We start from the raw sequence: 282,238 nt of genomic DNA on the forward strand, positions 1-282,238 counted from the left end.
ATCTTCTATTTCTTTGCTAAGAATTTTTTTTCATTTGTCTCAGGTTTGTTTGCAATTGCTCACTGAAGCATTTTTGTGATCACTGCTTTAAAATTCTTGTTAGACAGTTCTAATATCTACGGCATCGCAATGCTTACCATGTGTTCATTGTCTTTTCTCATTTAAGCTGAGATTTTGCTTGTTCTTGGTATGTTTGTTATGTGATTTTTATTGAAATCTGATGTCTTGTGTATTATCTGTGAAGCTCTAGATCTTATTTAAATCATCTGTTTTAGCAGGCCTTGTTGGAGACTGCTCTGTAGGATAAAGAGGGAGCTGCTTTGATACTGCTAGGTGAGATGGAAGTCTCGAATCCCCACTGAGCTTTCATTGACACTGGGGTTGGGGTGGGAGGCGAGCTTCCCTTTACTGCTGTGTGGAGGTGAGAATTTCAGCTCCCCACTCAGCCTCTGCCGATGCTAATCCAGCTGGGGAGGGGGTACCTTGTTACTCTTCCTCACATGGCCTCAGTTTACACCTGCACGGGTTATATGTCATTACTCCTGGGCAGTGGCGAATGTTCTGACTCTCCAGTAGGCCTTTGCTGATGCCACTCCAGTTGGAAAGGGAGTGTGACTTGTCACCTCGAGGTGGGGTGCTTGTCCAGCCCAACCATATAATCTCCCATAACACAGTAGGGATAGAGGTTGGAGGCCTCATCCCATTCATTGGAACAAAAGTTTTGGTTCCCCACTTGGCCTTCTTTGACACCAACCCCTAAATATCTAGGCAGTTGAAGAGACAATCACCTTATAAAAAGGCAGCATGCTAGACAACATATGCCTTCTGAAGAAGATTATTGGAAGAGATGGATGAAGAAGTTAATATATGATGAATATATGTAGAGCTAACATTAGAAATTATCCAGATGGAACAATAAGAAAACATAAAAAAAGAACCAGATAGAAATATTAGTTATGGGAGATATAATATATAGAATTTGGAAAAAATAAATAAAATTAGAACAAGATAATAATTGGATAAAAAGTAGGAGAAATATGGCTAAAAAATGTATTAATGGCTTGGAAGGCTACAACTAGGAACATTTCCAGGAAGCATTAAGTAAATATAGAGAGTAGAAGTAGAAATAGTACAACACAAGAGTCTTGGAGAGAAAAATGAAAATAAAACTAAGGAAATAATTTTTTAAAGAATGGAGAATTTTCAGGAAGGAAACCCTTTCAAGGGTTCGCGTGGAGTCCCAAAAGGAGCAATAAGGAAAACGCACATCTATACATATAGTCAAAGACAGAAAATCTTAAAGGCTTCCATGGAGAAAATGCAGATCCACCACAAGGTTTGAACCAAAATCAGACTGCTGTGACACATCTCAACATGACTCTTGTATTCGAGTCACTCATTAATGCTTTTTATGCATTCAAGGAAAAGAGCATAGAATTTTAATGTAAGGACATGATAAAAATGTTCTCAGGCATACAAGGCTTCAAAAGTACGCCACATAAAGACTCACATTGAAAGAAATATTTAAAAGAAACAGAGATATCAAGATGGTGGAGTAGGAAGACACAAAGCTCACCTCCCCCCATGAACACATAAAAAATACATCTACACGTGGAGCAATTCTCACTGAAAACAAACTGGAGACTGGCAGAAAAACTCACACAACTAACACTTCAAGAAAGATCCACATGGAGTTGGGTAGGAAGGAAAGAGAAGCAGTTGGATTGGCACCTGTACTGCTGGGAGGGGACACAGAAGAGGAGGAGGATTACATGGGCTTAGAGATCCTCCCTGGGGAGTGTGCGGTTCAGACTACACATTAGGTGCCCCTGGGGTCCAACACTGGGAGGACAAGTCCCCTTAGCTGGTTTGAAAGCCAGTGGAACTGACAGCAAGGCTGTAAGAAACCAAGACTGCACTCGTGAAGAGTGTGCACATGCTTGCTTACTCCCAAAACAAGGTGGAGGAAGCAGATTGAAACTGCCTGGGGCTCTGGCTGGTTTCCTGCAACTGCCCAAGCACATGCCCCAGTCTGAGCTGAGTGCCCATTACAGCCCTGCTTACTCTGCAGTACAGCTTTCTACTAGGGTGAAAGCTGCCAGGGGTGAGGACATTATGCAGCTGTGGGGGATGGAATTGGCTCAGACCTAACATGGCATCTGAACAAGGCAGTGGCAGCCATTACTGGTGCTTGCAGAGGCAGCAGATCAAGAGTAGTCCAGAACTCTGACTGCTAGGACGACCCCAGCCTATGCCCTGACCCCTGCCAAGGGCCTGCTCCAGCCCCTCTCACTCCAGCATTGCTTCTCTCTGGGGTAGAGGTGCCAATGCCTGGGTGAGGGAGAGCACACACTTAGAGGGAACAGAGCCAGCTTGGACCTGACCCTCAGGGCTTCTGCTTCAGCAACTTGGGACCTGCCCCCACCAGTAGGGTGATGTTGGCCCCTGAACAGAGGAGAAGCCCTGGCTCAGACTTGGCTCTGGCTCTAGCCCCTTCATCTCCAGCCCCACCTCTTACCAAGGTGATTGCTGCCAACACACCCTGAGGGAAGACGTGACTTCTGCTGACGTCGGATCCAGCTCTCCTGCCAAAGCAACTGGCCACATGCAAACTGTATAGGGACACACCCACATAAGGACACCCGTTCAAAACTGTGATAGGTAACTGTCTTACCTAATTTCATAGAGACAGAGAAAGTTAAGCAAAGTGAGAAGACAGGAATTTCGTTTCAAATGAAAAAAGAAGAAAAAAAAAAAACCAAAGAACAACTAATGAAACAATCTACCAGATAAGAGTTCAAAGCATTAGTAATAAGAACGCTAACTGAATTAGAGGAAAGAATAGATGAGCGCAGTGAAAATTTTAACAAGGAACGAGAAAATTTAAAAAAGAACCAGTCAGCACTGAAGAATACAATAACAAATGAAAAACGCACTAGAAGGAATGAACATCAGACTAGGTGATGCAGAATGCCTAAATGATCTGGAAGATAGAATAATGGAAATCACCCAATCAGAAGAGCAAAAAGAAAAAGCAATTTTTTTTAATGGCACTTTAAAAAAATATTTAGTTGGTTGCACCGGGTCTTAGTAGCAGCTCGCCAGCTCCTTAGTTGCAACTCACAGGCTCCTTAGTTGCAGCAGGTGGGCTCCTTAGTTGTGGCTTGCAGCCTCCTTGGTTGTGGCTTGCAGGCTCCTTAGTTGCAGCACATGGGTTCCTTAGTTGTGGCATGCAAACTCTTAGTTGTGGCATGCATGTGGGATCTAGTTCCCTGACCAGAAATCTAACCCAGGCCCCCTACCTTGGGAGTGCGGAGTGTTATCCACTGCGCCACCAGGGAAGTCCCAAGAAAAAAAATTTTTAATGAGAACAGTTTAAGGAATCTCTGGGACAATATTAAGGGTACCGACATTCGCATTATAGGTATCCCAGAAGGAGAAGAGAGACAAAGGGGTCAAAAATGTATTTGATGAAATTATGACTGAAAACTTCCTGAACTTAAAGAAGGAAACAGATGTCCAGATACAGGAAGCACAGAGGGTCCCAAACAAGATGAACCCAAACAGACCCATACCAAGACATATCATAATTAAAATGGCAAAAGTGAAAGAATTCTAAAAGCAGCAAGGGAAAAAGAGTCATAAACAAGGGAACCTCCAGAAGACTATCAACTGATCTTTTTGAAACTTCAGGTAAAAAGGGAGTGGCATGATATATTTAAAGCACTGAAAGGGAAAAACCTAATCGTAGGATATTCTGCCCAGCAAGATTAGCATTTAGAATTGAAGGAAAGATTAAAAACAAGCAAAAACAAAAAGCTTCTCAGACAAGCAAAAGCAAAGAGTTCATCAATACTAAACCAACCCTAAAAGAAATGTTAAAGGGTCTTTTCTGTGTGTAAAAGAAAAGGCTACAAGAAGAAGTTATCTATCAGAAAGGAGAAATCCCACTAATAAATGCAAATACATAGTAAAGGCTGTGAATCAACCACTTAAATAAGCTACTATGAAGACTAAGAACTACAGTAACCAATTAAGGAATAGACATGAACATGTAAAATATAGCACCAAAAACACAAGACGTGTGAGGAAAACACAAAATGTAGATCTTCTAGCAAGTATTTGAACTTTAACTACCAGTTTCAAACAAGTAGGTATAGGTCAACATGTATGAACCTCATGGTAATCACAAATCAAAAACCTACGATAGATTCTCAAAAACTAGAGAGAAAGGAGCACAAGCATACCACTAAAGAAAATCATCAAATCACAGGGGAAGAAAATAAAGAAGAAAAAGAACAGAAGAACTACAAAAACAACCAGAAAACAACAAAATGGCAGTAAGTTCATACCTATCAACAATCACTTAAAGTGTCAGTGGACCAAATGCTCCAATCAAAAGGTGTAGGGTGGGTGATTGGAATAAGAAAGAAAAAGAAAAAGCCATCTATGTGCTGCTTACAGGAGACTCACTTCAGAGCTGAAGACAGAGACTGAAAATGAGGGGGATGGCAAAATATATTTCATGCAAATGGAAATGACAAGAAAGCTAGGGTAGCAATACTGAGATAAGACAAAGTAGACTTTTTAAAAAGTTTATAGCAAAAGACAAAGAAGAACATTATATAATGATAAAAGGATCAATACAAGAAGAGGATATAACGCTCATTAAAACATATGCACCTGATGACACAAACAGATGGAGAGATATACCATGTTCTTAGATTGAGAGAATCAATATGGTGAAAATGACTATACTACCCAAAGCAATCTACAGATTCAATGCACTCCCTATCAAATTACCAGTGGCATTTTTCACAGAATTAGAACAAAAATTTTTACAATTTGTGTGGAAACACAAAAGACCCCGAATAGCCAAAGCAAACTTGAGAAAGAAAAATGGAGCTGGAGGAATCAGGCTCTCTGACTTCAGACTATACTGCAAAGCTACAGTAATCAAGACAGTATGGTACTGGCACAAAAACAGAAATAGAGATCAGTGGAACAGGATAGAAAGCCCAGAGATAAACCTACACACCTATGGTCACCTAATCTATGACAAAGGCAAGAATATACAATGGAGAAAAGACTGCCTCTTCAATAAGTGGTGCTGGGAAAACTGGACAGCTACATGTAAAAGAATGAAATTAGAACACTCCCTAACACCATACACAAAAATAAAAATGAATTAAGGACCTAAATCTAAGGCTGGACACTATAAAACTCTTAGAGGAAAACCTGGGTAGAACACTATCTGACATAAATTCAGCAAGATCTTTTTTTTTTTTTTTCTTGCGGTACGCGGGCCTCTCACTGTTGTGGCCTCTCCCGTTGCGGAGCACAGGCTCCGGACGCGCAGGCTCAGCGGCCATGGCTTATGGGCCCAGCCTCTCCGCGGTATGTGGGATCTTCCCAGACCGGGGTACGAACCCGTTTCCCCCCGCATCGGCAGGCGGACTCTCAACCACTGTGCCACCAGGGAAGCCCGCAGGATCTTTTTTGACCCACCTCCTAGAGTAATGAAAATAAAAACAAAAATAAACAGATGGGACCTAATGAAACTTAAAAGCTTTTGCACAGCAAAGGAAACCATAAACAAGACAAAAAGACAACCCTCAGAATGGGAGACAATATTTGCAAATGAAGCAACTGACAAGAGATTGATTTCCAGAATATACAAACAGCTCAATGCAGCTCAATATCAGAAAAACAAACAACCCAATCAAAAAATGGGTGGAACGGTTTGCAAGGCAGAAATAGAGACACAGATGTAGAGAACAAACATATGGACACCATGGGGGGAAAGTGGCAGGGGTGGTGGTGGTGGGATGAACTGGGAGATTGGGATTGACATGTATACACTAATATGTATAAAACAGATAACTAATAAGAAAAAAATGCGAGTAAAAAGTTTTGCTAAGAATAAGTCCAATGAGAATGAATAGTCCACAGTCTTTTTTATTTAAATTGCATCTAAATATTTAACATGGTTGGAAAAACTACTTTTCTAAATTCTTTTGTGACTTTTAATAAAAGTTTCCCTTAACTGACGTCCACCCTAAAAAAAAAAAAAAAAAAAATGGGTGGAAGATCTAAATTTGTCTTTAGATCATTGTCTAAAGACATTTCTCCAAAGAAGACATACAGATGGCCAACAAACAAATGAAAAGATGCTCAACATCACTAATTATTAGAGAAATGCAAATCAAAACTACAATGAGGTATCACCTCACACCAGTCAGAATGGCCATCATCAGAAAATCTACAAACAATAAATGCTGGAGAGGGTGTGGAGAAAAGGGAACACTCTTGCACTGCTGGTGGGAATGTGAATTGGTACAGCCACTATGGAGAGCAGTATGGAGGTTGCTTAAAACACTAAAAATAGAACTACCATACGACCCAGCAATCCCACTCCTGGGCATATACCTGGAGAAAAGCATAATTCCAAAAAATATATGCACCCAATGTTCATTGCAGCACTAACAATAGCCAGGGCGTGGAAGCAACCTAAATGTCCATCAACAGAGGAATAGATAAAGAAGATGTGGTACATATATACAATGGAATATTACTCAGCCATAAAAAGGAACGAAAGATGCAGAGATGTGGATGGACCTAGAGACTGTCATACAGAGTGAAGCAAGTCAGAGAAAAACAAATACTGTATAATATTGTTTATATGTGGAATCTAGAAAACCAGTGAGTCAATGAAGAAATCAAAGAGGAAATCAGACAGTACCTCAAGACAAATGAAAATAAAAACACAGCTTTCCAGGACTTCCCTGGTGGAGCAGTGGTTAAGAATCCAACTGCCAATGTAAGGGACACAGGTTTGAGCCCTGGTCCAGGAAGATCCCGCAGAGCAACTAAGCCTGTGTGCCACAACTACTGAGCCTGCCTGCCACAACTGCTGAAGCCTGCGCACCTAGAGCCCATGCTCTGCAACAAGAGAAGCCACCACATTGAGAAGCCCATGCACCGCAATGAAGAGTAGCCCCCTCTTGCCACAACTAGCGAAAGCCCGTGCGCAGCAACAAAGACCCAACACAGCCAAAAATAAATTTAAAAATAAATTAAAAATTTAAAAAACAAAAAACCCCACAACTTTCCAAAATCTATGGGACACAGCAAAAGCAGTTCAAAGAGGGAAATTTATAGCAATACAGGCTTACCCAAGAAACAAATATCTCAAATAACCTAACCTACCATCTAGAGGAATTAGAAGAGGAACAAACAAAGCCCAAAGTCAGCAGAAGGAAGGAAATAATAAAGATCAGAGAGGAAATAAGTAAGATAGAAACAAACAATAGAAAAGATGAATGAAACCAAGAGCTGGTTTTTTGAAAAGTAAACCAAAATTTATAAGCCTTTAGCCAGTCTCATCAAGTACAAAAGAAAGAGGATTCACATAAGATAAGAAGTGAAAGAGAAGTTATAGAGATACAAAAAATCATAATACTACAGTTACATGCCAACAAATTGGACAACCTAGAAGAAATAGATAAATTTCTACAAACATAAATCTTCCAAGATTGAATCAGAAAGAAATAGACAAACTGAACAGACTGATCACTAATAGTGAAATTGAATTTGTAATTTAAAAAAAAAAATCCGAGCAAATGAAAGTCCGAGAATGGATAGCTTCACAGGGGAATTCTACCAAACATATAAAGAAGAGCGAATACCTATCCTTCTCAGACTATACCAAAAAACTGAAGAGGAGGGGACACTCCCAAATTCATTCTATGAGGCCACAATTATCCTGATACCAAAACCAGACAAGGACAGTGCCCCAGAGAAAAAAAAAACTACAGGCCAATATCTTTGATGAATATAATTCTGAGATGCAAAAATCCTCAACAAAATATTAGTAAATTGAATTCAACAATGTATAAAAAGAAACAAACACTATGGTCAAGTGGGATTTATTCCATGGATGCAAGGATGGTTCATTATCCACATTATCAATCAGTGTGATACACCACATCAACAAAGGAAGGATACAAATCACATGATCATCTCAATAGATGCAAAAGAAGCATTTGACAAAATTCAATATCCATTCATGATAAAAACTCTCATCAGGGTTGATATAGAGGGAACATATCTCAACATAATAAAGGTAGTTTATGACAAACCCACAAGTAACATCATACTTAATGGTGAATAGCTGAAAGCTTTCCTCTAAAATCAGATATAAAGCAAGAGATAAAAGGAAATGTAAAGCACGCTGAAGCACATGTCCTGTTCTGGGAAGATGTTAAGATGACGATGAGGGTATATGAATATAAGAATGGATATTAAGGCAATTAACCACCCTAAGAACAAAAATAGTATGTAATCTTTTTAAACCAATAAACGAAAACTTGCTAGGGAGTTCGCTGGCGGTCTGGTGGTTAGGATTTGGCACTTTCACTGCTGTGGCCCAGGTTCAATCCCTGGTTGGGGAACTGAGATCCTGCAAGCCGCACGGCACAACCAACAAGAAAAAAAATTTTTTTTGGCTAAATCTATTGGAAAGTAAGAAAGAAGAAAAAAAAGAGAGAAATACCCTAAGCAGAAAATACAGAATAAGTCCTATTACAGTAATTATAGTAAATACAAATGAATTAAATTTACCAATTAGAGTCCAAGGTAACTCGCATCTGATAGGGGCTGTTTTGTCTCAGTCTTTGTGATCCAGAACCCTGAGCCCCAAGAACCATGGGGGCAAAATGTCAGATAAATAACAGCTGGTAGGGTCCTTGGAGATGATATGCCTTGTCATGTTTTCTACACACCTGGCTCACTGAATTATTTTGGGATTTAAAATATGACCAAATCCCACTCTCATAGCTTCTGATTCAGATCTGGGGTTGTGCCATAGAATTTGCATTTTATTTTATTATTATTTTTTAGTTATTTTCATTTATTTATTTATTTTATTTGGCTGCATCAGGTCTTAGTTGCAGCACGCAGGATCTTCGTTGCAGCATCTGGGATCTTTTGTTGTGGTGTGTGGGCCCTTCGTTGTGGCATGCAGGCTTCTCTAGTTGTGGCACGCAGGCTCCAGAGCACACGGGCTCAGTAGTTGTGGCGTGGGAGCTTAGTTGCCCCACAGCATGTGGGATCTTAGTTCCCTGACCAGGGATCAAACCTGCGTCCCCTGCATTGGAAGGCAGATTCTTAACCACTGGACCACCAGGGAAATCCCAAATTTGCATTTTAATAAGTGCCTTAGGTGAGCTTTGGGGATCTCTGGCATCTGGTACCCTCCCTCAATTTCCAGAGGAGGGATCTGAGTCTTGGAGAGAGGAAGAGAATTTTCCAGGGCCACACAGCTCATGGTGGAGGGCTGGGAAAGACCAAAATGTCTTCAAAAAGGGCCCATTCTGTTTCACTGACCCTGGCCTAACAGCAGGTGGCAGAGCTGGTTCTGAGCAGTACTTGCTACTGCTTCTCTAGACTGTGGCCTCATTCTGGGAGTGCTTGTTGTCTCATGGGCTGGGAAGCTGGATACCAGGGGGCAGACACAAAAGTCTTCTACCTCCTATGGAGCCCACTCTAGACACAGGAAGCCCTAAAACAATTTTCTGGTACAAGAGTGTCTCTGACATGCAGCGATTCCACATGGCACTTTCTAAAATGTAAACTTTTAATTTAAATACAATGTACATGCAGAATAGTGCACAAGTAGGAAGTGTACAGTAATGATGAATTTTCCCAACACATGAACAGTACCACACTGTCCCCCTCCTACTCCAGAGTAATTTCTTTCATGACTTCCACCACTTATACATTGGTTTTGCCTGTTTTTAAACTTTATAATGATGGAATCATGTACCTTTTTGTGTGTCTGGCTTTTTTCAACATTATGTGAGGTTCATCCATGTTGCATATATCAGTAGATCATTCTTAATGTTGTATAGCATTTCATTGTATGAATATATCACCATATGATAGTTCCTAGTTTGGGATTATTATAAATAATGCAACTATGTTCATTCCTTTTGATGAATACATGTACTCATTTCTTTTGGTGGAATGGAATTGCTGGGTCATAGGGTATACTTATGTCCAGCTTTAGAAGGTACCACAAAACCAATTTTTGAAGAGATTGTAGCACACAGCACTTTTTAAAGGAAAATTTTCGATGGCAAGGACTCTGTCTCCATGAGGATAAGAACTGGGCTGGAATTCGTCCTCTGAGGAGGAAGCTACTGTGCAAGCCATCAGCAGGCAGTAGGACAGGTTCTTTTCCTGTTTAGGTTGCAAGAACTGCATATGTGCTTGAGTGAATCAACACAACTTTCTTTCAAATCTTATGCCACTCTGAATGATCAGATGTGTCTTCTTTCAAAGACTTTATTAATAGAGTTATCAGTTAACACCTTTGCAAGAAGAGATGGCGTACTCAAAGAGCACATCAGAATTAATGAAGAGACCATTTAGTCAGGGTAAGAGAAAAAACAAGGAATGGTGAAGCACCCAGGGACTCAGCAGTGGAAAACTGTTACCACCCATTGACCCAAAGGAGCACTGTTACTGTAGCCCCGTATAAGGGCCACCTGACTTTGACTGGAAGAGGAATACAAGAGGTACTGAGGTAGGTGTGTTACTGAGTCCAAGCTCTACTGCTTGTCACACAACAGGCCAATAAATCGAGAGATGAGGTGTTGGGACAAGGAATAGTGACTTTATTTGGAAAGCCAGCAGACCAAGAAGGTGGCGGACTGGTGTCCCAAAGAACCATCTTAACCGAGTTAGAAGTCAAGTTTCTTTTTTTTTTAAATCAGATTGAGTATTTATTTATTTATTTATTTATGGCTGCGTTGGGTCTTCGTTGTTGTGGGCGGGCTTTCTCTAGTTTCAGAGAGTGGGGGCTACTCTTCGTTGTGGTGCACGGGCTTCTCATTGCAGTGGCTTCTCGTTGCGGAGCATGGGCTCTAGGTGCACAGGCTTCAGTAGTTGTGGCTCACAGGCTCTAGAGCGCAGGCTCAGTAGTTGTGGTTCACAGGCTTAGTTGGTCCACAGCATGTGGGATCTTCCCAGACCAGGGCTCGAACCTGTGTCCCCTGCATTGGCAGGTGAATTCTTAACCACTGTGCCCCCAGTGAAGTCCCTCAAGCTTCTTTTATGCTAAGTGGGGAACAGGTGTGGCTGGTTGTTGCCCTGGGAGTGTTGTGATAATCCTTTGTTCTTACAGCTGTCCACCTAAGTCTGGTCACAATGTTCCTGTAAACCTCCAATAAGACAAATGTTATTCTCTATTCTGCAACTTTTTATCTCTATATGAATGAAAAGTGTCATACCTTTAAAGGTCAAGCCTCGGAGACAGCCTTGAGAAAGGGGTATGATGTATATTTCAGGCTTTAGGCAACAGTCTTTTATTATTTGAGACAAAGATGTAGAGCCAGCATGACTAGTACAGGCAACAGAGCACAAAGGTTAGAGCTAAAGGAATAGATCCAATGTGGAGTCAGGTTTGTTCTCTGTTACAGGTGGGTATTAGGAACAAATACTCCAGTCTCCTCTCCTGCCTCTCATCTCCTGCTGGTGCTTCCCATGGGCTAAACCCAGGTGGAAGCTAGAAGGCAAAGCAGAAGTCCATATAGGTCAGCATCCTAGAATAGTGTTCTAGGACACAAAGCAGGGCAGAGAGGGAGAAGGATGAATCTGGAGGGGCGAACAGAATAAGCAACACTATATATATATATTTTAAAGGATCCCCAGGGGGGTCCCCTTCTTTTCTTTAATAAATTTATTTATTTAATTTATTTATTTTTGTCTGTGTTGAGTCTTCGTTTGCTGCATGCAGGCTTTCTGTAGTTGCAGCAAGTGAGGGCTACTCTTAGTTGCGGTGTGCAGGCTTCGTATTGCAGTGGCTTCTCTTGTTGCGGAGCACGGGCTCTAGGCACGCGGGCTTCAGTAGCTGCAGCACACGGGCTCAGTAGTTGCGGCGTGTGGGCCCTAGAGTGCACAGGCTTAAGTAGTTGTGGTGCGTGGGCTCAGTAGTTATGGCGCACACGCTTAGTTGCTCCGCAGCATGTGGGATCTTCCCAGATCAGGAATCGAACCCATGTCCCCTGCACTGGCAGGTGGATTTTTAATCACTGCACCACTAGGGAAGTCCCTTCCTGTTTAAGGCTGAATAATATCTCATTGTATGTATATACCACATTTTGCTTATCCACTCATCAGTTAAGGGACACCTGGGTTGCTTCCACATTTTTAGCTGTTTAATAATGCTTCTGTGAACAAGGGTATACAAATATTTCTTCAAGACCCTGCTTTCAATTCTTTTGGGTATATACTCAAAAGTGGAATTGTTGAATCATATGGTATTTCTATTTTTAAATTTTTGAAGAACCACCATATTGTTTTCCCCAGTGGCTATGCCATTTTACACTCCCACAAGCAGTGCATAAGCTTTCCAATTTCTCCACATCCTCTCTAACCAACACTTGCTGTTTTCTGGGGTCTTTTTGTTTGTTTGCTTTTTAATAGTAGCCATCCTAATGGGTGTAAGCTGGTATTTCATTGTAGTTTTGCTTTGCATTTCCCTAATGATAGTTGAGCATCCTATCCTGTGCTTATTGTCCATTTATGTATTTTATTTGGAGAAATTTCTGTTCAAGTTCTTTGCCTATTTTTGTATTTTTTTTTCTGTTGAGTTTTGGAAGTTGTCTGTATATTCTGGATATTAATCCCTTATCAGATGCATGATTTGCAGATATTTTCTCCCATTCTGTGGGTTGCCTTTTTACTCTGTGGTTAATGTCTTTTGATGCAAAATTTTTAGTTTTTTTAATTTTCATGGAGTCCAATTTGTCTATTTTTTTCTTTTATTACTTATGCCTTTGGTATAATAACCAAGAAATCATTGCTGAATCCAGTGTTGTGGAGCTTTTGTCCTGTGTTTTCTCTAAGAGTTTTATTGTTTTAGTTCTTACATTTAGCTGTTGATCCATTTTGAATTTAACTTTTCTATATGGTGTTAGGTAAGGTCTAACTTCTTTTATGTGTGGATATTCAGTTTTCCCAGCACACTTTGTTGAAAAGACTATCTTTTCCCTATTGAATAGTCTTGGCACCTTTGTCAAAAATCATTTGACCATATATGTGAGGGTTTACCTCTGGGCTGTTTATTATATTCCATAGGTCTCTATGTCTGCCTTTATGCCAGTTGATTGTTGTAGCTTTGTAGTAAGTTTTGACATGAGGACTGTGAGCCCTCCAGTTTTGTTCTTTTTCAAGATTGTTTTGGCTATTGGGGGTCCCTTGAGATTCCATGTGAATTTTAGGATGTGTTTTACTATTTCTGCAAAAATCATCATTGGGATTTTGATAAGGATTGCACTGAATCTGTAGATTGCTTTGGGTAATATTGACATTTTAACAATACGTCTTCCAATCCCTGAACATGGGATGTGTTTCCATTTACTTAGGTCTTCTTTAATTTTTTTCAGCAGTGTTCTGTTATTTTCATTGTGTAAGTCTTCACCTCCTTGTGTTTTGAAAAAGTGGGAAGGATTGGCATTAGTTCTCCTTGAAATGTTTGGTAGAATTCACCAGTGAAGCCATCATGTTTTCGATTTTTCTTTGTTGGGAGATTTTTGTTTACTGATTCAATCTCCATACTAGCTATAGATCTATTCAGATTTTCTATTTCTTCGTGATTTAGTCTTGGTGTTGGTTTTGTGTTTCTAGGTATTTCCCCATTTCATCCAGATTATCTAATATTTCGGTGTGAAGTTGTTTATAACACTCTCTTATAAGTCTTTTTATTTCTGTAATGCCCCCACTTTCATTTCTGATTTTTAGTAATTTGAGTCTTCTTTTTTTCTTGGTCCATCTAGCTAGAGATTTGTCATTTTTTTAATCTTTTTGAAGAACCACCTTTTGGTTTTATTGATTTTCTTTTGTTTTTCTATTCTCTGTTTTGTGTATCTCTGCTCTAATCTTTATCATTTCCTTCTGCTAACTTTGGGTTTAGTTCTTCTTTTTCTAGTTCCTTAAGTTGTTGATTTAAGATCTTGCGGGGGGTTTTGTTTTTTGTGTGTGGGGAGGTTAAATTGAAGTATAGTTGATTTATAGTATTGTGTTAGTTCAGGTGTACAGCAAAGTGATTCATTTATATATTTTTTTCAGATTATTTTCCATTATAGGTATTATGAAATATTGAATATAGTCCCCTGTGCTGTACAATAAATCCTTTTTGCTTATCTATTTTATATATAGTAGTGTGTGTCTGTTAATCCTATGCTCCTAATTAAGATTTTGTCTTTTTTAATGCATTTATAACTATAGATTGCCCTCTTAGCACTGCCTTTGCTGTGTCCCATAGATTTTGTTATATCATGTTTTCATTTTCTTGGGGTTTTTTTCAAAGTTTTATTTTTCCTTTTTTATTGAGATATAATTGACATGTAACATTGTGTTAGTTCTAGGTGTACAACATAATGATTTGATATATGTATATATCATGAAATGATTACCATGATATTTATAATATCCATCACCACACACAGTTAACAAATTTTTTTCCTTGTGATGAGAACTTTTAAGATTTACTCTCTTAGTAATTTCCAAATGTACAATACCGTATTGTTAAGTACAGTCACCATGCTGTAAATTATATCCCCAGGATATAATTATAACTGGAAGACTGAAAATTGTACCTTTTGACCAACTTCACCCATTTTGCCCACCCCCTATCTCTCACCTCTGGCAACCACTGATCTGTTCTCTGTGCCTTTGTTTGGGGTTTTTTTAGATTCCACATATAAATGAGATAATATGGTATTTGTCTTTCTCTGTTTGATTTACTTCACTTAGCAAAATGCCTTCAGGGTCCATTCATGTCACAAAGGGCAGGGTTTCGTTCTTTTTTATGGCTGAATAATATTCCACTGTGTATATACACCACATTTGCTTTATCGTCATTTGTCACTGTACACTTAGGTTGTTTCCATGTCTTAGCTATTGCAAATAGTGCTGCAATGAATGGGGGGGGTACATATATCTAGATAGTGATTTTGTTTCCTTTGGATAAACACCCAGGAGTGTAATTGCTGGATCATAGGGTAGTTTAGTTTTGTTTTGGTGTGTTATATGGCTTGCAGGATCTTAGTGCCCCCTGCAGGGGAAGTGCGGAGTCCTAACCACTGGACCACCAGGAAATTCCTGTGGTAGTTTTGTTTTTAAGTGTTTCCATTTTCATTCATCTCTAAGTATTTTCTAGTTTTCCTTGTGATTTCTTTTTTCATCCATTGTTATTTAAAAGTATATTATTTAATTTCTACCATTTATGAATTTTCCAGTTTTAATTTTGTTATTGATTTCTAACTTCATTCCATTGTGGTAAGAGAAGATACTTTTAATGATATCTATCTTTTGCTATCTATTGAGACTTACTTTATGGCCTAACATATGGTCTATCCTAGAAAATGTCCCATGTGCACTTGAGAAAAATGTGTATGCTGTTGTTGTTGGGTGAAGTGTTCTATATATGTCTGTAGATCTAGTTGGTTTATTGTGTTAAGTTCTCTATTTACTTACTTTTGTCCGATTGTTCTATTATTGTGAGTGGGGTATTACAGTCTCTATTACTATAGAAATATTTGTCCCTTCAATTCTGTCAGTTTTTGCTTCTTCTTTTTTTTTTTTTTCTGATGAAGCCTCTCTTCCTGGCTTGAAGATGGCTGTCTTCTTGCTGCATCTTCACATGGTCTTTCCTCTGTTCAGAGAGAGAGAGGGAGGGAGAGATCTGGTGTCTCTTCTTCTTCTTCTAAAGACACCAGTCATATTGAATTAGAGCCCCATCCTCATGACCTCACTTAGCTTTAATTACCTCCTTAAAGGCCCTATCTCCAAATATAGTCACATTGGGGGTTAAGGCTTTAATATTTGAATGGGAAGTGGGGGACACAATTCAGTCCATAACAGATCTCAATGGCCAGATCTGGGTCATGGCTCCCACCTGCCAGGAGACTGGAGAAGTGGGGAACAGAATTGTTATGATTGGCTTACATCCCATGCACAGATCTGACTTGTGCTTTCCAAGGCCTGGTTCTACTCTAGTCCTTCACGTTTATGAGCCACCATCTGCTTTCCATCCTTTTCTTAAATTACCCAGCTGATTCCTATTGCTTATCTTCAAGGAATACTACTAAATACTTATTTCAAAAATAGTAATGACATGTGATATATATATATATATTTCCATTTTGCTACATCGGCAGCTGGGAGCAGCACCTGCCACATGGATGGGGTTGAGTAGCAACTTCAAGAAGCAGTTATGGCTTGTGTCTGTCTTTGTTGTGTCTCCCTTCTGTTCTTCCTGAAATTTTAATAAAATCTTGTTTCTCTCCCTGCCTAGTTTCAACTGTGTGTGTGTGTGTGTGTGTGTGTGTGTGTGTGTGTTTAAGGGGGAAGGGGATGGGGCTTGGCCCGTATTTCTGAAGCAGTAGTCAAGAGTTGGTTCTATCCTTTCTCCAAAGCCAGGTGGGGAGTTGGCCGAGGTCACTCCTCTCTAGGGCCACCAGCATTCTGGGCTGATGGGGTGAGGAACAGTTCTCCAGAAATAACCTGGGGATGGCTCCTGCGCACGTAAGAGCCCTCTGGGAACCACTCAGAGGCGGCTGGGGAAAAGGGTCCTGATGTCGACTACTAGGCATAAGTACCATAATAATTATTTGGGTGGGCCTAGGACACCTGTCCTATGGAGGGAGGGAGGATTGGGGATTGGTGGTGAATGGGAAACACTGACTGCCCTCAGGGAGCCTACAGTCTGGGGGGAAGGTACAGACTTGTAATAGGTCCTGCACAGCAGGATGGGAGAAGCACCGGGTGCCATGAAGGCACATGGGATGGGTACCTGAGCCAGTAAGTCTTCCTCAGAAGGCTTCTGAGCGAGGCTGGAAGAAACAGTGGGATCCGTGAAGGGAATGTTTTTCAGGTCAATGTTTTTTCTGTGCTTCCAGATCCGAGGGAGGGCCAGGCATGCAGGGGAGCTGAGGTGGTGCCTCAGGGCTCAGCCCAGACAGAGGTTGCCTTGGGGGGTGGGGATGCCATGGGGGTAGGGAATCAGGAGACTGGGAGGAAGCAGGGCCAGTAAAGAGCCTTCCCACTAAGACATCTGGGGTTTAACTTGAGGGCAGTGGAGTGCATGGGCCAGGTTTATGCACGGCGGTGAGCTGATCAAAGTTGGAATGATTCTTTTAATTTATCATCTCCTGACTTCCCCAGTACCCAAGGCCATCTCAAATGCACCGCAGTTACTCCACAAGGGACGCTAGAATTGTTCCACTCTACTCTTGGAGTTGACCCTAGATAATCTCTCTCCACACAGCCCACGTGGAAAGACTTTTTTTTTTTTTGCACGGTTGGGGCCAGCCTACCTGGATCTCTCCCAAGAAGCTGCCTCCCTGATTACTACCCAGGCATTCAACTCAGTAGCTCATGGGCAGGTGATGTCCAACCCAAGCTTCTAGGATTTGGCTCCCCAGCCCAAACACTGCTCCTCCACAACCATTGCTTATGTGGGAGGGAAACCAGACAGCTCTGCACAGGACCTGCGGCTGAGACGTGGCAGTGAGGTCAGGGACCTAAGTTTAAGTTAGACAGCCCATCATCAGGTGGTCACCAGCTAGTCATCATGCATAATATGGCAACTCTGTGGCAGGTGAGCATCCTCTCTCTCCTGGGCCCTTGGCAGACATCACTAATCGGTTATATCACTTTCACACTGAGTCAGCCCAGAGCTGCAGACAAACCACCATCAATCAGAGCTGGTACCTGGGATGAAGCAGGTTTGCCATTCTTGTCCCAGACCAGACAGGATCCAAAGGTCAGGGTGACTCTGAGTCAGAAGCCAGGCTGGAGAGCAGCGGTCCATACACCAGGAATTTCAAAGGCCCTGAGGTAAGGAGCTGAGCAGGGGGTGGTCAGGCTGGGAAAGTGCTGGGAAGGAGTTGATGATTCACATTCATCCATAACTTTAGTTTACAAAGCACTTTCACTAAATGCCCATGACTCCTGAGGTAGAAATTACTTACTTCCGTATTACAGGTGAGGAAATGGAGGCCCAGTGAACCCTATTCGTCTGGTGTCACCAGCAGGGCAGCTACGGTTTTGGTCTACCTGGCAGACACACTTCCTGTGAGGTAACACAGGTAAGCACAGGACCTGAGATCAGACTCTCTCCTGAAAAATCTGTCCTTACCCTGAGACGGCCGGGGGAGAAGGCAGCAGAGCTGAGCCAGATGGCAGTGGTGTGCTGGGAAATGCTGGAGCGCCGGCTTGGGGAGGATGCGAATCCTCTCACTTTGGCCTAGTTCAGGCTACCAGCGTGATGTTGTTGAATGCGGGGCTGGGAAGAGAGGCTGTTGGATGGACACCCCAGTGGACAGAACCTCCCAGTGGGAGCCAGCTCAGGGCAGTGCCCCGGAGAGGGGCTCAGGGTCGGTGCCTGCACAACCTGGTTGGTCAGCTCTCCCTGCAGTCCTGTGAGCCGCGCAAGCTCTTTCCTGCCTGGGTGGGAGCTCATTCCTGTTGTTTGCAAGTAAAGGGCCTGAGCATCCTTCCTGAACCGTGGGGGAGTGGGTCTCAGGGCTGGGGATCTGCCTTCCACCTCCTTGATCTTTCCTCCCCACCCCCTGCTCCCTCAAGGGAGGGGTGACCAGGCCAGGAACATGGTAGGAATGCCGAACATCAAGCCAAGAACCTGACAGTCAGGATCGTTGGTCGGTCGTGGAAGGGGTGGAGGCGGGAGGCAGCCCCTCCCCGCCTGGAAGCCCCTTCCTGCTCTCCCTCCAGCGGCCCCTTCCCTCCTGGGCAGCCTCACAAACACAGCTGGGCAGTGGCTCCACTTGGCATGGCCCACAGTGGGGCAAAGGCTTTTGATACCTGAGGAGCCGGGCAGGGGGGTACCTGTGCCCTTGTCCCATCCACCCATCACCGCCTGCCCCTGCAGCCTGGAAACCAGGGGACACTGCACAGGTGACTCTGCAGTGACCCAATTCTGCCCTGCCCTCCTGTCTGGAAGCCCTGTTAAGTTTTCCAGCAGGACATTCTTGGAGTTACTTGCTCAGGAAGCAGACCTGGCTGATCTTACGACAACAGAGCGAAAGCCGCCGCCTAGCGTCTGAGCGGCTGCAGGGCTCCAGCTTGAATGTGGAAACGCCCGTTGTCCTCGGGAGACCAGGTGGCCAACCCAGGCTGGGTCCCTCGGGCTTGGCGACAAGCAGGGCTGTAGTGGATGGGCAGGTATACCCTGACCAAAGGACAGCAGATACCACTGAGCTTCAGGCAGTGACCTCCATGTGTCTGGAAATTCTGATTTTTAAAGAGAAGCCCAATACCCAAATTTGTATGTGAAATCTCTTGATTTTTAAATGCTGGCAACTAGTTACAAAAACATTATTTTAAATTACATGGGTTCAACTAAACACATCTTCAGGCCACCATCTGCAGCCTCTGGTCTTGAGCCTAAATGGAAATCTCCCACTTCCCAGCCAGCCCTTCTAGTACCTCCCTCCCACTGCCAGCCCATGGCTGTGCCCACCCTGAGCCCGCTCCCCTGCAGCCCCTCCTACGCTACCCTACCCACAGTGGCCTGAGCCACCCCCTGCTTCCAGACCCCCTGGCTCCCCGCTTTGAAGGTCACACCAGAATAGGACACCCACCCCGTGTCCTTGCTGCAGTCACCCACAGACCCTCGTGTCCTCCCCAGTCCTTGCAGACAGCAGTCCTCACCCCAAACCACTGCTGCCCTACTTGCGCTGATTTTTTGTTTTAATTTTTAAATTTTTAAAAATTTTTTTTTTTTTTGGCGGCGAGGCATGCGGGATCTTAGTTCCGCACCCCCTGCAGTGAAAGCTGGTTTCAAGGCTCCCACATCTCAACTTCTCTGGTCCCGACCTCCTCTCCTCCAGTGATTTCTCTCCCACTCTCACACCACTCAGTCCCACGAACTCACCCAATAACCAAAGTGATTTCAGCCGCCCCCTTATGTTCCCAGCTCACCGCCTCTGGTGGCCATGGCCCTCTGAGCCCACAGGGACCCGTGTCCTGGGTCCCCCACTCCCTGCCGTCCTCACCTCCCCTGCCACTGCTCCCCGGGCTCACACTGCTCCAGCCTCGTAGCCTTCCAGATCCTCAGACACGTGCCTGCTCCTGCCCTGGGGGCCTTGATTCTCCCTGTCCCTGCTGCTCTGCCCCCAGAAGCTCCCAGAAGCCTCTGTCTCCTCCTCCAGCCATTGCTCAGATGCCACCTTCTACCTCTCTGGCCATTGTGTTTAAAACGCCACACCCTGGAAATGGACAGTGGTGATGGTCGCCCACCATTGTGAATGTACTCAGTGCCGCTGAATTGTACTTGAAAATTGTACTTAAAAATGGTTAAAATGGTAAAGGTTATGCTAAGTTACGTTTGCCATAACAAAACTGCACAGCCCACTCCCAGCCCTATTTTTCTCCCCAACGCTTCTCCTGACACTCTGTATTTTATTCATTTTTTAATTGACTGCCTCCCCCATAGGGCGTCAGCTCCACAAGGGCAGAAACTTGAAGGTTCTGTCCACTGGGGTGTCCATCCAACACCTAAAACAGCACCTGGCACCCACTGGAAATAGACCGTGTTTGTCAAACGGCCTCTACTTAGACTGTCCCTGGGAAAAGGGCTGGGACTGTGGGGACATCCCTTTCAGAGTCACCTCCGCTCACCACCGCCGACAGCTCAAACACCACAGGTGGTTTGGAAGGAGTCCTAAAAAGACCCTGAAACATGGTTTATGCCTCAAAGGCAGGTGCTGGCCTGTGGGTCCCCAGGGCAGAGTCAGGGACTGTTAGGACAGGGCAGGTGACACAAAGGAAAGAGTATAAAAACCACGATGACCTGGGGTGCACCTGTCCGCCTAGGGCGGCAGTGCCAGGAAGCATGTACAGGGTGCCCTTCCAGCGAGCCAGGCACTCCACGCAGCCCAGCCTGGCACCTGCTGCTTCATTTGTAAATAGGGATGGTGCTGCTGCTTCATTTGTAAATAGGGATGGTACCATCCCCGGGAATTGAGAGGAGTGAGGAAAATCATGGAAAGCTAGCACGCCGGAGGCGTGGGCACAGGGCACAGAGGTTTTCCAGGAAGCACGTCCACTTTCAGCCCTGGTGTTTGCTGATGCCCAAGCAGAGCCACAGCATCCCCCACCCCCACCCCCGCCCGGAGACCAGCTCAGCATGAGGATACTCACATGGAAAGGAGTATTTCCCAGAGCAGCCTCCAGAGGGCGCCACCATCACGGCGCTGAGCCACCCGAGCTCAAGTTTTGCTGCCAGGCCACCAGCCCACCTCTGTGCCAGGGTGAGGCCGCTGTGGCTTTGCAGATGAAGGGGACCCCAGCAACCCTGCCCCGTATCAGGCAGGGCCCCCCACACAGCCGATGCCCCTACCCAGGGGGTCTGTAGCCCAGCACCCAGGGCACTTGCAGGGAGGGTGGCCAGAGAATTCGGTCCTCTCCCTGCTCCTCGTCAACCACGGAGACTCCAGAGGCTCAGAGGGATGGGAGCACGTGGGTGCTGCGGGAGCCGGGAACTCGGGCTACTTGGGCTGGCGCCTGGCTTCTCCCCAGAGGAAGGAATCCAGACATGTCCTTGCAGAGCCTGAGTGTTCACAACAGCGGTGACCACCTGCCAGATACCCCATCGCCAGCTGATAGATCTGATGCCATAAGTCAGGACCCTGAGGCCAATAGTGGCACTGCCCTTCCAGGAACCTGTATGAAGCTCAGCAGGCAGCTGTGCCCAGCTCCCGAGAACAGGCAGCCTGAGAAGGGGAGGGAAGCAGTGCCTCTGACAGGGGCACCCCTCCCACTGAGACAGGCGGGGGCACACTGCTCCCCAGGCAGAGCCTGAAGGAAGGAGGGCATTAGGCTGCACAGCTTGAGCCCCTGGAGCAACCACATCTGAAATATAGCAGATGCCCCAGGCCAAGATTGCAACCCCTTTACCCCTCTCTTTCCCTCCAGGTGCCCCCAGTAGGAACCTCCTGTGCCCCACACCCTGTGTCGCAGGCAGCTGGGGGTGAAGCAGGGGGCTCACCAGAAGATTCAGCTGCAGCCTAGCAAGTCTGCATCCACCACCAGGGCAGACCAGCGCTTCCTGCTCACATCCTCAGCCCCCAGGGGTGCTGCAGGGCATCCCACCAGCCAGGCCCTGTGGCTTAGCTCAGAGCATTGGAGTCACGCCTGAGTGCACAGCTCTGCTCCCCCACTTACCTGCTGGGGAACCTGGGCAAGTCCCCAGCCCTCTCTGCGCCTCAGGCCCCCATCTGTACCATGAGGTAGGCAAAAGGCAGCTGTCCTGGGGCGCAACTAGCCAAGCGGATTGAAGGCACAGGACGAAGGACACAGCCTGCTGAGGTATGAGCGGGAGGCTGGGTTTGGCTCTGGGTCCACTCTTCATTGGGGTGATGGCATCCCAGGCCCGAGCAAGTGCTGGGCAGGTCCCTCTCCCTGGCTCCCCTGTGTCAGCCTGTGGGAGGCACCACCCACAAGGATGCCCCCACCTTGCCCTTGCAAAGGTCCACACCACACATACCTCAGGGCTGCGTGGATTCACAGGTGTTTTATTGGCTTTTCCGTAGGCAGCCTGGATGCCTCACGCTGCTAACCGGCCCGTCGACCCCTCACCCCACTCCTGGCCTCTGTTCTGGGGCCCCGGCTGGGAGCTGTAAGCCTTAACGTCTTCTCCCAAGGCCTTGCAACCACTGGGTCCCCAGCCCCTGGGCTCAGGCTGCCTCCTCTCTGGGCCAGGCTCCCAAGCCGAGGGCGCATCCCTGCGTCAGGCACGGCCGAGCTCTCCTGAGGAGTGGGCTCCACCCCAGAGCCCTTTGGCAGTGCCTACCCATCCCAGGCTGAGTCAGACCCTGTGCACAGTGTTGCGGGCTCAGTCCTACAGCTTGGTGTTGAGGTGGAAGGAAAAGTGGGGCACTGCATAGGTTGTGGCAGGTGGCACGTGCCACGCAGACGAGGCTGGGCAAAGTCTGTGACGCAGGGCACTGTCGAAGGATGCGGGGGGGAAGTGCATCAGGCCAGCGGCCATGGGTGAGGGTGCTGCAGTGGCCAGGAGGTGGGCTGGGAAGGCCGGGATGACCAGGGGGCTGAAGGGGAGTGTGGCCTGGCCCTTTAAGGGGTCCAGGGTGCCGGCGAAGTTCAGCGGGCAGCGCAGCATGGTGCCCCTGCAGGCCTCTGGGAGGGTGGGCCCCAGGGCCGGGCCCAGCAGGCAGGAGACGGCCAAGTCGGGCCCCACAGACTTGGTCCCGCACTCCTTGGCATCCACCTCCTTAAGAAAGGGAGACACTGCCCGCAGTTTTTTGCCGCCATGGACCAAGCCCTCTTCCTCCAGGCTGCGCTTGTTGCCCAGGCCTGGGCTGCTTGGGAAGGCGGTCAGGGGCACGGGGCTCTCGGCAGGGACCTTGGCCATGGGGGACACCCAGCAGGCTTTGGGTTTGGGGTAGAGGCCACCCCTTCTGGAGCCGCCCTTGTGGAATGCAGAGGGGTGGTCGGCATCCCCACCCCACACCCGCTGGGGCTCTTTGGCTGGCAGCCCCTCTTCTTTGCCAGGAGGCCCCAATAACACCCCATCTTTAAGACTGGGGAAGAAGTCCCGAGGGTGCTGGCTGACAGGCTTCAGCACCTCGGTGGGGTAGGCGTGGAAGCAGCCAGTGAAGATGGGGGCCGACGGGTGAGGGCCCACCTGAGCCTCCTCCTTGAGGCTGCCACCAGGGCCCTGTGTTCCCTCCGGAGGCGTCAGCCGGTGCCTGGAGTTCTCAGCCTGCCCTCCTGGGCTCCGGGGATTCTCCAGGGGCCGAAGAGCTGGGGGTGCCTGGGGCTCCCCACCTGCCCCGTGGCGACAGCCCTCCTCCTGGCACTGCAAGGCCTCCGCCTTGCTCACCTGGGCCAGAAGCTTCTTTTTGGCCAGTGGTGACATGATACCATGTGTCCCTTTGCAGTAGAAGCTGGACAGAAGCCGCCTGTAGGCCTCAGGGCAGCCGCTGGCACCCACGAAGGGCAGAGAGGGCCCAGGGGCTGGGCCTCGCTGTTCCATGCCGTCCCTGGAGGGCTCCTGGCTAGGAAGCCTTGCCAGGTCAGGGGCATCTGTTTTGGTCTTTCCTGGCATCATCTGGAAAGAGAGAAAAGGCCAGGCCTCAGGGCTGGGTGTGAGCCATGCACCCTGACCTGGGCACTTGGTGACAGCAAGGTCCCAAGGGGGCACCCAGGAGCCTCTGCTAGCCCTTCCAGCACCTTTGTGCAAAATTTTCAAAAGGTGTCCCATCCTCTGAATAGACACAGCCTGGGGTCAGGACACAGGGACTGGTGAACGGGGTACTGACTGGAGTTCAGACCCCACCCACGCACCCACCAGTGCTGCCCTCAGAGGAAGTTCTGGGTGTCCTAGGCAGGGAGCCCTGCGGCCAAGGTGAGGACAGGTACGGGGCGCTGTGAGGGGCAGGGCACGAGGAGGCCAGAGCTCACCTGGTCCACCCGCTTCTCCTCCTTGGCTTTCTTTGGCCTCTCAGTGGCCCCGTCATCCCCCCGATGCTCCTTGGCCATCTTGTACTGCTTCCTGGGCTTGGAGGGGGGCAGGGGCTTGTCATCCTCTCCCTTCAGGTGCCGCACGTATGGGAGAACCAACCTGAGGAGGAACCGGGCATGTTGCCCAGGAGGCCAGGCTGGCAGCAGGCTCCCACCGCTCCAGGCCTACCCGGCCTCCTCCAGCCCCGGACCGCGAACACCCCTGCCCGGCAAGCACACAGACGACCCACGGGGGCCCGCGCTCCCCCTCATCTCGTCCAGGAGGCCTGCAGTCTGCCCTCCCCGCTCAGGGCCCTGCTGGTCCAACCCTGGGGGTGAAGGCGCAGGTCCTGTGAGCCGCAGGCCTGGCCGTACCTCTCGTAGTGGCGGCGTGTGCACGTGGCCGCGCTGGTGCTGCCCGGGCTGCCCCCCAGCTCGTCATACACGTTCTTCCAGAGGCGGCGGCCAGTCACCTGCAAGGATGCCACGTGAAGGCATGGCCGGCGGGCACCCCTGGCCACGGGGTCCTCACAGCTTGGGGTCCCCACTTGGATGCAGTTTTGCAGCTGCTTCTCCAGGAGTGGGGCGGCGAGGTTGGAGGGGGCTCCCCTGGCCGCCAGCCAGGTCTCCCGCCCAGGGGCCGCCCGAGTGCTGGCCCAAGCAGCTTTCCGAGCACGAGGACAGAACAGATGGGAAAGAGAGGAAATCTTGCTTTAAGCAGCAAAGTAGCAGCGGGCAAGGCGGGTCCCTCCTTCTCCCCGTAGCACACAGGGGAACTGGGGAAGGGCAGGGTTTGGGACGCTGCCTCGTCCTCCTGTCTAGTGGTAAGGGCAGCTCTGTTGGGCTCACTCTCTCCCCCCAGCTTGACGTGCCAGGAGATGCAGCAGGGTGAGGCCTCAGAGGTGCTGTCCTTACCAGCTCATAGGCCCCCAGCTTCTCCACGGCCTTGTAGATCTTCCACAGGTTAACTGGAGAAAAGAGAGGGCAGGGCCACTCTCAGTCTTGGCAGGAGGAAGGGGTAGCCAGCAGCCTGTCCCCCTGGCCCTGTCAGGCAGGCACAGAACCAGCACGTACCCAGACAGGGCCACTGGGATGGCTAGGCAGGCCACGCCCCGTGCACTGGGGGCCCAGTGGCCCGTGAGGGTGGAAATCCAGCCCCACCCACTGCCAGCCCTGTGCCTGGAGGGGGGCACCCTTTCCGTGTGCAACCCCCGTGGGCTGGCGGCGTCCAGGGTTACCCAGAACGGAGGTGCTCCCCGATGCCCTGCCTGGGTGGGGGTCCCCTGCCGGGCGCCCCCCCTCCCTGCCTGCACCCCAGGGACGCACTCTGCTTGAAGCCGAGATGGGGCACCCTCTGGATGGGCGTGTGTCGCTCCTTCATGAACTTGTAGAGGCTGACCAGGAAGGCCTGCTCCTCCTCCCGCTCCCCGCCTGCCTCGGGGGAGTCCTGGGGAAAAAACATGAGGCAGCAGCATGAGCCCTCAGTTGCTGGGAGGCTGGGGACGGGCGGAACCTCAGGCTGCTGGGGAGGAAAGAGATGCGTGGCCCCCAGGCTCCCACAGGAGGGAGCAGACCCCCAGACCCAGCTCTGGGCTGCATTGCTTGTTCCTGGGGTCAAAAAGGCACAGGTGTCAGCTATTAGTGCCCAGAACCCCAGGTCAGGGTCCACAGAGGCCCTGGGAGCAGCCCTGCACCTTCTCCAAGTTTCTGACCACTTCTTCCACTTGTCACATCTGCATCTCAGCTCCTCTACCACACTGTGAGTTCCTGGCGGTAGGCGCAGTGTCCCCAGGGCTCCCAGCAGCCCCCGTGGTCCAGGTTGAAGGAACAAAAGTGCCTGGTGCTCTCTAGCTCTGTGGCGCCGCACCGCCAGGCCTGACTCTGTGACCCGCCCGAACACGTGCTTAACTCAGGGAGGGGAGACCCTGTCCTGGGCTCCACCTGGCACTTCTGTCAGATGCACAGGTCTTTTGGTTTCTGCTCTCAGGGGGAATTTCTGCCGATGCTGTTCACGTGGCTGGTAGCTCAGGGCAGGGGGCTACTGTTAGGCTGGGGCTGAGGTCCTGGCAGGGCAGGCCCCAAACACGAGAAGGACGAAAAACACCAGGGCCTAGAACCGTGCAGAGAGCCACGTGCTCCAAAAATACTCTATTCAAGTACCATGTCCCTGATTTTGACTAATCAAAGACCTCTGGTAATAAGCAAGCCACCTCATATGTTAATGCACGAAATTGGCACACACTGGAGCCCACGGCAGCTGTTCTCTGGAGCCTCGGAATGAAGGCGCCCTGACCACAGCTTCAAATGAATGTGCTCTTCTAGTCCTCTTCTCTGAACTCCAGGCGATCTGTTAAAACCTGTTCCCACTTGCAGCTACTCTTCTACACGAATCAGGATTCTACTCCAGCCTGTGCCACCAAAGCAAATGGCGGAAAGCACGGCGCTGAGGAGCTGAGGCTGCCCGCGCTGACCTCGCCGCCGACACAGCTGCGCGGAGCCCACGCGGCGACTAAGGTCCATGTTATCGACGTGGGTGGACGGAAGGATGTAGATGTAGTTTCACATCGTAGAATAGTGCTTTTGTCTGTTTCATATGTCAGGGTTCCAGGTAATCCTCATTTGATAAAAGGGTTCTGCCACAGAAACCAAGCCTGAAACCCTAGCCAGGGGTGACGGGTAAGCCTTCCTGTCTGCCCCGCTCCCAGCGCCCAGTGCAGGGCCCAGGACAGCGGGGCTGGGCCCCTTTCCAGGCTCTCTGCAGGATGGGGGGTAGGGGACACATCTCCAGGGAGTCTCCATGTTCACCTGGGAGGCTACACACAGGTGGGGCGGGGGTGAGGGAGGGGCAGGGAAGAGGGCCCCAGGGGGGTCGTCCAACTCACCTCCAGCTGGACGGGGCTCTGGCTCCTGTTCTGCTCAGCGTCGGGTTGAGGAGACACAGGTGGGTCTAGGGGGTCACCATCCTCTGACTGTTTCCTTTTGCCTTTGACGGGAGGTGCTGGAAGGAGAGGAAGAGGGAGAGAAGGGGGGAGGAGGGAGAGAACGTGAGATGCTGGCAGGGAGGAGCGGGCGGCAGGAGGGCCAGGTGGGGGTGAGTCCTCGCCGCCGTCCTCTGCTGCGTGTCCTCTCGGTCCCGGCTGCTGCAGGCAGCCCTCTAAACACACACAGGGCTCCCCCGACTCTGCCCCCCTCCCCTCTCAGCCCCACCAGGCCCCGCCCACACCACACCTGACACTTCTCCTTCCTCCATTCCAGCCCTCTGCCCACAACTTCGAAGGAAACCCTAAATCACCTTGGGGTCAAGTGACAGGAGACCGGCACTGGGGCCGTGGTGCTCGGGGAAATCATGTCTCCAAAACCTGCCCCACCTTCAGGCAGAAAGTTTGGGAAAGCTGCAGAGGCTTCCATGATTGTGGACCCCCAAAGCACCACGGGGGGCTGCTTGGACCATAAACCCTCCACAAATAATCAAGAAGAGGGTAAGTTCCTATTTGTGAAGCACCCAGCCTTTGCCTGAGGCACCAGCAGAGTCCTCACTGCCCCTAATTAGGCCACACGCTCCCCTCACCTGCACGGTTCCTGGTGACCCTTCAGGTCTCACCTGACAAGTCGCTTCCTCGGGGTGGCCCTTCCCAGCCCCCAGCCAAGCACAGCACTTCTCTCTAGTCATCCTCTAGCCATCCTCACACCATCCAGATGGGCCATCCAGACTGAGATGCCCACGGCTTGTCTGGCCTCCTGAGAACTTCGTGAGGCCGCCCAGCAACCCACAAAATAGGTGGCAGGTAAGCGAGAATGAGTGTCTTACAACAACCTGACAGAGGGGAGGGAGGAGCCAGGGGCTTGGTTTTACTAAGGGCGTCCTGAGAGCTGATGGCTGCAAAGACACAGCACCCCTGCCGCTGCCAAAGCACAGCCACTGGGAGCTGCTCTGGCTGGCAGCAGGTGTGAGACCAGGAGCCCATGTCCTCTGACCTTTTCTTTTTTTCTTTCCTTTCTCCTTTTGGTTAATCCTTAAAGAACTGTCCTGGTTTGCTCCAACTCAAGAAATCCTTACTGCTGGGAACGTGCAAGATTCCCCCTCCAACCCAGACAGAAAAAGAATCTCCTTAAGAACAAGAAACCCGCGCCAGAGTGACCCACAAGGTCAGCAGTACCCAGAAGCACGAGCTGCAGAACCTCCGGCCGCTGAACAGTGTCCCCTTGCGTAGCTGTTCACAAGGGCACTGTGCAGGGTCTTGGCTCTGTGTCCCTGGCCCTTTCATGTATGTTCTCTCATGGAGTCCCAGAGGAATCCCATTTTAAGGGAGGCTGGGGGGACTGAAGCCAGAGAGGTTAAGTTGCTTGCCGCCCTGAGGGACCAGATTCAAAACAAGGTCTGTCTGACCACCAGTCCAGGGGCCTGGCCTCGCCACCACTGCGGCTGCTGTATCACCAACACCGCGAAGCCTTGGTGGAGAGTCCAAATAAACCGGGAAGAGAAACCCAGCCTAACACTTGTCAAGCATGAGTTGGGCCTGGGCCGTCCTTGCAGGCTGGCTCCTGACCACTGGAGACACGGTCAATCTCCAGAAATAAGTGGGTGCTAATGACTGCCCCCCAAAAGACTGATGCCTTTCCAACCAGGTCCTTGGGCGAATCTGTGCCTCAGTCTCCCCTTCTGTGAAATGGGGAGAGAAGGACGCTGGAGTCCTTTGCTAACTAGCCATGAATCCCAAAGCCTTCTAGGTCATGGGCATGCCTGCATCCTCCTGTTTTTCTCCTTTCCCTTCCTGCCTTCTCTGCTCTGCTTTCACATCCTCTCTCCCTTCTTGCCTGAAACAAAAATGCTCAGCTCCGAAGGAGTCTCTCCATCGTGTTCCTGTGATGGGGCTTCTCACTGAAGCCCTCTCGCAAATTTGCTGCAAGTCAGTCACTGTCCTCGGGCCTCAGAGAAATAAGGTGGTGGGACCAGGGCCCACTGGAATCACGCGGGGAGCATTTAACAGACATGATGCCTGTCTCCCACCCCACCCCCGCGTGAGTTTGATTTAAGGTCCTTCAAGGGGCATCAGAGTTTAAAGCTCCCCAGGGGAGCTGAGAGGGCAGACAGGTTGAGAGCCACCAGGCCAGAGTGGCCCTAGTCCCTCCTGCTCAGTTCCAGAGTTGGTGAGCTCTGCCTGGGCCATTCTCTCCTGGGAAAATCTCCTGGAGTCAGGCACTTGGGTTACCTGGAAAGGAGGTCACCAATCTGAGCTGTTTAACTCCAGACGGGAAAGGGATTATAGCTTCCCTAGAGCCACAAAGGGAAACACTCTATCTCTGTGTGCGGCTGAGTCCCAGAGTGCAGCCGGCCTCCGTTCTCTCGCACCCAGGACTGGTGTTGTGCTCACTCATCCTGGCAGGGCCTTCTAGGCCCACACCCTTGCAGCCCCGATGAGGGAGGGCGGGGAGAAGTCTTTGCCCTCCTTCCCCAGCCTGTCCTGTCCCTGGCTGTCCTATCCTTCTCTTCCCCAATCATTGGTAGATCAGGGTTCCGGGTAAATCTTCATTTGGAAAAAGAGTTCTGCTACAAGAAATAAGTTTGAAACCTCCTGCTGTAGGTGCCGGGTGAGTCCTCCTGCCTCCCAGAAACCCAGCTGCCGCTGAGTGACCGCTGCTGCCATGAGCCACTGAGTTCCTGTCTTGCCCCGAGCTTATGGGTGTATAGATCCCCTCTGAGCACAAAGCCTCAGATGCCCTGTTGTAATGGAGGTGGATTCAGTTACAAAAAGAAAACCTCTGCTCTCCAAAGGCATGCCCTTCAGACATCGCCTTTTCCATCCAGGAAGCAATAATGACAATAATGCTTATTATTTATCTGTTTACTTTAATCTATCTGGAATCTGTAAGGTATGAGGGGCTTCCCTGGTGGCACAGTGGTTAAGAATCTGCCTGCCAATGCAGGGGACAAGGGTTCGAGCCCTGGTCCGGGAAGATCCCACATGCCGCAGAGCAACTAAGCCCGTGAGCCACGACTACTGAGCCCTAGTGCCACAACTACTGAAGCCCACGCGCCTAGAGTCCGTTCTCAACAAGAGAAGCCACCGCCATGAGAAGCCCACGCACCGCAACGAAGAGTAGCCCCCATTCGCTGCAACTAGAGAAAACCCGCGTGCAGAAATGAAGACCCAACACAGCCAAAAATAAATAAATTTATAAGGTACGAGATAGGGGTTTAACCATACTTCCCCATGGGTGGGTGGTCCCAGTATTGACTGAGTGATCTCCTCCCCCAATAATCTGAAATGCTACTTTCCCCACAATCTGCAGGCTTGTAAGGAACACTTTGGGGGCTGGTTTTGGACTTTCTCTTCTGCTTGATTCACTGTGGAATGCTGGACCCATGCACAGTTTTAATTTCTGTAGCCTTGTAACACAACGTACTATTCGGAGCATAAGTCCCCCATCATTACTCCTCTTAGAAAATTCCTTCTGAAGTTTAGGATAATTCTGTCTCATAGAAAGGAAAGAAGAAAAAAAGGAAGGGAGGGAGGGAGGAAGCGGCGGGGGGGGGGGGGGGGAGGAAGAAAAGAAAAGAAGAAAAACCACTGAGGTTTTGATTGAATTGCATTTACATTTAGAAATTACTTTGAAAGATAATAACACCTTTCTGATAGTGCATCTTCCTCTGCAGGACCACGTGTCTCCGTAGATTCAGGTCTCCCTCTGCAGTGCTCAGAGGTTCCTGCTCACAGGCCCTGTGCATCCCTGTTGAGCTTATTTCCCGAGTTTTGTGCAGCTAGGCAATAGTGTGAGAAGAACCCTGACAATGACAGCAGGACTAAGCTCACAGCCCGCTGCCATTTCCTCATCTCTGGGGCCCTTGTGACCCAGCCCCTCACTGGCAGCGAGGGGGCGTGGCAGGTGCTGGGCAGTGGGATGGCTCAGGCCCCTCCTGTGTTAGGAATCTGTCTCTGTTCAGCTCCATGGCTCTGTGAAAGTCAAGCTTAACCCTAGATCCTAATACCACAGCAGTGAAGAGGTTAATTTCAGTCGCTGGCTGCAAAAGTGGAGATTCCCAAAGTGAAGCCCACCTGTTCTCAGGCCCCTCTCTCCCTCTCTTTCCACACTATGTACTCCACCAACTGAAATCAGTCTCTGCTAGGCCCTGGAGTAGGCACTTCCATACATTAGCTCACTGCATCTTCCCAGCACCCAGTGGGTATTATTTCCCCCCCTTTAACGATACAACACCTGAGGCTCTGAGAGGGTCAATAACTTGCCTGAAGTCACACAGCTTTCTAGTGGCAAAGCTGGGATTTGGAACCAGTGCAGTCTGCCTGTCCCAAGACACTGAACCCTGAGATCTAAAGTTTTTTAATGGGAGCAGGGAGACCCCAAGTTCCTTCTCTGTGCTCAGAGGGTGCCCATTTGCCCACCCTCCCTGGGGGATCCGCAGTCTCCCACCACAGCATTCCTGTCAGTCTGCTGCCCTGCCAGATGAACTGAAAGCAGATGAGAGTGGGGCAGGAGGAGGGATGGGGAGGGTGCTCTGACTCCACACAGGTGCTTCTGTACCTTAGTTTACCTGTCTATAAGGTGGGTGTGTTAGACCCCCCATGGGCCCAACGTTCTAAGCAGAACAAAGCAAGAAACGAGGCTCCCCCTACCAACCACAGTTGACTGTGTGCACATGTGTGCGCGCATCCCTCAGTGAGATCTGAGGTCTGCCTGTCCTGCTCACTCCCCGGTGTGTCTCAGCGCCTGGAGTCCTGCCCAGCAGAGAGCAGGTGCTCCAAAAACACAAGCCCCACTGAGCCTTACCGGTGCAGTATGAGCTACCCGACCTCAGATAGTGCTGATGCTGAGAGCCGCCCGGCTGTGACTAGTTCAAGGCCTGCCTCTCTCTCTCTTTCTCTCTCTCTCTCTCCTCCCCCCGCCCCCTCCCCCGCCTCATACACCCTTGGTGTGATGGAAAGGAAGCGACACTTCCTTTCATGAAAAGTCACCCACTGGGAGCACCGTGTCAATTACCACAATAATGGTAACAGCAGCCTCAATAACAACCAGCAGACGCGGCCACACCTCCTCGCCTAAGGCCGTTGGCTTAAGTTTCTCTTAGCTGGAGCTGGAGCTGAAACAAAGACAGCCTTTGAAGGGGCCAGTCCACTCTGTGGCCCAGGAGCCGGCTGCCTGGCAGTCTCCGTGTGGAGCTCGCTCCAGCGTGGTTTGGGGAAGGGGGACCTGCCAAGGGCTGTGCTCCAGCCAGCGCTAAGGACAGACGGACGACCGGGACATGGAAGCCCAGAGGGCACAGGGTGCAGCTCCCGACCCAGCCCTGCCTCTGGGTCTCAGCTGGGGGAAGAGGGGAGTCAGGGTCTAGGAACATCTGGGGCCAAGATGACAGCCTTGAGTGTAGAAAAGTGGGGGCATGGGGGCACCAGATACGACACTGCCAACTCCCAAGCCCTGCTGGAATTCGGCCGCCCTTTAGCCGGCTCTGGGATATCCTAAAAGACCCTGTTCCAGGATGGGGCTGAATCCCCACTGTCCCTCCCCTCCAAGTCTGGGTGATATTTGACAGTAACAGTAACGGCTCCATCTACGGACCGTTTCCTGTGTCCTCACGGACTACATTTCCTGCACCTACTCCACCTATGGGGGAACCAGGCTTGGCAGCGGCTTGTCCAAAACACTGGCCAACAGTAGAGGCACAGCCAGGACGGAGCTGTGTCAGCTGCCTGACCTCTGCCTGGGGCACTCGTTTGCCTCTCAGCTTTTCCGCTCCGCTCCTAGAGCACCCCACACCCTCCGCCAAGGATGGCTCTCCAAGTCGGTACCACAAGGTCCCAGAGGGAGGGTGGGCCAACCCAGGCCAGTTTCCAGAACCATTGCGAAGGGAGAGGGGGCGGGGTCTTAGAGGCCTGATTCGTCCTCACTGCCAGACCAGGGCTGGTCTGTAAAACTCAGTTTCCCAGACTCTTAACTCATACAAGAAGGGGCTGATTCCCTGAGGTCTTTTCTACCTCTGCCGTTCCAAGTTCGAGGCCCCAGACGGGTCCCCGGGGCTTGTACGGACTCTGGAACTCCACTCCCGTGGCCCAACCCACTAGCTGCCATCTCCCATCCCTCCTCTGCCCTAACACGGCACGGAGACCCCAAGCCCCCAACCCTGGTGCTCGGGAGGGGACAAGAAGCACCTGTTATCCTCTCCTCGGCCCCGCGGACCCCTCCTCGATAGCTGACGACCCCGCAAACAAAGGGACCCGGGGTCTGGCCAGCGAAGTGCCGCCGTACCTGCACCCTGAGCCTTCGGGGGTCCGGCAGCCGGCGACCCCCACCCCTATCCCAGCGTCCGCGGGACTGGAGGACGAGAGCCCGGCCTGGCCGCGCCCCTTGAACACCCTGCGCAGGGACCGAGACGAGGCAGCCGTGTCGTGGTCCCAGGCTCGGACTGTGCGCGAAGCCAAACTTCTCGCACGCTCGCAGCCCGCGCACCGCCACTCCTCTTCTCCCCCCCACCCCACCGCCCCCATCACTCCCGGGGCCGCCATCCCGTCCCTCCTGGAGACCCGAGGAGAGAAAAAAGAGACAAGAGAAAGATGCGCCGAGCAAAAAGGGAAGCTACTTCTTCCCTGTCGTGGGGAGCGTGGGGGTGTGTGTGTAGAGGAGGGTGGACAGGAGACAAGAAGAGAAGAGACCAGAGAAGAAAAGAAAAAAGGGACGGGAAAAGAAAAAGAGAAAGGGTAGGGGGCGAGGAGCCGGTAACCGCCGAAGGATAAGCACGCCCCTCGGCTGAAAGAGGAACAGTTGATTCTTCAAAATGCATTGAGCAAGTTCTTCAAAGCCCGCGCAGAGTCACTTTCAGGAAACGGCGGCCGCAGTGGAAAACGTCCCGCGCGCCCAGCGGACCCCGGTGCCCCTTTCTCGGCGGCGCCGGAGGGTTCTGAGAACCACCGGGATGTGACGTCGAGAGGGGGTGGGGGGCCGGGGGGGCTGCAGGCAGAGAACTGCTGCGGACAGCTGTCACAACAAATTAGCTGAGACCAGCTCGAGATTGAAAACCACAGCAGGAAGTGGGATGACAGAACCGTACAGAACTTGGTAAATTTCAGTCAAAAGACGACAAGAGTTTCGAGATAAACGCCCGGGAAGCCCCTGGCCGCCAAAACTTTTTGTCTTTCTTTTTTTTCGAAGAGCGCGCGCCGACACCGGGCCTCACCCTCCCGCTCCGGGCGGGGGGAGCGGGCGCCCCGGTCCAGGCTAGGTCCCCACGTCCTCGCCCTCGAGTCCACCCCCGGCCCCGCTAGCCCCCCAAGGCAGCACCGACGGCTACGAGCGCCGGGGGAGACCTGGCGCCGCAACTTCGCCCTCCCACGGGGCCGCCAGCCCCATCCCGGGCCGGACCACAGAGCCGCTTACCCATGGCCCGGCGAGGTCCAGCGGCTCCAGCCCGAGATGCTCCGCACGACCCTACCTCTCGACCCCGCGCTCTCCGCGCTACTGACCCGCCGAGCAGCTTGCCAGCCGCCTACCCGCGGCCCCGCCTCGCCCCGCCCGCCTCCGCTCCGCTCTGGGCTCCGGTTGGCGGGTCCGATTCTTCCGCGAGGGGCAGGGACCGCCCCCTGAGGCAGGGGAACTCTGGGAGTTGTAGTGTGCTCTTCCCCTCCCCAGTCTCCGAGACCGCGGAACTAGGCTGCTCACCTGGAGAGACTGAGGCAGGACACACAGGAGTCACTGCTGCCTTGTGCCTCTGGAGACAAAACTCGAGCCTTGGAAAAATCCTCCTTGCTCCTCAGCAGGGAACTGGGGGTCTGCGTGGGGTGAGCAAAGCCCTTCTGACTTTGACTTGAACTCGGTGTAAGGCATTGTCCATCTCCCTCCCAGCCCAGCATATAAGTAGTGATGGTTGGTGTTAGCTAAACAAGGACCCCGCCCAAAGTAGCAAGTCTTTGGCCAAAGCTCTGTGGGGTCCCAGAAATGCCTGGGACAGGAAACCTGATATATGTGGACGGCCAGTGTCCACATATATCTCAACGACAGAGAGGACAGCTACAAAGTGAGCAGTCGAAAGAGGGGGCATGACCCCTGCTTGGAGGGGTGAGGCTTTGGGTGGAGTGGGGGCCCGAGGAGATGCGGAGCCAGCTGCAGCAGGACTTCTGCTGGAGGGAGAAGTAACTCAGCCATACTGACATCACAGAAGAGGAAACCGAGGCTTGGGTTTGAGAGCTCAAGGTCTGGAAGCATCACTCACAATAAGCCAAAAGGTGGAAGCAACCCAGAGTCCACTGATGGATAAATGGGTGAACTGCCGTTTGTACATACAATGGAATATCACTCAACCTGAAAAAGGAAGGAAATTCTGACATGTGCTACAACATGAATGAACCTTAAATAGACCACACACAAATGATAAATACTGTATGATTCCACTTATAGTACTTAGAGTCAAATTCATGGAGCCAAATAGTAGAATGGTGGTTGCCAGGGGCTGGGGTGCAGGGGGAATAGGGAGTTAGCGCTTAATATGTACAGAGTTTCAGTTTTGCAAGATGAAAAAGTTTGGGAGATGGATGTTGGTGATGGTTGCACAACAATATGAATGTACTTAATGTCCCTGAACTGTACACTTAAAAATGGTTAAAATGGTAAATTTTTTGTGATATATATTTTATCTCAATTTGAAGAAAGAGCCTAAGCTCTCAGCATGTGGCTAGCTAGGACTTAAACCCTGTTCCTAATACAAGAGTAGGCAGCCACAATTTTGTTGATTAGTTTTAATACAAACAGCTCTATGCATTTCCTAATTTTATAGGATAAAACTGAGGCTCTCAGGAATTCCCTGGCGGTCCAGCGGTTAGGACTCCACGCTTCCAATGCAGGGGGCATAAGTTCCATCCCTGGTCGGGGAACGAAGATCCCACAAGTCTTGCGGCCAAAAAACAAACAAAAAACAGAAAAACTGAGGCTCTGGAGGATTAATCAGCTCAAGTAAATCAGCTGGTAAGTGGTGGAGGCTGAGCTAAATACAGGCATCAGAGCTCCAGTACAGGCCCCTTCAACCATTTCCCTCAGCATCTCTTGGCAGTGCTGTTAACTGAATCAGGGACCATGGCCTGAGGAGGAGAAAGCGTAAGGGGGAAGATTTGAGTGCTGGTGAGGACATGGTGGGTCAGCAAGATGTCCAGTGGTAGCTGGCACTGAGGCCTGGAATCCAGGAGCAAGGCGCAGATTGGAAATACAGATGGTTAAGGAGCCCTTGTACCCAGGCACCCACCAACCAGGTTTGCATCAATTACTGCCCAGCCATCACCCTAAACAAATGGACCAGGGTTGTAGGTTGGTGACCCTGAAATCCTGTCCCTTACCCTTTGGCTCTGAGATGAAAGAACTCTCTAGGCTCAGCCCAGAGTGGACAACACTGTGGGCTCCCTTGTCTACCCCATAATGGGTTGGTTTGTAAAAGCCAGTGCTTGTAGATTTGGTAACAGACACATCATCAACAATTGTAACTGCCTAAAACAATTGTTATAATGGTGATTATAATAGTGCACCCCACTTCCCAGTTTACAAGCTCTCTCCAGGAGAGCTGAGGCCGTGGTGGTAGATGCTGTGTGGAATGCCATCAGGTAGCTTTGTCCATTCTTTTTTTTGGGGGGGGGGCATGCTGCACAGCTCGCAGGGATTAATTCCCCATCCAGGGATCGAACTTGTGCCCTTGGCAGTGAAAGCTCAGAGTCCCAACCACTGGACCACCAGGGAATTCTCTTGTCCATTCTATAAGGATTGTTTGTCCAAGGTTCAGGATGGAGACCAGGACGCTGCCCTCACCATCCCAATCTAGGCCAACCCCACCCTCCCAGATTGGATAGACTCACTGCCTGATAAAGCAGCAGCTCATCCCACACGGGATAGAGTTATTCTGCCATCCGGGCAGCCCAGCACACTCTTACAGGCAGTGGCTGCTGTGCAAAGCCTCAGCAAGTCCACACCTGCCTGTGCCAACCTGGGAACAATATGATCTAAATTTAATTGCCACCTGTGGCAGCTGTTTGCAATAGAAAGTAATTTACAACAGCCAATAAATCTTGCAGAGGAATGACATCTCCATTTGCTTCCCTAAAAGCATAAATACATCCATTGCTCAAGCCACTATCTCACGCACCTCCACCTCGAGCCCACAGACACCCTCCTCCTGCATCTCCCAACCATCAGCTCCCAGCCCACGATGGGCTGAGAGAAGTAGCCTAGGCCCTCAATGTCTTGGTGTCTATGTCTCAAGTAAATTTTTTTAAAAAGCACCACTAATGAATGCATTCCTCCCATAAAGACATTACAAATAATAAGTTGGTCCTCTCTGACACCACTCCAAACTCAGTTCCCTCCCTGACCCAGAGATAAGGACTCTATTATCAGATTGGGTAAAAGCTTCCAGAACTTTCCCTATGTATTTTCATAAATACATGGTGTAGAAAAATATGTAACTTTGCTTTATGGGTGTTTTTTTCTAAAGTGGTACAATTCTAATTGTTCCATTCTGCAACTTGCTTTTTTGCCCAACAATGCATCTTGGAGATCCCTCTTTGTCAGAAGACCGATCTGTTTCTCCTGGCTGTTAGGCTGCGGGACTTGGTATGCATCTACCGCGGTCTTTATTTAAATCCCCTCTTTGTGTGCTTGGTCTTTTTGCAATTACGGGAATCCTCTGAGGACATTCTGGACCCCCTTAGAACATTTACAAGGCTCCAGAGCTCACAAAGTAGTCCAGGAGATTGAGCAAAAGCTGCTTTCTCCTACCTCCTGCCTCCAAATCCCAGAACCCCTTGCTGGCCCAGTTCTAGGAAGAAAACCTGGTCCTGGGGGGTGGTCCTCATCCCAGAGCTCTCAGAGCTGGAGGGACCATTCAAGATCGTTCCACCTGGCCTCTTTTTGGAGAGGAGGCCAGCAGGCCCAGAGATGTTAAGCGAGTTGTCCAAGGTCACACAGCAAGTCCGTGTTGTTGCTTCTGGGACCCACAAACCCATCCAGCACACTCAGGAAATAACACACAGCCAGTTTTCTGCTCTGTGAAGCTCCGTTCCCAGGCTCGGCAGTTGCAAAAGGCCCCCAGGGCTTTGTTTTCAAAGGAGAAATGAAGCGGGAAGTATTTTTAACCGCCGGCCCCGCCTGGCTCCTGCCTCGCTCCCTCGTGCTCGCTGTCCAGGAAAGGCCGGCTTCATAGTGGCATTCGCAACTCATGGAAAACAACAAACGCCCGAAATAGACGATACCCAAGCTCGGGAATGGAAAAAATTGGCTCATGGCTTCAAATGCCTCTTTTAGAAAAAGCCGAGAATAGCTTTCGGCCTTTGGGGAACTGCCGGGGGTGAGGGAGTGGGGAGGTGGCGCTGGGAGGGGGATCTGAGAGCTTTGGTCACTTTGCCCCCCGGGGGCACGTGACCACTAGCTTCCCCAGCTTTGTCCACTCTGGGAGCACATCCGCACCTGGCTGCTGCCCCTTCCCCCCCAACCCCCTCCCCACCCAGCCCTGCCCTCCAGCCCAATCTGGAACAACATCCTTTGTTGGGCTGGGCCTGGGTCCCAGCTGGGTAGAAACCCGAGATTCTTATGCTTCTAGAGCCTGAAGGGTGAAAGTCGAATTCCCATGTGTATTGGGGGGAGGGGGAGAAGGGGGGGTGACAAGGAGAGAAAATGTGGGTTTTCATCTCCACTCAGACAGCCCAGCTGCTGTGTGACCTTCTGCAAGTCACTTGACCTCTCAGAGCCTCTGGTTCCTCATCAGCAAAGCAGGGGTAACGCTTTTTTTTTTTTTTTTTTTTTTTTATTGGCAGCGCGTCAGGTTATGTGGGATCTTGGTTCCTGGACCGGGGATTGAACCTGCGGCCCTAACCACTGGACCACCAGGGAAAGTCCCGGTAATTCTTCATTTATTCATTTATCTGACATTTGTGGCGCAGCTATGTGCCAGCACTGGGCTAGGGCTAGGCACTTGGGACATAGCCACGACCAGAACAACGCTCCGATCTCATGGAGCAAAAGCTATAGCTCTTGCCAACCTCACAGGTGCCAAGGATCAGCCATTCCTTCTTCAAACAGTTCCTGAGCCACGGCCTGGTGCTGGGAGGGATGACGGTACCTTTGACCAGTGCCTATCAGACACTGCACCAAGCATCTTACACGGATTATTTCATTTAGTGTCACCCCAGCCCTATGAAGTGGGCACTATATTTATGCCCATATTACAGTTGAGGACACCGACGAGCAGAGAGTAAGTGTTGGATGAGATCGTAGACTCATCTGCGCAGAGTAAGGAGTAAGGAAAGGCCAGCTGTAGACCAGCTCCCTCTTAAGCCTTGGAGACCTGGGTATCCAAAGCCTGGTTCTTTGTGACACAAAATAGTAAGTCTAGACTGGAGGTCAGTACAAATGCACTGGATAAGGTTGTTTTTTTGTTTTTTAAAAAAAACGTGGGGTCCGTATAGAGCTTTTACTTAAAATAAGATCTCCGCTAACCTTTCATCCCTGTCGTATGACTGTCTCCCATGTGACAGATAAGTAAACCGAGGCATGAAGCGCTTAAGTAACTTGCCCAAAGACTGCACAACCGGGGTCCCTGCCACAGGGTTTCTTACCACCCGCAGGTTCCCAGGACTACGAGGCAGGGGCGGGGGGGAGGGGCCCGCGCCCGGGCCGGAGAGAACTACGTCTCCCAGGATGCCGTGCGAGGGGAGTGTAGGGGCGGGGCCGTGCGAGCACAAGGCTGTCATTTCTTGGTATTAAAAAAAAAAAGTAGCAAAAGAAAAGAAAGAATCAAAGCCTCAAGCGTCACGTCTAGGAATAGCCTCGAAGCCAGGCCAAGTCATTATAGACGATGAGTAATCCGGTTAAGTCATTTCTCTAAACACCATTGCTTGTAAGAGAATTAAAATATCAGCTTACATCAGAGGGGGAGAGGCAGACTCCAGGGGCCCCGGGCGGGAGCGCAGCCAGGAGGGGGCGCGGCTGACGCGCCTCCGCCGCTCGGCCCTGCCCGGGGCGGAGGCTGGACGCCAGCGCCTTGACAGCTGGGCCCTGGGCTCGGCCTGGCAGCTAGCTAGGGGGTGGCGGGGGAGCGGCCCGCTAAGCCTCACTTTACCTCATTGTTAAGGGCTTCGAGGAAGGTTTGGGGCTGCCTCCTCTCAGGAGAATCTGTGCCCTCGTGGGGGCGGTCCTGCGAGGTGAATGAGGGCCAGGGGCCTAGGCCAGACGGGGCTGGGGTTCCCTTGTCTTCAGTGTCCCCCCTTTCTCCCGGATTCCAGAGTTCGTATCTCGATAGCTGCAGGAGCAAAGGGCTGGCGACACTTGGAGGGGGTGAACCGAACCTCACGGAGGTGCCAATTTTGCCCTAGACTGCAGGAGTCATCAAGGTTTTTGGCATCCCGAGGTCAGGATTGTGATGAATTTGGGTAGGGCGAGCTGATCAAGAAGCTGCCTCTGCAGTCCAGCGGTTAAGACTCTGTGCTTCCACTGCAGGGGGGCATGGGTTCCATCCCTGGTAAGGGAACTAAGATCCTGCATGCCACAGCTAAAGATCCCGCATGCCGCAACTAAAACCCGGTGCAGCCAAATAAATAAATAAATATTTAAAATAAAAAAAAAAAGACTCCACTCTTCCACTGCAGGGGGCGCAAGTTCCATCCCTGGTCGGGGAACTAAAATCCAGTATGCTGCTGCAGTGTGGCCAAAAAAAAAAAGAAGCTGCCTCTAGAACTTGCCCACTAAGCCCCGCTCCAGGGCCAACAACATGAACTGGGGCCTAGCCATGAGCCAGACACAGGTATCCTCTCCCCCTCGGTGACCCTAACCTGGACCCTTGGCAGATAAGGCTACTGGGCCTCAGAGTCTTCCCACTGGCTTCTCACACCAGTCCCCAAAGCAGTAGAGAGTAACTCAAGCTTACAGCTGAACGCTTGAGGCAGGCCAGACCCAGCTTTAAGCTCCTTACACACGTTCACTCTTGCAAAGAATTGCACAGTTTGTTTTTTGTTTTGTTTTGTTGCAGTACACGGGCCTCTCACTGTTGTGGCCTCTCCCGTTGCAGAGCACAGGCTCCGGACGCGCAGGCTCAGCGTCCATGGCTCACGGGCCCAGCCGCTCCGCGGCATGTGGGATCTTCCCAGACCGGGGCACGAACCCGTGTCCCCTGCATCGGCAGGCGGACTCTCAACCACTGTGCCACCAGGGAAGCCCAATTGGGCACTTTTGATATTCCCTTTTCACCGAAGGACAGAGGGAGGCATGGAGAGGTTCACGACTTCCCAGGAGGCTACACTCCCGCTCAGCCAGTCCACTGGAACAGGAGCCTCCGAGGCTCTGGGGTCAAGCTGACTGCTCCCCAATCCTGGTGCCCTCACTTTCAGGTGACCTTGGATGAGTGACTCATCATCTCTAGTCCTCAATTTTCCCACATGTAAAATGGGTTTAGCAATACCTACCTTGCAAGATTACTGTGAGGGTTAGAAATAACGGCCTTCAACAAACACCTTCTGTTGTGTCGGTGGTGTTATGTGAAAATAGCCTCCGACCAAGCAGATTCTACATATTTCTGAGCCTGTGGAAGAAAGAAGTCAATACTTAAGTCCCGCCCCCCCAAACCCAATGATCTCTTAGCACAGCAGGCATCTTCCCTACACCAGGGGACTGAGCCCTGGTCACACTGCTGGCTCCCCTGCACAGCGCTGCCCTGTGTGCACCCCAAGCCCTGGCCTTAGTGACCTGGGCTGGGCCCTGAGACTCCCCATCTGATCAGGTTTTCTATGTTTGCAGGTAGCAGCTTCAAGGTCCTGAGGTCCCCAGTTGGGGTCTTAGGGTTTGGCCAGGATGCAAGAGTGCTGGGACAAATTGTGCTCAAGGTAAATGATTTCTCTCCAACCTGAGTGGGTCCCATTAACCCCTTCAGTGTTGGAAGCCTAGGCTTGGGTTGGGGGGGCATTGCTGCTCTAATTCCTGCTCCCCAAACGAACTCATGGGACTTTGCTGATACCACAGTGAAAGCTTCTAGACTTCCCTGATGGCGCAGTGGTTAAGATCTGCCTGCCAATGCAGGGGACACGGGTTTGATCCCTGGTCCGGGATGATTCCACATGCTGTGGAGCAACTAAGCCCATGCGGCACAACTACTGAGCCTGCGCTCCACAGCCCACGTGCCACAACTACTGAAGCCCGTGCGCCTAGAGCCCATGCTCTGCAACAAGACAAACCACCGCAATGAGAAGCCCACACACTGCAACGAAGTCCCAACGTAGCCAAAAAAAAGCTTCTAGGCTTGGGGTTGTCTGGGGAACATTGGCTCTAAGAATTCAAGATCGCTTAGAAATTTCATGCTCTCCCTGCCCCTCTCCCCACACCCAATCCCATACCTGAAGGTCAGGCCTCTGCTTTCATCTTCTCGGTGATGAAACTGCCACGGGGTGAGGAGCGTGGGGTACTGCCGTCCCTTCCCGACATCCCACAATGTTTGTTGGCAGGGAGAACCCAAGGGGAACTCAGGTCTAAATGGTCCTGTCTATACCCCAGGCCCTCCTTCCTTCCCACTCTGCCAACCAAGCGCTCAAATTCTCCCCACACCTAGTGTACATCCTTTCTGCTCTTGCATACCCAGGAGCATGTGTTCAAACCCATGTACACCTGTGTATCTGACGTGCATCCTGCATATCGAGGAGCCTGTAGCTCACACACAGACGCACATATACACACTCAACTGTAACTCACCGGAGAGCCCACAGCCCCTGAGGCTTCCTTTTCCACATCTGGGGCACCACCTTGGCCTACCTTGGGAATGCTGAAAGGGATCAGATGGTTGTCCAGCCCCCCCCGCCTCTCCTCAGCTGCCCACCTGTGTCTCGGTGTCTCCAGCATGGGGCTGGCCTGTGAGAGTTTCCTCTGTTGCAACTGCCTTCTCTCCCTGCCTTGGCCTCAGCAGGCTCTACCAGGCCACATCTGAAGGGAGAGGGCTGCATGTAGGTGGTTTCCCTGGGCGTTGACCTGGAGTAAGGACAGCCTCTGGGCATGGTGGTAGCTTGGCGTCCACCCCTCCCTGCCAGATCTGACAATACGGTCACACTGGGAGGACTGTCCTCCTCATGTCCCAAGCTCTGTTCCCGACACCAAGTGTTTGCACGCGCTGTTCCCTCTGCCCAAGTGCCCTTCGCTGGCTTGGGAGTTCCCACCTTATCCACCTAGAGAACGAACCTCTGCTCATCCTTCAAGCCTCCCTCCAAAGCACACATCCACACCCCCTCTGTGTCCCAGCGCTTCCAGCATACACCTCTGCTTGACATTTGCCACAGTGAGGCTCCCGTGGCCTGTCCCATGCCATTATGTGACGGGCCAGCATCTACTGAGCGCCTATCCCCAGTGAGGAGTGGTCCTTCCTATCAGCCAGCGCCATGCTGTTGGCAGGGCCACAGCCTCAGGCCTCTGCTCTTCCGGAGAGGAGACCCATGTTCGGGGATGGAAGGGACTTGTCTGAGCTCCCGCAGCAGGTTCAGGAGATCCTAAAGCCGGTGGATAAAGGAATTGGGAAGGAAGAGGAGGAAGTGAGAGGCCACAGAGGGCGGGCACATAGTAGGTGCTCAGTGGAGGTCCATAGAAGCGGGATGAGGACACGCAGGAGAAGAAGGGAAGAGGAAGGGGCAGGATATCCATTCCCACCTCCTCGCACTGGCTTCCTCACATCACCATGTACCATCCAGCCCTTCCCCAGGGCAGCACTTCCTAATTTTCAAGGGCAGGATAGTCTGTGATAATTTGGCCTTGAGGTAGCACATGTTCCCGTCTTTCTGGAGCCCCCGGGCCAGGTAGCTCTACAGGTCTGGTGGTCATGCCATCCCTCCAACCCCAGGCTGGCAGCTGGGATCAGAGCCCCTACACTGGGTATCCCTGCTGCTGCTGGACCCTCAGTGGGGCGGCGAGTAGGATCTGGGGCCTTGGACTCCACTCTGGGCAGCTCCTGCTCAATCCTCTAGGGGACTCAGAGCCTCCCAGACCCTGACCCACAGAAATCTGCAAGAGGGAGGTTCCAGACACCCACTAGCTGCACTCTGGTGAGTGAGGCCTCCTTGTGTCTGAGAGGGGTCTGACTCCTCCGTGGAGTGGGAAAGTGATGGCCATTCTCCATACGAAGACTGAGTGCCTGCAATCAGTTAAGTTCTTCATGCTCAGTTTTCTCATCTATAAAATGGGCATGGCATAATAAAAGCCCGCACACCTGCTAGTGCAGTTAGGTGCACTGGATGAATTATTTCTTATAAAGAGCTTAGAACTGTGCCTGGTGGGAGGAAGATCTCCATAAATATTAGCTCTTATCCACAGCCTGGGACAAAGCAGAAGGCATGGGGTGAGCCAGGGCTGGGGGAGGGGCACAGGAAACCTGGGATCCAGGTCCCACTCCAAGGTAGCAGACAGGGCGTTCCTCCCCCACCTACCCCAGCTTCCCTCCTTCTGTTTCTATGTGTCAGTGTGTCATGTTTTGTTGGCTTGGGGCTTTTTTTTTTTTTTTTTTTTTTTTTAATAAACAAGGGCTGCCTGAAACCCCTACTATTCTGGTTAAGTTTTGAAACAGCTCAGAAATCCCCTCCTCCCCTTGTGAGTCAGAGGCAGGAGCGTGAAGCAGAACTCCTAGTGGGCTGCTGTGCTAGAAACTGCAGAATAACAGCTGGGCAGCCCTGTGACCCCAGTATCTGAAATGGGGGCTCAGAAATGTTAGGGTGCGCTGGTGAGGCACGGAGGCCTGAGAGCTAAACCCTAAAAGGATCACGATGCCCACCCGCCCGCGGAATTCGGAATAAAAACAACTCCGAATGGTTCAGTTAGTGTAAGGAAGTCCCACAAGACTGGCTTTTCCCGGAACGGTGATTTCGACGCTCGCTTGGAAATATCGAATTCTTTCCAAGCATTTTTCTTTTTCTATTTTGGTGCCTTAAGCACGTGCTTTGGGGAAGTGACGGGCAGCTTTCTCCTTCCAACCAGGCCCGCGCGCGGGTCCTCACCGACGCGGGAGAGCTGCCTCGCCTGCTCCGGGAAGCGAGCGCCCTCGCCGCGCCCGCCTTCGGCGCCGCTCCACCCAGGCGCGGGGACTGCGGGGTCCGCGGGGGGCGCCGCCCCGGGGAGCCGAGCCGGGGTTCCGGGGCGGGGAACGCTGCCCGAGCGGACCCGCGGCGCGACCCGGCCACCCTCCCCCTGGCGCATTGAGCCAGGGGAGACGGGCGGGGGTTCCAGAAAGCGCTTTCTTTGCTCAGCCGGATCTGAGTCAAAAGGGAGAGCTGGTTCAAACCGAAAGAGTAATTCGGCTAGCCAAGGCCGCCAGTATTTCTCTGGGGTCCCAATGTTTGCCAGGCAGGGAGCTGCAGAGCCGGAGCATCGCTGGCCCCTCGGGCTTCGCTGAAAGCCCCGGGCCCCCAAGTAGTTCCTCTTTTCCCCAGAAAAGGGACCATGGGGGCTAAAGGCAGAAAGGGCGGACTGAGGGGAGGTTGCTTCCTCCAGCCCCACAGGCTCTGCCGGGTCCCCAGGACCCTCCCCGACCCTCCTTGAGGCCCAGATGATTGCGGCTCTCTGTCAGAGGTGAGTGAGGCCTCCCTCTCCTGCCCCAGTAGGCCCTTCTCAGGTCGTTCAAGAAGTCCCTCATGCCTCTGTGCATCTGCACCCTATGTTCCTTCTACTTCTCCCTCTCCACCGGCTCGCAAATCCTTGCACACCCTCCTGGGGGCAGAGATGTGAAGCTTTACAGAAAAATTTCTGGGAGTCTCATATTGACCCTCCTGGGACCTCTATCTCCTCTTAGAACACGCCTGGCTTCGCATCGTAGAGACCTGCTTGAAACCAACTTGAAAAGAACCCCTCAAATAGGTTCAAAATCCCCGACACTGGCCCCCTCCCCTCCATTTCACTGCCAGGCCCCTTAGCTCAGCAGGGCTTGTCCTCTGGCCAGCATCCTAGTGGACACAGTGAGGCCCAAATTAACAAGGTTTTTTGAACTGACATTAACAGGGAGAGAAACGTTGATCTATACGTAGTAGCTAATCATTATTTTTTCAGGCTGGACTTCCAGCGGGGAGTGGGTTGGGGGGGCCCGCTGGATTCTGACCCTTCCAACTCAGCTTCCTCAGCCTTTGCAGTCACAGAAAGTCTCTGGCTCAGGGACCCTGTTGGACCCAAGTTCGTTCTGACCTCAGGACAGGTGTAGAAAGGAGATGCTGCTGGTTCATCTTCCTGGGCCACCCAGAACACCTGGCCTGGCCTCTGCTGTGCTGCTGCCTCAGCCCAGCTCGCCGACTTAGCACAAAATTCGCCCTGTAAGCAGGACCGTCATGAGCTCCCACGCAGGGCCAGCTGGCCTTCTGAGGAAGAGCCCTGTAGACAGCAAGATGCCTGTGGCATAGAGCGCCTGGCTGGTGCACACAACACACAAGGACAAGCACAGAACATGTCCAAGGTCAGGGTCATGCAGGGTCAGCTGAGCATGTGAGGAGGACACAGGCTCCCCCCTCCAGCACCCAACACACACAGGCTCATGGGCAGGGCTGGCAGGGCGGGGTCAGCATGGCCACTGACCCATCAGAACACCTGGCATTAACCTAGCATTACCTCCCTGTGGTTGCTGTGTTGTGGGAAAGTCTGGGGTTCCCGCAGCTCCCCTTTAGAACATCGTGCTCTGGCCAGCAGTGGAGACGCACACATGCACAAATCCGCACGTCCAACATGCTCCCGCATCAACTGTCGGACCCACCTCTGGGCCTGGGAGCATCTTTCCTCTGTGTTTAGCGGTCACTGTTTCAGATTAATTCTAACCCCATGAAAAGGAAGTGGAGATCAGGGGTAACCGAGAATACCAGGCTGTCTGCCAGCTGCAGGGCCGGAGCTGCCCCCAGTCCAGGAAGCCTTGTGGAGGGAGGAGAGAAGAGACCTCAGGGATCACTTCCTGTGAATGCTCCCACTTCCAAGGGCCCTCTGGACAGGGGAGTCTCCCAAAGGACGGGGTTCTGGGGTCATCATATAACTCCCTGAGGTTTCTCTTTTGTTTGGGGAGGGGCTGGCCGATTAGGTGCACGTGGAAGACTCAGGCAAATAAGGCCCAGAGAAATTTTATCTCAAAACTCCAACAGTTTTTGTTTTGTTTTGTTTTTAATCTAATTGTCAACATGAAAAAAAAAAAAACAAAAGTGGGGGCCAGGGTGGGGAAGTACTGTATAAAATTCTAGACCTTGGACTTCTCTTAAAATCAGATCCGCCTCACCAGCCACAGTGCCCTGATGGGGCCTGAGTAGTAGCTGCCCCTCCGCCGTCGGGTGGACGCTCTGTGGTTCCCTCAAGCCCCTGGATGGCCTCCCCACTCTGAGGCCATTTGTCACTGGGCTTTGTCAGTTTTGTTATCCCCAGGAGGGATTTGAGTGTGGCCAACCCCTGGACAAGGCCTCCGTTTTACAGAAGACTTGTCTGGTTTTTGTTTTTAATCAGTGCTTTAGAGCAGGGGAATGACTGTTAATCCAGAGGGGCGAAGAGAGCCCTGGCTGCCAAGAAAAAGCTGGGAGCATCTCTATTTTAAGGGGCCGAGTGAGAACTTGGAGTTACGATGCGGGGAGCAGAGGTGCTTCTGCCTTCTTCTGGTACACTCTGGGAAGCCTCTCTGGCCTTGTTCCATTTTTTGTAGGGTTTTCTATTTTTAAGAGGTTGTGCAAAAACAAAAAACAAACAAAAATGAAGACTATGTGACTGAGATCTAAAGCCCCGAGTATTCACTATCTGGCCCTTTTCATAAAAGTTTGCTGACTCATGATTTTACACATGGGAAAACTAAGCTCCAGAAAGGCCACACAGCAGATTGGTGGCTGAGCTCTGCCTGTATCCACCAGTCTCCTGCTTTTCCTTCAGCCTTGCAGTGAGCACAGGTAGGTGGCCCATCACCCCCGGGTCAGCCACCTGTGAGAGCAAGGGGTTGGAGGGGGGACCCAGACAGATGCTGTGCCCCTGATGGTGGCCCGTGCTTCCTATCCTTTCCCTGACAGTTGCTTTGAATGAGGTATGTTTTGTTACCTTTTACCTGGGGATCTCCAAGCACACGACTGAATTCAGGGAATATAGTTGCTGGTTTCTGTACATTTTTCCCCCCCTGTGGTCTGGCCTATTCATCAAGAACTCTGTGAATCAGACAATTCAAGTGCGTGCAGACACACACAGTCGTGTGTGTAGGGGAAATGACTTTTCTGGGTAACTGAGGGTTAACTGGAAACTTCTGTTCTTATGCCTTGTTGAAATTTTTTCTACAAATGATGAGCATTTCCCCAACTGAGTATTTTGAAAAGTTCCACCACTTTCTAAATATGTGACCTTGGTCAAGTTACCTAACCTCAGTAACCTCAGTTTCCTTATCTGTAAAATGCACCCAGTGCTGCCTCTCTAGGCTGTGAAAGGCACTAGAAAGACGAGCACGTGCTCGAGCGATGGAGCCGCCCTCACTGTTATCGTTCTTAGTGAGTCAAAGGAGCGGCTGGTCGCCTGAGGCTCTTTCGTATTTAGGATTATGGTTTGGAATCCATTGCGCATTCTGTACACGTTGATGTGGCGATTGACCAGAACTGGCATCAATCTGCCGTTTCTGTCCCAACCAAGTCCTCCCAAGGAGATGGGTTTCTTACGATTTGCCGCTTTCTCATAAAAGCCTGTGCGGTCAGGGCTGCCAGCAGCGAACCAAGGACTCCCGGTCTGCTGGGAGCCTGAATGCTGTCTTTATCTGGGAAGGGGTCCACAGATAGAGTGCAGGGCTGGGGCTCAGCCTTCCCGTCATGCCATCGCACCCCCATCCTTTCCCATCCTCCCTGCACACGACCCAGGACCCACCCCCTTGCTGAGGGCCCGCTGGGAAAGAGACAGGGAATGGGGGGCCTTGGCTGACCACTGAGAAGGAAGGAAGCTCTGGGGTGAAGGTCCTGGGAGGGCTGTGGGTTCCCAGCAAGTGTAGGGGGTGCTGGGGGTGTTTGGGGAGGTCCAGGTCTCCGTCATGGCTTGGTGACTTCTGGGAAGCTTTTTCCGACTGGCCGTCAGATTGAGGAGTTGAGGGGGCTTCCCTGAGGTGGGGAGCCTACAGGAGCCCGAGCTCCATAGCATTGCTCTTGCCATCTGTGGATGGGAAGGAGGCAGCCATAGGCAGGGTGGGTGGCCACCAGGCACCCCACCCTGCCGGGCCGGAGGCTGCTGGTGCCGCGAGTAGGAGGCACAGTGCCCACCTTTGATGAAAAGAATGAGCTCCGAGTCAGAGCAGCTGCCAGCCCTGCCCCTTACCGCGTGGCCTTGGGCACGCCACTGCGCCTCTGGGCCTCACTCTCCTCATCTGTAAAATAGGAACACTTACTTCTTGGTGTTGACGTGAAGAGAGTGAGATTGATGTGTGAGAAGTCAGCCTCATGGGGTCTCTAGGCTGACAGCCCTCTTCTCAGGGCTGGGCAGAGCTGCATCCGGCCCTGGGGCGGGCAGGGTCTTCCAGACCCAGGGCGGGACACCGTAGGCTTTGGTTTCTGGGCTGGGGACAAAGGCTTTCTCTAATCCTCGTCTGTGTTCAGTCCCTCCAGGGTCCCCGTCCAGCTCAGTCTCTCCACTTCTCGCTCCACACAGCCCACCCGATGGCGACGTAGATGTCAGCTTCTGTTTACCCTATAGTGTGCTCACCAGCAGAAGTTTAGTTTCCACCTGTCACCATACAGTTGACCCCTTTACCCATTTCACCTGCCCCTGGCTTCCCCCGCCCCACTTCCCCTCTGGTAAACACTAGTCTGTTGTATGCATCTACATGTTTGTTTTTGTTTGGTTTGTTCATTGAATTTGTTTTTGTTTGTTTTTAGATTCCACATAGGATTGAAATCACACAGTATTTGTCTTTCTTTATCTGACTTATTTCACTTAGCATAAGATCGAGGTCATCCGTGTGTCGCAAATGGCAAGATTGCATCTTTTTTATGGCTGAGTAATATTCCATTGCATACGTAAACCACATCTTTATTCATCCATTGATGGGCACTTAGGTTGTTTCCATATCTTGGCTATTGTAATTAATGCCGCAGTGAACATGGGGGTCATATATCTTTTGGAATTAGTGTTTTTGTTTTCTCTGGATAAAAGCACAGAAGAGGAAGAGCTGGATTGTATGGTAGCCCTATTCTTAATTTTTTGAGGAACCTCCATATTGTTTTCTATAGTGGCTGCACCAATTTACATTCCCACCAACAGTGCAGGAGGGTTCCCTTTTCTCCTATGTGGATTGACTTCTATTGATCCTGCCTAGGACTCAGCATGCCTCTTCAATCTGAAGATTCATGCCTTTTTTTCCATTCTAGAAATTTTTCATCCATTTTTGCTTTGAATATTACAAATATTATTCCTGTCCCATTCATTCTGATGTTTTCTTCTGCAACTTCTATTTGTTGTATATTGAACCATATCATTTTATCATCTATGTCTCAACCTTTCTTTCAAACGTTCTAGTCCTTTGCCAGAGTGTTGCATTCTGATTAATTTTCTCAGGTTTGCCTTCCAGTCAATTTGACTATGTCTAATCTGCTGGCTTGCCTGTCCAATCTGTTTACAAATTCAGTGTCTATGTCTTTCATTTCCTTGCTTCCTTTTCAAATCTGTTTCCTCCTTTTCAAATCTTTTTCATAGTATCCTGCTCTTTCACTGTCATTTTTATTCCTCCCTTCACATGTTTAACTTTTAACATACCGATTTGATCTCTTTCAGCTTGTCCTGTTACCCCAAGTTCTCAGAGATGATGTTCCTATTTGCTGTACTGCTGACTCTCTTTCACGGTAGATAGTTTCTTTGTGTGATTTAATTGGTGTTTGTGAGCTCCTCTTCAGTGAGATTGTTTTGCTCTGTGGGAGTCCTGTGTGTCCTGGGCTGTGACAATGGCCTCAGAGGTCTGTTTTGTATTTTTTCATGCCAACTGCTCCAAGGGCGCATCAGGGGAGTATTTTTGTGTAAATTTTTCAGCTTGGGAATGCTTCGCCCCATGGAGAGTGTAAGTTTGGATGCCACCTCCATGCATAGTTTGGGTTTTCAGCTCTGATCTTTCCCAGGAATCTTTTCTCCCGCCCAGAGCCATAAGGCAAAACCAGATTTACTGTCCATTGCCTAGGTTGTTGAGTAGATTCTTTCCTGATAGGCAGCCTTTCCAGGGTTCTAGCTTATATAGCGGTCTCAGTTCCTTTTCTTCTTCTTCGTCTTTTTAAAAATTTATTTATTTAGCTGCATTGGGTCTATGTTGCTGGGCGCGGCTTTCTCTAGTTGCGGTGAGCAGGGGCTACTCTTCATTGCGGTGCGCAGGCTTCTCATTGCGGTGGCCTCTCTTGTTGCAGAGCATGGGCTCTAGGCACACAGTTTTCAGTAGTTGTGGCATGCAGGCTCCGTACTTGTGGCGCACGGGCTTAGTTGCTTCCTGGACCAGGGCTTGAACCTGTGTCCCCTGAATTGGCAGGTAGATTCTTAACCACTGAGCCACCAGGGAAGTCCCACAGTTCCTTTTCTTCTTAAGGCCATACCTCTTGACCCTGTGTGGCCAGGGTCAAAGCTCAATTCTGACACCCAGTCTTCTCTGTACACTCAATGTCGGGTTGTCTCCCCACCCTTTTTACAAATTCTCCTGTGGTTCGAACGTCTATTCTGAATTTCTCAGTGTTTTCTCAGTGTTATTTCTGTCCATGGTGTTGCCAGAACCTGAAAGCAGTGGTCTTGGTGTTTGCCGGAGCCCCTGGTGGGGGGGTTTGGGGGCCTGAAAAACTGGTCCTGGGGAGAGTATCGGTTCAGAGGGAGAGCTGAACATCTCTGCGTGAGAAATAAACAGAGATGGCAGGGTGAGGAGAGGGGAAGAATAAAGGGCCTGGGGGTAGGGATGTCCCTGGCGGTCCAGTGGTTAGGGCTCCGTGCTTCCACTGCAGGGGGCATGGGTTCAATCTCTGGTCGGGGAGCTAAGATCCCTCAGGCCGCCAGGTGTGGGAGTGGGCGGAAAGGCCTGGTGTACGAAGGGAGTTTGAGGCTTGTACAGTAGGAACAGTGGGACACCCCAGGGGCAGAAACAGGACCGTGAAAATACTGTTTGATTGGGCTTTGATTTAACTTTGTTCTCTGTGCCAAGCAGCACTGTAAATCCCCACTCCCCCATCACGTACCCGGTGACTGCTACCTTCAAGTCGCTCACAAATGCCTGGGTCAGTGGTACCTGAGTAAAATCAAAGAAAAAGAGCCTATCTGGGCCGTGCTGGGCTACAGGGAAGAAAACCTCCACAGGAAAGGAGACAGGAGAGGAGGATTCGGCAGAAGGAGGCAATGGGCAAGAACTGGGGGGAGGGGGAGGGTACTTTGTTAACCTCTCCCTGGGGTCCCTGGAGTCTTTGAGGGGAGGCACTGGGTTCCTCTCTGGACCTAAAGAGAGGGCTCAGGAGTTTTACCTCCGCTCTGAGTAGCACAGCCCACTGGGTGAGGCCTGGGGGAGCTCACAGATGGGCCCCACAAACACAGGCTCCATCCGCAGAGGCAACACCTTGCTTATCCAGAAGCCTAAGGTTTAGCCATCTCATCTCTCTGGAACAGACCTGAGAACAAGGAAATGTGGTTAAAAATATACATGGTGCCAAGAACATGTACTGAGCTTTTTTTTTTTTTTTTTTTTAATATTTCACTTGATAGTAGAATTTATTGTACACATTTCTACTTTTGACAGCATCATTCTTTTGGTTGTTTTTTTCTTTTGGCCGCACCGTGCAGCATGCAGGATCTTAGTTCCCTGACCAGGGATGGAACCCGGGCCCCCTGCAGTGGAAGCGCAGAGTCCTAACCATTGGACCACCAGGGAAGTCCCTCCATGTACTGAACTTCGGCACATTTTTCAAACGCCTTTGGGACATTTACTCAGGTGACTAGCTATCTTTATTTTAGAATTATTAAAGGGGTGGAGAACTTTGGAATCAGTTCCGGTGTAACCTCTACTAGCTACTCAAGCTTGAGCCTCAGCTTCCCCATCTGAAACACACCCAGGTCACACGGCCAGTGGTGGCAGAGACCCAGCTCTGTGATGGCACTAAGCTATCCTGTGTACTTAGCACAGGACCCTGGGAAGGTCTGCTGACTGTCCCACCGAAGGACTCAATGAGTTAACGAAGTTCCTGGTAAGGCCGCACACACAAGGGATGTGCGTCCTCTCACACATGGAGAGAATGAAGTGCAGGGTGATGCCCGGAGCACTTGTCTGCAGTTGTTACCAAAAAGCCCCTCACCCCGCCCTCAAAATCAACCCTCAGGATGAGCTAGACCCACAAGACAGAATTCGAGGACCTGTCTTCCTTCCCTCGTGCATGTTTTCACACATAATGGGAAGCTGAGAGAGGCGGCAGAAGTCAATGGGTGCACAGCCCAGCGAGGGCAGAGACACCCTGCTGTTAACCCCTTCATACCCGGGGAGGGGGGAATGGGTCAGTTCTTATCCTGTGTCTGAAAGCTCAAGGGGAGGGTGGAGAGGCCCCTAGGGAGGTAGAATAGGCCAGAGACCACTCTGGTGCCAGACCTCTGGGGTCCCATCTCTGCACCCTTGCTCGCAGGTGTTCCATGCTCAAAGCTCTCTCTTCCCTTCACCCCTCCCCCTAGCTGCCACCCCCTTTTCCCTGCACCCTGTGATTGCTCCCCCCCTCCAATATCCATTCTCTCCTTCTCTCCTAGGATAATGGCTGGCTCCCATTCCTAGATGGGCACAGAACTTTCCAGAATAAAGGCTATATTCCTAGTCCCTGTAGCTGGATGTGGCCAGTGGGAGGTGAGCTGAAGTAAGAGGGGTTGTGTGAACCTTCCTGGCTGTGCCCTACCTGGGCCCCTTCCTCCTGCTGCTGGCCCATGGCTATGGGGCAAGCACTCTGGGCCACGTGGAGAGAGCAGGACCCCAGGGAGGATAAGCAAAAGTTGGAAGTGGCCTGGCCGGTATGATGACTTCATAGAGCGGAGTCCCCACCCTCCAGACTTGGACTTGGAAGGAAATGAACCTCAGTCTTGAGCAATTTTGAGCCTCTGTCACGGGCAGCTGCCCTCACAGCCTATCAGATACAGGTACACATACGAACCCATGTCTCCAGCAGCTGCCCCTGGCTTCTGCCTCCACCCTTCCTCTCCAACCACTCACCTCCTTCCCGACAAACCCATGGCCTCTTCCCAGCTGCCATCCCGCCGGACACCTGGGGTGAGCTTGGCAGCCTCCTGCTCCTTCCCCTCGCCCATCCTTAGCTTCGGGATGTCACGCTCCTTGCACCTCCCGTGTCTCTGACGTCCCTCTCTGTGTCCTTTGAGGGCCTTTATTCCTGTGCTTGTCCCTGACATGTTAGTTTCTCCAAAGTTCTGTCTGAGATCATTTTGGGGTTAAGGGCTAGGTTGGTCTTCTAAATGGAAGGGGGGATTTCTGGGCTGAGCGGTGGGGTCCTGTCCACTCAGACTCCAAGCTGGGCCTTTTTTCCTGGCTGGACGTTGCCCATGCTGTACGCTGGGCTCGTGCAAACGTATGTGGGCCACTGCTCTGCTCATGATGGCTGGCTGGACTTTCTCCCTCTGCGCCAGCAATTGTTATGTTTTTTTTATTTTCCAAAATGGGGCTGGGTCTCCTTAGAGTCATGTCTGTGGGGCGCACGGCTGGCCCTCACCCTCCTGCTCGGCTGTGTCCTGGCACATACATATCTCCCTTCCCGATCAACCAGCCTGGGCTGCTGGGGCTCCTGCCTGGGAGGTTTGGCCGAGCCAGGGGCTGCTGGGTCAGAGGTCCTCAGGGCCCTGGAGATGCACAGTGCTGGTGACTCACTCCCCAGCGAGCTCACATGGGGCTCTGGGTACCCTGCCCCGCAGCAGGAAGACCGTAGGGCACTCGCAAGGCCCCAGGAAAGGCACTGATGTCCCCTTCAGTAAGAGGAGGCCCTTACTGCTCCTTTAATGGTAAGAGCTGATATCTACTGACAGTTCCTGTGCCTGTGCTAAGCACTCACACTTCAGTCCTCCTATCAGCCCCAAGGTAGGCACAGGGAGAAGGAAAACAGGAAACCAAAAGGGGAGAGGGCATGCCTCTCCCCTCCCCCTTTCCCTCATCTCTGAGCTGCCACACTGGCCTCGCAGCGGTGCCTCCTCTCCCCCGTCCCCACGCCGGCTCCCCTCTCCGGCGGGCTTCACACTCACAGGGTGGAGGGTGCTCTAGTGCCGGCACGGCAGGAGCCAGGGGGCCCAGGGCAGTGGAAGCTGTAGCAAATTCAGGGCCCAGGAAGATCTGCACGGAGCAGAAGTGTGTGGACGTAAGAGCACAGACCTAACTCGGGGCTGGCTACTTTGTGGGCACACCCTAGCCTCCCTCTCTGACCTCTGGACCTCTGGGTCGGGTCCAGCTATTGACCAAGAGGATTTGATTGACCCCCGGAAGTGCTAGGGGGCTCACTGGCAGGAAGCGAGTGGGCAGAGAGAGCCACTGCGGGGGGACACACTTGGGAGCCACTGCGGTCCCAACCATTTCCTTCCAGGGCATTAGATCCACGGTCAGTTCCATTTCTCTCCACCAGGTGGCAGTGCTAGCCAAGCCCTCTGGCTTCCAGAGGTTTTTCCAAGGGAGTGTGGATGCAGGACCATTCATCAGCTCACTCAAAATCAGAGTCAGGTATTCACCCAGGAGTGGAATTGCTGGGTTGTTAGGTAAGTTGATGGACAATTTTTAAAGAAACTGCAACACTGCACTGTTTGGCACTGACAAATCCTTGCTGACTGCCTCCTGTGCACACGGCCCTGATTGTTCTAGGGGCTGGTCTCCAGGCCTGGCAGCCCCCTGCCGTCCGAAATTTCGGCTTGATGGAGAACAGTTGAGCACAGGCAAGGGGCCTCAGGAGACACCAGGGGCTGGGCTGCCTAGCGGGGTCCCAGGTTGGTCTGGATTCCCACTGGCTTCCCACTTCCACTTGACTGCAGGCTGGCGGGAACCCTGGGCAAGAGCTCAGCTTCCTCGGCTGTGTGGTGGAGGCTGAAGCAGCTGTCCAGAAGCTTCTCAGAGCACTTGAGGCATCTTAGGAGATGACCTGTGGGACAGCCCTTTGTAATGATGGGGGTCTGGGCAAACTGAGGGTTGACTGCTAGTGAGGGGACCCTGGGTGGGGAGGGAGGGACTGTGGGGACCTTCAAGGTGGGGGGAAGAGGGGCAGAGGTCTCAGAAGCCTCAGCCCCTCTGACCTCTGGTCCTGGGGGCGCCCATCCTATTTTTGAGGGCTCACGGGCTCGCACCTCCTGCAGTACCTGCTACAGCCAGCAGGGGGCGCCTCAGAGACTGCCCTTCTCTTGGAGGGCCAGTCATTGCCTTCCAGGAACAAACGTTTGCAGAGGCCTTGCGGCCAGGTGGGTGGCCTGGAAGGGAGAGTAGGGTGCAGTCTCCATCGTGGGATGGCCTCTGCCTCACACTCGGGCAACCAGTCAGCAACTATCCCCACTAGTGTCAGTTGAACGGGAAGACGTTAAAATGCCCAGAGGAGCCGTGGCCTGAAAGAGGATGGTGGAGGCGGTACATCATGGCGGGTAGGGCACCCGCTCTCCAGCCAAACAGCCTGGGCCACGCCCTGGCCTGTCACTTGTATTTGTGGACAAGTTGCTTCACCTCTTTGTGCCTCAGTATCCCCATTTATAAAATGAGAATGACTACAATAAATAGAACCTTTTCAAGAAGTTGCCATGAGGATTAGCAAGTTAATACAGCACTGGACTTCATTTAACAAACACTACTGAGGGGGCTCTACTGAGGGTCTTGGGAGGGCCTTAGCCTGGAGGTCGAGGGCCAGGGTACCCGCATGCCTCCAAACTAACCTAGGGCTTGTCACCTAAAGTGGGGTCTGCAGAACCACCTTGTTTGAGAAGCAGAATCCCACAGGTGCCCCAGAGCTTCTGAATCAATCTTCATCTGAATAAGATCCCCGCGCTAGGTTCACGTGCACATTGCAGTCTGAGAGGCGCTCTGTTAGAGCAAAAGCCACTTTCCCGTCACCAGCCTCAGTTTCTCTCACGGAAGGGGCAGAAGATCTCTGACCTCTTTTCCACCTCTAACACCCTGGGAGCAAGGCCTTGGGCGTGACCTCCTGCGGGACTCTCTGCGTTTTGTGGGGGATTCTGGGAAGTGGAATTCCAGCTCCAGCAAAGCTGAGGAGCGATAGACACCTCTCCCTTTCCGTTTTGCTGGGCCCTCTCCTCTTGGCCGGAGACCCGGGCCTGGGGCAACTTCACAGGTCCTGGAATGCAGCTAATTCAATTCAGTCCACTTCACCAACACTGATTAAGCGCCTCCTGTATGCTGGGGTCAGTAGCAGTGAATCATTGCTACCCCGGCTGTACATTAGAATCATCTGTGGTGCTTTTATTCTTATTAGTTTGTTTTTTATTTTATTTTAGTTTTTACTTTTTGGCCACGCTGCACGGCTTCTGGGATCTTAGTTCCATGACCAGGGATCGAACCCGTGTCTCCTGCAGTGGGAGCACGGAGTCTTAACCACTGGACCACCAGGGAAGTCCCTGGGGTGCTTTTTAGAAATGGCGGTGCTGGGTCCCACCCCAGGCCACTGGGATCAAGGTCTCTGGGGGCAGGTCTGGGGACAGGTACTTATTAACGTGACTCAGGCAATTATAATGCACAGCCGGGTTGAGGGCAACTGGCCAAAAGTAAGAGAGAAATCTACTCAAATCCTACCCAGGCCACCTCCTCAGTGTCCGCTTCCTCCAGGCCAGCCAGCTGCAGCGGGCCTGTTGCAAGCCAGAGGAAGTCATCAGGAAACTCCCTGGACATGGCAACCTGTGACTGCAGTCTCTAATTAATCATCAACAGTGTAATATGATCCCGGTCCATGACAAGGGGACCTGCTGAATCCTTCGGAAACCTGTCCACCGGCCTTCTTCAGACCCAGGCACCAGTGTCCGAGGACCCCAGGCTGATGGGGGCTCAGATCTGCTCCCAGGCTGGTAAGTGGGAGCCCCGCGCTTGGTCTCTGGACCAGGAGTGCAGGAAGCAGAGGGGGTGCTCTGTGCTATTGCTGGGGAAGGAGTCTCGGGAGGCAGAGGTAGAATCAGTGTAAATATCGCTCAGGAGGAGTTTCTGATACAGGCTGGGCTGACCTAGGTAGTGAGCTATTAGGAGGCAGCGAGGCAGTGAACTTCCTTTCCTTGCAAGAATCCAAGAGAGGCTGAGTGACTCGGGTCCAGAATCCCTGCAGTGATGCGACGACCCACATGACCCATTTGCCTTCGGATCCTGTTGTGCAGAGTGAAGAATGGCTGGGGTGGGAACAGGGTAGAGTGTAGGGGGCCTGGTGGAAGACCAGGGGTCCCAGCTCTGCCCCATGGAGCTGTGGGACCTTGGGTGAGTCACTTCTCCCTGGGACCTCAGTTTCCTCACCCGCAGGCTGGGGGGCCAAGCAACATGCCTTGCCGGTTACAGAGCTGCCAGAAGCACAAACCACAAGGTCACCAGGCACCGTGGTTCTCTGCCAGCCTCACCTGAGGCCACAGCGTTCCCTTAGTGTGCGGGGCAGGAGATGGAGAACTGGGTCTTTTACCAGCGGAGATCCAGCCCGCGCGTTCCTGCTCCCAGAGCCTGGGCTCCGCTCCCTCCCAGGCGGCAGGTGACACCAGTGCTGCTGCTGCAGCGGCAACTGTTTGCATTCCAGGCGATGATGGTGCCACGAAGCGGGCAGCGCAGGGGTGTGGCCCGGGATCCCTCACTTCTGGCTGCACAAACACCTCCCCGTGCTCCGTTTCCTTAGAGTGCTTCTCTGTGGGGTGGTGGGAAGACTGGGAGGCACTTAGTGGGTGCCCGGTGCCAGGAGAGGCTGGATGGCTGGAGGGGCGGTGATGACAATGAAGACCCAGGGAGGTCCTCACTGCATGGGGGCCTGACCCCAGGTCACTTAGATTCCAAGAGCCTTGCTGCGAAGATTCTCGGGTTGGAGTCCACCTGTCCAGCGGGTGGGACATCCAGAGGCCATGACTGTGCTCCCCGCGCCCCAGCAGCCCAGGGAGTCCTCGTTGCCAAGCCCAGTGCATGGTGGGGGAGTGAAGGAGTCAGGCGGCGTGACTGGGGAGGGTCCTCCATGGGCCACGCAGCTTCTGGAGCCTCAGGATGCTGCCTGAAAATGCGGCTGATGAGAAGAACAGCCACCTACGGGCATGAGGAGCTCAGAACCCCCTGCCCAGCCGGCTGGGGACAGGCCTACTTGGAGAGCCACACTTGGCCTGTACCCACCTCTGCCTCTCCCCGGCCCAGGAGCGGGGCGGGGGGGACTGGGTAGCCTGGGTCAAAGAATGGGAGGAGCCCTGCCAGCCTGCCCAGTGGAAGGAGACGCCACCCAGAGCCAACTCCAAACTCAGGCGCAGAGCCCCATGCAAAGCAGAGGAAGGGGCCGCGCAGGCGGAGGCAGTCTTGCAGGCTCTCTGCCTGGCCGGCAGGACAAGGGTGGCTGTCAGTGCCACTCAACCTCGGCCTGTGCAGCTGGGAGAAGGGAGCACAGTCCACTGGCCCCTGGTGTCCTGTGCAGCACTTGTGTCCTCTCAGCCTCCCTCCTCTACTTGGTGACATGAGGACATAGCTCCCACAGGCCGATTTCCCTGGCTCCTCTGCTTCCCCCCATGCCCCATCCCACTGTCCCCAGAGCCAATCCTGCCTGCGTCAGCCCCTGTCCACGGCAGCTGTGCGGGGGATTGGGGGGGACTCCATCCACTGACCCCTTGCCGAGGGAGGGGAGTCAGCTGTCGGCCAGGACAGGGTCATCTCCACTGGGTACCGTCTCGGGCCACGAGCGGGGCCTGATGGGTCTCCCGTCGCCCCGACCCGAGGGTGGGCCCCTTTCCCTGCAGGGGCTGCACTGGGTGAGGCTGAGGTGATCCCTGTTCGAAGCCCAGCTCTGCCCTTGCTGCTCACCGCTGTCAGGCCTTGCCGCGTGGTGGCAGGGCTGGATGCGGTGGTGTGTGGAGAGGCTTAGGGTCCTGCTCACCACCCACACCGAGCCCACTCCAGGGCTCCCCTCCAGTCCCGACCTCAGGGTTGGGCGGTGACCCAGCCAAGTGAGGGGGGTGGCCCCCACCCTCCAGGGTGGGTTACGGCTGATTACATTAGGAGCCCCACCTGCCCCCCGCTCCCAGCCCGAAGCCTGTCCAGGTGGGCACTGAAGTCCTCACGTTCAGGATCCCCAGACAAGTGCCTGGAGACTCCAGGCCTGGGCTGTCAGGCACATCATTCCCACTGTGGATAAGGGACGAAACCCAGAGGGGCAGTGACCTGCCTAGGTCCGCAGCAGAGCCGTGGCTAGAATCCGGGTGTCGGTCCTCACTGCCCTCCACAGGGTCTCCTGGCTGCCCCAGCAACTTGAGTGGATGCAAGGACAGATCCACCTGATGTCAGGACCCTCAACTCTGGCTGGGCCAACCCTTTGGGAAGGGAGGGAGAGACCAGGGCATTCCAGGAAGGGGTGGTGGCGTGGGCAGGGGCGTGGGTGAGGCTGAGGGAGGGGTGAGCTTGGATAGTAGGGTGGGTTCAGAGGCCCCCCGAGCCAGGGTGAGCGCTTGTCCCTCACACGTTGGGTGAGGGAACCGTGCCAGGCTTGTCTTTGGCCTTTGGAGATCAGGGATGGATTCACTGTGACCTTAAGGCTGTCCCTTGTGCCTGACCAGGAGCCTCCCCTCCCTGTGCTGGGTTGGAAACTTGCAGGCATGTGGGTGTCAGAGAGGAGGGCTGGGGTCTGGCTCAAGTGTTTTTTTTTTTTTTTTGGCTGCATCGGGTCTTCGTTGCTGTGCGCGGGTTTTCTCTAGTTGCAGTGAGCGGGGGCTACTCTTTGTTGTGGTGCGCGGGCTTCTCATTGCAGTGGCTTCTCTTGTTGCGGAGCACGGGCTCTAGGCGCACAGGCTTCAGTAATTGTGGTATGTGGCCTCAGTAGTTGTGGCTCGCGGGCTCTAGAGTGCAGGCTCAGTAGTTGTGGCACACGGGCTTAGTTGCTCCGCGGCATGTGGGATCTTCCCGGACCAGGGCTCGAACCTGTGTCCCCTGCATTGGCAGGCGGATTCTTAACCACTGCCTGGCTCAAGTTTTGACTGAATTCACCTCTTTTAATTTTCTATTTCCCTCTTCCAACCCAGAAAGAGCAGGGCCAGGAGGGGAGGAGGAGGGGATGGGGAGAGAGAGATAAGGCCTATGGAGATAAGAGCTGTTCTGGGGGCAGAAAGCTCTGCCAGCTTCCTCCAGGCCTCTGGGGCTGAGAGAAAGAGCTGCCCAGCAAGGAACTTAACCTTCCCGGCTGCCAAGTGGAGTCAGGTCAGGAAATCCCGTGATTTCAAAGCCTACCCAGGACTTGGCTGGGCCCAGCCCACGATTCTGAGGGGCTGACCTGGGACTCCCCCTCTGCAGGCTTTGCCCCCTCACCGGATTGGGAGTTGCCAGGCACCTTCTCTCCCAGGACAAGAAAGTCACCCTCTTTGGGGTCCATGGGCTTCACAAGTCACGCGGGTTCTCTGTGGGAAAATCAGAAAGTCACACAAGCAGAGAGGAAAACACAGCACCAGAGACGACCACACACACAGCATGTCAGTCCAGTTCCTTTCAGGCTGTTTCTAGAAACAGATGAGATATACATGTATATAGTAAACGTATAAATGTATGTGTCAAAACCAGGGTCATATTCTGTCTACCGTTCTAAAACCTGCTCTTTCTAGTTAACGGCAATAAGAGCCATTACCAGGTATCCAGAGCCGGTGCTGCCATTAAAGGAACTGCGGTTCCTTTAATTTTTACAACATTCCCTACGGGAGGGGAACTGAGGCTTGGGGAGATTCACGAGGGAACTAAGATCCCTCATAGGCAAAGCGGGCTCCTCACTGGTTCTAATGTCGGGGTGGGGAGAGGTGGGGGGGGTGGGGAGAGGTGGGGGGTGGGGGGGTGGGGAGAGGTGGGGGGGTGGGGGTGGGGAGATGTGGGGGGGGAAGAGCGGGGACAGTGGCACCGGGCAGCGAGGGCTGGTGGAAACGCCCCCTCCCCTGGGAGGGGTGTGTGTGCTGTGATGGCCTTTGCAGCCCGTGGGTCCGACCCGCCCCGCCCCGCACTGACACCTCCCGCCCCCGCAGACGCCGAGATGCCCCGAGAGGCGCTCCGTTTCCACGCCGAGGCCGTGGGCGCGCAGGTGCGTCTGGACGCGCAGCGGAGCACCGCGCGCAGGCGCGCCACATTCCGTGACGGCATCGTGTTCAGCCAGCGGCCGGTGAGGCCCGGAGAGCGCGTGGAGCTGCGCGTGCTGTGTCACGAGTGCGGCTGGGTTGGCGGCCTCCGCGTGGGCTTCACGCGCCTGGACCCCGAGCGGGTGACCGCGTCCGGCCTGCCCCCCTTCGTGTGCCCGGACCTGGAGCAGCAGAGCCCGACGTGGGCGGCCATGCTGCCCGATGGCTGCGGGCTCACCGGGGACGTGGTGCGCTTCTGGGTGAACCGCCTGGGCCGGCTCTTCGCCCAGGTAAACGCGGGCCCCCGGCTTCTGCTGCGTAAGGACGTGCTCATGGGCGCCCCGCTCTGGGCCGTGATGGACGTGTACGGGACCACCAAGGCCATCGAACTGCTGGGTGAGGCCACGGGTGGGGACCCAGGCTCCTCCCCTGGGCGGGAGGAGGTGGAGGCTCGGGCGGTACTTCACCTGCATCCAGAGCCGCGGGGAGAACTGTTGTTTCATTCATATGCAGCCAATTTTTCCATCAGCTCATGTCAGGGTATGAAGGTGGGCACTGGGGACAAGACCTAGTCATAGGGAGGGCAGCCTCATCTCTGAAGAATGAGAAGACGTGCTCAGCACCCCAAACATCTGTTAGAGGGCTGATCTCTTTCACAAAGGAAGAAATTTGTGGGCTAGGCTTTGCAGTCTAAGTAGGAGTTTGCTGAGACAGGGGTGGCAACAAAGGGAACATAAGTGTGAGAGTTAGAGGAGAGCAGGAAGGCAGCCTGGGGGGCAAAGGTGAGATGTTCAGGCACTGGGTGGGGAAACAAGGACCACCTGAAAGGAGAGAGGATTTCAGGAGAGGGAGGAGATACAGGAACACTCATAAAAAGAAATTTTGGCATTCTGGGCTGGTGTTCCATGGGCCTGCACCAGCTTTCCAGACACCCCCGCGCGTTTGTTTTTCACACTGCTTGTCATAGCTGCTGGAGCCTCACCTCTGGAGCCCCTGAATTGGTAGGTCTGGAGTGGAGCCCCAAGCACCTGTTTTCCCTCCTGGGGGATTTTGAAGCACATCTGGGTTGGGGACCGTGAATAATGCGGAAGGTCTCCCGTTCAAGCAGCGGAAGTAGGGCAGAGGGGAGCTGTCTAAAGGAAGGACGGATTAGCAGGAGGAACCTGCAGTTCTACAAATTCTCTGCTGGGTTCAACTGGGAAAGGGGCGGCCACACAGGGCTGGGTGACCAGCTTGGAGCTCCAGCATTGCACCCCAGAAAAGAAAGGGGATGGACACTTTGGTTTAGGGGCAGGGACTGGGGAGGTGGGAGGGAACGAGGACACTCTGACTTCGCTTTCCCCAGGCCCTGACTTTCCCTTTCTGCCTTAGATCCTACAGTCAGCGCCCCGACCCCAGCCATGCCATGGGTCCTCAGTGATGAAGCTCTGCCTGAGTCCAAAGGTGAGTGGCTTCCCCGAGCCCCAGGGACTCCCCAGGACTCCAGCACTAGGGGAGCTGGGGGAGGCCCCAGCCCTGGGAGCTCAGTTAAGTCTTTCCAAGTGCTATCAAGTCTCCCACGGGCTTTAGGCCAGAAAGATTTGGCTCCGCCCCTGGAAACCTAAAAGCAATTTGACAGCTCTGCCTTCTAGGACATTGGCTAACTTCACAAGTTACTGGAGCACGTTCATGAACAGATGTTATTTTGTCCGTCTGCTTTTAAAAAAGCAATCCACGTTCATAGTAATTTGCCAAACAGAAATAAAATACGTATTAAAGGATAAAGAAGGAAGTAAAACAAAAACAAAAAAATACCTCCCAAACCTCGCATTACCTGTTAGGTGGATTTCCTCCCAGTATTTTGTGGACTTATATATGGGGAGTTATTTGTGCTTTGCTTTCCTTTTTTCTAAAGTGGAATCTTATTATATGTATGTTTGTACCTTATGGTTTTCGTCCCAACCTTTTTCACTTGATTACATTGTGAGCATTTTCTTACAAGGTAATATTCTTCAGAATCCGACTGCAAGTTCTCTGTCCTGTGGTTATATCATGAGTGGGCTGCCCACCCCTTGCCCCCAAGCGCCCCTGACCTCTGTTGTCCCCTTTCCCAGCCACAGCAGGAGAGGAGTGTGTCATCTGCTTCCACCAGGCTGCCAACACCTGCCTTGTCCCCTGCGGCCACACACACTTCTGCAGCTGCTGTGCCTGGCGGGTCTTCAGGGACACGGCCAAATGCCCTGTGTGTCGCTGGGAGATTGAGGCGGTGGCCTCGGCTTGGGACCCTCCTGCTCTGGGCCCTGGTGTAGGTGCTCAGCTCTGAGCCCGGCCCCTGCCAAGGGACGAGGTGCAGCTCTGCCCACTTTCTGGATAAGAGTCAGAAAGCCTGGTTAGCGACAGGTGTGGCAGAGAGATGGAGTCAGGGCCGCCGTGGCTCTTCCCCCTCCTCAGCAGGAGGGGGCCAGTGGACCAAGGAGGTGCCCCTTTCTGCCCACACCGGAACTACCTCCCTGGTGGGCGTCTGGCTGGAGAAAGTGGCTCAGCAATGGGCCAGCGGGGTTCTCACCCCTCTGCCTAGCTCCACGTTCATTTTTGCCTGCCAAGGCTTTTGGCGGGTCACCTGGTTCAGCCACCATGAACCTAGCAATCCCCGGTACACTGGAGTCCCAGGAACCCACATGTGCCAGTGAGAAGGGCCTTTGTGTAGAGAGGGGACAGCCTGATCCCTGGTTTTATGGCTAAGGAAGTTAAGGTACCTGCGCGTGTCTGGTGAAGCCCTGCCCACCCCGGGGTATTGAGGAGCCTGGACCAGATGCAGGGAGTATCTGGGTGGAATTTTGTTTATTTATTTATTTTTTTAAATTGAAGTATAGTTGTTATACAGTATTAATAAGTTATAGATGTACAACGTAGAGATTCACAATTTTTAAATGTTATACTCCATTTATAGTTATTATAGAACTATTGGTTGTCTTCCCCCTGTTGTACAGTATATCCTTGTAGCTTATTTTGTACCTAATAGTTTGTACCTCTTAATCCTCTACCCCTAAATTGCCCCTCCCTGTTCCCTCTCCCTACTGGTAACCACTAGTTTGTTCTCTATATCTGTGAGTCTGCTTCTTTGTTATATTAACTAATTTGTTGTACTTTTTAGATCCCACATATAAGTGAAATCACACAGTGTTTGTCTTTCTCTGTCTGACTTATTTCACTCAGCATTATGTCCTCCAAGTACATCCATTTTGCTGCAAATGGCAAAATACCATTCTTTTTTATGGCTGAGTAGTATTCCATTGTATATGTATACCATAACTTCTTTATCCATTCGTCTGTTGATGGACACTTAGGTTGCTTCCATATCTTGACAATTGTAAATAAGGCTGCTGTGAACATTGGGGTGCATGTATCTTTTCAGTCTGTGTGTGTCTCTGTATCTGACATAAGTCTCTTGTAAGGCAGCACATATGGGTCTTGTTTTTGTATCCCTCAGCTACTCTATGTCTTTTGGTTGTAAATTTAGTCCATTTACATTTAAGGTAATTATCAGTGTGTGTTCTTATTGCCATTTTGTTAATTGTTTTGGGTTTGTTTTTGTAGGTCTTTTTTCTTCCTTTCTTCTTGTTTTGTTCTCTTGATATTTGATGATTATCTTTAGTGTTATGTTTGGATTTCTTTTTCTTTTTTGTGTGTATATCTGTTATAGATTTTTGGTTTGTGGTTACCATGATTTTTGGTTTGTGGTTACCATGAGTCCATAATACATATATATATATATATATATATATATATATATATATATATATATATACACACACATACATATATATGTATATATATGGTTGTTTCAAGTTGCTGATTGCTTAATTTGAAATACATTTTAGCAGACATAGAGAACAAACGTATGGACACCAAGGGGGGGAAGGGGAGGTGGGATGAATTAGGAGATTGGGATTGACATATATACACTAATATGTATAAAATAGATAACTACTGAGAACGTGCTGTATAGCACAGGTAACTCCACTTCACTGTACAGTAGAAACTAACAAAGCATTGTAAAACAGCTATACCCCAATTAAAAAAAAAAAAAAGAAATGCATTTAAAAACCCCTGCATTTGTACTCTCTTCCCCTCACAATGACTGTTTCTGATGTTGCATTTTGCATATAATTATTTTGTGTATCCCTTAACTGCTTATGTGGATAGAGATGATTTTACTACTTTTGTCTTCTAACCTCCCTACTAGCTTTGTGTGTGGATGATTTCCTACCTTTACTGTATGTTTGCCTTTACCAGTGAGCTTCCTCATTTCATAATTTTCTTGTTGCTAGTTGTGGCCTTTTCTTTTTAACCTAGAGAAGTTCCTTTAACATTTGTTGTAAAGCTGGTTTGGTGGTGTTGAGCTCTTTTAGCTTTTGCTTGTCTGTAAAGCTTTTGATGTCTCCATTGAATCTGAACGAGAGCCTTGCTGGGTAGAGTACTCTTGGTTGTTGGTTTTTCTCTTTCATTACTTTAAGTATATCCTGTCACTCCTTCTGGCCTGCAGAGTTTCCGTTGACATATCAGCTGATAGCCTTATGGGATTTCCCTGTATGTTATTTGTTGCTTTGCCCTTGCTGCTTTTAATATTCCCTGTCTTTAATTTTTGTCATTTTAACTACAGTGTGTCTTGGTATGTTCCTCTTTGGGTTAATCCTGTATGGAACTCCCTGTGTGTCCTAGACTTGAGTGACTGTTTCCTTTCCCAGGTTAGGGAATTTTTCACCTATTGTGTTTTCAAATATGTTTTCAGCCCCTTTCTCTCTTCCGCTTCTGAGGCCCATATAATGTGAATATTAGTGCATTTGATGTTGTCCTAGAGGGCTCTTAAACTATCCTAATTTCTTTTCATTCTTTTTTCTTTTTTCTGTTCAGTGGCAGTGATTTCCAGTACTCTGTCTTCCAACTCACTGACCTGTTCCTCTGTATCATTTGGTCTGCTGTTGATTCCTTCTAGTGTATTTTTCGTTTCAATTGTTGTATTCTTTGTCTCTGTTTGGTTCTTTATATTTTCTAACTCTTTGTTGAAAACCCCTAACTGCTTGTTCTGCGCATCCATTTTTCTCCCGAGGGTTTTGATCGTCTTTACGATCGCTGCTCTGACCTTTTTCTTCAGTAGGTTGCCTCTCTCCGTTTTACTTAGTTCTTCTTCTTGGGGTTTTATTTTGTTCCTTCGTCTGGGACTTGTTCTTCTGGTGCCTCACTTTGTCTAAAGTGCTATCTGTATTTTTATGTATGTGGTAGGTTAGTTACATTTCTCGACCTTGGAGAAGTGGCCTCCTGTAGGAGACATCCTGTGTGTCCCAGCAGTGTACTTACTCCCCTCTCATCACCCAAGCTATATGTTAGGGGTTCCCCCTAAGAGGGCTGTGTGGGTCCTTCCATTGTGGTAGGCTGACTACGTGAGCAGTCTGGTACAGGCTTGGTTGGCCCTGCCCTGTGTGCACGCTGCTGGCTGCTGGTTAGCAAGGCTTGGTCATGCGGCAGCTGGCTGAGGAACTCCAGGGGACCCTGGGGCTAGTGTTGGCTCACTGGTGGGCAGGGTTAGCGTCCAGAAGACTCTGGGGTTGTTGCCTGCCCACTGGTGGGTGAAGCCAGGTTCTAGGGTTGGTGCTAGACGACTGGCAGGCAGAGCTGGGTCCTGGAGTCTGGCTGCAGAGCCCAGGGATCCTGGAGCTGGTGTCGGATTGCCGGTGGGGTGAGGGAAAGGGCTGGTCCCTGACACAGTTGGGTATGGAGTCCAAGGTGTCCCGAAGCTTGTGTTGGCCTGTTAGTGAGCCAAGATGGCAGCCACCGGCAGCAGTGTTCACGCGGTAGAATGAGTGCCCCAAAATATCTGCTGTCAGTGTCTATGTCCCCAGGGTGAGCCACAGCCGCCCCCCTGCCCCCGCCTTTCCAGGAGACTCTCCGAGACCAGCAGGTAGGTCTGGCCCAGGCTCCTATCACATTACTGCTTCTGCCCTGGGTCCCAGCGTGGGTGGGATTTTGCATGCGCCCTTTAAGAGCGAGGTCCCTGTTTCCCCCCGTCCTTTGGGACTCCGGAAATTAAGCCCTGCTGGCCTTCAAAGCCAAATGTACTGGGGGCTTGTCTTCTCGGTGCCCGACCCTCAGGCTGGGGATCTTGGCATCAGGCTCAGAGCTCTCACTCCTGTGAGAGGAACCTTTGCAGTTCCTCTCCAGCTTGTGGGTTGCCCACCCAAGGGCATGGGACTTGATTATATGGTGAGTCTGCCCCTCCTACCCATCTCAGTATGGTTCCTTCTTTATGTCTTTAGTTGTAGAAGATCTTTTCTGGTAGGTCTGGGCTTTTTCATCAATGGTTGTTCTGTATATCATTGTGATTTTGGTGTGCTCGTGAGAGGGGATGAGCTCAGGGTCTTTCTACTCTGCCGTCTTGGCCGCTGTCCGCCTGGTAGAATGTTGACAGTCTGTATGGAAGCTGGGTCACTTTAACAAGTCCTCTGTAAAGGCGATCAGCAGCCACCTGCCCCGCCTTCCTTGCAGGGCGGTTGTGAGGTCCCAGTGAGATCGTGCATCTGAAGATGAGTGAGCATGTGAGAGTGCGCTGTTACCATTGGGCTTCTTTCCTTGCCAGTTTCTGAGATATCAAAATAAAGTTTGTCTTTTATGAATGATTTTGTAATGTGTATGTCCCCTCTGTTGCAGTCAGTGGGAGTGAGTAGGGCTGGGGACTGGTCAGGTTGCAGGGGCGTGGGGACATGCCTTCCTCTTCTCCACAGAGACATCTTGGGCTTGCAGTGGACTAGGCAGGGTCTGGGCCCTCAGGCCTGTGGACTCTGGACTCTGTGTTGCTGAGCATGTGAAGGGGATAGTCCTACAGCTACAACCGGGCTCTGCCCTTGCCACCCTTGACTTGTGAGGACTTCCTGGAGGCTCTGGCTCTTGAGTGAAGGGAGGAGGTGACCTGGGGACCCCCTCGTCAGCCGGTGTTTGTGGCGGGGGATGGAGGAGGACAAGCCATACCTGTTACTTTGCTCTGGTTCCTGCTTCATGACTGGTGAGGGAGAGAGCTAATAGGGAGTTTGAACCTCTTGTGCCCAAGATCATGATGATGGGCACCTCCACAAACGGCATCCCTGCACCATGGCCAGCCAGAGGGTCAAGACTTTGGGTTAGGTGACCCCAGAATAGCTTTCACTCTGGAGCGGGATCTCCTCTCTGCCACCCTTGAGTGTTCTAACCTTGGTCACGGGAGCCTCAGTTTCTTCATCTGTAAAGTGGAAATAAGATAATTTTCTTTGCTGGTGCGTTGTGAGGATAGTGAATGAATGAATGAAACTTGTAGCTTAGAGGAAGTACTCAAAATACGGCAGCTTCCTTTCCCTGGAAAAGGCATCTCCCAGGAGAAGCAGCCAACAGATCACTGGGCTGGCGGTCGGGGTCTGGGGGGTGGTCCCGGCGGCCCCCACCTCACCCCAGTATTTTGGAATGATTCCTAGGGATCCTAAGACAACTTTTTTCATCTTTTAAGTGTCTTTTTTTTTTTTTTAAACCCAAATACCTCCAAGGCTAGGGTAGCACTTTAATCCTACTTCCAGCGAATGCCTCCTTATTAGTTAACACCTAGCGAAGCCTTTGAAATGATATAACCAGAGGGGGGACTTCTGGAGTGGGGGCATAAGGACTTCTGTAAAGGCTTTTCTCCATAAAAGCAACAGAAATATTGGCAAGATTATAAAATTCAACGTTTCCAGAACTCTGGATATTAACCAAAGGCTAACAAGGTTTATGGAAGAGAATTTACTCAATTTCGGTAAGAGCAGTGGGGTTTGTGGTGGTTTAACCTGGCCTGCTCCCATCCCTCTAACCTCAGCTCCACGGTAGCCTTAAAAACCAGCAGCCTTGCAGCCACCAGAGGGGACAGGTTGTGTTGGGAACTCCTCAGAAAGCTCTACCACCAGAGCATCATCACTGTTTGGCCTGTACTACACTTCCCTGGAAAGTCTTCATTTATAGGGTGTTGTCATTACTTAACCCAACTTGGAACCCTCTCCATGGGAAAACCCCTATTCCCAGGGCATTTGTCAAACATCATCAGCTTCAGTTGTTTAACATTGCAGCTGCCTGAAACCGTGATACCAGTTGAGACAAACAAGGACAGCCAGGAATGTTTATCTCAGGCAGGCAGTGAGCCACAGTGTGTCTGACCATGGGCAGGAGTAGTTGGGCTGGATGTCGGGGCCAAAGAATTAAGGCAAAGCCCCAGATGCTGAAAGTTCCGTAAGGCAACAGAAGCCTCTATATCTGGAAGGCTAATTTTTTTAAATAAAATGTACTTATTTATCTATTTATCTATCTATCTATCTTTGGCTGCGTTGGGTCTTCGTTGCTGTGCGCGGGCTTTCTCTATTTGCGGTGAGAGGGAGCTACTCTTCGTTGCTGTGCGTGGGCTTCTCATTGCGGTGGCTTCTCTTGTTGCGGAGCACAGGCCGTAGGTGTGCAGGCTTCAGTAGTTTTGGCTCGTGGGCTTCAGTAGTTGTGGCTCACTGACTCTAGAGCACAGGCTCAGTAGTTGTGGTGCACGGACTTAGTTGCTCCGCAGCACGTGGGATCTTCCCGTACCGGGGCTCGAACCTGTGTCTCCTGCATTGGCAGGCACATTCTTAACCACTGTGCCACCAGGGAAGCCCCAGAAAGCTAATTGTTGACTCATCTTGTCCAGCAGTACATACATTCCATTTCTCATTATCACTTTAGGCAGATGCGGTGTAATTCACAGCTGAATATTCTATTCTTTGCAAGCAAGGCACCCAGGCTAACCAGGAATCTCAGTTCCAGGGGAGATGACACCCAAGAAAAGCCAAGTATTTGAGGAAAGCTAACATCATGGGGGAAAAGGCATCCAACTCAGCAAAAAGAGGACTTCATACCTGAAAAAAAATACACAGTTAATAGAGCAGACAGACCTGGGCTTTAAGACAAATATAATTAGATGCAAAAAGATATTGCATCAAAAAATCTAGGTACAAAAAAAAAATCTAGGTACCTTGGAAACAAAAAACTAAATCATTGAAATAAAAACTTATTAGATGGACTGAACAGCAGAAAGATTATAGCTGAAAAATAATTCGTGATCTGGAAGCAAACAGAATGGACTGCAAAGTTACAAAGAGATGAAATATATGAAATAAAAGAGAATAGATGCAGAAGTTCAAATATCCAAAATTTCAGGGGAAAATAGAGAAAATGGAGGAAAAAGAATACTCAAAGCAGAAAGGAAAATTTATATTGAGGAAAGACATGACTCTTCATACTGAGAAAGCATGCTAGTTGCCAAACAGAATACATGAAAAAAAACCCCAAAAAACCTTCATCTTCACACATACTGATGAAATTTCAGAGCATTGGGGGTAAAGAGAAGACCCAAGGAGGAAAAAAATAGATCACATACAAAGAATGTGAATCAAATTAACAGTAGACTTTTCCTCAACTGTACTGGATGTTGAAAGACAATGGAATAATATTTTCAAGGTTCAGAGAGTTTTTAAATTTTATTAAGGTATAGTTTACATACACTAAAATGTACAGATCTTAAGTCTTCATTTTGATGAGGGAGTAATTTTGAAATTTAAAATTCTCCAAGCAACTACTCTCTCATTCAAGCATGAGAGAAAAATGAAATTTTCAGATATAAACTTGGTTTTTCACTCACCAATACTTTATGAAAGAATTTTTAGAGAAATTGCTTCATAAGAAAAAACAAGAAAAGTTAACTTTTTGTGATCAATGAAAGCACAAAAGTTGAGTCTAAATACGTGTTAGTCATTAAAAAAAAATCAATAAAAATCTGGAGTGAAAACCACAGTCAGTATCATTTTGGATGGAGCGAGGGGAAGCAAAAGCATGCTAAGTTTCTTTTCTCACTAGGAAGAAATAAACAACAAAATGAGAAAAATGTAAGTTGAATTGATATGTTGAAGAACATACAGAGTGTAGAAGACTACAAACAGAATATATAAATTCCAAATCATTAAAATAATAGAACTCCAATTTCAACAATCCAACAAAAGGCAGGATAGGAGATAAAAGAATAAAAAGTAAAGTAGATAGGTACAAGTCCAGACAGAGCAGTACTAATAGTAAATGTGAATGGGTTAAATTCACCTCTCAGTTGACAAGGATTTTGAGTTTGGGCAAATAAAAAATATAAATAAATTTAAAAAATACAATCCTGTTACATTCTATCTCTGAGAGGTGGACCTAAAACAAAATCCAAGAAGACTAAAAATAAAGGAAAAGAAAAATATACCAAGCAAATACGAAGAACAAACAAACACATGGTGGCAGCCCATGATCAGGCTTGCCTTGGAGATCCCTCAAGGTAACATAAATGGAAAATGCCTGGGCCTTGCAGCATAAGAGCAGATAGGAAGAGATTGCCCAGTGCTGACTCAGAAAGAGCCCAGGTATCAGGCTGGGGACTATGCTCCCTGATGGGTTGAAGTTCTGCTGTGTATGTCGTGTTGATTGTTTTTGATACTGAAGTGAGACCATGATTCTACACTTCTCATACATCTTACTCCATTTAAGACCATCAAACTTTGGGCGTATCTCTTGAGACATAAGTGGGCAACCAAGAGCCACCTCCCCCCCGAATCAATATCCTATGTAAATCCTTTGATCTAGTTATTTGTAAACCAAAAGTAAAAGTTTCCTTAAACTAGGTCCAAGTCATTATTCTTGTTCATCATAAAAGACAGATTAGGCTCCTTGGTCTTAGCTTCTGCTCAGTTGTAGCTGTATTAGCACCAGACAAACTAGAATTTAAGAGAAAAAAAAGATTATAGGGGATAAGGAGGGAATTCAACTAGCGATTATCATACTAAGTAAAGTAAGTCAGAAAGAGAAAGACAAATACCATATGATATCACTTATATGTGGAACCTAAAATATGACACAAATGAACCTATCTATGAAACAGGGACTTCCCTGGGACTTCCCTGGGAAACAGGGACTTCCCTGGTGGTCCAGTGGTTAAGACTCCATGCTCCCAATGCAGGGGGCCCGGGTTCGATCCCTGGTCAGGGAACTAGATCCCGCATGCCGCAACTAAGATCCGGAGCAGCCAAGTAAATAAATAACTATTAAAAGAAAGAAAGAAAGAAACAGAAACAGACTCATGGACATAGGGAACAGACTGGTCGTTGCCAAGGGGGAGGGGGTTGGGGGAGGAATGCAATGGGAGGCTGGGGTTAGCACATGTGAGCTTTTATATATAGAATGGATAAGCAGCAAGGTTCTAGTGTAGAGCACAGAGAACTATATTCAATATCCTATGATAAACCATATGGAAAAGAATATTTTAAAAAAAGGAATGTATATATATGTGTAACTGAATCACTTTGCTGTACAGCAGTAATTAACACAACATTGTAAATCAACTGTACATCAATAAAGTAAAAAATATAAATAAATATGATTATAAAAAGAATTATTCATAATAGTGCCAAAGTGGAAGAAAATCTAGTTGTCCATCAGCTGATGAATGGATAAACAAATGTGCCCTGTCCATACAACGGAATGTTATTTGACCATTAAAAAAAGGAATGAAGGGCTTCCCTGGTGGCGCAGTGGTTGAGAGTCCGCCTGCCGATGCAGGGGACACGGGTTCGTGCCCCGGTCCGGGAAGATCCCACATGCCGCGGAGCGGCTGGGCCTGTGAGCCATGGCCGCTGAGCCTGCACATCTGGAGCCTGTGCTCCGCAGCGGGAGAGGCCGCAACGGTGAGATGCCCGCGTACCGCAAAACAAAAACAAAAACAAAAACAAAAAACAAAAAAAAAGGAATGAAGTGCTGATTCATGCTACAACATGCTACAACATGGATGAACCTTGAAAACATGCTGAGAGAGGGAAGCCAGTGCCAAATGGCCACATAATTGAATAATTCCATCCCTATGAAATGTCCAGAATAGGCAAATCCGTAGAGACAGAAAGCGGATTCGTACGGGTGCCGGGGGCTCGAGGGAGGGAGGGGTGGGGAGTGACAACTAAGGGGCATGGGGGACAAGGAAGATGTTTTAAAATTGATTTTGCTGATGGTTGCACACTCTGTGAATATGCTAAAAGCCACCGGACTGCACACTTTGAAGGGATGGAGGTTATGGCATGTGAGTTAGATCCAACTTTAAAACTATGAAGAAGAACCTACACACCAAAATAGATGAATAGAGATGTGCTAGTGGAAGAAAAAGAAGGGAATGTTAGCCCTGGGAGCAGGAAAATCTTCAAGGAAGAAGCAACATTTAAACTGTTCTTTTTTTTTTTTTTAACATCTTTATTGGAGTATAATTGCTTTACAATGCTGTGTTAGTTTCTGCTTTATAACAAAGTGAGTCAGTTACACATACACATATGTTCCCATAACTCTTCCTTCTTGCGTCTCCCTCCCTCCCACCCCCCCATCCCACCCCTCTAGGTGGTCACAAAGCACCGAGCTGATCTCCCTGTGCTATGCGGCTGCTTCCCGCTAGCTATCTATTTTACATTTGGTAGTGTATATATGTCCATGCCACTCTCTCGCTTTGTCACGGCTTACCCTTCCCCCTCCCTGTATCCTCAAGTCCATTCTCTAGTAGGTCTGCGTCTTTATTCCCGTCTTGCCCCTAGGTTCTTCATGACCTTTTTTTTTTTTTCTTTTTTTCTTAGATTCCATATATATGTGTTAGCATACGTGTCAATATTTGTTCTTACAGGGCTAATGGCTATTTTGAAGGCAGGGAGGAGGGGAAAGGTATTCCACAAAGGGGGCACAGCACATGCAAAGATGGACAAGTGCAGGACGTGTCTGGGGAATTATGGGGAGGTCACACTGGCCAAAGCAGAAGGAGCAGGAAGCCGCAGAGGAGTCCAAGGGGAAGGTGGGCTGGGGCCAGCCGTTGAGAGCTCTGCCGGCCGACGAGTGGCTGCAGGGGGTGCCTTGGAGGTCCAGGCTGGCTGCAGGAGGGCTAATCTGTCAGTGGGCCCGTCTCACCTCAGTCAAACACACTCTGCTTGTAAGGCATCTGAGGAGAGAAACAGGCCCCTGCTAAGTTTCACTTACCTAGAAATCCAAGATTCTAGGTTGTGATAAGAAGTCACTGGATCAAAGCAAACAGAGGTAGTGTATAATGAATCATCATCATGAGGATAATATAGAGCGAAAGGAAAGTGAAAGTGCAACCAGGGATTGTCAATATTTGCTTGGCTTAAGCAGGAAGCCAGCCTGGGCTGGACCAGGGACCTGCTAGGGGGCTTTCCCAGAGACAGAAAAATTCCCTCGCTCAGGTGGCTTTCAGATGAAGCTTCCTGTTACACGACTGGGGCGTGAGACATCAGTCTGGGGAATAACAAGCCGCCCCTCCAGGGACCAGGACCACTGTGTCCCCTGTCCATCCCCCAGCCCCTCACATGGCCCCAGCACGCCACCATCTTCAGTGGCCCCCCCTGCAGCATTATTGCCTAATACCTGCTTCCCACCCCTACCCCCAACCCCGCACACGCAGAGGCTTCCTGCTTGCTGATAACCAGTTCAGGAAATTCCACTTGGAAGAAGTCCACAAGCAAAGGCTGAGGAGGGCCGTGGGGGATAATCCCTGAGTCTGCGGCAGAGTGAGGAGAACGAGGTGCTGTCTCGTTCCTCCATGGACCCGCACACCAGATCAGCGTCCTGTCTTCCAGCTGCCCGAGGAGGAGAAAGTAGGGGTTCCGTCATGAGCCTGGAAGTGGTGACGTTGTGATCCTCTGGTCAGCCAGCCTGTCCCTCTCAGGTCTGCATGAAGTAGACCACTCATTCAGCACCACTGCATTCAGCACCACTCAACTGGCTTTACAAGAAATGTTAGACTTCTTGAAGCAGAAAAGAAAGACCACAACTAGAAATATGAAAATTATGAAAGGAAAAAGCTCTTTGGTAAAGGCAAATGTACAATAAAAGTAGTTAGATCAACCACTTATAAAGCTAGTAGGAAGGTTAAAAGACAAAAGTAGTAAAATCATCTATATCTACAATAAGTAGTTAAGGATATACAAAACAAAAATGTAAAATACGTCAAAAATATTAAACATTTAAAAATAATGTTTATTTTAAATTTTTAAGTAATTTTTAAAATTTTAGGTGAGTAAAAATGCAGGCTTGGGGCTTCCCTGGTGGCGCAGTGGTTGAGAGTCCGCCTGCCGATGTGGGGGACGCGGGTTCGTGCCCCGGTCCGGGAGGATCCCACGTGCCGCGGAGTGGCTGGGCCCGTGAGCCATGGCTGCTGAGCCTGCGCGTCCGGACCCTGTGCCCCGCAACGGGAGAGACCACAACACTGAGAGGCCCGCGTACCGAAAAAAAAAAAAAAGAGGATGATGATAATGCCTCCTTCACAGGATACTGTGAACAATCAACCAGTGTAAAACATTGAGTATTGTGCCTCCCATATAGTAAGCATCTACCATCACCATTCTTTTTATTTACTTTAATTCTGTTTTTCTCTCTGGAGGACCACACCTCCCTTAGATATTTAATGGACATTGTCATGGTATCTGCATCTCTCTTGTGGTTTTCCCTGGCTCTAAGGTCCTTCAGGCCAACAAAAGCTGGCAGAGGCAATTAGAAGAAATTGCGTGTCTGGGAAGGGCATGATATAGTCATGAATTCTGCTTGGAATCCATGTCAGAGGCATCAGTCCTCTGGAAGGAAATAAGGGGGAAAAGCTTGTTTGTTTGCTTCCTGGGGAGGTGATGGAGCCAGGTGGGCTGAGGACCACCTGTGCCTAACTTCGAGGTTGGGAGCCAACAGGAGGAAAGAAATAGGAGTACAGCCCCTGTTGTGCTGCTGACACCATGCCAGTCCCTTTCCACAGTGCTCTCATTACATCCTCGCAATCATCTCCTTTTCTGGAGGAGAGCAAAGGTCACTGGAAGAGGAGGAGCCACTACAGAACTTAGTTCTGTCTGGCTCCAAATGAAGTTTTGATTCCTGCCCAGTGGCTGGAACCAGGCCATCTCACTCTGAAGCTTGACCTGGGGACATTCAAAGCATGGCCCCTTATGATCTAATCTCCTGTATTGAATAGAAAGACAAACCAGAAGGCGATCTTCTGGAAAACAGTACGTCAGGCCATTTCTATAAGGTTTCCTGGGTGTGTTTGTTCACTCCAGAATTGCATAATTTTCAGACAGCTATTTTAAGAATAAAAACTCCATTTGTTTTATGTCCTTATCTCTAGGAATTTCCAGATTCGATCTTGATCAAGTTCTGATGAAATATAAACAAAGACTAGGTGGAAGCTCAGTGGGGAAGTAGAGTAGTTACTTTATCCTAAATGAAAAAATGCACATCTGTATTTTGTGCAATTTCTGTGTTATGATTTCCCTCAGGTAACCCTATTTTTACTTCACACCTACTTTGAAGCAGGATTTGTTGCTTTTTTGGGGGGAGGGCCACACCACGTGGCATGTGGGATCTTAGTTCCCCAACCCGGGATCGAACCCGCACCCCCTGCATTGGAAGTGTGGAGTTTTAACCACTGGACTACCTGCATTGGAAGTGTGGAGTTGTAACCACTGGACTACCAGGGAAGTCCAGGATTTGTCACTTTTTGAGATTTTTCCAGGAGAAAATCTACCCCCAAAGCATTGGTGAGAGATGCCAATTTAATTGAAGATGCCAGAGCATATCAAGGAGTGAATGAACTGAATGATAATAAAACTACTACTCAGGGCTTCCCTGGTGGCGCAGTGGTTAAGAGTCCGCCTGCCGATGCAGGGGACACGGGTTCGTGCCCCGGTCCGGGAAGATCCCACATGCCGCTGAGCGGCTGGGCCCATGAGCCATGGCCACTGAGCCTGCGCGTCCGGAGCCTGTGCTCCGCAATGGGAGAGGCCACAACAGTGAGAGGCCCGCGTACCACACACACACACACAAAAAATACTCAAAGTTTGTGGGCTATAGCTAAAGCTGTATATAGAGGGAAAGTCATAACTTTATATTACATTCACCTGGAAGCAAGAAAGTTTAAAACTAAATGTGGGACTTGCCTGGTGGCACAGTCGTTAGGAATCTGCCTGCCAGTGCAGGGGACATGTGTTCGATTCCTGGTCTGGGAAGATCCCACATGCCACGGAGCAGCTAAGCCCATGCACCTCAACTACTGAGCCTGTGCTCTAGAGCTGGTGCGCCACGACTACTGAGCCCGCATGCTGCAACTACTGAAGCCTGCACACCTGGAGCCCATGCTTCACAACAAGAGAAGCCACCGCAATGAGAAACCTGCGCACCGCAATGAAGAGTAGCCCCCACTCGCCACAACTAGAGAAAGCCCACGCAGCAACGAAGACCCAACGCAGCCAAAAATTTTTTTTTAATTAAAAAAAAAAAACTAAATGAGCTAAACATTCAATTCAAAAATTTGGAAAAGAGCGTCAAAGTGTACCAAAGAGAAGGTTAATAAAAATAGAAAGCTGATTCTTAAGAATAACTATAATATCTTTGGCAAAACTATCAAGAAAAACAGAAGATGCAAATAAAGAAAGAAAAGGGGAAATAGCAAGACATACAATAGATATGTGAAAAACAATAAAAGACTAATATGAATAACTTTACATTAATAAGCTAGATAAAATGAGTATAATTTTAGAAAAAAATATAAAAATTGAAAAAGTGACACAAGAAGAAATAGAGAACCAGAATAGGACAGTGTCTTTTTTTTTTTTTTTGCGGTACATGGGACTCTCACTGCTGTGGCCTCTCCCGTTGCGGAGCACAGGCTCCGGATGCACAGGACATGCAGGCTCCGGACATGCAGGCTCAGCGGCCATGGCTCGTGGGCCCAGCCGCTCCGCGGCATATGGGATCTTCCCGGACCGGGGCACGAACCCGCATCCCCCACATCGGCAGGCCGACTCTCAACCACTGCGCCACCAGGGAAGCCCAGGACAGTGTCTTTTTAAAACAGAAATACTAAACAAAGATGCCCTTTTCAAAAAAGGCCCAGTTGATTTTACTGTTGAGTGCTTCTAAAATTTCAAGAAACAGTAAAATCTTCTTATAAAAGTAGTTCTAGAAAACAGAAAAATAGCCAAGCCTCCCCAGTTAGTTTTATGAGGCTAATGTTGATTCCAAAACTAAATAGGATGAGATAAGAAAATTATGTGATTATTTCACTTAAAAATGTAAATGTAGGGACTTCCTTGGTGATCCAGTGGTAGAGAATCCGCCTTCCAATGCAGGGGACATGTGTTCCATCCCTGGTCAAGGAACTAAGATCCCACATGCTGTGGGGCAACTAAGCCCACGCGCCACAACTACTGAGCTTGCGCGCCTCAACTAGAGAGCCTGTGTGCCGCAAACTACGGAGCCCACGTGCCCTGGACCCTGTGTGCCACAACTAGAGAAGAGAAAACCTGCATGCCACAACTAGAGAGAAGCCACCACGCCACAGCAAAGAGCCCGTGCGTCGCAAGTAAGACCTGACGCAGCCAAAATAAATAAATAAATAAATAAACAATAAATCTTTTAAAAAAGTAAATGTAAAAATAAAAAATTATCTAACTGAATTCAATAGTGCATGTTTTAAAAGATTCATGATAATCCAGTAGGTTTGTCCCAGAAATACAAAGATGTCAGAAAATCTACTCATGTAATTCACCACATTACGCAGCTGAAATAGGAGATACGATTATCTCAATGTACAAAAAATCATTTAATAAAGTTCAACACAATTTACAATTAAAAATTCTGAGCAAACTAGGACTAAAAAAGGAACTTCCTAAACTTGGTAAAGATTATAATATTAAAATTTATAGTATATAATATACTTAATAGAGAAATTTTACATGGATTTTCTCGAGGCTCAGGAACAACTTTGATCAAAAGCATTCAGAGGGCTTCCCTGGTGGCGCAGTGGTTAAGAATCTGCCTGCCAATGCAGGGGACACGGGTTCGAGCCCTGGTCTGGGAAGATCCCACATGCCGCGGAGCTACTAAGCCTGTCAGCCACAACTACTGAGCCTGCGCGTCTGGAGCCTGTGCTCCACAATGGGAGAGGCCATGACAGTGAGAGGCCCGCGCACCGCGATGAAGAGTGGCCCCCCACTCGCCGCAACTGGAGAAAGCCCTTGCACAGAAACGAAGACCCAACACTGCCAAAAATAAATAAATAAATTTAAAAAAAAAGCATTCAGAAGAGAAAAATAAATAAAATTGTTAAGAATTACAAGAGCAGAGAATCAGCTATCATAATTTGTAAATGATATGACACCTCCCTAGAAAAACAAAATCAACAAACTTTTAGAACAATTACGAATCTTTACCAACTAGTAAGGATCTTGCTGGATTCAAGACCAACCTGTGGTGGCAGTTGCCAACTAAAAGTTTTAATAAAATATAAGATACAGGTTTTAATATTGACAAAACCATAAAGGATCAGGGAATTAACCAAGAGATCTGTATAGAAAATACTTTAATAAAAGATATAATAAGTTGATCTAAAAAACCCTGAATGGGAAGTTTTATATTATAAAAATATTGATTCTCAGAAATTAATCCATAAATTCAGTACAATCCAATACAACTTCCAGTTGAATTTTTTTTAAATTGAGAAATTTACTACACTGGATTAAATAGTGTCCCATCAAAATGCATGTCGCCTGGAACCCCAGGCGACCTTATTAGGAAAAAAGTTCTTTGCAGATGTAATTAGTAAAGCTGTATGTAAAGCAGATGTAATTAGTAAAGCTGAGGTCATACTGGATTAGCATAGACCCTAAATCCAATCACTGGTGTCTCTATGAGGGCCATGTGAAGATGGCGGCAGAGAGTGAAGTGATGCAGCTACAAGCCAGGGAATGCGGACTAGCGACAGCCACAGAAGCTGGAGGAGGCAAAGAAAGGGTCTTCCTTGTAGCCTTTGGTTCCAAGCGTGGCCTTGCTGACACCTTGATTTCAGACTCCCGGCCTCCAGGAGAGAATAAATCTATGGGAGAATAAATTTCTGTTGGTTTAAGCCACCAGGTTTGTGGTACTTTATTAAAGCAGCCCTAGGAAATGGATGCACTAACTCTGAAATTTATCTAGGAGACTAAAGCTCCACAAGCAGTTAAAATGTCCTACCAGAGAGTAAGATACACAACTGAAAAGTTTGGTGCTGGAATAAGTACAGTCGAACAGAACATGAAACAGAATAGAATCGAAATATTAGAGACAGACCTATGCATAAAGGAGGATTTAGTATATAAAAAGGGGAAAGAAATGATTGTCTAGTATTTGATGTTAAAAAATTGACTCAGGGGCTTCCCTGGTGGAGCAGTGGTTGAGGGTCCGCCTGCCGATGCAGGGGACACGGGTTCGTGCCCTGCTCCGGGAAGATCCCACCTGCCGCGGAGCGGCTGGGCCTGTGAGCCATGGCCACTGGGCCTGCGTGTCCGGAGCCTGTGCTCCGCAGCGGGAGGGGCCGCAGCGGTGAGAGGCTGGAGCGGTGAGAGGCTGGAGCGGTGAGAGGCCCGCGAACGGCAAAAAAAAAAAATTGACTCAGGGGACTTCCCTGGTGGACCAGTGGATAAGACTGCACTCCCAATGCAGGGGGCATGGGTTCAATCCCTGGTTGGGGAACTAAGACCCTGCATGCCGCAGGGCGTGGCAAATAAATAAATAACAGTGGCTATGTAAATCAACCATACTTCAATTAAGAAAAAAAATGTTTTTAATTGACTCAGTATAGGAAAAAAATAAAACTGAATCCCTACCTAAAGCCATATTAAAAAGTTGTATTCCTGATGAAATAAAGACCTAAAACCATACAACTAATAGAAGGAGATGTAAGAGAATATCTTTTGTGACTTAGGTATGGAAGGACTTAAAATATCAAAAGCAGAAATTATAAGGGAAAAAACTAATTTTTGGTCACGTCAGATTTAAAGATTTCTGTTCAACAAAGGGCTCTGTGGACAAATTTTAAAGATTGGTGCAAACTGGGGAAAGAGATTTGCAATTTCTAGGGCCTACTATCTAGAACGTTAGTCTAGAATAGCACTGTCCAGTAGAACTCTGCAATGAAGCAAGTGTTCTGTACCTGCGCTGTCCACTGGGGCAGCCACTAGCCACATGTGTCTGTTGAGCGCTTGAATTGTGGCTAGAGTGAACCAGGAACTGAATTTTTAAATTTTCTTGAGTTTTAATTAATTTAAACTTAAATAGTCACATCTGCCTAGTGATGACCCTATTGGATGGTACAGGTCTAGAGGTATACAAGCAACTCCTACACATCATCAAGAAGAAGATAGGAACGGCAACCGAAAAATAGGCAAAGGTTATATCCAGTTATCCAAGAGTAAACCCCCGAGGCTAGTAAACATGAGAAGGGGTGCTTAGGGCTTCCCTGGTGGCGCAGTGGTTGAGGGTCCGCCTGCCGATGCGGGGGACGCGGGTTCGTGCCCCGGTCCAGGAGGGTCCCGCGTGCCGCGGAGCGGCTGCGCCCGTGGGCCATGGCCGCTGAGCCTGCGCGTCCGGAGCCTGTTGCTCCGCGGCGGGAGAGGCCACGGCGGTGAGAGGCCCGCGTACCGCAAAAAAACAAAAAAACGACAGAAAAAGAAGGGGTGCTGAGACTCATTAGTAATCAGAAAAAGGCAAATCAAAACAGCAATGAGGAAAGTAGACCTACAAACTGGCAAAAATTAGCTGGATAATGCAGTCTTTGTTGGAGATTTGGTGGGTAGGAACTCGCAGGCACTGCTGGGGGCGTGTGGGGAGGGCATGTAGACAGAGACCACCATTCAGGAGTCCATCTGGCAGTACTTGGTCAAAGTAAATATTGATATATATGTACCGTATGATCCAGCAGTTCTGCTCCCGAGTAACTATTCCAGAGATATTCCCAATCTGGTCCTTAGAGAGATACGTAAGAATGTTCACTGTAGCCAGGGCCAGCTCCATGGGTGTGCTCTGTGTCGCCATCTTGAAATTCTCAATGATTTTTGATCAAGGGGCCTTGCATTTCATTTTGCACTGGGTCCTGCCAACGATGTTGCTAGTCCTGACTGTAGCGTTATTTGTGGTGGTTAGAAGTTGCCAATCTGGAAGAGTGAAGGATAAAATGTGGTGGGGTAGGGACTTCCCTGGTGGTCCAGTGGTTAAGAATCCGCCTTCCAATGCAGGGGACACGGGTTCGATCCCTGGTGAGGGAACTAAGATCCCACATGCTGTGGGGCAACTAAGCCTGCATGCTCTAGAGCCCACACACCACAACTAGAGAGAAGCCCGCGGGCTCTTCGTGCTGCACCGAAGAGCCCGCACTGCAACAAAAGATCCTGCATGCCGCAATGAAGATCCCGCGTGCTGCAACTAAGACCTGATACAGCCAAATAAATACTTTAAAAAAATGTGGTGGGATATGGGGCTTCCCTGGTGGCGAAGTGGTTGAGAATCTGCCTGCCAATGCAGGGGATGCGGGTTCGAGCCCTGGTCTGGGAAGATCCCATGTGCCGCGGAGCAACTAAGCCCGTGCGCCACAATTACTGAACCTGCGCTCTAGAGCCCGCGAGCCACAAATGCTGAGCCTGCGTGCCACAACTACTGAAGCCTGCGCGCCTAGAGCCTGTGCTCCACAACAAGAGAAGCCACTGCAATTACAAGCCCGTGCACCGCAATGAAGAGTAGCCCCCGCTCGCCGCAACTAGAGAAAACCCACGTGCAACAATGAAGACCCAACGCAGCCAAAAAATAAACTAAATTAAAAATAAAAAGAAATAGGTTTCTTATTATTCTCTTATCTAATGTAACCTTTAACCCAAGAGAGTAATTTCAGTGTGTTTGCAATGTATGTTTGTTATAGGAAATGGCACTGGTTAATGTGTTATAGGTAATTGTGTTTTTATTTCAGAGTTAAACTATGTTTGTTATAGTTCATAAGACAGGTTTCCACCACTGTTTGGAAGTAGAGCGTTCCTGTGAAATCTTTCATAAGCCAAAAAGGTGTAGAGTGAAGAAGGCTTAGGACTCATCATGCCAACGGATACTTAAAATAAATCGAGATAAAACACAGGTGCTCACAGACGCAGTCCAGAGCTATGCCAGCTTGATGCTGCAATGCTGAGTGTGGTTCCCAGGCAAGGAGCTTGGCAGAGTCTCTCTCCGTGCTCAGGGTGCCCCACGCCCCTCTCTGTAACGGCTGCTGCAGAACAAAAGCTGAACGCTATTTTCGATTTTCGCCTTTTTTCCTAAAAGCAAAAATCCTGTTAGGATTTCTCTTGGTTAATGAAAACAGGCACTAACGTAGGTCTTCAGTAAAAGCCAATTGGTGGAAAGCGAACTTTCAAAAAGTGAGGGATACATCAATGCTTTTGATATAATTAACCCAACCAATATAAAAACTGTGTAGCATCTCCAGGAATAGGAAAAGCATTTCTTCTTTGCAGAGGTTTACGCAAATTTTTAAAACAAATAATTTGACCCACAGTGCAAAATCTCTTTCATGACACTGTGAACATACAGTTCAAGAAGGCAATACAAATGGCTTCTTTTTTCCATTGTTAATACTTTTATTTAAATGGTCAGTTATCTTTTTTATTGTGGTAAAATACACATATCATAAATTTTACCATTTTAACTATTTTTAAGTGTACAGTTGGTAGCATTAAGTACATTCACATTGTTGTGCAACCATCAACGCTATCCATCTCCAGAACTTTTCCATCATCCCTAATTGAACAATAACATCCCATTAAACAATAACTCCCCATTCCCACCTCCTCACAGCCCCCATCGTTCTATTTTCTATCTCAATGAATTTGCCTGCCTACATATTTCATATAAGTGGGATTATATAGTATTCGTCCTTTTGTGTCTGGCTTATTTCATTTAGCATAATGTCCTCAAAGTTCATCCCTGTTGTAGCATGTATCAGAATTTCTTTCCTTTTTAAGGTTGGATAATATTTCATTGTATGTATAGGCCACAATTTGTTACCATTCATCTGCCCACGGACACTTGGGTTGTTTCCACCTTTTGGCTATTGTGAATACTGCTAAGAACATTGGTACACAAATATCTGTTCAAGTCCCTGCTTTCAGTTCTTTTGGAAGTGGAATTGCTGGATCATAGAGTAATCACAAATGGCTTTAACATATGAAACAATACTCAAGAGAAAGGAGAATTAAAACTCTGAAGGAAGTAGCTTTCATGCATAAGACTGACAGAGGTCAGAAAGGTTGTTAGCAGCCGTGCTGATGAAGGTGTGCTGGGAAGGGGCGGGGTGGAGCGCACTTTTTCATTGTGTTCCCTTTTTGTTCCTTTTGGCTTATTTTTCTTTGTGCACAGTTATGCCTATTCCCGCACTCCGTGGTGTTGACCTCAGCTGCCCGGCCAGAGTAAGAGGCGGGAGCTATTTGGTCCCAGGCCACCTCCCCGGATTCCTGGGCGCCCCACTGATGTGGGGGAAGGACTCCCACCAACCTGGCCTTGGTCCCTGCGGTGTCCTGGAGGCTGGAGGGAGCACTTCCAGCTGGCACCTGCAGCCGACATTGCAGACCTCCCCGGCGTCCTGCGCTGACTGCCCTGGGTGGGGAGGTCACAGTAGCCTGGGGCATAGGGAGCAGGCCCCTGTCCCCACTCCCAGTGTGGAGGGGCCCTGGGTTACCCCGTCCTCCTCTTCAAAGGCTGCTTGGGACTGGGAGGCCACCAGGGACCCCCCTCACAACTTCAACAGCACCCCCTGCCGGCAGGTCACCCTGTTTCTCCAGCAGCTCTGGGGGTGGCCTGGACAGTGCATCGATCAAGAGTTGTTTTGTTTTGTTTTTCTTTTGGCCATGCCATGTGGGATGTGGGATCTTAGTTCCCCGACCAGGGATCAAACCCATGCCCCCTGCAGTGCAAACGCAGAGTCTTAACCGCTGGACCGCCAGGGAGGTCCCCAAATAACTCTGTTTTAAAGCCCCGATGACACCACCATCTCGTCGAAGCTTTCCTCTTCTTTAATGGTTAATTTTTCTAACTCTGATGGACCCTCATTTATCAGTGGCTTTGTGTTGGTTCAGGCAGTTCCCCCATAGCATTCTCACCCACTTGGTGACTTTCCAGCATCTTTTGCAGGATTTCCATTTCCATTTTGCAGTCATTTGCATTATTATTTTACAGCATTTCCTATCCAGTCATCAGCAAGAGACTGGCCATTAAAGCAGCCTGGGTAGGGGGTCTGCACAGAGCCATCCACTGGGGTTCTCAGGAGGGGGTGATAGAGTGGTCAGATCATCGCTGAACGGCTTGGGCTTTGATGGCTGTTGCTGCCCTACGCATCTTCATGACAGCAAGACTGCAGAGGTGAGCACCGGGCTAGGACACTGACCGTCCCTCTCCCTGCAGGAACCAGCACTTACCACGTTCCATTAACAGCCCTGTTCTCAACCCTGGCTGCACATTAGAATGAACTGGGGAACTTTCAAACGATTCCCATGCCAGGGCCCCCGCTGAGACATTCAAACATAATCTGTCCGGAGTTGGGCCCAGGCCGAGGTATTTTTTAAAAGTGTTCCAGGAAGATGGCGGAAGAGTAAGACGCGGAGATCACCTTCCTCCCCACAGATACACCAGAAATACATCTACGCGTGGAACAACTCCTACGGAGCACCTACTGAACGCTGGCAGAAGACCTCAGACCTCCCAAAAGGCAAGGAACCCCCCACGTACCTGGTTAGGGCAAAAGAAAAAACTAAACAGAGACAAAAGGATAGGGACGGGTCCTGCACCAGCGGGAGAGAGCTGTGAAGGAGGAAAAGTGTCCACACACTAGGAAGCCCCTTCGCGGGTGGAGACTTCGGGAGGCGGAGTGGGGGAGCTTGGGATCCGCGGAAGAGAGCACAGCAACAGGGGTGCGGAGGGCAAAGCGGAGAGATTCCAGCGCAGAGGATCGGGCCGACCGGCACTCACCAGCCGAGAGGCTTGTCTGCTCGCCCGCCGGGGCGGGCGGGACTGGGAGCTGAGGCTCCGGCTTTTGTCGGAGCGCCGGGAGAGGACTGAGGTTGGCGGCGTGAACACAGCCTGCAGGGCGTTAGTGCACCGCGGCTAGCCGGGAGAGAGTCCGGGAAAAGTCTGGACCTGCCGAAGAGGCAAGAGACTTTTGCGTCCCTCTTTGTTTCCTGGTGCACGAGGAGAGGGGATTAAGAACGCTGCTTGAGAGAGCTCCAGGGACGGGCGCGAGCCGTGGCTAAAAGTGCGGAGCCCAGAGACAGACATGAGACGCTAAGGCCGCTGCTGCCGCCACCAGGAGGCCTGTGTGCGAACACAGGTCACTAGCCACACGCCCTTCCGGGGAGCCTGTGCAGCCCGCCACTGCCAGGGTCCCGGGATCCAGGGACAACTCCCCCGGGAGAACGCACGGCGCGCCTCAGGCTGCAACGTCACGCCGGCCTCTGCCGCTGCAGGCCCGCCCCACACTCCGTGACCCTCCCTACCCCCCGGCCTGGGTGAGCCAGAGCCTCCGAATCAGCGGCTCCTTTAACCCCGTCCTGTCTGAGCAAAGAACAGACGCCCTCCGGCGACCTACATGCACAGGCGGGGCCAAATCCAAAGCTGAGCCCCTGGGAACTGTGAGAACGAAGAAGAGAAAGGGAAATCTCTCCCAGCAGCCTCAGAAGCAGCGGATTAAAGCTCCACAATCAATTTGATATACCCTGCATCTGTGGAATACCTGAATAGACAACGAATCATCCCAAATTAAGGAGCCCTGTGGATGAAAGGCTCTTGGTGCTGCAGCCAGGACTCAGTGCTGTGCCTCTGAGGTGGGAGAGCCAACTTCAGGACACTGGTCCACAAGAGGCCTCCCAGCTGCACATAATATCAAACAGCAAAAATCTCCGAGAGATCTCCATCTCAACGCCAGCACCCAGCTTCACTCAACGACCAGCAAGCTACAGTGCTGGACATCCTATGCCAAACAACTAGCAAGACAGGAACACAACCCCACCCATTAGCAGAGAGGCTGCCCCAAATCATAATAAGTCTACAGACACCCCAAAACACACCACCAGACGTGGACCTGCCCACCAGAAAGACAAGATCCAGCCTCATCCACCAGAACACAGGCACTAGTCCCCTCCACCAGGAAGCCTACACAACCCACTGAACCAACCTTAGCCACTGGGGACAGACACAAAAAACAACAGGAACTACGAACCTTCAGCCTGCAAAAAAGGAGACCCCAAACACAGTAAGATAAGCAAAATGAAAAGACAGAAAAACACACAGCAGATGAAGGAGCAAGATAAAAACCCACCAGACCTAACAAATGAAGAGGAAATAGGCAGTCTACCTGAGAAAGAATTCAGAATAATGATAGTAAGGTTGATCCGAAATCTTGGAGATAGAATGGACAATAGAATGGACAAAATGCAAGAATCAGTTAACAAGGACCTAGAAGAACTAAAGATGAAACAAGCAACGATGAACAATACAATAAATGAAATTAAAAGTACTCTAGATGGGATCAATAGCAGAATAACTGAGGCAGAAGAAAGGATAAGTGACCTGGAAGATAAAATAGTGGAAATAACTACTGCAGAGCAGAATAAAGAAAAAAGAATGAAAAGAACTGAGGACAGTCTCAGAGACCTATGGGACAACATTAAACGCACCAACATTCGAATTATAGGGGTCACAGAAGAAGAAGAGAAAAAGAAAGGGACTGAGAAAATATTTGAAGAGATTATAGTTGAAAACTTCCCTAATATGGGAAAGGAAATAGTTAATCAAGTCCAGGAAGCACAGAGAGTCCCATACAGGATAAATCCAAGGAGAAATACGCCAAGACACATATTAATCAAACTGTCAAAAATTAAATACAAAGAAAACATATTAAAAGCAGCAAGGGAAAAACAACAAATAACACACAAGGGAATCCCCATAAGGTTAACAGCTGATCTTTCAGCAGAAACTCTGCAAGCCAGAAGGGAGTGGCAGGACATATTGAAAGTGTTGAAGGAGAAAAACCTGCAACCAAGATTACTCTACCCAGCAAGGATCTCATTCAGATTTGATGGAGAAATTAAAACCTTTACAGACAAGCAAAAGCTGAGAGAGTTCAAACCAGCTCTACAACAACTGCTAAAGGAACTTCTCTAGGCAAGAAACCAGCTCTACAACAACTGCTAAAGGAACTTCTCTAGGCAAGAAACACAAAAGAAGGAAAAGACCTACAATAACGAACCCAAAACAATTAAGAAAATGGGAATAGGAACACACATATCGATAATTACCTTAAATGTAAAGGGACTAAATGCTCCCACCAAAAGACACAGATTGGCTGAATGGATACAAAAACAAGACCCATATATTTGCTGTCTACAAGAGACCCATTTCAGACCTAGAGACACATACAGACTGAAAGTAAGGGGATGGAAAAAGGTATTTCATGCAAATGGAAACCAAAAGAAAGCTGGAGTAGCAATTCTCATATCAGACAAAATAGACTTTAAAATAAAGACTATTAGAAGAGACAAAGAAGCACACTACATAATGATCAAGGGATCGATCCAAGAGGAAGATATAACAATTGTAAATATTTATGCACCCAACATAGGTGCACCTCAATACATAAGGCAAATACTGACAACCATAAAAGGGGAAATCGACAGTAACACATTCATAGTAGGGGACTTTAACACCCCACTTTCACCAATGGACAGATCATCCAAAATGAAAATAAATAAGGAAACACAAGCTTTAAATGATACATTAAACGAGATGGAGTTAATTGATATTTATAGGACATTCCATCCAAAAACAACAGAATACACATTTTTCTCAAGTGCTCATGGAACATTCTCCAGGATAGATCATATCTTGGGTCACAAATCAAGCCTTGGTAAATTTAAGAAAATTGAAATTGTATCAAGTATCTTTTCCGACCACAACACTATGAGACTCGATATCAATTACAGGAGAAGATCTGTAAAAAATACAAACACATGGAGGCTAAACAATACACTACTTAATAACGAAGTGATCACTGAAGAAATCAAAGAGGAAATCAAAAAATACCTAGAAACAAATGACAATGGAGACACGACGACTCAAAATCTATGGGATGCAGCAAAAGCAGTTCTAAGAGGGAAGTTTATAGCAATACAATCTTACCTTAAGAAACAGGAAACATCTCGAATAAACAACCTAACCTTGCACCTAAAGCAATTAGAGAAAGAAGAACAAAAAAACCCCAAAGTTAGCAGGAGGAAAGAAATCATAAAAATCAGATCAGAAATAAATGAAAAAGAAATGAAGGAAACGATAGCAAAGATCAATAAAACTAAAAGCTGGTTCTTTGAAAGGATAAACAAAATTGATAAACCATTAGCCAGACTCATCAAGAAAAAAAGGGAGAAGACTCAAATCAATAGAATTAGAAATGAAAAAGGAGAAGTAACAACTGACACTGCAGAAATACAAAAGATCATGAGAGATTACTACAAGCAACTCTATGCCAATAAAATGGACAACGTGGAAGAAATGGACAAATTCTTAGAAAGGCACAACCTGCCAAGACTGAATCAGGAAGAAATAGAAAATATGAACAGACCAATTACAAGCTATAACAACCCTCAAGGAAGACTCCACAGCCTGGCTCTGAATTAACAGTTACTCTGGGGGAGGGAGACGCAAGAGGGAGAGGATATATGGGGATGTATGTATACATATAGCTGATTCACTTTGTTATACAGCAGAAACTAACACACCATTGTAAAGCAGTTATACTCCAATAAAGATGTTTAAAAAAATAAAAAAATAAAAAAAATAAAGGACCACAAAAAAAAAAAAAAAAAAAAAAGTGTTCCAGCTGGTTCTAAAGTACAGCCAAGGTTGAGAATCGAGTGACTGAGTGAGCAGGAGCTGGAGGACCACGTGGCAGAGATGGACATTTTGGCCAGCAGTGACCATAGGCACACTGTTACCCTCTACCTGGGAGGCTGTATTAGTCTGCTAGGGTTGCCATAACAAATACCACAAGCTGAGGGGCTTAAATAAGAGACATTTATTTCCCCACAATTCTGGAAGCTGGAAGTCCAAGACAAAAGTGTCATCAGGGTTGGTTTTCTCTGAACCTCTCTCTTTGGCTTGTAGATGCCCATCTTCTCCTCAGTCTTCCCTCTGTGTGTGTCTGTGTCCTAATTGCCTCTTCTTATAAGGACCCAGTCATACTGGATTAGGGCCCATTCGTATGACCTTGTTTCACCGTAATGACCTCTTTAAAGGCCCTGTCTCCAATACAGTCACACTCTGAGGTACTGGGGGTTGGGACTTCAACATAAGAATTGGGCGGGGGACACACAGCATAGCCAAGAACAGAGTAAACCTGGAAGGGTCTGGGGCAGGCAAGGAGGAAGTTGTGCCCAGCCAGGGCAGCTCAGTGCATCTCCCACACCTTACCAGGAGGGGGGCTGTTTGTGGACTCAGAAAGCAGGTACTCAAACCGAGAGCCATTAGCATCCAGGTGTGTGCCCAGGGCTGTGTGTGATGGGGCAGGCTCAGCTGGCTTCCTCCCCGAGGGCTCCGGGAGGACAGGGCCTGGGAAGACTGTCTGTGTGGGCATGACCCACACAGGTGTGGAGGACCACTTCCAGGGGCTTCTGAGGAGGGTCTATGCTTGTCTCTGGGCCTTCTTGTTCCATTTCTTTCTTTTCTTTTCTTTGGCCACACCACACGGCATGCAGCAATGTAGTTGTTCCCGGACCAGGGATCGAACCTGCTCCCCCTACGGTGGAAGTGTGGAGTCTTAACCACTGGACCACCTGGGAAGTCCCCTCTTGTTCCTTTTCTACCTGCAGGGCCTGCTCCAGACCTCTGGCAGGTCCTTCCTGGTGGCAAGCCCTTCACTCAGTGTTCTGATACCACTGGCTGAGACTCAGGAACCAGAGAGAAGCCAAGTGGAGCTCCTTTGTTTGATGGGAAAGGGTCTCGAGTGCCCCAAGCAGGGATGGGGGGAGGCGGTCAGAGCCTTATGCCACTGGCTCTCAAAGTACAGCAGACCTTGGAATTTCTGGAGGGTGTTTGTAAAAATGCAGAGTTCCAGGCCTCACCACCAGGGGTCTCCTCCATCGAAAGTGTGTTCCAGGAGGGTAAGGATTTTTTTCTGTTTAATTTGTGGCTGACTCCTCAGCCCCAAGACAGTGCCTGGCATAGAAAGCAATCAGGAATGATCTGCGGAATGATTTGGTAGGCCATGGCCTGGCCTGCAAATCTGCATTTTTAAAGCTTCTCAGGTGTTTCTGTTGTACGGGGGCCTCTGCCTACACTTTGAGTAACTGAGCCCCAGATTCTGCCGCTAGGAGCTGAGATGCTCCCTTAGTAACTATCCAGCTGGTGTTGTAGAGAGCTGGAAAGGAGGGAGGTTTAGAGAGCCCAAGTCCACAGCAGAGCCTCCGAGTCTAGCCTGGCCAGCTACCAGCCGGCCTTCCTGTGTCCCAGCTCTGTATGGACCACAGCTGGACATGCAACTTGTCAAAAAGAGGTAGTGTGCAGTCTTAAGAAAGAACAGAGCTGGAGGCATCACACTTCCTGATTTCAAACTATATTACAAAGCTATAGTAATCAAAGCAGTATGGTACTGGCACAAAGTACCATGGATTTAAAAAATGTGAGATCGGTATAGATATATAGTTATATATAATAGAATATATTCAGTCATGAGAAAGAAGGACATCCTACTGTTTGTGACAACATGCATGGACCTTGAGGCATTATGCTGAGTGAAATAAGTTAAGGAAGATAAATACTGTGTTATCTCACTTATATGCATACTCTAAAAATGGTGAACTCAAAGAGACAGAGCAGAATAATGGTTGTCAGGGGCTGGCCGGGTGGGGGATGATGTTGATCAAAGAGTATAAACTTACAGTTATAAAATGAATGCTTTGAGGATTTAATGTACAGCATAGTGATTATAGTTACTAATACTGTATTATAAGGGACTTCCCTGGCAGTCAAGTGGTTAGGGCTCTGCACTTCCACTGTGGGGGGCACGGGTTCAGTCCCTGGTCAGGGAGCTAGGATCCTGCATGCCGCATGGTGTGGACAAAAAAAAAAAAAACAAAAAACTATTATATACTTGAAAGTTGCTAAGAGAGTAGGCCTTAAATGTTCTCACCACAAAAATAAAAGGTAATTAATTGACGTGATGCGGGTGTCAGGTAACACTACGGTGGTAATCATTTTGCAGTATATATCAAATCAACATGTTGTATACCTTAAACTTACACAATATTATATGTCAATTATATCTCAATAATGCTGAGGGAAAAGAAAACTTCCAAGTTGGGGGAAAAAATGAGCTAAGGAAAGTCAAGATGCAATCACAAATCGATTTTATTTTTCCTCATCACTTTCCATTAATTAGCTCGGTAAATTTACTGCTTTCCTGCCCTTGGATGCAACTTCGGGTAATTCCCATAGCTCTTCTGATCACTCTTAGATAATATACAAATTGTCCCATTATATTGGAAATTTTAAAAATGCAGTTTCAAGAAATAATAAAACTTTTCAATTTCATTCAAAATTAAAACTTCCGGAAGCCTGAAGTGGAGCAAACTTCTTCATCTCCGTGTTTTGCTCCTCTGCTCTTTGTAAAACTAGAAATTCGACTTGGAAATTTAAAAATCCTCTATTAAACAGCTCTTGGGATGAAAGGGGAACAGTTTTAATTGCAGAATTTCTAAAAAAGAATCATAATGAAAACACAAAATCAATAGAGGATAGTTAAACAAGTGATCACAGAAAATATGTAGCCTTAAATCCTTGAGCAGCAACAACAAAAATAAAATCAAATAATGAAAACAAATAAATTGAGCTCCCATTCTAAAAATTAGAAAAGAGCAACAAAGTAGAAGGAGGAACAAGGAAGGAAATAAAGTTAAAAGCAAAAGGAATGAAGTAGATAACAGAAAAATAGTAGAAATTAATAAACCAAAAAGCTGGTTCTTTGTAAAAAGAAATCAACAAAATATATAAACCAGTAGTTAATCTAATAAAGGTAGGAAGCACAATAAGAAACAAAAAAAGAAACAAAAATGAGGTGGGAACCAATGAAACAGAAAATTTTAAAAATCAAAAGAGACTACTTTGTACAACTCAGTACAAATCAAACAGAAAACCTAGATGAATTGCATTATTTTCTAGGAAAATACAAAACAAAACCCCCCAAAACAAAAAACACACATGGGCAAACAGAACAGTACCGAGAGCCCAGAATCAAAGCCACACATATATTGTCAATATTTGGCAAGGGAGCCAAGAACACTCAATGGGGAAGAGAGAGTCTCTTCAGTAAATGGTGTTGGGAAGACTGGATATACGGCATGCAAAAAATGAAATCAGATCCCTGTCTTACAGCACTCACAAAAATTAACTCAAAATGGATTAAGGACTTAAACGTAAAACCTGAGCCCATAAAATTTCCAGAAGAAACATAGAGAAAAAGCCCCTTGACATCAGTCTTGGCAATGATTTTTATTTTTGCGGGGGGGATATGACATCAGAAGCCCAAGGAACAAAACCAGTAATCAACAGGTGGGACTGCATCAAACTAGAAAGTTTCTACACAGCTAAAGGAACAATTAACAAAATGAAAAGGCAACCTACTAAATGGGAGAAAACGTTGGTAAATTATATATCCGATGAGGGGTTAACATCCAAAATATACAAAGAACTCATACAACTCAATAGGAAAAAAAAAAAGTCCGGTTAAAAAATGGGCAGAGAACTTGACCTTTTTTCAAAGAAGGCATGTAAATAGACAGCAGATACATGAAAAGGTGCTCAACATCGTTAATGAGGGAAATGCACATTAACCGCAGTGAGATAATCACCTCACACCTGTTAGAATGGCTATCATTAAAAAGACCACAAATAACGAATGCTGATAAGGATGTGGAGAAAAGGAAACCGTTGTGCATTGTTGGTGGGAATGTAATTCGGTGCAGCCACTATGGAAAACCGTATGGAGGTTCCTCAAAAAATTAAAAATAGAGCTTCCCTGTGATCCAGCCATCCCACTTCTGCATATATATCTGAAAGAGGTGAAATCACTATCTCAAAGGGATATCTCCACTCCCGTGTTCGCTACAGCATTTTTCACAATAGCCAAGACATGGAAACAATCTAAGTGTCCATGGCCAGGTGAATGGATGAAGATGTGGTGCATATACACCATGGGACATTATTCAGTCATGAGAAAGAAGGAAATCCTGCCGTTTGCTACAATGTGGGTGGACCTTGAGGAATGAACTAAGTGAAATAAATTAGAGAAAGACAGATACTACTGTATGATCTCATATATGGAATCAAAAATATTGAACTCATAGAAACAGGAAGTGAAATGGTGGTTGCCAGGGGCAGGTGGGGAGATGTTGGTCAAAGAGTACGAACTTGCAGTTATGAGATGAATAAGTTCCAGGATCTAATGTACAACATTGTATCGTGTGCTTGAAAGTTGCCATGAGACTAGAGCTTTAGTGTTCTCACTGTAAAAACAGCAACATGGTAATTATATGAGGTAAAGGAGGTGTTAACTGACCCTATTTAGGTGAACATTTCACAATATATGCGTGTATCAAATCATCGCATTGTATGCCTTAAACTTACAGAAGATTACATGTCAATTATATCTCAGTAAAGCTGGTGTGTGTGTGTGTGTGTGAATGTCTGTGTCCCCGAGTGTGTACAGTGTGATCACATAGTGTATGTGAGCACCGTGTAAATGTGAGTGTGTGAGTGGGGATGAATGTGAGCACTGTGAGTGTGCAAGTGTTCAGAGGGTATGTGAGTGTGTGTGAGTGTGTGTGAGTATGCATGGGTTTCATTCCCATAGCGGCAGCCTGGGGTGCACACCTCCCTGAGGAGGAGGAGGGTCTGGAAGCCCAGCTGTGCCCCCCGAGGCCCTCAAAGGTCCCCCGGGGCAGAGGCCAGAGTCAGAAGTCTCGAGGGCCAGGCTCCCCTGCCCAAGGGGTCCCTGATCCCAAATTTGTGCAGGGAATGAGCCTCTAGGTTCGGGATGGCAGCTGAGTCTTCTCAGCTTCCTGCAACCCCACTCTCACCTGTAACTTGGGTACTGGGGCCCTCAGGGCTGAGAACAGAGACCCTGCTGGCCCGGCCCAGCCCATCTCTGGGGGCCAGTCACAGAGGAGGGTGGAGACGGTGCTCGTCCACACCTGCCGGCCCCCAGTGTGGACGCATCACACTGACTGGCCGGCAGTGAGCACCTACTGTATGCAAGGTGCGTAGTCCTGAGATGGCCGCTCTGAGGTCCTGTCCTAACAGAGTTCACAGGCTCTCCAGGGGACAAGACAGCAACTGGGGTGTTCAGTAGCCCTGCAAAACCATGGCACAGGGGAGTGTCCGGGGAAGGGGTCTGCGTGACTGTGGTCTGGGAACTGAAGAGATCAGAGAGAGCTCTGAGCTAAGGAGGGCCAGGGAAGGGGAGCTGGGCAGAGCCGGACACCAGGGAATCATCGCAGTCACACGGCCCCCCTGGGACCAGGAAAGGCCCTCCCCCTGAGAGCTGTCCCCCCTTCTGCATTTGGGAATCTCTGCTGAATGTCTGCTTACGCGACACCAGGACCTTTTCATCAGAGCACCCTGCTGGTGAGGCCACCAGCTCATCCTGGACTGTGGGGCAGCCCTGGGGGTGGGTGGGTGCTGGGAGGGGAGGACGGAGCAGGTGGCCACTTGGGGACAGCACCTGAGGGGGTCAGAGCGAGACCGCCCAGGAGGCGCCCTGTTGTCAGAAAGCTGACAGCGCTTCCTGAGTGTTAGTTGATGGCGATGGAGCCCTGCACCGCCTGTTGGACCCCACACCCTGTACAGCTCAAGGTCTCACGACCCTCCCGCTCACTCCAGGCTGCCTGGGGGGTGGAGGTCGGGGCATGGTGAGTGCCCTCATCTGCCCCAGAGAAAAGGGGAGTCCTGCCCCCCAGCAGTGGTGAATGCTCCCTCCCCTCATACCCACCTAACCACCTGCCTTCTCCCTCCCAGCCCACAGGGTAAGAATAAGCCACCCTCCTTCCCCTCCCCAGTGAAAAGGCTGGCTGCACTCGCCCCTCTCCACCCCCCAGGTAACAATCGCGTGTGCTCCCACCTCCCTCACTCAGAACAGCGGTGGGTCCTTCCTGTCGTGGTCCAAATGCGGGTTGGAAAAGAATTTCCAGACATAAGGCAGAATGTAAAGAAGATAGAATTTATTAGAGGGAAGGGTCGCTGCCGGAACAGAGGGCCAACTTCCTAGTAGTCTGGGAGAGTCGAGCCCCAACATGTGCTATTGATCACTTTCTATAGCCAGAAAACAAAGGAATGGTCTGAGGTGAAAATTGCTTTTACTGATTGGTTAAGGCACATATACCTTTCTTCTATAGGGTGGGAATGGGACAGGGCAGATGCCTTTCCTTGTTTGGGACAGGTCCCATCGCCCAGGTGGACTCAGGAATTTCGTAACCATCGTAACATGGTAGGGAGGGCGATTAAGAGTCTGGTAGGGGGGTGCACCGCTGAAACTTTCTCAGGCAGGGACGTCCCTTGTCCTTGGAGCACCACACTTCGCTCTGTCCCCACCCCAGCAATGGTGTGGCCTCCCCTCTTCTGCTTCCTTCTGCTTCCTAAGGTCACCCCACTTCCGCACAGCGAGCCCTGGGATCCCCAGCACCGGTAAGTTCAGCAACCACGCAGTAAACAACCTGGGTGCTGGAGAGAAAGGCAGGTTTTCCGGGGCCTGATGGCAAGAGCGCTTTCTCCCATGGGACGTAATAAAGGGCTATGAACTTATGGGCACCGGGGGCTCCATTCATGAGGCAAATTTTTTTTAGTATTTATTTATTTATTTGGCTGTGCTTGCTCTTAACTGCAGCATGCAAGAGCTTCGTTGCCGCGTGTGGGATCTTTAGTTGCAGCGTGGGGGATCTTTAGTTGTGGCATGCAGGATGTAGTTCCCTGACCAGAGATCGAAGCCGGACCCCCTGCATTGGGAGCACGGAGTCTTAACCACTGGACCACCAGGGAGGTCCCAGGCAAATGTTTTTGAACATCTCATGTTCCGGGAACATGGCAGATAGGGCCAGGGCGTGTGCCTGGAGAGACTCAGAGGTGCAGCTCTGCGGGGGTAACCGCGGGACCCTGAATGTGTGTCTCTTATGTTTGGATTTGACCATGAACTTTAAATTCTCCAGGGTTGGTATGACCAGCATTACTGGGGTTTGGCTGGCCTTGAGCTAAAAGAACAGCGGTCTGTGTATCTTCCATCGATCCTTCCCAAATATTTGTTGAAATTTAAGGCTGTTGCCAGTTTTCCAGTATTTGGATTTGCATTGCAGTGAGCAGCTGTCTACCACTCTTGCAATTAGCCTTCTTTGTGCAGAAATCTTTTTCTGTTTGGGGATTTGCTTCCTTAGTATATGCACTTGGGGGAGAGGGAGGTGTACTTGGATCAGAGTGTGCATCAGCGTTCCCACCACTCGCTTCAGGAACGTTCCCTGTTCAACACGCCCCCAGATGTTCTGGTGACCGTGAGATGCAAAGTTGGGCTGTGCTTCACTTGCCTTAAACTGAGAAAAGAGAAATTAGAACCACATCAGAAGGTCCAAAATATACGTGTGTTTACACGCAAGAAAATGTCTCCAAGGTATACAACGGAGTATTAAGAAGAAAAATAAGACGCTATATTTGTATGTGCTTATATGCATTAAAAAACTCAGAAAGTCATGTCTTCCTGATTCCTCGGTTTCCCCAGCAGTTCTGGAGCCTGGAGTTTAAGATAAGCCTGAAGAGTGTTGAAGTAAGCCCGTTGCCCAGTGCACTCCGACGATGTCCACACTTCTACCAACCCACCAGGCAGGAGCACCGCCAAAGGGTCATTTAGTTCAGTGCGGAGAGGAGCCCTGTCTGACCCTGGTCTTGAATATCGTACATCAGAGACCCACGTCCCATGTATCAAAGGAAGGGGTGACAGCACCAGGCGAGAGGCACGTAAGGGCCCCTCTGCTCTTGAGTTCTTTCATTCTAAGCTGGGATTATGGAGACGAGGGGTCTGCCCCCTCCCCAAGAGGCAGGAATGGGGACAATTTGGGGCTGGGCTTGGAGCCTGGGCCATTTGACAGATGAGGAAACTGAGGCCCAGAGAGGAGAGGGACTTGCCTAAGGGCATGTGGCCATTTACCAGGAAGCCGGTCGCAGCTGTGGTGTCTCGGCACCTCCCCAGGGCTCCTGCTGGCTCCTGGCACCCCAGCGCAGAGGCAGGGGCTCATGTGTCCCCTCTCTGGCCCTTCTCCTCCAGGAAACCCTCAGCTCCTCAACCTCCAGGGAGCTCTTCCAGCCCCGGATGAAAGGGCCCAGCTGCTGCAGGAGGGGAGGTCCTCCACCGGGTGCCCAGAGATGGCGCAGGCTGGGCTCCTGAGGGAGGGCTGGGCCAGCAGCATGGGTGCTGGAGCAGGGAGCTCTCCAGGGACTTTCTGAGCCCACTGCCATAGGTGACCCCTGCCCTCCCTTGACCCCCTTCAAGGCCCCCCAGGAGTCACCCAGCCCACAGCCTTGCCCACCATCCGTTGGGTCGGGGAATCCAGGCTGGTCAGTCACACAGGACCTGTAAGCCAGCTGGCCAGGTGTTAACTTTCAGGGGAAGCGCATGTCTTTCTGCGCTTGTCCCCCCACTGAGAACCCCCTCGGTATCAAGCAGAGAACCTGGGAAGGTGAGTTAGGAGCCAGGAGGGTGCTCAGTGCGCAAGTCACCTGAGCCAAGAGAGGGGACGAATCCTGAGGAATTTCCATCAGTGAAGCGTCCTCTTCACCCCCGCAGAGAACCAGCTAGACCTCAGGTCCCAGCCTTGCCTCCAGGACCCCCAGCCTTGGCTCCTGTGCCTCCGTAGGCTCTGGATGACCCAGGAGGGCGGGTACAAAACACGTGATTATCTGTCAGTTTCCTGCAGGGACCGGGGCTCTTTCTGTGCTCTGCTGCACCCCCCCATCTGTCCTTTCCTCTGCCAACACCGCACTGTCTTCCCTTCCGCAGCTGTACCCCGCGTTTGTGCTCCGTCCGGAAGGCTGGACTCCCTTCCTGCTCTTTTTTTTTTTTTTTTGTAACATCTTTATTGGAGTATAATTGCTTTACAATGGTGTGTTAGTTTCTGCTTTATAACAAAGTGAATCAGCTACACATATTCATATGTTCCCATATCTCCTCCCTCTTGCGTCTCCCTCCCACCCTCCCTATCCCACCCCTCTATGTGGTCACAAAGCACCGAGCTGATCTCCCTGTGCTATGCGGCTGCTTCCCACTAGCTATCTGCCTCACATTTGGTAGTGTAAATATGTCCATGCCTCTCTCTCGCTTTGTCACAGCTTACCCTTCCCCTTCCCCACATCCTCAAGTCTAGTTTCCCTCGGGAATGATCCTGTCTTCATCGCAGCCATGTCTGGCCCTCCCTGGTCTCCCGCAGGCCAACCACGTCCTGGATGGGGTGCGAGAAGCCCCACTCCTGGGGGGCGGGGGGGCTGTGTCCTCACCTCCAGGCCCAGTGGGAGTGGAAGACTCACGTGGGCCCTGGGTGCTCCCCGAAGATCCCTTTAAGGGCGCGTGCGTGTGGCGGACGCGTGCAGAGTGGTGCACATTTGTTGGGTGTGTTCCCAGCTTGAGTTTGAACGGGCTGCGCCCTGCCTTCCTGTTTCAGCTCATACTGTAAACAAGCGTCCTTTTCAGGGTCTATTTGGGGCTACGTTTTTCTTCTTTGCATTTTTGTGCTTTTTGTTGGTGATTTCACTGTTGAAAGTGCCACCTGGTGCTCCTAAGCTCGGGAAGGCCCGGGTGTGCCTCCCAGAGGAAATACACGTGAGATAATCTTCGCAGACGTGAGTTCCAGTGCAGCTGGCCGGGAGTCCAGTGTTAGTGAATCAGCCACGTATTAGACATGATGTCTCTAAACAGAAACACACATCAGACAAGGTAACCACTGCGGCCAGAGGCTCGCAGGAACCTGACTTCCTGTCGAGGCGGCGTTGGCCACGTGACTTTAGAACTACTACAAACAATGAGAGTTCACTCTATTTATTGGTACAGAACACCTTTTGTAAGCATCTCCTTCAGAGGCTGTAAATGTTGTATTAGCGGGCGCTTTGGGGAGGACTGTCGTGGCCCAGGGGACACGTGCCTCTCCTTTCACATCCTCTGAGCCCCCAGGTGGCAGCGGCTCCCTGTGTTGGGGGTTAGGTGCCTCTGAGCAATGCACTGGGACCTCTGCATCACTGAGGCTGTCATTTCAGAGAAAGGAAATCTCCCCCACCATCCCGCCATGAGGGATAAGGGCAGGAAGTAAAAATTCCTATTAAATCTTCACTTTGCTATGTTTTCCTCACTGTCCAAGTGCTGGCCCCAACCCACCTCGCTGTGCCCACCTCCCCTCAGCTTTCCCACATGCAGACTTTTCTGGAACCTGGGCTGGCAGTGTCCCATACCCACCAGTGCAGTCCCTGGAAGCTGGGTGTCGGGCTGGCTACAGGTTCCACTGGGATAATAACGGCAGACGGTCACCAAGAGCCTGCTCCATGCCCAGCACTGTGCAAAGCGCTTTATGAAGATGAATGCAATCTTTTCAACACATCGGTCCTCTTATTACCCCCACTTACAGATGAGGACACGGGGGTGCAGAAAGGGGCTGGAACTTGCCTGAGCTACTTGCTGGTGTCCTGGGCTCAGCCCTGCTCCTAACATCTGTGGGGCTCAGACCCCTGCATCCTAGGTCTCGGTATGGAAAGTTTACGTCTAGCTAATTGAAATACGTTCTTCTTCTCCAACCTTGACAAATACGCCTTCAGCCAGACTGGAAGGCCGAGTCCAATCTAGGATTCTTGGATTGCTCGGATTTCCTTACTGGCACCCTTGGCCATGGCCCAGTCTCTGCTCCATCCTGCATCACGAGGGGTCCGCAGACATGTATGTGAACATCCAGCCCACTCGTTGTCGCACAGCAGCCACCCTGCAAACAGGGGCCCCTGGCACAGGGGCGTGTCCTCTGGCAACACAGTCCTCCTCGGAGGATGCATGCAGAGCAGAGGTCTGCAAGGACCTGGCAGAAGGCATGAGGCTGTTCGATCTTGAACTTCCAGCATCCAGGGACTGGCCCCTGGGGGGACGTCTCCTTGTCCCTGCAGAGAGGCTGGCAGAGGCATCCCCGAGGCTCAGGTCCCTGGGCTGGTCATGGGTGACTGACAGGGCATGGCTGTCTAATGTCAAACTATCTTTGAATTCCTGGGACACATATAATTTGATATGTCTTAGTCTGCTCAGGCTGCCATAACAAAATGCCACAGACTGGATGGCTTAAATGACAGAAATTTATTTTCTTTCAGTTTTGGAGGCTGGAAGTCCAAGATCAGAGCGTTGCGGTCAGTCTCTTGTGTGGACCTGGTTCCTGGCTTGCAGACTCCAGCACTTACAGAATCTCACTGTGAGAGAGAGAGAGACAGAGAGAGAACTCCTCTTCTTATAAGAGACCCTCATCCCTCACAGCCACCAGCATGGTCCCAGGTGGGCACCTCCAAGGAATGCGTGTTTGCCCCTGGAGATGGGTGCGTTACCCACCCAAGGGAGCTGGGGGTGCAGGTTGGGCGGAAGTGAAACCCCCTCTCCTCCCATTCTCAGCACGCTTGCGTCCATGGTCCGCAGCAGCAGCTCTTGGTCAAGGCAGCAGTCCAGAGGAGTGTGGGGAGGAAGAAGGGCAGGCCCTGTGTGAGTGACAGCCAGGCCATGGCATTTTCCTTTCTGGGACCGGGTTCCCTCCCCCACCCTACCCTCACCGCAGGGTCAGATATGGTCAAAGTCCTTTGTATGCCGGGCACTCCTCCTTGGCATCCTGCTCCTGGGATACAACAGCCCAGAGCCAGTCCCCTAGCAGTGCCACCAGGAACACCCCTGGATTGTTGGAGCACTCCCCAGGCTCCCCAGGCACCCAGCTACGTACCCCAAATGGTACTGCCTTTCCCATAGGCTTAAGGGAGGCCTGTGCTTTCTGTGATCCGATTAATTTCCGATCGCTACAGCGTACCCTACGGACTGCCTGCTGGACGTTACTGTGCACAGGGGAGCACCGGGTCCCTGCCCTGCGGCTGTGCTAAGCCAGGTGCTCTGGCTACAGAGGAGGTGTCCAGCTGGAGGTTAGGGGCCTCAGGGAGGTGGGGCCCAGAGTGCATGAGGCTTAAACCGGCAGCGATGGCAGGAAGGCCTGACCTCCCAGTGCACGTGCCCACTGGCTCGTTCCATAAGGTTGTTATGGAGGCCACTGCTGTGTGCCTGGCACTGGGCAGCAAGGACGCCTGACACTGGAGCTGGCCAGGGACCCGATGTAGTGAGGCAGAACCCTCGGCAGAAGCTGCTCTGGTAGGGCAGCCAAGGCGACAGGGCCCAGGAACCAGGGACTCAGATGACAGGGGAGCGGTGGGAACTGCGTTATGGGCTTGGGAGGGGGTGACGAGCCCTCAGGAGCATGGGAATGAAATGAGAGTGAAAAGGTACAAAGAGAAGGTGGTCCTGACGTCCTGGAGGGAGGTACTCCTGTTACCGACTCGGGTCCTTGAACTCCTTAATCAATAGAAATTGATGAGGCCAGATGAGAAATTCAGGCCTGGCTTTATTTATTGAGACTCATGCTGCAGCACGAGGGAGCGAAAGCAAGTAACAGGTGCCCTTGCTCGCTCGTTGAGGGGGTGGGGTGAGCTGGTCCCTTAAATGGGATGAGGGTGGATTGGTGGGTGGGGCTTGTTGAGGTGGGTGGGGCTTAGGTGGTCTGCCCACCCCCTTGGTGGTGCTGTGTGCAGGGATCACGTGCAGTTCCCTGCTTTTGCTTCCCGTACCTCACAAGAGGCAGTTGGGTTTTGGCCTTTTGCATCGTATTATTCATCATTGCCACAACTGCGCGTGGGTGCAGTTATTTTTAGTCCCTTATCGTTTCTTTGTATTCTGTTGCTGGAGGAGACATTTGTCCAGGTGCAAGTACTCCAGTAAAGAGTCCCAGGTCCCAGCCTGTCTCATCAAGAGGAACACTGACTTGCTTAAGGTCGCAGGGCTCCGCAGGACTCCTTGAAACAGACAGTCCAGATGCCCCCTTAGTCCAGCAGTCCACCTAATGGTTTACTTCTGCAGCCACATGCAATAATAATATATCCAGCATTTCCTGAGCACTTACAATGAGCCAGACACCGAGTCAGCCATGTCCTCTCAGTCCTGTGATGTACATATGGTTATTAGCATCTTCCTGTTACAGCTGAGGGCACGGAGGTCAGTGAGGAAAGTGTCCAAGGTCACACAGCTAGGAAGTGGAAGATCTGGGATTGCCAGCCATGTAACTTAGCCGTGTTCCTTAGCCTTTCTGAGGTTCAGTGTTCTCAAATGAAAATAAAGATTATAGCAGGGCCTAAACCCTGGGGATAGTGTGAGGGCTCACAAGTTAATAATGTGAAAATTCTAAGAACAGGGACTTCCCTGGTGGTGCAGTGGTTGAGAATCCGCCTGCCAATGCAGGGGACACAGGTTCGATCCCTGGTCTGGGAAGATCCCACATGCCGCGGAGCAACTAAGCCCGTGCACCACAACTGCTGAGCCTGTGCTCTAGAGCCCGCACACCTAGACCCTGTGCTCCGCAACAAGAGAAGCCGCCGCAATGAGAAGCCTGCGCACCACAACGAAGAGTAGCCCCCACTAGCCGCAACTAGAGAAAGCCAGCGTGCAGCAAACGAAGACCCAATGCAGCTAAAAATAAATTAATAAAATAAATAAATTTTAAAAAAATTCTAAGAACAGGCATAGAGATGAGATAGGCTAGGACCTTGGACCCTTTGCTGCAGTGCTTGCACCTGGACAAACATCTCCTCAAGCAACAGAGTACAAAGAAACTATAAGGGACTAAAAATAACTGTACACATGCACGGTTGGGGCAATTATGAACAATAAGATGCAAAAAGGCCGCAAACCAACTGCCACTTCTGAGGTGCCGGGAGCAAAAGCAGGGTCCTGGGCATGATCCCTGTGCAGTGTTACCAAACCCAGCCACTTCTGAGGTGCTGGGAGCAAAAGCAGGGTCCTGGGCATGATCCCTGTGCAGTGTTACCAAACTCAGGTTTGGCTCCTCGCCACTGGAAAGCCAGTACTCACGAGGCAAGTGTTGGTAGAAAGGAAAGTTGCTTTAACCAGAAAGCTGGCAATCTGGGGGTAAGACTGACTCGTGTCCCCAAAACCAACTCTCAAGATTCTGCTCAGCCGTGACAGTTTTTAAAGGGAGAAGGGGGAAAGGATCTCCGTGAATCATCAAGGCAGGAGGTCAAGCTGTGCATCATTTTCCATCGCATGCAGGCTGGCTGATTTCTCTTGCTTCAGATGTTATCTTGTCTGTGTGGTCTGACTCCAGGATTGCGAAGGGGGCTGCTGAGGGTAGAGAGCTAGTCATCCTTTAACTACTTAATTCTTCATTCCTACTTTTTTTTTTTTTTTTTTTTTTGCAGTACGCGGGCCTTTCACTGTTGTGGCCACTCCCGTTGCGGGCACAGGCTCCGGACGCGCAGGCCCAGCGGCCATGGCTCACGGGCCCAGCCTCTCCGCGGCATGTGGGATCTTCCCTGACCGGGGCACGAACCCGTGTCCCCTGCATCGGCAGGCGGACTCTCAACCACTGCGCCACCAGGGAAGCCATTCCTACTTCTTTTAATCTAAGAAAAGAATCAACAGGTTAGGCAAGGCATTGTGTGCACTGAATAGAGCATAAGTCAGGAATTAGGTTAAAGGTTACCTAGTGATCTCATTTCTATAATTAAGGTTTAAGGGGAACAGAAATAAGCAAACAGGAAAGGGGCAAAAGAGCTGCTTACAAATGCCCACTTGCCAGACATTGTTCCATTTCTGTGGGGTTAGGGGCAATAGTTCATCTTCTGTACTTTCTTCCTGCTGACATAGGGCACCATATTCTCAGAGTGGAAGATGCGGACATGGGTCTGTTGCATCTGTTTGTTGACAGTTTAAGTTGCCTGCTTACATATGCAGGCAGAGCCAGCTACAATTATTTTGATGGCCACAAAGATACAGATTATTATGAGCGGTAATGTTAATGCCATTCTCTTGAGGCCAGTTCTTGGAATTGTGCCAGCAGTGGATTCAGCATTGCTGAGGCTGGAACAGCTTATGTCACGGCTATAGTCTGGTCATCACGCAGATAACTTTTTCCCTCTGGTGGCAGTTGTGGTATCTGTAAAACAACTCGGGAATGGACTTCAGCTTTTCTACAAACAGGAGGCAGGGGACAGGGAGGGGCCTTTGTGCTTGGGGGAGGGGTGGTACAGGGTTCTGCTTGGTTTCAACAGCACCACCAAGGGGAGGGGCCGATCACCTAAGCCCCCCTCTGGCCCCACCCATAGATCCGCCCCTACCCTCGCCCCATTTAAGCTCGCCCCTCAGCCTCAGGGAACGAGCAGGGGCACCTGTTACTTGTTTTCGATCCGTCATGCTGCAGCACAGGTTCCCAGTAGAGCCTTGCCTGAGTTCCTCGTCTGGCCTCATCAATTTCTATTGATTGAAGAGTCCGAGGACCCAGGTCGGTAACAGAATGAAGCCAAACCACGGTTAGCTGTTGTTAGCTATTATGCAGATTCGTTTCTGAATTTCAAACACTGACATCACTGAGCCCTTGAAATTGAACTTCAAGGAGGCAGTGACTGGAGATGGGAGCAAAAGGAGGCTTCGGAGGCATGCTTTCCAGCACAGGAGGCTTCCATGACCAACAGGACTATTCATCTGTACCTGAACTCATTTCTTTGCAAGTCTAGTTGACTTGATTAAAACCAATCAGTGGAGACTTACATGCTTCCAAGAGTCACAGGAACTAGATTAGATTACCCTCCTGGATGAAACAACTGAAAAGAAAAAAAGACAGAATATATAAAAGAATGGTTTTTCAAGATGTTGGACAGCAGACAATGAAAGACAGTAACCCCCGAGAAACGGAAAACAAAAGATGTGGCCTTACTGGCCGCTAGAGCCAGGCAGTCAAGGGGCAGCCCCTGGGCAGAAGCTGCAAAGACCAGGGCTCCAGACAAGGATACCGGCTCCTTTCCGGGAGCTGCGAGTCACCTGGAGAGAGGCAGCGGGAGAGCGCAGAGATGGCGCCCACCTGCCTCCATCTTCGCGGAGGGTTTCTGTTGGCCCCAGGTGTGTTAAATTAGATGCCTGCCCCTCAGGCCAAAGCTTTAAAGACCAGCAGATAAGACTCTTTCACAGCAAGTCTGGGCGCTTTTCAGTCGCTGCCTCTGCTCTGCTCCTCAGTGCTGGTGAGTCCACATGCTCCCTTTCAGAACCGTTTCTCTGTTTGCTATAACCGTGCAGGGCTTGTGATATAAGTCCCGTGGGCTTTTAAAGCTAGATGTTTGGGGGGCTTGTCTCTCAGGGGCAGGTCGTAAAAGTTGGGGCACCAGGTGTGAGGTTCAAGCCCTTCGCTCCTCAGGGAGAAGCTCTGTTTTTGTTTTTGTTTTTTGCGGTACGCGGGCCTCTCACTGTTGTGGCCTCTCCCGCTGCGGAGCACAGGCTCCGGACGTGCAGGCTCAGCGCCCATGGCTCACGGGCCCAGCCGCTCCGCGGCATGTGGGATCTTCCCGGACCGGGGCACAAACCCGCGTCCCCTGCATCGGCAGGCGGACTCTCAACCACTGTGCCACCAGGGAAGCCCAAGCTCTGGGTTTTGACCTCCTGCTTGTGGGTTACGGTGTAGGAAGCGGGGTTATGACAAGATTGCGTCTCAGCCTTTCCTGCCGGCTTCCAAGGGAATTTTTTTCTCATTTATCCGATGTGTAGGAGTTGGGTTTCTCTCAGAAGAAAATGTTTCCTATATGGCTGCAGATTCAGTGTTTCTATGGGAGGGGGTGAGTTCAGGATCCTCCCACGCGGCCATCTTGAACCAGAACCAGTTTGGCGTTTTGTTTAAAAGTTAGACATACATCAGGTCCAGCCGTTCCACTCCTCACTGTTTACTCCAGAGAAGGAAAGCAGATGCCCACACGGAGACTTGTGCACGAATACTCATAGCAGCTTCATTTGTAATTGCCCCAAATTGGAAATAACTCAGAGGTCCATCTACAGGTGAACAGGTAGACACATTAAGGTATATCCACACATGGGAATGATACTGGGCAAAAATAAATAAATAAAACTATTATAAAAGCAACCAGGGCTTCCCTGGTGGTGCAGTGGTTGAGAGTCCACCTGTCGGTGCAGGGGACACGGGTTCGTGCCCCGGTCTGGGAAGACCCCACATGCCGCGGAGCGGCTGGGCCCATGAGCCATGGCCACTGAGCCTGCGCGTCCGAAGCCTGTGCTCCGCAACGGGAGAGGCCACGACAGTGAGAGGCCCGCGTACCGCAAAGAAAAAAAAAAAAGCAACCACAGGGATGAATCTCTAATAACGGCAAGTGAAAGAAAACAGACAAAAATTTCTAAAAAATGGAAACAAATCTGTGAGGGGTGAGGAGAGGCAGAAGGGAACTTTGGGGAGTAATTGCCATGTTCATGATCTTGATGGTGGTAATAGTTTTACAGGCGTATATGTATGGCAGAATTTGTCAAATTGCATGATATAAATATATGCAGTGAACTGTATGTCAATTATACCTCAAAGCTGATTCGGAAAATCCAACAGTGAGTATTCCTCACCTGAGGGGAAGCTGCACCCTGGGTGAGAATGAGCCTGCCCTGGGCCACTGCCAGCCAGGGACAGAGGTGGAGAACCCTTGGCCATGGGCCTCAGCCCAGAATGCCATTCCATACACTGCACTGCCACCCTCTGGCCAGGGCCAGGCTTCAGTGCTGGGCAGGCAGGGTGGCCTGACAGGGAGGCCACAGGGCTTAGAAACCTCTGCCCAGGGGGGACATCTCCTCAAGGATCGTGGGTGCTGCTGTCCTAACCGGGGCCCCAGCTGTAGCAGCAAACTCGGGTGCCACAAGGGCCAGGTGGGCAGTGCAGCTGAGTGGGGATGTCAGGTAGGGAGCCAGGGGTGATGGGGACTGTGGGGACCCTGAGGGCAGCCACTGCTCAGCTCCACACACTTGTTGCCAGAATCAGGGCCCAGTGTTGCCAAATCTTTTTTTTTTTTTTTTAAAGAAAAGCTAGAAGTCCAGGTTTATATGGAAAACCTTCCAATTTTTTAATGGCAAATTTATTCACTGCTTGCGCTAGTGCAGACCTATCAAAACATGTCCATGGGCCAGAATCAGCCTGGGGGTTGCCAGTTTGCAACCTCCGTGCAAACGTCTTGGATTTTCTTCCCGGGAGCCAAGCCGTGAGGCAGGAAGCTGTGCTCACTCTCGTAAGACCCAGAGGAGGAGCCCAGGGCCAGGAGAGCAAGACATCCGTGTATCTATTAAAATGTTACCGACCTGGCTTCGTTAATCAATAGAAATCCATGAGGCCAGACTAGGAGCTGAGCCTAAGGCTTTAATGCGATTCATGCTGCAGCACGAGGGAGTGAAAACAAGTAACAGGTGCCCTTGCTCGCTCCCTGAGAGGGGCTGAAATTGCTTTATAGGGGCCCTTCTACTTTGGCAACAGTTGGTCTTCAGGAGACCCCTTTTTTCCAGGTTTTAAGAAGAACTTGGTCCCCAGGGTTTATTTGTGAAGGAACTGCCAGTCTTCCCCCAGGTATGGCCTGAGTGGCGAAGGGAGCATTGGATGGGCCTGTGGGTTATTACCGGCACACAAATCCCAGGCAAGCGTCGCTTGTTTTACTGTCCTTTTGAGCCCCTTCCCTGAGCCCCTTTCCTTTTGCATTAAGTCCCATGGTGCATCCCTCCCATAGTGGGTGGCATCATGTAAGCTCTTAACAAGTTTCCATTGTTGGGCCTCAGTGGTTAGAACCTTGTTATCCTTTTAATACCAGCCTGTGCTTCCTTCTCATAGCCCTATTTCTCAGCATTTTCTTGTTCTATGGGGAACACTGGGGGAGGCTAGGGAGTTCAGGGGGGCCAATCACTAGGGCCATAATTTGCTCAGGCTTCTGCAGTCAAACTGCCTGTTTTGCAGTTCAAACACCTTTTCTCTTCCCGTGGCTCACAAGAGATCCATCCCTCTGATAGTCCCTAGAGTGTATTACTGCCAGCTGGGTCGGGAGCTGCCCTGCTTTGAAAAGTCAAGAATTCAATCTTTGTTTTATGGGAGAATTTTTCTTTCTTTTTTTTTTTTTTGCGGTACGCGGGCCTCTCACTGCTGTGGCCTCTCCCGTTGCAGAGCACAGGCTCCGGACACGCAGGCCCAGCGGCCATGGCTCACGGGCCCAGCCGCTCTGCGGCATGTGGGATTTTCCCGGACCGGGGCACGAACCCGTGTCCCCTGCATCGGCAGGCGGACTCTCAACCACAGCGCCACCAGGGAAGCCCTATGGGAGAATTTTTAGCAGTTAACGTTCCTCTTTCTTTCCAAATGGCAGTATGAGCATGTGGAGCCCATATTTAGAGTCAGTAAAAATACCTGATACCTTATCCTTCCCTAATTGTAAAGCTGTCATCTCTGCAATTAGTTCGGCCCTCTGGGCCGATGTCTGGGGTGGCAGGCCCTCAGCTTCTATGACTTCATCTAGACTAAGGCATACCCCACCTTTTGGGTTTCCATTTCTGTAAAACTGCTCCCATCAGTAAACCATCCGACCTCAGGGCTGTCAAGAGGCTCATCTAGAAGATCAGGAATAAGTTTGTTCTCTGGTCTCTATACACTGATGCAGTAAGTCTGCACTCCTGACACCTGGAAGCAGAGTTGCTGGGTTCAGTGTTTGGCACACCTTTAAGGTAGTGTCAGGGTGTCCATCAGGAGGGCCCGATATCTTGTTAACCTTCCCCCTGTCAACCAATGATGTTCTTTGACTTCCAGCACAGACTGTACCTGATGAGGGGTCAACACAGGGTGAGCTTGGGAGACTCATTAACCAACAGGGCTGTGGCTTCTACTGCCCGCAGGCAGCTTGGCCATCCCAGGGCTATTGAATTCAGCTGTGATGAAAGGTAAACCACTGGTCTCTGATCCAGTCCGAGCTTTCGGGTCAGGACTCCTAGTGATGTCTCTGACCTCTCGTGAACATACAGGGTGAAGGGCTTGTCCAAATGTGGAAGCCCCCTTGCTGGTGCTGTGCTCAACTCAGTCTTTAAGTCTCAAAGGCCCGCTGGTCCTTATTCCATTGAAGGGGCTCCCTTTCTTTTTCATTTAGATCCTCATATAGGGGTCTGACTATAAGGCCATAATTTGGAATCCAGATATGTCAGAACCCAACCATCCTGAGAAAGCCTCAGAGCTGCCTCCTTGTGGTTAGAGATGGTAATGCACTCATTGCTGTTCTTCAGTCTATGGCCAGGGCTCGTGCCCCTGGGGTCAAAATACTTCCTAAACGCTGAACCCGTTGCTGTGAGATCTGAGCCTTGGTTGGAGAGATTTTATATCCCCTTTCTGTCAGAAAACTGAGGACCTTAACAGTATTCTGATATGAATCTTTCTTTGTCTCACTACTTAATAAATCAACATATTATAGCAGCGTTCCCTTTTCAAAGCTCAGTTCCCTCAGCTCCCTTGCTAACACGTTTCCAAAAAGATGGGGCCTGTCCCTAAAACCCTGTGGCAGCACTGTCCCAGTATATTGGGTAGCCTCCAGGGTGTCAGGGTCCCTCTATTTAAAGGTATTGAGAGTCGGGATGTGGGGAAATACAGAAAAATGCATCTTTGAGGTCCAACAGAGAGAACTACTGAGTGCTGTCTGCAGTTTGGGCCAGGAGGGTATATGGGTTTGGTACCAATGGGTGAATAGGGCTGACGGCCTCATTTGCTGCTTGTAAGTCTTGCTTCAGCTGATATTCCCTGTTAGGCTTGTGAACGGGGAAGATCGGTCTGTTGCGAGGGGATTGGCAGGGCCTAATGAGCCTGTGTTCTAGGAATTTGCTGAGTAGCGTTGGATCCCCCTCAGAGCCTCAGGCTTTAAAGGATATTGTCATTTTCAGGTGTACCTTTCCCCAGGCCTTAATCTTATTTCTATTGGGGGAACACGTTTTGCCCTTCCTGGCACTGAATTATCCCAAATTGCAGGATCTACTTATTCTGTAATTTCTTGGGGGATGTCTTGGGGAATATTTTGATGACCAGCAGGTGGGTCATCTGGGGCTACTAGTAGATGCATTCTCTGTTTGAATTCTCTACCTTCTTGGACTTCACCCTGTCCTAAGACTATACTAGCTCTTAATTTATTTAGCAGATCTCTTCCAAGGAGGGTGACAGGGCATTCTGGCCTTTACAAAGAGGAGTGAGTAAAAATAATGGATCTGACTCTGCAGGCAAGGGGGGATGTAAATCGCCTTCCGTTTGGCTGTCCATCGACTCCCGCCACAGCACAGTCTTGGTTGGAAAGGGGGTCGGCCGGCCAAGTCAGAGCAGAGCAGGCAGCTCCAGTGTCTACAAGAAATTCACTTCTCCTGTCTGACACATCGAGGGTGACCCGAGGCTCTGCTTTTCTTCAGTAGCCTCTTTTCCTTCTTGGCCTCCTGTTAAGTCTCGGTGATTATAGACCTTGAAGGCCTCCTCTGCCGAGGTTGACAGTGGGGTTTGGGGCCCAGCCTCAAGCTTTTGTAATTTTGCCCTGGTATCTGCAGCGGACTAGGTGATAGATACACAGCCGATAGCCACCTCCCTTCTGCAGACTCAGGGTCTGTACTGGCATCCTTCCTAAATGCCTCTGTCACCCAGCTCAGGAAGACCATCAAGTTTTCATCTTTTTTCCTGTGTCACTTCTTGGACCTTCTCCTAATTTACAGGCTTCACCGTATGCCTTTTCATTCTTTCTGATAGATAAGTAATGTCATGTCTCATCCTGGCCTGGCCTACGTGATCTTCCTAGCCCCAGTGTGAGTCATGATCTGGAAACGCATCGCCACCTGCTTGATAAATTTGCTGGTGCGGATTGGTAGCCAGTAGGCTCTCTGTGTGTTCCTCGGCCTTTTTCCGTACACGCTCCTTTTCATCCAGGGTGCAACAGTGGGCCAGAATAACCATGATGTCCTGCCAGGTCAGGGAGAACCCCAGACTGATAAATTCATCCCTAAACTCGTCAGGGTTCTCTGAGACCCTCCCAAACCCCTCCTTACAGATTCCTAGGTCCCCCACCGAAAAGGGGACATGTACTCTAGTCATCCCTCTGTTCTCATCAGTTACCTCCCGGAGGGGGTAAAGGCCTTGTGGGGCAGAAGTGGGTGCTCACTTTGAACCTGATCGGAGCCCCACTGGGGAAAGCACTGGGGGCTCCAATTTTGGGGTTTCTGATCTGACAGGGTAAGCTGGGGGTCCCGGGGACCGAAGATGATGGTGGAGGGGAGGAAACAGGGGCCTGAGAAGGAGGCTTAATGTGCCAGTGGGTAGTTGGCAGTTGAAAGAGGGGGGTCCGTGAGAAGGTCTGGCTCCGACTCTTTTGGGGGTGACACAGGAATAGAGGCTACACACACACAACAGAAACCCCTAGGATTGGGGTCTCGATAAAGCTTCATAAAGGCCTGCACATACGGGACCTCTCCCCATTTTGGGGACTGCCCAGTTGTGAAATGGTGTTAAAGTGAAGGGATCTGGGGGACTTCGCTGGCAGTCCAAGCTTCCACTCTGAGCAGGGGGCCTGGGTTCAATCCCTGGTCGGGGACCTAAGATCCTGCAAGCCACAAGCACAGCCCTAAATAAATAAATTAATTAAATAAAGTTAAGGGATTCATTCTCTGGCCACTTCTCCTGGTCACTCAAGGCATATTGGGGCCAGGCTGTGTTGCAAAAGAAAATCAGCTATTCCTTTTTAAACCGTCTAATTTAAATTGTCCCCAGCTGTTAGGAATGCCACACAGAGGAGAATCTCTGGGGATTCCCTGAGTGTTTTCCATGTTAACAAATAAATCTGGGGGCTAACAACGAGAAATCGGGGTGGGGAGGTGTGGATGGGTTGAAGCCTAGCATAAAGACAAAGGGGGTCACGGAATTCCCTCCCCAGAGTTAGTGACACAAACAAGGAGTCTCCAGGATGAAAGGGACGGGAGTGTAGGTATGAGGACCAAGAGAGAAGTAAAGGGAGGAGGAACAGAAAAGACAGAAAGAGATTGCTGGTTCAACCTGCCCCCTGTGGGTGTCTATTGCAGCACCAGTCTGCCCACCGGGGTGATCAAGCCTGGCAACCAGCCAGTTGTACGTCGTCTGTGAGACTGCAGCCACAGGTGGGACCCTCACCCACGAGTATATAAGTCTGTGGGACTTGAACTCACGGGTTTGTATAGAAATCTGCTGCTTCAGCCCGTTTTTGACAGGACCTCTCTTGGCGGCAGGGAAATAAAGGTGAGAGTGTGATGATGATCGGGGTTTCAGCCACTACAAGATTTGAGGGTTGAACCTCTATCACTCTCAGAAATCTCCCATCAGGGAGAGCCCGATGGATCAGGGTCTGCATTGTGTGAGGTGAGCCTCTCCCATCTCTGCTTATCACCCGTCAAGGATGGGCCGTTGCCAGTTGAGTATTTCCAGAGGCTGGGCTCGAGGATGGGAGTGGCAGTCCAACGAATTTCTTGGTCTTCAGTGTGATTGACCTTGGTGATGGCAGTGGTGATGTGGTGAGGTTTCTGAGTGGCCCCCACAGCAGCAGGCGTGAAGGTGGTTCCTTTGAAGTTTCTATCAAGCCATCCAGCCTGGCTCGCAGGGCTTTGGGAATAGGGCAGTTTTAGTTCTCATTGATGCCAGGTCAGGAGGGTGGTAGAAAAATTGGAAACATTAGTTCGGAGAGTTGTAGCCGGATATTGGGGGAAAGTAGAAAAATTAAGAACTTGGTTAGAACTGGCAAAATGTGCAAGGTGGAATCCACAAGGGTGCACTCTAGTTTTCCATGAAAACAGCGGTCCCCAACCTTTTTAACACCAGGGACTGGTTTCATGGAAGACAATTTTTCCACGGACTGGGGGATGGGGGAGGATGGTTTTAGGATGATTAAAGCGCATTACATTTATTGTGCACTTTATTTCTATTATTATTACATTGTAATAGATGATGAAATATACAATTCACCATAAGGCAGAATCAGTGGGAGACCTGAGCTTGTTTCCACTTGCCACTCACTGATAGGGTTTGGTTTTTTTCTTTTTTACAATTTTCTTTTTTTTTAATTTATTTATTTTATTTATTTTATTTTTGGCTGCATTGGGTCTTCATTGCTGCGCGCAGACCTTCTCTAGTAGTGGTGAGCGGGGGCTTCTTTTCGTTGCGGTGCATAGGCTTCTCACTGCGGTGGCTTCTCTTTGTTGCAGAGCGCGGGCTCTAGGCGCATGGGCTCAGTAGTCGTGGCTCACGGGCTTAGTTGCTCCGCGGCATGTGGGATCTTCCCGGACCAGGGCGAGAACCTGTGTCCCCTGCATTGGCAGGCGGATTCTTAACCACTGCGCCACCAGGGAAGCCCCCACTGATAGGGTTTTTTTTTTTTTTTTTTTTTTTTACTGATAGGGTTTTGATACGTGTCTGCAAGCAATTGATTTATTATGGTCTCTGTGCAGTCAAACCTCTCTGCTAATGATAATCTGTATTTGCAGCCGCTCCCCAGCACTAGCATCACCGCCTCAGCTCCACCTCAGATCACCAGGCATTAGATTCTCATGAGGAGCGCGCAACCTAGATTTCTCACATGCGCAGTTCACAGTAGGGTTCGCGCTCCTATGAGAATCTAATGCGGCCGCTGATCTGACAGGAGGAGGAGTTCAGGCTATAATGTGCGCGATGGGGAGCAGCTGTAAATACAGATGAAGCTTTGCTGGCTCGCCCGCTGCCATTCACCTCCTTCTGTGTGGCTCGGTTCCTAACAGGCCACGGACCGCTACTGGTCCGTGGCCCGGGGGTTGGTGACCCCTGCATTAAAACGTAAAAATTCCTCTACGGTTACCCCTTTAGATCCTTCTTTACCCGATGAGCCTGGTCTCGTTAGACTTGGCTTCATTGTTTACATACGTGCAGCAAGAAGGATAATTGGCCACATAAGCAGTTTTGAGTTTGCTTTGCTGGAACTTTTCATAAGGAATCTCAGGTGAAACTTTTAAAACCCTCTGGTGGCTAGGAAGCCAGTCTAGGAACTCTCCAGCAGATTTCCCTTGCAGTACCTATAGATTTGGATGTAATCCTCTCTTCTCAAGTCCCCAAGGTATCCTGAGGTTCCTGGGCCCCTCGGGAAGGGACCTTCCTTACTCACCTGTAAACAAGGCATCAAGCCCGTTTTTCTAAGAGGCCTTTGTAAGCCTTGGCTCCACAGTCAGCCTTGGTTCCTTAGATCTGTCTGGTCATATGTGATTCTATGCACCATTCTGAAATATGACACTCCACTCAAAACCCTGGTTCTTTAACCAGTGTTTCCAGTTATGTCCCGTCAAAAGGAGAACAGCTTTTCAGGAAAGACTATTGCCCTGCGTTTGCAGTGCTTGCATTCGCTTGGGATTCTAAATAACTTGATTTGGGGAGAGAAGAGGGGCCTCACCTAACTTCTTTGCAGTTAACATTTAATGCTTTCGGGTCCTCTGTTTGGCAGGGAGAGTTGGTAATAGTAATACACTCTTTTTGGAAGATAAGCCTGGACAGCTTGAAAATGTTAAGTATGGGCACAGTATTTAACCCTGGAACTGCACCTTAAAAACCAGCAGAGTAATACAATATTCTGTTGCCCAGGTGCCCATTGAAATTTATAAGAAATTCCAGAAGACACGTGAGGGTGGGTAGGTCTGCTAAGACAGTATAGTCTCATGACTGGGCTGCCCAGGGACCCCTTCACATTTCCTATGAGGTGAAGACTTGTCATAATGACACTAAGATATTGGCTCTTTTTTTTTTAAACGATTCTCAAGTAAACGATGGATTTTTTTTTTTAAAGATTTTTTTCATGTGGGCCATTTCTTTTAAAGTCTTCATTGAATTTGTTACAATATTGCTTCTGTTTTATGTTTTTGGTTTTTTTGGCCACGAGGCATGTGGGATCTTAGCTCCCCAACCAGGGATCAAACCCACACCCCCTGCACTGGAAGGTGAAGTCTTAACCACTGGACCGCCAGGGAAAGTCCCCAGCAGTGGATTTTTCTAACGAGTGGAAAGCAAATGCCCATGAGAATCTAGCTCCATGTCAGTTTCTAATATATTCATTAATAAAGATAACTATATACATAAAAAAGAGAACAGATTCTTATTGAACTTATGCAAATAATTACATTGCCATGGAAAGAAGAATGTTCAATAAGAGTTTCTAAATTCTGGAGGGATCAGGTAGGGAGAAAAGATAAGTGTTTTATTTCTGTTAACAAAAGTATAAGCTAGGACTTCCCTGGTGGCACAGTGGTTAAGACTCTGAGCTCCCAATGCAGGGGGCCCGGGTTTGATCCCTGGTCCGGGAACTAGATCCCACATGTGTGCCACAACTAAGAGTTCACATGGCACAACTAAGGAGCCTGCCTGCTGCAACTAAGGAGCTCATGTGCTGCAACCAAGGAGTCTGCCTGTTGCAACTAAGACCTGATGCAACCAAAAAAAAAACAACAGTATAAGCTACTAAACTGTTATAAGTTATAGATAGCCTAAGTGAGAGGGATTCCTTATGTCTGAAAAATAGAACTTTAAAGAACCAGCAATGTTCCAAAACAATAACCCTAATCATCCTTGATCAGCTTATTCCGTCCCATGTAATCAACTCTTGTTCTGCTTGATTCTGGCTTAGCAGTTTCTTGATCCCGTCAGCTTCTAAATATCTGATAAAGAGTTTATTTGACAAGAAAATTTGGTTGTTTCTGTGACACACAATAAAAATAATCAGAAGTATGAATGATAGCATTATACCAGGACATATCATGTGGCTGGCAGGGTATTAAATTTCTGTGAACTTTATACAACTTCTGAAATAGTTATATTAATAATGTTTGCACGTACAAATATAACCTAGGAAAGCTTAAAGCATCTCTTCTTATTTAATAAATGCCTTTTCATGCAATTTAACGTGTCAAACAAACCTAATTAGTTTAACAGCTCTCTCTTAACAAGGTGAAGGAGCAAAGCCTTTGAGATTTTCCAGGAACCCTCCGCGAAATCCCAAAGTTAGTTCAAGGCCAAAAAACTTCATTTAGAATTTTATTTGGGAAGACAACATCATCAAAAATGTAAAAACCCTTAGCTCTTTTAAAAGTGAGAAGTCTCGGTTCTCTTTAATAATTGAGTACATGAAAAAGACTAGCATAAAGCATGGGAAGTTATTCGGAAAAGACATAAGATCTTGGTGTCGTAGGCACATTACTCGAAAGGTAAAGAAAAGATCTTTTATAATCTCTTATTAAGAGCAGACCAATAATCCAAGAAAACGTTGTCATTCTGACAGAGAAAACTAAATTCTAGTTTTGCACCAGCATACTTTTGATATTAAGGCTCATTTTTAAAAAACTTTTATTGAAGTATAGTCGATTTACAATGTTGTGTTTAATTTCTGCTGTACAGCAGTGATTCAGTTTTACATCTATATTATTTTCCATATTTTTTCCATTATGGTTTATCACAGAATATTGAATCTAGTTCCCTGTGCTATACAGTAGGACATTGTTGTTGTTTATCCTATTTATAATAGTTTGCATCTGTTAATCCCACACTCTGAATCCTTCCCTCCCCCAGTTCTCCTCCCCCTTGGCAACTACAAGTCTATTCTCTATATTTGTGAGTCTGTTTCTGTTTCATAGATATGTTCGTTTGTGTTGTATTTTAGATTCCACATATATGCGATATCATATGGTATTTGTCTTTCTCTTTCTGACTTACTTCACTTAGTATGACAATCTCTAGTTGCATCCATTGTTGCCGCAAATAGCATTATTTCATTCTTTTTAATGGCTGAGTATTCCATTGTATGTGTATATACCACATCTTCTTTATCCATTCCTCCATCGATGGACGTTTAGGTTGTTTCCATGTCTTGGCTATTGTGAATAGCGCTGCTGTGAACATTGGGGTGCATGTATCTTTTCAGATTATAGTTTTGTCTGCATATTTGCCCAGGCGTGGGATTGCTGTATCATATGGCAACTCTATTTTTAGTTTTTTGAGGAACCTCTGTACTGTTTTCGATAGTGGCTGCACCAATTTACATTCCTTCCAACAGTGTAAGAGGGTTCCCTTTTCTCTACACCCTCTCCAGCATGTATTATTTGTAGACTTTTTAATGATGGCCATTCTGACTGGTGTGAGGTGATACCTCACCGTAGTTTTGGTTTGCATTTCTCTAATAATTAGCGATGGTGAGCATCTTTTCATGTGCCTACTGGCCATCTGTATGTCTTCTTTGGAGAAATGTCTATTTATGTCTTCTGCATATTTTTCAGTTGGGTTGTTTGTTTTTTTGTTATTGAATTGTAGGAGCTGTTTTTATATTTTGGAAATTAAGCCCTTGTCGGTCGCATCATTTGCAAATATTTTCTCCCAGTCTGTAGGTTTTCTTTTCATTTCGTTTATGGTTTCCTTTGCTGTGCAAAAGCTTGTAAATTTGCTTAGGTCCCATTTGTTTGTTTTTGCTTTTATTTCGATTGTTTGGGAGACTGACCTAAGAAAGCACTGATACGATTTATGTCAGAGAATGTTTCGCCTATGTTCTCTTCTAGGAGTTTTATGGTGTCATGTCTTATATTTAAGTCTTTAAGCCATTTTGAGCTTATTTTTGTGTATGGTGTGAGGGAGTGTTCTAACTTCATTGATTTACATGCAGCTGTCTAGCTTTCCCAACACCACTTTTCAGCTGGGACTTTTTAACAAAAAGACAGATTAGGGCTTCCTTGGTGGCGCAGTGGTTGAGAATCTGCCTGCCAATGCAGGGGACATGGGTTCAAGCCCTGGTCCAGGAAGATCCCACATGCCGCGGAGCAACAAAGCCTGTGCGCCACAACTACTGAGCCTGTGCTCTAGAGCCCATGAGCCACAACTACTGAAGCCCACACACCTAGAGCCCGTGCTCCGCAGCAAGAGAAGCCAACGCAGTGAGAAGCCTGCGCACCACAATGAAGAGTAGCCCCTACTTGCCACAACTAGAGAAAGCCCATGCAAAGCAATGAAGACCCAACACAGCCAAAAATAAATAACTGAAATAAATAAGTTTATTAAAAAAAAAGACAGATTAACAAAGAAAAACAAACAGTGTATTAGCCCGCACAGGGGGAGAAACCCACGTGAAGAGTAACTCAGAGTGGCGGCATAGAACTCTGGGTTATAGAGCATCTTCAACAAAGAACAATCAACTTGTGACAGGACAAAGGACAGCCTTCCAAACTGTGGGAAGGTAAACATATGGGAGGAAATAATGGAGTGAGGTTTGCTTGCAGATTCCTCTGGTACCACCTCTGGGCTGATAAGAGTCTGTCTCCAGTAAAAGGAGAATTTATGACCTGCGTTTAGGTAAAAGGGGGGATAGAGACAGTTTTTCTGCATTTGATGTCTCTTCATTGCCTTCAGTTCCAAATTATTTTTATGTCAAAAGTCTTATTTTGGAGTGACGTTCTGATTTCCTTCACTGGCTTAATGCTTATTCTATAATAAAACTGTTTTTCTTTTCCTACTACCTCTGTGGAGTGTTACGGGTTGGGAGAAGCTTTCACTTTTTATTATATTTTCCCAACGCCGCCTTCTCCAAGGCTGCCCCCGAGTTCTTGGGAGGAGCCCCTCCTTGGCCCTCTGACCCCATCCACTGGTTCACGCAGGCCCGGAGCACAGGCTCTGGGCTCCAGAGGTCTGCATGCACTCCAGGGCAGAGTGGCCAGTTGGAAACCAGGGACAGCAGGATTCAGACATATGGAGTCATCCTTGAGAACAAGAGGACAGGACAAAGCAGAAGGAGGCTGGACTGTAGGAGACCAAGTTAAGGCCATTGCCAGCCTAGCTAGGAGCCCCACCGACTCTCAGTGCCCTGTGGGAGGGGCCAGCCTGGATCAACTGAGCAGAGAGGCACAGGGGCAGGACCCCTGAGGGCAGGGCCTGCCTGGTGGGCGCTGGGCACAAGGCTGACTGCATTGTATGCAGGAAAGCAGAGGAGGGACCTTCATTCCAGCAGCCAGCATCACGTGTCCTTTCAGATAACCGTTTAGTTATAACTTGAGCCTGGAGGGCACAGGTCCTTTCAGCCAGTTGTGGACGCTGACGTCACCAGTCTGACACCAGTGTCCCTGGGCCACCCTGGGCCCCACAGTTCCTGAGGCTGAATGAGTCTGAGGCACGAAAGGCATGCTTTTGCCTGGCTGGTACACTGGGGCCATTGTTTTCAATAGATGAAAATCAGGCCAGTTGGAAGAGGTCCATTCAACCCCAGTGTTTACAGATGAAGAGCTGAGGGTCAGAGCGACAGGAAGTGACTTGCCCACGTCACAGAACGAGCTGGAGGCAGAGCCAGGGCTTGCCTGTGGATCTCAGCCCACAGGCCCAGGAAACTCCCTCCATTCTGCACCAAGATAACTTTCAGTGTGGCCATCCCAGATGGACATTTGGGTGGCTTCCACCTTTGGGCTATTGTGAATAATGCTGCAGTGAACATGGATGTGCAAATCTCTCTTCAAGACCTTGCTTTTAATTCGTTGGGGTACATACCCAGAAGTGGGATGGCTGGATCCTACGATAGTTCTATTTTTAACTTTTTGAGGAACCACCATACTGTTTTCCACAGCGGCTGCACGGTTTTCCATTCCCACTAGCAGTGCCTAGGGTTCTCCACATCCTCGCCAGAACTTCTCTTCTCTATTTTTTTGGATAGTAGCGACCCTAATGGGTGTGAGGTGGTCCTCTTTCTGTAAGGACACCAGTCACATCGGATTAGGGCCCACCTTAACGGCTTCACCTTAACTTGATGGTTAAGATGCAAAGACCCTCTTTCCAAAGCAGGTCACAATAACAGGTACTGGGGGACGTCAACATCTCTTTTAGGACACAATTCAACCCATAACACATATTCATATATACAAAAATATATTGTTTATGTTTTGTTTTTTTACATAAACAGTACACTCTTTTACAATTTTTTTTTTTTCACGGAACAGTATGTCTTGGAGCTCTTTCCACCTCAGGATGTTCATTTGAGCTGCTGCGTGTTAGTACATGATACGGATGTTTATTTAACAGCTTCACCAATGGTAGACAGACATTTAGCTATTCGGATATTTCAAGCAAAGAATATTCTGTACAAGCCTCTCTGTGCATCTGAGTGTGTCTCTAAAGATCTAGAAATGTCACTGTTGAGTTGGAGGGTGTGTGTGTTTCTATTATGAAATACCTATTGCCCGGTTGTCCTCCAAAGAGGCTGCACCCACTTCCACTTCCACCAGTTTTGCCACAATCCTGCAAACCCTTGATGGTATTAGCTCTCATTCCCTGTGGTTTGATCCCTTTGCGGCCTTCATTTGTTTTCCCATGCTGGCCTGCATCTTCTCACCTGCTCTTGGTATGGCCTCTGGGGTGAACGGCCTGTTTGCATCTGTGTCACTGAGGATGAGATTCTGTTGCATTTAACAGAAAGGACAATGTCACAGTGGTTTAAACCCGTATGTGTTTTGTTTTGTTTTCACATCAAAAGGATTCTATCATAGGCCTTGGGGGGCTGGCTTGGTAGCTCCAGGGTCACTAGGACCTGGATTCCTTCTGTCTTTCTGTGTCTTCTGCATCCTTAGTATGTGGCTTCCACGCTCATGGTTGCCTCGGGATCACCTCACACCCACAGTCTAAACTGTGGTTAGGAGGAAACAGAGGACAGGCTCTTTTTTTTTTTTTTTTAACATCTTTATTAGAGTATAATTGCTTTACAATGGTGTGTTAGTTTCTGCTTTATAACAAAGTGAATCAGTTATACATATACATATGTTCCCATATCTCTTCCCTCTTGTGTCTCCCTCCCACCCACCCTCCCTATCCCACCCCTCCAGGCGGTCACAAAGCACCGAGCTGATCTCCCTGTGCTATGCGGCTGCTTCCCACTAGCTATCTACCTTATGTTTGGTAGTGTATATATGTCCATGCCTCTCTCTCGCTTTGTCACAGCTCACCCTTCCCCCTCCCCATATCCTCAAGTCCGTTCTCTAGTAGGTCTGCCTCTTTATTCCTGTCTTACCCCTAGGTTCTTCATGACATTTTTTTCCTTAAATTCCATATATATGTGTTAGCATACGGTATTTGTCTTTCTCTTTCTGACTTCACTCTGTATGACAGACTCTAGGTCTATCCACCTCATTACAAATAGCTCAATTTTGTTTCTTTTATGGCTGAGTAATATTCCATCGTATATATGTGCCACATCTTCTTTATCCATTCATCCGAAGACGGGCACTTAGGTTGTTTCCATCGCCGGGCTATTGTAAATAGAGCTGCAATGAACATTGTGGTACATGACTCTTTTTGAATTATGGTTTTCTCAGGGTGTATGCCCAGTAGTGGGATTGCTGGGTCATATGGTAGTTCTATTTGTAGTTTTTTAAAGGAACCTCCATACTCTTCTCCATACTGGCTGTACCAATTCACATTCCCACCAGCAGAGTAAGAGTGTTCCCTTTTCTCCACACCCTCTCCAGCATTTATTGTTTCTAGATTTTTTGATGATAGCCATTCTGACTGGTGTGAGATGGTATCTCATTGTAGTTTTGATTTGCATTTCTCTAGTGATTAATGATGTTGAGCATTCTTTCATGTGTTTGTTGGCAGTCTGTGTATCTTCTTTGGAGAAACGTCTATTTAGGTCTTCTGCCCATTTTTGGATTGGTTTGTTTGGTTTTTTGTTATTGAGCTGCATGAGCTGCTTATAAATTTTGGAGATTAATCCTTTGTCAGTTGCTTTGTTTGCAAATATTTTCTCCCATGCTAAGGGTTGTCTTTTGGTCTTGTTTATGGTTTCCTTTGCTGTGCAGAAGCTTTGAAGTTTCATTAGGTCCCATTTGTTTATTTTTGTTTTTATTTCCATTTCTCTAGGAGGTGGGTCAAAAAGGATCTTGCTGTGATTTATGTCATAGAGTGTTCTGCCTAGGTTTTCCTCTAAGAGTTTGATAGTGTCTGGCCTTACATTTAGGTCTTTAATCCATTTTGAGTTTATTTTTGTGTATGGTGTTAGGGAGTGATCTAATCTCATAATTTTACATGTACCTGTCCAGTTTTCCCAGCACCACTTATTGAAGAGGCTGTCCTTTCTCCACTGTACATTCCTGCCTCCTTTATCAAAGATAAGGTGACCATATGTGCGTGGGTTTATCTCTGGGCTTTCTATCCTGTTCCATTGATCTATCTTTCTGTTTTTGTGCCAGTACCATACTGTCTTGATTACTGTAGCTTTGTAGTATAGTCTGAAGTCAGGGAGCCTGATTCCTCCAGCTCTGTTTTTCATTCTCAAGTTTGCTTTGCTATTCGGGGTCTTTTGTGTTTCCATACAAATTTGAAATTTTTTGTTCTAGTTCTGTGAAAAATGCCAGTGGTAGTTTGATAGGGATTGCATTGAATCTGTAGATTGCTCTGGGTAGTAGTCATTTTCACAATGTTGATTCTTCCAATCCAAGAACATGGTATATCTCTCCATCTATTTGTATCATCTTTAATTTCTTTCATCAGTGTCTTATAATTTTCTGCATACAGGTCTTTTGTCTCCTTAGGTAGGTTTATTCCTAGATATTCTATTCTTTTTGTTGCAGTGGCAAACGGGAGTGTTTTCTTGATATCACTTTCAGATTTTTCATCATTAGTGTATAGGAATGCCAGAGATTTCTGTGCATTAATTTTGTATCCTGCAACTTTTCCAAATTCATTGATTAGCTCTAGTAGTTTTCTGGTAGCATCTTTAGGATTCTCTGTGTATAGTATCATGTCATCTACAAACACTGACAGCTTTACTTCTTCTTTTCCGATTTGGATTCCTTTTATTTCCTTTTCTTCTCTGATTGCTGTGGCTAAAACTTCCAAAACTATGTTGAATAAGAGCAGTGAGAGTAGGCAGCCTTCTCTTGTTCCTGATCTTAGTGGAAATGCTTTCAGTTTTTCACCATTGAGGATGATGTTGGCTGTGGGTTTGTCATATATGGCCTTTATCATGTTGAGGAAAGTTCCCTCTATGCCTACTTTCTTCAGGGCTTTTATCATAAATGGGTGTTGAATTTTGTCGAAAGCTTTCTCTGCATCAATTGAGATGATCATATGGTTTTTCTCCTTCAGTTTGTTAATATGGTTTATCACATTGATTGATTTGCATATATTGAAGAATCCTTGCATTCCTGGAATAAACCCCACTTGATCATGGTGTATGATCCTTTTAATGTGCTGTTGGATTCTGTTTGCTAGTATTTTGTTAAGGAGTTTTGCATCTATGTTCATCAGTGATATTGACCTGTACTTTTCTTTATTTGTGACATCTTGTCTGATTTTGGTATCAAGGTGATGGTGGCCTTGTAGAATGAATTTGGGAGTGTTCCTCCCTCTGCTATATTTTGGAAGAGTTTGAGAAGGATAGGTGTTAGCTCTTCTCTAAATGTTTGATAGAATTCGCCTGTGAAGCCATCTGGTCCTGGGCTTTTGTGTGTTGGAAGATTTTTAATCACAGTTTCAACTTCAGTGCTTGTGATTGGTCTGTTCATATTTTGTATTTCTTCCTGATTCAGTCTTGGCAGGTTGTGCATTTCTAAGAATTTGTCCATTTCTTCCAGGTTGTCCATTTTATTGGCATAGAGTTGCTTGTAGTAATCTCTCATGATCTTTTGTATTTCTGCAGTGTCAGTTGTTACTTCTCCTTTTTCATTTCTAATTCTATTGATTTGAGTCTTCTCCCTTTTTTTCTTGATGAGTCTGGCTAATGGTTTATCAATTTTGTTTATCTTCTCAAAGAACCACCTTTTAGTTTTATTGATCTTTGCTGTCATTTCCTTCATTTCTTTTTCATTTATTTCTGATCTGATTTTTATGATTTCTTTCCTTCTGCTAACTTTGGGGTTTTTTTGTTCTTCTTTCTCTAATTGCTTTAGGTGCAAGGTTAGGTTGTTTATTCGAGATGTTTCCTGTTTCTTAACGTAGGATTGTATTGCTATAAACTTCTCTCTTAGAACTGCTTTTGCTGCATCCCATAGGTTTTGGGTCGTCGTGTCTCCATTGTCATTTGTTTTCAGGTATTTTTTGATTTCCTCTTTGATTTCTTCAGTGATCACTTCGTTATTAAGTAGTGTATTGTTTAGCCTCCATGTGTTTGTATTTTTTACAGATCTTTTCCTGTAATTGATATCTAGTCTCATAGCGTTGTGGTCGGAAAAGATACTTGATACAATTTCAATTTTCTTAAATTTACCAAGGCTTGATTTGTGACCCAAGATATGATGTATCCTGGAGAATGTTCCATGAGCACTTGAGAAAAATGTGTATTCTGTTGTTTTTGGACGGAATGTCCTATAAATATCAATTAAGTCCATCTTGTTTAATGTATCATTTAAAGCTTGTGTTTCCTTTTTTATTTTCATTTGGGATGATCTGTCCATTGGTGAAAGTGGGGTGTTAAAGTCCCCTACTATGAATGTGTTACTGTCGATTTCCCCTTTTATGGCTGTTAGTATTTGCCTTATGTATTGAGGTGCTCCTATGTTGGGTGCATAAATATTTACAATTGTTATATCTTCTTCTTGGATCGATCCCTTGATCATTATGTAGTGTCCTTCTTTGTCTCTTCTAATAGTTTTTATTTTAAAGTCTATTTTGTCTGATATGAGAATTGCTACTCCACCTTTCTTTTGGTTTCCATTTGCATGGAATATCTTTTTCCATCCCCTTACTTTCAGTCTGTATGTGTCTCTAGGTCTGAAGTGGGTCTCTTGTAGACAGCGTATATTTGGGTCTTGTTTTTGTATCCATTCAGCCAATCTTTGTCTTTTGGTGGGAGCATTTAGTCCATTTATATTTAAGGTAATTATCAATATGTATGTTCCTATTCCCATTTTCTTAATTGTTTGGGGTTCGTTATTGTAGGTCTTTTCCTTCTCTTGTGTTTCTTGCCTAGAGAAGTTCCTTTAGCATTTGTTGTAAAGCTGGTTTGGTGGTGCTGAACTCTCTCAGCTTTTGCTTGTCTGTAAAGGTTTTAATTTCTCCATCAAATCTGAATGAGATCCTTGCTGGGTAGAGTAATCTTGGCTGCAGGTTTTTCCCCTTCATCACTTAAAATATGTCCTGCCAGTCCCTTCTGGCTTGCAGAGTTTCTGCTGAAAGATCAGCTGTTAACCTTATGGGGATTCCCTTGTGTGTTATTTGTTGTTTTTCCCTTGCTGCTTTTAATATGTTTTCTTTGTATTTAATTTTTGACAGTTTGATTAATATGTGTCTTGGCGTATTTCTCCTTGGATTTATCCTGTATGGGACTCTCTGTGCTTCCTGGACTTGATTAACTATTTCCTTTCCCATATTAGGGAAGTTTTCAACTATAATCTCTTCAAATATTTTCTCAGTCCCTTTCCTTTTCTCTTCTTCTTCTGGAACCCCTGTAATTCCAATGTTGGTGCATTTAATGTTGTCCCAGAGGTCTCTGAGACTGTCCTCAGTTCTTTTCATTCTTTTTTCTTTATTCTGCTCTGCAGTAGTTATTTCCACTATTTTATCTTCCAGGTCACTTATCCGTTCTTCTGCCTCAGTTATTCTGCTATTGATTCCATCTAGAGTATTTTTAATTTCATTTACTGTGCTGTTCATCATTGTTTCATCTTTAGTTGTTCTAGGTCCTTGTTAAATGTTTCTTGCATTTTGTCTATTCTATTTCCAAGATTTTGGATCATCTTTACTATCATTATTCTGAATTCTTTTTCAGGTAGACTGCCTATTTCCTCTTCATTTGTTAGGTCTGGTGGGTTTTTATCTTGCTCCTTCATCTGCTGTGTGTTTTTCTGTCTTCTCATTTTGCCTATCTTACTGTGTTTGGGGTCTCCTTTTTGCAGGCTGCAGGTTCGTAGTTCCCGTTGTTTTTGGTGTCTGTCCCCAGTGGCTAAGGTTGGTTCAGTGGGTTGTGTAGGCTTCCTGGTGGAGGGGACTAGTGCCTGTGTTCTGGTGGATGAGGCTGGATCTTGTTTTTCTGGTGGGCAGGTCCACGTCTGGTGGTGTGTTTTTGGGTGTCTGTGGACTTATTATGATTTTAGGCAGCCTCTCTGTTAATGGGTTGTGTTGTGTTCCTGTCTTGCTACTTGTTTGGCATAGGGTGTCCAGCACTGTGGCCTGCTGGTCATTGAGTGAAGCTGGGTGCTGGTGTTGAGATGGAGATCTCTGGGAGATTTTTCACTGTTTGATATTATGTGGAGCTGGGAAGTCTCTTGTGGACCAGTGTCCTGAAGTTGGCTTTCCCACCTCAGAGGCACAGCACTGACTCCTGACTGCAGCACCAAGAGCCTTTCACAGCACTGACTCCTGACTGCAGCACCAAGAGCCTTTCACAGCACTGACTCCTGACTGCAGCACCAAGAGCCTTTAGAATAAAAGGGAGAAAAAGTAGAAAGAAAGAATTAGTAGAAGTAGAAAGAAAGAAGGAAAAAAAGAAAGGAGGGAGGGAGGAAGGAAGGAGAAAAAGAAAGATAAAGTAAAATAAAATAAGATAAAACAGAATAAAGTTATTAAAATAAAAAAATAATTATTAAGAAAAAACGGATAGAACCGTAGGACAAATGGTGGAAGCAAAGCTATACAGAAAAAATCTCACACAGAAGCATACACATACTCACAAAAAGAGGAAAAGGGGAAAAAATCATAAATTGCTCTCAAAGTCCACCTCCTTAATTTGGGATGATTCATTGTCTATTCATGTATTCCACAGATACAGGGTACATCAAGTTGATTGTGGAGATTTAATCCGCTGCTTCTGAGGCTGCTGGGAGAGATTTCCCTTTCTCTTCTTTGTTCTCACAGCTCCCAGGGGCTCAGCCTTGGATTTGGCCCCGCCTCTACGTGTAGGTCGCCGGAGGGCGTCTGTTCTTCGCTCAGACAGGATGGGGTTAAAGGAGCCGCTGATTCGGGGGCTCTGGCTCACTCAGGCCGGGTGGGGGGAGGGAGGGGCACGGAGTGCGGGGCGGGCCTGCGGCGGCAGAGGCCGGAGTGACGTTGCAGCAGCCTGAGGCGTGCCGTGCGTTCTTCTGGGGAAGTTGTCCCTGGATCCCGGGACCCTGGCAGTGGCGGGCTGCACAGGCTCCCCGGAAGGGGGGTGTGGATAGTGACCTGTGCTCGCACACAGGCTTCTTGGTGGCGGCAGCAGCAGCCTTAGCGTCTCATGCCCGTCTCTGGGGTCCGCGCTTTTAGCCGCGGCTTGCGCCCGTCTCTGGAGCTCCTTTAAGCAGAGCTCTTAATCCCCTCTCCTCGCGCACCAGGAAACAAAGAGGGAAGAAAAAGTCTCTTGCCTCTTCGGCAGGTCCAGACTTTTTCCCGGGCTCCCTCCCGGCTAGCCGTGGTGCACTAACCCCCTGCAGGCTGTGTTCACGCTGCCAACCCCAGTCCTCTCCCTGCGCTCTGACCGATGCCCGAGCCTCAGCTCCCAGCCCCGCCCGCCCCGGCGGGTGAGCAGACAAGTCTCTCGGGCTGGTGAGTGCCGGTCGGCACCGATCCTCTGTGCGGGAATCTCTCTGCTTTGCCCTCCGCACCCCTGTGGCTGCGCTCTCCTCCGCTGCTCCGAAGCTTTCCCCCTCCGCCTCCCGCAGTCTCCGCCTGCGAAGCGGCTTCCTAGTGTGTGGAAACCTTTCCTCCTTCACAGCTCCCTCCCACTGGTGCAGGTCCCGTCCTTATTCTTTTGTCTCTGTTTTTTCTTTTGGTACGTGGGGAGTTTCTTGCCTTTTGGGAGGTCTGAGGTCTTCTGCCAGCGTTCAGTGGGTGTTCTGTAGGAGTTGTTCCACGTGTAGATATATTTCTGGTGTATCTGTGAGGAGGAAGGTGATCTCCGTGTCTTCAGGACAGGCTCTTTTAAAGAACTTTTCTGTTGGTCCCACTGACAAGACACTGGGCAGAACTGAGTCACATGACCCACTTAGGTGCAGGGAGTCTGGGAATTGTAGTTTTCCAGCTGGGTACACTGCCAGGAAGAGGGGCTGGGTAATGGGTAAGTGACAGCAGTCATTGCCCCAGGATCCTGTCCTGTTCTCAAAGAATGAGGAAACTGGAAAGAGTTGTAGGCGTGTTGGATTGGGGCCTGGCGGTAACGGCGGGTGACAAGGGAAGGGGCTCTTCCACTTCCGACAGCACCTCCTTCCTGTCTCAAGAGCAGGGTTCCCTCCGACAGCAGCAATGCTTGCGGGGGCCCCAGCACCCCAGCGATGAGAAGGCCTGCGGGGAGGAGGATGGAGGGGGCAGGAGAGCAGTCCCCGGGACACTCTGCACCCGGAGTCAAAGGGCGTGACTGCTGAGAACAGATAACGTAGTTCCAGGCCCCTAGCCCCGGCAGTGGAAGGCGAGGTTAGATTAGAGCAGAGGCTGGGAGGGAATGTGGGTGGGGTCCAGCGGGACCATCGGGGGCCTGAGGCTCTCCCTGGAGTTGCGGTGCATGGCAGCAGTCCTTCGGAGGGAGGCTGGGGAACCAAGGCAGACGGTGGAGGTGTTTGAGGTCCCCCGGGGGCGCCTTCACCAGGAGAGCCTCTGAGGTGGGGGAGGGGTGGGTGGCTCAAGGGGGCACAGGGCCCACAACGGCTCCTGTCTGGGACTCGAGACAGGCTTCTCCGAAGCACAAGAGTGTAAGAGGGAGCGGAGGGGAGCCGGGGGAGAGAGGCCGGAAGGGAAACCCAGATGAACCAGGGCCGGGCAGATGGAGCTTTTCGCTGGCGCAGTAGTGGAGATTAAAAGAAGAGATGGGGCTTCCCTGCTGGCGCAGTGGTTGAGAGTCCGCCTGCCGATGCAGGGGACGCGGGTTCGTGCCCTGGTCTGGGAAGATCCCACATGCCGCGGAGCAGCTGGGCCCGTGAGCCATGGCCGCTGAGCCTGCGCGTCCGGAGCCTGTGCTCCGCAACGGGAGAGGCCACGGCGGTGAGAGGCCCGCGTACCGCAAAAAACAAAAAAAAAAAAAGAAGAGATGTTCTAGGCTTGAAAAGATGAGGGAAGAGCGTGGGGCAGCTGGAAGAGGGAAGGAGCCTGTGCCTGGGGATGGGGATGGCAAAGGGCTGCAGTGCCCCAGCCAGGTCCGCACCCCTCATTCAGTGCCTCTGCTCCTGCTGTCAGCCTGGACACCCTTGGCCAGTCTCTGCCCTGCAAAGGCAGATGGGCATTTATCTTTATTTATATTGCGTTGGCCAAAAAGTTCATTTGGGTTTTTCCATACCTTTTTGGCCAACCCAAGATGTATACTTACACCTATTCTCCGTGGTCAAGAGTAGGTAAACAAATACAAATAAATACTATTTCAAACAAAAGTAGGAAGTGATGGAATAAAGTTTATATTTTACCGCAGGACAAGAAAATTTAAGCATAACATATTCTCTGCCCGTATTGGGCCCTCCCTAACGTGCATCTGCATTGTGCATTAATCAGACCTCCTCAAAGGTGGGAATGCCTGCTCCACCGAAAAGATCAGTGTTTTATTATCCTTCTTCTCATGCCAGCAGTTTAACTCCTTACAAGCTGAATTTTTCCTTCCTAATCCTGTAAGGGGTCATGGTCACCTACTTCACTTTGTACAGGCAGATCTGGTCTTTAGTGAACGTTACGTAAAATGTCAGTGTGCTATTTGGTGTACAGTCCCTTGTCTTGAAAATGTATACGATCGTGCCTTCGACTTCTAACAGGCGGAACCGTCTTCAAGAGTTTTCTGAAAGACTATCTCCCAGGTTACAATCCCCAGGTTGGCTCCAGTAAGATACTCTATTTAGATCGACTGTTGATTAATTTTTTGGCAATAGAAGGAAGGAAGGGTTTTAGAAATCCTTAGAGATGAGACCCACCCTGTGTCAGATATGAAGTAACCATCTCTCAGCTCCAAACCCACCGCCTATTCTCTGCTGGGTGATGCTGCGTCTGGTGCTCTGCAAATCACGTTTCTGCCTTGCCAGCCACTCCCTGTCAGTTTATGCCTAGGAGAGGCATGTGAGGGAGACTGCAGGGCTGGCGGGAAAGGGACCTCCCACCTCCCCACCCTGTGAGGGTCCCCGGCCACCCTGCTTACCCACCCCCAGCAGCGGCTGTTCCTTCCTGAGGCTGCAGTTGGCAGCTTTTCTAACCCTCAGACCCAGCTTCACCATGTCCTGTGGAAGACACTAGCATTAGCCGAGCAGCACCCCTCGGGGGTCAGAGTCTCCACTCTGTGGAGCCCCTCTTTGAAGTCTCTGAGTTTTTCTCTTTGTTCCCCTCCCTGGCTTTCCCAGCCCTTGGGGTGGTTGCTTCTGGGAGTTGCTACTTACCCGATACCTTAGAGTGAGAGTTCTCTTTTTACCCTTTCAATATCAACAACTCTTTATACCCAGTGAGCAGTTCTTGTTACAGGTAAGTTCCCTGTACATGTATCAGGTTTCTGTCTCCTGACTAGACACTTGCTGAAACAACACCCATCTCGATTTTAACATAGGAGGTGACTGAGATCCAGAGGCAGTACCATGAATTCAGTGCTCTTATTCATCTGTAAGAACAGAGAGATGGTTTCCCAACTGGGCTTCCTTTTTTTTTAAATTAATTTTTATTGGCATATAGTTGATTTACAATGTTGTGTTAGTTTCTGCTGTACAGCAAAGTGAATCAGTTATACATATACATATATCCACTCTTTTTTAGATTCTGTTCCCATATAGGTCATTACAGAGTATTGAGTAGAGTTCCCTGTGCTCTACAGTAGGTCCTTATTAGTTATCTATTTTATATATAGTAGTGTGTATATGTCCATCCCAGTCTCCCAATTTATCCCTCTTCCTGCTGGGCCTCCATATTGACAAAGTGTAGCAAGGATGCCCACCGTGTAGCTCAGCATGTCCATCTCAGTGTCCTCCTTTCTTTCCACACTGGCCGCCTCTCCTACTGGCACACGGGGACTTTCCACCTTCATGTCTACAGGTGCCCACTCTCTCCCCATGACCTGTGTTCCTGCCCCAATTGCTCCTTCGGCAAGAGGGAGGGCAGCTCTGATCCCTCCACCTTGCCCTCCAGGGCAGGGTCCCCCTCTTCTCTGGTTCTGCAATATTTTTAACTCCTGAGGAACTGGCACCAGATTCCACTTGGGCAAACCCAGTTGTATACGAATTCCATTCATTCTCATCCAGGGAAAAGTATCTCTAGGAGAAAGATTTCTGTTAGGAAAAATAACTCTGGGCTTGGATTCAGAAGATCTGAACAATTTGCCCCAGAGCCTCCTGGCAAGCAAGGAAATTTGGAAGACTGTTCTGTTTCCTTCCTGGGGAAATAAAATAAGCTTGTGTAGCAGAGCTCCAGAAGGAAACTTTCCAGCCAACCATCCCCAAAAAACAAAGGAAGTTTATTTACATTGGAAATGTGACCCCAACTGCCCACTGCAGCTCCACACAGTCTGAAGTGTCATTGCTGAGATGGGGCAGGGATATCATAAACAAGAAGAGACATTTAATCCAGAATGAACAGGGTTGAGATATCAACCCACTGAGAGAGAGGCCCCGCGTGGCCTGTGAGAGTTCTGCTAGAGAGATACAAATGTGATATTGTCTCATTTAATCTGACAAAGAGTTTTTCCCTCCCTGATTTGAGGATTTATTCATGTGAAAATCTTACAAAGGGACAGAAATGCAATCCCAACCTTTTGTTTCATAAATCTTTTTTTTGGCTGCATTGGGTCTTCGTTGCTGCGTGTGGGCTTTCTCTAGTTGCAGCGAGCGGGGGCTACTCTTGGTTGCGGTGCGCAGGCTTCTCATTGCGGTGGCTTCTTTTGTTGTGGAGCACAGGCTCTAGGCACATGGGCTTCAGTAGTTGCGGCACTTGGGCCCTAGAGTGTGTGGGCTTCAGTAGTTGCGGCACACAGGTTCAGTAGTTGCGGTGCACAGGCTCAGTAGTTGTGGCGCACGGGGTTAGTTGCTCTGCAGCATGTGGGATCTTCCCAGACCAGGGATCGAACCCACATCCCCTGCATTGGCAGGCGAATTCTTAACTACTGCGCCACCAGGGAAATCCCTCAAATAATTTTTCCCTTTTTTTTTTTTTTGCGGTACGCGGGCCACTCACCATTGTGGCCTCCCCTGCCGTGGATCACAGGCCCCAGACGCGCAGGCCCAGCGGCCACGGCCCACGGGCCCAGCCGCCCTGCTGCACACGGGACCCTCCCGGACCGGGGCACGAACCCGCGTCCCCCACATCGGCAGGCGGACTCTCAGCCGCTGCGCCACCAGGGAAACCCCCTCATAAATCATTTTTAATGAAAAAAAAAATGTGATGAAGTCAGGGCTGTCACAAGAATCCAAGGTGAACTGTGTTGATGGTGGAGTCCAGAGGAAGGCGGGTTGCTTCTTTAGTCAGATGTCAACAGTGCACCCAGCACATCTGAGGTGCTGATGAGTAAACGGAGACTTCCTCTCTGCTTTGAATCATCACTAGGAAACAGGACTCTGGCCTGGAAACTCCGATCCTGGAGTCCTAGTCTTACAGAATAGCAAATGTGTAGCAAATTCTAATAGGAAGCAATGAACTTCCTGTTTGCCTCAGCAGGGGATTAAGAAAGAATATTACAAAAAAAACAAAAGGTGTATTAAGTCTGTAAAATTATTGCAGAAGGTCCTCTAATAGGTATCATTATGCTTGTACAACTTCAACTTTCCCCAGACCACCTCTCTACATACTAGGCCTGTGAATTAGGCAAAGAAGGGATGATTATGCCGATTTGACAGTTGAGGAAACTGAGGCACAGAGAGGTTAGGGGTCTGGTCCAGCTTCCCATTGCCAGGTCCTTTTAGAGCTATGATTACACACACACACACCCGTCTTGTGTTCTATGGTTGTTCACTGATTGTCACATTTTGTTTTTTCAGTTTTACAAAGGGATCACTTATTCATTCAACACATTTGTTTATTTTTGGCTGCATTGGGTCTTCGTTGCTGCGAGGGCTTTCTCTAGTTGCAGAGAGCGGGGGCTACTCTTCGTTGCAGTGTTGGGCCTCTCATTGCGGTGGCTTCTCTTGTTGAGGAGCATGGGCTCTGGGCACGCGGGCTTCAGTAGTTGTGGCTTGCGGGCTCTAAAGCGCAGGCTCAGTAGTTGTGGTGCACGGGCTTAGTTGCTCCACGGCATGTGGGATCCTCCCAGACCAGGGCTCGAACCCGTGTCTCCTGCATTGGCAGGCAGATTCTTTGCCACTGCACCACCAGGGAAGCCCTCAACACACATTTATTGAGTACTACTCTGTACATTTCTCTTTTTTCTTTTTTAATTGAAGAATAGTTGATTTACAATGTTGTGTTACTTTCAGGTGTACAGCAAAATGACTTGGAGATTATATATATATAATATATAATATATAAAATATATATAATATATGTTATATATAACATATATTATATATAATATATAATATATACATACACACACACATATTGTTTTTCAGATTCTTTTCCATTATAGGTTATTACAAGGTATTGAATATAGTTTCCAGTACTATACAGTAGGTCCTTGTTTATTTTATATATAGTAGTGTGTATCTGTTAATTCCAGACTCCTAATATATCCCTCCCTACTTGCCCCTTTGATAACCATATGTTTCTTTTCAATGTCTGTGAGTCTATTTCTGTTTTGTCAATAAGTTCATTTGTATCATTTTTTAATTTTTAAAAAATATATATTTATTTATTTGGCTGCACTGGGTCTTAGTTGCAGCATGTGAGATCTTTGTTGCAGCATGCAGCATCCTTCAGTTGCAGCATGTGGGGTCTTTTTTAGTTTCGGCATGCAAACTCTTAGTTGCAGCATGCATGTGGGATCTAGTTCCCTGACCAGGGATCGAACCTGGGCCCCCTGCATTGGGAACATCTGAGCCCCCAACTACTGGACCACCAGGAAAATCCCTGTATCATTTTTTTAGATTCCTCATGTGATATATAGTTGTCTTTATCTGACTTAATTCACTTAGTATGATAATCTCTAGGTCCATCCATGTTGCTGCAATGGCATCATTTCATTCTTTTTATGGCTAAGTAATATTCTATTGTATATATATATACCACATCTTCCTTATTCATTCATCTGTTGATGGACATTTAGGTTGCTTCCATGTCTTGGCTATTATAAATAGTGCTTCAATGAACACTGGGGTACATGTATCTTTTCCTATTATAGTTTTCTCTGGATATATGCACAGGAGTGAAATTGCTGGATCATATGGTAACGCTATTTTAGTTTTTTAGGGAACCTCCATACTGTTCTCCATAGTGACTGCACCGATTTACATTCCCACCAACAGTGTAGGAGGGTTCCCTTTTCTCCACACCCTCTCCAGCATTTGTTATTTGTAGACTTTTTAATGATGATGGCCATTCTGACCAACGTGAGGTGGTACCTCTTTGTAGTTTTAATTTGCATTTCTCTAATAATTAGCAATGGTGAGCATCTTTTCATGTGCCTGCTGGCCATCTGTATGTCTTCATTGGAGAAATGTCTAATTAGGTCTTCTGCCCATTTTTTGATTGGATTGGGTGTTTTGTTGTTGTTATTGAGTTGTATGAACTGTTTGTATATTTTGGAAATTAAGCCCTCGTCGGTAGCATTGTTTGCAAATATTTTCGCCCAGTTTGTAGGCTGTCTTTTCGTTTTGTTTATGGTTTCCTTTGGCTGTGCAAAAGCTTGTAAGTTTGATTAGGTCCCATTTGTTTATTTTTGCTTTTATTTCTATTGCCTTGGGAGACTACCCTAAGAAAACATTGGTTCACTTTACATCAGAGAATGTTTTGCCTATGTCCCAAGAGTTTTATGGTGTCATGTCTTATATTTGTCTTTAATCCATTTTGAGTTTATTTTTTTGTGTGGTGTGAAGGTATGTTCTAATTTCATTTATTTACATTGGCTGTCTAGCTTTCCCAACACCACTTGCTGAAGAGACTGTCTTCTCTCCATTGTATATTCTTGCCTCCTTTGACAAAGATTGACTCTAGGTGTGTGGGTTTATTTCTGGGCTCTCTATTCTGTTCCATTGATCCATATGTCTGTTTTTGTGCCAATACCATGCTGTTTTGCCTACTGTAACTTTGTAGTATTGTCTGAAGTCTGGGAGGGTTATTGCCTCCTGCCTTGTTCTTTTTCCTCAGGATTACTTTGGCAATTCTGGGTCTTTTATGGTTCCATATAAATTTTAGAATTATTTGTTCTAGTTCTGTGGAAAATGTCATGGGTAATTTGATAGGGATCGCTTTAAATCTGTAGATTGTTTTGGGTAGCATGGCCATTTTAACAATATTAATCAGAAGAGATTTTTAATTAAACACAAAGCAAAAAAAACCCAACTGCACCTGGAAAATGTACGCGTTGCAAATTTGTGGTTTACTGGCCCAAGGGAGCTGCCTGATTGCACAGCTATGGCTGTGGAAGACGGTGTGTTATTGGCTAAAGGGGCCAGAACTCAGAGTTCAGGCTTAGGGAAGGCAGCTGGGAATTTGAAAGGGAGAAATCCTGGCAGTGTGAGACCCTCGGCAGAAAAAAGAAACGCTTGAGCATCAGCTGCCTTCCCCAGCTGACAGTTCAACTAGGTGTCTATGGGGGGACACCTGGTGAAGAGAAGCTTACTCTTGGGAGAGAGCTATGTGGAGCAAGAGCTGTGAGTTTGATGCTCCTCCCCCTGGTGCATTCCCCAACTACTTGCATCTCACCTGGAAAAAAATCTGAAGCTGGATGGGCTGGAAGGACAGAGCCCAGACGGGGTGGAGGAGCTCGAAGATGGGGGAATCTCTATCCTAACAAGGAAGTCACGGTTGGTCAATCTCCAAATTTTGCAGGCAGAGGGAAGATCTATGGAATCAGGCCTTAAAAGCAACAGTGGGTAGCTATAAGAACAAATACCAATAACTTCATACCATAGGGGATACAAAGTTAGCAGTTTGAATCCAACTCTTACTTGAGTAAATATCTAAGCATCTTCAGAAGAACATGATAGAATCCAAAGTCACTACAACGTTTTATCTGATATCCGATTTTCAACCAAAAAGTACTAAACATGCAAAGAAACAGGATTATATAATCTATATTAAGGAAAAAGAGCATTCAATAGAAATTAATGCTAAATGGGCCTGGATGTTGGATTTTGCAAAGACTTCAAAGTAGCTTTTACAAATATGTTGAAAGAATTAAAAAGAAAGTATGTTCAGGGACTTCCCTGGTGGCGCAATGGTTAAGAATCCACCTGCTAATGCAGGGGCCGTAGGTTCGATCCCTGGTCCAGGAAGATCTCACATGCTGCGGAGCAAATGAGCCCGTGCGCCACAACTACTGAGCCTGCGCTCTAGAGCCCACGAGCCGCAACTACTGAGCCCGAGTGCCACAACTACTGAAGCCTGTGCACCTAGAGCCCATGCTCTGCAACAAGAGAAGCCACCCAATGAGAAGCCTGCGAACCGCAGCAAAGAGTAGCCCCCACTCGCCACAACTAGAGAAAAGCCCACGTGCAGCAACAAAGACCTGAGGCAGCCAAAAATAAAAATTAATTAATTAAAAAAAAGACCACATATTGTGTTATGATTTTATTTATATGAAATGTCCTGAAGAGGCAAATCTGTAGACAGAAAGTAGGTTAATGATTGCCTTCCCCTCACAACCCCTTATCTTGCTGCCTAGAATATAATGTGATGGCTAGATTCCAGCAGCCACATTGACACACAAGGATGAGGGTTACACATTAGGGATGGCAGAGAAGAAGCTGGAATGCTGGAATGATCCTTGGTCTCTTTATGAGTTCATGGAACCACCACACTAGCTCTGGACTACCCACCTCCTAATGTACTTTACATGAAATAAACTATCTCACATACCCACTTATTTGGGTTTTTAATTATACGCAGCCAAATGAATTCTGACACAGCAACCATATAAATGAGGGAGAAGCTTGCGAGAAGCAGAGTGGAGGGGAAGGGAGTTCACTGAAGAAGCTGTTAACACTCTTGCCAGTTTTATCCGCAGCTCGGCCCCTGCCTAGACCCCGCTACAGAGAAGTATGCTGGACTGAGAGAAGGGGCGGGCTTGGCTAGTTCTAATCCTGGGAATAAGAGCAAAGCAAGAGGACCAGCACTCCCCTGGCCTGGGAAAAGATGCTGGAGGCTTCAGCCAGCAGGACAGGGTATGAATTTATTTATTTAGCTGCGTTGGGTCTTCATTGCTGTGCGCGGGCTTTCTCTAGTTGTGGTGAGCAGGGGCTACTCTTCATTGCAGTGTGCAGGCTTCTCATTGCGGTGGCTTCTCTTGTTGCAGAGCACAGGCTCTAGGTGCGTGGGCTTCAGCAGTTGTGGCACGTGGGCTCAGTAGTTGTGGCTCACGGGCTGTAGAGCGCAGGCTCAGTAGCTGTGGCACATGGGCTTCGTTGCTCCGCGGCATGTGGGATCTTCCCAGACCAGGGCTCGAACCCGTGTCCTCTGCATTGGCAGGTGGTTTCTTAACCACTATGCCACTGGGGAAGTTCAGGACAGGGTATGAATTCTCACTCGGCATCACTGCTTTTCCTACTAAAGCATGTCCACAAGTCTAATCCTCTCAATACAGCAGAGTGGCTAATATTTTGGCCACGATTTGGAAAGCACGTTCCTAAGGGGAAGGGATTGGTTTTTGTTTTGTGTCATTTTTGGCCTAGGAGCAAGTTCTTTATTATCAGGAGTAATTACCAATTATATCCTTCACTGCTTCTGACCTATCATCCAAGCTCTCTGTTTACCCAATGAATGGTGACAGGATACTTGGATCAACATCTACAAGTATTGAGCCTGTGACTTGAGGCCATATAGTGTAGTAGCTAAGAGTAAAGATCTAGAAGCAGATTTCCTGGTTCAAGGCCAACCTCTTGACAGCTGTCTGCTCTTATGTGAATTACTTTACCTTCGTGCACGTGTTTCTCCTCTGTAAAATGGGAGCCGTAACAGTTACGTTCCTCACAGGGATGCTAAGAAGGCCGAAAAAGTCATCCACAGAAGGTACTTAGTAGCCACTTAATGTTTGCAATTTTTACTATTATCACCCTTTAGCAGAATTGATAGACCCAATGGACCCAATCTTGAAATCCCCACTCTGCTACAAGACAAATCACCTCAGCCCTTAAGCACTTCCTGCCTTATACTGACACGTGGGTCTCTGGTCCAGCTAACAAGTCTGCCCCCCCTTGAGCATAAGGACATGGTCTGATACTCATGTAGTGGGCACTCAAATAGTTTACCAAGCAAATTATTCCAAATGATTTTATTTTTAAGCATTATATATACATTTATAAGCACACTTGTGATGTACTTTATACACATGGATTTGGTAGCTGTTAAAGGACAAGTGCCTACTGGGAAATTCCTTTCTACAAGAATAAAGTATGGAAACAGAACAATTTAGGAGACAAACTATTATACAAGGATACAAAGAATGGACACAGTTGCCTAATCAAGGATAATAAGGACTCTCTCCTCCCTCCTAGGTGGCCACCACAGAACAGAAAACTTTAATCAAGGACAGAGCGTCAGGCAGCTGGTTCTAGACAGTGAAGGAGAGAAGGGAAGAGCAGCAGACACACAGCGCAGTCAGCTGCAGCCTTGCCACCAGCCCACGGCACTGAAGCACCAAGTGCAGGCATCCTGGCCACTGAGGAAGCACGGGCTTCTCTCCCCACGGACTCAATCCCCCTGCCGCACCAGAACATCGGAAAGGTCCTCAGTTCCTTCCAGCTTTAGATTCTGAAGGAAGATCAAACACACATGAACTTTGGTATCCACAGGATACAAGAATCAGAAAACAAACTTGGGGGAAACAAGGTGGTGACTACAAAGAACGAGGTTTGTCCCATGACTATAAGTAAAACTGTCACAGCAAATATAATCTGCATGAAAAAGCTGGTTCCAAATCCTTGCCAACTGCAGGGGAAAAAAGCAAACCTGCTCTGATTTCCGCAACAATCTCCGTCAACGGCCTAAGAGCTAAGCTCTCGGCCCTGGAAGGCGCTGTGGGAAGTGATAGGGAGGCCACCAGGGGCCATGGCACACGTGTATCAGCCCTGCCATGCATGACCTTCTCCAGGCCCTTCCCTCACTGCTCGGGAACCTCAAACCTTGGCGATGGCCATGATGGCCACGCTCTCCCTCCCATCTCTGCACAGGCCTTTTCCCTGCTCCCACTGCCTCCCCGATCCTCCCATTCCCCGGATCCTTCACCAGCCCCAGGCAACCGTCCCCTCAGGACTAAAGAGCTGTCAGAAGCCCTTCCTCACACGGAAGCCCAACTGCACCAGGACCATCGCTCCCTTGCCTGGCACTGGAGGTAGGCATGGTGTGGTGGCACACCTTCCTCTCCTGCTAAAGATGGAAAGCACAAACCTCACCTCCCAGGTGACAGCTGAGGGGGAGCTCGTTACCAGAGCGGTAGATGAAGAGTCCAGATGGGCGTGAAAACCTGGGAGCAGGCAGGCCTAAAAGGGGTCACATTCTGGCACAAGGTGTTGTAAGATTTCTCTTGGTGGCTCTAAGCTCTGAGTTACCCCAGGTCCCTGCAGATTATCTGGTAACTGTTGGCCAGCGTTACCAGTCAGATCTTCTCAAATAGCCCAAAGCTCAGCGCAACAGGTCATGGTCTATGGGCCATCTCCTGATTCTTCAAATGCTGAGCTCCCTGGGGCCCCTTAGAGAGATTTGGTCGCAGCAAAGCAAGAGAAGCTGGCTCTGCCGCTTGGGGAGGCAGGGTGGTGCCAGAGCCAGAGCACATGGACCTCAGTGAAGCCTGGAGTCCCTCATGCTTTCCAGCCGTGTGTCTGCTTGGCCCCAGTCTACTGGGAACCGAGCGGAGGCGCTGAAGCTGCTCTCTCACAGCAGAGACACGCGGCCCAGGGCAGCACTGATCCTCCAGCTGCTGCGACTGAGTGAAGTCACTAACACATAGAATTTGGACTCAGGGTAAGTTTCTGAGCTTTGGTGGCACCCGACATTTTAGGGGACTGCGCGGGCTAGGGGAACACACCCAGTGGGAGAGTCCACCACCACCTACGCCCACTAGGATGCTGTGAGATTCCAACCTCACTCAGAAAAGCTTAGCAGGGACTACCCTGGTGGCGCAGTAGTTAAGAATCCGCCTGCCAAGGCAGGGGACACGGGTTCAAGCCCTGGTCTGGGAAGATCCCACATGCCGCAGAACAACTAAGCCTGTGCCTCGAAACTACTGAGCCTGCGAGCCACAACTACTGAGCCCGTGCTCCACAACGACTGAAACCCGCACACCTAGAGCCCATGCTCTGCAACAAGACAAGAAACCACAATGAGTAGCCCACGCACCGCAAGGAAGAGTAACCCCCACTTGCGCAACTAGAGAAAGCCCGCGTGCAGCAACGAAGGCCCAATGCAGCCAAAAATAAAAATAAAAAATAAATTTATAACAACAACAACAAAAAGCTTAGCAGTGTTACTTTGAACGTGTCTAGCCCCAGCACTAGAGATGCTCACGGCATATGCTACAGCCCAGCCCACAGTCCTGGGGACACTAAAGGACACCAAGTCTCAGGCAGCACCAAACGCATGGGCTTGCTGGCTGCCTCGCTGGGGTGCCTCCCGGGAAGCGGGAGTGCCACCAGCCCCTGAGAAGATGGGTCTCGCCTGCTGCTCAGTGACTGCCCCACAGCCGCTCAGCCGTCAGCTGGCCGGGCACAAGGAGGAGCCGGCACACTGTCACAGTCAGCACTCCTGCTGTCTCCCTCCTGCAAAAGACATCTCTAGTCCCGAGACATCCTTCATAGCCCATGGCGGCTCAGCATTGCTGGCGCTGCCTCTACGTCTCTGCTCTCTCCCTAAGTCTGTTTCCATCCAGCCTCATCTCTCCCCTCTTTTCTCCGCCACGTTTCCCACGTGTCCTGACGTTAGCACTGGCAGGATTTGGCCTTTAAAGCCTTTGACACCCAGTGATGCAAAAGCACCTTATGTTTCAAGTTGGGAACTGAAAGATCACAATTTCAGCATCTAAAATTTTCCCATTTGGGTCCTCCTCATAATTTTCATTTCTAATCATACCTGTTGGCCTTTTTATAAGTTACTTTTAGGTGTCTGGTTAATCCTGTGGGTTGAAGGTACCACATAAGTTGCTGTATTTAAGGTGTCCTATGAGGCCGCTCATGAGTGACAGAAAGCTCCAGCAGGTTGGCACAGAGAACACGCCCACGCTTACCAGATTTACCCACCTTTTCATTGGCTAAATGTAGCAGACATGCAAAGGCCAGAGGTATGGAGAGGTTCTGAGCCATAAGGGGAGGCAGGCTGGAAAACAAAGAGGCTAGTAAGTATTTAGCTGTCACTGCAATTCCAGGAACAAAGGCTCTTTCATCAAGTATGAATACACATGGTCAGTGAATAAACTAATGAGAAATAAAGAAACATTTCAGATGCCTTTTAGAAGCAGGTTTTTCCAGTTTCTTATTTGGAAATAAAATATTTCCTGTTCCATTCCAGCCACTGGTGCAGAAAAATGCCTTTTTAAAGGTGGGCTACATTAACTCATTTATCAATGCAGAGAAGAAACAGAAAAACTGTGAGAAGTGTGAAAATGGCAGGTTGTGTGCAGAGGGGTCTGTCATACCAACAGCCTGGGCTGGCGCTCCCTCAGCTGGGGCTCGGAGGAGGAGGGGGCTGGGGGAAGGGGGGAAGGAGGGGAGGAGGAGTGGGGAGGGGGAAGGGAGTGGGGAGGGGGAAGGGAGTGGGGAGGGGGAGGGGAGGAGTCTGTTGGCAAGCACCTCTTCTGCAGGTCCTTTGTGAGCCCACTGAGCTTCTTGTCAGCCACCTGTACTGGGTCCCCTGCTTCTCCATTTTCTCTGTGGTTTGCCTGACAGAAGAAAGGACACTTAGAGATCAGACTAGGCCCAGTTCACTTTTGAGAGAGCAACATAAGCTTATAAAGCTGTATCTCTAAAAAGAAAAGCCTACATCAGAATGAAACCAAAACAATTTCTTCGGTACATTTTGAAGAAAAAGGATCCGTAGAGGGACCCAGTACCTCAGCCCTAGACCCTAACACTGACATCGACAGGTGTGGGGGTGGGCGGGCGGACAGGACTGGGTGATAATATAGATGAAACATTGATAATGGGCACTGAAGTGGTCACTGACTATACTATTTTCTACTTTTGAATATTGTCATTAGAAAGAGTTTGTTTAAATAAATCTATATTAACCAGAATCACTGGAGGACAGGGTTTTAGGAGTCATTTAAATTCAAAGGTTAAACAGAACCCTCTTCCTACTTTTTAAAAAGTACATTTCTCTTATATTTGCATCCCATCCCATTTTAATTGAGAAAACCTTATGAATATGACTGAAGCTTTATCTGACATCCAAGACTACAGCTCAGGGTCCTTAATCAAATCATGCATTTTCACTTCTCAACCAGCAGGGGAAGGTATAATAGAACATGTTGAGTTTGGAAAGCTCAGAACATTGTCTGAGCAGAAGTCTAGAAGAGGAGATGGAAGGATTCTAGTTAACCAGAAAGTTCCATTTAGTTGGAACAAGTTAATCAGGGTTTCACTTTGCTCTAAAGGAGAGACAATTTGACAGTATCATATATATACATATATATGTATACATAATATATATAACTACTTTCCTACTTTCCCAAATCAGAATTATTAGATCAAAGAGCTTAAACATTTTAGGGTACCTGAGATGTTAGAAGCTGCTTTCCAAAAGGGTTATTTATCAACTTAATTTGCACCAGCAGCGAATAAGTACTCCAGTTCTTCCTCTAACTCCATACTGAAAAATGTTGTTTAATTGCTAAAGCTGTTATTTTAAAGCAGCATAAAGATGCCATCATTTGTATTTTTTGATTACGAGCAAGACTGAGTAATGTCCCATACACTAGTCTACCATCTGTATCACCTTTTGTGTGACCTGCCTGTTCATATACTTGGTTCATTTCAGAGGTGTGATGTCTTTCTTGTATTTCTGAATGAATGCTTTCCACGTTAGCGCTACTCATCTAGGAGCTCAGACACAAGCCGCACCCTCCTCCATGCTGGGCACCTACAGAATGAGTGGAACCCGTTACCTCTGCATCCGCCTGCTTGGGGATCTCCATCAGCAAACTCCACATGCTCTGCTTCAACTTCTTCATGTCCATCTTTTTGGCAGCCTTAGCATACTGAATTTCAATTTTATTTACCTGAAATAGGTATGTGACGAGTAAAAATAAGCATAAGAAAGAAGCATTTACCACCAGCTCTTTGTAAAAAGAAAGTCTGGAGTTCAAATAATGAAAAAATCTAGTTTATACCACAAAGTTATAGAGCTTTCTTTGGACATACACAGAGTCCTTCATTTCAATCTAATTTATTTTTGATCAAGTACAGTCTTCGTTAAGGATATCCTGGAATTCCAGTGTAAGAGATAAGTGAATCAAATGTATATGAAAGCACCAAGCCTGTCACTTGGTAGGGAATAGATGCCTAATGTATGATAATTTAATATGAGTTGAATCTGGCCAAGATTTTCCAGAGCCAAATAGCTAGCCTTACCCAACCAGCATAGAAACCCATTTCCTCTGCCTGCACCCTTCATTCACATAGTTTGCTTGCGTGACTGGCTCACCCCTAGTCATATGGCTTATAACAATCTTTGGAGAGATGGCTAGTTCCACACAAACACAATTAGCATAATTAGTCCAGTGGCGCAGTGGTTAAGAATCCGCCTGCCAATGCAGGGGACACGCATTTGATCCCTGGTCCGGCAAGATCCCACATGCCACGGAGCAACTAAGCTCGTGCGCCATAACTACTGAGCCTGCACTCTAGAGCCCGCGAGCCACAACTACTGAAGCCTGCGCCTAGAGCCCGTGCTCCACAACAAGAGAAGCCACTGCAATGAGAAGCCCGCGCACTGCAACTAAGAGTAGCCCCTGCTCATCGCAACTAGTGAAAGCCCGCGCGCAGCAATGAAGACCCAATGCAGCCATAAATAAATAAATACATAAATGAATGAATGAATGAATGAATGAATCAGCCACTTAGAGAGCAATGGGTTAAAATCGAGAAGGGAAAAAATCAAGCTCAGACCAATGTGACTCTCAGGAAAGATACAAAGCAAACAGATCTCAGGCAAACAATATCAGATATAATTCTTGGCTTCCTCTTTACCTTCTGGGGCTCAGCTACCAGATTTGACTCCCCGTAAGTGGCGATATCTAATCCTTGGACTTCAGGCGCGTCATCGCTGTCTTGTGTTGTCGTAGGTGGATGGCCAGAATGGTCAAAGGTCCCACCTGGTCCCACAAATAAGTCATCTGACTCTTCATAGTCACTGTCAGCAGCCTGAGCAAGGAAATAGCTCTTCAAGTTCGGCAGAGCTGTTTGAGGGGCTTAGAAGTATCCTTGAAACAGATTCCGTACACAGCAAGAGCAGAGCACCCGAGAGTTCGTGACATTGAGTCAAACCTAGAATGGACTTCTAGGTCCTCTAGTCATCTTCCTGTTGCACATACACCCTACTAGAGAGGCATCTGTTAACTAAGCCCTCTGGAGTGAGAGCTAAAAGGAATTCAGTAATCACAACAGCCAGTGTCCCTCTGCTTCTAATGGATTTAGGATTTCATTTTACAGAAAGCACTCCTGAAATACCAGAGACGTGACCTGTCGGCTGGCCACAAGCAGGGGTCCTGCTGGGAGCCAGTGAGAAAGTCATTCTTGGACTGAGCCCAGCAGGAACAGACCAGGTCTCTGGGGTGGGGCCCAGGAACTGGGTAACAGGCTCTCTGGGTGACTCTTAGGCCTACTGAGCTTGAGGAGCATTGGGCGAGAGGCCAGTCTGGATTTTTACTAAAATGTAACCACCGGGCTGTCCTGGTGGCGCAGTGGTTGAGAGTCCACCTGCCGATGCAGGGGACATGGGTTCGTGCCCCGGTCTGGGAAGATTCCACATGCCACGGAGCGGCTGGGCCCGTGAGCCATGGCCACTGAGCCTGCGCGTCCGGAGCCTGTGCTCCACAACGGGAGAGGCCACAGCAGTGAGAGGCCCGCGTACCACCAAAAAAAAAAAAAAAAAAAAAAAAAAAATTAAAATGTAACAACCTAATTCTCTTCCAAGCAAGAAAATAAGGTGAATAAGCTATTCTTCCAATTCTTTCCCTTCTCCTCACTTGCAGGGACACAGATGGAACCTAGTATTTCCCCCCTTTCTGTTATATTTCCATCTGCTATCTCATTCATAGAGTCATAGAAGGGATTTTGAGATTATTTAGTCTAACTAAGATCTAAAGATGGGGAGTAGTTTGTACAAGTTCACAATGTGAGAACCAAAATCAGAGCTACAAACCTGGTCCCCTGAGATCCACCCTCTACACTTTCTTTTTCCCCATTAGGACACACCGTCTTCACATGTCTATGTGTTATGTCTCCCCAGCCAAAAAATATTAGCTTGTAAGAGTAAGAAGAGTGTTTCTTTTCCTTTGAAATCCCAAAAGAGCCAAGATAAGTGCTTTGTACAGGCTCAAGATTCCATCCGCATTTTGACAGCTTACTGGAGTATGTCCACTTTTTTCCTGTGTACAGAGTTTAGAGTAAGGCAGGCCAAGGTTCTGGCTGTTGCCTCAGCTCTGCTCAGTTCTCTGATGCCTGGGGCAGGGCAAGCATCCACAAACCCCCACCTGATTCAGAATTTCCTATAGTCATCTGCCATACAGGAAAGGGCAAGAAGGGAAGCAGGAGAGAAACACCCTACTGCTTAGAAGGGAGCACAGAGCTCTTGCCCCCGTTTACCTGTGATCCAGGGCAGAAGTTGGAGGTGTCATTAGGGTTGTTGTAATCATAGTCGTCAATTTCTTCACAATGCTCGGTCCCTGCTCTCTGGCCTTGGGCCATCTTAAGTAACTAGAATGAAGGAAAAAACAACTGCAGAAAGCAATTTCTAGAAAAGCAGCTAGTAAACTAGGTTGGGGAGATAACCTTAGTTCCTACAATCATGTCCCAGAACATTAGGGTTTTAAGGGCACTGAGAGGTCATCTAATCCAGCCAACTTCCAACTAACCACACAACTCCACTCTAGAGCAAGCCCAGTGCAGCAAGGCTCCGAGCCACCTTCCATCCCAAATACACCAGAGCAGCCGGTTTGCAATTAGGTCTGCACACAACTTTATTTGAAAGTGTTCCTTCACTAAAAACAAAGCCACCTACAACTATCTGAAAAGAAGTCCACTTGTTGCTGCTTGAAGAATTCTGACAGAAAACTCAATCACTACTTTAATTCACAGGCAGCTGGTCCCATTCCTGGGCCATCACTGTTCCCCACATAGCTACAGGGAGAAACCCGAGCTCTGCTCCCTGCCACCACATCTGCGGCTCTTGTTCCGCCTGTGAGGGCCTCACAGAGCAAGTCTGCCTCCTCTTTTGGAAGTGCCTGTCGACCAGAGCCCTTCAGATTTGCAGGCCCTTAGGCCACTGATCCTCATCTGGGGTGTGTGTCTTTGGGGTGATGGAAATGGAATTAAAGGTGTGTACAGTTTACAGAAGCACATTGAATATTTTAATATAAATATATACTCCAAAAGTAGCCCCCCAAAACCCCTCAGTGGTTTTGTATTACAAATCCAAAAATAAACAATAGATATTTATTAAGAAATGCCCACTTTCTTCCACTTTCCTTCATATGACACAATTTCTAGATCCCTCTCCATTTAGAATAATACTCTCCTCTGGACACACTCTAAATTGTCCATAGTCTACAAGAAATGTTTCAGGAAGGGTACGTGACCCCCCTCATGTATTGGGTGGTTGCCATTAGAATCACCCTTTAAGATCTTAAACTGGATGGGTGGTTGACCTGTATAGTCTCTAGCCAGACTGAATGTTAATAGTCCAGTGTTTACTTTCCAGTGTTTAATAGCCATTGTCCTAGAAGGACACCTCCTGGAAGGACGAGGTGAGGAATCTCGGGATCCTGCTGCCTGGCTGCCCTACTGCACATGCAGGGAAATTTGTCCCTGTGGATAATCAGAAGCAGGAGTTCTTTCCTCTATAAGAAACAATGATGGGAAAAAAAGCACAGAAAACTCCTGGAGGGCAAGAATCAAATGACTTTGCTCTACAGCCTTCACATCTGAATATGCAAATTACCACCTAAGCCACACTCTTCAGTGTTCACAGTAAGGGCCTGAGGAAGGAGAAGGTGGCTTGTGGCCATGGAAAGCAGCTGGAGCTGGGCCGGGCTTGGTGGAAGTGTCCTACCTCTCCCTTCAGCTCCCCAGCAGCCTGGCTCTGCTCCTCCGCCCCAGGGCTCTATTTTCTGATTAGAGCAAGCAGCTGCTGGCATCTAACCGATACTGAACCATGACCACAGTTACTACTACTGCTGCAACTCTGTATCTTTCTGCATTTTTTTTCTTTTTTAAAATTGAGGTATAATTGACATGTAACAGTAAATTACTTCTTTCTGCATTTTTAAGAGTATTTTTGCTAAGTGAACAGTATTGATTATAAAGAAAATTATGAGTGTTGGATTATAAAAACAGAATGTGAGATATCAGCGAATTCAGGGAACTGTATACATATCATTAAGCCTTGTGGAGAAACAGGCAAAATAAGGAAGAGGAAACTGTAGACTGTTTGTATACTTGACACCACAAGATTAAAACAACCAGGAATGCAAATGAGTAGAGGGTCCAGATAAAACAGAACTTAGCATGACCCACTGCCTGGTTACCCTGGCAACGGGAACACCCTCTTGCTGCTTAGCATCCCCAGAGAGGCCACAGGCAAATGAAGTGAATAGCGACTGGGGTGCACACTGGCTAGTCTAGAGAGCTCACCTGAACAGTCATAGAAGGAGAGCAGGCAGGCTGTGCAGCGCTAGGGAGCCCCCGAGGACTGGCACCTACGTCGCCCTGCACGTCACAGTGGGCTCACGTCTACACCTTGATCATGGGGAGGCAGTGTGGGCTGGGAAAGCACCTGGCTAGTAGACCCACAACTATCATGAGAAGGTGGAAGAATCAAGAAACGACTAACAGCTTGTAAAAGCCTTGACAAAAGGTTGTTTATCCCCCTTGCATTTCGGCAAGTAGGCCAGAGTGTCCAGAAGTCCAACCAGGTGAGGTATTTCCAAGTCTTGAGTGTGCATGTGTCCTGTGAGTTCTTCCCTCCGGCTCTGCCTTACCCATGCAATCTCCCGGGAACTCCCCTGGGCTAACATGAATTCCTCCTCACGCGTTCTCCTTCTCCTGAAGGGCGCTGACAATCACACTACCCGCCACTTGATACCTCTGATGCTAAGAACAGGTTCAACAACAACATGACCTCAAGGAACCTAAGAATAGCCTTACCCTGGTGCCTGGTTTGAGATGCAGCTGGACAAGATTTTCAGTCTCATAGTGGAAATCTGTAGGAAGAGTTGTGGCTCTCCAATTCTGGTTCTCCAAAGTGGACTTGGTCAGAACAGTAGCAGCCTATTAATTTTTTAAAAAAAAAAGAAAAGGTAGTTTTTTGGCATCTTTAATAAAAATGGTATATATACACACTTTTTTTTTTTTTTTTGGAAGGAGCTTGGGAAGAGTTTGAGCAGCACTAATCTTCCTACTTCTGTGTAAAGGAGTGATTCTGTTAGACCTTATTCATATTGATTCTCTCTGCCACTGAGTTTGGGACTATTTCTTAATTCCTTCAGGGATTGAGGGAGAATGAAGCCATCCATTTACTCTAAGAGTTAAATTTATAATGAATTTTTTAAAAACACATCTAAAAGGGAAAGAGGAGTGCAAAGAGTAATTTAAGAAAGCACAAATGATAATAAATCCAGCACAAACCTTTGTTTTTCGAAAATATACATCAAAGTCAATATCATCGTCAAAGTCGATTTCAAAATCCTTCTTTGTGGTCTTCTTTCTGTTCTCTGAGTGCGAGGTAGTATCTTCTGCAGAAGCGAACACAGATGTCAACACTGCTCACTTCTGTGGCCTATTTACTCATCTTGCAAGATCACTTGACAGACTTACCAACCACAAGACAGCATTTGTGTCTGAGCATCATATCAGCACTAGGAAAGGCAAATCATACACCTAATATTTATCCCTATAGTTTGTGTTTTTGACAAGAAAACAATACTAAAAAGATATGCTAATTAATCACTTCTTTTCAAAGAGAGAATGCAAACATTTAACCCTGGCACAGCACTTCAGAGGGCTGCACAGTGCTGCCGGTGCAGTAACTCGCATGGCCCTCTGGAGCCTGGGGGTGCATTCCCACCTCTAGCCACTGTTTGAAGTCACATGGGTGCTGGCGGAGGACAAAGTCACAAGCCAGCTCTCCTGACCCTGGGGAGGGTCCACTCACTCTTCCCACTCACAGGCTTCAGTCTTAACTGACCCCTCATCCCAGGCCAGGCCAACTGACTGTCCAACCAGGAGGCTCCTTATCTGTGTATTTCTACAGCTTGTCAGGAGGTACAAGACAGTGACTGGCATTTCCCTTCTTAGGCTGAACTGCTGACTGGCTGGTCATCTGCACTATCTCTTCTTAGAGTTCCGTCTAGAAGTACATACGTTTGTGCCGGAGTCTAAAGCGCCAGTGCTCCGGGCCAGCCCACATCGACATGGTTCGGGGGCTAAAGTAGGAATACTCTCCAGGTTTCATGGATAGAAGGGGACACAAGCTCCAAACGTCTCCATCCCCGAGGGGAGTCATTTCTTCTCTGCAACACATGTGAAATCATGTTTTAACATGTACAGTCATGCATGTGTTGATATATACAAGACAACTGTGTATTTACATGTAAAGCAGCATATGACGCAGCTGCAGACTCTACCTACTTTTCCACAAATGGGCAACATTTCTAAAAGTCAGTCCAACATAAATACTTCATCATTAATAAGCCATTAGTTTTTACTTAATCAGTGCTTTTGCTTCTCTTCATTTTATAATACGATCATATCTATATAAGTACTTTAGATGTTTCAAAGTGCTTCATAAAATGAAGTTTACCCGTTTGAGAGACAAGATAATAGAAAGAAATTGAGTTTTTATATAAGACTGCACAGCTAGTAAAAGCCAGAACTGGGAGCTGGACACCATCCCCTGAATCCCAGCCTCAGGGTCTTTCCACACACAAGGCTTCCTGCCACATGACATGGTAACCGCGTTCCTTCTTCACCATGCTTCCATAAATGAGGGCTCCGCTAACACTGCTTTAGTTCCTACTGAAAGTGAAAAACATGTTATTCTAATTTATGTTCCCCACATGATTGGGGGCCCCCCTTATAATCGATCTGTTAAACCATCTAGCTTTACTCTTTGCTGCGTGTGAAGTGCCTAACTGGCTCGTCCAGCATGGCATTTTGGGTTGGTTTTTCGCCCTCTCTGCAAGGTACTAGAATGTGTGAGGTAGCTTTCACCTGAAGGCCCCTGCCAGGTCCGTGCTGCTGTAATGCCCTCTAAGGGTAACGGCAGTGAGGAAACTTCACACAGCGAGGACCTTTTCACCTGTATTGAGCCATATATAAAAATCTCCTTTACATCAAGCCTATGGAATAAGCTAAAAAAGCTTTAAAAGAAGGAATTTGCCTTTATCTATAGAATCTTTTTTTAAAAACCAGTAAACTGTATTTGTATATTTACTGTGTGATGAAAACTTAATTTTTAAAATTAAACTATACTAGGGACTTCCCTGGTGGCGCAGTGGTTAAGACTCCTCGCTCCCAATGCAGGGGGCCCGGGTTTGATCCCTGGTCAGGGAACGAGATCCCGCATGCCCGAATTAAAGCCCGTGTGCCACAACTACGACCCAGCGCAGCCACGTTATTAATTTAAAAATTAAATTAAAATATACTTAAAAATCCCCACTTCTAGTCTGTAACTGCCTAGCCTGTGTTGTTAAGTAATAACTGTACTGCATTGTACTGCATTTCCCCCAGAGGGAGAAAGAAGACAGCTTCAGGAGCATCCCCACTCAATTCTCAGCTACTCTCCTGTTAAAGCGAGGGCGATGGGGAGGGCAATTTATTGGGAACTTACGGGCAAAGCTCTAAAGAGCTTGGCTCCCATCTTCTGAGAGTCTGTGAGCCAGAACCAGACTGAGGCCCTTGGGGCTTGAACTCTAGCCTTTTAATAATTCTTTCAATACACAGTGCTACGTGGCAGGCACCCTACTGGTCCCAACTCCCCCACTCACCAACTAACTTAATCCACAGCCCACTCCTCCATCAGGCAGGCTTCTCTCTGCCCTCTGGAGGGAGTCTTTGTTTCTTCTACCCACCCCCACAACCACAAATCCCCTCCTTCAATGTAACACCAGCTCAGTCATGCTGCACTACTACCCGCAGGTTAAAGGTCTCCCCAGTTAAGTGCTCTGGGGTGGATCCTCCCATCCACAGCTCATTACATGCAGCCAGGATTGGCCAAGGGTGCTGGGCAACTCCCAGCTCCACCCCATTTCCTACCCTCTCTAAGCCTGTTTCCTCACCTGTAAAACGGGGATAACAGGACCTAATTATAGGGTTGTTGTAAGGATTAAGTGATTGTACTTTATATATTATATAAATTATTTGAAATAACTCAGGTAAGGCACCTGGCAGAGTGTCTGGCACGAAGTCAGGATAATAATGAGCTCAGTAAACATCAGATACTACTATTATCATCTAGTCCCAACCGTTCACTTTATGGGTGAGAAAACAAAGACCCCAAAGATTATGCCATTTGTCCCACATCTCATAGCCATCCACAGCAGGGTCAGGCTTCGTTCAGTGCAAACACTTGCTGAGCTCCCAGGAAGCTCCCTATCCTTATGCCACGGGTAAGGATTTCAAGATGGACAAAACCCTAGACTAGAACCTAAGTCCCCTGCCCCTAATGTGCTCGCTCAGTAGGATGGAGTCTAAGATTTTGTTCTGTCTGGAACTGGGGAGAGAAATGGAGACATCTGTTCAAAATTTGTTCAAAATAACCATCTATGGTTATACGGTTACAACAAAATAACAAAATGGAAGTGACTAAAGTCCTTCACTACACCAGTTCCTCAGATGTCACCTCATTGTTTAGCAAAAGTGATAGCTCTTCTCTGACATTTGAAAATGGTATTAAAAGAGCTCATCCCTCCACCTGCCTACCATTTCCCACTTCTTAGAAGATAGGATGGGAAAAGGGACAAAATCACAGGTCTGGTAATAGTAAAAATCAGGAGGGGAGGGTTCTAAAAGGGCCTAGGGGGGTAATTTTTCCTTGAGGTCCAAACTTTCAGCCCCTTGACTTCTACTCAGATCTGAAGAGGCATTATCAATCTAATCATTCCCCCCATGGGGAGACAAAGTGAGCTCAAGAAAGCAATCTCATCCTGGACACACTCAAGCAACGCTCTTGAAGGGATCTTTGCCTCGGTGGGAAATTATACTGGACAACTTCTAAAGTTTCGCACATACTAAACCAGCTTGCCTGTCCCCACTCCCAGGTTTTCCAAGCTGCTGCTACAGGCACAGGGTTATCAGAGGATCTGTTTGTTCTAGTCTCGTGGAATCTGCTACACCCAGGCCCATTCAAGACCTTTAGAGGCCCTCGGCACTGCAGGATTGTGGGATCCTGCTTGCAGACCATATTCAAAATTAAAATGATACTAACCTATTAAGTACATATAATAAAGGCCAACAAAGTTCAGACTGCCTTATGGCGCTATTAGACTAATCAAGAATCTAAATGACTAGAGGCCAATCCTACCGCCTCCCACACCCCATGTGCTCATTTCTACATGCTTTTTTAGTTTTCCTTGTTTGCTCATCCCCGGTCTACCTATCTAACGACCAACACTGCCCAGACCCATCTCTGCCCTTTAGGCAGGGGCCACTTTCTTCTGGTAATCAACACATAAGCCTGTTTTCTGTCTATAACTGATATGGAGTGATTCAGCCAAAAGCCAGACCATGTGCAGGGTGTCGAAAGGGAGCACCCTCCATGCTACCAAAATGGAGGTGGTGAGGACAGCCACCAATGAAGTAGCTACTATAACCCAGCACTTTATGTATTTTAGTTCTATGCTTATGGACTCCTGCAATGTCAGGTTTATGCCCAATAAGTGGCTGAGCTGACATTCAAAGGCAGATTGATTCCATGGTGAGTCAGAATGGCTCAGCCTGTGTGACAACAGAGCACAGAAGCCCAGCCAATCAGAGAGACGAAATTAGACTGTCCCAGAAGGAAATCTGGGAAAACTCCTACAGGAACATTTCCCGTGGCCCTGAGCGCCTTACTGGCAGCTCTGAACATGGCAGGGCTCCTTCCAGCTCCCGAACTTGGTGTGATCCCCAGCTGCGGTGTGGTCCCCAACTGCGGTGTAGTCCGGTTCATCATTGGCATCAAAGTCGTCCTCCAAGGCCCCAATAGGGAAGTCCCCGCAGTCGCTCTCCTCCACCTCGGCATTGATGTCAAACACCTGATCGTTCTTCTTAAACTTGTCCACCAGGGCCGACACGGACTGGAAGGGACAAAGAGAGCCCCCAGTTCTCTGCATTCCCGTCACCACCCCCGCCACTGCTGGAGGACCGCTCCCCCCGCCCGCACTCCCTGGAGCCAGTGTTCTCACAACAGCAAAGCGCTGAGGAAGTTTATATTGTGCGGCACAGGATGAAGCTGTATTGTCGTTAGGCACATTTTGTAAAACATGGAACAGGAATCTGCATCCTTTAACTACATGTTTAGAGAAGACAGTTTTCCATGGAAACCATTTATTTTGGAGGTTGTAGTAAGTAGGCTAAAGGGGGCCAGGCTAAAAATACACAGAGGAAAGCTTTACACATGATAATTTCTCAGGAAACTCTGTGCCAAGGGACTCAACCCTGAAGAGCAGGAAATTCCTCAAGCTTGACAGCAGCCTAAGAGACCAGAGGCCACTGGGACAACCATGTTTGAGAGTAAATCTGATAAAAATCGAGCACCGAGGAATGGAAGGATTGCCTTACCCTGGGGAAGCAGACATGAAGTTGATCCCAGTACTCTAATCCCAGCTGGCTAGTGAGCCTGCTGCAGCACACAATACCACTCCCACCCCTGCCCCAGGGCTTAGTCCCTACGGAGGAGCCAAAGGAAATATTTTCTGTACTGCTGGCTAAATAAAAACGATGCCACAGTTTTGGTTCCCATTGGGCAGAACTAATCTTAGGCCATCTCACTGAAACCACGAGCTGTTGGAGAAATGCCCAGAGCCCTCAGAAATCCAGAAATTGACCACACCTCATTATGTGTTTCACTGTCCCATTTAGTGAACTGGAACCCCGCCAGGGAAGGGCAGATCTGACGGTCTTCCACACACTGCTGCAGGGGTGCTGGGAGGACAGGAAGATCACAAAGAGGGTTCAGAGCAGGATGGAGACACGCCTCACCCCCTCAAGATGACCAGAGCAGCACCATGGAGGGAGGGGCACGGCCACCTCCTGTTTCTCGGGAAGAGGCTGGCTGGCAGCCGATCTGTTTGCAGATCACTCTCCTGGCAGAGGGCGTGCACTCAGGCACATGCCCACACTAGAGGCAGGCTCCACACTGGCATCCCAGGAATGAGGAAAACACGAGAGCAGAAACCCGAAGCACAGACTTTGACTCTGAAATCGACTCTGTGCCCTATGCTAGAGTTGGGAAATCAAAAACCCATCCTTAAAGCATAGTAAGTGCACAGCCAATTGTGCAATGCCACTTATTCTAGTCCCAAATTAAACTAGGTATAGATTACCTACCTCAGTTGAGTGCATACACCTGGACAATTGTTAGTACAAAATAGTTATACTCAGCAAATTTTAGACAAGAATAAACAGGAGAATGGGCCCCGTAACATCTGCGTAGCCCTGCAGAGGGGAGGAACAATTTCATGTAACACACGAAAATCATTCCACGGGAGAACAGCGCCTGGCCCTCACACCACCCTGGGCCTGTCCTCAGAGGATCTCCCAGAGCGGGGTGTGGAAGGGGGGTAAAATCACTGCCAAGCCTGTATGAGGGACTGACAACAAGACAGATCTGTTCTCAGACCACCACGGAGGATTCTGAAAACAGTTCACAAAGCCCTCTTCTCCTCAGGATCCCCTGGGTTAGTAACAGGCCTCTGGCTCAACAAGTCTCTTAAAGCCCCTCTCCCAAGTCCAAAACTCTGACACTCCAGGGTGACTGCTAGCAGGGCAACTGAAGGACGTGGCACATACAGACCACGAGCACTGGCTACTACTGTTGAAGACTCCATGCTGCAGACAGGCTGAAAACTTAGTTTCTCCCAAAAAATGCCCACTTTGTCATTCCAGAGGAACCTTCTGGGCAAATAAGCAACAGAAGAGCATGATGGGCTTACTATACCCATGGTTATGTAGAAACTTCTCTGATGACTGAACTGCTCTGCTAAAAGGCATCACGTGGACCTACCTTTTAAATCGGTCATTTCCACCCAACCTAAATCCGGCAAGTCAAGAGGTTCTCCAGTGGAGAGAGTCTGGACATCGGAGGGAAAGAGCAGCTCACTTCTATAGTCGTGGCAGTGGAGGGTGGAGAGAAACACCCCTGCTGTACTGCACTCATCAAACGAGGCTGCTGTCTTCTGGAACATGGGATCAATCTGAGCACAAAAACAGAGGGAACCCAGAATTATGGGATGTAGCCAAAGGAAATAGAAAATCTCATTCACTGGACCCTGCTCATTCGCAGCTGCATATACTAGATTGAAATGTCTCTGCACATGATCAAAAAAGGGGGAGGGCCTTTCTAACTGACCAGGTAAAATCCCATCCCAGTTCAAAAGGAGGGCTGTACATGGTCAGATGGATAAATGTACACAGTAAATGGTGACAAGCTTATACCGTGTCAATCTGTTTGTTTACAAACAACCCAATCAAAAAATGGGCAGAAGACTTAAATAGACATTTCTCCAAAGAAGACATACAGATGGCCAACAGACACATGAAAAGATGCTCAACATCTAATTATTAGAGAAATGCAAATCAAAACTACAATGAGGTATCACCTCACGCTGGTGAGAATGGCAATCACCTAAAAATCCACAAACAATAAATGCTGGAGAGGGTGTGGAGAAAAGGGAACCCTCTTACACTGTTGGTGGGAATGTAAATTGATACGGCCACTATGGAGAACAGAATGGAGGTTCCTTAAAAAACTAAAAATAGAACTACCACTTGACCCAGCAATCCCACTCCTGGGCATAGACCCGGAGAAAACCATAATTCAAAAAGATACATACACCCCAATGTTCATTGCAGCACTAATTACAATAGCCAGGACATGGAAGCAACCTAAATGTCCATCAATAGAAGAATGGATAAAGAAAATGTGGTACATATATACAATGGAATATTACTGAGCCATAAAAAGGAAGGAAATTGTGCAATCTGCAGAGACGTGGATCAATCTACAGATTGTCATACAGAGTGAAGTCAGAAACAGAAAAATATTGTATACTATCACTTATATGTGGAATCTAGAAAAACAATATAGATGAACTTATTTGCAAAGCAGAAATAGAGACACAAATGTAGAGAACAGAAGTATGGATACTGGGGGGGAAGTGGGTGTGGGATGAATTGGGAGATTGGGATTGACATATATACACTATTGATACTATGTATAAAATAGATAACTAGGGCTTCCCTGGTGGCGCAGTGGTTGACAGTCTGCCTGACGATGCAGGGGACATGGGTTTGTGCCCCGGTCTGGGAAGATCCCACATGCTGTGGAGCGGCTGGGCCCGTGAGCCATGGCCACTGAGCCTGCACGTCCAGAGCCTGTGCTCCGCAACGGGAGAGGCCACAACAGTTGAGAGGCCCGCGTACCACACACAAAAAAAGATAACTAATGAGAACATACTGTACAGCACAGGGAACTCTACTCAATGCCCTGTGGTGACCTAAATGGGGAGGAAATCCAAAAAAGAGGGGATATATATACATATACGTATAGCTGATTCACTTTGCTGTACAGCAGAAACTAACACAACATTGTAAAGCAACTATACTCCAATAAAAATTAATTTTAAAAAAATCTGGTTATTTACAATATACCTGGACAGTATCCTTCTGCTGGCCTCTTTCCACGGCCACCGTTTTTAAACGTCTATCTCTAGTAGAATGCTACCACAACAAATTCTGCTGACTTAAAAAGCCTGTGTGATGGATCTGTTCACAGAATCCCATCACTCCTCCGAACAGAAATATTTTCGAAGAATTGGAAGAACACGAGTAAGAGATCCGGGCAAAGGACAGGCAGAGTCCGCAGGGTTAGATGTCCGGGTTAAACATGGGAGAGGTTGTCAGAAGACCCCTAAGGCTGGGGTTGAGGAGCAGGAGTGGCATAACCACATGTCACCAAGCCCCAAAGGAGAACAGGGCAAGGCACATGCATGTGTGGCAAGAGGGCAGAAGCCACCTGGGACTCCACAGGAGGCCCGGTGACAGGAAAAAGGTCAGGTACCAGGTTCACAGGTCTTCCTCATGTCTCAGGATGTGGCTACTATGGAAAGAGGGGCCCTTAATTCTGAGGACAGGTGTTGCTCTCTGGCTCTTTTCCGGCCCCCTTAACCCTGAGCCCAACCTCACCAGAACTGAGTCTTCTCTCGCCTCCCGATAAGCTAGTCCCAGAGCAGCACATACGGCACCTCCACGTTCTCCCTGTCTCCTTACCCCTCACCTGGTCAGTTACATGGCCTGGTGGGTTTTCCTCCCAGTGTGTCTCTACCACCTACCCCTTCTTCCCATCCTCACTGCCACCAGTATAACCCTCGCCTGAGTTAACCCTTGTCTCTGGTCTCTCCTACTTCTTTTCCTAAAAATACCAGTGGTGCTATTCCCATTCCCTTCCTCAAATGCTCACCAGAGCAATGGTTTCCCACCTGGACCCCAGCACCCCTAGAGGTCTCATGTAGTTAATGAAACAGCCTTTCAAAGAGTCAACACGGAAACTGTACACTGGCCCACATTAAAGCTGAAACGCTAAGATAACTTTCCTCACTTTTGCCTAGAATTAGATCATGTCAGTGTGAGAACAATGGTTCTTTCATGTCAATTAGATTTGACTTACATCTTTGAGTGATTTGTGGGAAAATGAATTATTGCTGACTGTACAGTCTGGATAAATGAACTTTTTGAAACAAGGATCCCAGCAAGGAAGAGAAACAGTAAGAGAAGGCCTTGGTAGACAGCAGACTACATGACAAAGTCTAGGGTTGTTTCAGCCTCATGAGAAAATCCACAGCTCTAGCCCAACGTGCACACTGTCCAGCTTCCTAAGGAACCAGAACTTTTCCTGCTTCATGGCCTTTGCTTACGCCTCTGCCTAGAATCACCTTCTTGTCACCACCTGACAAACACCTACCCTCCCTTCACAGCCCAGTTCAAATCTCACCTCTTCCGGAAACTCTGACCTCCACCCACTCTGGTCTCCTGAGTATGTGCCTTGACCTTCCTTACATTGTGTCTATTTGTGCCCTCCTGGTCTGAAGGACTGAAGCATAATCAGGCTGGAATCCCCGTGACAGCAAGAATTCTGCACACAGCAGACAGCTGTGTCCAAAATAGATCAGCTCATATACAAACAAGGGTTCTCAGCTGGTCCAGACACACCCACAGAACACCTGCTGTCTAATCTCCCGCCATTGCCAAGAGAATGCAGGTTCAATGAATAGCTGAAACTTCAGATTCTAAGTTTGTACCCACCACCCCCCTTCTTTTTTAGCTTCCAAACTTTCACTTATTCTACGTTTACCACAGATTATAGAGCAAAAAAAGCTTCCCAGGACTGAGGTTCTCGGCTTTTCTTCAAGATCCTGTTGTCTTCACTTGCATACATAGACCAGATCCTGTTGTCTCCACTTGCATACATAGACCAGATCCTGTTGTCTCCACTTGTGTACATAGACCAAAGCCCGAAGCCGCAGGCCTGAAGGCAGCAGCTTGCTGCCCTTTCGTCCCCTTTAGAACAATGGGAGCGGCCAGTGCAAGCCTCCTCAGGCTCCCTAGAACTGGGTCTACCTGGGAAGACACAAGATGGTAGGAAAAGAGAATTTCCAACCATGCTGCTGAATTGAACAGTTCAGTGTAGAACCAAAAGCACAAGCAAGAATGATGGTGAAGTAAATATTCAGATTACCTGGGAAGGTGAAAAAACAAGGAGAATTGGGAAGGGAAGGTTAGGTGGGAGAGGATTTTATGGCTCCCCTTCAGATGTGTACAACATATTGCCATGGATAAAGCACTTTGACAAATATAACCCACTAACACAAAACTCAGGGATATCTGTTTTTAGTTTGACAAAGTGAGATTTGGAGACTTTTCCACACAACTAAGACAGTAAAACCAGGATCTGAACTTTACATGGTCTGCCTCCAATGCTGACCCATAGATAGAAAAAAAGAATACAACTCCCTCCCCTAAAAAGCCTGGCCCCCTCACCTCTACCCTAGCTCTTGGGCTTTGGCCTCGGGGCCCTGCCCAGCCATCCCCATCCGAACACAGTCCTCACCCCAGCACGGGCTGGAGAACTGTCCTGCCCGGACCCCATCAGCCAGAGTGAACGCAGCCAGGCCCCTCACTCCCAGCCACCACACACTCAGCCTCACCACTACCATCTGCCTGAGACAATATCCTCTCAAGGGAGTGGGAACTGGTTTCTGGGGGAAGGTGAGAAATATCTTAGAAATTACAATAATTTGTGCCTCTCCAACCTTGACCTTACTTGCAAAACTGTATTCCTTTGGAATTAATTTCAATGAAGAGGGATAGGAACAAAACATCTAAAAAGGCTCAGTGGTGTGTGTGTGGGAGTGTCATGACGAAAGCCTGGGAAGCACTGCTCTAAGGAAACACGGTATTGCCCGAGGACACCGTCTCCCCAGCACGGCTGCTTCCTCTCCCGCAGCCCTCACACCGCTGGCCTAGACGTCAGATAGGTGATTTCCTTGCGCCTCATTGCAGCTTCCAGACTATATTCTCCTTCCCAATTCCTACAACCCTCACCTCTGAATGTAACATCAGACTCTACCACCCTGTTGCAATCACCTTCTAGTCCCCAGGTCACAACCCTACCCACTTCCTAGAAGATTTTAATATTATCTCTGACTCACTCCTGTTCTCCAACTTTACTGCTGTCGTGGTTTCCAGTAATTTCACTATCCATGTAGACCCATCCAATATTCTGGCCTCTCAGTTCCTTGATCTCCTCTCCTTCAGTGGTCTTGTGCTTCATCCTAAGAACCCCAAGACTCATGGGATCCTAGCATGACCCCCTGCCTCCTCTGCCTTTTGCTCCCTGGCCTGTTTTCTGAATTGAATCATTAACCAGGACTGCAACCTCTCTGTATGCTCAATTCCAAGTGCCCCTCTCTGACAACCACCTCTTGTCTTTCCAGACTACACCTTCTTGTCTCCAACGCCAAGAAGCCTTTGTCCCATCAGGCCCTACAGTCTACTGGTCACATGGCTTTACACTGTCCTTCACACACCTCTTTTCCCAGCTAAAATTCCACAATCAATGATCACAACCACCCCCTTGCACACACTCTCAGCTCCAGCGCCCCTTTCAGCTGTGTCACATTCACTCAGCTAAACACAATCCTCTGTTAAATCTAACTTTCTGCCTACTCCATGCTTGCACCCACACAGCCAGTCATGGCTGGAGAAAGACACAAAGTCATGGGATTTCCCTGGTGGTCCAGTGGTTAAGAATCCACCTTTCAATACAGGGGACGCAGGTTCCATCCCTGGTCGGGGAACTAAGATCTCACATGCTGCGGGGCAACTAAGCCTGCGCACCACAACTACTGAGCCCACGTGTTTTGGAGCCTGTGCGCCACAACTAGAGAGAAGCCCACGCGTCACAACGAAGAGCCTGCGCACCTCAACGAAAGACCCGCATGCTGCAATGAAGATCCCATGTACCGCAACAAAGACCCGACAGAGCCAAAAAAAAAAAGACACAAAGTCATGCTGACTGACCTCACTATAAATCCACCCTCCAGTGCCCTCAGGGAAACCCTAAGTGTTGTCTAGCCATCAAACTACATTTCCCTAGTCCCTCCACTCTCCCATCCTCCTAGATGACTCCCTACTACCTTATCCTCTCTTCAAACCTCCAACACTTTCCTCCTCTATACTGTCAGTTGAAGATCTGGCTTATTTCACTGATGGGGGTGGGAGTGGGGGGTGGAAGGGGAAGCACAACCAGAAGAGAATATCCAGAATGCACCCATGTGCACACACTCAAGCCCCACCTCTCATCAGCCACTGTGCTCCTCAGACAAGACCCATCCAAGCCATCCAATCCTTGCCCTTCTCACCTGCTCAAACACCACCCTAGCATTTCTCCTCCCTTTTCTGTGTCATCAATAATTCCTTCTCCACTAGACTGTTGCCATCAACAAGTAAACATGCTGTTAATTCTCCCATTTAAAAAAACAAAAAACAACAAAAAGGCATTTTTCACAGAACTAGAACAAATAATTATAAAATTTGTATGGAAACACAAAAGACCCCAAATAGCCAAAACAATCCTGAGAAAGAAAAACAGAGCGGGAGGATTCACATTCCCAGACTTCAGACTATACTACAAAGCTACAGTAATCTAAACAGTATGGTATTGGCACAAAAAACAGACACATAGATCAGTGGAACAGGATAGAAAGTCCAGAAATAAACCCACGCACTTATGGTCAATTAATCTATGACAAAGGAGGCAAGAATAAACAATAGGGAAAAAAATGATCTCTTCAATAATTTGTGGTGGGAAAACTGGACAGCTACATACAAAAGAATGAAGTTAGAACACTCTCTAACACCATACACAAAAATAAACACAAAATGGATTAAAGACCTAAATGTAAGACTGGAAACCATGAAACTCCTAGAAGAATACACAGCCAGAACACTCTTTGACATAAATTGTAGCAGTTATTTTTTTGGATCTGTCTCCTAAGGCAAAGGAAACAAAAGCAAAAATAAACAAACGAGACCTAATTAAACTCAAACGCTTTTGCACAGCAAAGGGAACCATCGACAAAATGAAAAGACAACCTACTTGACTGGGAGGAAATAACTGCAAATGATATGACCGATAAGGGGTTAATATCCAAAATATATAAACAGCTCATACAACTCAATATCAAAAAAAACCAAACAACCCAATCAAAAAATGGGCAGAAGATGTAAACAGACATTTTTCCAAAGAAGACACACAGATAGCAAACAGACACATGAAAAGATGTTCAGCACTGCTAATCATCAGAGAAATGCAAATCAAAACTAAAATGAGGGGCTTCCCTGGTGGTGCAGTGGTTGGGAGTCCGCCTGCCGATGCAGGGGTCACGGGTTCGTGCCCCGGTCCGGGAAGATCCCACATGCCACGGAGTGGCTAGGCCCGTGAGCCATGGCCGCTGAGCCTGCGCGTCCAGAGCCTGTGCTCTGCAACGGGAGAGGCCACAGCAGTGAGAGGCCCGTGTACCGCAACAAACAAACAAACAAACAAAACAAAAGAAAACAAAACAAAAAAACTAAAATGAGAGGGCTTCCCTGGTGGTGCAGTGGTTGAGAGTTCGCGTGCCGATGCAGGGGACACAGGTTCGTGCCCCAGTCCGGGAAGATCCCACATGCCGCGGAGCAGCTGGGCCCGTAAGCCATGACCGCTGAGCTTGCGTGTCCGGAGCCTGTGCTCCGCAACAGGAGAGGCCACAACAGTGAGAGGCCAGCATACCGCAAAAAAAAAAAAAAAAAAAAATGATAAACAGGGACTTCCCTGGTGGCGCAGTGGTTAAGAATCTGCCTGCCAATGCAGGGGACACGGGTTCAAGCCCTGGTCCGGGAATATCCCACATGCCGCGGAGCAACTAAGTCCGTGCACCACAACTACTGAAGCCTGCATGCCTAGAGCCCATGCTCCGCAACAAGAGAAGCCACTGCAATGAGAGGCCCGGGCACTGCAGTGAAGAGTAGCCCCCACTGACTGCAACTAGAGAAAGCCTGTGTGCGAGAAAGACCCAATGCAGCCAAAAATAAAATAAAATAAATTAATTAAAGAAAAAAAAGACCACAAATAACAAATGCTGATAAGGATGTGGAGAAAAGGAAACCCTTGTATATAGTTGGTGAGAATGTAAATTAGTGCAGCCACTATGGAGGGTTTCCAAAACACTAAAAACAAAACTACCATTTGATCCAGCAATTCCACTCCTGGGTATATATCTGAAGAAAACGAAAACACTGATTTGAAAAGATACATGCATCCCAATGTTCATAGAGGCATTATTTACAAGAGCCGAGATATGGAAGCACCTTAAGTATCCGTCAACAGATGAATGGATAAAGAAGATGCTGTGAATATGTGTGTGTGTGTGTGTGTGTGTGTGTACGTACACACACACACACAATGGAATACTACTTGGCCATAAAAAAAAATGATGTTTCACTGTTTGCAACAACATGGCTGGACCTCGACATGGCTGGAGGTTATTATGCTTGGTGAAATAAGCCAGACAGAGAAAGACAAATACTGTATGTTATCACTTATATGTGAAATCTAAAAAATACAACAAAGGAATGTATATAACAAAATAGAAACAGACTCACAGATATAGAGAACAAACTAGTGTTTACCAGTGGGGAGAGGGAAAGGGAAGGGGCAAGATAGAGGTAGGGGATTAAGAGGTACAAATTACTATGTATAAAATAAATAAGCTACAAGAATATATTGTACAGCACAGGGAATAGAGCCAATATTTTATAACTTTAAATGAAGTATAATCTATAAAAATTTTGAATCACTGTGTTGTACACCTGAAACTAATATAACATTGTAAATAAATTACACCTCAAAAATAATTTTTAAAAATTAAAAAAAGAATATATTGTGCAAATATTCCCATATCAACAAATACTACAACATCATTCTTTAAAAAAACAAAAACAAAAAAACAAAAAAACTCAGGACCTTACTTTCCCTTGCCATTCCATTACTCTGCCCCCATTTATAGCAAAACTCTTCTAAAAAACTGCCTCCCAAAAAAAAAAAAAAAAAAACTGCCTCCCTTCTCATTTATTTTCCCCTGCCCAATTCATTTTGAAAAATTTCAAACCTACAAGAATGTTGAAACAGTAATATGAATCTCTGTGTAACTTTTACCTAGATTTCCCAACAGGTAACATTTTTCATATTTGCTTTCTCCCTGTACCCTTTCTCCCTGTACTCCCATATTTGTAAAGCAAATATGAAAAATGTTACCTGGTGGGAACAGGTAACAGGTAACAGGTAACATGGCTCTATTCCCTGTGCTGTACAATATATTCTTGTAGCTTATTTATTTTATACATAGTAACTTCCAACCTTCTTGGAAGTAGATATTGCAAGACTTTGCCTCTCTGGCAGTTATTAAGCTATTGCCACTCAGCTCCAAACCTACCTTCTATACTTTGCTCTGTGATGCTGGGTTGGAGACCACACTTCAGCTGTGCCAGCAGCTCCCTATTGGGCTCCACCAAAAGGGGGCACTAGAGGGAGATGGCAAGGCTGGAGGAAGGAGAAGGGACAGGCTTCTTTCTGCAGGATTCCTGTTCCTGGGAGTGTCACCCAGCAGTGATTCACCAACCCAGCAGCAGCAGGTCCTACCTGGGCAGTAGCTGAATTTAATTTGTACTTTTTCCTTATACTCACAGAACCAACTGCGCCGGGTGCCAATAAGAGACACCAGCACCAGTGGGCATTCCCTCCTCAGACGTCTGGGTCCTGGGCCCCCAAGCCCCTCCTCCAAACTCAGGGACACCAGCATCAGCCAAGCAGCACCCCTTCCTTGGAGGTCTGAGCTGCAGCTCCCCAGGGCCCCTTCGCCAAGCTCACCATGGCCTCAGGCTGCCATATTTGACACGGCTGACCACTCCATCCTCCCTAAAACACTCATTTCAATACCACACTCTCCTGGCCTTCCCCCACCTACTGGACGTTGCTTATTCAGCTCTCTGAACTGTTAAGACAGGGGTATCCGGGCCCAGTCCTTTTTCCACATACACTTATTCCCTTGGTGATCAATTCCAGTCTCGTGACCTTAATTACTAAGGTAAGAGAAAGAAAGAGAAAGGTAAGAAAAAGAAATAATCTAGTCCATCGTTGGTGGGATGCAAGTAAGAGAACGAAATAATCTAGTCCATCGTTGGTGGGATGCAAGTAAGAGAAAGAAATAATCTAGTCCATCGTTGGTGGGAGAGTAAGTTGGTATAACCTTTTTGTGAGGGCAATGGAAATTTCATGTCTCAGAATTTTCTTACAAATATACTCCCAGAAGAATGCAAACAGGTACAAGAATGTTCACTGAAATTGTTTTTAATAGCAAAAATTTTTTTTAAATTGTAGCAACATCTGTTTGCTTTAAATTAACTGCTAATTTATAAAGAGGCCTCTGGTACCATTCCTTTAAGCAGATTCCTCAGGATTTGCTAAATCATGTAAGGTTGTTTAGAGCATGGACTCTGGAGCCAGACCACTTAGTTTCAAATCCCAGTTTACTTACTAATTACATCATCTTGGACAAGTTACTCCACAGCCCTGAACCTCAATTACCTCTTCATAAAATGTAGCAAGGATGTTGTAAGCACAGAATGGGTTAACACAGGACACGGGCCTTGGGCAGCACGGTGTGCCTGGTAGACACACAATAAATGTTAGCTGTCATCACCACTGCTGCATGTACTACAGAAGAAAATTAATATTTTAATCAATTGGTTTTCTCAGTAATTTGCCATCTCGTTCTACTCAATCATTCTGAAATATTGAGGGAAAAGCAGGGACCTACCCCTGTCAGTCTTCGCTGTAAAGCTAAAGGATGACAATGCAGAGACACCAGTTGAATATTTTACTCCCTGGAGGCCTGAACAAGCACATAGCAGCAAGTTTCTGCCACTGAGCCTCTGAATTAGTCAGAGACTACACTGGGCACACAGCTTCTCACCTCACACTTTCGATCTGCTTCGGAGACGTTGAGGTTGTTTATATTCGGCTCGATGGTTTTGTACAAGTGCTTCTTCCTTGGCTTTGGAGCCTTCTTGGTTGTTCCTGTTTCGGTTGCACTTCCATCTACAAGGAGTAAGACCGTGCACTGCAGGGGCTGCTTTGGAGCACGTAACTGAACTTATCAATTCAAGCTCTTCAAAACTCTAGAGAGTGATCGTAATTAAAACACATGCCATCCCCTCAAAGCAGCAGGCACATCTAATCCGCAGCTTAGGGAGAAACCAAACTACTAGATTAAGTATTTGGTTTCTGATACAAGTCAATTTCCAAAGACTCCCCAAATCAGAAGCTCCCTAGTTGGTGATGTTTACTCAATCTTGTCTAAATAAAATCTAAAAGCTTTTATAAGGTCCTTCTCTTTTCCAAAGAAAAACAAATCTAGTGTTTGAGTATCTTCTCAAATATAATTCTGAAAACATCCATGTCTTCAACAGAATGAGAGAAGTGATTTCTTGTGACTTCATTTCAGTATGTTACTCAAATAACTACCTGCAACACCCTTTAAAAAAGCCCCTTACATCCAGATCCCAACCCATGTACCTGCACCATGGCCCTCTTCTTCTTCCGGAGATGGTGCATCCTTGCCCAGCCCACCAAGGACTCTGTATACATCAGCATGGACGGCATCTACGCGCACAGCATAGATCTTGGTGCTGGCATCCAGAGTGCCGGCAGCCACCTAGTCAAACAAGCAGAGCTGTACTCATGGTGATCATAAAGAAGGAGCAGCTGAACGGCAAAACAAAGCAATCTGCATAAAATATGTACTTGCCTTTAAGAAAAAAATGAAAAAGATTCCCCTAACACAGGGAATAAAAAAAAACATAACAGATATTTTCTCTACATTTCATCAGTTAAGGAAAGAAAGTAAAGTAGCTAATAAAATGTCTTAAACAAGGAAGGCTCTCATGTATTTGTAGAATTCAATTATTGTGCTATGCTAAGGATTAGCAATCACTAGCATTAATTCAGATGCAAGAGAAGGTGAACATCCTTCTTACTTTAAAGTTGGTCGGTTCGGCATCTTTCTGTTTAAGAATCTCTGACATAAAATCAATCAAGTGCAAGCCAAAAGCATTCTTGGTGGTGATTTTCTGAAAACAGAAAGTTTTAGAAAGGTTTGTTATTTATAGCCTATGCTCACATAAATAATGCTACCCTGTCATGGGAAGCTGAACTTTTAAACAGGAATATCCCACATCTCAACACAGATATCCATTCCCACAAACATCTGGTGATACAGCTAAATCCGTGTGTGTACTTCCTCATTCTCAAGGTCTGGAGTGACAGCACACAATTCCTGAGTGTTCCTGTGTGCAGGTCCTCTTCTAAGCACTGACACAGAGGGGCTCAGTGACCCTCAGAACGACTCTCAGGCAAGGACTATTCTCATTCCCATTTTACAGAGGAGGACCACCCTGCAGCACAGTGGCTGAGTGACCTGCCAAGGCCACGCAGCTTTGTAAGTGACAGGATTCCAACTCAGGCTACATCTAGGGCTCACAATTAGCCCACAACCCTACTATCTATCTACTATCTAGCTCCAGAACTACACTCTTTTTTTTGCGATACGCGTGCCTCTCACTGTTGTGGCCTCTCCCGTTGCGGAGCACAGGCTCCGGACGCGCAGGCCCAGCGACCATGGCTCACGGGCCCAGCCGCTCCGCAGCATGTGGGATCCTCCCGGACCGGGGCACGAACCCGCGTCCCTGCATCGGCAGGCGGACTCCCAACCACTGTGCCACCAGGGAAGCCCCCAGAACTACACTCTTAACCCCTAGGGTGCTGCCTCGTGACACACCGCAGGGGGCAGGCAACTTGTCAGAGGGACACCAAAGGTCTGGAAGAAACAGTAAAACCACATTGAAAACACCAGCACTGAGAAGAGTCACTAGAGAATAAAAGTGCACAATCACTGATCATGCATTCTCTACAGAATCAAGAAGACTAGATCTCCTCTCTGATCAAGCTGCAAAATCGTCACTGCTTAAACCGGCAGATACTCACGTTTTCAGCAGACAGTTTGATACAGGTGGAGTAATGCTCAGTAATCTGCGTGTTTGTAAACTTAGGAATCGTAGCTGAAACATCAACATTCCTAAAGGAAAGAAAAAAACACAACTCTGGCAAGGATCAACGACACTGGATCTTTTCAAAATCCAGACCCAAAATCCACAAGGTATTGTGGTAATGCAAACCCACGTAACCCACCACAACAAGGCAGCCCAGCGCCCACTCACCTACTGGAGGGGGAGGCCAGCAAATGAGGCGAGTCAGTGCTGAACTGCAGGTCAAAGACCCTGGAGCGCCTCCGCTGCAGCCGCTCCTTCTCGTCGTCATTCTGAGGAAAGTCTTCAAGGACTGGGGTGCCAGGAGTATTGAGAGGGGCCTTCCTGGGCAGGGCCATGGAGAACACCTGCTCTGAGGGTGAGGAGGTGCTGTGGTGGCATTCACGGGTCCCTGAAGGAGAGTTCTTCATTGTGGCTGACAGCAGTGGAACAAAACACTTGCTCAGGAAACCTTAAGCAGGACATTTCCTACGTCTAAACAGGGGCTGGGACCTGTCCCAGGGTGGAAGTTCACAGCACATTTCCCACCAAGATCTTTTCCAACTCTAATATTCTATGGCTAGAACCTCTGTAGTTCGGGTTTCTTGGGGGGTGATGGGTTTCTGATGCTTCCTGCCAATCTGGACAAATATCAACTACGCAGCTACTGTAAACCTAAAGCACTATATGGGACATAACAGTGGTAAGAAAAAGTCGCTGCCTCTGATCAGCTCACAAACCAGCAGAACAACAGATATATATAACCATGATGACAGGCAAGAGAGAAAAGATAAGATGCTGACATAAGGGTGAGGGATGGGCTATCATGTCAGACAGACTAGGTTCTAATCCCAGCAGGGAGACAGAATAAGCAACACAAATTTGTAAACTAAATAGAATATTCCAAAGAACTGCCCACAGATTACTTGCTAACTGCAAAGGGAAAAATGTCTTTTACAACGAAAGATCTAGCAGTAACCACGTTAACCAAACAATCAGATGTAGCCTCTCTAAAAATGAGACAACTTGAAACTTACTCATCTCCTTACAGGACAAAATATGAAATTCAGAGCATCATCCGTAAAATACTTTGCCAAATATGCTTAACCTAAATTTAACCAAGACTTTAAATCTAACTTCCAGTTTATAAGAAATATAAGGGCTAGAGAACAAGTTAAATAATATCAGAAACAAACATTTAGACAATTCCAGAATATGGGACAGTTAGCTCTTAAAAAAGTCAATGTCAAAAAAAAGAAAAAAGAAAAAAAAAAGTAAGGGATTCTTCTTGAGCAAAAGAAACCAAAGAGTCATACAAACTAAAAATAACCTCTGAACTTTCAGCCAATCCTTGGTCAAACAAAAAAATTAACTATAAACAACATTTTGGGGATAAACAGCGAAATCTGGAATATAGTCTGGATATCAGGGAACATTAGGGAATTGATTTTTATTTTCTTAGGTGTGATAATGATATAATGGTATGTAGAAGAATATCTTTACTTTTGGAAGATGCATAGGAAACAACTTAGGGGTGATATGACATGGTGTGTGCAACTTTCAAATGAATCAGTCAAAACAGTGTGTGTGTGTGTGTGTGTGTGTGTGTGTGTGTGTGTGTGTGAGTGATAGAGAGGAAAAATATGGCAAAATGTTAACAATTGGGTTTAAGTTGTGAGTGTGAGGCTATTTAAGTCTTTCAACGACCCTGTATGTTTGAACACTTTCCTAATAAGAAGTTAGAAAATGGATGGCATGTTAGATGGAGATAAAAGCCATTGGGAAAAGTAAAGCATGGAAGGGGAATAAAGAGGACTGGGGAATGGAGGTGGGAGGTCATTTTTAATATAGTGTCAAGGAAACGTTTCAGCAAGAAGGTAACATCAGAATCAAGACCGTGCAGATATTTGCAGGAAGCTACGTGGAAGCAGGGGAAACAGCAAGTACAGAGGCAGGAACATGCCTGGCACGTTTGAGGGGCCAGTGTGGCGGAAGCAGTGAGAGGGAAGCACGGAAGTGAGAGAGGTCACAGGGTGTCAGACCTGCGGGGCCTGGTAGGGCAGGAGCACCAGTCAGTCAGAATAAGGGAGGGACGGCCGGTAGGGGTGTATGAGCCTTACTTATGGGCTACTGTAAAGACCTGGGCTTTCATGAGCAGTGAGAAGGGAAGTGATTGGAAGGTGGTGAGAAGAGGAATAAAGTGATCTAACTTATGCTTCACGAAGATCCCTATGGCTATTCTGTTGAAAACTGAAAGGACAAGCAGGAAGACCAATTAGAAGGCAACTACCAACAACCAGGATAAGAGATGCTGGTGGCTCACACCAGAGAGGGGGCAGTGGAGGTAGGCAGTGGTCAGACACCGGATATAGTCTCAAGGTAGAGCCAATGTGATTTCCTGATGGATTAAATGTGGGGCATGAGAAAAAACAGAAGAATGAAGGAAAACTACAACACTACCCTGAACAACTGATGAAATGGAGTTGCCAGGACCTGAGAGAGGAAGACTACAGGGGAAGCATATTTGTGGGGAAAGGAGGCAAGGTCAGGGCTGAGTTTGGGGCCTGCTGGATTTGAGAGACTTACTAGTCATCCAACTGGGGTAGAGAGCCAGATATTTAAGTCTAGAGTTGAGGGGAAAGTTCTGGGCTGGATATATAAACGTGGATGTTGTAACCATAGAGAGGGTATTCAAAGCCTAAGACTAGATGAGAAGACCAAAAAATGAGGACAAATAGAAAAAAGCAGAAGGCTGAGTCCTAGAATACTTCAAAAGTTTAAAGAGAAGGAAACGAGGAATCAGTGAAGAGATGGGGAATGTGTAACTAGTGAAGGAGAGTGTGGCATTCCACAAGTAGGTGAAGAAAATATTTCGGGGAGGAAGGAGTAATGAACTATGTCAAATGCAGCTGACAGGTCAAATGAGATGAGGACAGAGAATTGATCATTAGATTTAGCAACCCAGAGGTTATTGACAAGAGCAGTTTTCCTTGAGTGCAGGGTGACAAAGAGAAAGTCAAACAGGCACAGATTCAAGAGAAGATAGGAGGGACAAAAAAAGGGAGATGGGAGAAGAGAAGTTGGAGAGAGAAAATGGAGACATGGTTTTCAAGGACTCATGCTGTAAAGGAAGAGAAATGGCAGGAAGGCAGTTGAAAGGGAAGTGAGGTCAAGAAACTAATTTTAAAATGAAAAAAAAATAAAACCCAGCTTGGTAGAAAAAAATGAAGCAAACAGACTGTATTAGTCTCCTAGTGCTGCTGTAACAAATTACCACAAACTTAATGGTACATAAAACATAAATGTATTCTCTTGCAGTTCATGAGTCAGAAGTCTAAAACCAAGGTGTCAGCTGGACTGCATTCTCTCTAGAGGTTTTACGGAAGAATCTGTTTCTTTGCCTTTTTCAGGTTCTAGAGGCCACCTACAATCCTTGGCTTATGGTCCCTTCCTTCCATCACTCCAACCTCTTGCTTCTGTCATCACCTCTCCTTCTCTGATTTTGGCCCTCCTGCATCCCTCTTATAAGGACCATTGTGATTACGTTGGGCCCACCCAGATAATCCAGGATAATCTCCCCATCTCAAGATCCTTAACTTAATCAAATCCACAACTGAAATTATACCAAGCATCTTTTCCCACAACGCTATGAGATTAGAAATCAATTACAGGGAAAAAACTGTAAAAAATACAAACACATGGAGACTAAACAATATGTTACTAAACGAATCTTCACGTTGCAAACTTTCAAAGATGCAAACGTGCATCTGGTTCCAGCAAGGAACAAGAACCTGTGCCATCAATGTCAGGCATGAGTGAAATTGCAGCTTGCCCTCCGTCTCCTATTGCTCATGATCCTACAGCTCTACCATCTCCCACCTTCTCTCACTCCTCCAGTGAGTAACGCTTCTTTCCTGTTCACTCGATGCCAGCCCCTGTATGCCAGCTGTTGTACTATACTACTGTACTTTTCAAGTAAGAAAAGACTAAAAATGTTTTATTTTTTGTTTTCTTTATGTATTATTTGTGTGAAAAGTATTAGAAACCTATTACAGTACAGTACTATATAGCCGATTATGTTAGTTGAGTACCAAGGCTAACTTCGTTGGACTTACGAACAAACTGGACTTACGTTTTTCTTTTTTTTTTGCGGTACGCGGGCCTCTCACTGTTGTGGCCTCTCCCGTTGCGGAGCACAGGCTCCGGACGCACAGGCTCAGCGGCCATGGCTCACGGGCCCAGTCGCTCCGTGGCATGTGGGATCTTCCCGGACCGGGGCACGAACCCGTGTCCCCTGCATCGGCAGGCGGACTCTCAACCTCTGCGCCACCAGGGAAGCCCCCAAACTGGACTTATGAACACGCTCTCAGAACAAAACTCGTTCATATGTAGGGGACTTACTGTAGTTTCCTTTTGCTGCTGGGACAAATTACCACAAATTTAGTGGTTTAAAACAACACGAATTTATTCTCTTACGGTTCTGGATTTTAGAGTCTGAAATGTGTATCCTAGTGTTTCTGGGATATTGTCAAGGTATTCGTAGGGCTGGCTCCTTCCTGAGACTCTGAGGGCAGAACGCCTTTTCTGGCTTCTAGGGGTGCGTTTCTTACATTTCTTATCATGTAAGAAATAGGCCCCTTCCTTCATCTTCCCAGCCAACAGCTTAGTGTCTTCAAATCTCTCACTGTTTCTGTCTTCACACTACCTTCTCCCTCTCTGAATGTTGTAGCAGTGTTATTTGTAATAGTCAAATAGTGGAAACAATCCAAATACCCATCAACCGGTGAATGGACAGACAAAATGTGGTTTATCCATAAGACTGAATACTATTCAGCAATAAAAAGAAATAAGTTATTTAAAAAAATGGATCACTGAGGAAATCAAAAAATACCTAGAGACAAATGACAATGAAAACATGACAATCCAAAACCTATGGGATGCAGCAAAAGCAGTTCTAAGAAGGAAGTTTGTAGCAATACAATCTTACCTCAGGAAACAAGAAAAATCTCAAATAAACAACCTAACCTTACACCTAAAGCAACTAGAAAAAGAAGAACAAACAAAACTTAAAGTTAGTAGAAGGAAAGAAATCATAAAGATCAGAGCAGAAATAAATGAAATAGAGTCAAAGAAAACAAGAGCAAAGATCAATAAAACTAAAAGCTGGTTCTTTGAGAAGATAAACAAAACCGATAAACCTTTAGTCAGGCTCATCAAGAAAAAAAGGGAGAGGACTCAAATCAATAAAATTAGAAGCGAAAAAGGAGAAGTTACAACGGACACCACAGAAATACAAAGGATCATAAGAGACTACTACAAGCAATTATACGCCAATAAAATGAACAACCTAGAAGAAACGGACAAATGCTTAGAAAGGTACAACCTTCCAAGACTGAACCAGGAAGAAATAGAAAATATGGACAGACCAATCACAAGTAATGAAATTGAAACTGTGATTTAAAAACTTCCAACAGGGCTTCCCTGGTGGCGCAGTGGTTGAGAGTCCGCCTGCCGATGCAGGGGACACAGGTTCGTGCCCTGGTACAGGAAGATCCCACATGCCGCAGAGCGGCTGGGCCCATGAGCCATGGCCGCTGAGCCTGCGTGTCCAGAGCCTGTGCTCCACAACGGGAGAGGCCACAACAGTGAGTGGCCTGCGTACAGTCTCCAGCTTCCTTGAGCCTCAGGCACTGCCTCCTCCTCTTTGCCACTCCCTTGTTCATTTCCTGTCTTTCCTTCTTTCTCCTGCCCCTGAATAAATGTATGCTCTAATTCTATTCTTCTTTGGCACTCATATCACCTCAATTGACTAAAAAAAAAAAAAAAAAAAAAAAACTTCCAACAAACAGAAGTCCAGGACTAGATGGTTTCACAGGCAAATTCTATCAAACATTTAGAGAAGAGTTAGCACCTCTCCTTCTCAAACTATTCCAAAACACTGCAGAGGAAGGAACACTCCCAAGCTCATTCTGAGAGGCCACCATCACCCTGATACCAAACCAGAACTCAGCCATAAAAAAGAATGAAATAATGGCATTTGCAGTGACATGGATGGACCTAGAGATTGTCATACTGAGTGAAGTAAGTCATACAGAGAAAGACAAATATCATATGATATCGCTTATATGTGGAATCTAAAAATACGGTACAAATGAACCTACTTACAGAACAGAAATAGTCACAGATGTAGAAAACAAATTTATGGTTACCAAGGGGGAAATGTGGGGGGGATGGATAAACTGGGCGATTGCGAATGACATATACACACTACTATATATAAAACAGATAACTAATAAGAACCTACTGTATAGCACAGGGAACTCTACTCAACACTCTGTAATGACCTATATAGGAAAAGAATCTAAAAAAGAGTGGATATATGTATATGTATAACTGATTCACTTTGCTGTACAGCAGAAACTAACACAACATTGTAAATCAACTATACTACAATAAAATTTAGTTTAAAAAATGTTAAAAAATCATATCCACAAAGTCCCTTTTACCATGTAAAACAACATACTCACAGGTTCCAGATATCTTTGAGAGGGCCGTTATTCACAGAGATCATGCAGAAGAAAGGGTAAAAGTTGCTGAACAATGTACTCAAGCAGGTAAAGGGGCTGCCTTGCTGAGAGCATAGAGTCCATCCACAGCAAAAGGAAGGAGGACTGAGAACACAGGCAAAGACGCAGGTAGGGGAGAAGGTGCACTGGTGGACTTGCGGATATCTTTTTTTTTTTTTTTTTTTGCGGTACGCGGGCCTCTCACTGTTGTGGCCTCTCCCGTTGCGGAGCACAGGCTCCAGACGCGCAGGCCCAGCGGCCATGGCTCACGGGCCCAGCTGCTCCGCGGCATGTGGGATCCTCCTGGACCGGGGCACGAACCCGTGTCCCCTGCATTGGCAGGCGGACTCCCAACCGCTGCGCCACCAGGGAAGCCCGCGGATATCTTTTGATTGCTTTTATTTTCTTAGTAAAATAGGAAGCCGCTAGGGACTTCCCTGGCGGTCCAGTGGGTAAGACTCCACGCTCCCAATGCAGGGGGCCAGAGTTTGATACCTGGACAGGGAACTAGATCCCTCATGCATGCCACGACTAAGAAGTCCACATGCCGCAACTAAGACCCGGAGCAGCCAAAACAAATAAATAAATAAATAAATATTCTTTTAAAAATTAAAGGAAGCAGCTAAAAACCAAAAACTCAGCAGGTAAGGGTGAGGGCTGGGGAGGAGGTACTGGAGATTTCAGGAGAGAAAGGAAGATACGAAATCATCATCTAAAAGGAGAGTGGATGAACCAGGGAATACAGCATGAATGCTGGGCAGCTTTAGGGTCCCCTTGAGACCACTGGGTGCAAGCAGAGTAGGCAGAGTTGGGATTAACCAGAGTTGTGATTTTGTCAAGCAAGTGTAAGGAGGCAAGAAGAGGGCAAGGGGTTTTGGGCATATGAAAGGGAGTGATTACACCAAATGACCACTGAATGTAAGCTAAGTAAGGAGGGGAACAAGGGCAGAGAGGTGAGAGACAGTGAAAAGTAGAAGAATACAGGTCTGCTGGGTCAAAGGATTGTTGGAGTCGGGGAACAAGAGGGAGTAAGCTGGAAAGACAGGAGTGATTGAGAGGCGGGGTGCACTGAGATGACAGAGTGGTGCAGCGACAAGGTCTAGGGTGTGACCACGGTGGTGAGTGGCTATGGCCTATGAGAGTAGGCCAAGAAACAAGATCCTTGGAAGGCACAGATGAAGGAACTGAGAGACATGGGGGGAGAGTTTCCAGCTTTAAGAATCAGAAGGCTTGGCTTCAAACTCCAGCTCCTTCACTTACTAACTGGAGAAATTTTAAGTAAATGCTCTAAGACTTTGCTTCTTTATCCTCCAAAGGAGAATAAGAATGTATATCTCAGCTGGTTCAGAATTGGTGATATGAAAAAAATATGCATAATATAACACACATTTTATAGGAACACATTAAAAATAGTGACACACAACAAACACTACAAGGTTGCCCATGTAAGGGGAAGGGAAAGAATGAAGAGTGGGGATAAAAGAGAATTAAAAATACAAGAACAACTTCACATGTTTCCCTGATAGCTTCCCACAAGCTAAAGAGTATGATTAACATAACTCTCAGCTGAGGTCAAAACAAACAAAAAAGAAGAAAGTAAAAATAGGAAGGAGGCAAGGGACATTTTTAGAGACTGAATCAAGAGGACTTGTGACTACTTGAATGTGGGCACTGCAACCAATGTAAGGAAGGGAGTTGGACCTTGGGACAAGAGAAAAACAAATAGAAAGCACTAAAGGAGGAATTTGTCTAAGGGGGGAACTCAAAATGGGAATTAGAAGCACACCTTATTTCTCAGAATTGTCTTTCCCTGATTTCTCTCCTTCCCTTTACATTCCCTCCCCATTTCTCTCCTTCCCTTCCCATTATACATTCATTCATTCAGCAGATGGTTACTGAACTCAAAAACACTTTCGGTATCCATTTCCTCAACTCCTACTCATTTTTCAACCCCTCTGATCTGGCTCCCACGCCCACCACCACAGCTTCATGTTGCCAAAACCAATCGTCACTTTTTGGGCTTCATCCCTCTTGAGAGTCAGCAGCACTTGAAACAGTTGACAACACTCTGCTTCTTGAAACACTCTTGGCTTCTACAACACCACTCTTTTCTGAGTTTTTCTAGCTCTTCCTTCTCTAACCAGCTTCTAAATGTTGGTCCCAAGTATTTTCTCTACAGGGTCTTCCTAGTGTTCTCACCTGTTCCCATGGTTCTGCCATCTATATGATGATGATGACCAAATTTACTTCTCAGTCCACAGGCCACTTCCCTGAGCAGCCCATATCACTGCCCTGAGTGTCAAGCTCTTATCCACGTGGTTACTGACCCTTTCACCTGACTCAGGTAAGTCACTTACCACGTCCAAAATGTAACTAAATTTCCAAACCTCTTACCAAGACCTACAAAGGCCCTGACTACCTGCCCGACCTCATTCACTGTTCAGTTACAAAATCCTGGTCCTCGCCCATGTCAGTCTCTTTCTCTTTTGCCTGTTTTTTGTACTGGCTCCTTCTTGCCTGAACACGTTCCCCAGAATCTGCTTAAAGATCTTCCCTGACTCCCTAATCTAAAGGGACCCTCCCCCGACTCTGCTTTTCTCAATCTGAGTACTCAGCCTCATCTGTAATTATTTCGTTTCCTGTCTGCCTCCCGAACTAAAACACATGCTCTAAGAGGGTGGGATCTTATCTGTTTTGTTCTTTGCTATATCTATGCATCTGACAAAGGTTCTGGCCCGGGGCTTCCCTGGTGGCGCAGTGGTGGAGAGTCCGCCTGCCGATGCAGGGGACAGGGTTCGTGCCCCGGTCCGGGAAGATCCCACATGCCGCGGAGCGGCTGGGCCCGTGAGCCATGGCCGCTGAGCCAGCGCGTCCGGAGCCTGTGCTCCGCAACGGGAGAGACCACAACAGTGAGAGGTCCGCGTACCGCAAAAAAAAAAAAAGATTCTGGCCCGAAGGGGGCCCTCAATACTAGTTGAATGAATGTAAAAATAAATACATGCGTATTAAGCATACAGCAGTAACCACAATACTTCCATGGCCCTGAACTAACGTGCATTCCAGGAAAACCTCCTTTTAAAAGAAGAGACACCGCGCAAAACGTAGGAGCCCAGAGAGTAAGGCGTCCCACATCCGGCTCACAGCGGCAAGAGCGGCGCGGGCAGAAGCCGCGTCCTGATTGGCCGAACGCACCCGCCCGCCCACCCTGCGCCGGCCCTCCTCTCCCCCAGCCCGCCTGCCTCTACTTCAGCCGGCGGAGAAACAAGGCCAACGACAAGGCCGAGAATAGCCGCTCTTCCGGCTCGGGCCAGCCCGCCAGCCCCGCCACCCGGGGCACCTCTTCGCACCGGGCCCTTCCCGCCCGCCTCCCACCCACTCAGCCTCACCGGGCCAAGGAGGTCCCATCTTGTCCTCCGCGTCTCCAGAGTTGGTTTTAAATCGCCCGCCGAGACGCCTGAGCGTAATAACGGCCGTGATGACGCCACCGTGGGCGGGGCCAGAGGCGCGCCTGCGCAGACCGCCTTGGTCTTCCTCCGCGCGAAAAGTGTCGTGACGCGCCGCGTGGAAGTGAGACTGCAGGGATTGAGCGCTCCGAGCTCGGGTCCTGGGGGTGGAGTGTAATGAATCCATGGACGCCCCCGCCACCTCCCCGGAAATAGTATGAAAACTCCCTCCTTTCGAGCGCTAGACGCAGAACTGGGCGCTAGGACCCACCCAGCGTGGAGCGGAGCGGGAAAGGGCTCTACTTTCACGGAATTTACATACTAATGGGGGAGGCAGGTGACTGAGGAAACAAAGATTGATTTTCCCATCGCGACCTGTGCTATAAGGGCAGCAAAACACTAGGAGGTAGAAAGTGATGATGGGGTGTGGGACGGAGGTGAGAGGTAGCCGACACCGGAATGAGGAGTGTTCCAGGCAGGGAAAGAACAGATGCAAAGTGTTGTGTGTACATTTTTTTTTTTTAATGAAGACCATCGTTTTTATTGATTCTTGCGAAAAGATTCCTGGATATCTTCCTCCCTTTCAAAAAAAATAAGATTAAGGTCGGAAGTGAGACGAGTGTAATGTGCCACCCATCTGTTCATTCTGCTTCATCTCATCCCAAGAAGTGTATTACAGGAGAAAAGGCCAGGGCGATTCCCCCAAACATCCCTCGAACATCCTATAATGTCTTAACACACGTATGGCATTTTATACAGTGCTTCTTCTCCAAGGTGCTGTTGGCATTCAGGGTGAAACAACGCTTGGCCTGTGGGACTCCTGCTCAGCGTCCCTGACACGATTTTCTCGCTAAATGCCAACGGTGCCCCTCAATCGTTTTGGCAACCAAAGAAGTACCACCTTGTTGAAAACGACTTTTTAAGCCTATTTATTTTTTGCACCAAGTTGTTCTCCCAGTGACCACCTTCAAATCTTTAGTGTAAGGCAGTGTGGGATAGAAGAAAGAAAACAAGTTTACCCAGGAACCCAAATCAGCACCCAGGGGTCATCCTGGACACCTCCCTCTCCCTCACTCTTCACACACAATCCATTGCTGAGCTCTTTTTACTTCCTAAAAATCTCTTCTATCCCGCATCTCTTTTCATCCATATTTCCTTCTCGCTTGTCTGCAGCAGCCCCAAACCTGCTCTGACCCGCTTCTCCTTGGGCCCAGGGTGGTGGTTGCTAAGTACAAAACCGACCTGTCGCTTCCTCCCAAAGTCCAAAATGCTTCAAAGGTGCCATTGCTTAGGGAGATTCTAAAATGATCTACAAGGCCCTCCTGGGCCTGGTCCCCACAGCCTTTCCAGCCTCACTTTGCACCTTGCCTCCATTTTCTCCTTGCCCTCCAGTCACTGGGCCTCCTTTCACGGTGCCAGCTCTCACCACGGGGCCTCTGCATGTGCCACGTCTTCTACGTAGGATCCTCTCCATCCTCATCTTCACCCAGTTAACTTCTGTCAGATTTCAGCTCATATCACTTCCTCAGGGAGGCCTTCCCTGATAGGCTCAAGTGTCCTTACTGGAGGCTTTAGTGGAACTTGTCACCCTTGTTTTTTTGTTAATTTTCACTGGAGTGTAGTTGATTTACAATGTTGTGTGAGTTTCAGGTGTACAGTAAAGTGAATCAGTTATACATATATCCACTTTTTTTAGATTCTTTTCCCATATAGGTAACCTTTTACATCTGCTGGGGTGACTATTTCATATCTGTCTCCTGTGTAGACTGTCAGCCCCATGAGGACAAAGCGTGTCTTTGCTCACCATTGTTTTCCCAGGGCCTGATGCTAGCCCCGGATACAGCAAGTGCTTAAATATGTATTGAATGAGCAAAGTTCGAAGAAAAGTTTAATCCTGGATTGGGCGTCTTAACCTCTCTGGGCCCCATTTTCTTCCCTATTTATAAAACAGTGATGATAATACCCCCCCACCCCCACACTGGGCTTTGAACTGGCTTGGAACTCATAGCAGAGGAAGGCTCCTAGGAGACCCATCAGCCATTGGCTGAGGTGTGAAGCTGTCCGGTGGTTGTAGTGGAGCCTCCTGAGCTGAGTGCCTGGGACTCCGTGTGCAGTGCCAACTGCACCCCGTGCATTTCTGTAGGCCAGGCCCGCCTGGTGCAGGCAGGTCTTTCACCTCTCGTTCTGAATGTCTTCTTTGTCTACGGGGATTAGGACTCCTAGGCGGGTGCCAAGAGATCCGTTCAACACTGGTATCAGTGGCCTGCAAAGCTCAACTCTTCTGTCCACAAAAGTAGTGGGGCCCCTCCTCCACCCCTCATCTGCCAGAAAAGTGCTGGAGCCATTCCCCTTCCCTATTTTTCACTCCTCACCCAGATTCTAATTCCCCAAAATGGACGCCAAACAGCCTTAGTTTAGGTGAGGAATAATAGTGTTATCAGCCGGCTACCTGGACAGTCTTTTGGCTGAAATTTGCCCTGACCTTCCAGCCTGCAGCTGGCTTATATCAATGTAGTTCATGATATAAACCACCAAGTCACTGGGGTTCAACAGGGCATGTAGTTGAAATGGCTTTGCATTTGTTTTGGCCTCTGAGCAAATGCCTTTAATTTTTGTATGTGATATAAAATTCCTGACCTCCTAAGGACTGGATTACGAACCAACAATTTCTATCTTCCAGAATTCCCAAACAATAACATACCACCCTTTATGTTAAAATTAATATAGTTTATCTTAAAATTAATATAATGCTTTTTGCTTTTCAAAACACTGTAACCCCTACATCTTATTCCCAAGATCGTGCTGGAAGGTTGCTAGGACGGGTACTTTCTTCCAGGCTCTGCCACTTATGAGCTATGTATACTCCTTCTGAGCCTGTTTCCTCGTAGGCAAAATGGAGGGGTTAAAGCACCCACTTTGTGGGGTTATAGTGTGAAGATTAAATGAGTTACCAGATGTGCAGAACTGTGCCTGGACCATTGGCAATGCTCGATGAATGCTAAGTATTCCCATTACTATAATCGCTGTTATATCCTGGGTGCCAGCCAGGTATTGTTTAGAATAAAATTGAGCTTCCTGAGTATCTGGAAGCTTCCCCTTTCATTGTAAGAGTATTCCCAGAGCACAACAGCTCTGTTCTTCCCATTAATACTTGTTTTGTCTATACTCTTTCTTATACTCTCTGCCCCACCCAAGCTTTGCTGACTGTTCCCTTTGTATTCTTCCGCCCACTCATAACTTTACATTTTCTTTCTTGTCTTGTACTAGACTAGAAACCACCCAGTCCTAGATCATACCACCTTCTTTCTACCTGACAGGCCTGTGCCCTCTGGAGTTTATATATGTTGTTTGTAGACATTAAGACCTTTTAATTTGGCTGATATTTTGGTTTGGACACCATGAAAACGAATAACTTAGGTGTTCCTTAAGATTCTGAATTACTCTTTCCTGGTTACCGGCCATGCCACTGGGAAACCACAGGGCAGACTGGTTCAAAGTACATTGAGAAACACCAGGATGTACTGGATGAAGCGATCAGGGTAACGTGAACTTCTTGGGAACAGGCATGTGAGAATGCTGATCTGCTGGTATTGCAGATTCCAACCGATACAGAAAATAATATTCTTTACTGATTTGGAAGTAAAACACCAGCAAATTATTTTCTAAACAAAAAGCATATGTATTTTTAAATTAATTAATTTATTTTTGGCTGCGTTGGGTCTTTGTTGCTGCACGTGGGCTTTGTCTAGTTGCGGTGAGGGGAGCGACTCTTCGTTGCGGTGCGCGGGCTTCTCACTGCGGTGGCTTCTCTTGTTGCGGAGCACAGGCTGTAGGCGCGCGGGCTTCAGTAGTTGTGGCACGCGGGCTCAGTAGTTGTGGCTCGCGGGCTCTAGAGCGCAGGCTCGGTAGTTGTGGCACACGGGCTTAGTTGCTCCGCGGCATGTGGGATCTTCCCAGACCAGGGCTCGAACCCGTGTCCCCTGCATTGGCAGACAGATTCTCAACCACTGCACCACCAGGGAAATCCCAAAAAACATGTGGATGTTTTTAAAACACCAAAATCCCACCAGCATAGAACCAACCATCGTCGCATCTGCACTTGAAAGCTGTACCTGGCAGATAGCAGCAGACAACGCGAGAACACAGCAGCTCTCGCGCAGCAGTGGGAGCCCCAAATATTGGCTGGCATCAGCTTCCGGGACACTTGTAATTGATTTTTGCTGCGGGGAGGGTGTGGATTCTATAACCAAAGCCTACGAGGCCAGCACCTAAACCCCCCATGAGGTCACATTAAATGTGGGGCAAGGTTCTCCTCCCCCGAAGATCTTCCTGGCAGTGCTGGGTAGGAACAGCACTGGTATTTCCAAAACAACCACACCCACAACTAGAGTCACATTTCTTAACACTCCTCCCCAGGATGCCCAGGGTTTTGAAAGAAGGGGAAATATACCAATCATATCGCCAGAATTATGACTTTGTTAGAGCTGAACTGATTCACAGTCCCTTCCTGTCCAGCCCTGGCAGTGGGCCTGGATTGTGATGACCCCGCTTTGCAAACCCACACACGCAGTTCAAATAATCCCTTTGTCTTCTTTGAAAAGAGAATACAAAGGCATTACCAGACTGAGAAAAAGCACAGCTGCACGTGGTAGCTAAACCTTCTTTCCATTTAACAAATAAGTGGCTCCCCTCAGAAACCGTAATTGTTCATCTCAGAGCCCCCCAAAAGACTGTCCTCCTTAAGGGTTTTATAATGTTTCCAGGCACTGAGGAGGTCATCAGATGTTGATGATGTAATTAATTTTAGTAAATACATTATTTCAACTATGGGACAGGCCACTGTTGACTTAATATTTGTCTGTGAGTCAAGTTATTTGGGTAGTATTGGAGTTCTTTTCAGATGCATAAAACAGCTGTATTATATTGCACATATCATATGAAAATGGGGCTAAATTAAGAAAATGGCAAATAAACATCTTGGTTATATCTTCAAATAGTGGAGGTCTGAAAAATTCGATCCTAAAATACGAGAAGCTACCATCACAGTATTTGGGATAAAATGGAGTGCTATCAGCTTGGATATGAGTTGGGCTGAGTTCAATAAGGAAACCAGTTTACAAGGGATGTGCTCGGAGTCGTTCACAAAAGAAGGAATAAGCTGGAATGGAAGTATTCTCTGGTTCTCTGACTTCCAGTGTTGCTACAAAACCCAACTTCACAGGCCTCTTCTGGATCTCAACTCTTTAGCAGCAAGATCCTCCCATAACATCTGTTACCCTGGGCCCTCTTGGGGTCATGATGAAAGTTAAGTCAGGAGAAGAAAACTTCAAAGACCCAGCCTTGATTAGGCCCTGCAGACTGGACCCCTCCTCACGACCACTTCACGTACTCCTAAGTGTCTTAGTCTATCATAGTCCCCACAGGCAAGGTGAAGATCACGTATACTGCTGATGTGTCTGAAAAATAAACTCTTCTGCAGCCTGACAATCAGAAATACCTTCTCCCCCTTTTTAATGGCCTGTACATTAATGTGCCCCAGCTAGCGGGGCACAGGGCAGAGCTTTCACCTGGGTCAGAAGGTTGTGGAACTCTTCCACTGCCTGTGAATGTGCCATGGGGTTTAGCACCAGGTGTTGGAAGAGATTGACGGGCTCAGCATTACGAAATGTCTTAGGGATCGGGATGGTCAGGGGCAGGAAGGTGTTACCAATGAGGAAATGATGGAGGGACCTTCTCTGGAGGCCTTGGCCCAAGAACCAGAGGATGTCCTGGAGCCGCTGGGAGAGCATGCCATGCTGCCAGTCTGTTAGGGGCAGCTGCAGCAACAGGTGCATGAGGGCTGTTTTGAAGTGGTAAGAGGTGAGGATGGGGTGGGATGCTCCCTGGGGTAAACTCTGAAGGTCCCGGAGACTCAAAAGGATCTGGAGGCACTTGAGGTGACAGGTGTTCTCGGGAGCAAAACGCCCGACCAGCTTTAGGAACAAGTGCTCACAAGCTGCAAAGGACTCGGGCCAGTCCACGCTGGTGAGCTGTTCCTGGTCAGGGGCCTGACTCACCAGGTAGACCAAGGAGTCTTCCTGTTGCACACCCAGGACCAGGCGGATTGAGAGAAAGCGGCCTGAGCGGTAGTCCAGCCTGAGCTTGCAGGAGGTGGTGGACGGCGGCAGGCTGAGCTTGAAGTCATACTTGTGGGCCACGAGGGCCCAGGCGTTGCCCACCATGTTCGTGAACCACTGCACGGTCTTACACACATCCAGGTGGGAGCCGGTGCAGAGAGCCGCCTTGATGGAGCTGTTACACTTGCCCAGGAGGGCTGAGTGGTCCCTGTGGTGGGGCACCAGGCACAGCACGTCCCCCAGACGCTTCTCGCGCTTGCACACGCATTCCGACTCGACCCGCACGCGGCCACAGCGGCGGCCTAGGGCCAGATCCCTCATCTCCAGCGCAAACATAGTGCCCTGGGGGGGAACAATGGGCACCAGGATGTCAAATTTCTGGGTCTCGTGGAGGGTTCCCCATTTCTCGAAGGCAGCCCCGATGCCCAGGCAGTCCTCCAACTGTGGGTGAGCCTCCCGGCGGCTGAGCACCTGACAGGCCTTGATGAGGTCGTCCACAAAGCTCTCCACGAACTCGCAGGTGCAGGGCAGGTCCCGGGTGACGTTCTGGATCTGGTGTTTGTGAAAGGATTCCAGGGCCTCCCTCGGGGGGAAGTCGGTAAACCAGTTGTAGGAGGTGACAGGCACGACACGGACCTCCTCCGTCTCATCATCGCTGCTGGAATCAAAGGCTGGCTCGTGCTGCATGTTCTGTCGCAGGAGCTCAAAGATGAGAAAAAAGCAAAAGAGGCCAGCGTTCCACAGGTTTCCCAGCATCCAGCCCAGCGGCCCCTCGTGGCCATCCGCCTGGAACGGCCGCCCCCTGTCTTTTTTCCCCGGCACTAACTGGTCACTGGATGTGTCTCCTCTCCAGAAGTTCTCTGCCTTCTGCTGCTCCTCAGCTGCTCGCTTCCTCTCTTCAAACTCTAGTTCTAACTGGCGCATCTCCTCGCTCATCCGCTTCTCCAGCTGCCGACTTCTGGCTAGTGTGTCCAGGTCCATCCGGTCACTGACCATCAAAGGGTGGTGCACGACATACATCACTGCCAAGAACAGAAGGCTTATCACAGCCATTGGAGGCCTCTGCATCTAGACAAGTAGGAGGATGGGAGTTAGTGGTGATCTTCGGGACTCATCTGCTCTCCAGCGTGTATTCCCCATAGCGCTGGAACCCCAAATCCTGGAAGTCAGCTACTCAGGAGGAACAGAAAGCTCACAGAGCTGGGGTTGGACAGAGCAAGGGTGGCCTGCCTGGGAGGATCTGGGGGAAAAGGGGGGCAGCAGGATGTACCACCCAGCCTCTCTACTGCTTTCCTTCCACATGGTGTGGGTGGTATTTAGGTTTCCAGAATGTGGACATGGGACTCTCTTCATTCCTAGGATGGGGAGGGGGACCCTGTTCCAGGGTGGCTTCACCCAACTCATCAGTCCACCATGGGCACCAGGTGTGCCCTGCTTATCCCAGAGGCTCCCTTCCATGGGCAGAAAGCACTGGTCTGCCTGGGCAACACCTTTCTTCTTGCCAGGCCGTCAGCCCCACGCCAAGTGGGATGCTGTAGCATCCTACTTCCTCTGTGACTTCACAATCCTCATTCAGCTCAGCCTGTGTCATCAGACCACTCAGCAGCTCCTCCACTCCCGTGCCCAGTGAGCCAACCCCCCGGGGGGGGGGGCTGCCAAGGAGGCACAGTGCCACCAGCCACTTCTCCACTCCTGCTGCTGTGCTCTCTGAGGTCCTACCGGGGCTGCCGGATACCGCATTGGTGGGCCAGGCCCAAAGGCAGGCACAGCTCCACCTCTTGGCCCAGGAAACTTCGTGAAGAACCGGATGCCCAAGGCCTCCTGAGAGCCCGCAGGAGTGGGTTCCTCTGCCTACCCATCCACCACAAAGGCCTGATGCTTCCTGCACTCACCCCACCTGTTCACAAGCTACTGGGCTTACCGAGATCATGAAGGACCAGCCGCGCGGGCGCTGAAGCCAGGTGGGGGACTCTCCTCCCTTTGGAACTCGTCCTTGCTTAGTCTCACCGCCCTCTCCAGGAGCCCTGTTAAAATTTACAACGTACCTGGGGGCTTTGGCTCAAAGCCATGTGCCTCCCCACCCCCCCCATTCATAACTTCCCCAAATTCCACGCCTAGAGATCTGAACTCTCATCCGCCTATTTAGACCAAGCCAACTCGTTTCTCCCGGGACCTGGGACCAGGTTACTCACGGTAGGCGTTAGCACGAACATGGTCTTAAAGAGCCCGCGCGGCCTGACCGTCCCCGCCTTCTCCCCCGCACGGTGGGGGCTCCGGGTTCCTCGCCGGGTCCGCCCGCGGACGTGGCCCCGCTCCCCTCTCCCGCGGAGCACATCATGTTTATCCAAGGGTCCGATTGTCTGTGAGCGGCGGGCCCCGAGACCCCACGGTGCCGCGCGCCGCTCAAAGGGCGCCAGCCGGACAACGCGCTCCCGCGGTCCAGGCTCCGCCCAGCCCCGCCCAGCCCCGCCCACCCAAATCCCCGCCGCGCAGCGAGCGCGCAGCAGGAGTCCAACCCTGAGGCCGGGTGACCCTTCTCGTCAGCGCGCGCAATGTGTCCGCCGCTTTGCCTCCCAAGGCCCTGCGGAGGGGCTGTGGCCACAGACTCGCTGCTGAGGGGCGCTCACGCCGCTGGCGATCAGCCTCCCTAGAGTCGCGCAAGGGGGCACTGCAGGGCCGGCTGTCAGCTTCACTCAGCTGGGTTCAATGGAGAATACACTTAATGGGATTTTAGAATACACTTACAGTGAGGATGATGGTTGCATAACCAAGAAAGCATGGGGGGACCGTCATACCCACTTCAGGCTGGCCCTGCGCAAAATGGTAGTTCCCAACCGGGGTCCTTGGACTCTTTAATCAATAGAAAATTGTAAAAGGCCGGATGAGAAATTCAGGCAAGGCTTTATTGGGACTCCTGCTGCAGCAGGAGAGAGAGAAAACAAGCAACAGTTTCCCTTGCTCATTCCCTGAGGGCGTGGGGGGAGCTGGTTTTTTTTTTTTTTTTTTAACATCTTTATTGGAGTATAATTGCTTTACAATGGTATGTTAGTTTCAGCTTCACAACAAAATGAATCAGTTATATATATACATATATTCCCATATCTCTTCCCGCTTGCGTCTCCCTCCCTCCCACCCTCCCTATCCCACCCCTCCAGGCGGTCACAAAGCACCGAGCTGATCTCCCTGTGCTATGCGGCTGCTTCCCGCTAGCTATCTACCTTACGTTTGGTAGTGTATATATGTCCATGCCTCTTTATCGCTTTGTCACCGTTTACCCTTCCCCCTCCCCATAGCCTCAAGTCCATTCTCTAGTAAGTCTGTGTCTTTATTCCTGTTTCACCCCTAGGTTTTTCATGACATTTTTTTTTTTAAATTCCATATATATGTGTTAGCATACGGTATTTGTCTCTCTCTTTCTGACTTACTTCACTCTGTATGACAGACTCTAGGTCTATCCACCTCATTACAAATAGCTCAATTTCGTCTCTTTTTATGGCTGAGTAATATTCCATTGTATATATGTGCCACATCTTCTTTATCCATTCATCCGATGATGGACACTTAGGTTGTTTCCATCTCTGGGCTATTGTAAATAGAGCTGCAATGAACATTTTGGTACATGACTCTTTTTGAATTATGGTTTTCTCAGGGTATATGCCCAGTAGTGGGATTGCTGGGTCATATGGCAGTTCTATTTGTAGCTTTTTAAGGAACCTCCATACTGTTCTCCACAGTGGCTGTATCAATTTACATTCCCACCAACAGTGTAAGAGGGTTCCCTTTTCTCCACACCCTCTCCAGCATTTATTGTTTCTAGATTTTTTGATGATGGCCATTCTGACTGGTGTGAGATGATATCTCATTGTAGTTTTGATTTGCATTTCTCTCATGATTAGTGATGTTGAGCATCCTTTCATGTGTTTGTTGGCACTCTGTATATCTTCTTTGGAGAAATGTCTATTTAGGTCTTCTGCCCATTTTTGGATTGGGTTGTTTGTTTTTTTGTTATTAAGCTGCATGAGCTGCTTATAAATTTTGGAGATCAATCCTTTGTCAGTTGCTTCATTTGCAAATATTTTCTCCCATTCTGAGGGTTGTCTTTTGGTCTTCTTTATGGTTTCCTTTGCTGCGCAAAAGCTTTTAAGTTTCATTAGGTCCCATTTGTTTACTCTTGTTTTTATTTCCATTTCTCTAGGAGGTGGGTCAAAAAGGACCTTGCTGTGATTTATGTCATAGAGTGTTCTGCCTATGTTTTCCTCTAAGAGTTTGATAGTTTCTGGCCTTACATTTAGGTCTTTAATCCATTTTGAGCTTATTTTTGTGTATGGTGTTAGGGAGTGATCTAATTTCATACTTTTACATGTAGCTGTCCAGTTTTCCCAGCACCACTTATTGAATAGGCTGTCCTTTCTCCACTGTACATTTCTGCCTCCTTTGTCAAAGATAAGGTGACCATATGTGCGTGGGTTTATCTCTGGGCTTTCTATCCTGTTCCATTGATCTATCTTTCTGTTTTTGTGCCAGTACCATACCGTCTTGATAACTGTAGCTTTGTAGTATAGTCTGAAGTCTGGGAGCCTGATTCCTCCAGTTCCTTCTTTCGTTCTCAAGATTGCTTTGGCTATTCGGGGTCTTTTGTGTTTCCATACAAATTGCAAAATTTTTTGTTCTAGTTCTGTGAAAACTGCCAGTGGTAGTTTGATAGGGATTGCATTGAATCTATAGATTGCTTTTGGTAGTAGAGTCATTTTCACAATGTTGATTCTTCCAATCCAAGAACATGGTATATCTCTCCATCTATTTGTATCATCTTTAATTTCTTTCATGAGTGTCTTATAATTTTCTGCATACAGATCTTTTGTCTCCTTAGGTAGGTTTATTCCTAGGTATTTTATTCTTTTTGTTGCAATGGTAAATGGGAGTGTTTTCTTGATTTCACTTTCAGATTTTTCATCCTTAGTATATAGGAATGCCAGAGATTTCTGTGCATTAATTTTGTATCCTGCCACTTTACCAAATTCATTGATTAGCTCTAGTAGTTTTCTGGTAGCATCTTTAGGGTTCTCTATGTATAGGATCATGTCATCTGCAAACAGTGACAGCTTTACTTCTTCTTTTCCGATTTGGATTCCTTTTATTTCCTTTTCTTCTCTGATTGCTGTGGCTAAAACTTCCAAAACTATGTTGAATAAGAGTGGTGAGAGTGGGCAACCTTGTCTTGTTCCTGATCTTAGTGGAAATGCTTTCAGTTTTTCACCATTGAGGATGATGTTTGCTGTGGGCTTGTCATATATGGCCTTTATTATGTTGAGGAAAGTTCCCTCTATGCCTACTTTCTGCAGGGTTTTTATCATAAATGGCTGTTGAATTTTGTCAAAAGCTTTCTCTGCCTCTATTGAGATGATCATATGGTTTTTCTCCTTCAGTTTGTTAATATGGTTTATCACATTGATAGATTTGCGTATATTGAAGAATCCTTGCATTCCTGGAATAAACCCCACTTGATCATGGTGTATGATCCTTTTAATGTGCTGTTGGATTCTGTTTGCTAGTATTTTGTTGAGGATTTTTGCATCTATGTTCATCAGTGATATTGGCCTGTAGTTTTCTTTCTTTGTGACATCCTTGTCTGGTTTTGGTATCAAGGTGAGGGTGGCCTCGTAGAAGGAGGTTGGGAGTGTTCCTCCCTCTGCTATATTTTGGAAGAGTTTGAGAAGGATAGGTGTTAGCTCTTCTCTAAATGTTTGATAGAATTCGCCTGTGAAGCCATCTGGTCCTGGGCTTTTCTTTGTTGGAAGATTTTTAATCACAGTTTCAATTTCAGTGCTTGTGATTGGTCTGTTCATATTTTCTATTTCTTCCTGATTCAGTCTTGGCAGGTTGTGCCTTTCTAAGAATTTGTCCATTTCTTCCAGATTGTCCATTTTATTGGCATAGAGTTGCTTGTAGTAATCTCTCATGATCTCTTTTATTTCTGCAGTGTCAGTTGTTACCTCTCCTTTTTCATTTCTAATTCTATTGATTTGAGTCTTCTCCCTTTTTTTCTTGATGAGTCTGGCTAGTGGTTTATCTATTTTGTTTATCTTCTCAAAGAACCAGCTTTTAGTTTTATTGATCTTTGCTATTGTTTCCTTCATTTCTTTTTCATTTATTTCTGATCTGATTTTTATGATTTCTTTCCTTCTGCTAGCTTTGGGGTTTTTTTGTTCTTCTTTCTCTAATTGCTTGAGGTGCAAGGTTAGGTTGTTTATTCGAGATGTTTCCTGCTTCTTAAGGTGGGCTTGTATTGCTATAAACTTCCCCCTTAGAACTGCTTTTGCTGCATCCCACAGGTTTTGGGTCGTCGTGTCTCCATTGTCATTTGTTTTCAGGTATTTTTTGATTTCCTCTTTGATTTCTTCAGTGATCACTTCATTATTAAGTAGTGTATTATTTAGCCTCCATGTGTTTGTATTTTTTACAGATCTTTTCCTGTAATTGATATCTAGTCTCATGGCGTTGTGGTCAGAAAAGATACTTGATACAATTTCAATTTTCTTAAATTTACCAAGGCTTGATTTGTGACCCAAGATATGATCTATCCTGGAGAATGTTCCATGAGCACTTGAGAAAAATGTGTATTCTGTTGTTTTTGGATGGAATGTCCTATAAATATCAATTAACTCCATCTTGTTTAATGTATCATTTAAAGCTTGTGTTTCCTTATTTATTTTCATTTTGGATGATCTGTCCATTGGTGAAAGTGGGGTGTTAAAGTCCCCTACTATGAATGTGTTACTGTCGATTTCCCCTTTTATGGTTGTCAGTATTTGCCTTATGTATTGAGGTGCACCTATGTTGGGTGCATAAATATTTACAATTGTTATATCTTCCTCTTGGATCGATCCCTTGATCATTATGTAGTGTCCTTCTTTGTCTCTTCTAATAGTCTTTGTTTTAAAGTCTATTTTGTCTGATATGAGAATTGCTACTCCAGCTTTCTTTTGGTTTCCATTTGCATGAAATACCTTTTTCCATCCCCTTACTTTCAGTCTGTATGTGTCTCTAGGTCTGAAGTGGGTCTCTTGTAGACAGCAAATATATGGGTCTTGTTTTTGTATCCATTCAGCCAATCTGTGTCTTTTGGTGGGAGCATTTAGTCCATTTACATTTAAGGTAATTATCGATATGTGTGTTCCTATTCCCATTTTCTTAATTGTTTTGGGTTCGTTATTGTAGGTCCTTTCCTTCTTTTGTGTTTCTTGCCTAGAGGAGTTCCTTTAGCAGTTGTTGTAGAGCTGGTTTGGTGGTGCTGAACTCTCTCAGCTTTTGCTTGTCTGTAAAGGTTTTAATTTCTCCATCAAATCTGAATGAGATCCTTGCTGGGTAGAGTAATCTTGGCTGCAGGTTTTTCCCCTTCATCACTTAAAATATGTCCTGCCAGTCCCTTCTGGCTTGCAGAGTTTCTGCTGAAAGATCAGCTGTTAACCTTATGGGGATTCCCTTGTGTGTTATTTGTTGTTTCTCCCTTGCTGCTTTTAATATGTTTTCTTTGTATTTAATTTTTGACAGTTTGATTAATACGTGTCTTGGCGTATTTCTCCTTGGATTTATCCTGTATGGGACTCTCTGTGCTTCCTGGACTTGATTAACTATTTCCTTTCCCATATTAGGGAAGTTTTCAACTATAATCTCTTCAAATATTTTCTCAGTCCCTTTCTTTTTCTCTTCTTCTTCTGGAACCCCTATAATTCGAATGTTGGTGCGTTTAATGTTGTCCCAGAGGTCTCTGAGACTGTCCTCAGTTCTTTTCATTCTTTTTTCTTTATTCTGCTCTGCAGTAGTTATTTCCACTATTTTATCTTCCAGGTCACTTATCCTTTCTTCTGCCTCAGTTATTCTGCTATTGATCCCATCTAGAGTACTTTTAATTTCATTTATTGTGTTGTTCATCGTTGCTTGTTTCATCTTTAGTTCTTCTAGGTCCTTGTTAACTGATTCTTGCAATTTGTCCATTCTATTGTCCATTCTATCTCCAAGATTTCGGATCAACCTTACTATCATTATTCTGAATTCTTTTTCAGGTAGACTGCCTATTTCCTCTTCATTTGTTAGGTCTGGTGGGTTTTTATCTTGCTCCTTCATCTGCTGTGTGTTTTTCTGTCTTTTCATTTTGCTTATCTTACTGTGTTTGGGGTCTCCTTTTTTTTTTTTTGCAGGCTGAAGGTTCGTAGTTCCTGTTGTTTTTTGTGTCTGTCCCCAGTGGCTAAGGTTGGTTCAGTGGGTTGTGTAGGCTTCCTGGTGGAGGGTACTAGTGCCTGTGTTCTGGTGTATGAGGCTGGATCTTGTCTTTCTGGTGGGCAGGTCCACGTCTGGTGGTGTGTTTTGGGGTGTCTGTAGACTTATTATGATTTTGGGCAGCCTCTCTGCTAATGGGTGGGGTTGTGTTCCTGTCTTGCTAGTTGTTTGGCATAGGATGTCCAGCACTGTAGCTTGCTGGTCGTTGAGTGAAGCTGGGTGCTGGCGTTGAGATGGAGATCTCTCGGAGATTTTTGCTGTTTGATATTATGTGCAGCTGGGAGGCCTCTTGTGGACCAGTGTCCTGAAGTTGGCTCTCCCACCTCAGAGGCACAGCACTGAGTCCTGGCTGCAGCACCAAGAGCCTTTCATCCACAGGGCTCCTTAATTTGGGATGATTCGTTGTCTATTCAGGTATTCCACAGATGCAGCGTATATCAAGTTGATTGTGGAGCTTTAATCCGCTGCTTCTGAGGCTGCTGGGAGAGATTTCCCTTTCTCTTCTTTGTTCTCACAGTTCCCAGGGGCTCAGCTTTGGATTTGGCCCCGCCTGTGCGTGTAGGTCGCCGGAGGGCGTCTGTTCTTTGCTCAGACAGGACGGGGTTAAAGGAGCCGCTGATTCGGAGGCTCTGGCTCACCCAGGCCGGGGGGTAGGGAGGGTCACGGAGTGCGGGGCGGGCCTGCAGCGGCAGAGGCCGGCGTGACGCTGCAGCCTGAGGCGCGCCGTGCGCTCTCCCGGGGGAACCGTCCCTGGATCCCGGGACCCTGGCAGTGGCGGGCTGCACAGGCTCCCCGGAAGGGCGTGTGGCTAGTGACCTGTGTTCGCACACAGGCCTCCTGGCGGCGGCAGCAGCGGCCTTAGCGTCCCATGTCCGTCTCTGGTCTCCGCACTCCTAGCCGCGGCTCGCGCCCGTCCCTGGAGCTCTCTCAAGCAGCGTTCTTAATCCCCTCTCCTCGTGCACCAGGAAACAAAAAGGGACGTAAAAATCTCTTGCCTCTTCGGCAGGTCCAGACCCCTCCCCGGACTCTCTCCCGGCCAGCCGCGGCGCACCAACGCCCTGCAGGCTGTGTTCATGCCGCCAACCTCAGTCCTCTCCCAGCGCTCCGACAAAAGCCGGAGCCTCAGCTCCCAGTCCCGCCCGCCCCGGCGGGCGAGCAGACAAGCCTCTCGGCTGGTGAGTGCCGGTCGGCCCGATCCTCTGCGCTGGAATCTCTCCGCTTTGCCCTCCGCACCCCTGTTGCTGTGCTCTCCTCCGCGGCTCCCAAGCTCCCCCACTCCGCCTCCCGAAGTCTCCACCCGCGAAGGGGCTTCCTAGTGTGTGGACACTTTTCCTCCTTCACAGCTCTCTCCCGCTATTGCAGGACCCGTCCCTATCCTTTTGTCTCTGTTTAGTTTTTTCTTTTGCCCTAACCAGGTACGTGGGGGGTTCCTTGCCTTTTGGGAGGTCTGAGGTCTTCTGCCAGCGTTCAGTAGGTGCTCCGTAGGAGTTGTTCCACGCGTAGATGTATTTCTGGTGTATCTGGGAGCTGGTTTTTTAAATGGGGTGAGGGTAGGGGCAGGTTCAGGGGTTTGGGGGTAGGGGGCTTGGGTGGTCTGCCCACCCCCTTGGTGGTGCCCTTTGCAGGAATCTTGCCCAGGACCCTGCTTTTGCTGGGACACCTCAGAAGTGGCAGTTGGGTTTTTGGTCTTTTTGTAGCTTGTTTATAATTTGCCTCAAGTGCCACATGCATGTAGTCATTTTTAGTTCCTTATAGTTTCTTTGTATTCTGTTGCGGAGGAAATGTTTGCAGGTGCAAGCACTGCAGCAAAGGATCCCAGGTCCCCTCTGTCTCAGTACAGCAGGTGAGGTGTGTGGTCAGCATCCTTAATGTGCCTCACCAGACTCAGGTGTCTTTCCCCAATCCCTTTCTCCTATCAAAGTGACTCTCATGAAAAAAACAGCACCCAAAGACCTGGCCTGAGGCCTTACTAGCTGCTTGGGAATAAGAATCCTAAATCTACCGGATGACTCAGGTGATAAGATGGGTGTGTAAAAGAGAACTTTATAAAGTGTGGCGACCGGATGAGCTTATTCGCTAAGAAATGCGAATGGAATGGGCTTTTTGAAAAGGATCTTTAGAGTCTCAGAAAGAACCCCAACCTTCCTTCCTGTCCTGTGTCAGCTATCCAAGGAGAAAAGGAAGTAATGATCTCTCCATAATTACCAATTAAAGTCCTTCTGCTGAAAGACAATCAAGTTTCACGCTTCCTTATCCAGGGTCAATGCAGAGGGGACGTCAAACAATTTGGACAGTACTTCCAAAAATACTGATGTATTTAATTGTGGAGGGGGAAAGAAAGACCGTCTTCTGGCTGACCATGATTGAAGTTCCAAACTTACTTTTTTATAAACTTGCATGATAAAGAATAGACCACAGGCTACTCCTACTAAGCATCAGTGCAATTGAGCAATAATAATGAGATTATCATTTTAAAAGTTATGACATGACAGTGTCAGGATGAAAAAAATACATTTCAGAGTGGGCAAAACAATGGTGTTTAGAGCCATGTGTTTAAAGGTGTGTTTTCATGATCAACTAAGGGTTTGCTTTTAAAGTGATTGTCGGGTTAGAAGACATTTGCTAATTCATGGTCTGCACAGAAATTAAGTTGGTTGCTATATCAAATTAGAGACTCCAAGCTAGAGAACTACTAATCCATTGAAAGATTACACTTAAATAAACAAAAAGCCCTCTAGCAGTGGACATTTCTTGGTCTGTTTTTGGTGATTTTTCTTCTTCAACATGAAGTTGGCTTAGTGAGTGGATTAATAGGAAACCAAGTCATTCGGACACCTTGTCATTCACCCTAATTGGTGATTGTACACAAATGACACATGAGTAAACTACAGCAGCGGTCACTCATTTAACAAATATGGTCGTTTTCCCCAAAAATAAATTTATTTTCATCACAAAAAAATAAATATGTGGAAAGTAAGTACCTACATAATTACTTGATTCTGCCTCCTGGTCTGCAAAACCTAAAATTTGTTGAAGACTATTAGCCTTTTGGGGAGAACGGTTGCTCAAAGACTTGAGAACATTGGGAGAAATATCAGTCATCAATTAAAAAACATGGCAAACAGTTTTGAATGGTTTTCCTAGGCTTGATGAATCTACAGATGTTACCAATACTGTTCAGTTGTTGCTGTTTATTCAAGAAACCAAAGCAGAGTTTGTAGTTACTGAAGAAGTAGATTTTATGAATAGTCTGCATGGGACAACTAGAGGCAAAAATATTTCAGAGTTGAGGGACTTCCCTGGTGGTGCAGTGGTTAAGAATCTGCCTGCCAATGCAGGGAACACGGGTTTGATCCCTGGTCCGGGAAGATCCCACATGCCGCGGAGCAACTAAGCCCATGTGCCACAACTACTGAGCCCGTGTGCTGCAACTACCAAAGCCCATGAGCCTAGAGCCCATGCTCCGCAACAAGGGAAGCCACCGAAATGAGAAGCCTGTGCAGAGCAAGGAAGAGTAGCCCCCGCTTGCCGCAACTAGAGAAAGCCCGCGCACAGCAATGAAGACCCAACAGATCCAAAAATAAATAAATAAAATTAATTAATTTAAAAAAAAAGAGAGGGAGCCACTATTAGCCTGTCTCGGGTGATGTTATAGAAGGTGGAAAGAGGCCACACAGAGAAGACTCCCACTGCTAGAGTGGATAGCAGATTATTTGTGAAAAGATAATTATGATCATTGGGATAAGCTGAGCCATAGGTCTGTGAAGATATTTTAAAATGATACACAAACCATAAAGTTTTCGTAAAAGAGTCTTGTGGGGCACCCACGTATTTCCAGTATGTTTACCAAAAATAATACTACATAAATCTTACACTCATGTTTTGGTCATCACACACCTATAAAAACATACAAATATACTGTATATATAAAAAATAGAATGTGTAAATCTACATCAACATGGAAAATAGACCATAATATATTAAGTGTGTGTGGGGGGGAAGGCCGGTTAGAAAAGCATGCTATGGTTTAATACCACTGTGTTACGTGTTGTGTGTATATACTACCTAGGAAATATGCTTAGGAAAAAAGTTTCAAAGGGTGAATTCCAAAATATCTACAGTGATCTTCTAAGGGCGTAGGGATTGATTACGGGTGACTTTTACCTCTTTCTATGCTTTTGAACTGTTTAACAATGAGCAGGTACTATTTTCACAATATAAAGATAACATTCAGACAATGCCCAAATCATGAATGAATGGGCTCTGGTGTGTCTTACTCGAATGGAGCTCAAAATGCGGTTTCTAAAGAAACAGGTGCGCCCAAGCTGGCATGTGTAACCCAGCACCTGATTTGTGCCTGAGCGGCGTTCTCCCAGTTCCGGAGACCTGGGAAAGGGGCTTCCTCCTCCCGGTCAGTTCTGGGGCTCCACGAGCGCCCTCCCCTCGCCCCTCAGAGGCAACTGTACCCGGAGCCGCGCCTGCACCCTCCTACGCCCAAGCCCCCCCATCTCCGTGCTCTCAGCCGGGTCCGCTCCTCCGGGACACATCGGTCACCGCGGGCGAGATTGGGGGCTCACAGTGATGGGGCGCATGGTTGCAAGGAGCTCGCGACCCTCCCGAAAGTGGAGAGCCTGTGAATGAGGGTCTGAGCCATCACTTTCCTGCACTGCACTAACGAGCAGAGTACTTCTGCGGGGGAACCTTCGCGGACTTTCCCGGGAATGCCAGCTCCCACCCCGACCCCTGCAGCTCGGCTCGCCCCTGCGCCTTCCGGGCGATCTTCCTCGGCTGCGACATGTCGAAGTTCTCACTATGGTGTTGTAAATTACTTTCCTTCTAGTTCTGATTGTGTTGCAGTTAGCACTTCGTTTAAATACTGTCCGTGAGGAGCGGTTGTTTTTTTAAAATTATTTATCTTTGGCTGCATTGGGTGGTGCTGTGCGCGGGCTTCTCATTGCGGTGGCTTCCCTTGTTGCAGAGCACGGGCTCTAGGCGCGCGGGCTTCAGTAGTTGTGGCACGTGGGTTCAGTAGTTGTGGCTTGCGTGCTCTAGAGCGTAGGCTCAGTAGTTGTGGCGCACGGGCTTAGTTGCTCCGCGGCATGTGGGATCTTCCCAGACCAGGGCTTGAACCCTTGTCCCCTGCATTGGCAGGTGGATTCTTAATCACTGCGCCAGCAGGGAAGCCCGGACGAGCGTTTTAACTAACGACAAATTTCATTTCAGGATAAAAAAGGCGTGCTTTCTTCTGGGCGGCTGCTACAGCAGGGGCGGGTCCCTCCTCCGAGGGACCTGCGCCCCCAAAGGAAGACCATTGTAGTCGGATCTGGAAATGAGGAGTCTCAGGTTGCAAACCCAGGTCAACAGAAGGCCTGCGGGCAGAACCAAGGAAAGACGAGGCGGAAGGACTGAGAGCCCTCGCGTAGATCTGGTCCCCCTATCCAGACGCCAGCTCTCGCCCGGGAGCCGGACATTGCTGGGAGCTCAGCGAGTCCCCTTGCCAGTCCCCGAGGGGGCGAAGAAAACTCCTCCTTTGCAATGATCCATCCTTCCAGGTTGGCAGGATAAAGAGCACAGGGACCGGGTCTCTAAGCCATGTCTCGCTACCTGTTATCCGGGGCCTGGAAAGTTCTGAACCTCCCAAAGCCTCAGCTTCCTCATCTGATAAACACGACAATAAAAGTCCTTTCCTTTTAAGGTCAGTGTGCAGATTAAATAACCCCATATATTTTAGAGGCCCTTGCTCACGGATTAGTCACCTGCACCTCCTGGGTGTTGATATCTCATCTGTGTTCACATTACAAAATACGGCATTTACCACAGAAATCTACACCTTCCTGACTTGGTTATCTGTTGGTATCTCTAATGAAATTCTGAGAACCTCAAGGGCAAAGACTAAAATTAGACCTAGTTCAGTTCTGGTTGTGCAACAGCTAAGTGTTTTTGAATGAATGAATGGAATAAATGAATGACACAGGTTTGAATAAATAATACAGTGTTCCAGCCATGAAAAATAGGAGAGTGTTTGGGTAGGGTAGGGATCGTACCTTTTTGCTTTTATAGGCTGTTTGGAAGTTAGAGATAACTTACAGGAAGCAAGCCTAGGATCCACACAGAATCCTGACCAGGATGATGCAGAAATTGGGTCTATGGCCAAGAATTAGAGAAGCAAATAAACAAACATTTAGATCTTAAATAAAATATTTGGTTTGGGGGCTACGGGTGGTAGATCATGGAAACCAAGGCAAGATAACGGGGATACAGTAAACAACTATGTGAGAAACCATTTTTATCAACCACAAATTTCAAAAAATCATTTTTTTCACAACTGCAAGGTTTTCATCAAACCAGCTTCTTATTATCACAAGTTGCAAAAATTATCTTGCTCTGGTGACAAACATTTTTTGAAGCTTGCTGTGCAGTCAAGGCCTGTGTGGACAGACTTGTATGTTGTTGATGCTTCTGAACGTAAAGGGGAGTCGAAAATTACTTCCTTGTTTTCAGTCATCCAGGAATGCCCTGTGGAGGAGGAGAATTATTAATAGAAGAGCTGCTACCTGTGCATAAAATGCACCACTCCTGCTTAATCCATCTGAATGGCATATCATTGCACATTATTTACTGCTCATATATTTCTTCAGAAAAACAACAGGCTCTCTCCTCTCAGATGTAGCACTTGTACTGCTGGGAGTACAACAAATAGATGCTAATGATTAAATGGAGATTTCAAGATGTAAGCAGATTCTGTCCAAAGTCTATCATGATGAATTGTTCATTCGTTCAAAAATATTTATTTGAGCATATTTTATAACCATGGAAAGTATGTTTGGATCAGATACAATGAAAGGTATGAGAACAGGATCTAAGTCCTCAGCAAGGATCTCACCTATACACACATATTTCCGGTTTGTTCTCCCATCTTGCTCCCAGTTTGCTAATTACCATACTTCTCTTTTCTAATGTTCTGTTCTTCATCATTACAGAGTTTTCTTTCCATATTCTGATCTACTTACTTTTTCTTCTCGTGTTTCATTAGCATTTTCCCGAAGTTTTTTAGAGTTCTTTCGTAGATTTTCAGTCATTTATACATTTCTTAAATATTTAAGCCTTTGAATAAAACAAACATTCAAAAAATGCATAAACATTTTTATCAAGTAAATACTGCTCAAAGACATTCTATCTCCCCACAAATTGATTATTAATTACAAAAGGAAAAATAGTAGCTTCACAGCAGAGAGATCTGTCAAGAGATCAAAATTAACATCACCATGATGTGCTTCCTGGGACATAGAAAGGACAAAATATCGCCCACATAATATTCTTGCCAAAAGTGCATAACTTGTATAACCCGTACTGTGGGGAAACATAAAATCAAATATAAATATATTTTACAAAATAACTGGTGTTTACCCTTCAAAATGACAGTGTCAAGAAAGACAAAAAAGGGAATTCCCTGGCTATCCAGTGGTTAGGACTCTGAGCTTCCACTGCAGGGGGCACGGGTTCCATCCCAGATTGGGGAACTAAGATCCTGAAAGCTGTATGGTGCAGCCAAAAAAAAAAAAAAAATGCTGAGAGAGGAATAGCTCCAGATTTAAGAAAACTAAAGAGATAAGACAATTAGTGAGATGTATAATTCTGCATTGGATATTGGAAGCTGAAAAAGTGCTATAAAAGACATTATTGAGATAACTGTCAAAATTAGAATATGGCGATAGTATTGCATTACTGTTAGGTGAGAAAATGGATAGGTAAGAAAATGTCCTTAGTCTTAAGAAATCCACACTGCTGTATGAAGGATTAAAGGGGCATGATGTATGCAACTTTAAGTTATTTCAGAAGGAAACATATAGAAAATAGTAAAAACAAATGTGGCAAAATATTAATAATTGCTTAATGTGAATAAAGGTACATTTAAGTTTGAAATTACTTCAAAATAAAATTTTAAAAAAGAAAAATGAATTTATATTAACACTTTAAAGTATCAATTTCAAAATGCAGAACACATCTTAAGCAAACATGTTACACTTTAGAGAAATTCTATGCTTCATTTTAGTTTTTATTTATTTATTTCAGGTAGAAGTTGTGACTTTATTTATTTATTTTTAACATCTTTATTGGAGTATAATTGCTTTACAATGGTGTGTTAGTTTCTGCTGTATAACGAAGTGAATCAGCTATACATATCCATATATCCCCATACTTCCTCCCTCTTGCTCTATGCTTCATTTTAAGAAGAGCAAACATTCAGAAACCACACTGAATTAGTCACTTCCTGCCTCTCACCCACCCATGGTGACATCTGTCAACTAACAGACATGGTTCTCACATGACACTGGATGTTTGCATGTCTGTTGGTTGAAATGATCGATCACATGAATATCACACAAAAGTGAACCTTGGGAAGACACACTGTGATGCAGAATGTGACCATACTTCAGCTTGGCGATATTCAAGGGTTTGGCTGTGAGTGTGAAGAGAAATCGGGTGAGAGGGGTGTCATGACTTAGAAAAGAGTAGTGTTGGGCCATATCAGGAATATTTTAAAATAACTTTTGGAGTTTTAGGTATACAAGCAAGAAGTGTAATATGTGTTCATTGAAGAAATCTTAGAAAATACAGGTAAGCAAAAGGAAGAAAATAAAAATCACCCACAACCCTACCACCCAAGATAACTGCTGTAAGCGTTTTGAAGTTGACATAGGTCTGAAGGATGTTCACACAGAGGCCGAAGTGTCGTTAACAGTGTGGCTGTAGGGCTGGCCCTACCCCCATTCTTCAGTCGTGAGGCCTTGGCTAAGCTATTTGGCCACTTTACATCTCAGTTTTCTTTATCTGTAAAATGGAGAAAATACTACTACCTTGCTCAAAGTATTGATATAAGTAAGTGAGTTAATATTTCTAAAGCACTTTAGAACAATGCCTGGCATATGGTAGAACAATATGCATGTTAACATAAATTTTCTTTTTCTCTTCTTTTTTTAAAACAAATACTGGGACTTCCCTGGTGGTCCAGTGGGTAAGACTCTGCACTCCCAATACAGGGGGCCCAGATTCGATCCCTGGTGAGGGAACTAGATCCCACATGCATGCCACAGCTAAGAGTCTGCATGCTGCAGCTAAAAGATCCCCCCATGCGACAACGAAGATCCCCTGTGCCACGACTAAGACACGGCACAGCCAAAATAAATTAATTAATTAAAAAAAAAAAAACCTGAAATACTATAACAGGTAAAACTAACCTACAGTAGAAAAAAATCATAACAGTGAATCCCCCTAGGGACAGCGATTGATTAAGGGCATGAGGGAACTTTCTGGGGTAATGATAATGTTCTATACCTTGGTGGGGGGTTGAGTTTACACAAATTTATGAGTTTGTCAAAACACTGAGAATTTTACACTTAAGGTCCGTGCATTTCATTACATGTAAATTCTATTTCAAATGAACAAAAAACTGTAAGCAAATATTGAAATATTGTTAATGATGTTCATGCTAAAGTATTTAGGGGAAAGTATACTGGTGCCTGTAATTTACTTCAAAATGCATCAAAAAATAAGGTGGATTGATGGATGGATAGAGGGTTGGATAGATGTACAATAAAGCAAGTATAGTAAAATGTTAATGTTAGAATTGAGGTAGTGTTCATCATAAAATTCTTTCAGTTTTTTGGTATGACTAAAATTTTTCATAATATATAAAACATGGGGAAAATAATATATAATACTGTGGTACTAACTTGCTGTTTCTGCTCTAAGATGTATCATGATAATCCTATGTTATTAGTCTTTTCTATAAATGTAATCATTGTAATATCATATTCTATAGATTAATGTAATTAACTAAACCACTATGACATATTTCAATTAATTCTGAATTCATTACAAAGCAGTGAGAAGAATGCTTCATGAAAGAACTCTCATTAATACCCTCAAAGATTTACGAGAAGACATTTTATCTATGAAACTAGAACAAGATACCCTTTAAAAAATTAGAGTCCTGGGGAGGGAGGGATAAATTAGGAGTTTGGAATTAACAGATACACACTAAAACAGATAAGCAGCAAGGACCTACTGTATAACACAGGGCACTATATTCAATATCCTGTAATAACCTGTAATGGAACAGAATCTGGAAAAGAATATATATGTATATATGTGTATACATAACTGAATCACTTTGCTATGCACCTGAAATAACACAACATTGTAAATCAACTATATTCAATTAAAAACAAATTAGAATCCAAAAGGATTTTTTGGAAATTAAAAACTTGATAATAGAAATGAAAAACTCCATAGAGAGACTGAACGATAAAACCAAAGAAACCTCCCCAAGTTAGAGTGAACATGCAAAGGGCTGGAAAAGAGTAGAGAAAAATTACAAGGGTCAGCCAAGTAGGTCCAACATATGACAATTTGGTGTCCCAGAAAGAACAGGGAAAAAGGAAAGGAGGAAATCTCAGCAAAGAAATAATGAAACAAGTACCCATAACTGGAGGACATGAGTTTTCAGATTGAAGCTGAGTGCCCAGCACATGGATGAAAATAAACCCACACCAAGGTATCTTCAGAACCCTCAGGACAAACAGAGGATTCTACAAGTTTCTGGACAGAAACAGGTCACATACACAGGATCAGAAAGAATGGTGTCAGACTTCTCAGCACAGCATTAGAAGCAAAGAGATGAAAGAACAATGCCTTCAAAGTTCTGAAGGAAAATGGTTTCCAAGTCTAGAATTTTATGCTCAGGCAAATTACCAAACAAGAGAGTAGGAATAAAGAGGGTTTTAGCCATACAAGGTTTAAAAAGAAAACACAACCTCCCATGTATCCCTTTTCTTTCTTTTTTTTTTGTTGAATTCTACCAGTCTTTGAGCACTTCACCTACTATATGCTGTGTTGAGTATTAGTTTCATACCTTTTATTTTTTCATTTTTTTTGGCTGCAGAGCTTGTGGGATCTTAGTTCCCAGGCCAGGGGTCGAACCCAGGCCCCCTGCAGTAGAAGCACGGAGTCCTAACCACTGGACTGCCAGGGAATTCCCTGTACCCCTTTTCAAGAAGCTGAAACCACCACCTTGCTGGCTGCCCAACTGCCTGTGCTTCCAGGCCTCCTTGTGGCCTCGCCCGCTTGGTAGACGCCCAGGGAAGCTGAGGCCAGCCTCTTATGCAGACATTCTGCCTCATCTGACCTTCTCCTGGTGCCTCCATCTATTGGAACCACATTGCCCTTTCTTTGCACAGCTGGGTTTGTGCTTGCTACCCGTTTTCTCAAAACTGAGCAATATATATATTTTAAAAATAAAGTTATTTATTTTATTTTTTGGCTGCTTTGGGTCTTCGTTGCTGCACACGGGCTTTCTCCAGCTGCGGCGAGCGGGGGCTACTCTTCATTGCAGTGCAAGGGCTCCTCATGGTGGTGGCTTCTCTTGTTGCGGAGCATGGACTCTAGTTGTGCGGGCTTCAGTAGTTGTGGCACGCGGGCTCACTAGTTGTGGCACGCGGGCTCACTAGTTGTGGCACACGGGCTTAGTTGCCCCGCGACAGGTGGGATCTTCCCGGACCAGCGCTCGAGCCCTTGTCCCCTGCATTGGCAGGCAGATTCTTAAACCACGGCACCACCAGGGAAGCCCCCTGAGCAATATATTGATTACAGATCATATACAAGTAGTAAATGTATAAAGAAGGGCTCACATAAAAGTCAGGAAAGTGGTTACTTCTGGTGGGGGGAGTGGGAGGAACCACTGGAGGCCCCCCATGGGGTTTCTGAGGTTCTAGGGTGCTGGGCACATAGGTGTATGATCTCTTTTCCTATTTCCTTGGCACCTTGGTCTCTGGCAGGAATTAGTACTCCAAGCCTTCCCTAAGCCTGCCCTCAGCTGTGCCTGCCTCTGAGAAGGGCTTACACTTGGTGATCCTCCTCACAACGGGCACAGTCACGAGTACGTGGCAGGTATTGTGTCCATGCTTGTTGGCTTATTAAAAAGTTGGCTGCAGGGAGTTCTACAGGAAGTTCAGTGGTTAGGACTCCACGCTTTCACTGTTGAGGGCCCAGGGTCAGTCCCTGGTCAGGGAACTAATATCCCACAAGCTGTGCGGTGCCACAGGAAAAAAAAAAAAAAAGTTGGTTTGATACACAGTTGGGAAGACTATGGTGCCTCAGGAAAATATTATTAGGGCTTGGGATCTGGAGTTCATCCAAACCGGCAGTCTGGGCTGGGGGCTTGGAGCTGCCAAGATGAAATCAAATTGGTGCCCAGAGAGAAAGGTGGGCAGGACTGCAGTAAGATGCAATGCAAGTATGGTTTTTTTCTTTAAAGGCTCCACTCTGCCATAGAAATTGGAGGGAATAGCACGGTAGGAATCGGGGAGCCTGAGAGAGGATCTGCCCAGTAGGAGATTCAGCCGGTCACAAGTCTGTCCTCCGTCTGTGATAGAAACCAGTCCTTGAAACTGCAAGCCACCAGCTGCCTGATTGGTTCTATCAAGGAGCCAGTATGAGCCATGCCTTAACACGTGACTGCCTTTGCAGGGGGTCAACATTTCTATATAGTTATGACATTATTTCATTTTTAAATGAGCATATGGCAATCTGCAGACAAAAATGAATTCTCAGTCCCTTCAAGTCAATCGCCTGGAGAGGCCACATATTCAGCCCAACAGTGCATTCTGGTACAGCCGCCCAACCTACAGCCATGCCGCTGGATATACTTGATGCCGGCAAACTGCCATCTCTGTGAGGGCTGTAGTTTGGGGAAGAGCCAAGGGTCATTCAGAACCCAGTGCACTGTGTGGAAGGGCCATCAGGTAGGACCATTTGGGATAAGAAAAGAAGGATATGGCAAAGAATGAGGCAGTCTTCCTGTGTTTGAGTCACACACTGTCTCCAAGCACTATTTCCTGGCATAGTTCTAGGTGCCCAGCAGCCCTATGGAGTAGGTAAAACTATCCCCGTTACACAGACGATGCACCTGAGGCACAGAGTCACTAAGAACTTACCCAAGGGAATTCCCTGGCAGTCCAGCGGTTAGGACTTTGTGCTTTCACTGCAGGGGGCCCGGGTTCGATCCCTGGTCAGGGAACTAAGATCTCCCAAGCCGCGAAGCGCGGCCAAACAAAAGAACGTACCCGGGCTTCCCTGGTGGCGCAGTGGTTGAGAGTCCGCCTGCCGATGCAGGGCACACGGGTTCGTGACCCGGTCCGGGAGGATCCCACATGCCGCGGAGCGGCTGGGCCCGTGAGCCATGGCCGCTGAGCCTGTGCCTCCGGAGCCTGTGCTCCGCAACGGGAGAGGCCACAGCGGTGAGAAGCCCGCGTACCGCAAAAAAACAAAAAACAAAAAACAAACAAAAAAAAAAAAAAAAAAAAAAGAACGTACCCAAGATTGCACCGCTAGTAAGGGGTGAACCTGGGATTCGAACCCAGGCAGCCTGACACAAGACTCCATGCTTTAAAAAAAAATTTTTTTTTTGATGTGGACCATTTTTAAAGTCTTTATTGAAGTTGTTACAATATTGCTTCTATGTTTTGGTTTTTTGGCCCCAAGGAATGGGGGATCTTAGCTCCCAGACCAGGGATCGAACCTGCACCCCCTGCATTGGAAGGCGAAGTCTTAACCACTGGATTGCCAGTGAAGTCCCAAGACTCCATGCTTTTAATCACTACATCAAACTGCCTGGAAGGGAACAAAGCTTTTTTAGAAACATGCACCAGATGAAATAATTAGAAAATCAATTTTGTCTCTACATATTTAAATCATATATATATACATATACATATATATATATATATATATATATATATATATATATATATATATGAATTCTGTCTGGTTTCCTGGTACAGTCCTGGAACTAGTATAGTGACTGGCACATAGGAGAGAGTAAATTTTGCTACATGAAGAAGTGAGTGAATGAATAAAGTAGTTCAAAGTATGCATTACTGGGTGAACTGATGTTCTAGGCAAGTAAAGAGGGCAGTATCATTTACTGATTCCCTCTTGATGTAGGACATTGTGTTTCCTGGAGTCATCTGATTTAGCCTCACTCTAACCCTATAAGGTGCATGTTCAATCCTAGGTCAGGAGACATTTCACCATCCAATATGCAAGTTACCTTTAAAGGGCTTTTGGGTGACCCAGCACTCCTCTTTCTCAGCCCCAAGAATTCAGGCAACTTAAAGGCTTCCTGGACACACCAAAGACAATCACCTAGTCCCTTGGTGTTTCACTCTCATTTCTAACATTCCATAACCCCTGCCCATGGTCCTTCCATCAGGTGTACCTAATCTCCTGCTCTACCTCCTGCAATAGCCTCCCAGCTCTACTCCCTGTCTCTGGTTCCCCCACCGCTGACTCTCCCACTATCCATCTTTTTTTTTTTTTTTTGCTGTACGCAGGCCTCTCACTGTTGTGGCCTCTCCCGTCGTGGAGCACAGGCTCCGGACGCGCAGGCTCAGCGGTCATGGCTCACGGGTCCAGCCACTCCGTGGCATGTGGAATCTTCCCGGACCGGGGCACGAACTCGTGTCCCCTGCATCGGCAGGCGGACTCTCAACCACTGCTCCACCAGGGAAGCCCTCCCACTATCCATCTTACCTAGCACTGTCAGCATCACTTTCTCCATAACTAGCTCTGTGAGGAAACCCCTGTAAAGAGGATCTGCAATGAGATGGCCCGGCTTTGAGGCAGATGAAGCCAGGCAAGTCAGTTATCTTCTATGGGCCTCAGTTCCTTCCTTGGTAAAATGGGAAAAAAATCAATATATTTCATAGAACTTTATGGCAATTAAATGAGATTACGTGTGCTAAAGTATTTTGCAGGGACTTCCCTGGTGGGTAAGACCCTGGGGGGAACTAGATCCCACATGCCACAACTAAGACCCGGTGCAGCCAAATTAATTAATTAATTAATTAAAAAAAAATAAAGTACTTTGCAAATGCTTGCCACATGATCAATAGTAGTTTTTTGCCTTTGCGTAATCTAAATGTTGGTCCCTCTAATCAAACACCCGCTATAAAGCTGCAAGAAATAAAACCTCCCAAACCAGAAACTTGCTAACACTTACTATTGTCTCCTATGATAAAGCAAAATCTCTTTACAATGACATTATTTTTTCAAGGGATTCTAAGTTATATCTACTCAAATTATGTCACATTGTTCCATTCCTTACATTTGCCTTGCACTCAGCTGAATTGAACTCTTAACAGTTCCTGGGACTTGCCTTTGTCTTTCCACATTTATACTTTTGCTTTTTCTGTGTCCCCCTGAAATCTCCTCCGCTCCCTGCCTCTGCTGAAATCCTGGTCGGCCTTTTTACATCACAACTGCAAAGCCTCAGCCAGTCTCCTAAATTAGAAGTGAGCTCTCTGATCTTCCAATGCCCCCTTGTGGCACTGACTGCATTCCGCTTTTTTTTTTTTTTTTTTTGCGGTACGCGGGCCTCTCACTGTTGTGGCCTCTCCCGTTGCGGAGCGCAGGCTCAGCGGCCATGGCTCACGGGCTCAGCCGCTCCGCGGCACGTGGGATCCTCCCGGACCGGAGCACGAACCCGTGTCCCCTGCATCGGCAGGCGGACTCTCAACCACTGCGCCACCAGGGAAGCCCAAACATTTTCAATTTTGATGAAGTCTAATTTATCAATTTTTTCTTTTGCTGCTTGTTCTTTTGGCATCATATCTAAGAAATCATTGCCTAACTCAAGGTCATGAAGATTAACACCTATGTCTTGTAATAATTTTACAGTTTTAGCTCTTACATCTAGGTCTGATCCATTTTGAATTAATGTTTGTGTATGATATGAGGGAGTAGTGCAACTGAGCAGGACCCTGTGGGGCCCTCCCAGGTACAAAAGCCTTTACATGTCTCCTGTTTCTTATTTGTAGGAAAAAGGCTTCAGCCTCCTAGACTTTCCCTGAGTTCCAAAATGCAGATGCAAACAGTTACTAATTAGGAAAGGGAGGGAATGCAGAACCAAAGGAAAACCAGTCAAGAAACAATAGTGGGCTTCCCCGGTGGCACAGTGGTTAAGAATCTGCCTGCCAGTGCAGGGGACACGGGTTTGAGCCCTGGTCCGGGAAGATCCCACATGCCGTGGAGCAACTAAGACCGTGCGCCACAACTACTGAGTCTGTGCTCTAGAGCCCGTGAGCCACAGCTGCTGAGCCCACGTGCCACAACTACTGAAATCTGTGCACCTAGAGTCTGTGCTCCGCAACAAGAGAAGCCACCGCAATGAGAAGCCTGCGTACTGCAACGGAAGTGTAGCTGCCGCTCCCCACAACTAGAGATAAGCCCACACACAGCAACGAAGACCCAACACAGCCAAAAATAAATAAATTAATTTATTTTTAAAAAAGGAACAATAGTACAGCAGTAAAGCAGAGTCCTAGTTCCTCCTCAAGGGATATACATAACAATACATTGGAACTTCCCTGGTGGTCCAATGGGTAAGACTCTGCGCTCCTAATGCAGGGGGCCCAGGTTCGATCCCTGGTTGGGGAACTAGATCCTGCATGCATGCTTCAACTAAGAGTCTGCATGCCGCACCTGAGAAGTCTGCATGCTGCAACTAAGAGTCCACGTGCCACAACTAAAGATCCTGCATGCCACAACTAAGACCCAGCGTGGCCAAAATAAATAAAATAATAAATAAACAAACAAATAAATAAAACAATATATCTTTGAGTTCTTCTGCAGAAACTAAGGCCCCCACCCAGGTGGAGGATGGTAACTTCAGGCTGAGGACAAGATTCCTGGAGCACCGCCCTGTTACCTCACCACCAGGCAATCAGAAGAAAGTCACACACTCTGCAGCCCTAACCACAAATTTTGCCTTTAAAAACTCTTCCCTGAAAACTATCTAGGAGTTCGGGTCTTTTGAGCACTAGCCACCCCTTCTCCTTGCTTGGCCCTTGCAATAAAACTTTCTCTGCTCCAAACTCCAACATTTTGGTTTGTTTGACCTTACTGTGCATCAGGCACACAAACTTGGGTTCAACAAAAGGGGGTATAAATTCATCCTTTTGCATGTGAATATCCAGTTGTCCTAAAACCATTTGGTAAAAAAACTTTTCTCATCACACTGTCTTGGTACCCTTGTCAAAAATCAATTGCCCAGGGAGTTCCCTGGTAGCCTAGTGGTTAGGATTCAGCACTTTCACTGTGGAGGCCCGGGTTTGATCACTGGTTGGGGAACCATCCCATGTGCCAAATGGCATGGCGTGACCAAAATACAAAAAAAAAAAAAAAAAAAAAAATCAATTGCCCATAAATGCAGGGGTTTATTTTATTTTTGGATTCTTGATTCTATTCCATTGAGCTATGTGCTTATCTCTCTTTCAAATTTACAACACATTGGATCAAGCGTCATTCTACATGTTATGAGGACAACAGCTTTTCCCCACTGCCAGGGGGCTGGGAATTCTCAGGGACACATTCCCTGCCCCCCTTACCTCTTGTACCAATTCCTTGTTTTCACTGAATTCTCTCTCAGCTTTGAGTCTTGTCTTCTATAACCTAGCTCTTCCCACTCCATTTCAACTTTCCCTGGATACCACCTCCATTCCTTCATGCCCTAGAGTACCACAAACACATTAGTGTGTGGCAAACTCCTACTCAGGATTTGAGTAAATGAATGGAGAATCTTTAAAAGTTCATATAGGCAGCAACTTAGAAAAACAATTTAGATATCACTGCCTAAAAGTGCATCAGCCAGTTTCTGTGATGGTAAATTTTTCCTTGTTTGTGACTCCTTTAGGTCCTGGCTAATTGTCATCTTCCTGGGCTCTCTTGCTTCCTGGATACCTTTCTTTTTTTTTTTTTCTTTTTTCCTTTAACATTACTTTACAATGTTGTGTTAGTTTCTGCTGTATAACAAAGTGAATCAGCTCTATGTATACGTATATCCCCATATCCCCTTCCTCTTGCGTCTCCCTCACCCTCCTTATCCCACACCTCTAGGTGGTCGCAAAGCACTGAGCTGATCTCCCTGTGCTATGCAGCTGCTTCCCACTAGCTATTTTACATTTGGTAGTGTGTATATATGTTAATGCACTCTCTCACTTCGTCCCAGCTTACCCTTCCCCCTCCCCGTGTCCTCAAGTCCATTCTCTACGTCTGCGTCTTTATTCCTGTCCTGAACCTTTTCTTTTTTTATAGATTCTATATATATGTGTTAGCATACGGTATTTGTTTTTCTCTTTCTGACTTACTTCACTCTGTATGACAGACTCTAGGTCCATCCACCTCACTACAAATAACTCAGTTTCGTTTCTTTTTATGGCTGAGTAATATTCCATTGTATATATGTGCCACATTTTCTTTATCCATTCACCTGTGGATGGACACTTAGGTTGCTTCCATGTCCTGGCTATTGTAAATGGTGTTTCAGTGAACATTGTGGTACATGACTCTTTTTGAATTATGGTTTTCTCAGGGTATATGCCCAGTAGTGGGATTGCTGGGTCATATGGTAGTTCTATTTTTAGTTTAAGGAACCTCCATACTGTTCTCCACAGTGGCTGTATAAATTTACATTCCCACCAACAGTGCAGGAGGGTTCCCTTTTCTCCACACCTTCTCCAGCATTTATTGTTTGTAGATTTTTTGATGATGGCCATTCTGACCAGTGTGAGATGATATCTCATTGTAGTTTCGATTTGCATTTCTCTAATGATTAGAGATGTTGAGCATCTTTTCATGTGTTTCTTGGCAATCTGTATATCTTCTTTGGAGAAGTGTCTATTTAGGTCTTCTGTCCATTTTCAGATTGGGTTGTTTGTTTTTTTAATATTGAGCCGCATAAGCTGCTTGTATATTTTGGAGATTAATCCTTTGTCAGTTGCTTCGTTTGCAAATATTTTCTCCCATTCCCTGGATACCTTTCTCTTGCCCTCTCTACATGTCAGCCTCCAACCCCCACTCCTCCTTTTCTGATGAAGGGCACTTTAATTCTCTCCTTGACTTACCTTCACCAAAACTCCCCAGCCTCACCCTTTCTAATAAAAAGGCCTATGAAGTTTTCCCAAGCGTTTCCCCCAACAGAAGAACTCCCATCTCTGACGTAAACACTGCCCCTTCCCTAGAGTGAGGAAGCACAGTTTGCATCTTGTTTTCTAAGTCACAATATTTTTCTTCCTGTTTCAGTGTGACAATCCTCTTTTGGCTGCAGCCTCCTCATGTGGGAAGCTGAACTACTCCATCTCCAAAGCTCCTTCCAGTTCTGATGTCCAAATCCATCTAAATTACTAACTGGAAAATTATATTTGCTAGAGCTTGCTTAGACAGGAAAAGGGAAGATGGGGAATTTTCCTTTTTCCCCTGCTTCACAGATTTGCCAGTGGCCCAGGCTCAACTGTGAACCTGAGTACCACTTCTATCTAAATGCAGAGCAGAATCCCTAAAATACTTTTCAGACCCTTTTGTGTCATCTGTGTGATCCACAGCATGGCCACGGAATGAAAGTCAGTCCTGAGGATTCAGATTTAAATAATCTTCAGTGAGCCCCCACCTTGAGCCAGGCACTTTGTATGTGCTTTTAATCACACCACCTCATTTAATCATAAAAGTCCTCAGAAGAAAGTTTCATTGCCTCAATTTTAAGGATGGCAAAATGACACTCTCTTTAAGAGACAAGGTAGCTACTCAAAGTCACACAGCTGCTGAGGAGCAGAGCCATCAAAGGACTTGACTGTGCCTTGGAAGGCCCAGTTAGATGTACAAAAACGCGGTCAGGGTTGCAAACTCCATGCCTACAGGGGCCAGGCAGCTAACACCAAGGAGTGAGGGCTTCAAGTAAGAAAACAGGTGCGGTGGGAGGCGCATACACATCCTCTAAGGGTGGCAGTTGCTGAGAAGCCCTGGGCAAGCAGCCACGTAGGAACGTGTGTCTCATGTGGCTAGAATTCTGATTCTTTCCTAGATGCTGGAAATCCAGATTGTGTGAACTATCCCAATTTTTTAATAAGGCACCAATAATGAGTCAAGCAAAATACCCACACAGGTCAAATTTGCCCCAGTAGACGGCTATTGAGGATGAATTCCTTTAGCTTCCCTTCATTCATCTTTCAAAAGCAAACAGACTGGACTTCCCTCGTGGCACAGTGGTTAAAGAATCCGCCTGCCAGTGTAAGGGGACACGGGTTCGAGCCCTGGTCCGGAAAGATTCCACATGCTGCGGAGCAACTAAGCCTGTGCGCCACAACTACTGAGGCTGTACTCTAGAGCCCGCGAGCCACAACTACTGAAGCCCCGACGCCTAGAGCCCGTGCTCCGCAACAAGAGAAGCCACCGCAATGAGAAGCCCGCGCACCGCAACGAAGAGTAGCTCCCGCTCGCCACAATTAGAGAAAAGCCTGCGCGCAGCAATGAAGACCCAACACAGTCAAAAATAAATAAATAAATATATTTAAAAAAAGAAAAAAGCGGGCTTACCTGGTGGCGCAGTGGTTGAGAATCCGCCTGCCGATACAGGGGACACGGGTTCGTGCCCCGGTCCGGGAAGATCCCACATGCCGCGGAGCGGCTGGGCCCGTGAGCCATGGCCGCTGAGCCTGCGCGTCCGGAGCCTGTGCCCCGCAACGGGAGAGGCCACAACAGTGAGAGGCCCGCGTGCCGCAAAAAAAAAAAAAAAAGAAAGCAAGCAGGCTCTAAATGAGGTAACCATTCAGCTATTCGTTGCCATTCCACAGAGCAGAACTGGTTGATTGGGGGAGGGCAGGGGTGCCTTCTGGCCCTGGGGGGCTTTGTTGTTGGAGAGGAAATTAAATCACTGTCTTCAAGGAGTTGGCCCCCTGTTGTTCCTTGGGCGGTGGAGAGGGCCCTGCTGTGGAATGTGACAAGCGTTTTGGGAGCAAAATGGGGTTTCCCGGATGCCCAGAACGAGGGTTTCGGAGGCACGGGTTTTAGATGGGATGAGGGGGGAACAGTGCTTTTTTTCAATTGTTTAATATAGAGGAAAAACCCAAAGGAAGATACCAGATACCAGAAACACACACACAACATAGTTCAGTCCCTCGCAAGGTGCTTGAGTTTCCTCAGCCGGAAATGGGGCTCATTAGCCCCTCCTTGCCTGCAGAGCTCACAGGACTGTTACCAGGGGAAGAAGCGCGTGGGACAGGATAGCGGGCTAAGCAGGCGTAAGATGTGAGGAGTCCTGCGGGACGAAGGCCGGAACCCGAGATAGGGAGAGTACTGGTCCGGAACCGTCTTTCGAGAGTCCCGGGATTTGCCGGTCCCGCCCACCGAGCCCACACGGTCGCAGAAAACCGGAGCGCATACCCCGGAGATATGCCCCACCAGCACTTCCCGGCGCACGACCCGGAAGCGGAAGGGAGCCAGTCTCATTCTCCTTCCTGTGCGTCTTTCCTGCGTCAGGCGCGGCGGTAGAGGAGATCGGCGGCTATCTGTAGCGTGTGGTGGGGGGAGCGGAGCTCTGAGACCCCTGAGCATCCGCCGCCATGGCGGATGTGACCGCTCGTAGCCTGCAGTACGAGTACAAGGCGGTGCGTGTGGGCTCGGCGGAGGGCTCTGGGCTGAGGAGGCCGGTGGGGAGCGGGAGGCTGAGGAAGGGAGTTTCACTCTGAAGGCCTACGGGAGAACCGCGAAAGCAGAGGAGAAATCAGGTTCAGGCGAAGGAGGGGGTACACGACGACATGAATAACCCCACTGGTGACTGGGGCGGGCGGGATGGGCTAAGAGCTCTGCTAGGAGTGTTTGTTCCCGGTCCCCTCGGCGCTGTTCCCGACCCCTTTCGTATGTCATCTCCAACGTGCCCGACAGTGTTCCTTGGGCGGAGTTATGAGCAGTGTTAGGAGCAAGGATTGTTCTAACGATTTGATTGCCCTTCGCTCATGCGCAATTATATGATGCGCTTCTTAAGGAAAACATCTTTTTATTCCGACTAGTGATTTTTGTCACTTTTTTGCCCCAGTTCTTACTTCCTTTGTTATCAGCTGGTATCCCTTTGGTCCCGGCATTGGTCCTGCTCCTGTCAGAGTTTCGATAACACTGTGATCTTTTCAGAACTCGAATCTTGTCCTCCAAGCTGACCGCTCTCTCATTGACCGGACCCGCCGGGATGAACCCACAGGAGAGGTTCTGTCCCTGGTTGGGAAGCTCGAGGGCACCCGGATGGGAGATAAGGCTCAACGGACGAAACCACAGATGCAAGAGGAAAGAAGAGCCAAGTGAGTAGCAGAGGGAAAATGATTTTTCTTCAGACCCTAAGTCCATTTTCCCTTGGCATTTGAGCAGTGTTTTTTTTTTGCTGAATTGCTTGGTGCAAGTGAGATGTCAGTGACATTAAAACAATTCAGTAAAGATAAAAGCAGAACATAAGAATCGAAAGGTTCTTTGGCCTAAACAAGTGTATCTGAAGTGGAAAACAACTTTTAGATCTTTTTTCAGCATGTGTTTCTCAACCATAGAGAGATCTTAATTTTCTTCATGGTATTTTGAAGATTCTTGGTAAACTCTTTTTTTTGTTTTTGTTTATCTATTTTACATATAGTAGTTTGTATCTGTTAACCCCCTTTTTTTTTTTTGGCTGCGTTGGGTCTTCGTTGCTGCGCACGGGGGCTACTCTTTGTTGCGGTGCGTGGGCTTCTCATTGCGGTGGCTTCTCTTGTTGCGGAGCATGGGCTCTGAGCGTGCGGGCTCAGTAGTTGTGGCTCACAGGCTCTAGAGCGCAAGCTCAGTAGTTGTGGCATGTGGGCTCAGTAGTTGTGGCTCGCAGGAGAGCGCAGGCTCAGTAGTTGTGGCACACGGGCTTAGCTACTCTGCAGTATGTGGGATCTTCCCGGACCAGGGCTCGAACCCGTGTCCCCTGCATTGGCAGGCGGATTCTTAACCACTGTGCCACCCGGGAAGTCCCGTTAAACTCTTGTCTCAGTAACTCTTCTCACTCTTCTCTTTTATTACTAACTTACCACCCCTACTTCTTTTGTCTGCTGTTGCCCACTTCCAGTTTTGTTGTTATAAACTACCATTCAAGCATGAAAGGCAGGTGTTTTGTTTTGCTTTTTTGTTGTTTTTTTACTTTTGCGGGGTGATATATTTCCAAACTTAAAAAAAATCATTGAACTTTATCTCACTGTTATCTTTCGACCCTCATCGTCTGTGTCTTCCTCTTCTCTCATGATGAAGTTTCAAAAATTCGTAGGCCCGGTTTTGATTAAAGCAGTTGTATTTGAAATGAGTTACGTATCATTGGTCCTCCACTTTGCGGAGTGTGACTTCTTTTCCAGGAATTGATGGCAGTAGATTCCTTTGGAGCTTCGGTTTTCTGGCTAGAAAAAGAAAATATGTCTGAGGGATAAAAAGCTAGTCAAAATCCAATCATATATTGTCATACAAAGTAGAAAGGGTTGTCTCTTTTCAATGAACGTGGAGGATGTCTCATTGTAACATCTAGTGCATCTAGTGAGAGAATGACAGAGTATTCCTTTTCTGTTACTGTGTTCCCTTAAAGAAATACTCGTGCAAGTGACTAAGGCCAAATGGGAATCACTTGCTGAGGTACAGATTTGTGGTTTTATATTACCTGTGTGTCATGGAGCTGAGGGGAGGAGGGTGGGGTGGGCTTCTTTTAGTCTTGCCTTTGAGAGGGAAAGTTCTGCCCGTTCAACATCATACTCTGTCCATTAGGCGAAGAAAGCGTGATGAGGACCGGCATGACATCAACAAGATGAAGGGTTATACTCTGCTCTCGGAGGGCATTGATGAGATGGTGGGCATCATCTACAAGCCCAAAACTAAAGAGACCCGGGAGACCTACGAAGTGCTGCTCAGCTTCATCCAGGCTGCACTTGGGGACCAGGTGAGGCAGCCAGAGGGTGAAGCCATGTTTTTGGAGAGGGAGGAAGTCACACCTGGGAGGCACCAGAGGAACCTTGTCTGTGTATTTTCCTGTGTGGGCCATACCGATACGCAGAAGTGGCTCATATTTATAGAGCACTTACTTTATATGGGATAGCATTTTACATGTCTTCTCTCTTTCAGTTCTCATGTTAGCTCTATGACTAGGTGCTATTAATACTTACTTTCCATTCTACAGAAGAGAGGTGTGAGGCAAAGGATACTTAAGTAATCTTCCCAAGTCACAGAGTAGTGTTTGGCAGACCCAGGATGTAAGCCCGGGTAGTTTATATCCAGAATCTGTGCTCTTAGCATTGTACATGTAATTAGATTAAGGACCTCTGTGAGTCTCTGAGAGACGCTGGTGAGGTGGCTGCTAGAGGAGGTGAGGATAAAGAATGACCACAAGTTAGGCAGGCTAGGGCAGGACTGCAGAGCGCCTCTCCCGTCGGGAGAGATGTGGCACACTGCTGTGGAAGCCGTGTCTGTCTTCCTAAGACCACTTACCTGATTTTTTGAAACAGATGAGTCTTCCTTCAATTGTGTGACCTTTCGTGGCAGTTTTTTTTTTTCTTTTCCTTGTGGTACGCGGGCCTCTCACCGCTGCGGCCTCTCCCGCTGCGGAGCACAGGCCCTGGACACGCTGGCCCAGTGACCATGGCTCAGGGGCCCAGCCGCTCCGTGGCATGTGGGATCCTCCCAGACCGGGGCACGAACCCGCGTCCCCTGCATCGGCAGGCGGACTCTCAACTACTGCGCCCCCAGGGAAGCCCGATGTGGCATTTTTAAATTAACATTAGTGAAAATGGTGGGAACCTGGTATGCAGGTTTTAAAGAGATACAGCTCTTCACATCCTATTGTCACGTAAAGTTGGTCAGTGATGTTCTATGTCTTTGTCTAGTTGTTCTAAATTTTTCTTTTTTTTTTTTTGCCAGCCACGTGATATCCTTTGTGGGGCAGCTGATGAAGTTCTAGCTGTTTTAAAGAATGAAAAGCTTCGGGACAAGGAAAGGAGAAAGGAGATTGATCTGCTGCTGGGTCAGACAGATGATACAAGATACCATGTGTTAGTGAACCTGGGTAAAAAGATCACAGACTATGGTGGAGACAAGGAAATCCAGAATATGGGTAAGTGAGCTGTTTGTGTCCTGACGATATGAACTGGGTGCTCGTTGACCCCTAATGTGATCTTCTAGCCTCAGCCATTAAAGTATCTGAAAGATGCTTTAAAAGGTTTCCAGGGCTTCCCTGGTGGCTCAGTGGTTGAGAGTCCGCCTGCCGATGCAGGGGACACAGGTTCGTGCCCCGGTCCGGGAAGATCCCACATGCCGCGGAGCGGCTGGGCCCGTGAGCCGTGGCCGCTGAGCCTGCGTTTCCAGAGCCTGTGCTCCGCAACGGGAGAGGCCACAACAGTGAGAGGCCCGCGTACCGCAAAAAAAAAAAAAAAAAAAAAAAAAAAAAGGTTTCCATAACCTATTTGGTGTTTTTGGAGGGGTTATGATTGATGGACACCAGAATCCCTTGATTCCGGGAGCCATTTCTTATTCTGAGACCCTTTTATTGTATAGAACATGGGAGAAAACTTGGAGAGGGCCTGGGTGGAGGGTGGACAGGCAGAGCAGGGCCGTTTCTACGGCCGGCAGATTGGAGCAGGCCTTGCTGGTGGCAGCACAGAAGGCTCTCTTTTTTTTTTTTTTTGTAAATTTATTTTATTTATTTTTGGCTGCATTGGATGATCGTTGCCGTGTGTGGGCTTTCTCTGGTTGCATCGAGCGGGGGCTACTCTTCATTGCAGTGCGCGTGTTTCTCATTGCAATGGCTTCTCTTGTTGCGGAGCACGGGCTCTAGGCGCGTGGGCTTCGTTAGTTGTGGCACGTGGGCTCAGTAGTTGTGGCTCGTGAGCTCCAGAGATCAGGCTCAGTAGCTATGGCACATGGGCTTAGTTGCTCTGTTGCATGTGGGATCTTCCTGGACCAGAGATCAAACCCATGTCCCCTGCATTGGCAGGCGGATTCTTAACCACTGCACCACCAGGGAAGCCCCAGGCTCTCTTATGTTGATCATTTGTCTGTTAGTCCTTAGACCTTAGGCCTGTCTTGAGGAGAGGCAAGTCAGGCAGTTAGGGAGGAAATTAACTCCCTAGTGCCTCATTTTACTAACTGTTCCCTGTCCTCTTTTTCTAATCCCTCACCGTTTCAGATGACAACATTGATGAGACGTATGGTGTGAATGTACAGTTTGAGTCTGATGAGGAGGTAAGTGATAAGCAAACAGACCCAGTCTCGTCTGTTTGTTAAGGTGAAGGGACCACTTCTGATGTAAAGAAGTGCCCTAACTTAAGCCAGATAAGTTTTGTGTGTTGTATTGGTGTCAAACTTGGGCATAAATATTATTTCGCTGAAAAATTGTTATGGTTATTTTTTGGCTTTATAAAGCAAATTTGAACTTATAAATGTAAATTAATACAATAATTGAACATAAACCAAGTGGGTCAGGAAAAAGAAAGAAAAAAAGGTAAGTATAGCGTATACTTCATTTTGGGAATGTGTTGTCCCGTTTTACTGCATTTTAACCATACTGTGATAATTTTCCTCTTTCCAGTACTGTGTCCTACTGCCAATTTCAAAAAAAAAAATGCACATTTGCCACAGAGCATGGGCATATTTTGTACGTGGTTGTTTCAGTAACAGTTGCAACAGCCACTGAGGTTTACCATCTAATTAGAATTTCTTGAATATAACTAATAGGAACAAGTGGGGCACTTGAAAAAATGTGCAGAGCTGCATTCGAGTTCTTATTGGGTGTGTTTGGCTTCCTGAAAGGTAAAACGCCAGCTTTGGGATATCATAAACTAGGACAGGAAGAAGGGGTAGCAAAGGAGAGTCAGGAGAGAGCACCAAAACTGGGAGCCTAGAGGGCTGAATTTTGGTCCTGTATCGGACAGGTCGTTTTGCTTCAGTGTCTCCACCTTTCAAACGATATGATTGAAGTAGATGACTGCTGAGCCCATTTCTCCAGTAGAGTTAGTAAGATTTCTTTATTTTAAGTAGCAACAAACTAAAAGAATGCTTTGCTCATAGCATTCATTCATTGAACAAATGCTTATTATTAAGGACCTGCTTTTAACATGACCCTGTGCTCAGTACATAGTACACCTGTAGGCAGGTATGTGAGTAAAGACAGTAGTGAGCAAGCGAAGTGTGGCCTCTACATTTCTGGCCACTGTGTGCTTTCCCAAGTGTGCTTCTGTATTGGTCCTTCTGGTAAATGTACTCTGGAATGAGGCTGACCCTGGTTCCAGTAAGTTGTTGGTTCCACCGCAGAAGCCTTTGCTCTAACCATGGAGCTTATTTTAAGTGACTTGAGGGAGAGGTTCTGTGGTGATGCCAGGATCAGCTCCAGGTCACGAGTTGGGGTTGGGGCTGTCTCCACAGGAAGGTGATGAAGATGTGTACGGGGAGGTTCGAGAAGAGGCATCGGATGACGACATGGAAGGGGATGAGGCAGTGGTGCGCTGCACCCTCTCGGCTAATGTGAGTACAGCTTGCTCTTGCCCGCCCCTGCAGGGCAAGTTATTTCTGGGTGCAGCACTTCTTTCCCATGCCTAAGTCCTGTCGTGTATTATTTATTAAGCTACCTGTTCATAGGGTGAGCTGTGATAGACATTTCGTGTCTTGATTTTTCTTAAGGTTTCAGTCAGTCACCCTCTTTCTCAAAGGCATGTGTTGATGAAGTCTCGGTGGGTTTGGTGTGCTCATGAACTCAGTATAGCAGATTCGTCATCCCCCCACCCCCCCTCCACCCTCCGCCCCCACCGGAAAGTCCTCAGAAGAGGGTAGGCTGTGGGTGGGTGGCCTGCAGAGCTTTGTTGCTGGATGATAAGAAAGCACATGGGGCAGATGGAGACACAGTGAGCTCAGTGCCTGGTTACTTTGTAGCTTGTGGCCTCAGGCGAACTGATGAGTTCAAAGAAGAAGGATTTGCACCCTCGGGATATTGATGCCTTTTGGCTCCAGCGGCAGCTCAGTCGCTTCTATGATGATGCCATTGTGTCGCAGAAGAAGGCAGATGAAGTCTTGGAGATTTTGAAGGTACAGCCGGGATAATGTTTTTGTGTTCCGTGTGTCTTAGCAGATGGGACAGTGTAGGAAGCAGATGGCTGTGTCCTTAATCGTGGTGTTATCTTCTCCCTGCAGACGGCCAGTGATGACCGGGAATGTGAGAACCAGCTGGTTCTGCTCCTTGGTTTCAACACTTTTGATTTTATTAAGGTGTTGCGGCAGCACAGGATGATGAGTGAGTATGAATGGAGAACGCTTTTGTGTCGTAGGTAGGTGTGTGGTAGAGGTTGTGTTGCTTTCATAGCCTTACCACTTGTTTCATGTATTTTTCTTTCTACCCCAGGGTTGAAGATTGATTTTGTATCTCACCTTCCCTTTCTTCCTTTTGCTGTTGACAGTTTTATACTGTACCTTGCTGGCCAGTGCACAGAGTGAAGCTGAAAAGGAAAGGATCATGGGAAAGATGGAAGCTGACCCAGAGCTGTCCAAGTTCCTCTACCAGCTCCACGAAACGGAGAAGGAGGATCTGATCCGGGTAAGGGATGGGTTGGTTTGTCTGTCTGACTCCTGAGCTAGAGTGTTTGCTTTGGAAAAGAGACACTAGTTAGAAGATTGCAGCAAAAAGCTAAATTCCTGTTAAAGCAGGAAGTTGAAGAAGTGAATTATTTCTCCAGATTCTTTGAGTTTGGTCATTGGTACAGTGTGGAATCAACACCTTCACGCTGGTGTGGTCGAGAGACTGCTGACGTGCTGCTGTCGTCACCAGCACCTGGGCCCTTTGCTGCTTGTTCACACAATAAGTCATGGTGTCTGCTGGTAGTACAGGAATACAATGCATGTTTGCTGAACACAGAACCCACACTCTGTCCCTTAAGGATAGCCCTTGATGCTGCATTGTTGAACGTTGACTTTTGAAATCCCAGGACTATGTATTGTCCCTTGAAAGTGGTTTGATTTCATCATTCTGGTGGTCCTCAACTGTCTGAACGTAAAGGGCCACCTTTCTGTTTCAGGACTTACTAGTCAGCACCTGTGAGTCAAGCTCAGCCAAGGGACTGGAAAGGACAAGAAGCTGGGATGGTGATGAATCGTTGCTATTCTTTCTGTCTTTCTGCATCACAGGAGGAGAGGTCCCGGAGAGAGCGAGTGCGTCAGTCCCGGATGGACACAGATCTGGAAACCATGGATCTGGACCAGGGTGGAGAGGTAGGTACCAAGGCCATTTCCAAGGCTGTGAGGGATGGAAACTCCTTTGCTCAGCTTGCTCACTTTATATTCTTGTTTTTCATACTCCCAGGCACTGGCTCCGCGACAGGTTCTGGACTTGGAGGACCTAGTTTTTACCCAGGGGAGCCACTTCATGGCCAACAAACGCTGTCAGCTTCCTGACGGATCCTTCCGTCGCCAGCGCAAGGGCTATGAAGAGGTGCATGTGCCTGCTCTGAAGCCCAAGCCCTTCGGCTCTGAAGAAGTGAGTGAATTGCTTTTCTAAGTTTTCTGCTCACTTCGCCTCCCTTCCAGTTTGGATTTCCACCCATTGACCACAGTGTGGCCTTGTCTCACAGATAGTTTATTCCAGAAGTGGAAGCTGCTGCAGAGTTTTCCCGTTTTGATTTTGAGCCCTGGGGAAAATACTGATCTCTCTGGTCTGGCCTTTAGTGGAGCGTTATGCAGGGAGGTTGCCGGGAAGTGCAATCTTGCAAAACCACAGTCTGCTCAAGGGTGCTGCTAATGTGATGTGCGTGGCATTTTTTTCTAGCAACTTCTTCCAGTGGAGAAACTGCCCAAGTATGCCCAGGCTGGATTTGAGGGCTTCAAAACACTGAATCGGATCCAGAGTAAGCTCTACCGTGCTGCTCTGGAGACGGATGAGAATCTGCTGCTCTGCGCTCCTACCGTAAGCACTGCCCTGCCTGCTTTTTTCTCGTGGAATGCGGTGTATATTTTAGGTGGCAATATTGTTCATCTCCATCCTTACCCCCTAATTCTTTATTCTTTGGTGGAGGAGATGTTAAATGGTAGGGTAAAATCCACAGGACATGCTCTGTTTTGGTGATAAGCCCTTAGAAATTGGGGTAGTGAGCATAACGAGGTACACAGGCCTTCTTGTCCTTGACCTCCCATAGGGTGCTGGTAAGACCAACGTGGCCCTGATGTCTATGCTCCGAGAGATAGGGAAACACATTAACATGGATGGCACTATCAACGTGGATGACTTCAAGATCATCTACATCGCCCCCATGCGGTCTTTGGTGCAGGAGATGGTGGGCAGTTTTGGAAAGGTAAGGGGATAGAACCTTTCTCCAGAAGATATTGGGGGACAGGCCTGGTGCTTCTCTGCTTCTTACATTAGGGCATTTCTGGAATGCCTTGTGTGGTGTTTTTTTCTCCTTCGAAGGTGGAACTTGACCCAAGTACAGAGTGTTTGTGAAAGGAGAAAGTCCTGGATCTCTTTTGGGCTTTTACAAGGGTTTACCATCTTTTTAATCTTCTCCTTAGCAATTTTCTGCAGTTGGTATCATTTGCATTGTTGGAGTATTTATGAAACACTTACATGGGTGGTTGATAATAGATCTAGTGTTATTCCAGGTCTTTTGTCTGCAAGCTTCCATTTCCCCCTATTGTGTGCAGAGCTCCCAGGGAGCATTTTTCTGCTTCCTTACCCTGCGTGTAAACTTGGATTTGTTTTATAAATAAATGTTCACATGCTCAACCTCATACACTTGATATTTCCCTGAAGGGTTGATACCTACCTCCAGTACCCCACACTCAGACTTCACAGACAGAGAGTGTGGAGTCCAGGCCCCCTCCAAGCATTTTTGCCTGATGTGCCTTTCCTACACCCAGCGCCTGGCCACGTACGGCATCACTGTTGCAGAACTGACTGGAGACCACCAGCTGTGCAAGGAGGAGATTAGCGCCACTCAGATCATCGTCTGCACCCCTGAGAAGTGGGACATCATTACCCGCAAGGGTGGGGAGCGGACCTACACCCAGCTCGTGCGACTCATCATCCTGGTGAGCAGGGGGTCCTTGTGGGAACACAGAGCCCAGGCCTGGTTGAGGAGGGGTTGCTGGGTTTTAATGCTAAACTTTTCTTCAGTGCCTTTCCTCCAGTTACTGGCCTTCGTAATGGCAGCTATTGTCCGCATTGCTCTTACTGCTAAATGAGAATCTGCACCGAATTGAAACACTTCCCAGTAGGTGCATGCTCTTTGCCATATCATTTATGCTTTTTTTATGTCAAATATTTTGAAATAAATGTAAACAGACAATTGAAAAAACTATTGATACTTATGTCCTCCCAGAACATTAAAGGGCTTTATAAAGAATCCATTCTCAGAGAGAATGAGTAAGGAGTCAGGATATTGTGTCCTGTATACACAGAAGCCCCCAGGGAGGAATGACAGTCTGAGTGCGGTTTCTTTTGGTTGTCTGGGGAAGCAGAAAGGAGACCTTGCATGTTGATTTGCAGCATTCTAGAGCAGGGTTGGCAATCTGTGGCTACTGATTTTTGTTTTATTGGAACACAGCCATACCCATTTGCATATTGTTCACAGTTACTTTTGTGCTGCAGTGACAGAATTGAGTATTTGTAACAGAGACTGTATGGCCCACAAGCCTAAAATACTGACTCTCTGGCCTTCAAGAAAAAATTTGCTAGCCCCTGCTTAGAGTCTGCTACTCAAAGTCTTGTTAGAAATTCAGAGTCCTGGGACTTCCCTGGTGGCACAGTGGATAAGACTCCGTGCTCCCAATGCAGTGGGTCTGGGTTTGATCCTTGGTCAGGGAACTAGATCCCACATACATGCCTCAACCAAGAGTCCGCATGCTGCAACTAAGAAGTCAGCATGCTGCAACTAAAGATTCCCACGTGCTGCAAGAAAGATCCTGCGTGCCACAACTAAGACCCAGCACAGCCAAAATAAATATTTTTTTTAAAAAAGAAAGAAATGCAGAGTCCCTGTCCCCACTCCCACTTGCTGAAATACAATCTGCATTTTAATAAGATCCCCTCCTGCCTTGTGTGCCTGCTGAAATTTGAGAAGCACTGCCTTAGGCTATGTGGATCCTTCATTTGATGGTTCAGAGTCTTCATTTGATACAGTTCGTTCTTGGTAAAGATAACTGCCCAGAGGTAAAACCTTATTTGATATAAATATGATCTGATCAGAAGCTTTATCTTTAGTAAAGGAATTTTCCTTTGAGTGGAGTTCTGAATTCATTTACCCGAAGTATCAGATTTTCTTACCGTAAAGCATTGTTTCAGTGAACTGTAGCAAAGCAGCCCGTGGTTGGAGCATGTTATTTCCTGGGGTATTTCATGGTGAATATCATCTCATCCTTTGGGTTTCCCTGGCCTTGGGATCCCTTTTCTTGTCTTCTTTATTTGGCATATTAGGTGTATACCTACAAAATGGGAATACTCTTCAGGAAAGGGGGCCACATTTCTCTAGTCCTACAGGTAATTTGCTGCCCTCCCATTCCTTAGGATGAGATCCATCTTCTCCACGATGACAGAGGTCCTGTCTTAGAAGCGTTGGTGGCCAGGACCATCCGGAACATTGAGATGACCCAAGAGGATGTCCGACTCATCGGTCTTAGTGCCACCCTCCCCAACTATGAAGATGTGGCCACCTTTCTGCGTGTGGACCCTGCCAAGGGTCTCTTCTACTTCGACAACAGGTATAAGAAAAGACTGGGAGAAGTTTAACCAGGGTGACCTTCCTGCTATCCTTCTTTTCCAAGGAGCTCTGTTAGATTGGGTTTTAGAATGGCCTTTGGGTTTTGATGTGATACGAATCCAAAAAGAGGAATATTGCTCCCTGGCAGTGAAAAGGACTGTTTATTTCCTCAGTACTTTTGTCTCAGAAGCCTAATTTGTCTAACTGTTGAACTTCTAGCTTCCGCCCAGTGCCTCTAGAACAGACTTACGTGGGCATTACGGAGAAAAAAGCTATCAAGCGTTTCCAGATCATGAACGAAATTGTCTATGAGAAAATCATGGAACATGCTGGAAAAAATCAGGTCTGTCATGGTTTCTCATTATTCTTGAACTCTGTTCTTTTGAATTTTTGACTTACTGATAGCCAAGCAAGACTGACTAAGATAAAGAGAGAAGACACAAAACAAATCACCAGTACCAGAAACAAAATGGGGTATTACTACAGAATCTGTTACATTTGAAAGGATAGTAAAGGAATACTGTGAACAACTTTACACATGGATTTGACAGCCTAAAGGAAATGGGCCTATTTCTCAAAAACAACCAACTACCAAAACAGCCTTGATGAAATAGATAATCTGAATTGTCCTGTAACCATTAAAGAAATTGAATTTGTAATTTAAAAACTCAAAAAGGAAATCACCAGGCACAAATAATTAATTTGTCTATCTACATTATCAAGGGTTCTTCCATAAAAGATTTGGGTGACATATACTAAAAACATAGCAAAAATAAAGATAAAAATTAAAAACTAGTGAAAGGGCATTTTACTAGTAAGTATGATCTAATTTTTTTATGGAACATTGAATATTTTGCCTGATTAAAAAAACATAAGAATTTACATGAAGACACAAATCTTTTCTTGGCACTAAATACTTGGAGGACTTTATTTCCTACAAAATAGTGCCTGTCTCATACTGAGACTTACTTCCTAAGTCCATTTATAAAGGCCAGTGCCCGTTATTTTATATAACATTTTAGCAGCTGAGAATCTCATCAGGTACCTGAACACAAATTAATTGAGGTTCCTGAATGTGCATTCATATTATATTTAAACTTGCTGTTTAAAGATGGGGTGCTAAGAGTTAGTTTAGTGTCCCAGTTACAGGACCCTCATCACTGTGCTTGGTAGGTTCGTTCGCTTAGGGTCTTGCGGGCACTGTTAGGCTTCTGAGCCAGACCTCAGTTTCTTGCCTGATCGTGGTGCAGCCTCTACTTCTGCTGCTGGTTCCTCAGGGGCGTGGGGGTGACTGTCAGAGTGTGTCTCTTGACTGTGGAAAACTGTGGCTTCTACTCAGGTGCTGGTGTTTGTCCACTCCCGGAAGGAGACTGGGAAGACGGCCAGGGCCATCCGGGACATGTGCCTGGAGAAGGACACGCTGGGTCTGTTTCTGAGAGAGGGCTCGGCCTCCACAGAAGTCCTTCGGACAGAAGCCGAGCAGTGCAAGGTGAGGCGAGACAGGCCCAGCTCTCTCATTCCTACCTGGTAACTGGCTCAATCCGAGTTGTCCCAGTGGTCCTCCAGGAGTGTGAGGTGGTGCTCTTTCACACAGGGTGAGGTTTGATTGGCTGTGGATATGTGGATAGGTGAGGGGCAGAGTCTCAGCTGAAGAGATTTGCTTCGTCTCTGGGGGAGTTCCTTCAGGAAGGCTCACCTCATCACCTATTCTCTTCTGTTTCCCAGAACCTGGAGCTGAAGGATCTCCTGCCCTATGGCTTTGCTATTCATCACGCGGGCATGACCAGAGTTGACCGGACACTCGTAGAGGATCTTTTTGCTGATAAACACATTCAGGTGAGGGTGGGCAAAGCACAGACGGAGAAGACGGGAAATATCGGAGGTTGTGCCGTATGTTTGTGCCTGGTACTTCGTTGTTTCAGGCTCAGGTAAACCAGGTCGGAGGGTTGGGTAGGTACAGTCAGTGTAGTGTCATACCACCTCTCCCATCTCTTCACATCCTGCATGCGGGAAGATGAGTGAGTTCAGGAAAGCACCTGAGAAGCCCAGCAAAGCAAGCATGTTGGTGACTCCAGATATTGTCAGACATAGGTCAGGACCTTGTTCATTCCCTGTCTCAGGAGAGCCCATACTTTAACTTGTTTAGTAACCTTAAGTTGATTCATATAGGTCTGCATATCTGTCTCTTAAGTGTCTCTAGAACCTTGAAATGTTGATTCTCTAAGAGATGAGGAACCCAAGGACTCCTTTCCTCTTTATTCTGGTGTTACGTTGGCAAGTATGGGACCCACCTTGGTGCTGCAAGAAGCTCTGAGGCCAGTTGCCTGGAGAAGTTGAGGATAGTAATCCATGGTGGTAACGTCCGTTTTCCTTATTACCTTGCCTTGCCTCTGTAGGTTTTAGTTTCCACGGCAACCCTGGCTTGGGGTGTGAATCTCCCCGCGCATACCGTCATCATCAAAGGCACCCAGGTGTACAGTCCAGAGAAGGGGCGCTGGACAGAACTGGGGGCACTGGACATCCTGCAGGTATGGAACTTTTGAGTTTATTCTCAGTGGGGAAAAGCATGCTGTGTTTTATACACAGGAGGTCCAAAAGATGGCAGATGGAAGGCGAGGTTCCATAATGTAGAAGCCTGGAATCAAACCCAGGAGCTCTGTGGCCATAGCCGTCTTGGTTGCTCTCTCTGACCTATAGATGCTGGGACGAGCAGGAAGACCTCAGTATGACACCAAGGGCGAAGGCATACTCATCACTTCTCATGGGGAGCTGCAGTACTACCTGTCCCTCCTCAATCAGCAGCTTCCTATTGAGAGCCAGATGGTATCAAAGCTGCCTGACATGCTCAACGCGGAAATCGTGCTGGGGAATGTCCAGAACGCAAAGGTAGGGGAGGGCTTTGTCCTTGGCGCCTCTTATCTTCTCCAGAGAGGCCAGGGTACCAGGAGTGAGGTGGTCTCGGTCATTGTGCTGTGGGCCTCAGCACCAGGGTCCTCCAGCCCTGGGCCCCACTTCTCTCAGTGTAAGCAGGCTCTCAGGCTTCTTGGGTCTCTGGCTGACAATTTCCCTTGTTGCCAAAATCTTAGAAAGGACTCTGTTTTCTTAATAATGAAATACTATAAACGTTCACAAGACAGTATAATACATATCGTCATAGTTGGGAATTAACATCTAAGTGCTCTGTGGGAGCTTTTCACTTGGACATCAGCTCTGCATGCTAAGGCCCATGATCTGTTTCTTACAGGATGCAGTGAACTGGCTGGGCTACGCCTACCTGTATATCCGAATGCTCCGATCCCCAACCCTCTATGGCATCTCTCATGATGACCTCAAGGGAGATCCCCTGCTGGACCAGCGCCGACTGGATCTGGTTCATACTGCTGCCTTGATGCTGGATAAGAACAATCTGGTCAAGTACGACAAGAAGACGGGCAACTTCCAGGTGAGTGGGCTGAGGGACGGAGGTCCCTGCAGAAGTTGTAGCCCCAGGAGACAATTTTTCAGATCACTGTCTTGATTCAAGTACTGCCTAATTGCCCACTGCTTGGAACAGCAGAAAAACAAGTGGCATTGGACTGTGCCCTTTGAACCTAGGAACTTCTAAAATGGTGTAAAACCTGACGGTGCTTCCTTTCCATATCTTGAGCTGTGGCAGCTGATCTAGCTCTCTTGCCTGTGTGGGCATCAAGTCACACTATAGGTCAGTTTATTGGGCCATCCTTCTTCCTGTGCTTGGGCCAGGCACTTGTATTGCTGTGTGTTCACTCAGTGGGCACCTCTTGTCCACAGTGAGAGGTTGCCGCTTGTTAATGATAAGCTTTGGATTGAGTCTTCCTTCTTTGTAGGTGACAGAACTCGGTCGTATAGCCAGCCACTACTACATCACCAATGATACGGTACAGACCTACAACCAGCTGCTAAAGCCCACCCTGAGTGAGATTGAGCTTTTCAGAGTCTTCTCCTTGTCCTCAGAGTTCAAGAACATCACTGTGAGAGAAGTGAGTCCACTCAGCGTGTTGGAACTGGAAGTTGGTACCCACTGCCACGTCACTGGTTGGTTCTCTCCTTGGCCTCCTGGCTTTTTCTTGACCTGTTTCCTTCTTGTGGCAGGAGGAGAAGCTGGAGCTGCAGAAGTTGCTGGAGAGGGTGCCCATCCCTGTAAAGGAGAGCATTGAGGAACCCAGTGCGAAGGTGAGCCCAGCTCCTCTCTGCTTGGGGTAAGGGTCAGGTGGTTTTCCTGATCTTCTAAAAGATGAACCTTAGAAAAGAATTAAAAAAATAAAAAGATAAAATAAATAAAAATAAAAGATGACCCTTGAGTTTGGGTTTGTTCTTGGTAATCTGCTCAGTTCTCCGAGTTTCTGCATCCTTCTCACATGTTCTTTTTTACATGGAGTAACAATTATTTAATGTCTGCAAATCAAGAGCTCTAGAAGGTCTTACCTGGCATGGATGCCCAGAGCAGAAATGTATTCACTTTTTCGGATGGTTCAATCAGTGATCGGCCTCCTTCTGGCTGATTTTGCTTTTTTCCAGATCAATGTGCTTCTCCAAGCTTTCATCTCGCAATTGAAATTGGAGGGCTTTGCGTTGATGGCCGACATGGTATATGTTACCCAGGTGAGAGCAGGGTTGTGCCACCCCTGATAAGTTCCCATCCCGTGTTCTGTGTGTGTCTGGTAAAAAGTAGGCCTGACACTAGTGAGGGAGAAGGAATGCTGAGTTGTGCCCCAGGTGGCTTGTTGGCTGGTGCGTGTGTGGTACGGCCGCTCTGTTTTACTGATCTTGAGCACGTGGGAAGGTGAGGCCTTTACAGAGATGCTGGGGAGGCTCCATGTGGAGATCGCAAGACACGGTGTCTGCTTCCCTGTGAAGACAGACTTCCCATTACAGCTGCTGGGCTCCTAAATACACCCAGAAATGGCAAAAGGCTTTAATAACTACTCTTTGTCTTTTTCTCAGGGCAAGTCACTAACACCCTTACTCTTGCTAGGACACTAAATGCTAAATGAGTCAAAAGCCTTAAGACCAGGCAGTGAGTGGAAGGTTACAATGCTGGGCGCGGAGCTCTAGCTGCGCTTCTCTGACTGTCCTGCGTCAGCCAGCGTCTGCTGGGGGTGGGGATGGGTCATGACAGAAGGACTTGGGTTTTGAGTTGGTGTAGCTGGTCGTATCAGAGCTTGAGGTAATTAAACCCTGTGTCGGGTGGCTGCATTATTAGGTCTGGGGACAGTGTGGACTTGACAGGGGGAATGCTTCATCTTTCCCCAGTCGGCTGGCCGGTTGATGCGTGCCATCTTTGAAATTGTCCTGAACCGAGGCTGGGCACAGCTTACAGACAAGACCCTGAACCTCTGCAAGATGATTGACAAACGCATGTAAGGCCCAGTGAGCTGGAAGCTGGTCACAGGGTGGGGGTCCCCGGGCCGAGGGTGTGGTGGGAAAGCCTTAGAGCGCATCAGATCTCGCCCTGATGTGTGAAATATGCAGCTGGGTGAAAGTTGAGAAGGGGGCAGGCCCTTTGGGGTGCAGCTGAGGAGTCGGGGAGGGTGGCATAGTTGGAGATGTCTGTCTTCAGTATTCGTGTTCTGTGGGTCACAGCTCATCCGTTGGAAGCCGTGAGGAGGGCAGTTGGTTCCAGGCCCCGCACAAGGGACTGATAGCTCTGTTTCCTTCCTGGACAGGTGGCAGTCCATGTGTCCTCTGCGCCAGTTCCGGAAACTCCCTGAGGAAGTAGTGAAGAAGATCGAGAAGAAAAACTTCCCTTTTGAGCGCCTGTATGACCTGAATCACAATGAGATAGGTGCGTGGGAAGGCATCCCGCTCATCCGCACAGCTCAGATGTCTCCCTAAGCCTGCCTGCTTTCCAGTTCCTAGGCCTAGTGCCCTGACATCCTGGGCTCGCTTGTCTTGTCCCACTAGCAGTAGGCTTGCTCTTGGTCTCGGGGCTTTGAATCTTCTGGGCCCACTGAGAGTGGAGGGAAGAGCCTGCCCTTCTGGAGTGGAATCCGCCCGTTCCCCTTGGTGGCCGTCAGGGCTGCGTTTGCAGGTACCTCAGGCTGGGCTGCAGCCCTGTGCTCTCTTGTGTCCTCGTAGGGGAGCTTATCCGCATGCCCAAGATGGGGAAGACCATCCACAAATACGTCCACCTGTTCCCCAAGCTGGAGTTGTCGGTGCATCTGCAGCCTATCACGCGCTCCACGCTGAAGGTGGAGCTGACCATCACACCCGACTTCCAGTGGGATGAAAAGGTCAGGCTGTGTGAGGCGCAGGGGCCTGGTTTCAGAGGGATCTTGAGGAGAACGGAATTGGAGGGCTGAGTTACCGCCAGCTCATGCTCCTGTCACTTGTGCCCCTGTGGGCAGGTCCATGGTTCCTCAGAGGCGTTCTGGATTCTGGTGGAGGATGTGGACAGCGAGGTGATCCTGCACCACGAGTACTTCCTACTCAAGGCCAAGTATGCGCAGGACGAGCACCTCATTACGTTCTTCGTGCCTGTCTTTGAACCGCTGCCCCCTCAGTACTTCATCCGTGTGGTGTCTGACCGCTGGCTCTGTGAGTGCGTCTCCTCTGCAGGGTCCCCTGGGCCAGGTCCTCCCGGGGCAGTTAGATGAGTGTCTTGCCCCTTGTACTGGGCCAGACTTGGTTGGGGAGAGTGCTGTGTATGCTGCCTTGGGGTTCCCAGTGTGCTGACTGCCCTTCCCGTTTCTTTTCTGGCAGCTTGTGAGACCCAACTGCCTGTCTCTTTCCGGCACCTGATCCTACCAGAGAAGTACCCACCCCCAACCGAGCTTCTGGACCTGCAGCCCTTGCCCGTGTCTGCCCTGAGAAACAGTGCCTTTGAGAGCCTTTACCAAGATAAATTTCCTTTCTTCAACCCCATCCAGACCCAGGGTAGGTGTTTCCATTTCCAGGCGGGCGGTTCCTTTGGAGGCCTTTTAAGGTCCCCTGGAGACAGGTAGGTTCTGCGGGAGGAGGGGGAGGAGGGCCCTCAGGTGCTTGGCAGGAGTGGGAGCTCATCAGTGCCAACTGTTGGAGCAGCCAGGACGTTTTCCGTTCTCAGAAGCCCTTGGTTACTATTAGATTTGCTTCGCTTCTTTGCACGTCTCCCTGAGGAGGGTTGGTAGAGCAGGTCTTATTATCACGGTGCACTGTCATTTCTCAGGCTCAGGAGGCTCCAGTATTGAACCAGAGTGTGCAGCGTTGACCGAGGCCTCCTCTGCCTTCATTGCTGTAAACGACAGCTGTGTTCGCAGAGCACGCCCCATGTTCTAAGTACTCTGGGCTGGGTGCACCCCAAGTGTTTTCTCTTTCATTCCTTCCACAATCCTGTTTGAGATACCAGCAAACAGGGATTTACCATTTGAGATACTACCATCAGTGTCCTGTTCTACAGATGAGGAAACCGAGGCAGGGAGAGGCACCCCAATTGAACCAGCTAATAAATAGTAGAACTTGATTTTAACCCAGTCTGGATGCCAGGGCTTACGTATTAGGCTCTTTACCTTCTCTGTGTACTTGACTCTTTCCAGGAAACACAGGAGAGGGTTGGAGGGGCAGAGGAGGGGAGCCAGTTCCCCTTGGTTCGGCATCCTGTCCCTGAGAAGCAAGGAGGGAGCCCTGACCTCCTTTGCTTCTGTTGTCCTCCTGCAAATCTCCAGGGGCCCTGAACTCTTGATCTTGGTCCCTTCTCCTCCTCTTGTGTGGGAAGGAGCGGATGAAGGGGAGAGATGTCGCAGGCCCAACTGCAGCTGGGGGCCGTGTGCCATCACCTCTCATGGTTGCCATTCTGGGCTGACTGGCTGAGTTTCCTGCGTGTCCGAGTCTCTCTCAGTGTTCACGCTGCCTCTCTGTCGCTTCTCAGTGTTTAACACCGTGTACAACAGCGATGACAACGTGTTTGTGGGGGCCCCCACGGGCAGCGGGAAGACCATCTGTGCGGAGTTCGCCATCCTGCGGATGCTGCTGCAGAACTCGGAGGGGCGCTGTGTCTACATCACCCCCATGGAGGCTCTGGCGGAGCAGGTGTGTCACGTGTGAATTTTCCCAGAAACCGTTTTCATCTCTGAGTCCACATCAAGGTTTTCTGAGCCCTGAAATTTGCAGAGCCAACTGGGGCAAGACTTTGCCTGCTGGTGGCCATTTCCGCAGTCGTATACTAAAGGGAAGCTCTCCGGTCACTTATAGGTTGGTGTGTGATTACGAAGTATTTAGCTTGAGATCTCCAGGGTGACAGGCCTCTGTGTTTGGCTTCCCACGTTTTTCTCATAATTCATGAACTGAAGCCTGACGTGGCCTGATGTTTTTCTGCCCTCCCGCTGCCCGCCTGCCAGGTGTACATGGACTGGTACGAGAAGTTCCAGGATAGGCTCAACAAGAAGGTGGTGCTCCTGACGGGGGAGACCAGCACGGACCTGAAGCTTCTGGGCAAAGGCAACATCATCATCAGCACCCCCGAGAAGTGGGACATCCTTTCCCGGCGGTGGAAGCAGCGCAAGAATGTCCAGAACATCAACCTCTTCGTGGTGGATGAGGTCCACCTTATCGGGGGCGAGAATGGGGTATGGCTTGACCTTGCAGCATAGGAGCGGGGCTGGGACCAGCAGAGTAGCCTTGGCCTTGGGCCTTAGGTGAGGGCCAGAGACTAGGGCTTCTCCCAAGAGGATTCTGCCCATCACCTTATTCTGAAAGGATGATCTGAGACTTTTCTGTAGTTTTCTTGGAGAGTACCATTGCTTAGTGGAGATTGGCTGTGGAGGAGGTGAACCCAAAGACGGGAGAGCCCCTAATCACAAGGAAGAGTTAGGAGATCATCTCGAGGTTGTTGGGCTCCACACGAAGGTAGCTCAGGGCTGAGGATGGAGCGCCGGGCCTGCAGTGACTCCCGCCCCTTTTCAGCCCGTGCTGGAGGTGATCTGCTCCCGGATGCGCTACATCTCCTCCCAGATCGAGAGGCCCATTCGCATTGTGGCCCTCAGCTCCTCGCTCTCGAACGCAAAGGACGTGGCCCACTGGCTGGGGTGCAGCGCCACCTCCACCTTCAACTTCCACCCAAACGTGCGCCCCGTGCCCTTGGAGCTGCACATCCAGGTGGGACCCGCTCTTCCCGTTCCCACGTGGCCTCATGACGTCCTGGGCTCCCTGGGTTTGTAACCTCCTTTCTTCCTCCTCGGTCTCCAGGGCTTCAACATTAGCCACACGCAGACTCGCCTGCTGTCCATGGCCAAGCCTGTGTACCACGCCATCACCAAGCACTCGCCCAAGAAGCCCGTCATTGTCTTCGTTCCATCTCGCAAGCAGACGCGCCTCACCGCCATCGACATCCTCACCACGTGTGCGGCCGACATCCAGCGGCAGAGGTGGGCGGGGCCTGGCTCCTGGGGGCCCGTGGGGAGGTGAGGGTTGGCTCAAGTGAGACCGGCCTCCTTCCGGGTGTTCTGTTCACAAGGGTGGGGTGGCCCCCGCCTGGCTCGGGGCTGGGTGACGCACAGCTGGAAGGGTCTCTGGGGGGTGGAAGCGCTCCGGGCTGAGTCAGTGCTCACGCCGCCCAGGTTCCTGCACTGCACGGAGAAGGACCTGATCCCCTACCTGGAGAAGCTGAGTGACAGCACGCTCAAGGAGACGCTGCTAAACGGGGTGGGCTACCTGCACGAGGGGCTCAGCCCCATGGAGCGGCGCCTGGTGGAGCAGCTCTTCAGCTCAGGTAGAGAGCAAGCCTTGAGGCACAGAGTGAGACTAGATCCAGAGGTGTCACGGGGGCGTGTGTTAAACTTCTGGGCGTGGGTGATATTTCTTTACAGCACGTTGGTCATTTTCAAATATTGATACTTACCAGATTATTTTGTCTGTTACCTCATTTGATTTCAGTACCCTTGTGGTGAAGGTGGGACAGATATTACCCCTACTTTCTAGATGAGAAAGCAGGCAGGCACATAAAGTTGTGCTCTTTCAGAACCTGGTTTTTCAGACCAGGACATTTGGCCACTAGACCTGGTTTTCTACGGATTCCAGGCTCAGCAAAGTGTTTGGGCCTCTGTTTCCCTTGGGTGGCTGTGTGCCTCTGTCCCTTGTTGACGTCAGGCATTTCACGCAGAGTATTATTTTGACAGTGCTTAGTGGAGCTGCAGTGGAGATGCTCTTGCCAGAATCATTACTGTCACCCTTTGACCCCTGAATCTGTCTGGTTTGTGGCACCTTCAGAGCTCGATTTTGCTACCATGTACTGAGCCAGCCCGTGGCTGAGTCAGCCTTAGCACTTTCCAGCCAGCAAGGCCCATCTGTCAGGCAGGAGTGTGAACCTAGCTTTCCCTGGGCTTGGGATTCTGTTCCAGGATTACCTCGTTTCCTCCAGGGTAGCTCCCCCAGCAGAGCAACAGTAACATAGAGCCACCTCCTGTAGTACTGAGTTAGCCCCTTAGTCATTAAACCTTGTCCCTGGTAAGCTTTGCTCTGAGTTCTGAAATGTAGCACAAGATAAGCCACTACCTGCCCAGGAGGCAGCAGGTCCTGCCTCAGCCAGGGAGCCCTGTGCTTAGTCTCCTCCCTTCTGCTGCTCAGGGGCTATCCAGGTGGTGGTGGCTTCTCGGAGTCTCTGCTGGGGCATGAATGTGGCCGCCCACCTGGTGATTATCATGGATACCCAGTACTACAACGGCAAGATCCACGCGTGAGTACAGCCGTGCACTTGCTCTGTGTTAGTGGGACCTTCCTTCCTAAGATGAACGTAATACCTGCAAATCCAGAAGTTCACTATTGTGAAGAAAAGGTGTTAGGGAAATAAACAGCTAGCCGAGATTCCACCCCAGCCAGGGTTTTATTTATATGGACTTATTTTTAATGTCTGAACCTGCTTCTAGATTTGGATTTGAGTCGGGTGACTTCATTACTCATGAACTATATAGCTGTAAAGTTTGGAAGCCTGCCTTACATATTAGATCCTTTAATGGGGAGTTATTTGGCTGTTGGCATCAGATGGGTTAATAGCTTTGGTTCAAGGACACTGAGCAACAAAGTAATGACTCTTACACTTGAAAACTAAAGTGATGTATAGATGATACGTGAAACTAGTGCCTGAGCATGGGAACTCGTAAACAGAGTTTTGCTGTGATTGGCCCACGTCTCCCCGTGTTTGCACTTTATTCTTTGACATTTAGGGAGTCAGCCTCCTGAGTGTCTGTTGCTGTGGCTTTGCCTCCTCTCCCCTCCTGTCTCTAGGTACGTGGATTACCCCATCTACGATGTGCTGCAGATGGTGGGACACGCCAATCGCCCTTTGCAGGATGACGAGGGGCGCTGCGTCATCATGTGCCAGGGCTCCAAAAAGGTCAGCCTGGGCCTCTTGCACTGTCTTTTGATCCTGGGCCTCAGAACAGATTCTTTAGTTTCTCTTTCGATAGATGTGTTTACTTATTTTTTTACATTCTGTCTGTCAACTTCTGCCTCTTTTATCTTCCATGTTGCTTTTGTAACAAGCCTCTTGGCTGCGTAGAATTTTGTAGCCTTTGGTTTTTGCTACTGCTGTTGACTCTGTGTGTTGACGTCTTCTCACTCTGGCTGGTTCCATCTTCCCTCATGCTCTCTGCTCAGCATGTGGGACTTGGGGTACCCCCTGTCTCTGCTATAGAAATAACCAGTGATGCCAGTGGGAACAGGCATACACACCCAACTCTCCAGGTCCAGACCCAGCTCACCTTGTCTGTGCAACTGGTTTCTTCCATTTTGATTAGCTGTGTCTGTTTGTCACATAGGGGCCGCATTTTCCCTTGGCTTTTTTTTCCCCTTGATCTACCTCTGTGACCATATTGTCATTGACTCTCTATTATCTTCTTTCCCATAGGATTTCTTCAAAAAGTTCTTATATGAGCCTTTGCCAGTAGAGTCTCACCTGGACCACTGTATGCATGACCACTTCAATGCTGAGATTGTCACCAAGACCATTGAGAACAAGCAGGACGCCGTGGACTACCTCACCTGGACCTTTCTGTACCGCCGCATGACACAGAACCCCAATTATTACAACCTGCAGGGTCAGTGGCTTTGGAGCATAACCTTATCCTTTTGCGGTTTTCACAGCCCTTGCTCGCCATCTCCCTGTGACTCCCCACTTAGCTCTCACCTTCACAGGCATCTCCCATCGTCACCTGTCTGACCACTTGTCGGAGCTCGTGGAACAAACCCTGAGTGACCTGGAGCAGTCCAAGTGCATCAGCATTGAGGACGAGATGGACGTGGCGCCTCTGAACCTGGGCATGATCGCTGCCTACTATTACATCAACTACACCACCATTGGTGAGGGCCAGCAGGGGCTGGGTCTGCAGAGCCTGAGCTAGAGGGATCTCAGGCAGGGTCTGCAGCCCATGGTGGATGAGAGATGATGATGCTTCCAGTGCCCCATCCGGTGTTTGTCGGAGGCACGCATCGCAGGGTGGAGTTGGGGTAGCCCAGGAGTTAACTCTCTCCTCTCTGCTCCTTTTCTGCCTGCTTTGACTGCTCTCAAATCTCCTTCCCTACCTCTCTCAGAGCTATTCAGCATGTCCCTGAATGCCAAGACCAAGGTGCGAGGGCTTATTGAGATCATCTCCAATGCGGCCGAGTATGAGAACATTCCCATCCGGCACCATGAAGACAACCTCCTGCGGCAGGTGAGGGCACCTCAGCTTCAGGAGAACTTCCTCGGAGCTGAAACTTGGCCCGCGTGCCCAGAGCATGCGATGCCCTGTCACCACAGGAAGACACCGACCCCTCCTGCCCCGACCTCCCTCACGCACCTCCACACGTCTCAGCCCCACCACCCCCCCAGGCACCCAGCCACCCCTCTGAGTTTTGAAGGGTTGTGAGCCTGGGATAGGTGCCGCCTGAGAATAGGTCTCAGGTAGGGTCACCTCTTCGTCATCGGCTCTTTTTCTTCCACTTTCCAGTTGGCCCAGAAGGTCCCCCACAAGTTGAATAACCCTAAGTTCAATGACCCGCACGTCAAGACCAACCTGCTTCTGCAGGCTCACCTGTCCCGCATGCAGCTGAGTGCTGAGCTGCAGTCGGATACAGAGGAGATCCTTAGCAAGGTATCGAGGGGGGCGGGGGGAAGCCCGTGTGGCCTGTGAAGCAGCAGTTCCAACCCTGCCTGCTCTTGCTCTCCTGTCCCTGTTCAGGCCATCCGGCTCATCCAGGCCTGTGTGGATGTCCTCTCCAGCAACGGGTGGCTCAGCCCAGCTCTGGCAGCCATGGAGCTGGCCCAGATGGTCACCCAAGCTATGTGGTCCAAGGACTCATACCTGAAACAGCTGCCACACTTCACCTCAGAGCACATCAAACGTTGCACAGACAAGGTGAGCCGGGCCTGGACCCGGGTGGCCGAGGCTGGGAGCCGAGCGTCTTGCACTGGGGGTGGTTATGGAGGGGAGCCTTCTCATTCTGGCCTCTCTGGAGGTGTTAGCCGTGGAGCTGCTAGAGAGCCTGACGGTTGTGGGCCATGTTCTTTCTGAAGCCGTGTCTTCTTTAGATGATCTGATGGCTTAGGAAGTAAAAGTAGCCGCTCTTTGGAGCCACTTTCCTCTGCTGCTAGTGTGCATTCTCTCTTCTTCCCTGACCTCTGACACCCACTGCAGGGGGTGGAGAGTGTTTTTGACATCATGGAGATGGAGGATGAAGAGCGCAACGCATTGCTTCAGCTGTCCGATAGCCAGATCGCAGACGTGGCCCGCTTCTGTAACCGCTACCCCAACATCGAGCTGTCCTACGAGGTGGTGGACAAGGACAGCATCCGCAGGTGAGCCAGAGAGGGCCAGGTGCCCCGCCCCGGGTCCTTGCTGGGCACAGCTGTGACGTGCAACCTGCGTTTCTCCCCACAGTGGTGGGCCGGTTGTGGTGTTGGTGCAGCTGGAGCGAGAGGAGGAAGTCACAGGCCCCGTGATTGCGCCTCTCTTCCCACAGGTGCGTCCTGGGCGTGGCTTCCCAGGGGTCCACTTGAGGCCCTACCGACTGGCTAGAGGCTGGGCTATAAGGGTGCATAGTCACTGAGGGAGGAAATTTAGAGTGATAATGAAGCCACAAGCCTGAGGATTAATCTTGGGGCCACGGGTGTTTTCTGTGGGAGTTTGTGGTGGTGGTTTGCTTTAAGGCAATTTAGGTGACTGGTCGTTATTGAACGCCCCAGTCACGCAGTTGTTGACGTCCGCGGCTGTGAAGAAGCATTTATCTTTAACTCTAAATGGCTCCAGGGGGACTTCCCTGGCGGTCCAGTGGTTAAGACTCTCTGTTACCAATGCAGGGGGCGGGCACGGGTTCGATCCCTGGTTGGGGAACTAAGATCCCACGTGTCACTTGGCCAAAAAAAAAAAAAAAACAAGGTCTCCAGGACAGTTGGGCTTTTCTAGTTGGTGTTTCTTCGCTCTCGTTTCTCACAGCTACTTACTCTGCTTCCAGTGCTTGGTTCTTTACCACCAAAAAGGAAATCTGATCCCTTATATGGGAGAATAGTTGAAGGCTGAGAGGAGAAACCAGATACACTGTAACGTTTTAAGTTTACGAACTACTCGTTTAATAGGCTCTGAGGAAAGAGTGCTTTAAAGTGGAATGCTTGGGTTTTCTGACAGTGGAGCGGCCAGCAGAGGGGGATTCTTGGTAGATGCAGGGCCTACTTTGGATCCTCTCTGCTGGCAGGCTCACCTCCATGTTAACGTGTTTTTCTCCTCCGGCATATATGCCTTTTATTTAAAAGGGTCTCTGAGGAACTCAAAGCTGCGAGGCCCCAAAGACTAGATGTCTAATAGTGGAATCTTGGATTTAGTGTCAGGTACTAAATGGGAGAAGGTACTTTGGGACAAGGAAATGAGGCAGGACCAACAAATGAGTTCATCTGCCTACTTAAAGATTCATGTGAGACACCTCAGGCAGTTTAAAATCTTAGGTATATCCAACTGTAGTTTGGGAAGAAGTTTTAGAAAGCTTTCTTTCTGGGTTCTGGTTTACTTTTGTAACTTTTCTCTTGGTGTCATGATCACCAAATTTTATGTGCTGACTTTGTTGGCTTTTGGTCACTACAGAAACGTGAAGAGGGCTGGTGGGTGGTGATCGGAGATGCCAAGTCGAACAGCCTCATTTCCATCAAGAGGCTGACCCTGCAGCAGAAGGCCAAGGTGAGTGTGTCCGTGGCCCCCGTGTGCTGTGAGATGGGGCAGGCTGAGAGCTCTTCCTGTGTCTGAGCTGGCCCTGAGTTTTGCCTGCTCTCTCCAGGTGAAGCTCGACTTTGTGGCCCCGGCCACTGGCGCCCACAACTACACTCTGTACTTCATGAGCGACGCTTACATGGGATGTGACCAGGAGTACAAATTCAGCGTGGATGTGAAAGAAGCTGAGACAGACAGTGACTCAGACTGAGTCCAGGGGCCTTTGCTCTTGCACAGAGAGAGGAGTTGAACCTGAGTTTGGTACATGTACGCTGTCATGGGACCTCAGTCTTGGAGGCCCGGTCTGTCTGTGTGAGGTCTGGCCAGCCAGTGCCGCCGTGGTCCCAGCCCACCCTACTACTTTCCCCTCCGGCTCCCTTGCCATCCAAACTTCGGATCTAGTGTCTGCAGGTGTCAAGCATAAACTGTGTACACCATTTTTAGGCATGTTCTTTGCAGTTCCTTTTGAGTAACACATTCTAATAAAATGATTTGGAGAAACCGTTTGTCTTTGCAGTGATTCCAGATTAAAAGTTTCCTTTCTCGGACTTCCCTGGTGGTACATTGGTTCAGAATCCGCCTGCTGGTGCAGGGGACACGGGTTCAAGCCCTGGTCCGGGAAGATACCACATGCCGCAGAGCAACTAAGCCCATGCGCCACAACTACTGAGCCTGCGCTCTAGAGCCTGCAAGCCACAACTACTGAGCCTGCGCTCTACAGCTCACGAGCCACAACTACTGAAGCCCATGCACCTAGAGCCTGTGCTCCGCAAGTAGAGAAGCCACCGCGATGAGAAGCCCGCGCGCCACAACGGAGAGTAGCTCCCAGTCGCCGCAACTAGAGAAAGCCCGCGCACAGCAACGAAGACCCAATGCAGCCAAAAAAAAAAAAGTTTCGTTTCTCCAACCTAAGGATTATTTTTTTCAGCCAGTGAACTTGCTCACAGTGAGCACTTCTAGAGGACGAGGCTGCTCTTCAGTTGGGCTGCCACCTGCACCATTTCAGTCAGCGCAGAGGGAACAGTGTTGGTAGCTTCTGTTCAGTCAGGCTTGTGCCCTTGGTCCCTTCCTCTGTATCTGCCCTACAGCAGGAACTAACTCTGAACTTTGCTGGAGAGATCAACAGGTTAGAACTTTCTCAAGACCAGCAGTGTCCCCTCCCATAATGAGGCAGCACCCACTGGGTGCTTAAACCGATTTTAAGATCCAGATCTACAAATGTTTTTCTCAAATTCTTGCCTTCTGGCTTTTTTAGGAATAAGTGTGCATAAAATTAGAAAATGCTTCTGAAGGGTAATTTCCCTAGGTTAGCAGTTTTCAAATTTAGTCTTAGGACCCCTTTACACTACAAAAAATTAAGAGCCCCAAACAGCCTTTATATATTATCTGGGTTATAGCCATTGATGTTTATTTACTATAGTAAATGCATTTTAAAACAACAGTAACTTATGTTAACTTTTTATGAAAAACAACTTCCAAAACAAATCCAGGGAGAAGAGTGGCATTTTACATTTTTGCAGATCTCTTTCATGTCTGGCTTTATAGAAGACAGTTGGATTCTCATAGCTGCTTCCACAACCTGTTGTGTGTTGTGCTGACGTACAGCTGAATTCACACAGATACGAAGTTGGAAAAAGGAGTTTTTAAATAGGCTTCTCAGGTAATTGAGTCTATGTGATGCTACGTCACCACTCCACAGGTGGCAGTTTCTTAAAGGCAATGTGGATCTGAAACCTTATCAATGAGCTTTTTATACTCTTACATTAAAACCCACTGGCCTTACACTTTTAATGAGTCTTACCCATGACTGATTTTATAACATCATGCATTAGGCATTTGGAAAATGCTCATTCACTGAATTATGCAAATCTTCCAAATGTCAATACATTTCATCATACAGATCACGTTTGTTCTTATCACCACCAGTCCCCTCAGAAAAGTCTAAGCATTGAGAACATGTCAAGCTCATGGCGGCAATGCAAGTTTTCAAAGATTCTAATTTTTGCTTGAAAGCTTTTATCATTGGCAACACTATCAGTTTCCCTTGAAGTGAAAGGCTCATTCCGTTCGTTTTCCGGAAAATGTCTCCCAAACAGCCAAGTCTAAATACCATAATTTGCTCGTTCTTTCAAGTAGAAATGGTTATGCCATGAACAACACAGTTGTGTTGCACAACTGCTTTTCCTCAAGACAGCCACACCTCAGTGCGCAGCAGGAGTGCTCGTGTGTGCTTCCCGTCATTGCAGAACATGAGCTGTATGCTCAAGGGTCCAGATTTAATACAATTTATCTCTTATTAGTTCTGTTGAGGACACTTCTCAGGGAAGTTGGCAATTTTTTCACTGTGAGACCAAGGCATGGAGACACGACTGTAGTTTTTGGTGCCATTGCCTTGCTTCCTGCCCAGGCACCAATTGCTGAAAAACTCTAGGAATTCCCAGTGACCGGCAGACCACCTCTTGAGAACCACTGCTCTAGGTACTGCCCCAGCTGTCTTCAAAATCTAAGGTCATGATTTCTGTGGTGTAAAAAATCAAGTGAAGGCTGTGCGCTTGAAGACAGGCCTCAAGTCAAAACGCACTCGGAAGTGCCTGTCAGGATAACGTGAGACTGAAGCGCTGACTACCTGTGCCAGTGTTTCTCTACCATTTTTTCATCATCATTGCCTTAAGGGGCCTTAATCGGCATCTTTTTACTACTCACCCCCACTATGAAAATCTAATATGACAGACCACAGCATATTTACGTACTGTGGTCCTTTTGAGGGCCACAAATTACTGTCTCTAAGATTTTTTTTTGCCCCTCACCCAAGACCCAATTTTCATCCCCACTGAGAATGCATGCCCTGTGGCCACCAATAACTCTCCCTTCTAGGGGTCATGTCCTCCCCATTTATTTCTCAGCACTTCCCGGCTGTCATCACAGCACATAGCACAGAAGGTTAACGTTAAGGGTTTTGAAGGGAAAGCAGAGGTCTTTCTCACTCTAAACCAACCTACATCAAAAAATTTCCTTCAGGCCTTCCCTGGTGGTGCAGTGATTAAGAATCCGCCAGCCAATGCAGCGGACACGGGTTCGAGCCCTGGTCCGGGAAGATCCCACATGCCATGGAGCAACTAAGCCCGTGAGCCACAACTACTGAGCCCGCGTGCCACAACTGAAGCCCGTGCGCCTAGAACCCGTGCTCCCCAACAAGAGAAGCCACCGCAATGAGAAATCTGCTCACCGCAACAAAGAGTAGCCCCCCGCTCGCCGCAACTAGAGAAAGCCCACCCGCAGCAACGAAGACCCAACACAGCCAAAAAAAAAAAAAAAAAAAATTTCCTTCAGTATTGACTGAATGTCTTAAATGCAAGGGTTTGCCCAGAAATCGAGAAGGCAGGACCTACTTCAGAAAAGGACTCACCATGGAATTCTTTTAGATTGTGAATGTCCTTACAAAACAGGACTTGGGACTCAGATGGATTATTTCTATAAAGCTTCCAGTTTCAGAAAGGGCTGAGATATAGCCCTCCTACATACAGATATGATGATTATAAATAGTATACTCACCACCACCCCCAAATTTAACACTGGGCCCTAAAGCAAGCAAAATCTGGCTTAAGTACAACAGACTGATGTTCTGTAGCTCTTTACCAAGGACTCCGTGTCAAAGGACGGGAAGGAGTGAGTGGTTCTGTGGCCTGCACTTCTACCCAAGTCTGCATGGAGGAGGACCAAGTTAAAGGAAGGTCAGGGATGCTCCTCTGGGTCCTCTCAGGGGCTGGGGAAGTCTTATGACATTTTCTGGGGAACCATGATTCTGTCCAAAGTCAAGGTGGCTCAGAGGCCTTCAGACGGCTGATATTTCCAGAAGGCCAACTCTCCATCGTCACTGCAGGAGGCCAGGAGCCCCCGCTCCTTGGGATTCCAGGCCACACAGTTGACATCCTGGGAATGGGCCTGAGGCACGTGGGCCGTCACGGAGAAGGTGGGCTGCTGCAGATCTGAGCCGGGATCCTCCTCAAATACTCGGATGGCATCATCCCCACAGGCGGTAGCCAGGGCCCCTGTCAGCTGACACCTGGGGTGAACATGTGCATCAGTGAGTATGCAGGTGGCTCCTCCCTCCCCAACCTGGCAAATCAGGTAGGAGGGATTGGTTCTATAGTCCCCCTGGCCTGCTCCCGTCCCAAACTTCAGGCCTCAGCTATAAGTGTCTTATCGAAGAGCCTCCCTAACAAATATGTAGCCACAAACATCACCCCAAGCTTCAAGGGCTGCCATCTAGGTTTTCCTCCAATACAATTAACCTAAAAAACTACATGTAACTCTGAATTGCACTTTTCTCACTTGGAATAAGCAGTTTCCCTGTCATAAAGTATTCTTTGACCATTTTTTAAAAAGTGATACGATAGGCCACTGAATTCTACCATACTTTTTCTTGAGTCCATATTTGCTATTCCCAAATGTTTGCCAATATAAATAAAACTTAGATGCACATCAGGTTTTTCCATTATTTAGGATTATTTCCAAGGGATAGATTTTCAGGGCCAGAACTGCCCTCTGATCGACTCTCCTGTATGAATGGTGTCGTTTTTCTAGACCCCATAAGGGTAGAAACGGCCCTGTGGATTCATGGCTGGATTCTCCAGCCATGAATCCACAGTTTCAAGAATAAATATTTCTGGATGGTATGATGCTGTGTGACCCCCAAAGGCTGGAGCTGCCTTCATAGCCTGGAATCTTAACACAGGTGCAGGCCTGGGTCTAAGCCTGTCCCCGCTCCTGCGTACCCCAGACCGGCCAGCTCTGAGCCAGCATGGAGACAGTCTGGCCTGATCTGAAGACCTGAGGGTGGCTGCTCTCTATCCCCATGTATTCCCAAAGGTGAAAGGGAGCAGCACAGGCTTTTGACTTCTCTAAAATCTCTCCAATGGTTGGGGTGGCAGGGTGGAGGCGGTGGGGAGGTCTTACCAAGCGACATCGTAAATGGTCCTGGAGTGGAAGCCTGACAAGGTGCAGATACATTTCCAGCTAGGGTCAGAGCCGCTGCACGCCACCCCTGCATGACAGACTTCTCTTGAGCCTCAGGCATGTCCGTGTCCTGGGCATCTCAGGAGAGTATCTAACCCGCCCCAGAGGAGACCCTAATTTGCTGCGCCCCAGCCCACCCTCGGTCATGAGGCCTCATCTTCATTGCTCTGTCTCTGTCCTCACTGATCTGCCTTACACACTGCAGCCAGACTGGCATTTTTACAGCAGAATTCTGAGAAGCATATGTCCTGTTCCTCAAAACCCTTTTGCTGCCGACTACGTCTGATGGGTTAGCCTGCCTTTCAAGGCCGCCCACCAGCCAGCCCAACCCACCTCGTTTCTCTCCAAACCCTTTATGCTTATGCTCCATCGACACGAGTCACTGTTCCTGGCATGAGTCTAGGCTGTCTTTACCTTCAATGCCTTTGCTCGTGTCGTCTGCACCTAGAATTCTCTTCTCGTGTTAAAATCCTGCACACTCTTTCAAGTCCAGATGAAATGGCCCCCCCTCCTCAGACGCTCCCGACTCTTTCGGCACGATACCTGGAGGCCTCTGGTGGCACACCTGCCTTTCTACCCCAGTTTCCTGGGACTCATCTATGTGTCTCAGCCCCTCAGTAGACTAAGCCTCGTGAGAGATGGGTCTTCCTTAGCTCCCAGGCTGGGCCCTCACCTTGCTCATTGCCCGGTAAATACTGGTGCCAGATGCGCACGGTACGGTCATCACTGCAAGAGGCCAGGCGCTGGCCACTGGGGTCAAAGGCCAAGCTCCACACGGTGGATTCGTGGCCTTCGAGGGTGGCACAGCATACCCAGTCATCCTCTTCCTCCCGGTAGAGCTTCACTGTGTCGTCATAGCTGGCAGAGGCTAAAAGCTGTGGGAGAGGCCAGGGAAAACACAGCACATGTCTGTAGGGCCCAAGAAGTGTCTGTGGTTCCAACATTTCTCCCTCCCAGGACAGGAGAGTCCCAGGGATCTGCTTTTATAAAGGGATTGATGTGTCTGGGTCACAGATCGAGATCCCTGGAAAAGCCAGGTTGAGGCAGAAGACCAGAAGAAGGCTGGATACAACCCTCCACATCAGAATTCCTTCCCACCAAGATATCTGACTCTTACCTCCTGGCTCGGGTGCCAAACCACATGCTTGACATCCTGTGTGTGAGAGTTGAGGACACTAACACATTCATACTCGTCTTCTTCATCAACTGTGCAAGAGAAAAGAAAGGAGCCCTTGAGCTGACCGACCCTGTCAGGGACACAGGGGGAGATCTGGTGGCAGGTTCCCAACTGCATCTGGAGGGACCTGGACTCACCTTCCCAGACCCACACACTCTTATCTCGGCTGCAGGTGGCAAGCAGGTTGCCAGATGGGGCCCAGGCTACTGACTTGACCTCATTTTCATGGCCCTCCAGAGTGGTTACACACTGTGAACCGGGAAGAGGGACAAGAATCAGCAGCAGCTAAGACCCCTGCGGTCCTTCTCATGGGCACAGCCCCACTGGCCCTGGCTGGCTCATGTTCCTCAACCAGCCCTGGCTGGGGGAGTGGGGAACAGGCAACAATCCTGGTCCCATCCAGCCCGGTTACCTCAAAGTCATCATTCTTCTTCTTCCAAATGCAAGTGGTAGCATCAAAGCTGGCAGAGGCCAGGTAATTCCCACAGGGAGACCAGGCCACCTTCCGCACGGTGCGCTGGTGGCCTTCACAAAGGACAGATTTGCAGATCCAGCTGTCACCTAAAAGCAGAGGACAGGCCAGGCTCTGGAGCTGGGTGCACGAGAAAGTGCTGAAGCATATCAATGCCATTGGGTAATGGGGACCAGTATTGGAGCCAAGCTGGGGGGCAAAGCTCAGTGGGTGTGTTTAATAACATGCTTTCAGAAAGTCAGTATATTAATTGACTCCACTTCCTCTGGAGGTATCCTCCTAACTCAAATCGAAGGAGTCACCCTCCCAATTTAAAACTGTCAATAGCACCCAAACGCCCTTGGGATAAAATTTAAACTTCATCATCTATAGCAAATTACTCTGCAGGCTACTTTCCTTCTTCTCTCTGCATTTTCCTACCTCAACAACTATCACAATTCCCTCAACAGTTTCAGCCTATTGACATTTTAGCTTCTAGTATTTGTCGACTCCTTTGCCAGAAAAACCTTTCTCAGAGTGGCTAAGGAGGCCCCTCCACCCTCTCCCTTGGCCTGCGACCCCCGTCCAGGGTATGCCTGCCCCGCAGGCTGCGCACTCCCCGAGCCTGGCACCCACACCAAGCGCACGTAGACCCCTCGGCGGCAGCGGTAGCGCAGCCGGGCCTTACCCTCCCTGCCCCAGATGCGGACACTCCGGTCGCCCCCGCACGAGGCCAGCAAGGTTCCCGCGGGGTTCCAGGCCAGGAACCAGCAGCGGGAGTCCGGGTGCGCCAGGATACGGCCAAGCAGCACCAGCGAGTCCTTCATGGCTGCCCGGCTCAGGAGGAGGCAGAGGTGAGCAGAGCTAGCCGCGCCGACTGCGGCTCCCACCAGGCAAATCCTCTTCCTCCTGAGGGCCGGGGTCCTCCTTGGAACTAAAGCACCCGCGGCTTCTGCCGTGCTGCCCTCTGGGAGTTGTAGTCGGCCTTTCACTCCCCCCTCCCCCACAGCCCCCCACCCCCATCGGAAAGCATCGCGGGACTGCCTGAAACTACAAGTCCCGTGAGGCCTTGCGCAGGGAGCCGGCGGCGCGCCCGGGCTGTGTCGCGCGCGGGGGACGGGGCGGGGAGCCGGAGGAGGCGGGGGCAGAGGTGGAGGAAGCCGGAAGTGGATCGGGCCCGGGTTGGTTCGGGCGTTGCGGGTTTGTGGCCTGGGATCGCTCGGACCGTGGCAGCTGAGGAGCCCGTGACGGGACGGAGCGACGCCATCCCGGCACTGAGGCCTGCTGACCGGTGAGGATCAGGAGTCGGTGAGGGGTGGGTCCTCTCTGGACACAGGTCGCACCCCAGATCGCTGTTCCCAGATCCTGGGTCCCAGATCCCTGCGGCCCAGCCTGGTCCTCCGCCCCTCGGCACCCTCTGGCCAAGACTCCTAGGCCGGGTCTCTCTTCCACCACTAACAGATAACTCCGCCCCAGCCCCTCTCCCCACTCTGCTCTGCCAAGATCCAGCGGGCCCCCAGCCCTCTCCGGGTCATCATCCTGCACCTCCGCAGCCCCACTCCAGGGACCCTGTCCCCGCCCCCCGAACCTCTGCAGCTCTCCTGTCTCTGCTCTGCCCTCGGTCCCACCCCCATCCTCCGGTGTCGGCCCTGACAGCCTTGCGCCAGCCTCACCTCTGCGAACCCAGCGCGTTGCTCTCCTCCCCCCGGACAGGCAGGCTCTGTGCGCTCGGCGGAGGTCGGCGGCGACCAGCAGCGACCGCGGAGCGACGGCGGGCGGCCCCGGGCATGTACGCCCCCGGAGGCGCAGGGCTGCCTGGCGGGCGCCGGCGGAGGAACCCGGGAGGCAGCGCTCTGCCCAAGCAGCCGGAGCGTAGCCTGGCCTCGGCCCTGCCGGGTGCCCTGTCCATCACCGCGCTGTGCACTGCCCTCGCCGAGCCTGCCTGGCTGCATATCCACGGTGGCACCTGTTCCCGCCAGGAGCTGGGGGTCTCCGACGTGCTGGGCTCCGTGCACCCGGACCTGCTGAAAGGTGAGGGCGCTGCGCGCCGGCCCTCTTCTTTCTGGACGACAGGGCCTCCTCGGTAGGGTGCCGGCTGGAGCTGAGATAGCCTGGGGCAGGCACTTGGTTGAAGCAAACAGCCCCATTCCTGCCTGGTGTTCATGCCCACCAGGTGGCTCTGTTTGGGGTCCAGCCCCTCATTAATTCTGATGTTATTCAGCCAAGCACCCACTCCTCAACGCCATGCTAATCTGGACTGCTATTTTAGGCTTCTGCCGGGCGAAGGGCGCCGTATATGGAGAGAAGATAAGGGTGCTAGGCATCACAATCAGCTGTCTCCTTCTGAGGAGCCTCTGGGATACAGGAAGGTTTCTTTGGGACAGCCTGATTGATGGAGAAAAAGGAACTTTTAAATATGGCTAGAGTTTAAAAGATGTTTTTGAGTTGTACAGTAATTTGATTGTTGTTAGAGACAAAGGGAGTCTATGGTATTTTCAATAACCAGAAGTCAGTTCCATTGCCACCCTCAGTAAAACAATAGGAATTTGGCTCTTGGAACCCTCACAAGTGTGCCCGAATGAGGTAAGTTTGCTTTGTTCGTCATCCTGCTTCTCAGCCAGGGAGGCAGAGGAAAGGGGAAAGGGACCATGGTCTTTACTGGACCCAGGGGAGGCCTGTAGCTCATCCTGCCCACCCTGTCTGTAGTAATGAAGGGTAAAGGCTGTGTGGTGTGGGGGTCAGGATGGCACTGCCTGGCTTTTACAGGGAAAATGGTCAGTGGATTCCAAACAGCCCTTAGTAACAGCGGAGTTCATTACCCGCAAGGCCTTTTGAACCATTCTTGAATGCTTTCTCCCTGTGCCACTCCCTGGCTGTAATTCATTCCAGATGTTTACTGCCCCATGTATCAGAAGCCCGTCCTGTTAGATATCTTCACGTTGCCTTTTTACGGATTCAGGCTCCGGGATTTGGTGAAAAGGTCAAGTTTTCCTTTGGAGAACTTGGATCATATATACCACTTATGCAGGTTGTGGCTGAAAAGCCGTATCCTTGTGGCCTAATCTTGTCTTTCGCTGAGAGTTCTTTTGCTGTTTTGCATTTCTCTTGAGTCTTTGAAGCTTTAGGATGATTTTGTGGAGAACAGGTTGGGGGCTTCTGGTTTGTTTCTAGATTTCACCTTGATGATAGCTTTCTCTGCGTTGGCTCATTACGAGCAAAGTTATCCACACGATGGAGGCCGTGTGACGTGCAGCTTTTTCTGTGGCGTGTAGCTGATGACAGAAAGCCCATCAAGCTTGAGTTGAATGGTTTTTCCCTTAGCGCGTTCCCCTGCACTTGCCTTTTTTTGAGGAACAGCTGCCACCTTTCCACCGCTTCACCCAGACCGTGGCAGTTGATCGATCCCCTGATGGTCAGTGTTTCAAGGGCTTGGTGTCATTTCCAAACTGGGAGAGAGTTCATGATGCTTCTCCATTTCATTTCATTCCTAGGGAGGCTCTTAAAATTCATGCCATGAGGGGAGGGGCCGTCTGATCCCGTGTCCTCATTCCAAAGGTCCAGGAAACTGGTGTCTCAGAGAGGTGAAGTGATCGCTCCAGGGCCACACAGCTGGGAGTGGCATAGCTGAGTGTACCTCACCGTTGACTCCAGTTTAAAGTGACGCTGTCTCGTTTATGTTTTTTAACCTTTGCTTTACTTCAGCCGTCATAAGGAATGATCTCACGATCGTTCAGCCCACTCTGGCGTGATTCCTTGTCAAAGCCATGTCAAAAGTAAGAATAAATTCTTGGTGCAGTTCTCCTTTGTTTACACATATATTTACCTCTTCTGAGAAATTATCCAAGCCAGGTTTTGTCTTTTCTAAAGCACGTCGCCTTCACCTTTACATTATGCCTGCTCGTGTGTTTAGGGATCTTAACCCATGAATAGTTTCGGCCTGGTTTTCCTTGGCCATCTTCTTGGCCATTACAAGCTGGGAACGCTTGGTGTCCATTAATAAAGGAGTTGACAGTGCTACCTCATGAGCTACCACAGAAGAAGGCGAGGAATCCAAAGGTCCCTGTTTCTCTTCTTCTTCTTTGTACCAGTTGGGTTTTTGGTGCCCAGTGGGCCTTCAGATGTACGCTATTCTGTGGGATTGTGCTCAGCCTCAGGGCCTGGCAGATATCCTAGCATGGAAGCCTGGGATATTCCCCATCTCAGGAGGGAGCAGAGCTATGGGGTACAGATCTGGTGCCTGTAGATGCTTCCAGAGGGAGAACAGACTCTGTCAGGTCTCTGCAGGCGACAGGGAGCGGCCAGGGCCAGCAGGCTTTGGGACGGTGTCTTCCCATTTCTTGGCCCCCTGCCTGAGTGCCAGGCATTGTGCTAAACCCACTTCACGCCTGGCTGTAGCGTCTCCTAAACAACATCTTTATTTGGTAGGGACTGTCATCACCCCACCCCCTGCCCCAACACACACACACACACACACACACACACACACACACACACACACACACGTCTCAGGCTCAGGGAGGTCAGGTCACTTGCTCAGGGACACACAGCTGATCTGAGTGGTGTGGACTCCACTCTCACCACTGTACCTTAGCGCACACTGAGCTTCTTTCTCCTTCCATCAGAGCTGTCCCAGGCCTCTTATTTCCCCATTCTAGTTGAGTTTTCATCACAAGCCTAGGCAAAGCTGCGCCTTTTTATTCCTCATCACCTTACGTTGGTGAGCTGAGGCAAAGCCACTCATCCTCCCGCTGTCATTCCCAGAGCCCTTGAAGGCTTTAACAAATGCCGTTGGCTTAAAAGGTCCACCAGAATTCTGCCACTCCCCTGCTCCTCACAAAGCTCTTCTTCAGTCTGGGCCCGGGGTGCGGGCAGAGATGTGCCCAGACCGATAGTGGCCCCCAGCAGGGGAGCCCAGAGAATCACTCCTTCTGAGCCCCAGTCCCTCTCTGCCTCTCAAGCGTGCCCAGCAAAGGGCAGCAGGGACCACAGCCTCAGGAAGCATCTCTGGAGAATGAGGGAGTTTAGGATGTGAAGTCGGGGGAATCACGGTTGACAGCAAGCCACAGGAAGATCAAGGGCCTTCCAGGAAGGGCCGGAGTGTCTGAGGGGTGGTGACCGACGCAGCTGGCATTTCCCGATCCCGTGGGGCCTGTCCTCAGAGGCAGCTGGGCTAGAACCATTGGTATCTGTGGGATGACCCAGCCAGGCACTGGAGGGCCCTCTTCGAGTCTTGTGTCAGAAGCCTCGGTTGGAAAAAAAAGTCACACCGGGGAGTGGCTGCGCAGGTGGGTGCTGGAAGGACTGGGGCCCCCGGGGACGTGCCTCTGACTCAGGGACTCCAGTGAGGGGGGAAATAGGAGACGGGACAGAAGGGAACTGGCCAGAAGCCACTTGAAGCGTCCTGCCTGCAGCCTCTTTGGGTCAGGAGGGGTGAGAGCCATGGGCAGGTAGACAGGAAGAGCCAGGGCCTTCAAAACAAATCCAGCCCAGTGACTTACCAATGACCTTGGGCAAAGTCAGCTCCTTGGGATCCTGTTACACAGCAGCTGCCCTCTTCCCCAGTGACTGGAGGGAACAGTCAAGCAATAGTTACCAAAATAAACAGGCCGCACAGCACAACTGGAGGGTAGGATGTATTCTGTCTTACTGGAGTGTAGTGGGTGCACCACTGTTTTGTTTTTTTTAAACAATTTTTGTTTGTTTATTTGTTTGTGCCACACGGCTTGTGGGATCCTAGTTCCCCGACCAGGGATCAAACCTGGGCCCCCAGCAGTGCAGCACAGAGTCCTAACCACTGGACCACCAGGGAGTTCCCTGCACCACTGGTTTGAGTTTAAAATTAGGACCCTGCTCCATGTGCCATTTCTCTCCACAAATAAAGTAACACACACGTAACATCTGAGGATTTTGCTTCTCTTTGGCAGCCCTCTCAATGGAGCAGATATTAATTGCCCTCCCTGCCATACTGATGTCTGACAGGGAGGAAAGAAAGGGACATTGAGATCCCGACCCCAGGAGAGTCTGAGCTGGCTTCTAAGCGTGTCAGGGATAACGCTGCCTGTCTTCCCTGTGTACTCTGAGACCGCTGTGGGATGTAGGGCAGGCTCCTGGGGTGTCTCTTAGCATCACTCCAAGGAAAGTCCCCACTTGGCTTCCCCGCTGAGCCTGAAGGTTTGCTCAGAGCTTTGGAGTAGAGAAAGGCAGAAGGCGTCACGTAGAAACAAAACCTGTTTGAATTGTGGGTCCAAAGCCCCTTCTCTGTACTGCATCGTCACCCTGGTGGCACAGGTCCTCAGTCTGCCATTAGTGGGCTCCTCCTTTGGCCCACACTGGCTGACGTGTGTGGACGGGGCAGTCTCGGTGTAAGGAGGAAAGGCACGCCAGAGGAGAGACACTGCTGTGGCCGCCCAGCGCAGAGGGAGTGGGGCGGCTCATCCCCAGCACTTTGTGCTTTGACCCTCCCCACGCACCCCTGTGCAGGCGGGGCAGGTGTTATAGCTTCCCTTCGACAGGGTGAGCGCAGAGGCCAAGGGCATTCAGTGACTTGCTCAAGGTGACATACAATCTGTGGGAGGGCTAGGATTGGGTGCCAAGTCCAGTAACTCCTGCTTTTCAGAGCCAGACTCTGAGGACTGCAGAAGCTTAGACCACACCCAGCAGGTTTTGCCCAGTAATTCCCAGTATGAGCTCCTTTCAAACCTTTTAAGATTTGCTTAACGACCCAAACCTTTTCTGCCTAGAAGAGATTTCATGCTTCCAGCTGTTCCCTTAGTGAGCTCAGCAGCTGCTGGCACTGGCGATGGCTCTGCCAGCATTCATAGCCACCTTTGACCTTTCATTCAAATACAGCTCTTTAGGATTTGATTGATTAGCTCCAGCGAGGAAAAATTCAAACGGCTAACTCTGGTGCTAACGGCTAACTCACGATGCAAGGGAGCCTGACCCGGATGTGGAGTCTAGCTCTGTGCCGTGTGACCTGCAGGAAGTCACTTAACCTCCTGGAGCCTCCAATTCCTCATCTGAACCATGTGATGAATCCCCCAGAGTGGAGTGAGGCTTAACTAAGATGACGTTTGCCCCATCTGCGTGCACAAGCAGGAATACCTGGAGGGGCACACAGAAAACTACCAACAATGTTTGTCTCTTGGGAGGGGCAGCTGGACATCTGTGCAAGTCCTCCTTAGTCCTAAGATAAGTGTATTCTGAAACATAAGACACGTAGAAGTGTATCCAGCGGATGTACGTTTTAAAGGATGATAATCAAATGAACATCCTATACTCACTTATGCAGCCAAAGATAGTATCGTTGAAGCCCTGTGTGTTACATTTTTCAGTTAAAACTAGTTGCTAAATTAAAACGGAGTTGAGGGCTTCCCTGGTGGTGCAGTGGTTATGAATCCGCCTGCCAACGCAGGGGGCACGGGTTCGAGCCCTGGCCCGGGAAGATCCCACATGCCATGGAGCAACTAATGCCCGCGTGCCACAACTACTGAGCCTGTGCTCTAGAGCCCGTGAGCCACAAATACTGAGCCCGCGTGCCACAACTACTGAGGCCCGCGCACCTAGAGGCTGTGCTCCGCAACAAGAGAAGCCACGGCAATGAGAAGCCCAAGCACCGCAACAAAGAGTAGCCCCCGCTCTCAGCAACTAGAGAAAACCCACATGCAGCAGCGAAGACCCAATGCAGCCAAAAATTAAATAAATGAATAAATTAATTAATTAAAAGTAAACAACACTGAGTTGACTTTAAGTACTACAATTAAAGCATCACTCAGAGGTCCTGGTCACGTTGAGTAATGCTGGAGGAATCTGAACACGGCCTGCTGCAGAGCGGAGTGTGATGTAAGCCCCTATACCCTGCCACTCGCAGGTTATTCTTGGAAGCACTAGAAGAACACTTTCGTCCTGCCCCATCCCTGCCACATGCCACGTGGACCCCAGAAGAACTGTCTCAGAGAGCTTTCAGCAATATTCAGAATGCAGCCAGGAAACAGCCCCCGTCTCCAGGAGCTTTGGTTTCAGAGAGGCCCTGTGGGTTTCTAGACCCCTTCAGGCCCGCAGGGCCGGATTAAACGGAGGCTGGACCTGGTTGCTGGCAGAGCTAACGCACGGGCAAGCCTGCTAGCAGCAGGCGATCCCTCAGGCTGGATGATTGGGCCCCCAAACAGATGGTTAGCTGACAAGAGAGTGACAGGTAGCTCTGAAGCCAGATCAAGGCGTATGAATCATGTGTGGGCCCAGGCAACATCTGCCTGGTGAATTCTGAGCCCGAGGCGGTAGGGAGTGCACGCTGTCACAAAGGCGTGGGGCCTCTGCATACCTGGTCTGGTTTTTCCCCGTGGGAGGCTGCGCCCTCTGCCCAGGACACCACGACGCCGATCAACGTCGGCTGGTTTGAGGCTGCTTTGTTGATCTCAGGTGCCCTCCCCAGGTTTTCGGACTCTTCTTCATCAGTTCATCTCCCTCTAGGTCCAGGATCAGTGTTTCTTGGGGTGTAAGGCTTAGGCCCCCTGCGCTGCTGGTAAAAATCCAGATTCCTAGGCCCTGCTCCAGACCAAGAGCTCAGAATCTCTGGAGCTTGGGAACATGCTCTCAACCAGCACCCTGGGGATTCTCCTGTGCACGAGAGAGTGATAACCACCGTCCAACAGCCTCTCAGCCTGAGATCAAAACTCAGGAAAGCCCAGCAGGCCAGGCTCCTGAGGAGAACTTTCAGCCAATAAAGCTTGTGGTTCCCCACCTCCAAAAAAAAAAAAAAACTCGGGAAAGGAGCCTACAGTGTAAGTCTTGCCAGCCCTTTTCAAGTTTTCCCAAATCACTTGGTGACCCATGGCCTAAATAAAAGAAGAACTTGCCAGTGGCTGAATAGAGGAAGTTAAGGCCCATTTCCTACTTTTTATCAAAGCTTAAAATGGTATCTTTTTGGACCAGCCTTTATTCTGTCTATGTGTTTCTAGAACTGTGGCAGTTTGCATAGATATCAAAGGGAGCTGACAGTGTGTGGTCTAGATGGAATAAAAAAAAAAAAAAAGAAAAAAGGAAAGAATGGTATTAAAGTCCTATAGGGAAATGTAGGTTGCTTGATGGGGTCTGGTGTGTAGCTGTCCTCCTGGTATCTTTCACTATGACCCTGGGGGCTCTTTACTCTTTGAATGTTGGGTCTCCTGTTTTAGTATCTTCCTTTTTCTTGGATCATTCCCTCATTCTGGTAGAGCGAGCAGCCCCCAATGGCTTTGCCCTCATTTTAGAAGGTATTTGGGGCTGTCAGTTTCTGAGCCTTTCAGGCTTTTGTGGTGTAAACCTAGCTGCTTCTTACCTTTTCCCATTTCCGGCTTATACTTCAGTTTATCTATTCTCTCAAGTCAGTTCTAGTTCTGAGTCCCGTTACTTCCCAGTTTCCAGAATTTTGTTTTGCCCTTCTTCTCTTTGTGTGGGTTTATGTCTTAATTGTTTTTCTTTTGTTTTAGTAGGGTTCGGGAGGGAGCAAAAATAAATGTGGAGGTCCAGTCTACCAGCTTTCCCCATCTATTTAGTCCTCTCTTGTCATTACAAGGTTCTCTAAACTGCTTCAGTTTCTTTTTGAACAAAAGGGTTGTGAGTGAGTGACTGGATAGAGCATGGACTTGAATGGGCCTCTGGCCTTCGTCCCTTTGGCTTTTCCTGCCAGCCCAAAGCATGCTTTAGCAGAATGGGTTAACATGTCTGATTAATTGTCAGGATCCTTAAAAATGGTTAGGAGAGCGTGGCAAGTACAGTTAACCCTTGAACGACAGTGGGGTTAGGGATGCTGACCCTCCCAGCAGTTGAAAATCTGTGTATAATTTGTGTAATTTATAGTTGGCCCTCCGGAGCCGTGGTTCCACGTTGCAGATTTAACCAACCCCGATCGTGTAGTACCGTAGTGTTTACTATTGAAAAAGAAGTCCACACATAAGTGGGCCCTCACCGTTCAAACCCATGCTGTTCAAGGGTCAACCGCACACTGAAGTGGAGCCCTGCACTTGGACTAGTCTTGTTGGAAAGGGAGGAAGGACTCGAGGCACACGGGAGCAGTGACCCAGGGGTCCTGTCTTCGAATAGGGAGGCTCCTCCACCCCCTCTGCAGCCCCACTGGGAGTGGGAACTGAGACCACGCCCCCCTCCAGTCCTCTCCTGGCTCGCCGGCCTGGGGTGGAGGGGGGGCTTCCTGCCCCAGGGTGCTGCCCGGGAGCCTGAGGATCTGCTCCTCCCCCTACAGATTTCTGCATGAATCCCCAGACAGTCCTGCTCCTGCGGGTCATCGCCGCCTTCTGCTTCCTGGGCATCCTGTGTAGTCTCTCCGCCTTCCTTCTGGATGTCTTCGGGCCCAAGCATCCAGCCCTGAAGATCACCCGTCGCTATGCCTTCGCCCACATCCTCACAGGTAAGCTCGGGCTACTCCCAGTAGGGGAGGAACTGCCACAGGGTAGGGGCGGCATCCTGTCTGGAGCTGCAGGTGGGGGCGAAGGGGTGTCGTGAGCAGACCCTGTTCCCGATGCTCATTTCAGCTCTAGCCTTTCGCAGAGCGCTGGCGTGTGAGAGCAGCTGGCTTCTGTCATTTGCATGTATGCCCGCCAGGACCACAGACCCACTCGGCTGAGCTGTAGGGAGGGAATATTGTTAGGATTTACATCATGGCTCTCTAAGAACAGGATGTGAAGCTCAGCCAGGCTCATGGGGCCTGGAAGGAGCAAGGGAGGAACTACAGTGTCTCACTGCGTCTCCCTGGAGTACATGGTCTCAGATTCTCTCTCCCCCCCCTTCCCGCTTCCCTGCAGGCCAGGCTTCTCTGCTCATACGAGGCTTCTCTCCTCCCTCGTGATGGGGCCGCTGTGTTGATTTGACCTAGGGTATCAGCGACTCCAGCTCCCAGACTGCACGACCTTGTCTATTCCTCTCGAAGCACCCAATGACTTCTAGCGGCCCTAGTATCCCAATTCCAAATTCTTTTTTTTTTTTTTTTTAATATTTATTTATTTGGCTGCACCGGGTCCTAGTTGTGGCACGTGGGATCTTCATTGCCACATGCAGGATCTTTAGTTCTGGCATGTGGAATCTTTAGTTGCGGCATGCGGGATCTTTAGTTGTGGCACACGGGATCTAGTTCCCTGACCAGGGATCGAACCCGGGCCCCCTGCATTGGGAGTGCAGAGTCTTAACCTCTGGACCACCAGGGAAGTCCCCAATTCCAAATTCTTAAGACAGAGAGAATCTAGTTGGCCCGGGTGGGGTCAGGCCTCTGTCTCCCGCCTCAGCCACAAGAGCTCCCCCTTGCAGTGTCTGGGGCCAGGCAGGTTCTCTGAAAATGGGGTTTGGGTAGAGAGACTGCAGTTGATTCCTCAAGCATCCCGGCTGCGGGGTGCCTGCTAACCCCCTTTCTCTGCTGTCCCTCTGTCCCCCAGTCCTGCAGTGTGCCACCGTCATCGGTTTTTCTTACTGGGCTTCCGAACTCATCCTGGCCCAGCAGCAGCAACATAAGAAGTACCACGGCTCCCAGGTTTATGTCACCTTTGCTGTTAGCTTCTACCTGGTGGCAGGCGCGGGCGGGGCCTCAATCCTGGCCACAGCAGCCAACCTCCTGCGCCACTACCCCACGGAGGAAGAGGAGCAGGCACTGGAGCTGCTCTCGGAGATGGAGGAGAACGAGCCCTACCCGGCAGAGTACGAGGTCATCAACCAGTTCCAGCCGCCCCCGGCCTACACGCCCTAGTGCCAGCCGTGGGCCCTCCTCCTTGGCAGCCCTCCCCGCTCTGCAGCGCCCTCCACACCCAGAGGTGCTCCTTTCCCCAGCGGGCCTCACCGGGAGGATCCTGACCGTCTTCACCAACCTTCCCTGGGAGAGACTCTGCCTTTAGCGTTTGTTCATGGATCCCCGCTCTCAAAACCTGGGGTTCACTGGTTTTAGATAATGGCACTGTTTCCCTTCTTTCCACCCCCCTCTCGTTCCACAGTCACTCGTCATTACCAACCAGGGATGATCGTACACGTTTTCCCCCTTCATGGGCCCTATCTCTGAGACTGAGACTTTCCTTGGGGAGCTGTTGACAGTGGACGGTCCCCGCTAGAAGAGGCGTCCACGGGGCCCAAGGGAAAGGGGACCGTGCCCTGCGGGCTCGCCTCATAGCTGTCCACATGTGCCCCACAGCGTAGCTCTGGGCTGAGCCCTGCCCCTGCCCCTTCTGGGAGTGCCCAGTACCGGGCTGCCCGCTCTGTGGAATTCTCTGCACTTTAGTCTTTGGACTGCCTGTCACGTGTGTTCTGGTTCTGCAGGGAGAAGGGGTGGCTGCTGGGAAGCAGAGCACGTGCTCTCCCTGACCCGTCCCTGCCTGGTGGCCGGCGCCCTGGCGTGAGCCTGAGGCCCCCCGGAAAGGATCAGTGTGAAGGGGGCCAAATCTCCCCAGCCCTGTCACCTTTTAAAATGTGAGTGGTTTTAAAAGGGAAAAACAAAACTGAGCAACAACACCAATACTCTCTTTTTAAACTAGCGACAAGACTGTCATCGTCGTCCTTCAGCTATTTATCCCGTCCCTTCTGGCCCTGCCATGTTTGGGGCCCGCAGACCCCTCCAGCCCCTGGTAGTTCCTCCCCGAATCCCTCCTGGCAGAATGCAGCCCTCTTCCCTTGCCCCCTCCTCCCAGTGACCACGGCTCCCTGCGGCCTTCCTGTGGAACCCAGAGCCACATCGGCCTGGCTGGCTGGCCAGCGTGGTGCTCCTCAGGACCGCGGCACTGAGGCGTAACCTGGCCTCCGTGCAGGAACAGGGGCTGCAGCAGGCCAGGGAGCCCGCCGCTCTCCACGTAGGAACTGTGACCAGGGGGGCCCTGCTGCATGAGGTGTCAGAACCTCCTGTCAGGCGAGCTGCCCTGGCTGTGCCCTTCAGGCTCAGTGTGTCCCCTAGACTGTGAGCTGAATGTATGGTCCACAGGGACCCTTCTTGAATGTACTCTGGTCTCACAGTGTGCTGCCGGCGCTTTCTTGCCCGGCCATCGCTCTGGCCGTTCTGTTGGCCACACGTGGCTCTGGATCGGCTGAATTTTCTGCCCTGAGATATGGGGCATAAAGTGGGAGAAACCGGAGAGACCTACGGTGTGGATCCAAATGGCCAAGCTTCTTTGGAATCGGTGTCCAGTGTTCAGCCGAAAAGCAGATGGATCCCCGTGTCCTTCACAGGCGATAGACAGAGTAAGACTGGAGCACGGACACCATTGTTGACCTGTGGCTAGACGGGGACTGTCATGTCCCTTGTCCTTCTTTGGCCAGACTGCCTGAGGATGTCTGGACAGACGCCTGTTTCGGTGGTGAAGGCCATGTCTGCGCCTGAGTGAGCGGCCACGTGGGGTTCACTGCGATGCCAAAGTGTGTCCCATGGTGACTCTCACACTCTTCTAGACTCTTCTCTTAGGCGAGAAAGACTGCCGTGTGATACCTGAGCACAAAGCCGAGGAGCTAAATTAAGTCTTGACTTGCTGTAGAGTCTGAGTTTGGCAGATTTCTAGGGTGCAGCCAGCTCTCTCTGACCCTGGGGTTCTGAGCAGGCGGACCAGGAGACCGGGCACCAAACACGCATGCCAAAGTGACCGGTCGTCTCATGAGGACCCAGACATGACCCTGTGGTTCGGAACCCACTTTTTATTAGCTACCCACGCCTCTGGGCTTTCTTTCTCTTTTCCCCTGCCCTCCTGACACTGATAGTTTGTCATATAAACTCCCTTGGTTGTGTTCCTTTTATTTTCTAGAAAAAAAAAATTAAAAGCAAAACAAAACAAAAAAACCCGAAACCACAAATAAGAATGTAAATGCCAATGGCTCCCTGTCCTTTTTCTGTCGCAGCTTCCCTGAGTTGGTTCGTTCCCTTCCTCTTAGAGAGGCAGGAGAAATTGAGGAAGTGTGAACGTAATTTTTAAAAAGTTAGAAGGGACTTGAGTGTGCCTGCTGCATACAAGACATCTGCACCTAAATGACCCTCATAATCCTGACAACTTCCGCACCGAGGTCCCAAGGCTGGGAGCCATAGGTGCCTCCGCCCAAGTCCTTGATTTCAGACCCTGAGCTCTTCCCTCTGCATCCTGTGAGCTGCAGGAGAGAGCGTGGCTTCTGAACTCCAGCCCTTGTGCGGAGAGAAATAGACTTCTGCAGGGCCAGGACTTGCAGAAGAAGCTGCACTTCCTTTTGAAGCCACGGGAAATGACCACTGACTTCCAGGGAGAGGTGTGTGAGTGCAAACGGCTCCAGGAGTGTAACGTCAAGGCCTCCAGCGGTTACCCACGTTCCCTTCGTCCATTCACACCTTCAGCCGACACGCTGGGCCCCAGTGTGCATCACAGTGAAAGAGCTCAGGGCCCTCCTGGAGGAGCAGCCCACTTGGGTTTCTGTTTTTATTCCCAGGAAGAATACGTGTCTTTCTCGGGAGCTGGGCATGGGTTCGCTCTCTCATTTCATTTCATTTCAGACATTTACGAAAGGCGCCTTGTGTACAAAGCACCGTTTAGGCACCGTGAGAGAAATGTGATGACCTTCAGGGGCCCTGTCTCCAAAGATTTCATATTCTTAGCCCGGGAGGTGGACTCGACTACGGAAAGGTAGAGCGAAGTAAGTGGTCTACTGGACAGCTGGGAAAAGTGCTGCGCCCAACGGGGAGGCTGGTTGCTACCTCAGGGATTACGAGAGGCTTCCTGGACGAGGCAGCTTAGTGTAAGAAGGTGTTTGGAAGTGGGGTGGGGGGAATTCCTACTGAGGGAAAGCAAGAACAGAAGCACACCTGGCGGCCAGGACGTGGTGAGAGAAGAGGCGAGAAAGGCAAGGGGGCCCCGTTTGAGGAACTAAAAGCAGTGGAAAGCCCTGGAGGGATTTTGAGAAGAGAAAGGAGGGTTTATTTGAATGACTGGTGACTGTGAAGGAGGGTCAGCCTGGTGTCCAGTGGAAGAGTCTGAGGGTGTGTGGAGTGGGGGACGGGTGGGAAGTAGGGTGGAGGCCCGGGCCCTGAAGAGCAGGCCCAGTTGGCCCCCAGCGCCTGGAGTCTCAGCCAGGTGACCGAGTAGGGAACCCAGGAGCCCCAGTTCCTGCTGACCCATCATGCGATGTGAGGCGGAGCCAGAGCTGCAGGCCTAGTGGGCCGCACGCATGAGAAGACTCGGGATGTGAAGGGCAGCAGGGGGAGAACCTTGGGGAACAGAGGAAGAGGTGGTTGTGTCTTGGGGGAGAGCAGTTTTCTCAAGATCACTAGAGAATCTTTTCAGCTGACATCTCGCCCACAGCTGTCCACGCTCTCAGCCACTAAATTAATGGGTCACAAAGCTCTGTCCCCACAAAGGACCTTCCCGATCCAGCTGTCAGGAAGGCAGCCCCTTGAGACTGTAGGCTCAGCCTTGAGACAGGAAGGCTTCATGGAGATGGAGACACTTAATATGGGCCTTGAAGAATGGCTTTCCTGAGAGAACAATGTTGTCAGTGGAAAGGGACGGGCTTTAGGGAACACCGAGCTGGTGTTTTGAGCAGTGATGACACCCACTGGAGGGGCGTGATTAGGTGGGTGGACCCAGCCTATGTGGGTCTGGAATGTCAAAGTTATTGTCAGAACACAATTGCAAGATACGGAACTCTTAACACAGAGCCATCTTAATTAAATGGAATTTACTGGTTCCCATAACTGAAAAGGTGACTTGGCTAGATCTTGGGACTCAAACAATGACGTGAAGGCGTGATTTCTCTCCGTCTCTCGGCTCTGCTCCTTGGTCAGGCACTCTCTCCAAAGGTGGTGAAGGTGGCCCCCGGCAGCCCCAGGCTGACACTAACCTCTCGTTTAAGGACCAGGATGGGTCTCTTCTGCCCAGCTGAGATCATGTCCCTTTCCCTAAACTGTGGCCAAGGACTTGGAGCTTCATCCTGTCACCGGGGACATGGATGGTCACACACGGGGTCTTGGATTCAGAGATGGCGTCACCAGTGTTGGTTGGGATGTGTGAGCGTGAGGGCGAGGCCTACACCAGTCAGAGATCCTTGCTGGCATGAGCCTATGAGGTGGAGATGGGATGCCTGTAATCTCCCCCTCAGCCCTCCTCACTGTGACAATGGACATGTGGCCACCAACCAGCTCTGCTCTCTTACAGAAGCTCCGTGTGTCCTATCTTTCTTGGAACAGGTCTGGGCCTTGAAATCAGGCTTGCCCACCTTCTGACAGGCAAACTGGGCCTTGATTACCCTGGCCCTGTCCTCAGGAATTGTGTCTTTTCCTTCTCTCTTACACTTGCCCCTTTCTTCCACCTCCATTCCCGGGCCCACCCAGCTTCTGACTTTCCCGTCTTTGTTCTTTTCTGCTTTGAGCTCAGTGCTTCTCTTGAGTGGTGCTTGGCACCCCTGAAGACACTGCCTGCAGGCATCCTGGCTGTTTGGGGGAACCACCCACCTAAACCCAGTCCCACCCCCCCCACCCCGCCATCTCCATCTGGAAGTCAGCCCAGTGGGATGGGGAGGGAGCAGGCCCCAGCGCATGAGCAGAAGGCAGCGGGGCTGATGCCACGTGCCAGCATTAGGGTACGTTTTTGCATTAATTCCTCAGAACTGAAATTTCTTCTGATCTTGGAGTGATGCCTTCTTCACCACATGTTCAGTAGCTAACATACATCTCCCCCAACCTTGGACCTACGTACTTCAGAAAGATGTTGAGAATTTGGAGAGAGTCCAGGTAAGCATTCTACGTCGATGAAAGATGGGGAGAAAAGTAAACAGCTCTAGAGAAAAGGATGGAATAGCAATCTGAAACGTGTGAGGAGATAGTTACCAACAAGGTGTGACCTTTAAAAGGCACTGCTCTCTGGGACTCGGTTTCCTCATCTGTAAATGAGGGGCTGACCTGGATGACTTTAAAGTTCCTGCCATCCCTAATCTCCAACTACCTGAGAGGGGGATCCCACCCTCCAGATCCACTCTGAGGGATCAAGAAGGAATGACTTTGAATTTATTTTAAGCATTTAAAAAATATATATATTTATTTATTTGGCTGCATCGGGTCTTAGTTGCGCCACGCAGGATCTTTCATTGCGGCACACGGGCTCAGTAGTTGAGGTGCATGGGCTCTCTAGTTATGGCGCGCGGGCTTAGTTGCCCTGCGGCATGTGGGATCTTAGTTCCCCCGACCAGGGAGCGAACCCGCACGCCCTGTGTTGGAAGGCGGATTCTTAACCACTGGACCACCAGGGAAGCCCCTATTTTAAGCATTTAAAAAATAACTTCGTTTTGAAAAAAATTTGTACTTGCTAAAAAGTTGCAAGAATGGGACAATGAATTCCCATATACCTCTCAGCTAGATTTACCAACTGTTAACATTTTGTCACATTTATTTTTGTTAAGATATAATTCACCTACCATGAAATGCACCCTTGTGAAGTATAATTCAGTGGATTTTAATATATTCACAAGGTTGGGCAGCCATCGCCACTAATTCCAGAACATTTTTCTCACCCCCCAGAGAACCCTGTGCCCCTCAGCAGTCACTCCCCATTCCTGTCCCTGCCCCAGCCCCTTACAGCCACTAACCTACCTTCTGTCTCAATTCATTTGCCTATTCTGGGCATTTCCTTTAAATGGACTACGTGGCATTTTGTATCTGGCTTCTATCACTTAGCAAGATGTTTTCAAGGCTCATCCACGTTGTAATACGTATCAGTCCTCCATTGATTTTTATGGCTAAAATTCCACAATAGGTATATACCACATCTTGTTTATCCATTCATCAGGTGATGGACACGTATGCTGTTTCTGCTTTTTGGCTATTGTGAATAATGCTGCCATGAACATTTCTTTTTTTTTTTGGCTGCACCGCATGACATGCGGGATCTTAGTTCCCAACCAGGGATTGAACCCGTGCCCCAGCAGTGGAAGCGCGGAGTCTTAACCACTGGACTGCCAGCGAAGTCCCAGCCATGAACATTTTTGTCTTTGTGTGAACATATGTTTTCAGTCCTCCTGGGTATATGTGTAAGAGAGGAATTGCTGGGTCATGGTGACTCTAATTTTATGTTCCTATCAGCAATGTATGAGGTTTCCAATTTCTCCATTTTCTCACCAACACTTGTTTTCCTTCTTTATGTTGAAACCTCTTTTCTGATCTTACCTAAGTTGAAAAATGACTAAAAACACAAATTGGTCATGCAAGAAAGGAATTTACTGGCTTAGGACCAGAAAAGTCAAGTAATGCAGTGAATTCAGGAGCTCCACAGGTGCCCCCTGACCACTTCACTCTTTCAGCTCCACTCCTGGAAGCTGGCTCCGTTTCCCAGCCAGGCTCTTCCCTAATGGTGATACAGGGGCTACTTAGCTTCAGGCCTTCCTCAGAGCACTAATTTCAACTGAAAACAGAGCAAGCTCTCTTTCCCTGAAGTTTACAAATGTCCCAGGGTTCACTCTGATTTGACCAACTTGGGACTGACCTTGTTCCTGAATGAGTCCCTGCGGTTACGGGGACCGGATGCCCTGACCGGCTTGGTCTAGGGTCATTGTCAACCACCCCCATGCTGGGAATAGAATCACTCGGATGAGAGGAGGGAGTGGGCATGGGAGGTGTGGTTCCATGAAAAGGAAATCAAAGTACTTGCACTAAAAGAAGGGAAAACGGAGGCTGAGCAGCTGAGACAGTGTTTCCGAGAAACGGAGAGGATGCCGGGCTTGTGAAGCTTTCCCCTCCCCCGCAGGGTCGGGGCTCCCCTCGCTGGCGCCCCTGACAGAGCCTTGTCTAACACCCCCATTAGCACACTCATGACATGGCCTCCTCATTGTTTGTTTCCAGGTCTGTCTCCTCAAGTTACTCCCTTCTTTCTTCTCTGTCTCAGCTGATCTCCAGTGTCTTCTCTTCGATCTTCTCAGCTGGGAAGGGAAGGAAATAAGATAGTTACCCAAATAATGGAAGGTCACTCTAGAGATACGCCAAGAAGTGCAGTGGGAATTCAGAGAAGGGCAAGATTGAAGGGGTCAGGAAAGCTGTTCTAAGGTCTCTTTAAGGGTCTGAGAAATAAAGGAGTTGCCACAGAGGCCAAAACATCCCCTTGATTATTGGTAGAGAGAGGCTGGGTTGGTGGACATAGTTTTAGGTCTGTTCGCTAAGTGGGCTGCTAATACAAATCCCATAGTGACGCCGATTAACCCACCCAGTCGTGGCAACGTGAGACCAGAGAAGGCCTCCCCTGACCCCTGACCCCTGTGGAGGTAGAGCCCACCTCGGCAAGAACAGTGGGATTCTGTACCCTGCAGGCAGTTCAGTCCCAAGAGGACTGAGGAGTGGAGGGGTGGCGTTGGCCTATGCGTGACCAGTCCCCGCACACCGCCACCAGAATGGTCACCTTCTACTTTCCTTGAGACAAAGTAAATAAGAGGGGTATAGAGAGGACAGGAGTATTACACCTAGTGGAATTCCTTGCACGTGGAAGGAAACGGGTAAGGTTTCCAAAGGTGGAAATGGCCTTATGGAAGGTGGCATTTAAGATGGGTCTACCTGGGTCCCAAGCAGAAGGGACTGGAGAGGCTTCAGGCCAACACTCTTAGGTGCAGTTTCTAGTTGCCCCTTTGTCTCATGGCCCTAATGACTGCCCTCACGCTTGCCTCCTGGCTGGGCTGCTCTAGTGCAGCACCTCTAGACCCTGGTACTTGGGTCTTGACTTGCTTGTACATGGTTGTGCGTCTCTGTACCCAAAGATCCTATCCCAGTCCTACACTGCAGTGAGTGGTCCATTGCCAGGTGCACAGCCCCTGCTGCTGGGCTTCTTCCCACTGTGAACTGGGCCAGGCTGAAGATGAGAGTAACCTGAGCCGAGTCAGAAAAGCACTGACTGCAGGGAAGGAAGGAAGCAATAGGAGTCATGTACCACTTCACCCTGTGGGCTCCGGGCCCTCCACTGTCCAGTTGGGAAAACAGGTGCAATTCTTGCCTACATGAGGCAGGGAAGCCTTGCTCCAGAAGTGGGGTTGGTGGAGGCTGCCTGAACACGATTCTCACCCGGGATTTTGATCTAGTTCTGCTATCTTTTGTCCTGACAGTTGGAGCCCAGGGGTCGTGTCAGACTCAAGCAAATTACTTTCCAAGTTTTGGGAAAAAGGGACTAAGGCATAGGCATCAAAGCTGACCCTAATTCACTTACAATGGGTCCATTTAACCCTCTGGGGAATGCCTGTCCTCAGGTGTAATGCCTGAGAAATGGTTTCTATACATGCCATCGCTAAGCCAATAAAGAGGTGCTTCGTATCTCTCTGCCAGATTCCGAAACTGGGAGAGATGATGTCCAGTTCAGGACCTGGAACCTGCAGGCCCTAAGGAAGGGCAGAATGGAGGGCAAGGGCATGTGCTAAGGGGCACCAGAGAAGGACAGCTGGAGGTGGGAGTGTGCAGTGCCCCTAGCACTTTCCAGGCAGAGAGCGGGCCCGTGACCTAACTCCCAGTACCAGCTCTGTGGGCAGGCATACTCTATTGAGCTCGATGACAGAGCCTGATTCAGGCTGGGTTCCCTGGGCAGCAGACTTGGCCATGGAGATGAGCATGTGGTATTGGGGGTGCTCTCAGGTTCCACACCTATGGAGGAAGGGAAGGAAGCAGGCTTGGTCAGATGGAGAAGGTGAGGTGCCAAGTGGTCTTGATAAAGGCCTCAGCTGACCCCACAGAGAGTTCTGAAACTGGGACGGCCTTCTGACTTGGCCTGAGTTGGGGTGAGGGGACCAGGCCTTTACACCGCAGCTTCAGCCGTTCATTGGATGCATGCTGTCCCCAGAGAGGAGGCTGTGGCTTTGGGTGAGGAAACTCAGTTCCTGAAGAGGGCTGATAACTGAGGGCTGTCTTCCAGCAATACTCCCAGAAGCAAGGGGCAGAAGCCCTTCTGTCATGAAGGTCCACCTGGGTTGCATATCCTGGTGTCTGCTACTCCTTATGCCACTCAGATCCACTTCTTTGTATAAGTTCTGGAAGCAACTCTGCTTTTTCTGGGGGGAAACTGATGGTTAATGGGATGAACCATAGCCTCCACCACTGCAGCTGGTCTTGAGGCCCCAACTGATACTCATCACCTCCCTCCTCTACTATCGGTTTCGATTCTTCTCACCCGCAGGAAGCACCTCTGCAGAGTCCCTGGTCACCACGCCCCTTTTAGGTCATGGCTGCTGCACTCGGTCTATTTACCATCAAAAGCGAGCAAGGGTGTAACAGAGGGACACCCAGCTGGATCGTCTGCTTGCCACACATCTTCCTTTTTGCTCCCATTGTGAAACTGCAGCCTGGCTCTTCCTGAGGATCAGGGTCAGTTGTTGCTGCCAGGATGGTGACTCCTGCTTGCCTCCTGGTCCCTTGGCTCAAGAGTGCCTGGTGGCAACTGTGAATGAGTCCAATGGGACTTACGCTGCATCTCCGGATGGAAATATTTCCTCTTTGGGAACCAGGACCTCAAAACCCTCAAAGCTCAGAGTTGTGGTGACGTAAATACCCCAATGGGATCACTGGGGTTAATGGTAAATGGAGCCACTCCTACTTCCACCCCTTGGTTCCTGGACCTATTTATTCTTCCTATTGGGACATAGCACCATACTGATTTTTTTTTTAAGATTTTTTTGATGTGGACCATTTAAAAAATCTTCATTGAATTTGTTACAATATTGCTTCTGTTTTATGTTTTGGTTTCTTTTTCTTTTTTTTGGCCACGAGGCATGTGAGATCTCAGCTCCCCGACCAGGGGTCAAACCCGCACCCACTGCATTGGAAGGTGAAGTCTTAACCCCTGGACTGTCAGGGAAGTCTCTTGATTGTTGATAGAGTATAAACCGTGTTCTGGAGATGATGCCCATCCTTAGCTGGTAGCATCTCTGTGCTGGCACCTCAGCTGTGCCTTCACAGGCTACTCCTTCTCTCTGTTCAGGCTGGCGTCTTTTGGATGGTACAGAATGTGGTAGGGCCAGTGGATTCCATGGTCATGTGCCACTGTCACACCTCCTTTGATGTGCAATGGGCCCTTTGGTCTGATTCGATGTTATGTGGGACCCTGTGTCAATGTGTCAGACACTCAGTAAACACTCAAGATAGTGGTGCTGGCTGAGGCCCGGCAGGCAAAAAAGGCAAACCATACCCGGAACGCAGCGACTCCAATCAAAAGAAGTTGCTGCCGTTTCCAGGATGGAAGGTATCCAATGCAGTCAACTTGTCATCGAGTGGCTGGCTGTTGTCTATGGGCATACTGCCATTTTGGGGGCTCAGCACTGGTTTCATTGCTGGCAGACTGGACATTCAGCAGTGGCAGTAGCTACGTCACCCTTTGTGAAGGGGAGCCCATGCTCTTGGGTCCGTGTGTTGTTCTCATCCCTGCCACCGTGGCTACTCCATTCATTGCTAGTACTGAGGTGGCTCATAGCATCTGGCTGATATCAATTGGTGAGTCATTCTTCCTACTTGGTTGTTTAGTACCTCTTTCACGGTAGGTGCTCTCTGGTGGGCATCTGCACACTCCTTTGCCCAAACACATAATCCATCCACATCCCTCTATCCCAGACCTCTGTGTCCTTCATCTTCTTTCTCCTCCCAGGCTCCTGAGCCACCAGCCAAGCCATCTGCTAGTGCCCTGAGTCCAGATATACTCCAACCTTGCCTACATTTCTGTTCACACAAAGTGTGAGAGGATTTATTCATTGGGAGAATTTCCCTTGCCATTGTCTTTCAAGATCACCCTAGGGTGGGGCTCTAGTGCAGCCGCAGTTCATCTTCAGCTTGCACCCACACACCACTTTGACCTATGAGCAAATCAAGCTTTGCTTTTTTTCCTCCTTTGTCAGCTGGTCATAAAGGGACCCAATCTCCTATGCAGCCACAGGTGTGAGCTGAGGGAGAGGCATCAGTGCATAAATGCTAGGTGACATGGATGTCTAGGCCATCTGCTTGTGTGGCTTACTGTGCCCCTGGCCCTGCTCATCCCAATTCTGGATGTACCACTTCTTACTATAGATTATTGTTGGGCCTACTCAACTTTATGTTTTGGTGGGTCTAATAGGCAGAACCCAACTTATATAAGACAAGCCCATGATGAAGAATTTTGGATCAACTCAAAAATATACAAAGAGAATAAAGTTTTTCAACATTGTTCTGGGGTTACACAAACAAAACAAAGTTTGTTGATAATGGATTGGAAGAGAAGTTAGGCTAGAGTGTACTGTTAGGGTGTGAACAACCAAGTGGTAGAGAGACTGGTGTAGAAGAAATGGATTTTGAAAATTCTAAAGCGGAATTTATAGGTAGGTACAGAAATGGAGACAGCAAGCATGTTTATGTCATCTTTTGAAAAAATTATAGCTGTAAAAGGAACGATAAGGGGGTGGTAACTGGAAAGAGAAAGAGTTAAAGGCCTCTTTTCTTCCCAAAGCTTTTTTGAGGATGAACTTGATTGTGTTTATGTACTGAGGGGAAAAAAGCAATGGAGATGCGGAAAAATGGGGGGATTAGAGGGGCTCAGCTGGAGTACCTGAGAATTCATTTTGGTAAACAGAACAAAACAAAAACAGAAAACAAAAAAGGAACAAGCAGAAGTGCTAAGCTCCTTTAAATCAAAGGAAGCAGGACTGTAGGAAAATTCAACTTTTCCCCTGTGTTGGGCTGCACCCCGCGGGCCTACAAGGCCTGTGCTTGCCAAGCTTCAAGACCCAAGAAAGAGCCTGGAGTCAGCAAGAGACATCAATGGTTTAATGGATGGGGGGGAACTTACACGTCTGAAGCAAGGTCCTGGAGCGACACCCCACCATGTGCGGCGAATATGGGCAGGACATGGTGGCAGTCTTTGCTCCCAAGGGGGAGGGGAGATTTCCAGTTACAGGGGAAATGACATCAGGTTGGCTCATTAGTTACCAGGGAAACCAGCAGAGGGGCACGCCCCTCACCATCCTTTTGAAAAGCTATCATTAGCTGGGGCCTGGGGCAAGTAAGTAGGAAGGTCAATCAAGTCAGTAGGGTGTAGGTGAAGCAAGCACTGGTTGGGCAGGGGATGTACAGAGAGCAAGAGAACAGCCATCTTGAGTGGCCTTACCATACACCCTCACACCCCGTTCCGGCCATCCTACCATCATTGAGAAAAGCATCAAATACTATTTTCTGTTATATACATTTCTCCTTATTTCAAGGGAAAATAAACATCAATACCAATCCCAGAGTAAAATCAGACAGTCTGGAGAGATCTAAATTTCAGTTCCCAGTAAAGCATTTTTTTGGGAAACATCTTTTATTAAGAACATACAAAATTGCTCAAACAGGTACATTAAGAGTAAAGTTTCTAAACGCACTGCCGTGGAATGAGCACAGGCTCTCACGTGAAGACTTCCTTTTACAGTATTTTGTCTGTCTGTCAATAAGGCACTTAGTGTAAGTTTAAAAAAAGTAAGGAAACAAATTTCGCGTAAGGTCTTCCTAGTGGACCTCCAGGCATTTCATTTTAATGAGGTTGGGCACAGAATAGTAAGTTAATGCCCTTCGAGATCATTTAGCTAGGTTGTTCATGGGTGGTGCAAAGTAGGTTTTAGGAAACCTGTTTACCTTCTCAAGCTGCCACCTTTGGGTCAAAGAGAGAAGGACAGCTACTACACGACCAGGGGCACCTGCCCCAAGCAACTCCATTCTGCTGTCCCTTTAACCAAAGGGCTACCGCATTTCCAGACTGCGACGGGTCACCTGCCCACGTAGCTCTCTGGAAAGTGTCCTGGGCTCTAAGGATGCCACACCGGCCCACTCTCGCGTCGAGGCTTCCCAGAGACAGGCCGAGTGCTCAGGCTCCGAGCCTCGGAGGTGGTCTCGGCGCGCCGGGCGCTTGCGGGAAAGCAAGCGGGAAAGCCAGCGGGGAAGCCGAGGAAGGTTTTTGAGGGCAGCGGCCGCCAGGCCTCGGCAGGATCTCCACTCACCAAAGGCGTCTACACTGTCCCGCCTCCGACTCCCCAAACTGGATACTCCCAGCGTCCCGCAGACGCAGTGCCGAAACCCCATCCCACCCTAGTCTCAAATCAGTGAACCAGACGACGGTCGCAGGCCTCTCAGAACACCTGAGCGAGCACCGCGCAGAGGTCTAACAGGCACCTGGCCGTGCCCCCTCACAGGGCAGGGTCGGGGGGGCCGGAAGATGGCGGCGTAGGCTGGGTCCACCGACCAACCTCCCAGGCGCCCTTGACTAGCTCTGGCCGCCGCGCCACCTACCTTGCTAGCTACAGGTCCTGGCGCGCCGCGGGAAGGGGCGGTGACGGGCACTTGGCACCGCCAATCAGCACCGGGTGTCCGGGCCGCGCCCAATCAGGGCCGGGCGGCAGAGACCGGAATAGGTTGCAAGCTGGCAGCGCATGTGGCGGACGCCGAACGCTGGGGAGCTCGCCGCCAGCCTCGCCGCTTCCCGCGCGCTCCGTACCAAGGCCCCTGGCGCCGGCCTGAGGACGCCGAGGAGGCAGGGACCCGACAGGGCTGTCCGGCCGGAACCGCGGAGCACCTCCTGCAGCGGTCGCGGGCTCGCCCTCCGCGGCCGGTGCCATGGCCGACTCTCTCCCCTAAAGGAGACTTTCTCAGCGGTTGCTGCCGAGAGATGAAGAACCTGTTAGAGCGTCAGACGACTTCGGGGCCGGCCAACTAGGGGGGCTCGGCAGGAGGTCGCCTGCGCCCTCCCGGGCTCGTTCCTTTCACCCCTTGAGCGAGGCCTCGCTCGCGTCCGGGCACGCGGCCGGGTTCAGAGAGCACCTGGGCCCGGCGGGGCGTGCGGGCAGCATGTTTCCCCGGAGGCCGCCGGTCGGCCTGGCTGCCTGGCTGCTGGTGGGCGCGGCGGCGACCGGGCGCGCGGGGGCGCGGGGCGGGGGCCTGCTCGCCCTGCTGGCCAATCAGTGCCGTTTCGTGACGGGCCTGCGCGTGCGGCGGGCGCAGCAGATCGCGCAGCTGTACGGCCGCCTCTACTCGGAGAGCTCGCGTCGCATCCTCCTTGGTCGCCTCTGGCGCCGGCTGCGCGGACGCCCAGGCCATGCCTCTGCCTTGATGGCGGCGCTCGCCGGCGTGTTCGCGTGGGACGAGGAGAGGATCCAGGAGGAGGAGTTGCAGAGGTGGGCTCGGGGGCGAGGTCGCGCCTGTTCCCTGGGGTGGAGGCGGTGGGGTGGGGAGGTGGGAACGTTGAACCCTGGGGCCTGCCTTGACGGTGTCTCCCGTTGACCCGGTGGCACTGGAAGTGACGATGCAAGTAGCTTGATCCTGTCGTAGCAAAGCACGTTTCTTCATTGCCTCTGTGTGTTAACTTGATTTGTCGAGTTAGAAATAAATGCAAGTGTAGGTTAGTGGAGGAGGGAGACTTTGGGGCGCATGCCACTAAAGAAGTAGCATTGTGGAAAATGGGTATTGAAGTAGGCCGTCGTTCACGTAATCTTTAACATATCCAGAAAGGTGCAAGTTCCAGACAGGTTTTAAACTTGACCTGAGGGTATACTTGTGCAATTTACAAAATCACTTCATTCCGAATGGGATTTCGTTTGAAATGCCCAGAGAGCTCTTGTCATTGTGACTCATGGCAGAATTAGGAGGCTGGAAGCGATTTTGCCCTCCTGGGACAAACCAGTAGTCCAGACATTTTAACCTGGAAGAATTAGGTCAGTTTTTTGCTACTTCCACTAGAGCTCTGGAAGTACTGTTTTATTAGGCTCTGAAATCATGCTGTCATCATCAAAAACCTCTGTGTGAAAAAAGTGCAGTACTATTTACTGAATTTGTTAACCTGTGGTTCTAAACTGAGCCCTTACAGTTGTCACGTAGTATCATGGGAAACCTTGATTTAGGTCTTGCTTTACGTTGTCGCTGTATTTTCTTTTTAACAGATATTCTTAAATTGTGTTCTCTCTCCACACACGTACTCTGCTTCCTAAACTCTGAAACTGATTGCAAGAACCTAGGATAGTCCCCTACACCAGATAAATTCCACACAACTCTATTTGTTCTAACTATTTCTTCTTTTATTCCACATTTTTGGTTAGGTTAAAAATGGAAGTTTTTCAGTAAAGTTACCACAATGACATGTATGGAAGTGTAGCACCCAGATGCCAGGCAGCTATTAGTGTAACATTGTGCGTTGTGAGTAAATGCAAGTGTATCTTAAGAGCTGGTAATACTTTTCCTAGCAGGAAAGATGACTATTTTACAAATGCAATTTAAAATCATAACCACAAACAACCTTACTCACAAAAAAATTAAGATATCAAAGCATGATAGGTAGTTTGCCTAGTTTCTGTTAGTGTTCTTTTGCTACTTGTCCATTTGTTCTAATGGTGTTCTCAGGTGTGAGAAATAAAAGAATGTACGGGAAGGAAACTTTTAAATTGAGAAATTACCAGTTAACTATTTGACTTTTCATTCTGTTTTTGACGATGAAATACCCATGTTCCACAGTGATGAAGTTTGACGGGAATATTCCCAGTTGGATCTGTTTGGGGAAGAGGAGAAAGACCAGGAAAGGGCCCCTGGGTGCCAAAGACAGGGAAGATGTTTTGGGGGTGGGAGTTGAATAGCGTTGGGGCCTAGGTGATAGATGTCGTTCTTCGTCTTTGTCCATGTATTTTTGTCAACCATATGTCCTAGAGCCTCTGTTTAGTAGGTCTCCCATTTGCAGGAGCTAGAGGGGAAAAAACAATAGGAGATAGATGTGGTAAACACTTGAGTCCGTGGTCATTACCCACTGTAGCGGAAAGAAATCAGACAGTTGAAGCACTTGGTTCTAATCCAACTCCTAAAGAGGTAAGCTGCGATAACCCATTTGGGAATTTCAGGAGCTTAGAGGAAGGCCAGTAAGAACACTTAAGGTGCCCTTTTTGACCCTCTGCAGAGTTGTTCCAGTAAAGGCCCTCATTTAACACCACATGTCCAGTTCATGCTTGAATTCAGTCATGTACTTAAAATTTGATCAAGTCCATTCTGAGGATTTTTTAAAATGTTATTTTGATAGGGAGGCAAATAATATGCTGTCAGCTGTATCTTGCTTGTACAGTGACTTCATAGGTCTGTTCTCATAACTTGTCATGTTTATATTTTATTTTTAACTAATTTTTATTTTGCGGGGGGTCACCGTGCGCAGCTTGCTGGATCTCAGTTTTGGATCTCAGTTTTCTGACCAGGGATCGAACCCATGCCCTCGGCAGTGAAAGCATGGAGTCCTAACCACTGGACCGCCAGGGAATTCCTAGTGTTTTATTGAATAAGGTATTCTGGGTGTAGGTTAACTTTTTTTGGCTTGGTGTTTAAGTATTCTGTTTGCTTTAAAGGACGCTGAGGTTGTCATAGCTAGCTTAGAGGATGTTAGATTTTGTTTGTTCTAGTGAGATGATTTTGGGTAGCTTCCATAATGGAGCACAGTTGAGTGTGCCGCGGGACATGTGCATTTCTTTCATTGTTAACGGAAGAAGAGCGTGATTGTCCCATGGCCCCTAAATCACAGCCTTTGGCTCTTCTGTGCTGCTTCTGTACCAACTTGTCCTGGTACAGACTAATTCAGATATTGCTGTCTTGGTCAAACAGTGTTGGGGTGTGAGGATGTCTCTTTGAATGTGTGCCTTGAAGTGGTGTGTGTTTTTTCTTACGTTAGTAGAGTTTCTGTTCAGAAGGACAAAGAAAAACCCTTGCTTTCTATTCTCTCGTGCTTAAGAACATCTTAACAAATAGGAACTCATTAATCGAGAATCAGCAAGAAAATTAGAGAAAAGAAGTAACTTGTACAAAGTGACTGACTCACTGATAGGCCAGGTGTAGAAATCAGGTCTTTTAATGCTTAGTGTTATTACCTGATAGGCTTTAATTAAATGATCAGACAAAATATAACTTTTAATCATTATTTTTGGTGCTAGCTGGCATTCTGTGAGCTCAGGTCAAATCTTACGGAAGAATACAGTAGTAAGTTTTTTAAAATAAATAAATAAATTATTTATTTATTTATTTTTGGCTGCGTTGGGTCTTCGTTGCTGCGCGCCGGCTTTCTAGTTGTGGCGAGCGGGGGCTACTCTTCCTTGCGGTGTGCAGCCTTCTCATTGCGGTGGCTTCTCTTATTGTGGAGCACGGGCTCTAGGCACGTGGGATTCAGTAGTTGTGGCACGTGGGCTCAGTAGTGGTGGCGCGCAGGCTCAGTAGTTGTGGTGCATGGGCTTAGTTGCTCCGTGGCATGTGGGATCTTCCCGGACCAGGGCTTGAACCTGTGTCCCCTGCATTGGCAGGCAGATTCTTAACCACTGTGCCACCAGGGAAGTCCCAGTAGTTAAGTTTTTATTGATTTGGGACATTAAGAAAAATTACAGGAACAAAAAGGAGAAGGAAGTTAAGAAATATGAGAGCCTAGGGGAAAATGTTCTATTAATCTCCCTCCCCTTTTTAAAAAAAGTTACAGTTCATTGCTCTAGAAATTTGAGTAAATAAGTGCCAGTAAAGTTTCATAAAGAAAATTAGCCATTTTCCCATTTTGGTCTTTTAACTTTTCAATGTGCTGTTAATTAGATAAATCAACAAAAAGTCCTTTTGGCTTAAAGGAATTTTTTTTTTTTTTTGCCACTGTCACTTAAGGATGTTTTTACTGTTACACCTTCTTAGATAATCAGAACTACGCTCAGAATTGCAATGAACTAATTGATGTCTTTTAGGTATGTCCCATGACAGTTGTACGTAAAGGTCTCTAACTTTGACAATAATTGGGAATTTGAGGGGGGATCGTTGAAACAAGGCAGCCTCTTACTGAAGTTACCGATTACAGGAATGGCTTCATTTGAGTCATTTTAGGAGCCTTATATCAAGCTCTCCACTTAGGGCAGGACCCCCTATAGATGAGCCAAATATGATTATGCTTATATTTCTGTTTTCATGGTTTTATGCCCTCAATTTCCATGGCTCTCAGTCCAGTCTTTCTCAAATGTTGAAATGATTTTAGTTTTGAAGAAAGGAAAGCATTGACTTTCTTTCTTTGATCCTCTTACTAATCTGCTGGTTCTGTTACTATCTTGGGAATAATCTTTTTTGTCCTTCTTTTCTCCCTTCTTATTACTTAAGTCTCTTAGATACCAAGGTTTAGACACCCATCCCTTCCAAATAAGGTTTGGCACAGCAGGCTAAGGAGATAACACGGTGAGAGGTTTCTCCTTCCTCTACATATATGATAGTGATTGTGCACCTGTGTGCTAATGATGTCTGTCATGTCAACAATTAGAAGTTGAGACCCTTCCGAGATTCTCGAACCTGAGACATAACGATCATTTCCATGATGCAGTCTTACTCTAGCATTCATGTTGTGCTGTTCAAAGAATGAGTGTCATACCTTCACAAGACATTGCTGTCCTCCCTAGGGACTTAGTCTCATGTTTAATCAAGGCCACCTAGTGACCTTTAATCCTATAGGAGAGGCTGATTAAGCAGTGAGTCAGAAGCTCTGTACCACCTTGAGTCTTAGAAGGCCATTAAAAATACTGCCTGTAGTCATATAGTTTAATTTTCTTAAAACCATATTACTATATAATTTTATGGGCCTCTGATGTGTTTTTCATAAGACGTACGACGTTCCTGCCCCTCTTCATTATGTGATAAGGATATTCAAAAGTCCAGCTTAATTTTTATTGAAGGGTGCTTTACTAGTCCTCAAAAGTGCCATGATTGGTTCCACATGATGCCTGCATTGTTGTTCTTGGAGCAAAGCTGTGACTTTACTTTCTCCTCTGCAAGATCTTATTGCCTACTCTAAATTTCCTTCCCTATTTCTATATGGTTTTTGCAATGGTAGCAGTCAATCTTGTTCTGTAACGTTAATTCAAATTGAAACTTAAAAAAAAAATGGTTAAACATTTTTCATCAGAACATCAGTATAAATTGTACTGGCTATGGTTATTGGTTGAAAACAAAGAAACTGATATTGGTTAACTTAAGCCAAAAAGGTGTTAGGTCATTCAGAGCGTTGACAAGAAGGCCAGAGTACAGGTTGGCCAAGAGAACAGCCAAGGCCTGCTACTGGTACAGGAATGCTCTTCTTTGGGCAGTGTTGCTGGTATTGTTTCCCGTAGATCTGTTGCACTGCTGGATTCTCAACTGCCTCAAGATCACTGAGAAAAATCTAAAAGGTCCTGTGCCTTGTATTATTTCCTCAAGATTCAAAGCCTCTACCAGAAGTCTCTGATTCACCTCACTTTAATTAGGAGTCATGTGCTAACTGCTAGGGGTTGAGATGGGGGCTGCATCTCACCTATTTGGGGATTCTCTTCAAGTAGGAAAAGATTCCAGGCAGTGAAAACAGCAAATGTCCCTGTATATAAATATTTTCATTTAATTCCAAAGTTTAAAATTCAGAGAATTGGAATTTTAGAGCTAATAGAAACCTTCGAGAAATAATGTCCTCACCTTACAGGTGGAACAAGGGAGGCTTTGCAGGTAAAATGACTTGCGTAAGATCACACCGCTAGTTGGCAGAGCCAGGACTAGAACACAGATCTCTACACTCACCATTGCTTTGGATTGCTCTAAACTTTTAATCTTGGGTTACCAGTATAACTTTGAATTTTTGGCTTTTAAAGCAATGTGTTAATGTAATCTTTTAATAAGAATTTGAATTATTAAGGCCTACTTCCATATTTATTTACTCAGTTTATACTGTGAACATTTGTTGAGCATGTAATGTTTACCAGGTACTTGCTAGGAGCTGGACATAAAAATATGAAAAAGACTGATTCTGGGCCTTTAGGGAATTCATAGTTTAGTAAGGGTGGCAGATATAAAGATAGATTAATTATAATATTGTGTGATATGTTTCTGTAGAGGAATAAAAGTAAATGTATATGGTTAACTGCCTGGGAGTTAACCTTGACCCTTGTGGGGTTTTTGAGGGTTAAAAAGGCATGAAAGGGCCTTTCAGACAGAATGTATCAGTAGGTGGTGTCTTCAGTCTTGAATTGCAGAAGTGACATAGTCAGCCAGCAATCTTGCTTTCCTAACTGCTGTTTAAAGGTTAAGGGGAGGGGCTTCCCTGGAGGCGCAGTGTTAAGAATCCGCCTGCCAGTGCAGGGGACACGGGTTTGAGTCCTGGTTGGGGAGGATCCCACATGCTGCAGAGTAACTAAGCCCGTGTGCCACAACTACTGAGGCTGCTCTCCACAACTACTGAAGCCCGTGCACCTAGAGCCTGTGCTCTGCAACAAGAGAAGCCACCGCAATAAGAAGCCCACGCACCGCAACAAAGAGTAGCCCCCACTCACCGCAACTAGAGAAAGCCCACGCACAGCAACAAAGACCCAACGCAGCCAAAAAAAAAAAAAGGTTAAAGGGAAAACAAACCATGTTTTTTTGTTTTTTTGCTTTTTAAAAACATTTTTATTGGAGTATAGTTGATTTACAATGTTGTGTTAGTTTCTGCTGCACAGCAAAGTGGATCAGTTATACCTATACATATATCCACTCTTAGATTCTTTTCCCATATAAGTCATTAGAGTATTGAGTAG

General features: G+C 48.4%; 8 protein-coding genes, 2 long non-coding RNA genes and 2 other non-coding genes across 29 annotated transcripts in view; 7 read left to right on the forward strand and 5 right to left on the reverse strand.

Annotated features, from left to right (window-relative positions):
- Positions 1–22,584: 22,584 nt before the first annotated feature.
- ARID5A (AT-rich interaction domain 5A) lies at positions 22,585–35,056 on the reverse strand. Of its 2 annotated transcripts, XM_004277783.4 has the most exons (7): positions 34,936–35,056; positions 27,435–27,550; positions 25,879–25,999; positions 25,468–25,520; positions 24,928–25,025; positions 24,514–24,673; positions 22,585–24,160 (listed from the first exon to the last, which is right to left on the reverse strand). In XM_004277783.4, exons 1-7 carry the CDS (start codon positions 34,937–34,939, stop codon positions 22,931–22,933), a joined length of 1,782 nt encoding a protein of 593 aa, XP_004277831.1. In that variant the 5' UTR covers positions 34,940–35,056; the 3' UTR covers positions 22,585–22,930. The 2 variants fall into 2 exon arrangements, with proteins under 2 accessions (XP_004277831.1, XP_033257784.1); XM_033401893.2 differs by lacking the exons at positions 25,879–25,999; positions 34,936–35,056 and having other exon boundaries at positions 27,435–27,549.
- Positions 27,545–30,741, forward strand: LOC117195825 (uncharacterized). Of its 2 annotated transcripts, XR_004475675.2 has the most exons (5): positions 27,545–27,643; positions 27,808–28,031; positions 28,219–28,337; positions 28,573–28,698; positions 30,478–30,741. It is a non-coding gene; the product is annotated as an uncharacterized LOC117195825 (long non-coding RNA). The 2 variants fall into 2 exon arrangements; XR_004475674.2 differs by having other exon boundaries at positions 27,545–28,031.
- A 23,330-nt stretch (positions 35,057–58,386) lies between the features above and the next one.
- NEURL3 (neuralized E3 ubiquitin protein ligase 3) lies at positions 58,387–146,020 on the forward strand. 5 transcript variants are annotated; one of them, XM_049696297.1, is made up of 5 exons: positions 58,387–58,536; positions 62,683–63,168; positions 64,144–64,215; positions 103,132–103,309; positions 139,867–141,136. In XM_049696297.1, the coding sequence occupies exons 1-4, from the start codon at positions 58,422–58,424 to the stop codon at positions 103,269–103,271; spliced, it is 813 nt and encodes a 270-aa protein (XP_049552254.1). In that variant the 5' UTR covers positions 58,387–58,421; the 3' UTR covers positions 103,272–103,309; positions 139,867–141,136. The 5 variants fall into 5 exon arrangements, with proteins under 5 accessions (XP_049552254.1, XP_049552256.1, XP_033257788.2 ...); XM_049696299.1 differs by lacking the exon at positions 139,867–141,136 and adding an exon at positions 103,424–104,515; XM_033401898.2 differs by lacking the exon at positions 139,867–141,136 and adding an exon at positions 145,884–146,020 and having other exon boundaries at positions 58,388–58,536.
- Positions 73,768–73,840, forward strand: TRNAW-CCA (transfer RNA tryptophan (anticodon CCA)). Its single transcript has one exon. It is a non-coding gene; the product is annotated as a tRNA-Trp (tRNA).
- On the reverse strand, positions 141,127–180,997 carry NCAPH (non-SMC condensin I complex subunit H). Of its 3 annotated transcripts, XM_033401896.2 has the most exons (18): positions 180,906–180,993; positions 171,146–171,389; positions 170,913–171,003; positions 169,907–169,999; positions 169,446–169,584; positions 168,844–168,968; positions 158,280–158,469; positions 157,107–157,198; positions 156,128–156,351; positions 152,438–152,586; positions 151,703–151,809; positions 151,223–151,345; positions 148,664–148,774; positions 147,047–147,220; positions 145,963–146,076; positions 144,650–144,738; positions 144,101–144,176; positions 141,127–141,620 (listed from the first exon to the last, which is right to left on the reverse strand). In XM_033401896.2, exons 1-18 carry the CDS (start codon positions 180,922–180,924, stop codon positions 141,561–141,563), a joined length of 2,220 nt encoding a protein of 739 aa, XP_033257787.1. In that variant the 5' UTR covers positions 180,925–180,993; the 3' UTR covers positions 141,127–141,560. The 3 variants fall into 3 exon arrangements, with proteins under 3 accessions (XP_033257787.1, XP_033257786.2, XP_049552251.1); XM_033401895.2 differs by having other exon boundaries at positions 141,584–144,176; positions 171,146–171,365; positions 180,906–180,997; XM_049696294.1 differs by having other exon boundaries at positions 141,584–144,176.
- Positions 180,998–185,427: 4,430 nt separating this feature from the next.
- On the reverse strand, positions 185,428–189,523 carry ITPRIPL1 (ITPRIP like 1). Of its 6 annotated transcripts, none has more exons than XM_033401901.2 (3): positions 189,271–189,523; positions 187,550–188,146; positions 185,428–187,420 (listed from the first exon to the last, which is right to left on the reverse strand). In XM_033401901.2, the coding sequence occupies exons 1-3, from the start codon at positions 189,289–189,291 to the stop codon at positions 186,488–186,490; spliced, it is 1,551 nt and encodes a 516-aa protein (XP_033257792.1). In that variant the 5' UTR covers positions 189,292–189,523; the 3' UTR covers positions 185,428–186,487. The 6 variants fall into 6 exon arrangements, with proteins under 6 accessions (XP_033257792.1, XP_033257791.1, XP_004277834.1 ...); XM_033401900.2 differs by adding an exon at positions 189,000–189,102 and having other exon boundaries at positions 185,428–188,100; XM_004277786.4 differs by adding an exon at positions 189,000–189,102 and having other exon boundaries at positions 185,428–188,146.
- Positions 189,524–201,626: 12,103 nt separating this feature from the next.
- On the reverse strand, positions 201,627–216,671 carry LOC117195826 (uncharacterized). 2 transcript variants are annotated; one of them, XR_007471021.1, is made up of 4 exons: positions 216,647–216,671; positions 215,783–215,916; positions 202,366–202,459; positions 201,627–201,871 (listed from the first exon to the last, which is right to left on the reverse strand). It is a non-coding gene; the product is annotated as an uncharacterized LOC117195826 (long non-coding RNA). The 2 variants fall into 2 exon arrangements; XR_004475677.2 differs by having other exon boundaries at positions 215,783–216,659.
- Positions 211,780–211,852, forward strand: TRNAR-CCU (transfer RNA arginine (anticodon CCU)). Its single transcript has one exon. It is a non-coding gene; the product is annotated as a tRNA-Arg (tRNA).
- A 20-nt stretch (positions 216,672–216,691) lies between the features above and the next one.
- SNRNP200 (small nuclear ribonucleoprotein U5 subunit 200) lies at positions 216,692–243,619 on the forward strand. The gene is made up of 45 exons (XM_004277787.4): positions 216,692–216,852; positions 217,373–217,536; positions 218,996–219,167; positions 220,142–220,334; positions 221,406–221,461; positions 222,641–222,739; positions 223,145–223,297; positions 223,403–223,502; positions 223,666–223,802; positions 224,390–224,473; positions 224,565–224,738; positions 225,027–225,164; positions 225,394–225,549; positions 226,115–226,285; positions 227,760–227,953; positions 228,172–228,295; positions 229,292–229,441; positions 229,678–229,788; positions 230,349–230,480; positions 230,650–230,838; positions 231,197–231,394; positions 231,798–231,950; positions 232,063–232,143; positions 232,489–232,572; positions 233,224–233,330; positions 233,637–233,755; positions 234,049–234,203; positions 234,318–234,507; positions 234,673–234,846; positions 235,817–235,977; positions 236,286–236,513; positions 236,851–237,042; positions 237,133–237,311; positions 237,504–237,655; positions 238,510–238,618; positions 239,167–239,275; positions 239,789–239,978; positions 240,076–240,240; positions 240,472–240,593; positions 240,870–241,013; positions 241,101–241,277; positions 241,557–241,717; positions 241,800–241,881; positions 242,994–243,086; positions 243,184–243,619. Exons 1-45 carry the CDS (start codon positions 216,808–216,810, stop codon positions 243,325–243,327), a joined length of 6,411 nt encoding a protein of 2,136 aa, XP_004277835.1. The 5' UTR covers positions 216,692–216,807; the 3' UTR covers positions 243,328–243,619.
- An 871-nt stretch (positions 243,620–244,490) lies between these two features.
- Positions 244,491–250,740, reverse strand: CIAO1 (cytosolic iron-sulfur assembly component 1). Its single transcript, XM_004277788.4, has 7 exons — positions 250,449–250,740; positions 249,722–249,870; positions 249,447–249,558; positions 249,250–249,338; positions 248,806–249,007; positions 248,073–248,160; positions 244,491–247,179 (listed from the first exon to the last, which is right to left on the reverse strand). Exons 1-7 carry the CDS (start codon positions 250,585–250,587, stop codon positions 246,939–246,941), a joined length of 1,020 nt encoding a protein of 339 aa, XP_004277836.1. The 5' UTR covers positions 250,588–250,740; the 3' UTR covers positions 244,491–246,938.
- A 153-nt stretch (positions 250,741–250,893) lies between these two features.
- On the forward strand, positions 250,894–263,581 carry TMEM127 (transmembrane protein 127). 4 transcript variants are annotated; one of them, XR_004475678.2, is made up of 5 exons: positions 250,894–251,051; positions 251,474–251,791; positions 259,998–260,162; positions 261,181–262,198; positions 262,736–263,581. XR_004475678.2 is itself a non-coding variant. In XM_004277789.4 (4 exons), exons 2-4 carry the CDS (start codon positions 251,548–251,550, stop codon positions 261,486–261,488), a joined length of 717 nt encoding a protein of 238 aa, XP_004277837.1. In that variant the 5' UTR covers positions 250,894–251,051; positions 251,474–251,547; the 3' UTR covers positions 261,489–263,581. The 4 variants fall into 4 exon arrangements, 3 of the variants coding, with proteins under 3 accessions (XP_004277837.1, XP_049552258.1, XP_049552257.1); XM_004277789.4 differs by having other exon boundaries at positions 261,181–263,581; XM_049696300.1 differs by having other exon boundaries at positions 250,907–251,051; positions 251,417–251,791; positions 261,181–263,581.
- Positions 263,582–275,105: 11,524 nt separating this feature from the next.
- STARD7 (StAR related lipid transfer domain containing 7) overlaps positions 275,106–282,238 on the forward strand; it is a 21,922-nt gene continuing 14,789 nt past the window's right edge. Inside the window, exon 1 of the mRNA XM_004277790.4 lies at positions 275,106–275,845. Within this exon, the coding sequence (XP_004277838.1) occupies positions 275,520–275,845 (326 nt within the window). The 5' untranslated portion in view covers positions 275,106–275,519. The remainder of the gene's footprint in view (positions 275,846–282,238) is intronic.

Source organism: Orcinus orca, chromosome 13 (genome assembly GCF_937001465.1).
Source record: "Orcinus orca chromosome 13, mOrcOrc1.1, whole genome shotgun sequence".
NCBI lineage: Eukaryota > Metazoa > Chordata > Mammalia > Artiodactyla > Delphinidae > Orcinus > Orcinus orca.

Excerpts from the sequence above, each read along its gene's own strand:
- ITPRIPL1 (XM_033401899.2), bottom strand. The coding sequence starts at position 189,291 with ATGTTCGTGCTAACGCCTACC. Across the intron at positions 188,147-189,270 it reads TGTTCGTGCTAACGCCTACC|ATGCAGAGGCCTCCAATGGC; the intron begins GTGAGTAACCTG and ends CTACTTGTCTAG.
- ARID5A (XM_004277783.4), bottom strand. Across the intron at positions 25,026-25,467 it reads AGCTGGGGGCCTATGAGCTG|GTGACTGGCCGCCGCCTCTG; the intron begins GTAAGGACAGCA and ends GCATCCTTGCAG. Across the intron at positions 24,674-24,927 it reads ACACGCCGCCACTACGAGAG|GTTGGTTCTCCCATACGTGC; the intron begins GTACGGCCAGGC and ends GTTCCTCCTCAG.
- SNRNP200 (XM_004277787.4), top strand. The coding sequence starts at position 216,808 with ATGGCGGATGTGACCGCTCGTAGCCTGCAGTACGAGTACAAGGCG. Across the intron at positions 217,537-218,995 it reads CAAGAGGAAAGAAGAGCCAA|GCGAAGAAAGCGTGATGAGG; the intron begins GTGAGTAGCAGA and ends TCTGTCCATTAG. Across the intron at positions 229,789-230,348 it reads TTGCTGATAAACACATTCAG|GTTTTAGTTTCCACGGCAAC; the intron begins GTGAGGGTGGGC and ends TTGCCTCTGTAG.
- TMEM127 (XM_004277789.4), top strand. The coding sequence starts at position 251,548 with ATGTACGCCCCCGGAGGCGCAGGGCTGCCTGGCGGGCGCCGGCGGAGG. Across the intron at positions 251,792-259,997 it reads GCACCCGGACCTGCTGAAAG|ATTTCTGCATGAATCCCCAG; the intron begins GTGAGGGCGCTG and ends CTCCCCCTACAG. Across the intron at positions 260,163-261,180 it reads CTTCGCCCACATCCTCACAG|TCCTGCAGTGTGCCACCGTC; the intron begins GTAAGCTCGGGC and ends TCTGTCCCCCAG.
- CIAO1 (XM_004277788.4), bottom strand. The coding sequence starts at position 250,587 with ATGAAGGACTCGCTGGTGCTGCTTGGCCGTATCCTGGCGCACCCGGAC. Across the intron at positions 249,339-249,446 it reads GAGTGTGTGGGTCTGGGAAG|TTGATGAAGAAGACGAGTAT; the intron begins GTGAGTCCAGGT and ends TCTCTTGCACAG. Across the intron at positions 248,161-248,805 it reads TTTACCGGGCAATGAGCAAG|GGGTGGCGTGCAGCGGCTCT; the intron begins GTGAGGGCCCAG and ends TCTGTCATGCAG.
- NEURL3 (XM_033401897.2), top strand. The coding sequence starts at position 58,422 with ATGACAAGGGGACCTGCTGAATCCTTCGGAAACCTGTCCACCGGCCTT. Across the intron at positions 58,537-62,682 it reads TCAGATCTGCTCCCAGGCTG|ACGCCGAGATGCCCCGAGAG; the intron begins GTAAGTGGGAGC and ends CCGCCCCCGCAG. Across the intron at positions 63,169-64,143 it reads CAAGGCCATCGAACTGCTGG|ATCCTACAGTCAGCGCCCCG; the intron begins GTGAGGCCACGG and ends TTTCTGCCTTAG.
- NCAPH (XM_049696294.1), bottom strand. Across the intron at positions 171,004-171,145 it reads CTGGCCTCCCCCTCCAGTAG|GAATGTTGATGTTTCAGCTA; the intron begins GTGAGTGGGCGC and ends TCTTTCCTTTAG. Across the intron at positions 157,199-158,279 it reads GGAAATGACCGATTTAAAAG|CACCCCTGCAGCAGTGTGTG; the intron begins GTAGGTCCACGT and ends CTGTCCTCCCAG.